Source organism: Streptopelia decaocto (genome assembly GCF_964273445.1).
Source record: "Streptopelia decaocto genome assembly, chromosome: Z".
NCBI classification, from domain to species: Eukaryota; Metazoa; Chordata; class Aves; order Columbiformes; family Columbidae; genus Streptopelia; species Streptopelia decaocto.
The window spans coordinates 19,303,914-19,583,920 of NC_138657.1; the positions used below are offsets into that span (position 1 = coordinate 19,303,914).

Below are 280,007 nucleotides of genomic sequence, written 5' to 3' on the forward strand. Positions count from 1 at the left end.
CCAATATAGGAGGAAAAAAAAAATGCTTTACATGACCCAGGACTAAATCTATCTGGAAGTACTGTCATTCGCTTTAACAACAAATCTTCCCTTTTGTGAGTAGTTGTACTTTGCAAGAATGTCTCTGCCTGCTTATGGGGGGGTCTAAGTAGAATGAATGCCGTTCTGTTCTTGAGTGAGATTTATTTCATCTTTGGTAAGAAGTCACCAATTTATTTGAGGGGATTTAGACTTCTGTTTACAGAAAAGTGATGAGGAGGAAAAAAAAAAAAAAATCTACTCTCCTTTGTGTCCAGATTTGGAGTTTTTAGAACTACTTTATATTGGAGAAAAGTTCTGCAAATCCCACCTCCACATAACCCGGTGTACCAATATAGTGCAGGTCTGCTTGCTTTTACTCATTGTGTTGCCTGTCTGTTGCATTATTGCTGGATTGCTTCCAAAAATCATCATCATCATAACAAAAGAACTTGTTCAGATGTTTACCCAAATATCTAAACATTTTTTTTTGAGGAACAAATCCATATTGAGCAGATACATCATTTGCAGCAATAATGTCTGGAAGAAAAGAAAAATGAAAAGTGTCAGTCAAAGTAAACAGACTCTATATTGCAGCCCCCAGGAGGCCACACTACGTTGTATAATATATTCAGTTGCTCACACCTAGCCCTATTTTCAAAGTCATAAACCGGAGTGGATTTGTCAGAGTTTCAACAATATAATTGTTTAGCTGTAAATTTTCCTGCTGGCAAGTTCCAGGGTTTTCAGATAATCCCAGGCAGGGATTCAAGCGTGCAGTCACATACACAATAGATGGTTCACAGGTAACATGTGGAGCAAGCAAACCATGCTGCCACAGAAGTTTTCAGGGGATCATGAGTTCCCTCAAGCACACAATGTAATTTGAATATATGATACATAGATACTTCCACCATGGCACACAAAGAGAGTGACACTGTTGTGGATTGTGTATGATTAACAGTGGAAGTGCAGAGTAGGTTTAGAAGTGTGTAAATCACTCAAATTTTTTCGCATCTTGAGCACTAAGATGCATTCCCACTTGAAGCCATGTGGAGAGGGCTTGGCTCAGGCCCTATTTCAAAATAGTCAAGGGAAGCACCTGTGTCTCTGTTAGAGTGAGGCATGGCCCATAGCTTCTTACTTTGGCTATTTTTCTCCTGACTACATAACTTATGTCCTGGCAGCAAGATCTCCTGAGGTTTTTTGATTCATTTGAATGCTTATTAGAAAAAGCTACAAAGATAGGAGTCGTACTGAAACCACTTATTTGCAGGTAAACATGATGAGAGCTGATGTACATAACCTAATGAAGAGGAAGAGATAGAGAAGAGCATTTCCATTTCTCACTGGATTAGGAAGTCAAAGACTATTTCACTGATTGAGCTGGGGTTTTCTCTCTCAAAGCATCATACATAGAGGCATTTATTTATCCTTAGATAGAAGCAAAACAATGCTGGAAGACTCCGGAGCGTGATGCCATGTCCCATCTCTCACATATCCTTCTCTCTCTGTTGTTTGAAGGACAGCACAAATCCTGAAAACACAGATAATCCTCAGCTGAAATTCACTGCAAGTAAACTTCACCTATTAATTCTTAAAAATCCCAAAATCTATTGCAATAACTATGATCTTCTGAGTCCCTAAAACCACCTTATAGTGTGAGAACAAGAGAGTGACACTATGACTTTTCCTCCATGCCTTTCTTTGACCTACTGCTGATCCATAAGAAAGGCCTTCCTAACCCTCTCACTCACAGATGCTGCCGTGGGATTTACCGATGCAGCTTCAAGGTCCACTTGTTTTTGGCCCTGCTGTGCTGTGGCACATCACCTGCCCCTTAAACTGCATGACCCCCTCTTCCGAGCCATCCCCACTCACTGGAGTTCAAAGAGACATAGCTGGCAGGAGGTCATCCAGAACATCCCAGTGAGCTCCTGTTTCCGAAATCATTAACATTCTGTGCCCACTTAAAAAAGTGTCAGTTAAAAAAAAAAATTCCCAGTGTTTTGAATGGGAAAACTGTTCCCTCCGCCCTCAAAAATTTGTTCACAAGGCATTATGCAAAACTGAGGAAAAACTGTGAGGACACTGTGTCACTCAAAGGGCCAGCACAGATCCGGAATGGAACAAAACAGCTGAGGCTGAACCAAAGTTGCAGGCACTTTCCTCAGATGACCCAGTATTTCCACAGCACCGTGCAGTACAAGCCTTGCCACTGGCCTTGGTGGTGGATGGAGATGAAGCAGGACTGGCCACAGGCACCCAGGGCCTGTGATTATGTCTACCCTGCTCTTTGCAAATTCTACCTTGTTTGCCTGTGGCAGGGCAGTTCAGAAACACCTGACAGTAAGCTGCAGTTCAGGATTTGTGATTTGGTGGAAGGGATGTACACAATACTAAATGCACTCAGTTCTCTTTCCTGAGAACTTACATGCTTCTTAAAAAATAATTGGAAGTTGAGCTCAATGTTAGAGCATAATATCGAGTGCCAGAGAGAGAAATGGCTATAAGTATTTGCTGTGCCTTTTTCCTTCCCTATTGAAAACACACAGAAAGAATTGCCTTATCTCCATCTTCCTTGAATAACCCTGAAGATCAAGAGGCTGATAGTCAAAGGTATTATAAATTCCTCTGTAACTCTGTTTTCTGGCTGGTATCTGTAACTTTGTACTTGCCTCAAGCTTTATCCAATAATTAATCAGATTGCCTTGGTCACACATAGTTGGACTGTAAAATGCCTCTGAAAGAGACACTCACAACCAGCCCTGACTCCACATATGCAAGGCTCTGATTTATTCATCAATTTGGCCCGACTAGACGCAAAGCTATTGTTTTTCACCTGGGGTGTGATCCAGCACTCATTGATGTCAAAGGCGGTGCTCCCATTGACTTCCACAGGATGCAGGATCAAGGCTTTTGCCCACCAGCAACTGACAATAAGTCATGCTGGTAGGGAGGGCAAGACTCCCAAAGGCAATTTAGAGTGCAACAAATTTACCATTGTGTGCTAGGTTACAGAAGATGCTCCTTATAATCAAACCATCCAGCTTCAGTATTTAGGTACTGTGCTGAACAGCCATGCCACAGTAGCAGAGCCTGCAAACCTCCATTTTGGCTTCAGTTAAATTTACTGTAAAACCCTGAGTCTTTTTCATGTTTTCTCCTTCTTCTTTCTTTCTTTCTTTCTTTCTTTCTTTCTTTCTTTCTTTCTTTCTTTCTTTCTTTCTTTCTTTCTTTCTTTCTTTCTTTCTTTCTTTCTTTCTTTCTTTCTTTCTTTCTTTCTTTCTTTCTTTCTTTCTTTCTTTCTTTCTTTCTTTCTTCTTTCTTTCTTTCTCCTTCCTTCCTTTCTCCTTCCTTCCTTCCTTCCTTCCTTCCTTCCTTCCTTCCTTCCTTCCTTCCTTCCTTCCTTCCTTCCTTCCTTCCTTCCTTCCTTCCTTCCTTCCTTCCTTCCTTCCTTCCTTCCTTCTTCCCTCCCTCCCTCCCTCCCTCCCTCCCTCCCTCCCTCTCTTTCGCTCTCTTTTTTCTCTCTCTTTCGCTCTCTTTTTTCTCTTTCTCATTTCTTCTCTTTTACCTTCTTCCTCCCTCTCTCCCTGCCATCTGTCTCCTGCCAACCCACTTTCTCTCTCCCATTCTCTTCTATCTTCCTTTCCTCATTTCTTTTGCAAACAACTTGTTCTTCTCAGTTTTGCTTCAAAATGCTAGATAGCAATTCAGAAGATGTGTCTACATCTTCAGGTATCATTCAGACTAGTTTGGTTATGGTGTCTATAACAGCTGGACAAAAAATATGTTCACATAGCATGATAGAACATACAGATTCTGGACCATCACATGCACAGCAGCTGGACCCTTCTCTCCAACTCCCTTGCTGCAGCTCCCTGGTCTCCAAAGTCTTGGGGGTGACAGTTGTGTAAAGCAATACTCTGCCAGGCAGATGAGCACCTTTTTGGTATTATACTCTGGTTCACCTTTATGAGATACATTTTTTCAGTTAACATTGGAGTTTTTTAGGATTTACAATCACTCATCTGAGAGCAAAATTAGTCCTCATATGTGAAGATGGCATTTGCTTATCCCAGTTACTTCAAAACTGGCTTTTCATCTTCGATTGTTGGACAAATACCTTTTATTTACTGAAAATGTGATATTGTTTCTCTCAAGTGTTCCTTAAGGCTAACTATTCCTTTGGTATATTTCTGCTTTTCCCTCTCCTCAGTGGGCCCCAAATGCACTAAAATGTCCCATCTCCCATCATTTGAAGGTTAGAGGTGACTGGTTTATCTAGAGTTCACTTCAGTTATATTGACACACGCTGCAACTGGCATACTTGGACCTCTGGGCTCTGGCTCTGAAAGCCATTTCCACATTGTAAGAGGAGGGAATGTAGGCTGTGACCGACCAGTAGTCCATCTGTACACTAAAATAATGGAGAATGTGATAAACTGTCACCAGAAGACAGTCTCAGTTCCCTGACTCTTAATGGTAGAATAACACAATAGGGTCAGACTAAAAAGGTTTCCTTATGAAAATTTTATCAGCAACTTTGGTAAATTGCTGTGGGAAAGGTGCTTTGCTCTCAGGCAGACCTGGAACCTGTTTTTACAAGGTACAGCTCGCATGCATTGCCTCACCCCCACAAGATATTAAGGGCACTCAAATTGAATTAACACCAAATCAGGCCGGTGCACTTAACAATACAAATGCACTTAAGGGATGCCTCAGAATGATTTGTGACTAAAGAAAGCAAAGAAGAAATCAGCCTTGAAGACCACAGGGGTGGTGTTGTGTGTCATATACAGGAAAAGCCATAAGCAGAACTTAGAATACCGGAAAACCATGAACTTCAAGGGCTCTCAGATACCTTAGACCCAGCTGTAAAGTAGATGGTCTCTTTTGTGGTATGTAGAAACAATTGATAAATAAATTACAGCCAATTTTCTTAGTGGCATGGTCTCCATTACCTCTGACAGCAGCGTAACTGCTTTCCTAAAATGATAAGAGGTGAATAATGGTATATCAGGTAGCAGTAAAGGAAATTCTCCAAGTTGCCTGTTCTCTCTGTTAGAGCAATGACACAATGCAGAAGTGAATGAGATGTGACATGGGAGCTGAAGTGAATGAGATGTGACATGGGAGCTGACAGTGATCTCCATGTGGACTGCTGCTAAGGCCAAAGCAGCTGAACCATAAGCCTAGTAAGAGGGTGGAAGGGGTAGGGTTTTGTTTTTCTGTTAAATTATCAAAGTTGTCCTTTTCAGGAAGTCACCTCTGTTTGCCACCATTTTTCATCAAGTTAGTTAGTTGTTTCACTGTTTGAGCCTGCAGGCCATATTCTCTCATAAACTAGAGACCAGGCCTGCAAAATTTAGACCACAACCAGGCACAAATCGTGTAAACAGCACTAAGAGCATTCTGCACCTCAGGACTGCTCAGTGGGTCGAGTGTTATAGAGGGATAGGTCCACCACAGTGAAACTGGTCTATGTCATAATATATAATAATAATTCCCTTGTCAAAGACTAGTATTGGATTAAAAATACCACCCATTCAAGCTATCTGTTACATGGATAACCTTTTCAGCAAGTGTGATGTTGGAGGCAGTAGTAATTAAAGCAACATTAATCGTCTTTCTTGACACTGCAAAACAGTGGAGTTGGAGTCTTAAAAGACTGGAACTTATAGAATCATAGAATCATTTTGGTTGGAAGAGACCCTCAGGATCACTGAGTCCAACTTAGAGCAGAAAGAAAAGTGAAATACTCCAGACGCTTCTAAGTTCAGGATCTCTGTGTCAAACTGAAATGGTGGTGGTTGTGGTGGGATTTCTGCCTATTGATGCTACAGTTGCTGCTTTTGCTGCTGTTACAATAAACAACCAACTCAACCAGATCTTCTGATTCATTATACAAGAATTTGTTTGGCTTGGAAGGAGGCTTTATACCAACCATTGAAACAAGACACTTGTAAAGTCATTATGATATTGTGGAAAAACATGATGAAGCTTGGTTTCATGTTTGTGGATAACATGTCAGGGAGCTGTGAAACAGTGAGGGATTTCTGTGAGCTGCACCATGACTGTTGAGCAACATGCATATATACTGCAGCATTTATTGTCAAAGACAACGTGGTATAGGGCCATTTGTTTGAACCTGCAGTGGCAGGATGGGTCACAGGCTGTGGAGTGTACACTGAGAGCCAAGAGGCAGGAAAGAAATATGACATGTAGCTACAAACTCTGGTGAGGGCCAGAGCATCCTGTTGGCAGAGGATGACATAAAACCACTGCTATGAGCACTAGGAGCGGGGGTGGCTCAGCAATGGAGACACATCTCCACACACACACCAGTACAGCTGGTCCACAGTGCACTTCACCCTCATGGGAAAGGGCCAGCCCAGCACCGCAGGGAGTCAGCCAGGAAGCAGATGTAGCCCATTCCTTGTCTCCTTCCTACACGGCCTGAAAATCAAGTCCCAGAGAGGAGCCAGCTGGAGACATTCAGTGCAGGATAGACCTTTTCTTTGTGTCCAGCCAGCACACCAGCTGACGTCCTCACAGAGCCAAACTCCTACTGTGGGAAGGCAACTCTTGACAATGGCAAGAAAGAGATTCCTCCTTGTCCAAATACTCATCCAGGACTCAGCCTGGCCAACTGAAGACATTTTCTGTGATTCTGCTTTTTTTAATGTGGAAGGAGAGAGGGTTAAACCATTTTCTCTTTGTAATGTTGCCACCCAAGTAGCACAAAATGGGAAGCAAACTACTTCTGAGCAGATTGAACGAATGTCACTCAAAACACTCTCAACAGAGAAGAGCTTCAGGTTGGAAAATGTGTTTGCATGAAACCCTTTTGCCCACAATGACAGAGGCGGTGGGGGGCAAAGAGGTGTGCTGGACAGCAGTTCAGCCTCCACACTATGCCTCTGGTCCTTCCACCCTTCAGCCTGGTAGGAATTCAACACAAATAACAGTGCTGTGGCTGCTGAACTGGATGACCCACTAGATGTCCTTCTTAACAAATGTTTTTATGAAATTAACAGAAGGTCCGTGCAGCAGCTTCCCATTAACTCGGGCCTAGCTTCTGCTTGTGCTCATGGTATGCTTATTAACACCTCCTCATGGAATACTAATCAAACATATCTGCTAAATTTTTGCTCAGATTCAAGAACTTTTCCTTTTAGCATCTACAGCAAAAGGGTCAAAACCCAGATTTTTATTTAAGTTTTTGTTCCTGGAGAGAATTCTTGAATTCCCTTATAAAACCAGGTTCTTGAACAATTTCTGGGGACAATCTAAGCTTTACAAATTGACAGACTGAAATGTGTTTGCACACATAATAAATATTTGCATGGGTCAAAATTAATCAGGCATACAGATCTTGATATAGAAACATTAAGGCACAGAAATACTAATTAAAACTCAATCTTTTCATACCTAAGTCTTATTCTAATGATCTGCATTTACTTTGGTTTCTTTATTCTCATTGGAAGCACAATTTTATATCAAGTTTCTCTGTAAAAACTGTGAATGGAAAGTTTCTAAATGATTAATAACAATAAAATATTAATAGATGTTGTGATAAATAATCAATTTTTTAAAAAATCAGTCAGTCAATAGGTTGCTAACCATTATTAAAAAACATGCATTACACCTCCTCTTGACATGCTTATAACCTTCTATATCACTTGTTACTATGAGGCTATACATCTTTTTCAGCTCTAGTTAGCATTTATTAACCTTTTATATGCTATCTACAAATGAAAACATATTGTGGAATGCAAAAGGAATATGATCTGAAGTCTATCACAGAGTATCAGTCCCAATGCATCTGACTTTTCTTATGAAGACAGCAAATTATTTGAAGACAGTTGAACTGGTTTTTCTATTGTGCAAGAAATAAACGACCATCCAGGAATCTCATACATGTAGCAGAATCACAGAATGGTTGACACTGGAAGGGACCTCTAGAGGTGATCTGGTCCAATGCCCTGCCACCTAGATCAGGTTGCCCAGGACCATGTCCAGATGGCTTTTGAATATCTTCAAGGACGGAGAATCTACAACCTCACGGGGCAGCCTCTGCTATCCCTGGGTCACCCTCACAGTGAAAAATTGCCATTCAGACAGAGCCTCCTGTGTTTTAGTCTGTGTCACAGAATCATAGAATGTCCTGAGTTGGAAGGTACCCAAAAGGATCATCAAGTCCAACTCCTGTCCCTGCATATGACAACCCCACAGTTCACACCATGTATCTGAGGGTGTTGTCCAGTCTCTTCTTGAACACTGTCAGGCTTGGGGCTGTGACACCTCCCTGGGGAGCCTGTTCCAGTGCTCCACCATCCTCTGGGTGAAGGATCTTTTCCTCATGTCCAGCCTGGCACATCTGCCTGCCATTCCCTTGGGTTCTGTCGTTGGTGACTAAGAGAGAAGAGTTGGTTGCCTACCCTTCCTCCTCCCCTTGTGAGGAGTCTTCTCTTTTCCAGCCTGAACAAACCAAGTGACTTTAGCCGCTCCTCATACGGCTTCCTCTCCAAACCCTTCACCAACTTTGTAGCCCTCTTATGGACACTCTACAGTAACTTAATATCTTTTTTATACTGTGACGCCCAGACCTGCACACACTGCTCCAGGTGAGGCCGCACCAATACAGAGCAGAGTGGGACAATCACCTCCCTTGCCCGGCTGGCAATGCTGTGCTGGATGCATCCAGGACATGGTTGCCCTCTTGTTGGTCTCTCTCCAGGATGCCCATGTTCCTCTTGTACTGGAGAGCCCAGAGCTGGACAAAGGACTCCAGGTGTGGCCTCATCAGTGCTGAGTAGAGGGGAAGGATCACTTCCCTCAACCCGCTGGCAGCAGTCCTTCTAGTGCAGCCCAGGGTACCATTAGCCTTCTTTGCAGTCAAGGCTTTTGCTTTATTTTCAGCTTGTTGTCCCTCAGGATCCCTGGGTCCTTTTCTGTAAAGCTGAACAATATACAGATTTGTCAAATACCTGACCCAAATTCCATTTAATGTGACTTCTTCTTCAGTACATTTTAGATCAACTTGAGCTAACAGTAGAAGAGCATCCACTGAGTTCAGAAAGTTCAAAATTTGATCAAGATCTGTCCCTTAAATGAGAGTTGCTTATCTTTATGTCTAAACACATTTGCATTATTAAGCAGTTAGCAGACCATTAGAATATGACAGTAGATCCCAGCAACTTTCCCCTCCAGAACCAACTTCAATGAACACAGCTAAGGAAGAGGATGTATGCCTTGCTCACCCTAAGAGGTAGCAAAAGTTAATAATACTAAAAGTTAATAGTTGCCAAACACGGAGACAAAGTGTTGTTTGGTTTAGAGTCAGTCTGCTCATATATCCCCTGACACTTCAAATGAATTCATTGTATTTTATGAGCATTAAAGCTTCCCCTTCCATCAGTCAACTCATTCTCTTGGTTTAGTTATAATACACGCTGTGAAGCCATATCCCTTGAAATCATTGGCTTGTCTGAAGGTCCCCAGATACTTCCTCCTTGGTTTTCTCTCTCAGTCCCACTCACTCTTCCCCACATACCTCTAATGTCTTTAATCAGTTGATTCTAGCCCAAACAAACATATCAGTCACAAGAGGAGAATTTTCATTCTCACATATTCATACTCAGCAGAATTTAGAAAAAAAAATCCTCTACTAAGATATATACACATGTACATATATGGGTATGACCTATGCACTTCAGTGATTTTTAACTGCATGACTTAGGACTTCCATTGGACCATCAGGAGATGTTTGCTGCTTTTTTTTTTTTTTTTTTTTTTTAATCATTGCCTGCAAGTGCTCACTCTAGTGAAGAAATAAGGAATATAAATTCTCCCCAACACCTAACCACAAAGCTGGGCAAGAGTCTCCCGTTGCATTTATCACATTATGTGTGGAGTTAAGTTTCCCATTACATCCATAATGTGATCAGCAGCTGGCTAAACTTGTACAGGCTGCCACACTCTCATAAAGCCCACTAATATTAAAGTATAAACATCAGTGTCACTGGAAACTCTTGTGATTGCGATGGTCTACATCAGGGGGTTCAACCATGGTGTTAGGCAGATCAATCAAAATCCTCTTGTGACAAGAGAAAAGACACATCCATCTTTCTGCCACACACAAAGTTTCTGATCGCATGTTCTAATAGGGAGTGGTGGGTTACATTTAGTTACTGAGTTGTCAAAAGGAGAGGGATGCCTGAATGTGGCACATTTATACAAAACTGTGGGAAAGATTTGACTTCCACTGCATTTCAGACAAGAAGTATTATGAATATTTTTTTGTTTGTTTTCAGACTGGGGATGAAAAATGAATGAAATAGGCATCGTAAAAACAGAGTTTCATTGACTAAGTCATTGCTAAAGCCACAATTTTTGTCATGGTTCCTGAGAGAGTCAAGGAGTTCATGCTTTCCAGAAAATGATCTGTGAGTGATAACACTTATGTATTCTTTGCATGTGGGTGGGTGGACACAGTGCTAAGCAGCTGAATCCATTTCAGAGAAACCCTTTGCTGCTGTCAAGTTAGGTCCCAGATTGCAATGGAGTATGACAAAGAGCAGGAACCAGGCAACACCAATGACAAAGTGTCCTGGAACAGTAAGCTCTCCCTGAGACTGCCTGGAGCAATGAACTTTCTCCCTCTCATAAAGAAAACAAATGGTCTTTTCTTCTTTTTTCTTTTTTTTCTTTTTTTTTTTTTTTCTTGTTCCCATATTTAGAACCATAGCTTGGTTCAAAGGTTAGTTCTGGCACGGTGACCAACTGGGTCTCCATATGGTATTTATTTATTTATTCTTTGTCTAAAATGCTTTTGGCACAACATATTTGACATATTTGCATGAGTTAGATGGTGTTTATAGAAAACCTGAATACTGGAGTTCATAGAAAAGGTCATTGGCTCATTCTTTCTCATATTTTAATTGAATTTTCCTTGCTGTTTATTCTGCTGCTACTCGTTTTATTTCTTCATAGATATTGATTTCTTTTCCAGATTTGTTTTTGTTTGTTTGCTTGCTTTTTGTTAGTTCATATCATTGTTGTTATTGGGTTTTTTTTCAGCTTGACCACTTGTGAGTTCTCTGTAAGAGCCTCAGATAATCTTATTACAATGGGGGAGTGTGGTCTCGTCTACAGACTTGTTAGTGCCCATTCCTCCTCAGCATAGAAGGCTTCACTTCAGTCTCTCTGAAAGAGGAAATTTAATTCTTCCTGAGTTTTCTTATGAAGTACAGCACCACCAGAGGCTGCACATCGCATTCACTGCCTTCAACACCCTATTTCCTACCTTTAGCAAACAACTGTGCCCAAACTGCTCTCTTTTTACCTACTTGCAGTATTTGTGAAAAACCTTGCTTTACACATCCTCCAGTTCAACAGAGGGCTGTGGCAAAGCTCCAATTCGGAAAAAACCTTAACTTCCAACTTCCTCCCCAATGACTCAAACTATGTTCAATTGTGTAAGAAGCCCCTACTCATACTGACTTCTAAATAATGCCAAATGGCACTAACGTTTGATTGCTCTGTGGTTGTGTCTTCTTGGTCTTCAGCAGAGTTATGTGAAGAAATAAATTTTACTGGTCTTTTCTTAGACAATCTTCTAATGTTAAGATTTGGATAAGGAAGTTATGTTTCATGTATGCTACTTTGACTCTTTATGTATATAAATATATATGATATATGGTTCAGATTTACCCCAATGCCTCAATCACATCAAGACAAGTTCCAAGATCAAGGCAAACCTCAATATGCTGAACAACAGAATTAGCTGCAACCCTTTTAAAATTTGACTTTTTACATCTTTATTTCCAGATGGATTCCTTTGCAGTAGCAAAAGGCTTCTTGAAATCGGTATGGCCACCTTGACTGGCTGAAAGGAAAACCCTTATTCGTAACCTGAGTGCTTTACACTGATGACATTATCATTCACGGGCTTATTGTATCTGACCCTAACTCACAGCAATATCTTTCAGTTTCTATATTACATAATATAGAGATAATCCACATCAGGAATGAAGACCCTGCTTTATCTTTGTAGCATATATTCCAGCTCACTGGTTGTGAAGTATCACCAGAGATTTCAGAGGCCACACAGGGACCAGGAGAGGTGGATTTTTGCTCGCCACTCATGAGAAAATATTCTGTTACTGAAGGGGAGACTTTTACAGGTTTTTGGCAATCAGTTCATTACATCTGTCCTAGAGCAATATAATACTTAACTAGTTACCAAGCTTTATGCGTGTGCCCAAATTGAAGTGCTACCTGGAATTGAATGGCATTTCTTAATGAGGACATCATGCAACATCTGATCTGAGTCAATTTAAAAGACAAAGCTCATCTAGTTAATAAGTAGAGCTAATATCCAAGATGCAAACTATTATGCTGTATCTGGTAGAGGCTTCTAAAACCAAAATTGCAGTCATTTCCCAGCCTGGCTATATTTTGGCTTATTTTCTGCTAATACAAAGAATGCTGTTCATCACAGAGACTTCCAGAAAGTGACAGTGGTCAAGATGATTGACAAAATCAGTACTGAACTGTTTTTCAAGAAGTCATAAGTTGTATTGTAAGAGGATTACAGGTAATTTCCACCACAGGATGTATCACTTGCAGAGAATATCCCCTGTAGCTTGCTTAAGAAACAAAAATCCTATTAAATATCAGTACATATTCACTCTTTATATTTCATTCTGGATTTCAATTTTCTGTGGTTTTTCACTAGTCAGTTTTGTCCTGCCATTAGAAAGGAACCATAAATATAAGAGCAGAAATTAAAAAGCAACAACCCAGTGTACACTGTTTGGAAAAATCCTTCACTGTTACAGGTGACATCAAGTTTCCCCTTTGTATATGTTGTGTCTTAAATAAGACATAGTTTGCAATTTCACATTACAAGTTACTGCTGTGCTGCAATCAAACTACAAATTGAAGCAGTTTGCCTATTCCAGTGAAATTAGTCCTGTACCTGGGTCATTTAATGAAAACATTCAGAAAATGTAATTAAACCAGAACTCCACTCTGTGAACATCAAGTCTGCTCTTTACAGTAACATCTAAGGTCTACAAGACAGGCATGTGAACACTCTTAATTACTTGCATAGTTCTATTGACTTGAGCAGGAAGAGTTGCAGGCACAGGTCTCTGCAGGACTGCCACTCACACGGCTGCTTGTGGAGCAGGCTGATTATTAATTTTGCAAACATCTGAGGATACTTGGTGTGGTACGTCAGATAGCTATCACATTGTGATACCTGAGCTAGAAACATAACCAGTCTCTCTTTCTTAACTTAAAGCACATTTTAAAAACTTATACACTTTATTCTTATTGGTGTTTTAGCACCCTTCCTGAGAGAAAGGCTGAATGGAAGAAACGAAGATGTATTTTATCTGGGCAATCAAGGTCCTTTCAATGTATTCAGGAGTAAAGCAACTTTCAAACTTCAGGTTGACTGTGGCACACAGAAAGCTTCAAGCAGAGCAAGATTTAAAAAGGTATTAGATGGCATCAGAATCTGATGGTTTTAAGAGCCTGTGCCTAAAAGGAAAATAATAATATAAGTCAATACAAGACAGTAGTAAATGAAACTTTTTTGCAATCCATATTGGTCCATCACTTCCATTGGAAAAATAAACACTATTTAGCATATCAAAACAGCTGTTGTTAAATTTACCTGTGTAACTTATCAGTGGAAAGATCCTTTACCATTATCATCTTCGTGTGTTAGGAAATTGAAAAAATGCAATACTGTTATTTACAAAAACATGAAGACCATATGAAAATCTGTTTCCCTGTGATAATGGTACAGATAATATTTTTTCAGTAGTAAAAATCACTAATGCATCCTCATTCTTTTATATTTGTAAGTAATCAATGAGAAGTAGAATAACAACCAGAAGTTAAGGTTAATGAAATCAAATGAAGAATTATGAAAAGTCAGACCTGTTATTGATATGCCTAAATATTGACTTTAGCCCCTATGAATAGATCAATAGGGTTTAATGTCAGAATGGATTCATCATAACAAAGGACAACAAACTTCCCTTAAGAAATGCCTGTGTCTACCCAATGCATGCTCTTGACCTACAGTGCACTTTTTAGAAAAGAAAATGAAAAAAAAAAAAATCTTGACCAAAATAATTCCCTCCAGGTGTAAATCATGAGCCCAGCTGGTTCAATGGCTATCATTTTGCAGAACTGTTTTCATTTTAGCCAGAATTTGTGTAACTCACATTTCCTATCTCTCAATACTGTTACAAGTTTCATTAATAGAGAAAATGGCCATACAGAGTAATCTGCATGCCACTCCACACTGCAGCTTGCCCTCAGGGCCCCACCTGGGACCACTCCCAGAACCCTCTCCATATCCCACATATCACAGCTCCCTCTTGACCATGGGACCACTGGTGGCCAGTGTTGCACCAGGCTCAGTGTCAGGCTTAAGGGTGCTGAGCACAGCACAGTAGTCTTTGCTCATGACAGCCACAAGCCACTGTGGATTTTCTTCCATGACAGAGTCCCTCAGTTATAAGTCTACCTTCAATGAAAGCATCATGGAAATGTACACTGTTTTCTTGCATGCCGGCTATACCACAGAAACAATATCACTATTTGCTGTGCCCCCATTGTTGCAGAAGGAGCAGCCATTTTTCAGCAACCATTATGGTCATTGCTCAGGGAAATGTTAAACAGCATAAGTCTAGGTCAAACAACTCTGGCCTCAGAAAAGGAGGCTTTTGTAATTATCTTCTTGAGACCTGCCCCTTGTCCATTACCTGAGTAGGCTTGGTACCAATCTAGGCTTTTAACCAAATACAGAATAAAATGTGTCAGAGATTTCTTAGCTTATTGGATCAACACACTGCTTTTATTAAATAGAATTTTAAAATGTCACAAATACACCAGTTATTTCCCCAAACCTATTCTTTCAAGCTATGCTGACTGCCACTAGCAGAAATATCGTCCTTGTATTTAGGGCCTATGCTGACTTTCCATTATTTTATGTGGCACCGATGTCCAAAACAGCACTCTGAGTAGCCCCTTTGTATTCTGGCCCAGTATTTCCTTTACTCTCTTGGAAGGGTTACAAGACATGTTAGGGAAAAAAAGTCAATGTTATTGCCCCACATGACTTCCCATGCATTTTGTTTAAAATTTGCTGGTATAAGTTCTTTCAACAGGTGATTAAACAACGTGATTTTCAAATATGTTCTTTAACATTATCTTTCATTATCACTGGAACTGAGAAGTGCTTAGACTTACATGAGAGAAGTAAAGGCTTTTCTTAAGTCTACAACAAAGATATCTATTGAATTGCAATGTCTTCTCCACCATAAAGAGTAACTGTACCAATTAGCAACAGTCATTGCAGACTTCGTTTCTCAGTAAAATTTTTCCAAAGACATCTCTCTGTGAATTTTGCTTCCCTCATCAATTTTCTGGTTTTTCTGCCTTTTAACTCACATTCACTCATGTTATTTTATATTTTTCTAATAATTTTTATATTTTTTGAAAAATATATATGTTTATTTTCACCTCTATGCCTAACTTTTAAGAAATAATAATAATAACAACAGTAATAATAACTATGATGGTAATGATAATAATAATTTCAAAAACCTAAACCATAATAGCTCTTTAGACTGTGAGTTTGTTGGGCAGCTAGTGAAATGTTTTTTTTTCACAAATAACAAGATTCTTTTTCCTAGATGATCTAACCTAAAATTGTTTTCAAGTCTGTGAAACTGACCCTTTAACATCTTTGTGCACATGTACTGCTGTTTCAGGCTGCATTCTGTTTGCACATAACAAACGTAATTAAGTCAAGACAGTTCATATCTAAAAATCCTACTGATTTTAAGTTCTGAGACACACTTTTCTTTTTCAAGTCTAGCATAGATCTCCCTGGACTTGGATGTCACACATAGTAAGTTAGAAAATAGAAATGTACAATTTTTGGAAATTCCAAAACCATGCTGTGGGACATTGGCAGCATGTGTCACCCTGATGAAAAGTCCCTCACAAGTTATCAATCCATTGAAAACTATGGATTACTCTACTAAGTGCATTTTCAGCTGCTAGGGCAGTGCACAGAGCAGGTGGTGTCTGCGCAGTGGCCTGGAAGCTGCAGAATATAATAAGAATAGTAAAGAAAACAGCAGCTTTAAAGATGAAGGAAAACTAATAAAACATCATAAAATGTAATTAGAAAAGGAATGATATTTTATTAAAAACTTCACAGAGTTTTTCAACAGGACAATTGATACTGAAATCTTCTTGACAGTTCTGCCCTGCGGAATTATTCACCTGAACAAATACGTTCATCTGTTCTAAGATGCAAATATATATACCACTGTTTCAATACTGCATCCCACAGCATTTTCCTGGAGAAAATGGCTGCTCATGTCTTGGATGGGCACATTCTACACTGGGTAAAGAACTGGTTGAATGGCCCCATCCAAAGCGTTGTGGTGAATGGAGTTAAATCTAGTTGGTGGCCAGTCATGAGTGGTGTTCCCCAGGGATCAGTACTGGGGCCAGTTCTGATTAATCTCTTTATCAATGATCTGGACATGTGGATCAAGTGAGTCAGTAAGTTTGCAGATGACACCAAGCTGGGTGGGAGTGTTGATCTGCTTGATCAGGTGGATCTGTGGATTGATGAGCTGAGGTCAGTTGTATGACGTTCAACAAGGCCAAGTGCCTGGTCATGCACTTCGGTCACAACAACCCCAGGCAGCACTACAGGCTCAGGGAAGAGTGTCTGCAAAGCTGCCTGGAGGAAAAGGACATGGGCGTGTTGGTTGACAGCCAGCTGAACATGAGCAAGCAGTGTGCCCAGGTGGCCAAAAGGCCAAGAGCATCCTGGCTGGTGTCAGGAATAGTGTGGCCAGCAGGCTTTGAGAAGTGATTGTGCCACTGTATTCGGTGCTGTTGAGGCCCCACCTCGAATCCTGTGTTCAGTTTTGGGCCCTTCACTACCAGACAGACATTTGGTTGCTGGAGAGAGTTCAGAGAAAGGCAACAAAACTCGTGGAAGGCCTGGAGCACAAGTCTGACGAGGAGCAGATGTGGGAACTGGGTCTGTTTAGCCTGGAGAAAAGGAGGCTGAGGTGAGACCTTATTGCTGTCTACAACTACCTGGAAGGAGGTTGTAGCATAGAGGGTGTTGGCCTCTTCTCCCAAGTAACAAGTGATAGGACAAGAGGAAATGGCCTTAAGTTGTACAAGGGAGGTTTAGATTGGATATTAGGTAGAATTTCTTCACAGAAAGGGTTGTCAGGCAGTGGAACAAGCTGCCCAGGGAAGTGGTGGAGTCACCATCACTGGAGGTGTCTAAAAGACATTTAGATGTGGTGCTTAAGGACATGGTACGTGGTTTACTGATGGATTTGGCTGTGTTAGGTTTATGGTTGCATTTTATGATCTTGAGGGTCTTTTTTCTGGATTTCCCCAGTGGCTGATGGAGATACACCTGAAAGAACAGCTTTGTAGTAGTGAGAAACTTAATTTGTAAAAATCCTTTTCAAGTGATTAAGCCCATCACAACAAAACTTACGAGTTCACACAGGTCTCCCCACTACTTGAATTCAGCAGTCATTCTTCTCTTCACTGATGTGCTGTCAATTGTAAGCTGACAGATGCAACACTTCAGGCAGGCATGCCATAGCCATACAAACTGCAAAACGAAGCTCCACAGTATGAAAATCATCACATTAATATACAGGTAGGCAAGGTCACCACTTTTCCAAAACTTCTTTTGTGGAAATGGCAAAGGGAAAGCTTCATTAGTAACCTACCAGTCCCATCCAAGCAGTCCAAGGTCCAAGGGAGTTGAAATCTCTTCTGCATACACTGCAAGTAATCAATCAGTAGAGGTGCACTGTCATCAGGAAGGGGCCTGCAGTCACCAGATACTTTGACGCACCTCATTGCTTCTGCCACAAAAACCAGCTGTCATCCCTGTAAGACAATTCTGATGGGCTAGCACTATTGCCAAGCTGGACTTCAGGGTACTCTCCCTGCCAAAGTGACTTTTTTGGTTTAGCACAAAGCACCCAGTACCCATGGGTGTTGATAGGAGAGCACACTTGACTCACATAACAAATGAAGATGTGACCCTAGCAGGGAGTATGAGATGACCACACATTACCCAGCCAGCAGCACCAGCGAGCCTCTGCTCAGCACTGAGCCCTGCAGGATGCTGTGCAGGCAGGATGCTGCAGGGGCCAGCACTTGCTACCAGATCAACAGTGGAGATGTCGCATACCCATAACTTCAGAAACTTCACATAATGCCCCAGCATCAGACATGTGCTTAGAGCCGCTGAGCTTGCTTGAAGATCTAATCTTCACTGAAGTCTTCATTAACTTCCTCAGTTTAGAAAAAGGGGGACACTTCTCTGAGGTTACTAGCTTAGCCTATTCAGTATTTTAAAATAAATATTATAATTAATTTTCCATCAAAACTGTCATTCGCTATCTGACTTAAGAAGGTAAATATAGGAGGAGTGTTGCTATAGGAAAGCCCTAACTGGTCTCCCATTTCAAGGTAGGTGCTATCTATGCTATAACACTTAAATCCTGCATCACGTCTCATGAGACAGGAAAGCTTAATGAAACAAGTTAACAGCAATTTTGTGTTTGCCAGAAGCACTTTGAGGTTACACTCAAAAACTTGTTATGGGGCAAAAAGGGCAGCACACCTTATAAGAGAAACCTATAATTTCTTGTTAGTGTAATTAAAATACTACAGTGTAACTAAGCAACAGCAAGTAGTTTTAACGAGTACTCCAGCTAGAACAATGTTAATGCTCATCATTCAAATGATCTAATTACACAAAATAAATCTCCTTAATAATACAGTTTTAAAATCACTATACAAAACCTCCTATTGTCTTTCCCTTTCTCCGGTTTTATACTGACCTCTGTGTGTCCTCAGGTCGGCAGCACCACATATGTGACACACACTTCTACACTTCGCTCTTTCTTCTCTGGTCTGGAGCTCATGTTATATACCAATTTACTCTGTGTGGTGTATTTTACACTTGGTAGATAGACACCTGTCACTTGTTGCTCCTGTGGCTAGTTCTGCTCAGGCCCTAGGTCTTTAGTTCTTTTAGCTGATGGTGGTAAGTTGTTTATAGCCCTACGGTCCCCAGTGCCAGCCTGTTCATTCCCTCATGTCACCCCACACCTGCACACCTCTTTGCTGTATCCCCAGTCCCAAGGCCTCTGCTGTCATACCAGGCCTGCATATAATGGCATAATAATGATATAATTATGATAAGGTCATAAATTGTGCATTCTGTGCACAGTAACTGTACCACAAAATATAAAATCCCGGCGAAAGTATAAAATACTTCTATAGTATCAGGTATAAAATTATGGCTATTCTGTGGTTGTACGAAGATAAGCAAAAGTAAAGCAAATTAGGCAACAGTCACCTGATCATTTGAAGAATTGTTTTTACAGCTAAATTAACTAAAACAAAGCTCCAGGCAGGCCAAGAACACCCCACACAAAGGCTGGCAAGCTTACCTCAGTCCTGACACCTTGCAAAGTTACTGCAAGTTCCACATGCTTTACCAAGCTACACACAACTGCTAAGAGTTTCTTGTCAAGAAAGGAGAAAAATTACCTCAGAGGAAGAGGCATCATTCCAACAACATGTTTCACCTTGGTGTAATGGGAAAAGTGAACACATGAGTGTGCTATCAGGAAAATAGAAGCTGAACTGACACTGACCTGGTTGGTTGCCATTCATGCTCTCTACGGTGTAAGCAAGCTTATTTGCAAGAGAACAACCCCCCTTCTACCCCAAGACACACATTCACACTAACACGTCAGATTTTACTACTACATTTCCTGCGGCATATTAATGAACAAAAGCAGAGTTGCCTATAAACACATTTCTGGAACAGTGTTTATGGTACAGGGGCATTCAGCTTCTACTTTACTAACCCATTATGAAATAGGTACTTCTGAATGTGCTACATATCAACCTGAAAGTGGTGAAAATATTCAACAGCTTTATAAAAGGCTCTTTTTGGTTAGAGGAGTGTCCATGTACAGCAACCCCTTTCATCCCCAGATGTTATTTTGTTCTACTCCATGTTTTCTAATGACACTTGTCTGCTCCAGGCTCGAACAGACCATGTCATCTGGCGTTAGCAGAATGCAGTGCCACCTATCACCATGCATACAGCTTCACAGATCACTGGTAGATAGCTAGTCGCATTCCTATAACTTCCAAATGCATACATATTTTCCATTTTTCAGAAAGTTCCATATAATATTCTGTACAAATGGGACTGCACTCATGTATACATAAGCAAACACATCTATCTTGGATCTTTGTCAAGTGGATTTTAGCGCGAAGTAAATTTTTGTAATCAGCTTTAAAAGCCTTCAGAATTTGACATTAGAATGGAGGTAGAGCAACAGGGCATCTAACAGCACCACTGCAAGATCTTTTCTGTAGAGGCGGAGCAAAATTTAGAGGGTGAAATTACAATGTTACAGTAACACTCCGCAACTCTCACTTGTACTTTTAATACCAGTTTTGCAGTGAAAAATGGAAACAGTAAACAGCAGCTCAAAATTTCTACCAGCAGTATTAATATCAATGACTCTTGTAAAACCAATAGCATAAATCTTGCTCTTAGCACCGTAGCATATGTTTAATTAATCAAGCCTGCCATCCTCATTTGCCCTTCACTGGGTTTCACTGATGATTACCCAGTGGAAAATTCAGCCCCTTAATGCAAACAACAGCCTTTTTAACACTTTCTTTCCAGTGGCTGGCTTTTGGGGGTGGCAGAGACATTGTCGGCGAAAGAGCCTGGGGTTCACTCTTTTCTCCACCCACTCTTCTGTGATTCAACCCTCCATAGGGCTTAAAAAAACAACGTGGAAGGGGTTCTTTCTTTCCTCATCCAGAGCAGCTTTTCCATCAAGACCTCTTTTATTTTCCTCTCAGCTTTGGTGATAGGATTACAACCAAATATTTATGCATCCTGTGAATGTGAGGCAAGAGACGTATTCAGTGCTAAGTTATTCTAATTTTTTCTGCTAATAGAACCATGTGAGGTAGTACAAAGCCCTCCCTGATTTTGAATTTTAGGCCAGTCACAAGTTTACTTGTAAAGGACGTCAGAATTTTATTTCCTTGTTGGTAATGCTGCCCAGGAATGAGAGAGAAAAATAATCCAAGAAATGAAACCCTTGTAAATAAAATATAATTCACAGACAGGAGCAGAATTTTCCTCTGGGTCATTATTAGTGAAACCCAGTGAGGGGATAATAAGGACATGAGACCTGATTAATTAAACATTTGCACTATTGTGTGTAATTATAGCTTCGTGGATCATTCCATGGACATCTGTTTAGGCAGGACCACAGGATCCGCCAGGCCGAGCCTCGCTGGGACCTCGGGCAGAGCCCAGCATGGGGCACGCAGTCGCCGGGCCCCGCGGCCCCTTCCCCAGACCAAACAACCTCCTACCCGGGCAGCACACCACACCACAGCCTGACAATCTGGCCACATCTTCATGGCAGCTTCTTTCCAGAGGAAGTCTCCAAACTGGCCTCATTTAGCACTCCGAACTGACCCCCTCGTACCCATCACCATGTGTATTTGCAGCGACATCTCCGAACTTTCACACGTGGTTACTTGAGTGCACTGCAGCCTTCTCCCGGCTTGTGGGATGTACTCCATTTATATTGCACTTCAGCCTATGTTCTAGCCATATACAGCTCACAGGAATTAATACGCCAGGGCTTTTATTTGAAACATTTTTTGAAAGGTCTATGCCATGCCATATTTGCAGTTTAGAGCCTTTTTACAGCTTTTAGTTGCTAATTAACTTATCTCAGGTTTTGCTACATTCTGACAAAAAAAGGCCTTGAGCTCCTGAAGCATAGTAAAATCCTTGGTGCCAGCATTAGCAGCTAGATGCTGTGGAGTTACTAATAGAGACAGTGTCAGCCTGCCTAAAATCTACTGTAGTAGAAATATTAAATTGTCATAGCTCACATATACAAAAACTCGAAGTCACAGCACATTTCCACTCTGAATGTTGACTGTGATAATGGCATTTGGGGGATTTGCTTCTCAAAGGTGGCTGGGACTGACAGTGCTCCAAACACCATGTCATGGCAAAATGATGCCTCTTTCTGGGGATGCTGGAACCCATCTCTGCTGCCTCCCAGAGATGTCACATCCCCTTTCCCTGGGATGGGAAAGGGTAACTGTTGCGGAAGGCTATTTTTCAAGCATTTCAGGAGAAACAGATGTATTCATGAGAGAAATCCCAACATTCTTGGGCTTCCACTTCCTGAGGCTCTCTGGGGTGTCTCAAAATATCCTGTATTACTAGAAGCGTGGCTCCTGGCCTGAGCACCCCTAAGGGAGAAGAACAAACTCTGGAAGTAACATGGAAAAAGAAAATCCTGATTTTTTTTTTTTTTATTAGTGACTTTAGAACCTCTCACCCCCTCTTTCAATTGATAATTATATTTGAGTGTTTTTACAGCACCCGTAGCTCTTCTTTCCCTGCCCATGTAAGAACAGATACTAAATCAGAGTATTTCTGAAAAACACAGGCAACATAGAAAGCCTGAATAGCCCAGCTAAAAGTCTGCTTCTTAGATGATAGCTGAAAGGCACAAGAGGTTTTGCAGCAACATAGACCTAGTTGTATATGACCAGAAGGGAAAAAAGAAAAAAAAAATGTACAACTGAAACTTCTGCTGTGTTTTCTGTTGTAAGAGGAATGGGTGTAAAAACCCCGTTAGCAAAATCCTGCCAGGCACTGCGGGTGTCAGCATCTTGTGTATGCACACAGATAGTTGAGTTGTGTTCAGTGCTACAGAAATCCAACTGTCACAGGTCAAAAAAGCCATGCTGAGTTGACTCAACATGATTTCAGAAACTCATTGCTGTTGTTCTTTCCTTGCAGTAAAATACTGTCTGCCACAGCACCCCCTCATTCTTGCATTAAATGATAACAGTTGTATCAGGTTAGTGCCAGGTTCCCCTTTGGTGTGTCTTCTTCATCCTGCAGTCTATGTGGCAAGTCCTGGCATCCTGCCACAAAATCAAGAAACTTCAAACCCCCTTCAGGTTGGCCCACTAGTGTAACTGGTACTTGTGTTTGGATACCAGATAGGAGAAAGCACTTTCCAGACCTTAGGAGACGGGAACATGCTGGACTGAGGGCCCGGCACTGAAAGGTAAAAACAGACCTGGATCCTTGAGTCACGTCTTCAGACAGAAAATCACTAGATGTATCGCATCTTCGCAAGGAAACACAGTACCAATGAGCAACTCCTGTGTGTCTTCTCCTTCTTTCTTTACTCTTCCCCCAGACAAGATCATTTAGTCCTAGAGGTCTCTTCCTCTGAACTGCATGACTGTATGATGCCCAGTAAAGAAATAAATCAGTTGTAAACACTGATATTTTATTTAAAAAAAAACCAAACCAAAAACAGTCTGGTTTTAGTAATTTGCTAGATTTCATCCTAATTACTCCTAATTATTCCTTGCATTAGCCTGATTAACTGTGGGTATATATCTTCAGCAAAAGGAAGATTTTAATACAATATGCCTGAACGTCTCCAGCAGAACAAGCTGTGGTGTGTTTCCAGGACAAGGAGTAAGCCTGACGGATACTAGCAACACAGACCAGTTCTTAACATGACAAAATAAGAAAACCAAACAAACTGGTGCCAATTTTGTAACTGGATTTAAAGGGCAAGTAAATGCACTTTTCTTGTTTTCCAAAATATTTTTTCAGTCATCGTTTTAAGAGGGTTTATCATGAAAGTCATATTGCACCTGTGTTTTCCATGCATACTTCCTGGTCCTGAAATTAACTGAACTGACGCACTAGGGAAAGCACAACAGGAGTGATCCTAGTTTCCTCCTTTATACAACTACATTTAAAAAAAAAAGAATAGAGAATTAAGATGTTTTACAAATTGTAACAAGGCTATGCCAAGGATCTGTTTCTCTGAACCACTGAACAAAAAAGGATTGTTTTCATGAACAGATGGCCGGCGCTAAGTTTCGCCTTTCATTTAGCTGCTCGGTTGAAATAATCATCTCTAAGGCCAGCTACAATTCAATTTTGACTCATACTGACTAGGAAGAAAATACTGAATTTTCTTAGACTACAACTTTTTTAGGTCTCAACTGCAGATTACTACTAAATTTGTTGCATTTTTTTAATGAGTGGAAAGCATATGAAATAGCAACACAAAAACGCTAGTGCAATTTTATGTCTTGAAAGGGGGCTGAGAACGTGACTCCCAGAAGTCTATGTTAAAATTTACTCCTGACTAGTATTTTCATCCAGTCACTTAATCGCTCTGTCCCTCAGCTTACTTCTGCAAATGACATATTTTAATATTCCACTGGCTCTAATACACTAGTGGGGTCTCTAGATGAAAAGCTCCAGGTAATGCATCTTGTTATGATAGCAAAAATACAGTAAACCTGTTCAGTTGTCTCATGAGGTAGGGTTGCTAATTTGCTAATTGATGGCTTTGGAAATACATGCCTGAGCACTGTCAGTATGAAGCTCCCCTGCCTGATATATCTTGACACAATAAGAAGCAGTGCTAAGTACTGAAAACAGTGTGATAATCAACTCCCTTGCATTTGAAAAGAGAAACAGAGAGAAATCTCCGTAGTGTGACTTTGCTATTGAGATCATTGGCTTTGCCAGAAACTGCACTGAATCTTTTGTGAAAACAAACAGTGAATCCTTAGTGGCTTATAGACAACCTAGGGAGTAACCAGGGCAACATTTTTTTCTTGTTTAAACCTTGCACTGTGCAGTGTTTCAATTGACTGGGTGACGCAGCAGCAGAAATCAATTGAAAACTCTAATAAGGGCATCAGATACAACTGAAGGGATGCAGGTGAAAAGGATTGTAGATGACATAGCACTGCTGCCTCAGTATGTGAGGGGAATGCAAGAAACGACGAGCAGTTCACAATGGTGTCAGTCTGTTTTGGCCTCACCAATACTAGAGTAATAGGACCCTGCATGGGAGAGCCAGGACTTCAGAGAAGAAAACCGTCTGGCCCCAAGACAGACACAGCCTCCAACCTGCAAAGATCTCCAAATTCAAAAATGCATCAACACTTGACTGGAAAAGTGACTGAAGAAGGGATAATTTTGGCAAAGAGCATGGACATCACAAATGCCAGTCAATGCATGCAGTGGCCACTGGAGACACTTGGTGGTCAAGGAGGCAGCTCTCCAGGCAAGGTGGGTTGGTGCGGCAGCAGAGGCAGAGGAGGGAGGTTGCAGCCCTGCTGCCTTCTCTGGACATGTGCTGTGAGATGGTCAGGCTGTAGCTCAGCCTCTGACACTCTGGAACACCTAATTTTTGTTTACATTCAGAAACAACTACCCAAACTAGCTAGAACACAAAGCTGAGTCAACCTTACTTACACAGGTTAAGCTTCGATGAAACTGTAGAAATCCTTCTGTGCTTTCAACTGATGGCAAGGACGAACACACTTTCTGCTACTGTATTTCTTTACTATCTGTGCTACAGATCTTTCCTGGTTGTGCAACATTCCGTGACAGGATAGTCCTTAATGTCAGTAAAACATATTTCTAGAAAAGACATAGAAAGGAAAATGGGGAAAAGTACATATACATCCTGCATACAAGCTGTGGGCACGAAGCAGTCATGAGGCAGAGACTTTGCCCTCTTCACTGAAGTCTTTTAACCCTGGTTTCAATCTTCTAATTTTTAAATTTAAATTTTAAATTTTATTTTAAGTATTGAAATACGAGAAAAAATCTGAGAGAACCACAGATGAGGGGAATAGGACACATATAAGATAAGGAGGTAGAATATTTGGCTCTATTTATGTCACCATAGGGAGTGTTTTAGCTTAGACAAGTCCTTTAAAGCTTCTTTGGACTGAAGTCGCTGCAGTCTTAAATTGAGCTAAAGGTGCTTTATACAAGTCTTTCTAAGTCTCAGAGAAAATGAATGCTGAGTATTGTTACTGTTTCTCCTAGCAAAAAGACCTACACCCAAGGTGAGGGAAACACTGAGAAGCCCATGTTGCCTGAGAAACGTTCCTTAAAGTGCTGGGCATTCTACCAGCCAAGCCATCCATCTTAGGTGTAAGATTGGTCTTGGTGAATAAAAGGCCAAAATTCCCCTTCACTTCAACAGGGTCAGGATTTCACACATGGGGTTTCCTTCACACCTTAGTTTCTGTAAGCTTTATTAGTCCTGCTTCCAAAGCACCACCCTAACTGTCCTTTCCCAACAGGACCTTGATGTCCTCATGTTTGCAGGTTTACTCCAAATATTTTATAACTGGTCACATCTGGTTATCAACAGCTGATTAAATTGATGCACTTGTCTTTTCTGTGTTGTCTCTCCTCATGGAATACATATTAGGTATTTCTGGCAAACTTGTACACTTTAGGGCCTATCTTATCCATCCACCCACTATGTGCTACCAATTAAACCAGCAGGAAATCTCAGAATGAAGATTGTGCAGCAGAAAACATCGTGTCTTGCAGCTCTCCTGAGCTGCAGGAAAAGACTCTTCTGAAGGTCATTTCTGGTTTACGTGACATAGACCTTTGAAGTACACTCAATCTGGAATCAATTCAGGAATTCACAGGTATGGGTTATCAGCCCTTGTTTATTCACAATGATGAGAAGAGTTTAATTAATACCATGCATATTAGTCAATTCTTTGCTTTTAAACCTTACCTTTTGCCCATCAGCCAATTAATATATATTTTAATCTTTTCCCCTTTTCAGACGTCATTTTAACAAATCACAGAACAGAGAAGCAGGCTTCACAATCATTAATTGCTATTACCAGCGCTTTCATTTTCTGAACATCAGCAGTTTCTATAAATTCCACTTTCATCCACATGCTATATTATCCATTCTTATTCACCACTTGTTTCTACCTATTCTTTTTTAAAACTGCAGATAGGTTCTATTACCCAGTAATACAAAATATATTTAATACAATTTCCTTACTATTTTCAGAATTTCTCATTTGACATGGAAAAACAGATAAGAATAAATCTCAGCAGTAGATATACTTCCATATCTGTCTGCAAAACCTAAACTATGGACAAGGAAAATATAGCCATTTTCCCTGCTACTAATACAATTAAACTGTTTATTTTGGGATATAGTCTAGCTTTCTAATCCAAGGAGTTGTAGGTGACAATTAAGTTAATAAAAATAAAAGTGTTTGAAGGCCTGGCAACTCATAGCCTATTAACAAGCAGCCATTTCTGCTGATCTTTGGTCACACATAACACAATGTAGCAGTTAATATGATTTTATATTTGTCCCCCTTTCTGTAAATCAACAGTTACAGGTAGACATGGAAGAAAAACTCTCACTGACTTCTCATTTCCATTTTATTCACACAATTAAACTCAGACATGAAAAGGAAGTGGACAAGACGTGTGAGCATGTCAAGTGACCCAGGAGGAGTTTAGCGTTCCTGTCCAGTCGCGCAGAGACAGTTAAGAAAGCCAAAGCCCATCTGGATCTGAATCTGGCAAGGAATGTGAACGACAACAGCAAAGTATTCTACAAGTACATGAACAGCAAAAGGAAAATGAGAGCCCACTGCTGAATGGAGCTGGGTAACCAGTGACAACAGACGCAAGGAAGGATGAGGTACTGTATGCCTTCTTTACCTCAAACTTTATCAGGAAAAACTGCTTTCAGGAATCCCAGGCCCCTGAGACCAGGGGGAAAATCTGGTGCAAGGAAGACTCACCTTCAGTGAAGAAGGACCAGATTAGGGAGCACATAAACAGAGCGTTTCTACATAAGCTTGAAAGTGCTGAGGGAGCTGCTGATGCCACTATGAGGCCACCCTCATGGAGATGAGGAAATACTCCCAAAGACTGGAACAGACTACATATCACTCCAGTCTTCAAGAAGAGCAAAAAAGAAGATCTGGAGAACTGCGGGCCCTTCAGCACCACCTCAGTCCCTAGGAAGATGACAAACAACTGCTCCTGGAAAGCACTTCCACATAGGTGAATGACAAGAAGGTGACTGGGAATAGTCAGCATGGATTTATGAAGACTGTGCTTGACCAACCTCCCTGCTTTCTACAATATGGTGACTAGCTTGATGGATGAAGGAAGAGCATTGGATGGTGTTTACCTCGACTTTAGCAAAGTCCTTGACACTGTCCCCTGTAACATCACCACAGACAAGCTGACAAAGTACAGATTAGATAAGTGGACAATTAAGTGGATTAAAAAGTGGCTGAACAATCAGGCCCAATGCTGTTCAACATCTTCATTAATAGCCTAGAGGAGAGGATGGAGTGCATCCTTAGGATGTTCACAGATGATACATAACTGGGAAATGTGACTGCTACACCAGAGCATTTTGCTGCCATTCAGAGGGACTTCAACAAGGTAGAGAACTGGGTAGAGAGGAAACTCCAGATACTCAACAAGGAGAAATGGAAAATCCTGTAACTGGGGAGGAATAACCCCAGGTACCAGTATCTGCTGGCCACCCAGGTAGGACGTAGCTTTGTAGAAAGGACTTGGGGGTTCTGATGGGTCACACAAGCTGACCAGGAGGCAGCAATGCATTCTCACAGCATAAAGGGCCAACAGTATCCTGGGCTGCTTTAGGCAGAGAATAGTCAGAGGTTAAGGGAGGTGATCCTTCCACTCTGCTCAGCATTGGTGAGGCCACATCTGGAGTCCTGTGTCCAGTTCTGGGCTCCCCAGTACAAAAGAGACATGGACATACTGGAACAACAAAGAAGATCAGACTACAGGAGCACCTTTCATATGAGGAGAAGCTGAGAGTGCTGAGCCTGTTCAGCCTGGAGAAAAGTAGGCTCAGGTGAATATTATCCATGTGTATAAATACCTGACAGGAGGAATGAAGATGAGGGAGCCAGACTCTTCTCTGCAGTGACCAGTGACAAGACAAGAGGCCACGAGCACAAAACTGAAACACAGAAGGTTGCCTCTGAAACATCAAGAAACACTTCTTTTTACTGTGAGGGTTATCAAGCACTAGCATCAAAACTCAACTGAACAATCCTTCCTTCCTTCCTTCCTTCCTTCCTTCCTTCCTTCCTTCCTTCCTTCCTTCCTTCCTTCCTTCCTTCCTTCCTTCCTTCCTTCCTTCCTTCCTTCCTTCCTTCCTTCCTTCCTTCCTTCCTTCCTTCCTTCCTTCCTTCCTTCCTTCCTTCCTTCCTTCCTTCCTTCCTTCCTTCCTTCCTTCCTTCCTTCCTTCCTTCCTTTATATTTGACTAGCTCACACGGTGAACTGTAACTACACTACAAGCTTTCTTTGTAAGAGGTTCCTGTAGACTCAGACAGAGGTAGAAACCATTTCAGTTATTAAAAGAAACCAAGTCTCTTTGTGCAGCACCAAAAAAGAGGAAACTCCTCCCTTTCAAATTATAAATCTTTATAGTGCAATTCTTTATGGCTAGGAAGAGGACTTCAGACACTTTTAAAATAACCCCAACCATTTAATCTGTACCCTTCAGGAAGTCAAGCTGTGTGTGTACGTGAGACAGAAGCATTTTTGTTGAAATAGGAAGAATCACACAGTTCTGTTCATCCCAGTGTAAAGCTAGCTGCTTCTGATAGGGGAAGGAACCTACTTTTCCTTCACAGAGAATGGCATTATATGGCTTGTGAATCTTCATCCTTTTGTAGTCTGGTCAGAACCTGTGACCACAGGGGACCACTTTAGGCAAACTTCTCCACAAAAGAAAATGGACAGTAGATCCACTAACAAAGGTATTTAATTGTATTTATGTATAAAATCAGCAGCTTCTAAGTTTAGTTTACAGGAAAACAAGTCCAAGAAATACATGAAAGGTCCTATTTATCATATCCCTTTACATTTATTATTACTCCAGAATCAGTTCAGTCAGGGTTTTAAGCAACTTGTTTGAAATTCTAGAAAATCCAATATTCCAGTAGTAACACTTATTGATGTCCCTACCTTTCCCTTTGCAGTGATCAGCCAATCACAGAGGTACAAAAGTGCAACACAAACAACAAGTATTCCGCAAATACTTAATGAAGATTTTTGATGTAGTTACAGTTGTAACAGTAAGTGTTACACACTAGGGAAAATTTGCATTTTCAGCAAATTAAGATACCTTCACAGACTGAAGGACACAATGGACAGACTTTGTAGATAGATAACATTCTTCATCTAAGAATGAAAACATTTTTGAAAGTACTGGAGAAAAATGGATAGAAATTCTTACACGAATTTACAGTCAGACTCTGGACAAATGGATTCCATCTAAAATGGTAAACTTTGTTTCTTTGGTTCGTTGCTATTTGTTTGATTTGTTTGTGGGTTTGGTTTTTTTTTTAAGTAGCAGTTGACATGAAAGATTAAGAGTTTAGTTTTTTACTCTTTTTCTGATAGGGAGCCATACAAACACCTTCTTTAGAAATAAACAGAGCCTTTTGCCACTGAACAAGGCTACAAGTTACCTGGTGTCCTCTGAAGCTCTTCATAGATTCCCAGATCATCTTTTGTTTGTGTTCCTTCAAAATTAAAGCTGTTTCTAGCTATTATTCCATTTTATATATTATTTTCCTAAATTAGGGTGAGTATTAGGAAAACATTAGCAGAGTTTTTCTAATTGGTCAGTTTTACATGCCTTACTTCTTGGAGCTTTTTGACCAAATGACTAGCACTGCTTTGCAGTAAGACCAAGATTGTGATGTTTGGTTCACCCCTTTAAAAGGGGATTATTTACAACGCCAAATAATAAATTCTTCTTCATTTACAGGTAACCATCAAGTTTCCTTTTCTCTCTTGCTAATAATTTAACACACTCTGCCTTAACAGAGGCCCAAGAGTGCCCCATACAAAAGTTACTTATACTTGATTGCTCTAAGTGCTTCTGGGTAAAATATGGAGTTAAGCGCAATGTGTGCAATATGTGTAACGACACATACACCACAGAGTGCTAAAGAATACAAAATAAAATAAAGCATTAACACACTCAGAAAGCCACCAGCCAACTCAAATGTTCACATACAAACACGCTGCATGGACAATTAGACCTTGACCTACAGCAGGTTCTCACAAGTCTTCTTAAGGCTTCACCCCTCTTGATTGCTCGGTACTCTTTGCAGCAGAGCTGTGAATTTCTGGAAGCTGGAAGGATCTAATTTTTTCCATTCAGCCAGTGGCAAACATGAAAATCAGGTTCCCATAGGTCAGACCTCTATAGGCCCTGCCTGCTGAACTACACTGCTCTCTGTAGTATGGAAGAGACTCAGTGTAGTTCTTGGAAGAAAACGCAGATCTGCAGACTTCACCAGTAATTCCTCTTATAAAGTAGTTAATCTGGTTTCAAACACTTTTGTGATGTCTTAGACACTAGGAGGAATCTAAATATATTTACTTAAACCCATAAAGGCAGGTACTGAAATGGGCTGCTACTTGTAAGAAGCTCTGACTATTATGGCTTTGTACAGAAAGTCTTTGTCATTTACTGCTCACATAAGACTCAAACACTGAGTTACTTCCTTAGGAGCCCAAGTGTGATGTACCGATGTCACCTAAGAACATAGTTTAAGAACCAGGAAACTCACACAATGCATCGAAAGTTTTGTATAAGCTAGGTTCATCTGCAATTGCAGGCTTCAACCAGGCTGGCTGACATCAACTTGAAGAATGACATTGGCTTGCAAAAAAAAAAAAAAAAAAAAAAAGAAAAGTTATAACTCATGAGCATTTGCCAACTCATTTTCAAGACACAGAGTTCTAATGACTTCCAGAAAGCATCCTGCAGTCATGAGAAAAATCCTGGAAAGCACAGAGCCCAATAGCACAACAAATCCCTATGGGACTAGACAAACAGCATGCAGACTACCTCAGCCAAAATAAGGAAGTATATAACAGCTGTCCATATGAGGGCAGTAATTTTGGAATAGTTTTTCTACCATGCAAAAGCACAATATGAAATATACCCCACACACTGTGCACACAAGGTCTTGTAAGCTCACTAGTGTTTATTGTTTCCCATATTCCTCTTCAAAAGCTTTTGTTTGTTTGAGTCCACAATTTACAGTATTTTCTATATCTCACTTGCCAAGCCAGCATCCATTTCCTCTTGAGGGTTTTAGACTGGCACGGAGACTTAACACTGAGAAGTATTAATAGAAAAAACGTGAAGTTATTTTTCCAGACTTAGACAAAAACAAGACAAAAAGCCATTGGTGTGTCCTAAGGCAAGTTTACAAAAGTTATCAAAAGGTGCTTCTATAACAAATCTGCCTTCTGGAGTTGGCTTTGTACTTTTCAATGTACATTCACTAACTTGTGTGACATTGCCAACAAAAAAAAATTGAGATTAATTTATCTATCTAAAGACTCAACAATTCTGTCTTATCAGTCCCCTCAAGAGGCAGTCTGAAAACATATAAAAACAACAAGAACCTCACAAACAAACAAACAAAAACAAAACCACAAACTGTTTCACATTTCCTGTCAGTGTATAACGAACGTTGCCACCATTTAGACAGTACAGGATTCCTACTCCAGCAGAGTATGACTGCTCTGTCTTGCACACTATTTTACTATAGCAGCACAATATGTCAGTGTATACTTTGCTGAAGAGAACTTTCTGTCAACAATCAGTATTTCATTGGCATTAATGTGCAGTAAAAGACAATGAAGCATGACGCAATTAAACCACCAAATACTGCATTTAAATAACATTAACCCATGACATTTTAAAAGAACTGTGCAGGATTTTAGCTGCATGACTCTCGTTACGGTCAGTGCTTTAACATATACAGCTTTCCGCCCCAAATGTCTGACATAAACTTGTATCAGCAAGCCAATTGAGAATGAAGCCTGAAACCAGGATTTATTGTCTACTGCAAACATTGCAACTAAGATTTCTCCCATGCTATTGTTTATGGGAACATATTTAATCAACCTTCACATGGCATAGAGGTAGAAAAGTATTTCATATTTAATTCCTACTTCCCCTGCTTTTTTTGATAGCTGCCTTGTAAACTGATGATTTGGAACTATTTTAAAAACTTTTCTATTCAGTAGAAATCTCAAATGCCATCCGAATGTCACAGAGTGGAGTATAGCTTTGGGTGTCTCCCCACACATGCCACCAGAATCCCTTGTTTTACAAAAACTTTAAGAATGAAGCCATGATGGGCTGGCAAATCAACATAGCATACACTGGAAGTTATTGAAACTCTTGCCCAATTTATGCAAAAGTTGCCACCATTTAGACTGCCGCTGCTATGCACATGTGCCAGATTCTTACACCTGCCAGCATTTTCCCTGTGAAGTGTAAAAGCTGTGTGCCTTACTTACTACCTACCTGTGATTCACAAGTACACAGTCTATGACGATTTTGGTCAGGACTTCTAGGGCCACATCACTTCTGTGAACTAAACCATTTGAGCGTCTACAGTTAGTGGAGCTGCTGTAGGGGTTAGCTGTGTATCACGCAAAAAGGAATGTAAATATGTTTATATATGAAACATAATTAGCACAATCTCTGCCTTACCATTATGCAGTTGGCAGTTAAAACAATCTGTTTACCATGGAAAGAAAGGATACTTGACCAAAATACTCATAATACTTCTGCTTAAAGTAATCCAGTGTTCACTTTTTAATTAATAACTTTCATTGAATTAGTTAAAACAAAATCTAACAAGTTCCAAAGCTTTAATCAGCCACAGAAGAGCCATGAGAAGGCAATCTAACATCAGTAATGATTGTTAGTACTATTAGCTTATAAAAAGACAGGAAGGATGATAAAGTAGAAGTGGTAAACAAAGAACTGAAGAAAAATTATTCAGTGGATCTTCCTACCTCCTGCTGAGCATTCCTTGGAAACAATTTAGTTTTCAGGCACTTCTTTGTACTTTTCTTTGTCCTTGTTCCATTTTATTCATCTGTCACTGGGCACCAGAAATGGCAGACAAAGATTCAGTTTCATGTGCATTGCTGAATGACTGGTTCATTTTTCTTTTAACATTAGCATTGAACTACAACACATAAAATCATATAAACTGCACAAAATCCCTACATGATGCTCTCTATGACAGCAATGGGATCCATGTTAGCATGACAAAGAGTATGTCACCTTCTATCTTCCATTGGTATTGGAGGATGATTTGCAGAGACCTAATTGAAAGCCAAGTCTACATCTACAAAATTGAAATCACAGTAGAGGCAGGGAACCTATCAGAGAATGTAATTGTACCAGTTTTAATTGCAAAACACTTAACATGTAAAGGGGTTAAATAATTTAGTCTTAATATATGTGAAGATCACTACAGATTCCAGTCTTTCAGGTGAATATTCAGCAAAGAGGAAACAAGACAAATACTTTCCAAATAAATACTGAGGAACATTTTCAGGCCATACAGAGGACATGATGTGAAATGATTGTCCAAAAAGGATCAGATTATGAAGACCAAAGTGAAGCCAAGTTAGGCAAAATCTAGCAATGTCAAACTGGGCAAGATGCAAGTTGAAAAAGACAGGAAAGAATCACAGAATCACAGAATGGTTGGGGTTGGAAGGGACCTCTGGAGATCATCTAGGCCAACCCACCTGCTAAAGCAGGTTCATCAGAGCAGATCGCAAATAAATGTGTCCAGGCAGGTTCTGAATGTCTCCAGAGAAGGAGACTCCACAACCTCTCTGGGCAGCCTGTTCCAGTGCTCTGACACCCTCAAGATAAAGAAGCTTCTCCTCATATTCAGATGGAAATGTTCTAAAATATTCATTTTTTGAGACTGGATTTCAAGGTCAATCAAAAAACGGATGGAGAGGGTAACACTGAGTAAACTTAGTGTTCATCACCAGCAATGGAAGAAAGGCGCTCTTCACATAAAGATTTATTCCAAATTGCAATACTGTCATGGGCTTCTTGAGTTTTATTAATGAGAGAATAATCCAATAACAACAAAAAACATGAGGAGAAAAATGCTACTAAAGCAATTTTGTAATGCAAAAGAAAGTTAAATAACTTTTAGGAGCTAAGCTATACCACTGAACATGCCGATTTATATAAAACTTGAAGTCTTGTAAAACCTTTCAAGTATAGGATGACAGCAGTATTATCAGATGCTGTTGTAAGTGATTAAATTATCAAATGGACTGAACTGAGAAACAGGTTATACAAAATATTGCGTTTGACATCATCCAGAGTTTTAGCAAAGTTTGGGAATTTTTAGAGCTCTTTACACAGCAGAACAGCCCACTGTTGGGTAAGGAAATACGGACTGGACACATGGACAGTAATTCCGTTTCAAAACCGTCTGAATTGATCGGCTCAGTGTTATGATCAGTGGCACTAAATCCAGCTGGAGGCCAGTCACTAGTGGTGTACTCCAGGGGTCAATACTGGGGCCAATACTGTTTAATAACTTAATTAATAACCTTGACATTGCAACTCAAGGCATACTCCACTGATAACAGAAAGCAGGGAGTAGTTGATAGTCCAGAAGGATTTGCTGACATCCAGACGGACTTCGACAGGCTGCAAAAATGGGCTGACAGGAACTTCACGAAGTTCAAAAAAAAGAGAAGCAAGTAATCTGACTGGGGTGGAATAACATCATGCACCAGGACAGGCTAGGGGCCCAAGACTGACTGGGGACCAAGTGGCTGGGAAGCAACTTAGTAGAAAAGTACCTGGAGGTCCTCACAGGCTCCATATTGACCACGAGGCAGCTATGTGCCCTTGAGGCAAAGCCTTCTTGGGCTGCATCGGGAAGAGAGCTTCCAGTCTGATGAAGGAGGTCATTCTTCCCCTCTATTCAGCACAGGTGGTGCCATATCTGGAGTAATGGCTCCAGTCCTGAGCTCCCTAGTACAAGAGAGATATGGACATAATGTGGTGAGTCCAGTGAAGGGTCACAAAGATGACAAATAAAATGACCAGATCCCCTATCACACGAGGAGAGGCTGAGAGTGCTGTGATTTTTTTAGCCTGTACAAGAAAATGGTCAGGGAGATCTTATCAATGTGTATGAATACTTGCAAAGAAGATGGAGCCACACTATTCTCCGTGGTGCTAGTGACAGGACAAGAGGCAATGGGCACAAACTGAAACACATGGAATTCTATAAAACACCTTTACTTTGAGGGTGACTGAACACCGTAACAGGTTGTAAAGAGAGAATCCATCCTTGCAGATATTCAAGCATGACACAATGCTCAGCAACCTGTTGCAACTGACCATGTTCTGAGTAGAGTCACAGCAGTACATGATCTCCCGATGTGACTTCCAAACTCTGCTGCCCTGGATTAACTTGGTAAAGGCATTCCAGGTATTTTCCAGCAATGGAAGAGACACTCAAAATTGTATATCAAACTTTACTGGCAGTAAAGCTTGTGCTGAATTGTCAAATATGTGAGGGAGACAGGGAACTGAAAAGCCTTCTGGTGTAGTAGTTATTGCTTAGAGTATGTGAAGTGATAATACAGTCAGCCCAATAACCAAAACCTTCACTGAGAACTATACACAGACGTGCATACAGGCACACACACGATTTTTACTAACAGCAGCAAACTTCCCATTGCAGGGAAGAAATCATTTATTTTACAGTCTGTTTTCAGAAATGAGTTGCTTGGTGGGAAAATAAATTAATATGAATTTTAAGACTGATCAGAAGACAGATCTGTGACCTATTATTTGTTATGCCACATTTCAAAAACATGGAGAATATTCTAGCCCCACCAAATATGGGCTTCCCTCTAAGGAAACTGTTTGGTTGTTCTCATGGAACAGTGCTGATGATGGAGCTGAGGTTATCCAAGTAGAAGCAGTCTTCTTGAAATCCCAGGCTCAAACTATGCAAAGTTCTGAAATTAAGGATCAAGGTCTCAAGCTCTGAAATTTTCAAAGCAAGCCAGAAAGAGCAGATGGTATAAAACAGTCAGGATGCTCTTTTGGCAGCTACTGTTACTGAACTGTGTTGTCACATTCTACACAAGCATAATTTTTATTGTGTCCCCAAAATGGGAAAGAAATGCTTTGGTGGGATGGTTTGTAAACCACTAACAGAGGATCTCGCCAGCTGGATTTCTTCTATTCATTTGTGGTTTATCACAAATTTTGATTTATCAGATGGCTGGAAAAGCAATACGGGAGTATTTGGCTAACGATGATCCAGTCTACTACCCAAGAACTTCTTCACAGTATGAGAAAGAGAAGCTTTCCTTTACAAAAGGGACATCCGACATTCAAACAAGAGAGATTTCAAGGTCTCTTCAAAGTGGATGGGTTTAAGAAAAATAGTCTGTAACTCACAGTTGGTCAATATTTAAACAGAGTAAATCAGGTAGATTTCCCCCTTTCAATGAAAACATACAAGCTAGTTCTTGTAAGAAATGATAGCTCATTAGATTATTCCTAGTAACTACACTCAGTTTGCCATTGCAATGACCCCTGCGAAATAACAAGAACCTACGCTTAGAGCAGTAACTGGTGTAACTGAAGATTTGTCCTAGTCTCAATAAGATACTGACTTTGAAAGAAAAACAGATTTCAGAAAGAAAAACAGATTTCAGAAAGAAAACCTCCTTCCACCCCTACATGCACAATACCACATGTACTGGCAATGATGGGAAAAGGACAAATAGGCTGAAAATTTTCTTCAGTAGTTTGAGGTCATGTAGCAAAGAATAGGTACTTTCTTCCTCGAACTATAGAGTACCATGAGAATACATTTTAAAAAGTACAGCACATAAATGCTTCTGTACATAGTAGAGATAAAAATGCTCAGTAAAATCTATTCTTTCATTCTCCATACAAATATAACTGATCTTTGACATTATATTTCGGAGGGCAGAATACAGTACTTGCGGTGGCCTTACCAGGAACAGTCGCTGTCAGGAAAGAGAGGAGCCAAGACTTTTGGAGAGAAATGACACTTCTTTCTTCAGTAGTCAAGACTAAGTACCTCATCATAAAGAAGTGTTCTTCCTCTGTCAGCAAACTCTTACATATGGGAGTTTTGCAGGATTTATTATTTGTTTTTGCATGGCTCTGTACTAGTGTACATACACACATGCCCACCATGGCTGTGAGCAATGGACTTGCACAACAGGGAAATACCTGAAAACTTGATGCCAACTTTGATTAAAGTTCTTCTGCTGTAAATTTGATATTTATTTTAGCTTTTCTGGTACTTGAAAACAAGGGTATTTGGAAAACTTCGGTTATTATAAGTGGTGTATTATCTACGCAAATATTGTTTTCCATCCAAAATGGAATTTCAGTAGTAGTCACAAGGGTTTAAAATCAAATCCTACATTTGACATATTAGAACATGGCTCCAAACTCATTTTCACTGGGGGCCAAATCAGCCTCGCGGTTGCCTATATTAATGTAACTATTCCCACTTTTATACAGTCCTAAAATGACATTCAACCATTTGAAGGCAACCACGAGGCTGATGTGGCCCCCAGGGAAAATGAGTTTGACACCCGTGTATTAGAAGAAATTACAAATTCCATAATGCCTAATATTATTTTTCTAATGTATCGCTGACCCATAATGAGAAAGAATCTATTATATAGATTTTGCATTCAATCTTTTTGTCAAAAACTACATAGCACATCAAAAGTTAATAGCACTGGGGAGTTCAGTGATTAATATGAAAACAAATGGTATATTACAAATTTTCCTTTGTTCTTCATTCACAATCAGGAAACTGCAAGGATTTAACCTTTAAGGGTTAAAGAGTTTAATCAATGTCAATGTCTGATCTTCTGAAGGCGATAAAGAACAGTCTGTCTAGCGATACCCAACAGAACATCACTTTGTCAAGCCACAAAGCACCCAAAAGCTTGTCAAGTAAGTTACCAGAAACCTCTTTGTGGTTAGAACTCAGCTCCTTCCTGCTTGACCTATTATTTGATATTTGACCACTTGGTTGCAAGACACTTGCTCTTTCCAGCTGAAATGTCACTGGGGCATCTTGTCAGCTCCCCGACATCTCGGCCTGACATACAATTTTACTTTTGTGTGCTACAAGGCAGAAAATGCAGGGCAATGGCCTTGCTTTAAATTCTGTCAGCATCAAAGATGGGCGTCACTCTTGGGTCCTACCAACAACAACAAAAAAGGAGTCTATTTGAAGGTCAAAACAGCCATTACTTTAAAGTCTTTCAGCTTAAACTAAATATATTACCTGCAACACTGGTTTGGGAACTGTCCTTATAAAGTACATAAACATATCATCAGAAATCCTCCCTGCACAATTTTTCTTCTTTCTTATGAAATGCAGACTTGATAAAAGGGTGAGTTTTCAGCGCCTGCAGGGACCAGATTCAGCAGTTAACTTAACTTGTTCAAATAGGCAAGTGGTATCATGTAGCTTTACAAGGAGCAACCTGACCTTCTCACATTGACCAGCAGTGACATTATTGTGCAGGAAGAGAAGCAGTCACATCATTTCTGTTTTGCACAACCTGCTTAAAGTTTGCAACTAAATGCTTGTCTTCAGTTGAGCTGACAAGAGAAAAGAGGGGGCTCAGTGAACCATGGCAGGGCTGCCATGAAATGACAGGAATCATTGGCATACATTTCAAATAGCTCTCTCAATCCTATTAAAGTATTGCAGTCCTGCTTTAAAATAGACAAGTATGAAACAACTTTGATAGATAGAGACTAAAATGGCTTATTGATTTTTTTTTTTTTTAAGACTGAGGAAAATTACCCAAAATGTGTCATTCTTTAACATTTAGAAATACATTACATAAAAAATGAACAACTGCAATAAATAAAAGTTAAAAATATAACTGTTTCAGTATGCGAAGAATGTGAAGCGCAGAAATGTGAACATATGAGTGCACATTTTCATAAAAAAGTAAAATTAATGTCAAAAAATACATACGCTGAACTACAATTCAAAGGTAGCAACAAAATTGCACTTTAATTGCATCATTTTACATTTATGCAATTTTTTCCTTCTAAAAGATTATTGATACAAAGAATCTGAATATCCATTTTCCATTGTTCTTTTGGGACTGGAAGTGACATTTAGGCTGAAGGAATAGACTGAAGACTGAGAACTGCCTCCATTGTGCTTAAAACTGCAGGATGTGTCAGGTTCAGCTTGCAATGCCAAAAAATCTGGGATACAGCTCTGGTCAGGCTGAATTCCTAGCTTGAAGTCATGGTGATGTTTGAATTCCATCTTGAAAACAAAACAAAAAAGAATCTACAATTACTGTTAAACAAGTGAGAAAAATAATTTCATTATGCCTTTCCCAAAGGTATGTATATGAAGTATTTGCATATTTGATTCTTGTTTCAAACACTTATTTAAAATACATAGTACCTGAATATATGTATTAATCTTTAATAAGCAGGAACAGAGGATATTAGCAAGAGTATTCTGCACTAGTAAGTGTTAGGAAACAATACCCTACTTTCTTTGAAGTGCTACAAAGACTTACAGAAAATTTTTGCCCCTCTTCATTGTAATCTCTCGGGTGTGGGTTTTTATAATCAAGTAAACAAAATACAGTCTCCCTGTTACTGTTATTAGGAAAAATATGTCATGCTAACCATGGAAGGTATTAATTTACTTTTAAATATATTTTACCATCAATTGAAATCAAACACTTAATACTCTTCAAATGTTAGCCTTTTAGAAGATGGCCAGATAATACACACTGAATGTATGTTGATGGGGAACATGATTCATATTTCAATGAGTCTTGACATTCAAACAGTTATAAAGGTTATACCAGCTAAAATCCAACATTAAATAACTTCTAGCACCAAAATATTGTGCATGCTACTTTGAAAGATTATGGATAATATCAGTATGTCAGCATGAATATTTTTTTCAAATCCTAAATAAAGACGCTCTGTATTCCTTTAAATATCCATTATAATAAACAAACAATAAAACACAATATCATGTTGCTCTTCTGTCCTTTACCAAGGTATTTTACACAATGCATTATATAGCTGTAGAAGTAACAATCAATTGTTTCATCAGGTCATAAAATATGTGAAAACTTCACATGCAAAGCATAATAATGGAAAAGACAAAAGTTAAGATACTGAAAGACTGTTACAGTATATTTGAGGTTTTAAACACTCTCCCTTCACCATTTCAGGAAGAGCATATATGCATATGTAAACACACATGTACGCAGAAGCAGAAGTGCATATATGGAGAGGCACAGATTCCAATACACATAGATATCGAGAGAGAGGCAAAAGGGTGTATGTATATTCATATTTCAAGAAATCCAGACTCAGTCATATTTATAAAGACACATCCACGAAATATTCCCCTTTCCTCTGTTACTATCACTGGAGAAAAATCGATGGTTGCCTCTAACACTTACTGCAACAGTTCCCTTTGATATGGATGCTTTTGATTTCCTGATTCACCATAATCCATATTATAGCCACTGTAAACAGCTAAGTTATGAGTTAGACCTTCATTAAGAACCCATACAATAGCAAATTTAGATGACTCTACTTCAAGTAGATAGTTAAAAATGAGGTAGTGTTCTGATTTTTTCAAAACTATGGTGGTGATGAGGATGAGATAACCAGCAGAATTGGCAAGTACAATCCATAACACTAGTTTTTCAGTCCTTCTGGGCTCAACGTTATGCAGAATGGAAACTGCTAAAAAGCCAAAGTACATACGAGATTTACTGCATTTATATCAGCACCTCTGAGAGGAGACCTCAATGAAGGTATCCACCCATTACCCAAATAGCATTCTGTTACTTGTACACTTTACTCAGCTGACTACATAGCCAAATTTCTCTCTAAAATAGGAGTCATTCATAAAAATATATATTATGACAAATTGAAATAAGCACATAACTTGTGATGTTCTAGAAATCTTCTGTGTGTTAAAAAAAAAAAAAAAAAGAAATAAATAAGATATAAGCTATAAATAGGTTTCACTCTGGATAAAAAATATTGAAGACAAATTTCAACATCTTGCTTTGTACTGTTTTCAACGTCTCAATTAACCAGCATATCACAATAAGTAAAAATCACACGCTACAATTAAACTCGCATATTAACTGTTTTTACGGATGTAGTGAGGGTTGTTTTGAAGAATATGGCATCAAACTCCCAGTAAGGAGATAAGAAATCAGATTTCCTTCGAGAGTTGAAAAAAAATGTATGAAATTTAATGACTGGCAGCAAGTCAATAGACTATGTTATAGTAAAAGCTTCACTGTTGGGGAAAAAAAGTCCCGTTTTAGTTGTACAGATCCCGTGCCACACTTCTTACAAAGAACAGAATACTATTCATTGAATAGAAGCGAAATCAGATCTAACAGCAATGTGACTGATGTAAAAAAATACCTTGGCTGTAACTCACAAGAACTGTTTTGATCCAATAACATATACACTCACGATGAATAAGAAAGCAGGATTCTATAGATTAGAAGAAAAAATACTCAGAACTGTTCTAACACTCCTTGTTTGAACACATAGCTCTACGTAGGAATTTTAAAAGCAGTTATAATTTCCCCAACAGACCTCTTTCAACATTATTGCATTTAGACACCTTTCTAAAACATGTATTACATTTTAAAACTCAAATGACTGTGCCAGAGCTGTGATGATAATCCATCATATAAATACACATTTAGGTAATTTTTAAAAGTGGAATTCTGTATCTTAAATAAGGTGTCTGTTCAGGTAAACCTTTAGTGTAGCACTTTTATTTACCTGATAAGCTGTAAACGATTTCATCCAAACTGCTACACTTCATTAGGTAAATATATATTTAGGATACAATACGTCTAGCAAAAATATGCTTTCAAAATATTTATGTAATACAGTGATTGGTCATGTCCTATGGCCATTTTTTAAAGTTTGACAGCCTAACTTTAAAAAACATGTTTTCCCAAAGAGCTAAGTATGAAAGGTTAGTCTATATTAAGGAATAATTGCTTTATAAACTATAGTTAACTCAAGTAATTTTTTAGTATTGGACATGGAAAAAGATTTCTAAAACAATTACACTCTACAGTTTTTCTTCTGTGACTAACCTATGATCCCATTTAGATCTAGTTTACAGGTTGTCTCATGATACATGAGCTGTTGCACCGAAGTTAAAACTGATTTATAGTGGGTTCTTTTATTATGTATGATATTGTGAGGAAATATAACACCATCATGTATCATACCCTTATATATGCTTTTATTGCAATGTGACCCTACTCCAAAGCATCATGTGACCAAAGACACCCCATTTCTCTTTTGTATATCAATACTTTTGGAATAATACTCACAGTTAGACACTTGGAATTATAAGACTATGTACTTGTTATGACAGTGGAGCAAATAGACAACTGAATAAAGAAATTCACTTTTAGAAGTATATTGTTTATCTTCAATTGTAGGAGTAAAATCTGTAACCAGAGCTGAAGCCACGGGTCAGTCAGAATGGTTTCAGACTTCGAAGTCTACACAAGGATAATTTTACTGGACCACAATTTTCACTATAATACAACACTACAACTTTTCAATTGCCGTCTATTATTTGTATGTTACAACAATAACTCCTTCCAATTTGGGGATTTGCCACCCCTAATTTTAGTCACTTTAAACTGTTTTCAAATATACAGTTTCAAAACACAGCAGCCCAAACTTCTCTTCCACTTTCTTACGACATGTAACATTCTATATTATAAAAATATCAGAGTAATAAAAAGTGATAAGGTTTTTGTGAGTTAAGGCTTCTGTGTTGTGAATAACAAGCTTGCATATATGGCTTTGACTGACATAAGAAAGTAATGAAACTGCTTACAATCAGAACAGAAAATTACTAAGTAAGGGATGAAATAAAAGGGCAGAAAGCATAATACTGAAGTTACAACATAATACAAAGACTCAGTTATGGGTTTCCCTGTGTGATGATGCAGATGCAGTAATAAGTAAAGTGTTGTATCTCAAAGTTAATTAAAGTAAATTGTTGAATTACAAGGCCAAAGGGTGATGTGGAAATCACCAGATTACAGGACGCTTAGTTGTGTGAGGATGCCTGACAGCAAACAGAAGTGCAGAGGGAGGAGCAATCTGCAGTTTCTTCTGAATTTCAGCAATCCCTAAAATTTCTGGAAAGGCCATAGCACAGTCCTTCAAGAGTGGGAAAAATGTAAGGTAAGCACAGACACGAAGAGTGACGGGGGAAACAGTCAATATATTTCTACACAATTGATTTCTGATACTGATTCCTCTCATCCCAGCTCTAGAACATACACATACACAGTAATACCAGCAGACAGCAAATCAAATGGTCAATAATGTTCTTTCCAGCTTCTCCCACCTATACTATCATTGTAGCTTGCACCATTTCACTGTAGCAGTATCAGTTCAAGTAAGTGTTAAATAATCAGCCACTGTCTTCGATAACCATTTTGCAGCACTTGTGTGGAAAACCTATTTCCCTATAGAGAAAGATGCACCTCTTCAGATCATTCACAAACTCCTTCTCAGATTGCTATTCCAAAAACTGAGTTGCCTTTTGCCAGACAATGCCAATGGACTTCGAGTACGCTACTCATTCTTCTTCTGTTAAAAGTAGCTCCAAGAGACATTTCTCACTCTCAGTGAAATAAATAAAACATCAGACTGATGAAAATGCTAGAAACTGGTGCTTAAAATGGAAAGTATTACTAGTGGGTGACAGTGCAATACAGTGCTAGTTAACAAACTTTTTCAAAGCAACAGGAATGTAAGCTGGCCGAAACCGTAAAGTTAGCTTCCCAGGTCAATGATTTTGCAATTCGGCATGCTGAGGAAGTAAGACTAAATTGGTGCTCTGACATAAAGTAGGAAAACAGTAACATTCGGTAAATTCTAATTGTCAGCACTCCTGCCTGGATTCTGCAAACAATTTGCTATCAGAGAATAATTCAATGGGCTGCCAACTCATTACATATTAAGTCAGAAAGGTAGACACACAACATACTTTGGGTGCTGCTAGCCAACAATACTAATGGCTTTTTTCATTATCAAAGAATTCCCCTTCCACTTTCAGGAGTTTTTAAACAAGCATTTGAATCAAAATATCTAGAAACTTTTTTTTTTTTTTTCTGCTTTTCTAATGCTTTTGCATTTAATGCATTCAGTGAAAACACACTCAAGAGGCTCAGCTAAAAGCAACTAAAAGAAAGATTTCATAACATTGTATTTGTTTTGCTAAAAGAAAATCTTATTTTATTCAAATATACTTAAACCTGATACGTTCAAAGAATGCACAGAATTGGATGGGTTATCGCACCAGATGAACACCTTAGCTTCAATGCTTGGTTGGCTTAAAGACATGTAATTTGGTTTTACATTGGTAGTTTATGATTTCTAAATATTTTGGCCAAAATCCACCATACAGCCTATACAGTAAGCTTCTCTTCCAGATGCTTCATTGGAATACACACAGAAGGGACTGCTTCTACCAGGCTCAAGATCAGAGCATCCCAACACGTAGGAAGTCAAGGAAGGGAGCCAGGAGACCTGTGTGGTTAAACAGGGATCTGCTGGGTAAGCTCAAGTGGAAGAGGAGAGTTTACAGATCATGGAAGGAGGGGCTGGCCACTTGGGGAGAATATAAAGCTGTTGTCAGAGGATGTAGGGAGTCAACTAGGAAAGCTAAGGCCTCCTTAGAATTAAACTTTGCAAGAGGTGTCTATGACAACAAATACATAGCAGATTAACACTAGAGGCAATATAGGCCCGCTGATGAATGAGGTGGGTGCCCTGGTGACAGAAGATACAGAGAAGGCAGAGTTACTGAATGCCTTCTTTGTCTACTCTGCCAGAGGCTGTCCTGAGGAGCCCCGTACCCCTGAGGCCCCAGAGGAAGGCAGGACAATGGAGGAGTTTGCCTCGGTTGATGAGGATTGGGTTAGGGAAAACTAGGCAATCTGGACATCCATAAATCCATGGGTCTGGATGGGATGCACCCGCAGGTGCTGAGGGAGCTGGCTGAGGTCATTGCTGGACCACTCTCCATCATCTTTGGCAAGTCTTGGGAAATGGGAGAGGTGTCTGAGGACTGGAGGAAAGCAAATGTTACTCCAGTCTTCAAAAAGGGCAAGAAGGAGGACCTGGGTAACTATATACTGGTCAGCCTCACCTCCATCCCTGGGAAACTGATGGAACAACTTATCCTCGGTGCCATCTCAAGGCATATCAAGGATAAGAAGGTCATTAGGGGCAGTCAACATGGCTTCACCAAGGTGAAGTCATGCTTAACCAGCCTCATAGCCTTTTATGAGGACATAACGAGGTGGATAGATGATGGCAAAGCAGTGGATGTGGTCTATCTTGATTTCAGTAAAGCATTTGACACAGTCTCCCACAGCATCCTTACAGCTAAACTGAGGAAGTGTGATCTGGACAATCGGGTGGTGAGGTGGATTGTGAACAGGCTGAAGGAAAGAAGCCAGAGAGTCGTGGTCAGTTGGGCAGAGTCTAGTTGGAGGCCTGTATCTAGTGGAGTGCCTCAAGGGTCGGTGCTGGGAGCAGTACTATTCAATATATTCATCAATGACTTGGATGAGGGAATAGAGTGCACTGTCAGCAAGTTTGCTGATGACACCAAGCTGGGAGGAGTGGCTGACAAGCCAGAAGGTTGTGCTGCCATCCAGAGAGACCTGGACAGGCTGGAGAGTTGGGCAGGGAAAAAATCTAATGAAATATAACAAGGGAAAGTGTAGAGTCTTGCATCTGGGTAGGAACAATCCCAGGTTCCAGTATAAATTGGGGAACAATCTGTCAGAGAGCAGTGTAGGGGAAAGGGACCTGGGGGTCCTGGTGGACAACAGGATGACCATGAGCCAACACTGTGCCCTTGTGGCCAAGAAGGCCAATGGCATCCTGGGGTGTATTAGAAGGGGGGTGGTTAGTAGGTCGAGAGAGGTTCTCCTTCCTCTCTACTCTGCCCTGGTGAGTCCACACCTGGAATATTGTGTCCAGTTCTGGGCCCCTCAGTTCAAGAAGGACAGGGAAGTGCTGGAGAGAGTCCAGTGCAGGACAACGAAGATGATTCAGGGAGCGGAACATCTCCCTTATGAGGAAAGGCTGAGGGAGCTGGGTCTCTTTAGCTTGGGGAAGGGGAGACTGAGGGGTGACCTTATTAATGTTTACAAATATGTAAAAGGTGAGTGTCATGAGGATGGAGCCAGGCTCTTCTCGGTGACAACCAATGATAGGACAAGGGGTAATGGATACAAACTGGAACACAGGAGGTTCCATTTAAATATGAGAAGAAACTTCTTCACAGTGAGGGTGACAGAACACTGGAACAGTCAGCCCAGGGGGGTTATGGAGTCTCCTTCTCTGAAGACATTCAAAACCCACCTGGACACATTTCTGTGTAACCTCATCTAGATGTTCCTGCTCCAGCAGCGGGACTAGACTATATGATCTTTTGAGGTCCCTTCCAATCCCTAATATTCTGTGATGTTCAGGTGAAATCCTCTGCACTCCACTAATAATACCAAAACATTAGGCAAAATACGTAGTGCATTATTTACATGGTGAAATGCTCAGTCTGTATTGATTTCAGTGCAAGTTTCCAAATTCTTCAGTACTTTTTGCCCGTGCTGTCTACCATTGTCCTTCCACCTTCCCAAGAATAGAAGCAGATTTTATTTATATTCTATCTGAGCTGCTAACACAAATAACCATTGGTTTATCTTGTCCTGCATATTGCAAACAACACTGGAAAGTGCACTGTACTCTTACTAAACTGTTGTGACACCTCTCCATGTTTTGCATCAGTGTATACCATTGTCACTATCTTTAACTGGCACACCTCTTGCTTCCAAGAAAGCCCTTCTGGTTATGTTGGTTTACCCACAGCTTTTTATTGCCTCAGGTCAGTATTTCTGTCTCTCATGGTTCCCTCTCAGCTTTTTTCTTCTTTCTAGCAAGAGGAGAAGATGACTAAAAACAGAGACTAAAACACTCAAAACACCATGCTGAGGCACAAGAGGCTCCTGAAGCCGTCTTCCCCACTTTGCCTTTTCTTCTGCCAGTGCTAGTGGGAAAACAGTCTCTATCCAACTAGTTAAAGTGTCAAACTTCACGTTCTCTTGAGAAATGTATTCAGTCATCAGCTAAATTTCTAGACAGTGTGACTGTCTGACGTAAGCCTTCAAAGTTTCATCTGAGTTGCACGTACACTGCAGCTTTCGCAGAAAAAGGGAAAAAGTGTATTTACATTCATTTTGCCAAACATTAGCATCTTCTGTCCAATCATTTGAATGCAGAAGTGTTAGGAGAAAACAGCTTAGAGAACAAGGGTTGACACATACAGTGTGAAATCTTAAGGTGCTTGAATGCAATGAGGGAGAAAGTGAGACAGAACCACATTTCATCTCCCTAACTGTGCTATAGTCCACACGAACTTTGTGACAGGTCTCTGTCTCTCAGCCACACTTGACTAGCTTCTGCTGACATTCAGCTGTCAGACAGCAAGCCTTTACCATGCCCCTAACATGCTCTACAGCTTCACCCAATTAACTCGCTTTCACTTGACACTGCAGCAAAAAGCTTCATAATAGGTGGTCAAGGTGCATGGTGTCTGCTTGCCCTCTAACTACTCACGCACAGCAAAATGCTTAGCTTTTTTTTGTCTGCTTGCTCTGAACTACTGCAACTACAGTTTAGGCATTCTGCTACTAAACAGGACAAGGACAGCAGACATTTGCCAGTGGTGCATTAATCTGTTTTACCAAAGACTAGTTTTAATGCAGAACCCTAGAGCTAATCATCATTTTGGCAAAAAATAAATTACACTGATTCAGTAAAATCCTTTAGTCACTTTCTCATTAATAAAGATATACAGTATCAGCAATATGGATACAAGGAGGAAAGGGGGAAAAAGTAATTATTTCTAACAGTTACACTTAACAACATAAAGGAGAAAGGTCTAGGAACAATGAAAGTGTCTTTATGATTCAGCTTTCTTGCATTAAAAAAAAAATCTTTAGCCATTCAGAAGATTTATTTTTGCTAAGCATTTCTGCAAAATATGCAATATTTTTGAGGAATGATATTCAGAAATAAAAGCCTATGTAGCTACCAAAACAAATGAACTATTAAAAAAACGGAAATCGACATTTTAGAATTCTTCTAATAGTTTATATGAAAATTAGAACAAAGATGGAACTCACTGTTACTTTGTAGACAGATGCCTTGAGAATACTCCAGGTTGCTCACTACTTCTCTCAAGTATATTTGTATTAAATATGCAGAGTAGGTCAGAAAAGGCCCTTGAAAATCCAATACGCAGTAAGTACTGGTGATGTTCAAGCACTCTTAGCTGAAGAGGCATGCTGTTAGCCAGGGCTGGAGCAGTCTGGCTGAGCACTGGTGTCAGGACAGTGGAGTTAGGAGAGTCACTGTAGCACATGCCTTCTGGTGGCCTTATTCTGGCCAACTACCCGTTCTCCAGCAACACAAGACTCAGAAGACTATCCACGAAGCCCTTTCAGATTCTGGTGTTTGGTAAACTACAGGAAGTTCAGACAGGCTATGAAACCTATTTGCTTTCCCAGTATATCTACAGGGACAAGTAGATATACTTGAAGCTCTCTCTGAGACAGACTGAAAGGGCATTTTTTCACAAAGAAATCTGATTTTCATGAAGAGAAGCAAACATCCAGTTTGTAGAAAGTGGAAGCTCAAGAGAAGCCATAAGCATGATGGGAAGAAAACAAAACAAAACAAAACAAAAAAGAATGAAGAAATATATTGACTGAGGCGTGAAGCACACACCTCTCTCAACAGGAACTTATGGCAAGGGCATGGCACCAACTTATCTTTACAAATGGTGGTGAAAAGAAGCAAGTCAAAGACTTGGAACTCGTACAACTCTGGCAGAGGCTGCTGATGCAGAAATGAGTAGTTTTGCAGCAATGAAAAAAAATGCAGCGAACAACTCACTCAGATTTCAAGTAGGAAAATGGAATTACTCAGACTTAAAATGAAGTGCCAGGGACACACAAGGCCTTTTAGTGGAGAATATTATTCAGAACTCTCCAAAGAACTTTAAGTGAGCAAAAAAAGTGATTTTGGTCCACTTGACTGCGAGACTATAATCTGGTGGTGTTCATAATCCTGAAGTGAGAAGAAAAATGCTGATCTCATGAATTGACAGCCTTTAGCATCCCATAACAAACAGCAGATTGAAGGCAGCTCTTAGGAGACAACAGAATTAGGATCATAAAGTACACACAGACATAATGTATGTAACCTATGTGTACCTATTTGAAAAACGGACTGTTTGCAATCTGTTATCCAAAATACAGACTTGTATGCTGAGTTAAGAACATCTGCATTTTCACTAGGTTACAGACTAATCTAAATCTCAGTTCATCTAAATAACTGTATTAAACTGAGCAGCCTCTGAAAAGATCCTCTAATGACAGAACAAAAAATTACTGACTTTTACACCATAAACTTAGACGTGAACTATTACTACTGGCAACTGCATCTCCTCAAAATGAATGTTCATTATTAAAATCATCAGTGTAGTAGAAGGACAAAGGGTTCCATTCTTTTTGCACTGGCCAATGCAGTGTATGCGATTGTCTGTTGCAGATGTGTAGCCTGCTACCTTCCAGCCAAAATCCTGATAAGGGCTCCATCTCCCTCCTCCATAAACTAGCTTAGAGAAAGATTCACTAGGAAGAGGTAAATTTGGCTCCCTGTAGGTTTGGACTAGGTTTCAAACTTTTGTTTCCTTATTCGAACCAAGCAGTTTCATTTTCATTCATTCCCAGTAAAACTTAGTTGAAGTAACTTCAGGAAAGAATTACTCCTTCCTCAAATTGCATGCAATATCTGAAGTAGTGTATATTCATTTGAATTCTATAGGGTAGTTTTACAACAGTAACTATCAGGGAAAACAGTTGGCTTTCAGGCAGTGCTGCTTATAAAATATCTGTTGATATCTGAATGGTCTAAAAAAAAGCCATTTTAGGCTCAATTTCAGTTGACAGCTAACATGTAGGTCTTTTGTAAATGCAAGATCCAAATTACACTAACTGGGCGAGGAATCAAGCTTATCAGTTATAAACAACTTGAGTGTGGGTGAGCTAGGTTTACTGTCTCTATTGGTTTTGGCTGAATTTATATATACAGTTTTACTTCAGTTTGAAATTAAATAAAAAAATCTAACAATTACTTCAACAGAACATTTTATACTTAGATTCCTGAGCACAATCAGCCTCTTACCACAGGTACTAGATCATCACCTTCTGTGAGGCTGAACATGCCCACTAGGAAATAGAACTAATATTTCCTGCATACCAGTCATATTTTACGTGAATCAACATTAAAAAACTGCTAATGGTATTTCATCCTTTCGTACATATATACCAAATGCATGTTCTGGAAGCAAAATAGGGTTAAAACAAAAACAAAGAACACCACAAATTTTCATCAGGCATGCAAACCTTTTATCGGAAGAGTCATGAAGAACACAGGAGACTTGGAGAGAGGCTTCTTCAGCTTGTTGGTTTGTAAAACAAGAAGGCTGTGACCAACTTTAAAAACTCATTTTACACAGGCATGTTTTGGTAATTTGATGTGTCTTGTACCTTCCAGAATAATAGCTTAAATTCCTTTATTCAGAGCTCTCAATTAGATTATGCTCTTCTAAAAAAAAATCTCAAATTTAAAGTGTAGTAAATTTCAGCAAGTTATTAAATTAAACTAGAAATTCCTAAAGAAATAGGATGTTTTGACATGCACAAATTAAAATGAAACTGGGTGACTTTAAGTATCAGGAAGCTTTGCAAGGTCCTGGTTAAGCTACAATACAGGCTTAGGCTCCCAAAAGAGTGCAAAGAAAACTTGATATTGCACACAGTCTGACAGACTGTGCCTGACCACAGGCCTATAATCACCATAGGAGCTGATTCTTTTGTAATCAAATGAGACCCTTGATCCAACAAAAACTGAAAAACTAGTTAATTATTTAATTATTGTGGTTCTGGCCTCTGATAGGACAAAATATTGGTGAGCATACAAATTTAAGAGAGACAAGTATTGCAATGTCAGCTTTATGGTGACATTTACTGAGTGAACTATGGGTTTATGAGCCAATTTCAGCCGAGGTCCCGATCCAAAACTGGGGTGTCTTAAAGCAACGTTGGCTTAAAGGTTCTATGGGTTCCTCTCTAAAAAGCTGTAGGAATTTAAGAAATTACGCCGTCTGAAAAGGATGAAGCGGAATGATAAAGTCTTTTTGCCTTCCCAAAATCATCACATGTAGCAGGGAAACTGCTGGTAAATAACCACACTGTTCTTGCCTGTACTTTTAGTAAATTTTATTACTTACTGTGCATTTTAAAGGTACCCTACCTTTCATTAAAAAAAAAAAAAAGTCAATTGATTGCTTAACAAAAAGAGGGTCCCTCCTTTCCAAAAAGTATCATTTCTAAAACAAATCAACAAAAAAGCCAAAGTTTTGTAAAATGATTAAGATATAGTTTAAGTAGTACATTTGTTTCTAAGTCTCTTTCTTTAAATGAAACATTACACAAACTGAAGAAAACAAAAGTTATTTGAAAAAAATCAAGATTATTATAATGACAACATCCTTTTAGATGGCAACAAAGTTCTTCACTCCCTGCTGTGTAGTCATTTCACATTTTTAACATTTTCTCAAGTACTAGTTTATTTAACAGGCCAAACTGCCTCAAGGAGCTCAGTCTCTAGAGAAAACAGGTCCTTACTGCAATCAACTGGAAAAACTGTACCTTCACTACATAATGGGGGCTTCACAGACTTCCACGAAAAGTTTTCTATATGTAATTTTAAAACAACAATAAATAAACATATGTTGGGTAAGTATAAAGCAGTGTGACTTAAATATGTAAAACCTAATAAAAATAAACATTAAGATGTAACTTGCTGACTGTATGCCCTTAAATCATGTCGACATTACAGGAATAAAATTATGAGTTAAAAACAAGTGCTATGCTTCATGCCCTGAATTTCCTGTCTTTTTATCTCTGCAAGTCATACTCTCTAATATATTTTAAAGGTTGGTGTGGGTTTTTTTCGTTTCTTACCTTAACTTTTGTGCTTCAAGTACAAAGTGCAAGCAATCGGGCAATGGAAGTAGCTAAACACATGTACTTCTACAAAAACATGTTAGTGTACTGCAAAAATGTCACAAAAAAGGACCACGAAGGTTTATTCTTTTTTCCCCAGCTGAAAAGGATGCCAATAGGCACCATTAAAGGAGAAGGCAGGGGAAAAGAACATAAGCAAACCAACACCAAAACCATCTGTTTTTATACATTCCAGAAAGGCACAAAGTAAAGGAGACTGCTGTGGTTTACAGCCACCCTACCTTATCGCTCTCCTTATCTCCCTCTAGCCTGTGCAGGATCCACCCCTCCCCTTTGACTGGTGAGGCGAGGTCTGACAGCTGAGAAACCTGCTGAGGGACCACGGGTGGAGATGATACCCATCCCTGTGCTCCCCTGGCCTTCCTTCCAGCCAGTGCACCAGCAGCAGGGACCAAGAGGAGACACGGCTCCACAGTCATCTCCCGCAGAGGAAGGTTTGTCTGCTCGCTGGCGCTGAATTCTCTGGTGGTGGAGCATCAGTCATCTCCTGACATCCAGAGGGAAACATAAACCTCTAAACATGAGGTTTTGCTTTACAAACACTTAAAGTACTTTTTTTTTTTGAGAGGAATACTTACTTCCCCACTAATTAAAATGTAGTTTTATGCTTAAATAGATTCTTCAGGTCCAATCCAGTTAAATGTCAGCACATTTTTTTTTTTTTAAATAGGCGCATGCAGCATTATTTATCCATGCTATATGATAACTGAGTGCATGCTGCACATATATGCATTTCTGGGGCTACCTGAGAAAGAAGCAGACTCCTGGAAACACTGCCCTAGGTCTTTCTTATCTTTCTCCCTGGAGAACTGGACAGTGAACTAGTGGTACAAAGTAAACAATGAACACCATGAAAAATGACAAAAATTGTTCCACATACCATCCTGATCAATCTAATTGCTACTCACAGGTGGCATCTACACATCTTGCACTATTTATCAAAGATAATGCCTGAAGATCAGCTCTGAATTTTCTCCTTATAAACAGTGCTTTACATACTTATCTTGAAACATGAAACCAAACAGGTGTTTGAACAAGAAACTGATTATTCAAAACAGTATACATGATAGGATTGAAATTTAAAATAAAAAAAAATAGGAAGATGACAATCTGTATTGCATGGATCCATTCACCATTTAAGCATCCAAGCTAGACCCAATTCAGGCACAGCTATGCTTTAATCCCCTCCAAAAATTTCTCAGCAAATTCAGTCTCAGAACAGACATTCCCTTTATGTTTAACCCACAGTTTAGCAGGGAATAAAAGAAGCTTCCTAGCTCTCTTTCTTGAAATAACTTCTTCAAAAGGAAGGAGGAAGCACCTTCTGACCTGAGTAAAAGTCCTTGAGTCTGGAAAGAGGTGAATTTGTCTTCCTCTGTAGAGAACATTCCTTTTCTTCTATAAAGCAAGTAAAATTGTGTCCTTGGCTCTGTTCTTTTGTAAAAACTTTTTCCCAGGGTTAAATGCCCTGGTCTATAATATTCAGTTCTCAAAATAACAGCCTGTCTAGCACTCCCAATACTTTTATTTCTACTGCAGAATCAGCAGTATACATAATAATATACAAAAGTTTCTTTTAATTTGATGTGCTGAAAATGTCACTTTGAGAGATGTGGGAGGAAGGCAAAAGACACAGAGGCGTGTAGAAAATAGAAAATAAACAAATGCAGCCAGTGAGTAAAACTCATTGCATATTACCAATGAAACATGTTTTGAAAGACCACTGCAAAGACATCTAACTAGGAAAATGGCATTGGATGGCTGTCTCCCGACTCAAAGCTGTCCCCAAAGCAACTGGGGCCTTTCTGAAACTTTCAATTTCAGGAAACTCCACATACCATTTTGCAAAGAAAATAAAAGAGTAGCTCTTTCCAATATTTCTCCTTCAAAAGCTGAACACAGTGAAGCATACACATTCACTTTATTTTTCTCTGTTAACCTCCTGAAGACAGAGAATAAATGCATGATGATTTTTTACACGGTAAACTCAAACCTATACTTTAGGCTTGTTTCCTTATCCACATCATTACTGTCTCAAAATCAATTTCCAGTTAGTTGCTCTTGGAGGTACAATTGTTGCACTGGCCTGAGCACTTAGGATAAGAGATGAATACAGCTTCAGCTTCCAAGTGTCTCGTTTTGAGCTCTGGGAACTAAGGACCCTTGTTTGTGAGCTGGTAGTTCCAGTACCTCACCAGAAACACATTTCTAATGCCATAGAAATGCAAACCATGAAGGCAAAAAAGGAAGAGATTAGCTTCCTCAAAACATGACCCGCGTTTTTTGCAACTCAGCCAATGACTTGAAAGATTTGTTTTGTGCTTAAGATCGAAACAAACCTGCGGTCATTTAGGAACTTCATGGTTTCCATTAAACCACACAGCATGGACATTTGGAATTTCATGGCAGCTATGAAGTGAGAATGTAGATCTTGCTTTTCCAAAGCACCAGCCTGAGCTGAGAGCTAACACCCACACACATTCACTCACATTCCTTAGTCAATTCATGTCATTAAGGAGACTTTAAGAACAGACAAAACAAATAAAAAAAAAACCCACCACACACACACACACAAAACCAATGCCACTTAAATCTCTTTCTTGAGCACCTGAAAGCACAATACTACAAGTGGAAATGTAATGTTTAAATGCAGCAAATGCATTGTGTCCATCTACAGTGTTTACAGCATTAACTCTGTAACTACAGTGAAAAGCTGAAGTATTGGAAACCACCTAATTACCCAAACATTTACCTCTCTGCAGGTGTAAATACATGGGCCTAATAAGCCTTCCCACTGTGATAGCAGTTACTTAAATTATATTAAAATATTAAAAACTATTTAATGAGCTTTTTTCCCCTAAAGTAAATTGAGTGTGTGCCTTAACCTGCTCCAGGCAAAGGAAGTTTCAAACATATTGGTTTTGAAACCAGCCATTATTTCCCATGTTGCAAAAATGGCAATTTTATTTCCCAACAGCAAATGAAACTGTCAGGAAAATTTAGATGTAATAAAATTGGGTGGTTAAACCAACATGCTGGATTTGGAATAAAACTGAATTAAAGGAATTAAAATTAAGCATTATGTCAGTCAAACTTTGTAAAAACTATTTTAAACAGGGGGGTGGGTGGGTGTGGGTTTGTTGTTCCTTTTTTTTTTTTTTCCAAAAGTTCGGTTTTGGACTTGGTGAAGTCCACCCGTAACTACCCATTTTATGTCCATCAACAGTGTCACATTTGAAATTTGCGCAATGAAAAATATTTTGCATAAAATGTGTTGCTTCTGGCAACATTTCTGCCTAAATAAAAAGTTGTCAGGCAGTGTGTGACTTTAGTGGTACAGAGTTTTAAAATGGTGGCTTCAGTCCAAGGCTAGCTAATAACGGCTGACATGCACTGGAATCTTGAGGCCTAAATCAACATTGTTTTCACAGCTGTAATTAAGCCACCTAATCAGAAGCACATTTTGACGGGACAGTTTCTGGAAGCCAGACATTACAATTTCTTATGCCTGGAGCGCAGTGGCTCATGAGAGGTCCTCATTTAATTTCAGGTTTAAAAAAAAAAAAAAAAAGGCTGTAAAATGAAAAGACTATAAAAAAGCAGTGCACGGCTGTTGAAATGAAGCAGGCCTATGTGTTCATGCCTTGACCAACCCTGCATCCCACCCTCCTTCGGCTCTCTGCCGAGTCCCCAGCTCTCAAGTGGCAGCTGCACACAGTGAGATTAAGGGCTTCTGCCAAAGTCAACAGATGAGCTGGTCTGAACTGGCTCTCTGTGTGTTCTGATTGTAAATTGTGCTGGTGATGATTAGAGAACTCTAACACAGGATGTCGACTCTTAAAACTGTCCAGAGAAAATAATTTTTATTTTTTTTTAAAGTTCAGGAATTTTTTTTAAACTTCTTTTGTGGCTTGGTACATAGTGTTGTGTCTATAACTTCCAGATGATACAAACATGAATTCACACAAATTAAGTAGCTACATTATTAAAAAAGTACACAGTTTCTTGCTCACAGCAAGATCCTTCATTTGTGGATGTTAACGTAGTAGTATTGCTGCTGAATGCAACTCTCTGACTAGTACACTCCAGCAGTCGTGTGTTTTGACTACCTGCCAGTAGAAGATACCCCTAAAATTCAGACTATCAACTATTTTTGTTGTGTGACTATCACCTCAGGACATTGTCATACTTGAAACAGGTAAACTGTCTTGCTGTTTTTCTGGATAGCAGCTACATTTGTAACTCTAACATAAACTTTCAACCCCAGAGGCCATTGTAAAACTATCAATATGAAGGCACCAGTCACTGGGGTCTGATTACATTTAGTTCTGCATTTTAATTACATATGGATTCTATTAACTGAACCTTTTGCCTTATAGGCAACATTTTAATCAAATTACTATAATTTTCAAATATGTTACAACAGTCTGACAAGTTAAAAGTTCACATACCTAGAACACTGAGTATCAAAAAAATTTTGCATAGAAAGGGAAGTATTCTTTACAAAATAGCAAATGTTTTGTTGAATTACTGTAAATGTTTCTGAACACCTTGCCCTAAGTTACATAATGTGATTTATAATGTTGGTTTCATGTTATTATTTTTTTATTGGTACTCCATAATAAGCAAATAGTTTAAACTACATGATTTATACTGTTTGGTTACAACTATTACTTGTGGAAGCAATACCACATGACAATGTGAGCATTTGCACTAGGATACCTGCATTCCTTGGCTATGCAGTAAGGTTGGCAAGCGATGCCCAGTTGCTTAAAATTGGGCAAGAAATGCAAATATTTCAGTAAAAAAATAGTTTCTGGAATATATTACTGGTTTTTGGATTCAGCCCGATAGACTTCAACCTTAGGAAATATTATGAATACAGTGTTCTATTTTTGCCTTTATTGATATTTCCACTCTTTCATGTCAGTTATCACCTCAATAGCTGGGATATTCTCCTTGTGGGCCCATCAGATTTGTCTTTACTTACTGTAACTTTAAGAACATTCATGTGTTTCACAATAACTAAACCGCATACTGCTAATTAACAGTGCTGAGCAAAAGTCACAGTTATTTGAGGTCCATATATTACTGAATTCTGTCCTAGACTACTTCCAAGAAAACACTGCAAGACAGAGGGTAACGATAAAAATAACATGTCTGATTATTTTTGCAAAGCAAATTAAGAACTAGTATCTCAAAATCTTTCACAAAACCAGTTCAATTCCAAATCTTTCAAAAAAACACTTTTCAGTTCAACTGTGCATCAGGCTAGCATGAAGTAGTGGAAAAGCCAACAGAGTTTTCATCCAGGACCTATTTGCTTCTTGCAACATCTGGGAAGAATTCCCCCAGCTACATCAGTCATTTCATGTCCTAACACAAGAGATATGGCTCTGTCCCATGAAAGACGCTCTCTGACATTTAACACGACACCGATGGAGTGAGTGCCTCTCTCTCCTATGCAGCAAGTGAAAAGGCAAATAGGGTTTTTTTTCTCTCTCTCCAGTTCTGTTCTCATAAGTCCAAATGTAAGACATTACATCCCTGTTAGATGCAGATCTCAGCCTTGAAACACAGATAGAACTGCTGACAAAGAAACAAAGGGTTTGGGGGAAAGACATGTAGGAAGAAACTGTGTAGTTACTGTGTAGTGGTGTAGTTAACTGATAAATTTGAGTTTTAAATATTTATTTTCTCTCTCCCCAGCCATGAATGAGGTTCAAGTAGATCATGAGAACCAAGCTGGTGGCTCTGAGTAGGAAGAAAAGTGTTCATTTTGCTTAATGCAGTTCTTCAATGCAAAAATGAGAGCGTATGTCAGTTTCTAGCATCTCAACAATAAATATGGATTTTTCACACATGAGATCATTCTACATGCTTTTCTCACCTTAGCAAAACCTACAGTTCCTGTATTTTCAGTACTTTAAGTGATATCACTAGGCATTTTCAGACAAAGGACAGACACAGCCACAATTGTGGGGGGAGAAAAAAAAGTAAGGATGATGCAAAGACACATAAAGCCATGAGTGATTTCATTTTCAACCCCAGTTAGCAGAAGCATCCAAAGACAACAATTGGTTTTGTGGTTAGTTAGAGAACTCTGCTCTTCTTACAGACCTTCACTTCACCCACCTCACCCATCTGAAACTTACCTTCTCCCCCTTTCAGTTAAAGTTATCCTTCTAGCTGCACAAATTTCCACTTCTCCAGTGCACACAAAGCTTTTCTCTCTTCATCGTCTTTATAAATTACTGTATTTTCCCCTTTATTTTCTATTTTCCTTTGATTCTGAAGTGAAAGTAAAAAAAGGAAGGAATATCACCAGATCAGCTGCACATTCAGGATCAGGGAAACACCTACCCAACCACTAGTAATACAACACTGCTTCTTTTGTTCTCCAAAACTGATACCAATATACTTTAAATTCTTAGAATTCTGACAGCAGTACTGACATCAGGCACAAAATCTCAGGGCTGAAAGCTATGAAAACACTTTCTGGAGAATTTTTATAATGAATTGAATTCTGTCAGTTCCTCATATGTGTCAGGTCACACTGGAAAAATACAGTGTCACTGTATCTACTCCCCAGAACACTGTGCTTGTAGCAACAAAGTCTTTGGCAGTATAGACACCATGGATTCACATGCTTGCCGTGTGACTAATATAATGTCACGTGTCACCCCACAGCACACATGAAGTAATTGCTTATGGCTATACTACCGTACGGTACAGCAGTACTGCTCCTCCTCTGGCAACCTACATCCTTACAGTCAAGAATACATATTGCCACATCAATTATATATTCTTAGCTGAACTCATTTTATTAGCTCCACCAACTATAGACATGACCCTTGATGTGGGGATGCAGCTAGGAGGACAGAATTGTGATTGTGGTATTTGTACTTCAGAGAAAGTAAATTTTAAAAATTTAAGAACTTTAAAAACCAAGGAAATGCGCAGATGTGAAACTGTTATGGTTGCAAAGAAAGACTATTACAAATGTTAATGGTTTGATAACAGAAAGAAAAAAAAGACACTTTGGAAATACAGGGGACATTTCAGAAACATTTGGTAAAGAAAAAAAAAGAAGAAAAATTTTTTTTAAATAGGGGGAACAATAGAAAAAAAGAAAGTTTAGGTAGGAAACGAATAATCTGTATTTCAGCCATATCGAGTTGCAAGAATGAAAAATGCACATGGTCTTCTGCATAGAGGAAGAATCATCAGAGAGGAGTACGACAGACAGATAGGTGGACACTAATGAAGAGTACAGAGACATCCTGCTATTGACTCCCCTTCACCCCACATAATAATTCTCTTATCTATAAGCAGTATTTCCAGTGTTCATCTCACCTCTGTCCATCATAATCATATCCCTTTCTGTTCCTCTCTGTTGGCATTAGCATGAGCACACATAGCAATCTCAGAATCTAAACACTACTGACTAGAAGGAAAGTGGCTGCACTGGAAGCAGACTGGAGGATGGAGACGTCAATTCAGAGTCTTAGATAAAAGACGAAAAATCAGAATCACGGGTGTTGCCTTATGGCATCAGTTGTGTTTTGACACTTATCAGCAAAACCCAAAGCAACAGAAGAGGAAAAAGTGTGTGAACGGAAAGAAAGGTGACGTAGTTAAAATTTCAGTACAAAAAGGTCAGTTATATTCTGAACATGGAAAAGATCAATACTGATGAATGAATGGCCAATACTTGGATGCAATGGACAGTTGGGAGGGCAGGAACCTTCTACAACTAGCATACAAGCCATCAAGAGACAGCTACAGCATAGTGAGATAAACCTCAGACTTCTAAGCTAAGAGTCCACACATGGTATACACCTGAAAGATTTTTCAAAAATATGTTTCGGCACTGAGCAATTGGTTACGGTTTACAGGAACACAAGCACACGTCATATGAAGACCTGCAATTAATACAGTCCAGGTGCTGTGTTTGTCTCCTATATGAAAAGTTTTGCCTGCAATGCTACAAGAACTGGATATGCGATTAAACACAGTGGATTGAGGCCAAAGCGTACACAATTCTTAAACCAAATAGATGCTGAAGAAAAGTCATTACACCCTTTCATTTAAAATAGTCAAGCAGGAAAATATATTCTATTTTTTTAACACAGAAATTTATTGCAAAACTTCATCCTCAAAATCAGAACAGTATTGGCTGAACCTTTAAAATTTAAGTCACTCTGGAAAGCTGTGATCCCTGAAGTTACTAGAAGTCATGCTTGATGCAACTTCTGCAAATATTAGGCACAACCTTTACAGAAAACCCCAACACTACAAAATATACTATAAACACACTTTCTTTCATGGAAACTTGAGCATTCTGAGTTTTTGCCTTTACATCAAAATTTTAAAGCATTTTCTACTGATGCTTCTGGTTAAGTTCAAATTAAACTCTATCTAAAGGAAGGACTACTTTTCTCCCTTCAGGGTTGTACAGAAGGGCGAAGAGATCCTACTATTATACAGTGCAAAAAGTATCATTTTTACATTGATACTGTAGGCAGACAGAAATTACTTAAAAAGCAGTGCACTTAACCACAGGCAGAGCTGGGGTGGCAAGTTGTTCGTTTGCTCTGTAACATATCAAGCTCTTCATAGACAGGACTGGCATCATCTTTGCTAAAAGCTCTCTCAATCCAAATGAAAGCAAATCTCACTGCAGCAAGTTTGGCAGACTTTCCAGTCCTTAGTACACAAGCGGTCATCTTGATTTAAACAACAAAAACAATCACAACAGGCAAAGGAGCAACACAATTACTCTGGACCCAGGCTCAGCAGGACACATGTAAACCTAGCAGACAACATAAAGGAAGCCTGGCTGGAGGAGAAAAAAAGCAATTCTAGTGAAGCAATTTCATTTAGTTTCTCAGAAAGGTTGTGTGGTCAGAAAAAAACCAATGCTTTCATTCAACAATTATCATCTCAAAATCTTAAAACTGAAATTCAGCATTGACTAACGTATTTTCTATTTGTGCTAATTTCCCATTGTGCTGACCCAATTTAGAAGCAGGGTAAGACGTTAATATAATTGTGTTGGAAACAACCAAAGTTGCAGCCACAGCCATTATATGTACATTTGCCAATGCATTTATGTCATTTGCATTAGTGACAGCTCTCTTCTTACAGATTTTCTGTTTCAAAAAAGATACAAACAAACCTCATCTTCTATACAGTACTTTGCTTCACAAGAATAAAAGAAGAGAAAGGAGAAAGGAGAAGAGGGGAAAAACAAACAAACAAACAAACAAAACAACAAAACAAAACAACCAACCAACAAACAAACAAACAAACAAACCCTCCAGACCTTTCTCCTTTATCCTATGTGGATAAGTAAAGAAAGATGGAGAAGAAATACTTCAAGTGAATCCAAGTTGCACAGCTTACACAGTCTCATTCTAGACATACTTGGCTATGTACGTGTGACAGTTTATGTGTCTGGCCTCCTGCCTGTGTGACACATACACATCTGCATTCAGTAATCCCCCCCACAGAAACATCTCAGATCTGAAGAATCACCTTATTAGCCTTAAACAAGTCCAAGTATCTTTGTGGGCAACCACATGCTACACAAGAAATGATTTCTGAAACTGTTTTTTAACCTTGTAACTTTAGTGAGAATTATTATTCATAACCACAAATATATAAAAAAATAATGCATCCTAATAAACATTTTGTTTACAAGTACAGTTGATAACATTCTGATTTAACATGCTGCGATATCTTCAGATGGTTAAATTCTTCAGGTCCAAAATTCAACCATTTACTGTACTGCCAAAAACAAAGAAGTAATCACAGTGTATACTTTTACAGTGACAGCAGCAACGAACAAGTTCTTGTAGAAGATACAGCAGTAAAATTAATCCTTGTGTTAACTTTTACCATCCCCTTTCTCTTCTGAAAAAAGTCTCAAAAGGTTTCTGTTGACACTAGTTTTATTGCTCTATTATGTTTATAATGATATATTATTGCATTTCCCTACAGAAACTATGCAGCATGAAGAGAAATGCTGGCTAGGAAACCACATCCAAATGACAAAAATTACTTGAAAAGCAGACTTACCAATTGGACGCTTTCAGTTTCATGAAGGCAAGCGGTTTGGAGCTTGGACTTTAGGGCTGTAGTTTGAAGCTGATGAGATGCTATTTTTCTCATTAACATGTCAATTCTGGAACTTGCAATTTGGTAGACATCCATAAAACTTTTAATCATGGCCTTTAAAAAGTAAAAGAAATCATCAATGCCAGGCAGCCTATATTTAAATATCAAATAGCATACACCCAAATTCATTATAGAAGACCTAAATTTTACTTATCAGAGAAATCAAACAAAGGTTGTAAGCCAGGCAAAATTTCAGTCTTACGACCTAAACATTGAAAGCACCTAACATGGGATTTTGTATTCCTTCTAGAATCTTAAATATGAATAGCATCGAAGAAAAGCAGATGACTATGCACCCTAATTAGAAGGTGTTTTGGTGTGCTGTTTTCAAACATCCAGTACTGTATTGAGCAGCTAATACCATTTTTTGTTGTATTTAAATATAAGACTCAGTGCAAGTTCAAATTCTCTTTACAAAAAGCCACTACACAGTTTCAGGTAAATGTTCATACTTTCAAAATGAGTCGAGTTACTCATCCTCCCACAACACGTTTAAAAGAAAAAAAAAAGGCAGAAACAAAAGAAACACAGTAAACCTACAGACCTCTGAAACGAAATAATCCAATTACAATATAGCTGGGAAAATATAATTGTTTTCATGTATATAGGGGAAGAATGTCTCAACTGTGTAATATTGATCAGACTGATAATAAACTTAGCAGCACAAGAGAGTACAAGTGATTTGGCAGTACTGGTAACTTTATATCTACCCTAAATAGCGTTACACTGTTGAGATTATTGGTCTTCTTTACAAGTGGTTAATCACATTTTATAAGTTATAGTTTTCCCTTCTGAAATGACCTGTAGTGAGTTCCTACTGTAAGAACAGACTACAGATAATATGAAATTGGCCTTCTAAATGTAAGTCTGTGGTACAGACAAAAATAAACTTAGTACCACAAACAGGCATTCACAAGATTTTTTTACTGTTTTCCTTTCTTTGTTCTAAAACCACGCTACTGCTTTTCAGAATAAAAGCTAACATAGCTGAAATCAATCAAGTCATTTCATTGTCAAATGTAGAAAACACTAGTGTAAAATTAACAATATCATATCCTTTCTCATCAGAAAGAATACCCAAAATGTTTCACATACTATGGTGCTAGTCCTAAAAGTGTATTCGCATAGCTCTGTAAGTTTGCCACTGGCAGCTCTGATCCTGCTTTTAAAATTTTTCATCCACATTCAACGTGACTAAAATGCTGCAGCTCTTCACAAACAATACCAAGCAAGAATGTGGATATATCTCACACCCCATATAAAACTGCCTGAGAGTCTTCATATGGCAACTGCCCACATGTTAAAAATTAGACATATGTTGAAATATGTCTATGGACTGGGCCTGTGACTCATAAACAAGGATTATACCCATGCTTCATAACAAGCTGTGTCTCAGCTCTCACGCAGAAAAAATCTTACGTGTTCCTTTCATTACTACCCACATGATATTTAAAGGTATGACTGAACTAGAATGCACAGAAACGATTCTTTACTGTTTTCCTTTTACCTCTGCTACCACAAGCTATTGAAGACTCTACAGCTATACAGCTATCCAACCTATACAGCTCCATTCTATATCTCCAGGGCCACTCTGAGTCCATGCAGGTACCTAAAACAACAGTTACCAACTCCTCGCTGCTCAAATCAGCTATTTCATTTGTTCTTGTTTAATGAATTTGAAAATTTTCAATCTAGGAAAAATGTTTTCATTCACAGGCTTTTCTTTTCAGACATGGCAAGTATTATTTTCTAAGACATCTAGGTTTGGTTCATTTTGTTTTGTCATGGTTGTTGTTTTAGTCCAGAAGGAAGCAATAACAGCCATTAACAGTTTATTATTGAAGCGGAAGGTTGCACTTATGTACCCATAGGTTCACGCTCCTTTCAGTAAATCCTAACTCCCCAGCAAAGAGTCATGATCAGTTTAGATTTCTCTCACTCAGGACCAGACTAGGGAAACCAGTATTTTGGGGTCTTTCAGTAGGTTACGTGGAATCACTGATAATGAAGGTGCGGAATATTCATTCTAAATGCCGTTCAGAGGAAGACAGACACTTTGGGTTTTTAGATGTGCCATTGGACATCATTTATTTAGACATTATTTTATTTAACTCGTGTCAGTCACAGATTGAGCCATGGATCTGTTTTCCACAATATTTCCACAATATTTCCACTTATTAGAATGCTTGATACATGCAGAATGGGCATAGAAGGCACTTGCATGTTACAATATCTGTCACACAACGACTGGATATATCTCTGAAGGAGTTTGGTGCCTTAATTTAGAACCCTATTTGCACGTTACAGATAAAAATATAGCTGCAGTTCTGGAAACTGTTCCAGGATCAACGAAGTCTGTTGACAGAAAATCAAAGAAGGCACATCTAGTTCTGCAGAATTTTTTTCCTCTCCTGCTAAGAAGGAGTGTTTTCTTTTGTTTTTAAGTACACATAGCACTAAGCTGTATACATAGTTTTTAAGTATACATAGCAATAAGATACTTCAGCAACTCTCCTGATGAATTTTTATAGCACAAAATTTGGCATTCATACACATCTGCAGGATCTGCATTTAGGCGAGCCTTTCTGGTTTTGAATGTGTTGGTAATAGTGCAGCATACAAACTGGGAACAGAACACGAAACAATAAAAATTTCTCTTCCATTACAAAGAAAAATGTTTTAAAAATACATACCAGAAAATTACTTTTGTCCAGAAAGGCCAGATGTACTGATCCCTGTACATTATAGGAGCCAATATTATTGCAACTCAGACCGCTTTAAAAGTTAAAACCTTTTCAGACAGATGAGTAATATAGGGAAGTTATTGGGGAGAAGACTTCACCAAGGAGGCCACAGCAACAATGGGGCTGAAGAACACTGATTTTAAACATTACTGGCTCTAGGTGGCCCTGCTTGAGCAGGGTGCTTGGCAAGATGACCTCCAGAGGTCCCTTCCCACCTCAACCAGTCTGCAATTCAGTAATTACAAAGAGCTATTAAGGATGGAACACTATGGAAGTAAATAATTGTTGAAATTTGCAAAGGACTGTCAATTTTAAGAGCACAAATTGTAATTAATTACTCTGCATTAATCAAATAAATAAATGAGTTAATCAGACACACGAATGTTTTGGTTTTGTTTTTTTTTTAAGGACTCTTCTGTTTCTTTTTATTCCAATGTCTTCACCGTTATTTAAAGTTCTACATCACGTACTACTGATTTTTCAGAAGTAAATTATAATGGTTTATTTCAAAGCAGCCATAAGGAAGAAGGTCCTTATGCCCTCTTCAAAGATGTCTCATCTGTAATACCAGGGTACGTATAAACATTTCTGGTTTAAGATACAGGTTGGTGAAGCTGAGAAACCTGAATTGAGAGTAAAAATGAGACAAACTACTTTGATGCTGCTTGTAAACTACAAACCAGTGAACTCCAGAACAAAATAGCCAAATTTAAGCTGTGCTTTCTTTTTCCAGATCAATCTTTAAAATTACTGAGAACACTTAACATTAGAGACAGTCCTCCAGAGGACATATAAAAACAATTTTTCCCAACTCTGTGTACACTTGAAAAACCAATAATTTCCTTGTTCCACAGACCATTTCTAGAACCAGTAATTTTGAGGTGCACAGTGCTATAGATGCTTTAAAACAGCTTTTCCATGTATTACTGGCTACAAATATACAAGACTGTAAGACTCCAGTCTTCAGGAGTCCTTTATGTAAAGTGAAAAATGGCTAATACTGACAAATTACATGATCTTTAAGGAATATGAAACATGCAAAGAAAGCTTTCTTTAAATTAATTTATGAAATTCAAAGGTTACTCAAACTTCAGCTGTTCTCAATCCAGTTATAGTACAAACATATGACAAAAGATATACAGATCAGCATATGCAAATTAGCAGACCTCTCATCAAAATTTTAATGTATTTATTATACATTACAAAACCAGCATTTTTTATTTCAAATTAAAATACAAGTTGTCTCCCTTGCCCTAACCCTAACGCTAACAAGAACAAACACAGCTCAAAACAATTTCTATTTGCATTATGAATTGTATAGAATTGCAAATGGAAGTTTCCATTTAAAGTTTTAGACTATTCTGAAGTTGCAAAGAAAACACCAAGTGATTAAGAATAATTTTATTTGGTTTTATAACCGTTATACCATTGGCTCAGGATCTTATTGGGCCTGCTATTATAGAACTGTACCTCCTGTTTAGACAGAAGAAAACTAAAGGAAGGTGACCTTTTGTGAAATGATGCTTATTAATAGGTATAAAACAGCATGGCAACGTAAGCATTGAGTTTGTAACGTCAGTTGCAGCAGCTACAATAAAAAGAGCATATACTTTACACAATGTGCTCAAAAAAAATGTAAAAAGTAAAAATGTGACTGTTAGGTTCTCCCTTCAGAAAATTCTTCAACTAAAAAGAATGTTAGCAGGTAGCAAATTTACCTAAGGGCAACATATACAAAAAGATGAAAAAGAACAAGAGAAGGAATAATGAATGGACTTCAAAAGAATGAAAGGCTAACTCTAGTATAACAAAGTGCTTAGATGAGAATCTGAAAAGACTGAGAATTTCATTTATGGTACAGAAGTTGGCTGAAGTGCAGTTCAGGCAAAAGCAACTGGTGTGAAAACAAAACTCCACAGCATGGAGTTCTGCATACTTAATGGATAACCTGTAGAATGCCTGTCATTACTGTCCTGCTTCAAACTGACATAAATAAGATTAGTTAAAATAAGTCCAGAAGACAAAACATATATAAATTACTTTTGTTTTCAGAAGATATCAGGATACTTACTAAAGATTTAGGAGAGCTGTATTTAGGGAATAAAGGACTAAAATTTCCCCCATACATTTTAGTATTTGAAAACGCATTCTGGATGCCTTGACCCATAGTCCAAAATGTCTAGTGGCATCATCAGTGAAGGATGTAAATGCCTTCTCAGGCATCAGAAAAAAACTCAACGGAAACAGCACTGAGCAAAATTGCACTTTTGCAGCTGTTTGGCACTTATTTAATGATCTATTCTCCTTGTATCTCATTTCAACACTAAACTTTTTGTTGGGTTCCATTCAAGCGTGGCATGCACAATTTAAATGTGCCAAAAAGCAGGTCAGTTCTGTTACAACCTTTTTTTTTTCTAAACGAAAGCTGACTCAGTGCCACACACAGGGCCTGAGCCTATCCCCTCTGCTTCAATAACAATTGCTTTACCTTGTAGGTCTCAGAGGATAGCCCAAGGGAATGAAGCTCTAAATAAAAGGCTAGGTTTTCTGCAGGAGGTAATGACATGACTTCCTACAAGAAAATTGAAAAGGGAGCATTGAAATTGACAGAGACTGAAGGGGAAGTGCTTCTACTGGAAACCACAGTGGATGGGAATAAAAACAGTTACCATGAAAATTATTACAAAGTGTAAGAACTTAAAAAATAACACTGATCTAGAAACTGATAAAGACCAATGTGTTTGTTGGTATGACCAGGTAGAAAGAATCCTGAGAATTTTATAGCAAAGGAGCTACCTGCAGCCTTGACTACCCAGAAATATCTCTGGACCATGGAAGCAAATTACCACTCAACAAAATTGTAAAAAATTGTAAGAGAAAATGTACAAAAGCTGAAGTACAGACTTTTGTTTCCACAACTGAATTCATAGAAGTAAAATCACTTTTTGAAAGCATATTCTTTCTTATTTTAAGGGTATGCTACATATAGGATATCCTATATAAGCAAACCAATTTTTATAAATGAATGTTGACTAAACACTAAGTCTTAACTGTCCGAAATCTAACGGATTAATTATACATGTATGTGTATGATAACAATTCAAGAAGAGGAAAGAAGTTACTAAGCAGAAAAGCCTGAAGCAACTTCACATGGAAGGTAAACGTGTGATCTGGAAAACTCTTCTGTTCATCAAAAATGCTGTCTGCAAACTATCCAACACAGGTAACTAGCTTGACTGTTTGCAAATGCAGTAGAAACAATGAGTTTACTGAAAAGTAAACCACAGGTTGTCCGTTGGTTTTAAAGAGTGCTTTTTTAACCAAGACCAATTTCAATCACTTTTAGTAAAAAAAATATGCTTTACAGACAAATAGATGCTACTGCAACTTCTGTGTATCCTCTTAGAAACTAGTGAAAAATACAAACAGTTTTAAGCAGTGTAGAAAAAGTCTGTTGCTGACTCCAGAAGAAAATGATCACCCTACAAAATCTGGGTTCACATTTCCCTCAACACTTTGACTAGAGCTATGAAAGGATATAGATTATGTCTTTCTGACCCCAAGAAGCAGTTTTTCAATTTCAGATTAAAACATTTTCAAACTGAATTAGATAAACTATTTTACCTATGCTTAGAAGGGGGAAATGTGTCCACTTCGTATTTTCCAAGAAGAAAAGACAATCTCTGCTGTAGTTGCCATTTCTTAGGAGACACTAAGATCCCTTCTGTCAGGTTTATTCAATATGACAAATGTGATTATGTGGCTCATACACAAACAATCACTACTGAGTCCCAATCTTCATATCAGATTTTAGGTCTAATGGAGCACAAGGACTAGAAAACTGTGCAAAGTTTTGTGACTTAGTTACTTCATTTCCTTTGCTTCTCTTATGAAGTGCTCATAGTAGCACTGTATTTTAATTCAACATAAATATTTCATGCTACATAAAGAAACATTTTGTAGTTTTGCAAGGAAACACTAAAATATTCTTGTTAGATTGGAGAGCAAACTACTTTTTTCATTTTGGCTTCTCACCAAACATCAGTTACATGCAAAACTTCATGATCCCAGAACAGGAAAAAGCACCAGTAAGTCTCTACAGAGAAAGCAGTGATCCAGAGAAGCTGAATTGCATTCCTCAGGTAAATGGATACACCCTTAATCTAATGTCCGCTGCCACATATAGGATGGACAGGTGTTGTCCCTTCATTCTGCCTAAACTCAGACTTTAGTGATATAACTAGCTTGCTCCATCCATTCTTGAACATTATCAACATCCATATTTTTAAAAATCCAACATACAAATGGTTAGATTTTCAGACTTGTTTTCAAGTCCTGATTTATGCCATGAAAATGTTTTATTAGAAATTTCAGGAACAACAGCTCTTGTTCCAAAATCTGAAAAGTCAAAGGAAATGTAAAGAGCACAGTACATCTACTACGGACCTTCACAATAAGCATGCATATTAGCATCCCTCTTTCCAAAGCAAAAGTTTGAGAACACTGGCAATGTCTGCCAAAAGCGGTACTGACAATAAGCTTGACAATTTGCTATCCTTAAGCTTACTATGAAATAAAGAAAATATTTTCCTCCCAAAGTTTGCTTTTAACCATCACAATCTGAGGAATAAGAACTGATAAAATTATGCCTGTAATCTTGGCATATCGAGTTCTACTAACAATGGATGTACAGTTGAAGAAAACCCTTGCTAGGAAAAACTAACTCTATTTTTGGCATTACCACACAGATGACAGGTGAGCTCAACTCAGGAAGGTATAAATCCCAATCAACATGTTCTAAAAACTACTGGACGAGTGAGATTCCCCTATACTTAAGTCTGGGCCTCTTCTATGAAAGAGGTCAACAAACTAAGTGACAAAGCTGTTCACTTGGAACAGCCTGAAAGACAAAGTAAAGACGACAGTAATTTTTTTATTGGCAGAGCTCTGGTTGTCCTCATTCAGACCAACACTTCAAAGATGTGTTGTTACCTGATGAGCCTTTTTAGAGAATATTGATTTTCTGCTTCGTCCTCAGCAAATGCACCACACATCTTTTCATTAAATGGAAACTTATCATCTGATTGCAGAATAAGATTCATATTGTTATTATTATAGGTTTGGAACCTGGCAAGTAAGAACAGGCTGTTATAGCCCATTCCCCTGTCTGGCCAACAGTCAACAATTAGATCTGATTCCTTAGAAACATAAGAAAAAGTGACATTCTGAATTCTGTTTATAAAACTGGATACTTACAGCGCCACTGAAAGAGAAAACTAAGGAGGATAGGCACTTGTGAGATGAATTTGCCTAGAGACCATAAAGTATTCTTCAACAATAGGATCAGAAGTAAAATATTCCACACTATAGTGTATTGTAACTAGATTAAGAAAGCCTTCTTTAATCTTTTTTTTTTTTTTTTTACCAGATTTCATAACAACTGCAGGCACTGCAACATTGCGTGCTTGAGTGGTGATTTTAATGGTGGATCAACAGAAGTGGCTGGTCCTTATCCAAGGACCTCATGCTACCCTAACTTACAAGACCCCTAGGGTACAGCATTTTCCAAACTACCTCTGATGTTAATTAGCTACTCTACCTTGTCCATTTTTCAGAGCTGGACCACTACTCGCAGTTAGTTCACTTACAAGAAATTTTGCCTGCGGATGCTGGTAACACAGGGAAATCACTTACCCAGCTTATCAAATCTAGAAACTGCAGATGTTTTCTACTGTTTTTCACCTTTTGTAGCTCAGAAACGAGGAAAGTAACCTGGAATGAAACACTACTGATGGAGTGGCAGACAATAGGAGGTGATATGACAGATGATGCCAAGGCATAACTAGTATAAACAAGGTGAACTGGGAATACTTATTAACATTAACATATTAACATATTAACATTAAATGAAGTAGCAGAAAGTATTTTCAGAATAAACATAGAAAATAGTTTTTCAGAAAGTGTGTAATTAAGCCGCAAAAGTCCTTTTTACAACTCGTGTAAATGCTTAACTTTACAAAGGTTCAAAAAGCAATGAGACAATAAATGGCTATGGAGTACAAAAATATGAATTTTATTTCAGGATGTCCTTGAACTAAAATGGTGGAGGCTGGGAGAAACTTGGGAGACATTTTAGCACTGTTTCTTACAGTATTTTATTTTACTTTCCCCCATTCAACTTGTTTTTAAGTAGGGACAACCAGATTTACAGCTATTCTACGTGCCCTCTAGGCATCAAATGCTTACACAGTCCCACAGTCTGTTTCCCAAAAGAGTAAAACTTGCAGCAAATCTCACATGGACTAACTGTAGAACAAATCAAGCATCTAAGATAGTACCCTTTCCCAAGGTACTGACAAACATCACATTTTGACATGTCAGAGACTCACTGCTCAAAACCCAGTCCTGTGGTCTTTGCAAGCGTTTGTAAAAACTTCAGAATTTAATCTTCAACTTGTAATCTTTAGCTTGTGCTGTATCAAAAGTAATTTATTAAAATGTTATTCCTTTGAGAATGGGAAACTGGATGGAAAGTCTGGCACTATGGGCACTAGCAACACCATGATGCTTTGTTCTCTAATCTCTCCCTTTCGGATTTGTCAATTATAATACAATCAGGAAGAGGGTACATAGAAATCAGTGCTGGTATTGGAAAGAACACACAATCTGCCTCTCAACAGAGAGAAGTCAGAACTAAAGTATAATCTTCAGGCATTAAATGGGCATTGCATGTTTCCCCCACAGGTGGAACAGATGACTGTTTCCTCCTGATCTTTACTTTAGAGCCCTGTTTTTGTCAAAAAAGGTCATTATGTGGAAGCAATTCAAAGGAATCTAAATATAAGCTCTACCAAGGTTCCAGAAAGATAAACAAATGGCGGTCTTTCCATGGATATTATCTCTTTAAAATCCATTAAAGACTCAATCCTTTGCAGGTAAACTTGCCAACATTCAGGCTGTGTATTCCTGTTATTCGGGTTTACAAAATAGTTCCACGTTCACCCTCTATCTATTACTTTGGCACCCTCCAGCCCTTTCCATTTTCTCCTGACCCCCTAATTTATTTGTCCTGGAACAGCTAGAGCAGTAGATCTTATCAATCCTTAAGAATTTATGCTTTTCACAGTCCAATGTAAGAAGAGTTGGAACTCATGACCTTAGGATTCTGCAGCACATATCACTAGACCATCAATCAATTCAGTAACTGAAAAATCAAGACAACAGCTTCTAAGTAGTTAATTATGATCCTTGAAATAGAACAATGTATAAAAGAAAATTTGCAGCTAATAATATATGTGAATTTATGAGCCACAATTTACACACCACTCTGTTCCACAAAGATTTAAAAAAAAAAAAAAAAAAGGTAGAATTTGGTAAAAAACAAGTTAACTTTTAATCCTTTCAAAAGCTGTTCTCTTTGAATTTCACTTCAGTGGTGTATCAGTTGGGATGCTATCCCAGTCTATTTCTTCACGACAGGACAACTGTGGAATTAACAGAACAGCCTCTTTTTTCAGGCCTATTTTTATATTCTGAAAGGTTTACTGTGTTTTTCTTAATCCTTAAGTTGCATATTCATTGCTATATTTTCATCTAACTGCTGTCACTTATATTGTCATGCAGAAGGGCAAATCAGGGTCAGTTTATGTAAGCGGCATCAATCTGAAAAACTTCATCAGTCTTTATTTCAAAGCATTATGCAAAGAAAGCTGACATTAAGAGAGCCTTAACTGACAGCAAATGAAATCAATCAGCAAATCACTAAGCCATAATAAACTCGCTCAAGTTGTAGATAACCCTTCCTCTTCCAGGTCTGTAACTACAAGGCCCACCAAATGCAGTATCTGGGCAGAAATGCCTCCCTTCAATCCATTACAAAATCCCTGCAGTAATATAGCGCATTATTTAAAATATTTTTCTTGCCCTGTAAGTTATCAGTAAGAATAACAAACAGATAGAAATATGTTTTATAATAAGCAGTTAAGTTTAAAAGAGACTAAACAAAAAATCCCAGCATTTGAAGAAGTTTCTTTTTTAGTTTAAATGTAATTAAGAATAGAAAATAATTCAATTCTGTTTCTACTACTAAGATATTTGTGTAATAAAGTATATTGCCTTATTTACTCCTATTGCTTAGACTTACTTGCTCAGCATTTTGTATTAGTTTTTGAAATTAAAGAACAAGCAAAAAAATGTAAGGCTCCAGACAAGTCCTAATCTTTCATGGTATTCACTACATGAATTCTTTTTGTAACCCGTAAGACTATCAACAGTTTAACAGCTATGCTTCTGAATGGGCTTATCTGTTTTACAACAGTACACACTGGAGACAGTATTAAACAATAGTCACATGCAAGCTATGCAGTGGTTATCTGGTAAAATGATTCCTTTTCTGAAGACACTGTGCACAGATAATCCCACGCAGTTGTGAGAGATAGGACTTCTGAAGCAAGAAAAATTGCCTAACCAAAGAGGTGCTGTGCAAACAATATTTGTTATTTTCTGTTATTGAATGATGTTTTATTTTTGCAGGTACAGCATTTAGGAGCCTGCCCTCATTCACTGAAGCAGCTTTGGGTACATATTGAGATCACTATGTCTCTAGAGTAATTTTTCTCATAAAAGAATAGTGACTACAAGTCAATAAAGATGCTTCCTGTTATGCTATAAGACGCAACAACCTAGTAAACAGATGGAAAAAAAACAAACCAAGCCAAAACCAAACAGAATTAGAAGCAGAAGTAAAACTAAATAAATGAACTTGGTGAATGAAGGGTATATTTAACACAGTTCTTATAGAGCTTTCTTGCATGTCAGCACAGATAATTCATAAAGAGATTACCTGCATGCAAGAGATGTAAATGTATGTCAAAGTCTGAGTGGACAAAGGCAGGTGGTTCCACGACTGCTCGACAGGGTCAAGAACATTTTCCATTAAGAAAGTTTACTAAAAGGGTTAAATTATTATATACTAACTTCAATGTTCCAGATAATCAGCGGCAGATCTTAACTGAAAGTTTTTACAAAACTAGTAATGCCTATGAAAGAGGTTGGACAACAGGTAGTAGTTTCACAGGCATAAAGAGACAGCTTTCAGTAACTGATTAGTTGGTGATTACAGCTACTAACTTTGACATTTACAGTCCTGTAGTACCAAAAACTTGACAGGGTTGGGGTGCAATCAGTGTACCAGCTAACTACAAAGCCTTCTGAGAAGGGTTCTTCATATAGTGTCCATATATTAGATTGAAGAAAGGAAATGGAAGAAACAAAAGAAGCGAAAAGGTGGCTACGAAAGCAACGACAAAGGCTGATGATGAGGGGGAAAATGAGAAAAGGAGAGAGAGAAATAAAAAGCCCATAGAGAACAGGGAGGAAAAGACTGCTAAAAGAAATGCTGTGAAGAGGAAAGGAAGTTGGGAATGTAGTTAGCCTCCAGAAAGGAGAAGGGGTGTGAAATTCAAATTTTGAAAGACAAATTTCCAACTCCACTGGCATTTTGAAGATGCCTCACTTTTATTTTTTAAATGGTGTTCTGCTAGCACACATTAATGTTATGTTTTAAAAGAATTATAGTTAAAATACGTTATGCTAAAAGGGTTTCTAAATTTTTATCATCATGATACAACCTATCTGGAGACTTAGCTTCAGATACCAGCTGAACATATTTGAGGAGATTAGAGTTCTTCATGGTACATATCTTCAGTCTGGTTCTTTGAATTTTACTTAGTTGTTGATTAACATTTCTTAAACCCTGCAACTACTTTATTTTTGACAAACTGAAGTTTGCAAAAGATCAGGGTTGCAAGAGGTGTCATCCCACTCTAATGAGTTTAAAACACTTATTTATGAGTATTTCAACTCCAGGTGCAAGTGAAAAGCATCAATATCTTAATAAACACTGTTTCCTTAGTGTATTCGAGAGGAGAAGAGGGTGATAGCAGCCCAGGCGCTGTGGAACTCCAGGAGAATGAAGATCCAGTTTTATCCAAGAGGAAGCAGCAGTCTGATTCCAGAGGAGGCAGCATTCTGGCCTCTGTAATGAAATGAGTAATTCCTTCTGTGTGTGAAATGGTGGAAGAAAAACACCAGAACTGTGTCCGCGTTGGGCACATGTATATATAAATGCAACGTCTTCAAGAATCTCTTGAAGAGGTTTCTCCTTTTTGAAGTATTAAGAGAGAAAAACAAACAAAACCCCACCACAATTATTTGTTCTTTTAACAGCCATACCATTAAAAAATAAAGAAAAAGACTCCAAAACAGAAGTATAAGATTTAAGTTTTCAAGCAGCTACTCTACAATTAATTCATACCATTAAGTCCTCATACCAGAAATGATTTATGTTTTAAAGACTTGCCCTATGCTGAGGATAGAATCTGATGACAGAATTATAATATTACCTTTGAAATCACTTGCTTTCTCAATTTGGTAAGAACTTTTTTATTGACAAGTAAACATGGAAATGATAAAGTGCTTACTATTTTGAGAAAACTTATCAACAGAATTTTGCATATCTTTTACCTCCTAATCTATCAAGCATAAATCTAAAATTAATGAACAAGTGAAAATAAATACAAATTAAGATGCTCCTAACACTTTAAACTACGTTTATGTTTGCCCAATTAATCAGAAAAAGCAGACCTACAACACAATCAGATAATGCATGACTGAATCATACATGAATACATAATCTACATAAAATAAATGGTAAAAACCTACTCCTTCATAAATTCATAATGACTACACACTAACACTGAAGAGATGTCAGCACTTGGTTATATTACTACCGCCATTATAAGCCTTTATGTTATTACTGCACTTTTCATTTCAAATTACCACAAAACACCTGAGAAACGCAAAGTAGCACATATAAACCCCATGTGGACTTCCTAAACCTGCTTGAACAGATGGACATACGCTGCAGACAGAGACCGAGGGAGAGCAAGACAGAGGGAGCACAAGGTGCGGGGAGGGAGGGGCAGAGGACGAGTGGGGACAGAAAGACAGAGAGAGTGGCAGAGCAAGTGAGACAGGGAGCAGGAGGGAGAGGTGGAGAGTGAGGGCCGAGGGACAGCAAGATGTGCGTGCCGCAGAGCGAGCAGCTCGTCGGGGAGAGGGAGCACGCTGCGCCGAGTGGAGAGCGTGCACCCTCATTACACCAGAAGCCTGCCTATGGTCTCGTCCTCACATCTGCTTTTTCTACACCACATCAATGCATTCAACATTAACATCCTCATTAAAGTCACCCGCAAAACACAGCCGTTTGGATTCTCTAATTCATATAAATCCTGTAAAACAGCAACACAAGTTCATATGTGAATATCAGTTCTCTTTCAAACCAACATCCAGAAGTCAAACCCTATCCTTCAGCAACCAGATATTACAGGAGGGAGAGCCCACCATGCCAAATATTGACCAAAAGTAACCGCCACAAATTAACAGGGCCAATTAATAAAATATGCAAATGGAGACTTAGAAGACAGAAGTCAAGGTAGCTTGCATGACAGAGAAAATGATTACTCTTTCCCTAATTGCAAATCTGCAGGCAGCCACCACGTGTGAACATTAGTGTCTGTCCGATCACACAGCTATATGCATGTCTTTCAGACATGCAGCGGGTGTGCTTCTGACAACCACTGCTAGTTTCTTGTTGCCACTGTTTTTCACTGACAGTGCCTGAATAAAATCTATTACTTCTGTGTATCAGAACACTGGGACATCCTTCATAAATACAGTCCTCCTGTAAAACCAACATGAAACAGTAGATACAGAGCATAACCTAGGTACACAGGGCAAAGCCACTAATTTGTGTGTTGTTAGCCTTTCCCTGTTTAGGAATCAAGCACTTGTACATCAAGTACACATTCCATACCTTACTGCTGTTGCAAAACCAGTCTGAGGTACCTAAATTTGCTTCAAGAAGTTTCTTTCATGCCCGTCTTATCCTTCTGCCTCTACACTTCCAAACAGAAGGAATTTATTGTGAGAGTATATCATGCCTATTTATACACGAACATTTAAACCTTACATGGTTTATCTAGGGACTTTATGCATTGTGTTTTAGGTCAAATTGCTGGCAGAGAGTATTAATTAAATATTTGACGTAAAAGTACATGAGACAATTCTGATGAATCTCCTGAATTACTACTTTTTGTGTGAGCCAATAACCTCTTTTGGAACAGAGAGCCGAGAGAATATTACCCTCTTCCTAAAGGTGTAGCACAATTCAATTTCATATTTGATAAACAGTTGATAACCTTTACTGGTTAATTTAAATAGTCATCTGCCAAGCAACACTACTAGAATTAGGAATTCCATCTTATTTCAGTTGCTTTATTTCACGCTATATCCTGTATTTATTGGAGGCTTCACATAACAGTTTCACATTTTGTCTTCAGTGGGAACATTCAGCCATGGCCAGAACAGCACACCTTCAATTCTGTTCTCATGTGTTTCTGATGCTTGAAAACAATACTATAGTTTTCACTTTCAAACTTAACTAAGTAACAAACAGCACAACTTTGTGACATAACATCCTTCACAGCAATTAAATACCAGGTGAGAGTGTCTCAAAGCTACAGCAATTGTATCTTTTTACTCTTCAAGATACTGGACTTCTTTCATTACTTGTCCATCTCAAGTGACATTTTCAGACTATTATGGTAATTCTTGTTACAGTTTCCAAGAATTTAACAAACACCTAAAAATTAACTCATACTTTCACTGCTTGCATGGGGCTTTAGAAGACACTCAGTGCAAGGACATCCTTGTTGAGTAACTTAATTTCAACCTATTATGTAATTTTGCAATTCAAGAGCCATTACATAAAGTGTAGGCTTTGGAGAAGGCACACAGAACTTTGTGTCTCAAATATTTCATTTAATTAGCTAAAGGTAATTGTACACTAGATTATACAACAGATTATTTAAAAGATGCATGACACTTCCTATGCAGTTTAACAATTATTTCATTTGGGAATGACAGGGGGTTTATTTGCGTGTTTGTTTGATCAGCCCTGTAAGCATTCATGGTATTTGGAATGTTGGATCCATTTGCTATAAAAACCAACCTTCTGGTTTTACAAGATAATTAATTAAGTATGTCGAAAAAAAAAAGAAAATCTCTGATAGCTTAATTCACAGTCAAGAAACTTAGGTTCATCACAACAACCTTCTTTGCACTTGTCACCTATAAAGAAAGCATATTTTGCCCAAGAAACATTCATATAGAGGTAAGAGCAACTGAAAAATTCCAGGAGTTTCCATATACCAAATGACAAGGAACACAATGCTGCTGAGCCCATCAAGTAAATTAAGGATAGCATCTTTCATTCAAAACACCTTCAAGAGCCATTTGCTTTCTGAAAATTTTGAAAGAAATATAACTTATGCAGATGTGTACGCACACACAAATGTACCAGATTCTTTGCTTCCTCTATATGATGAAAAAGTGATACACATTGAAACAATAGATTAAAAATTGTTATTAATTACTGATTACAGCCACCTACTATGAACCAGATGTGTGAATAATAAAAATAAAACAATGCAATCTTCTGTGAATACTTACCAGTTCTGATAGCCAGTTCTTCATCCCTATCACACTAATTTAGCATATTAATTTTTTTGTAACTTTTTAAAAGAAACCATCAAATAGCAAAAAATTCAGACCTGGGGAAAAAACTCCATATGTCTAACACTTGCAGATAATAAGGCCTTTAACTGAAATGTACTTGTCACAGACGAACTATAAAATACATGTAGTAGCAGTTACAGAGATCATGCATGCAAACAATTCCAGTGGTTTTAATAAGAAGTATCCAGGAAGTGATTACTAACTGCTTGCCTCATTCAAGATTGAAGGATTGCCCTTACTAAAATTTTGCATTCCGTGAAATTAAAATCAGTTAGCTGACTCACAGTTATAAAACGGATTTTTTTAAAATAAAATCTCTGTAATATACTTAGAAAATTATCAAACAGACACTATGTAACTAGAGGCAAGGAGAGGAGAATAAAAGGGCAAGGATAAAAGGAACCGGACAGTCAGACAGACTGTAAACCACTGATGCTGTTTGTGTATGTACAAGTAACCACGTCTAATTGGAGTTGTGGGGTGAACAAAAACTATGTTTACAGTACCGCACCACCAGTAAGTTACCCAGCGCATACATCGCTATGTGTTCGTTATACCACAAGCACTTTGCACAAATGTGAAATACAACTCTGTACTTCTGTTTCTCTTAATCTTCTTAGAAAGAAAGAACAGGCTGTCTTGCAAATCCTCTACAGTCATTCTGAGGTCAGAAAGGAATGGGAGGGGGGATGAGAGGGAAAAAAAAAAAATAAAAAAGGCAGCTATGACTGAAAAGGCCACCAAATTAGAAGATCAGTATTCAAAAGCTGGTGATGTCTATGACAGCTTCTTTGAAAAGATGCCACCTGTGGAACTTTTTTGCACAGCATTAAAAGTGATCACCAGTGTACTGGGGAAACATTTGCAACTCTGGCCTCTGCTAGGGAAGTACAGCTGTGTTAACTAAAGTTCACATGACTGTCAGGTACTACTTATTACTACTTTACTGTGGAAACACAATAATACACAGATAATTCAAATCTTTATCATATTGAAATGCACGCATGCAAGGCAGCAATAGTGCGAAATGTTCAGCTTGCAATTTGCCTTCTTGAATATCTGATTGTGACCCTGTTCCTGCAATTATGTACTACATCTAGAATATAAAATCTACAATAAATTTTAAAATATTATCACAGAAAGGTGCCCAAGCTATGCAATACTTGCATTGTCTGAGTTCCTTGCACTTTACATGACTATCCTCTCTCTGATGCACATAGAAGAGCACAATGAAAGAAGTATGTACTCACTCTGCCTTTTGTTCCATCATTGAGAAAACAAAACAGTGTATCACAAGAATGAAGTAATTCTGCACAGGTATATGACTGTGAGATAGTTTGTGTGTAAGAACTTAAAAACAAAAGAAGGCAATGCAGAGACTCCATTTTTCAGAACTGAAAATATGTACATTTTAAGTTCAGTTCTCTTTTTTCCAGTTTTTTCTCCTAATGAAATTAGTAATCTGAAAAACATAAGTCTTTAAATTTGCATGAACAAAACAGCTTTTATACTTAAGTATTTCAAATATCAGTTTCCTTCATATTAGCGATGCTAAAAATCACTATTACTTCTAAAACTGTAATACAGAAAAATCTGATAATGGCCAGGAAGCAGCATAAAAATCCCATCTTTTTATTTTCTTATTTTACTTATCTTTCTTAAATCAAGAGGGAGGGGAACAAAAAGGAGGTCAGGATAAAGTGATATTAATTTTCAAATACATTTTCCTTTTTCATGGTAATACTCCTATCAGTTATTTAACATTATAACTGCAAAATTTAAAGTTCACATAATCTCTGAAACACTGTATGCAAGAGTATATATGGAAATTATTTCTCTTTCAACTGTTGACTGCAAAGTTTCAAAGCTTTTTAAGCTTTCTGTTCTCCACACATTCAGAGCAGTCTAGTTTCTTGTTCTATCTCAGATGCAAAAAAGCAGAAAAAGAAACAGGATAATTTTAGACTCTAACCTGAAATGCTACAACCTCTGGCCTGCCCTTCAGCCCTTCCACTGCAAAGGTCTCTAGGTGCAGTTTGGGTAGCTGCAGGGTGAAGTCATTCCTGGTTGCTGCAGTCCGTGACAGCAAGGTCTGATCTCTGACCTAAAGGGAAAAAAACAGCATCAATGGTAATTCCCCTTCAGACACATTAACTGGGATGAACTGGGTCCCCTTGAGCCCACTGAGTGGACTTGCATTGATCGCTGGACCTGAAATCCATGAATAAATTTAGGACTAATTGATTTTTCGTTGCAAATAAATCTCTAATTCAGAGGGCTGGGAGAGAATGTTAAGAAGAAAAAGCATCTTCCCTTGGTCTGAAATAAGAAGGAAAGAAGAGACACTAAGGGCTCACAAGCCCGTCTGGTATGTACATTTCACAGATCTGTCCCCTGTAAAAACCTCATAAGGGAAGAAATGGTAAACACACTTCTGACTCAAACAAACAGCAGCTATGAAATTAAAAAAACTTCACGTGATCATACAAACAAGAAGCCGGCACGTGAGTTCTGTGTGCTGCAGGGAGATCGTACCAGTCCTGCACTATAAGGTCCATTTAAAGTCAATTCAGTTAAACCCCACATTAAAATGAATAATCCTCAAACAAAGTAAAATAAACCAACCTGTGGCTCTGCAATTAATATATGGAGAAGGAAAAAAAACAAAACACAGAATCACAGAATGTCAGGGATTGGAAGGGACCTCAAAAGATCATCTAGTCCAATCCCCCTGCCGGAGCAGGAACACCCAGATGAGGTTACGCAGGAATGTGTCCAGGTGGGTTGTGAATGTCTCCAGAGAAGGAGACTCCACAACCCCCCTGGGCAGCCTGTTCCAAACAAAACAAACCAAAACAAACAAAACAAACAAACAAACAACAGCCTCAAAAAACCAAACAAACAAACACACACACACACACACACAAAAACCAACAAAAAGCCAAAGCACCCGCCTGCTACTGGATTTCTTATTGTGGACTCACTGAAAGAAATAATGCACTAATTGGTATTAGTTGCCTTCCATACAGTTTATAACTATTCCGATTCGAGTGGGAAATGCTAGGATTCGCACAGGATTCAGCCAGTTTGATAGTTATTTAGTTAGTTTTGCAGGCAGCCTGAAACCAAAGGCCAAAACATGCCCCCCCCACACCCCGCAGCCCCCACGCGGCTCCCGCGCGCGGGCCGTTGGTGCCACAGCGCCACCTGCCGGCCGCGCCAGGAGCGGGCCGGGCTGGCGGCAGCCGCGCGCGCCGGGCGCGGGACAAACACGCGGGTTTCCGCGGGGCGCGAGCCGACCGACCAACGCCTTTGTGTCCGCGCGCGGCCGCACCCACCCGCCTCGCGCGCCAGACCAGTGTCGCGACCGTTACCCAAAACGCAACGTCTTCCCGCGTATCCCGACACGTAATTAGCCCGCCAGCGCGGACGTGGAATTAATGTGTATTTAACACGTAACTTCCACGGACCGTCACTGACGTTCATACACCGTATGCTGCCACACACCCGCTTTTCATTCTGTTTAACACAAAAATGACCATGTCCAGCCCCAGGAGAACCCAGTGGTCAGATTAGATTCTAACACAGATGGATAGATGCACATACAAATATGTATCAGTACAAATGAATAGATGAAATACGTTCATTTGTCTCTGTTGAGTAGCAATAGCTAGTACTGCAAAAATAATTTACTGTCTTTAACAACACTACACAGTCTGATACTAAAACACATACTAAACATATACTAAATACATACAAATCAACAAATACAACATTTACTAAATACTATTTTAAAACTTCAGTTTTTCTTAGAGGCTCCCTTTCTCAAAAGAACTCAAGAAATATGAAATAAAACATATGTCCATTCATTTTAAATCCCAAAATACCGTTTTGTAAGCACTTAGAAAATTAGATTTTTGTGAAATGTTGATTATAAGTGAACGTATTTCAAATAACAGCACAGGCTTTGAAATCTGCTCTGAAAGAAGTATGCATGTGTAAATCTACTGATACAAAGAAGAAATTTTTTTTCTTTATTCGTTGCTCTGTTCTGTGGGAATAGGGAGCCCTACATTTCCCAAGTTGACCTAAAGAATTCCTGTCAATACCTGTGGCTGCCAAACATATGCACTATGATGCAATTTTTATAACAGGAAAGGTCCTCTACACATTTTTTGCACACATAGTGCACTAGGTTCAGGATACACAGTCCTGTGAAACAAACATACTCTCTGGAGTGTTCTGTCAGCATGTGTAATTCCGGTCAGATGTTAACCTTGCTGAATATAACAAAATGCATTGCTTTAAATACACACATGCATACACACACACACACTTGATTTACATTTTTATAGCTTATATATCCCAACTTCTCAGTGTCTTTGCTGCCAGTATGCACACAGATAAAAGAAAACATTAATGTGGATTAAGGTACTAAGAATTTATCAACATCAAACCACCAGTGTTTTGCCTTCTACCCTTCTGAACCGTAGTCAATAGATCTAAATATTTTACTGCACCCTGGCCAATTCATTGTTTGATGTTTAAAAACTCACCCAGAATCAAAGAAAATTTATTAAATTTCAGCCCCCAAATGAGATACTATTAGCTTTGAAAGTCAAGTTTAACTGCGGTATTGATGATTCTCTTTTTTCTGTGACAAAATTCACAAGGGAAATCCCTATGTCAAAGTACAAAAGCAGATTGCTAATACTAGGGGGAAAAAAACAATGTATAAGCAATGTAGGTATAATACACACACAATACAGGCAGTGGAAGTCCTTTTAACCCTATTAGTTTCAAACTCTCCATTTCAGGGCCCTGACACTCACTGAACAATAAAATAAAAAAGCCTTTTTTTAAAATGGCTGAATTGTGGTAAAGATATGCCATTAATACCACCCCACCAGAAAAGTACGTATCAGCTCCTTAAAGTGTATGATATGCAATATGATGATTCATAACTACAAAAAAAAAAAAAAAAACCAACTCCAAAACTTTTTATGTTTGCAAATATTTAGATCATAAAGAACAAATCTCATTATCAACACACATACCAAGAAACAGAAAACGAAGACAGAGTTTTCCTTTGAAAGATACTCACAAGGGTTCAGGGAAAATTATAAGCCCAAAAGACTGGGCACAAATATCACTACACTATTTCACTAAGACTAAAAACAGTCTTCAAGTTGGCTACCTACTCAAGGAATGAAAAGCTATAATGCCCATCCCTGCATGGGACCACACTGGATAGGCTTTACCTACATGAAATCTTAGTTTAGAACTAATTTAATCACTTTCTCGCTATTTGCTTTTTGAGATCCAGAAAGATTATGACTGGAGTTGGGAGACTGTGATTATTTCCTCATTCTCTAAGGAAGTAAGCACAGTGCTCACATACACACTTTACAGAACTATCAAGCAAAGGTAAAACGGGTAATTTTATTTAAAAAAAAAAAAAAATCAACAGAAACCAACTAAACAAACAAACAAAAAAACCCATACCTGGGTTTCTTGGCAGCTTGACAGGGAGGAAAACCATCCTATATAGTTAAGCTTTAAGATGCAAGTTTCAGACCTTTTTTGTATTTAACGACACTTTTTTTTTTCTTCACACAAAATCTAAAGCAAGACTATTTTATCTGAGACGTCTCCTCAGGCTAGAGACCTAATACTATAATCCAAAAAACCCTAATCAGCTAATAAGGCTTATCGCAATGATTAAAAATGTCTAAAACCAGTTCCACTTCCTTATACTTAAAAGTTAATAGAGATAAAAAAATATATACAAATGTATCTAAATCCAATGTGAGTGGAGATTTTGGCTATAGATTTTGGCTATTTCTGATTTTGGTAAACATAATTTTGGCTGAGATAATGAAAAGCTGTGAGAGTGGTTTTATATGGAGTGTATAAGTACTGCAACAGTAGGTTGCTAGGTATGATCACTAGACTTTTTGGTTTAGCCTTACATACTGTCTGAAAACAGGCAAAATCATAAATGGATCCACACAACTCTACTACCGAACTCAAAACATTTTCAAACAAAGGAGCCTAGTGACTTATGTCAGTGTTTAACTTTTTAATTAATTAAGAGAGCAACACAGAAGACAACACTGTAGCCACTCAATTTAAAATCAATAAAGTACTGATGAATTTACATCAAAGCTGAAACTGAATAATAAACTGAAGTTACCTTATTGACTCATCCAAGGTGTAGAATTTGATGGGCTAATTCTACATGTCAAAAAATGATATTAAAATTCTCTGCTGATCAGAAATAACAATAGTTTTGCCTACAGTCCATTTATGTGCTCACTTCTTTGTTTTATCTCTGCAGTTTGAGCTGGTATATCCAGTTATGCCAATAGAGACATGGTACTAAATGCTAGCAAGTTGTAAATAGTATTAAGATGTGCTTATCCCTCTCTAATGTCTTTCCCTTGTTACTGTCTAACTAGTACAACAAACTGGAGATTTTAGTTCCTTGTTTTTGCCTAATTCAATGCTTTCTTATGTTGAAAAGAAAGTAAGATTATTTATGGATATAAACTTCACTATACAAGCTACACTGAACATTTAATATGTTCTAAGTTCACCAGTTCTGCATAAAAAAATAGTACCATGGAAGTACAAGATTTTGTGCTTATTTTACTTTCATTTCCTCCTACTATTTTTAATAGCATATCATCTACAATTTAAACAGTGAACAAAAACTACAATGATGAAGTGATTCGATGATAAGGGGAAGGCAAACAATTATTTCATCTGCTTGACTCTGAGATGACCATATTGCTGAGATAACAGAAGCTACAAATATTTCATGCAAATCATTCTAAAAGAGTACAAGCAAAATGGTTTCTACCATAATGTTTTGTGTTCTGCATGTGACATATAATTAACAAAAATGGCTTTAGAACTTTGTAAAATAGAAGGAGGCAGTTTGAACACAAACCACATCTTAAGACTTAACCACAGTCGTGTAAATATGTGGCTGATTTAGCTGCATAATATACACGCCCCCAGGGCAGCATGTAGAGTGGAGGCCATATTGCAGAAATCAAGGGCGTGCACATCTATTCAAGATGGTCTTTGGCCTTCTTCCATGAGAAGCACTTTAACAGAACTAAGTTAAATACTAACTCATTTGGCTGGGCAAAACTTTGTTACAGTGGCACAAATAATTGTGGAACTAAGGAGAAAAATAAAAAAGTATATACACACATGGACAGAATTAAACCTTCATGAACACTTCCTCACTTTTTAATGTTTAGATATTAATTGTTGATGTTCTATTAATAAAAAATGCAAGTGAATATATATGAAGGAAGTTGCACCAACAACAGTACTGATAGTATTGATAACAGTAGTTCCTCAAGTACGTTGCCAATACAGATGATATATCTAAGGATATATCCGTATGCTGTCATTCCTGAGCATGTGCTCTCCAGAAAACACTGATCACACTTGAAGCGTAAGCCCTTTAAGGGAATACAGACCCCAAAGATTTGCTAACGGATTTGGCATGTGTGACATCCAAAGAAGTATATACCACAGCAGCCTGTCAGATCCAAGAGACAATCTGATAATAGCAGTTGCTCATAAACACCAGAGTCTGAGTCCACCCTGAAAATAAGGAAATAGCTCAAAATTATATATTCATCTTATTGAATGAAGGCCTATGTAACATAAAATTTTCCACCAGGATGTTTTCGGAATTAAAGATCACTCCAGAACAAGAGACACTGTCTATGGTAAGACTGCATTGCTTGAACTGAAGGCACTTTAAATCACACATCTGAAAACTGGAAAGCTATAGCTACAATTAGAGAGTGAAACAGGTGAGGAATTATGTTGGCAGCCAAACCAATCAACTGGACTGCAAAAAACACTTCTCAAACTCTTTTTTTTTTTTTTTCTCTTCTCCAAGAAGACCAAACCAAACTACACCAAATCACAATGTGTCTTGCTTAGACAAAATAGTACCTCATAGGAGGGAAAGCAAAGAAGAGCTACATGGTCCAGTTGAATGGATACTTGTTATATGGCCATCAGAGTTATATTTGATTACTCATTAAAGGCCAACAGATCATTGCATACTCTTTCATCAAAAAAAGGAATATATTCTCAAACTGAGCAGTCTGACTTCTGTTGATAGTGGGGGTGTTAAATAGCATTTGCACATACCCTGCCATAGGTAGACATACCTGAATATAATTAGGTATACTGAATATTTCACTTAGTTAGAAAATCTACCAAAAATCTGTATTATAGCATACAGATTTTTTGACTATCCTTTTTGATTACTGCCATGCATATCTGTATTTAATTACAATACAAGTAATTTCATAGGCAATTTTTAAAAGAACATTAATTACTGTATAAAAGCATTTGTGTAAGGAGAGACGTATGTCATAAAACTGACATTCTGGGCATGGCTGGCTTTTTTTTTTTTTTCTTTTTAAAGACCAGTCAAGATTCTGGAAATTAATTTTCAGAGCAGAATATCATCCCAGACTTACCTCTATGTTTAATTCAAGCCTTCTTATATTATTACACACACACTACTACGCTCTGTTGAAAAAGATGTTAATTTGATCCAGAGTTATTTTTTGCAAACATTGACCACTGCACCTAAGCTTCACTGCAGTTGCAGGATGTGCACTATAATACATCCCCTATGAATGGATTTCAGTGACCTTGGGCTGAAAAAGAACCTATGTCTCGAGAAAATAACAGTTAATGTATTCAGTAATTCCACAATTCTCCAAACAAGGATTTTTCCTTACTGAAGGTAACTACACAAAAGTATTCAGCTTTTTTTTTTTTGAAAAAAAAAAAAAAGCCAAAGAAGACAAATGCACACTACAATTAGTTATTTAGATATGTCTAAACAGAAAACAGTTAAGCACATGGATATGACATCCAGCAATGTCTTATCTTTAGTTTGTCAAGGTTTTTAAATCCCTCTTGAGCTGGAGTACCATTTTTAGCTTGGCTAGGTCAGAATGACACTGAACAATATGAGTGATGACACACCAGACAGCTATATGGACAGAGCTGTCATCAGCAAGCCAGCTGTGCTAACACCTGTATGTCCTGCACAACTGATCTTTAGGAACAAGGATCAAGAAAGTCACTTTAGTGGGGAGGGATGGGGGGAGGACAAAAGTCATTCATAAAACACAGAAATGAAGAGGTGCTAATTTGTGATGGAGGAGGAGAAAAAGTAATCTTTTTACTGCATTTTTTTCTTAGCACAGAGAAATAATAGCTTGTTTCCTACTATAAAACTTCTTACAGTAGTCACTTAGAATTTTAATATTATAATTGGGTTTTCCTTGTAATTCTATTGCATGTACAAATACCCACTGTTTCAACAGGCTTGTGATAGGGCCAGTTTATAACAACTGAGGACCACAGCAATTAACAGACCCTGAGCACACACACACAAGCAGGTTTCATTCTGCTAATGTGTCTAAACACATAGAAGAATCAGCTCTGGAACTAACATAAGGCTAAAGAAAATTTCTAAGCTGAGATGTCTAATATGAGAGCTTTTAAATAATTATTGACACAACTAAATAATATGGTTATAGATCATATATGACTATAGATCCCCGTTAACTCAGAGAAATATGGCTGATCAGTACACCTGAAAGTGTCAGGTCATATCACAGAATCACAGAATGTTAGGGATTGGAAGGGACCTCGAAAGATCATCTAGTCCAATCCCCCTGCCAGAGCAGGAACACCTAGGTGACGTTACACAGGAAGGCGTCCCGGCAGGTCTTGAATGCCTCCAGAGTAGGAGACTCCACAACCCTCCTGGAAGGGAGTCTGTTTGTGGCAGCTAACTTCAGCCTCATAACTGTTCTGTTTTTTCAAGGCCTGATCAATTTGTGGTCCTTTTGCCAAAACAAACAATTAATGCCAATTACATAGAGGGTTTTTACTGATGTAGTCACTTGTATATGGACTTAAACCTATTGTAAATACATTTCTTACAGGCCATAAACCAATCATCATAAGGAAACACATTTTATTGCTATGTACCACACCAGAAATAGCAATCTAATGCTATAACATTAGTAAATCTCAAGCCTTCAGTGGTCTCAACCCATCTGCAACTGTCTCTTTGTCATATATTAAAAACATCATTAAATCAGATAAAGAAAGATAATTTAGTCTTTGTATTTTACAGGTATATAACAGTTTGCATTGCACAATGTTCAGGTTTTTTTCAACTGATAAAACTGTGAGGCCCAAAGTTCATGCATAGCCAGTGTAGGGACATTTCAGGGAAGACAGCAGGAGTGGAAAGCGAGCGGCAGCGAGACAATGAAACACAATGGTGGAAGGATTTCAAGGCACGACCGCTGGTGGGTCTGTGGAAGCTGTTTTGCCAGCTGGTGTATGAACCTTTCTATCAGCAGAATGAAGTGTATTACAAAGGGGATGAAAAATTTTTCTGACCAAGTGCCAAAAGGAAAGGAGCACGCTGGATAGGTGCTCTGATCCCTGAACTGTCCCACAATGTCAGAATGAGTGGGTTGCTAGCTGATATTGGGAAAAACATGCTTTGGGGAGGGTTTTTTGTGTTTTTTACGGACTCATTATCACAGCTCATCAGCCTCTCAGGGTAGTAGCTAACAGTCTAAGCTTATGAAGACATGGTATTTTATTAGCCTGTTAAAATGGCCAAATCTTAAGCAGCCAGGGCTGGGACAGGTTAAAATTCTGCCAGCCCATAAAGCTTGTCAAGACTTTAATAGTGAAGAGTACAAGTGGAAACAGAAACAATTTTCTGTCTCTGTACAGGCTGTCTCACTGGGATGATTTCCCATGGTGCAGTTTTGCACAGGCAGAGTTTAGAGAACAGGGATTTCCGGAGGCTGAGGAAGAGGCGGCTACAGCACTGTACCAGGTGTGGGTGCCAGGCCCGGGGCTGCCCTGTGCCCAACACAGCGCTCCAGCAGACCCACCACAGGGCGCAGCTTGAGCCTCTCGGCCAACCTGACAGTCTCTCTGTGAACACATACTTAAGAAAGGGTGAAAACCACCACACAGGCAGAAGGGGAGGCAAGAAAAGAGTGAGAAACAGCCCTGCAAACACCAAAGCTGGAGAAGGAGCAGGACAGGAGGAAGCGCTTGAGGCACTGGGTCAGGTATTTCCCTGCAGCCCATAGACATGACCACGCTGGAGCACACGTCCACACTGCAGCCCCTGCCGGCAGGGCAGGTCAGAGTTTCTGAAGGAAATGAAGCCCATGGAGAGCCCTCACTGAAGCAGGTGTTCTTGAAGCACTGCGGCCTGTGTGGAGAGCCCACACGGGCAGGAAAACAGCATCAGGAGAAAGGAGTGGCAGACAGGAGCTGTCATGGCCTGACTGAAGCAAAGACTCCATGTGAATATGAGGAAAAACTTCTTTACCTTGAGGGTGGCAGAGCACTGGAACAGGCTGCCCAGAGAGGTTGTGGAGTCTCCTTCTCTGGAGACATTCAAAACCTGCCTGGACACATTCCTGTGTGATCTGCTTTGGTGAACTTGCTTTAGCAGGTGGGTTGGACTAGATGATCTCCAGAGGTTCCTTCCAACCCCAACCATTCTGTGATTCTGTGGCTGCAAACCACTGTCCCTCCGCCCTGCTGCCCCTCAGGGCACAGGCAGAGGAGTCAGGAGTGAAGCTGAGCCTAAAAGGCAGGAGGATGTTTCTTTTTGGTCTTTTTTCTCACTATCCAAATCTATTTTAATAAACAAATAAATTTTCCTCAAGTCAACTCTGTTTTACCTGTGACAGTAACTGGTATGCAATCTCCCCATCTATATCTCAACGCACAATCTGTCTCATCCTATAGTATTTTGTCCCCCTGTCCTGTCGAGGGGGAGTGCAAGAGCAGTGCAGGTGGGCGCCTGGCTGCTGGCCGAGGCAAACCCACCGCAGGCACTCAAACTGAGAAGTACTACAACGCAAAGGAAAGGCTGAAGATTTTAGCAGAGATAGTGTAAAATTATTTCTTCCACTGATGGGATTACCATAAGTCATTAAATACACATGCTGAAGAATCTAGTTGTATAAAATGAACAGATTTAATGTCTCTTACTCTGTTTATGCAAACATGACGTTAAGAAGTACAGAAGAAATTAATAATGAAATACAGTTTATCAACAAGTATAACAAAAGTATCTTCTCAACATATATTTGAGAGGAAACTGTTTCAAGAAACTATTTATTTTTCATACATAAAAAAGGACTGCAGATGGGTTTTAAAGTAAGACATTCACTTAAATGCTTTTTCTCTTGGTGACAACACTTTTTAAGAAAACATTTTATGTTTGAACTTCAAGCAGATGGAATTTTCCCTAAGAATTCTTCCAGTAAAAATTTGTTTATTTCTGTTACCATTTGGCATTTTACATGTGGCTTAAAAAAAAACCCAAAAAGTAATTGGTCAAGTTACGGACTACAGTTCTTTAAGCAGCCAATGTTTAAACCTTTTCTACTTCGCAAAGTTTTTCAGTTTAAGGCTATCTAATAAATTCTAGGGAAGAAAAAAAAAAGTATCTGTTTTCTGAATCTAGATTTAAGGAAAAAAAAATCAGCTATCACCTCCTCATCATCTTTAATATTATAAGAACAGAACTGAACCAAACCAAAATTTTCGTGAGGTCCTTTGCCTGTGGTGGTGGTTTTCTTTTTTTTAATTTGGTAAAACGTTCACTTTGCACTCTGATATTTGCCTTCAATATTTAGATGGCATAAAATAAGGAAAGATCTCTTATTTTAATGGTGTCAGGAACTCTTGTACAAATAATCCAGTTCGAGGAGTCAGATGAAGATTGCTAGCATGACGAGACCCAGGTTAAGACAAAAAATAACCTTCCTTCTAAAGAATATCTTGCAGGGTATGGAGGATATGGAACTAGCTGCTAAAAATGTTTTCTTTCTTAGCATAGCACATGCTCAGTTCTTCAACATTTATGCTTCATAAATATTCATGATTATTTTTAAAAGGTGGCTCTGAAATGGTTTTAAAAGAAACATTCTGGGTGCAAGCACACCCAAGCACTTGTTGACAAAGCCAAATGCATGATACTATTAATAGATTTTCCATCCAGTCACACAGAGGAGAGGGGCAGTAAGTGTTTTAAGTGATGCCTTGTCTATAGCTGTATTAGAAACCCTGCACAGAGATCGTCTCCCTCAGCTACTTCTTGCTTTGTTTGCAGAATGTTACACCCAAGTATACACAAAGGCAGATGATCTAGTACCTACATTGCTGCCTTCTGGAATTCTTGTAGCAATATAGCAGAGAAACGAATGAGATCACTTTAATGGGTATCAGTGTATACTGCCTTATCCTGAGTCTGACTAAGATTACTAAGGATGTCTGTAAAATCTCTCTGAGTTGTATAGGCAAAAATTTAGCATTATGTATTCATAACACAGATCCTACAAGTAATGCATGGAATTTTGTGGATATATCCTCATGAATACATCAATGTAGAAATACCGCAATATTCAGTTTCAAACTCCCATAAATATTTCTGCACTCAATACTAATACTTGTTCAGCTCCAGATGATTCTGAACTTTATCCATTTCCTTTTGATTCCTTTTTTTGAAAACAAAAGCACTTCCAAGACCTCCTATGGGGGAAAAGACAGGCTTGTGGTTCCTTTAATACTATTTCATCTCCTTCATCGTGTTCTGATTTTTCACTGTGTGAGATAACCTTTATGAACAACAATGTAAACTTGATAGTTTACACAGAAGCCATGTTCATTGTTAGATAATTAGCTACCATTATGATGTAGGGTTTACATCTCAGATATTTCCCAAAGATCAATAATTTCCCTTTGTTCTTCTAGAAGAAATGATACATCAAATTATGAATGATTTACAATCAATTCTTTTTAGTTCCTGCTGAAAGGAGCATCCTGGCATTTCTAATTCTTACATTTTCCATATTCTTTAGGTTGTCAAACCAGAAAGGATAAATACTCTGTTACTCAATAATAAGCCGTTTGGGCCTAACAACGATGTACAGCAAGAACTAAGACGCAGATGTGGTAACTACAATTCTCAAAGAAAAGTGGCAGTTTCTCAAGCCATTTACTGCATCAGGAAAATTAGTACTAAGCATGTGACCTTCCCTATAACCTTTCCCAAAACATTTCAATCCTCGTGCACATACAGCTCTGCTTTCAAAATCAATATGTAAACTTGCAAACCAGAACAATAAATTGTCAAAGCCAAGGACATTATATGTACAAGTTACTGCAAAAATACAGCACTTTCAGCACTACATATATTTTCCAGTCTTAAAATAAGCCCGTATGAAGAAGATGGAGACACAAAGGAAGACATTAAACTATCAGCACAGTTTGCTGCAGCAAAAATACAGTTTAGGCACTGTCACTTTTTGTGAACATTAAAGGAAAGAGAAACTTGAAAAAAGTATCTGAAAATTAAATTAACAGTAGTTTTGGTGGACACAGAAATTAAAATAAGGAATAGATTCCCATGTTGCTGGAATTCAAGATGTGATAAGGGAAATGAACACTCCAAGGTAATAAAACCACTACTTTTGCTCTGTGTTGTTCTCAACTAAAAACAGTTATAAAACAATCAGCCACTAGAGCTACAGTTTAAAACAGCCTTCTCTCCCAAATAATTAATATACACAGCTTTTTTGGACCTTCAAAGAGTACTATACCAGGGTAAAATAATACAAGTCAAAGAGACAACTTAAGATTAATAGTAAAATTAAAAAGGGTTTTAAAAATATATCATTAAAATTTTTGATTACAGGCTAATACTTACTGTCTTTTCCTTATTTATCACATATCAAAGATTAAAGTAGCATGCACAAAGCCAAATGTCTCATGGACACCATTTATATGACCTCACCAGATGACCTCCACTTTACTCAGTAGAAGGAGCTACCTCAGCAGCATTTATGAATTGTTTGAGTCATCGATAGTCTTCATTTGGTAACCAGAAGTAGTGCTCTTATTTTTTTGTTAAAAATAGGAAGGCTGAGTACTACAAAATTTTGTTTTCTTTCACTAAATACACGTAGTTTTGGAGATAAAAGAAGTTGAACGTGAAAACTTAAACTCTAAGGGAAGGAAGTTGCTTTAAAACAACTTCTACAGCTAACCCGAGAATAAATAAGCAGTTGTAAAACCTCAGTGTGTTTGGAAATACAAATGCAGAGGGAACACTTCAGATTCTTACCTTATGAAAAGTAGCTTCCACAGATTTCATATGACTAATAATCAATTCTTTGTCTCTATTACAAGAGAAAAAAAAAAACAGAGTAGTTAATAGAACTGAGGCTCTACTGCTGTAGAAATTCATTTTCTGCTACTTTATAACCATCATGTCTCTAAAAACATTTGTTGATAAGTCTAACTGCTATGTTGGTATCTCTCCTTTTCCTATCTTCAACACAAACCCTAAAAATAGTTCACAGACTGCTATTTGGCATGTTTCCACATTAAAGATGCTTCTGTTGTGTATAAGCAATTAAACTAGCTGTATTTATAGGCATATCAATGAACAACTGTTGTGTTCTTGGAGAGAAAATCTGCAGTCTTGGATAAAAGGAGCATGTTGATTGGAGTCTGGGTTCCAGCAGGAAGAAATTACATTTTCATACCAGAAAATAGTGACAAGTTCTATGTTTTTCATGAATTATATTGGCCTAGTAACTATGTGCTTATATGCATGTAACTCTTCCAGTCTTCTCTAAACCCAAACATTCCAGTGATCTTGTTCAAAAAGAAGTCCAGTGAAGGATCCTATCCTTACAAAACAGAAGTTTGGAGAATGATATACTACTCTCATGATTTTTTGTAGATTATGGCTTTAGTAAGAAAGACAGCTTTGATCAGTTATGCTGCCATAAAAAACTTGGTATCGTCTAATGCACTGACAGAAACTGAAGTTGCATAATAGTATATGACTATGGAGAACAGGACAGCATGACCAGCAAAACACCATAGCAAATCAAATGGTATCTACTCCAGAAAAGTTGATACAGCTTAATATTCCAGCACTGTTTTTGACCTTGCCAGTTGTGTGAATATTTTGTTTGAGCTCTTACAGTTCCTAAAACTGAAGTAAAAACCATGGTGTTCTTCTGCCTGGAATGACCGCAGATTCCTCATTTCTTGATTCATACTATCCTAACAGCAAACAAAGGAAGGTGGCCAGAAAAGTAGGATTGGCTTTTAAACTCCTAGTAAAGCTGTCACATAGATTTTTCTCTTTTAAGGATCCTGCCTTTCTTTGGACTAGATTGACAAGAACATGCTGTTCAGCTCCTCTGCTGGCCTAATTTATGTAGTGACTGCTATTCGTCTGGGTGAAGTCAGCACTAGAGAGTCAGTTCAACATCATTAATTTCTAATTTAGTTACTGACACAGAAATCAGTCTGTTCCTCACATATTCTCAAGCGTTCATCACTGAAAGCAAAGTATCTTTAGATGGAATTTTTGACCCAGGTTAACAGGTGGTCCCCAGGTTCTTTTTTTTTTTTTTTTTTTTTTTTTTTTGTGAACAGAAAGTCCTCTGACTATAGTTGACTTGTTCCCTTAAATAACATCCTAAAATCAAAGTCTGGTACTATTTGTTTATAGCACCTAGGAAAAAATAAACAACGAATATTTTGCACTACTACATGCCAGGATCCACATTTCATTCAATCTTTATTTCATACATTCATCAACTCCTACAGATATAAGGGAAATTGGATCACAGAACTATTGTTTAGGATTATTATCCAGAAATGTAGTTCAGGCATAAGGAACATGCTTTACATCATCTTTACACAGTAGCTGGGGTGAAGGTTTGAAAGAGAGTTTCTATCTAGCAGAATAATGACCAAAAGGCTACTAAATTTCTCTCAAGCTCACTGCTATCTGACACTTTTATTAATACCACTACCTACTCTGGAAGAAAGTGGAACAGAACTGCTGGCCACAACTGCAAGAAAATCGAGATAGCCATTCTCAGACTGAACCCTCTATCTTGCTGTCCTTTGAAGATGTACAAAAGATTAGGAAAGAACTTGAAAGACACACATGTATTATTTACAATCACTCAGGTTATGGAAGGGGTATTAAAATAAGATTTTCTGGATAAAAGTAAAGTCTGCTTCACCTACTTTGCTAACATATTCCAAAAGGAAAAAAAAAAAGACATTTGTTATGAAGAGTTAGTAGAACAATAAATAGGATGGGTTTTTGATTTGTCAATATTCAACTGCTATATACAGAAATAAAACCAATTTTAAAATCACGTTAAAATAACCTTTTCTGAATATAAGAAGGGCCATAGGGAATGATCTTTACTAGAGTGTGCAAAATAGGTTGAAGCAGGGTGAAAAGGGGCAATCTTTCCAGAACAAATCCTTCTTCAGGTCACATCTGCTTCAGTACATTCATACTAAGCAACATTTGTCATTTTAATTAGCTTGTTAAATATTTAACTGAAAACTATATTAATTACATTATTTCACTTATGCATAAAACCCTAAAGCTTCTAAGCTATTGTTCTTCAGAGCTCAAAGGTATCCCAGGTATAATGAGAAATTTTAATTTTAAATTGAACTTTTAAAAAATCTTAGCCATGGACCAACAATATTCAAAATTCATACTACAATAAGGCTAATAGATAACGGAGTCTGCAAGGTTTTATCTTTTTAGCTTACTATATGACTGTAAGAGGTTAGTAATAATCTCATTCAAGTCAACGGAACACCCTTTGACTACCAATCCTTTCAAAATCAGTCCCTGAACACTTCCTTCCACTCTCCTGGTTATGGTATAAAAAGGCATGGGTTTTATGTCTAAATCCAAATATCTGCCCTATTCCACAGATAAGACTAGGTCCAAAATTGGTTTCAGCCCCTTTGGCAGCTAAGAGATGTCACGTAGCTGATGTTTCTGTATTTATTATAAATAAATTCTATCTCTTTATATATAAAGATGGCATGCACACAAACAAGCAATCATTTCTCAAATAAAGAAAGCATTAGGCATTTGCCAAAGAGATGTCAAATCAGTAAGATAAATGGCAAACAAAAATGCCCGTGTTATTTCAGGACTCAGAACTTGGAGCACTATTATGAGATAACTGCAGAAAACATACTGTCTGGTATCTTGAACTAACAGTTTTCTTTTTAGAAGACTATCACTGAATTTCAAAGAGAGAAAGATGTACTTTTGTTTTCTAGCATTACATTAGCCAGGGCTAAAACCCTGTGCATGAAAGTAAGAATTGATCTTTTGTCTGTTTTAAGTGATCTCCCCAAGGTCCCAGCGCTCACTTCGCTGCCACGCAGAGGGCACTCTCCGCATCACGGATGCTCTCTTTCAGTCGACGTTTGTCCTGCTCCAGCTGGGTAAGAAGTCTATTGAGCTGATGCAGAGATTGATCTTTTCTTCTCAGCTCCATCTTTGCCTCGGAGAGTCTCTGCAAGCAGACAGAAAGCAGAGTTACTTGTCAGCCCAAATAATTAACTTCAATTTATGCCATAGGCTATTAAACAAAGTGGAAAACAGACTGAGTGTGAAGTAGATTTGCACCATTACATAGCAGGGTTTTATGAATTCTTTACAAAAATATTGCAAACTCAGAACCCCCCAGGTTTTAGTATACTGCCTATGTACAAATATGTTTTATAAAATAAACTGATTTGTTGATCAAATAGGTAGATATACTGTGCTACAGGTACTATATTTGCAAATAACAGATCTAAACACAGTGGAAATAATCACAAGTACAGCATTACAGAGAACAGAATATTCTCGAAACTTAAAGTGAACATTAATGAAAAGAATTCACAAAGAAAGAGAATAAACTAAGTAGCGTTTATTTAAATATTTTGCACAGTTCAGAAATTTCAGGACTAAAAAAGAAAATACAAATCTAATATTCTCTGTTAGTACATTAAGTACAGTTTTGTCACAATTCTTGCTAAGAATATATCACTATTTTCTGATGCTTTCACTATTTTAACATTTTTTTTCCAATATGCAAAATAGTATGTGAATTTTTTAATGTTTCTCTATGGCTCAGAATTAACACAACATGTTTTAAATCAATTTAGATTAATCCAATAGATGACAAATAGCACACAGAACTAATTAATAGAGAACCTGGTTAGTTGCTGCTCCTTTCTGCTGGGGTAAATCAATACTTTTACAGACTGGAGTATTAATAATGTGACTTCATGGTTTGCTAAATGTTACATTTTATTTACAGCTGTTAATTGCCTTTTTAGAAAGAAATTATAATAGGTGGCCATAAACATTCTTTTACAAAATGCATATATTCTGACAGATTCTAAACCAATATAGAAGGATAGAGAAGGCTGCACAGTTGCAAGACTGAGCTCTTGCACCTTTTTTCAAAATTTATGGGTATGTTTCCTGCTTAAGTTTTCTGCAAAGAATGCTCTGCATAATTTGTACTCAGGCGCACTTGACCTGCACTGTGGCACAAGGAAAATTTGTATTATGCTGTGGATATGCATGAAGAACACTAAATACAAAAGGCTGATAAAAATTTCGATAGCACTGAAAATTAAACTAACTGGAAAAAGCTCAGACCTAGACAAGAGTCAAAGGCACTTCAAAAGACAATATGCTAGAGAAAAATTCTATAAAATAACAAATTACAGCATAAAACTGCATAATCCTGCAAAATAAACTGAAATCTGTGGATTGGCATAAGTTTTCTTCAAACATATCATAGAATCACAGAATGATTGGGGTTGGAAGGAACTTCTGGAGATCATCTAGTCTGAGCCACCTGCTAAAGCAGGTTTACCCAGAGCAGACTGCACAGGAATGTGTCCAGGTAGGTTTTGAATGTCTCCAGAGAAGGAGACTCCACAACCTCTCCAGTGCTCTGGCACCCTCAAAATGAAGAAATTTCTCCTCAAGACAAAAAAGCAACCAGTTATTTCAAGCACGTTTACAAGGAAGGTACAGCACCACTACCTGAACTCTGTTCGGCAGTTTACAAAATCTAGGCTGAGATTAATCACTGCTGTAAGAAGGAGAAAAGGAAAAAAAAGAAAAAAAAAAAAAAACACAGAAAACAAAACCAAAAAAAAACACCACCACCCAACCAAAAAAACCCGAAATCCAGAGTTTATTTAAGAAACTCTATACCCCAGAAATGTTAATATTAGTCTTGCTCAAATTACTGCAGGTTGAATAACTCTGTTCTGCCTCTTATGTCCCTATTCGTGATTCAGACTGTTCAGACTGCTATTTTTCACCTAAGATAAACACACAGACCTCCTTCTTCCACTGCATTAGGAGCATGAAGATATCCCAAACCAGAAGTTTTGCATTGAGAAATTCTACCTTAATGCTACTGGCAGCTATCACAGTCCTGTCAAAGAGCTGAATTTCCAAATGGTCAGATTTTCAGGAAATTTATTTCCAATCAACCAGATGTGGATTAGCATGGATAAAAAGAGGCATCTTTAATTTAAGAACTAATAACATTATCTTCTTCCATTTATTGTGTTTACTGTTTGTTTGCTTCAGGCTAAGTCAGCACCAAGGAAACAGCTCTGAAAACTAAGTCAAGTCCCCCCCCCGCCATATTCCCATCTTTTCACTAATTTATTGAACAGAGAACACTGTCTCTGGTGCCAATGCTTTGCCCACCCCATTTTCCCACCTGATTGAAAAATCTGTTCTTAAGATGCAGTCACAGGACTGAGCTCTGGCTGATGCAAAATAGATAATTCTGCTAATATTTTGATGCGAGCAACTTTTGGTGTAGAGTCTGCTAGAAAAGAGTCTGGCTCCAAGATTCTAGTGGTCTAACTGAGTGAAGAAAGACAGGATAATATTAACATTATGCATATTTTTTTTCATTTTTGCTAGACAGCTATCCTCATACAGGGGCTGAAGAGTTGCCTGCTCCTTCATAAAGCTTTCGTCACTGACCACAAACGATGAAGAGACCCACTAGGTGTAAAAATCTTCTGGGAGCTGCTAACTAAACCTGCTTACCAATTGCATGTGCAGGCCTATTAATAAGGCAATAACAGGGAGGAACGTGAAGCCTGATTGAGAGGCATGGCCAGCAATCCACACTAACGGGTGACAAACCATTATAGAAATTATTAAATCAAATACCAGACTGAACAGCTGCTTTATTATATTCAAAACTTTCACCATTGTTTACAGAAATCTCCAAAGGAGTCGGACTTCACCTAATAATATTGCAACATCCAAGCAAAAGTTAAACTGATTTTAGGCCTCTAAAAGCAGTTTTAGCATTCACTTGAAGCTCCTTGCTACTGTGGGTTAAAGTCAAGCCTTGGAAATTGCTCAAATACAGTGTGGAGTATTCTAAAGTAATGGCTGCTAAGCCTCTCTTTTTTTCCTTCTTCAGATTGATCTAATTAAAACCCTTGATAAACTTTATGGACTCTAATATTTCCAGCTGAGTGACTGAAACCAAGAGGGTGTGCCTCAAGGCAGCAAGGCAACAATGATAAGCAGCAGGTTAGCCACTAATTTCTCAGCCAGGGTAGATTGTGAAAGTGTGATGTTCTGATATCCAAGAAAGTGTTCAGGAGAGAATAGGATAAATCAAGTTTAATAACTCTGCTCCTAATTGTTCCCTCAATGCTCCACTCTAATTACTTGGAGAACTCTCCTGACTGTCACCTGATATTAAGTTGTTGGAGGCTGAGTGTGGAGCAGTGAGATAATCAATAAACATTTAGAGGGGAGAAGAATGAAGATCCTGTTAAGCAGTGGGAACCTGCAGCACCCAAAGCCCTTCTGCTCATGAGAAAACCTATGGGAGAGCCATAGTGATTGCAAAGCAATAATCCAAAGCACTGGTTTTAGGCCTCAAGGCCTTTAGGCAACAGTACATTTGAGAAAAAAAGGTTAACACGGTCACCCTAATTACAGCCCATTTTCACATTCTTCATATATAAGCGAAGACAAGCCAATTAGGTAGAAAGGAAGATAAGGGAAGTTTTATTTGTATACTAATTAAACCCCTGATGAAATTAAAGGAAAAACATACAGCTCTGTAATTGTGTCTGAGAAAGGTCACTTCAGGTTCAGTTATCAGAAAAGCACAGCCTTGAGATATTTCACTTAATCCACAATATAGCCCTTATTTTGCTCCCCAGGTCTTAGTATTTACAAAAATAAGAAAATTTCAAAACCTGATAATGCATTTATCTTGAAATGTTTTCTGTGGACAATTACAATAGTTAGAAAGTTGAAGCTAAATATGATAAGAATGAAGGTTTTAAAAACCTACCACGTCTGCACATAGTTCTGTGAAGATGCTGAGCTTTCACTTTCAAACACAAGTAATTCTGAAACAACTTAAAAGCCAAACTCTAATTTATTGACATGCTGTAAAATACCAGTTATCTGTTTTGTTCAGATGTTTAGGCATTCAGGTGCTAATTCAGAAATCATTGCACTCTACAGTCCACCAAAATCTCCTAGATCAGTAGAGTTTTCATCAGAATCCTTAGAAGAAGTTCCCTTTAGAGATATTTTAGATATAGGCGCTTTTTTACCCATAATCTGAGCATGAAAAAAACATTTGTTGGAGAGAACAGCAAGCAACTGATAGCACTGAGGAAAAATCTCATTGGATGTCTGTAGGCTATGTCCTTCCACAAGTAATTTTAACAAGCCTAGGCTTTGCAGTGAGGAATATCTTTCTCCAAAGCCAGTCACAAAATTAAATCAAAGCTTAACACTGTCATTCTTTACCAACAAATAAACACTCTATTCAAAAGATAACAGATGGATAATCATTCTAGATGAACGATGACAGTCATACAGTATAAATTCATGCAAAGCATGTGTGACACATACTGAGAGCATATTTTCCAAGATCAACTGAAGCTAGATCAAACTGCTTACTAAATTAGATTTAAATTACACAGACACAACACAGCACTGGAAGATATGCAAATATACTGCAGTATGTGTATTACAAACTAATTTGTGAAATTAAAGATTTTATCTTCAGGATGAAGTTTCATATGTATATTTTCCATTTAGATGCAACATATTCCTTTTTTAAAAGATCTGTACACTGAATACATCCTGAAAACTGTCCTACACACATAACTAATAAAATTCCACAATGAAAAAAAGAATACAAAGTTTAGCCAGTATCCATTCCTCCACCAGCTGAAACACACTTCCCATTATCCCTTTTGGCAATTATAGTATTTAGGATGGTCTCTGAGTGCCCCACAAAAGGCACTCAACAGATAACCCAGAGAAGTCTAGCATCTTCAGAAGGTCCAAATCCAAAAGTACAAGAAGTTACATTAATATTTAATGTCAACTGTATTTTAGCGTGCATGACTGCAATGCAAACCAAATTACATTAGCTCAAACTGTACAGTTGAATTTCCATATGATGTTTTCTGAAAAAAATTCTTACTTAATCAAGAACAACTCAAAATGAAACTTCTATCACAACAGGAGATGGAATATCTCAGAGAAAAAAAAAAATCATAATTCAGACTTGTTACTGATACATGGAAAGGAAAAAAAAAAAAAAAGAGAACATTCAAGACACACATTCAGACCTATGTCAACAAATCAGATGGATTTACGCTTCTGAACTGGAAACCAAGATGCAGTATCAGCATAGTATATATGTATTTACTGTGTGTTTCATAGTGGCTGCAGCAGTGTCTTAAAACAGTTTGAAATGAACTCCACGTGGCTGTTCTGCTCTTGCAAAGCAGAGCTAACCTGAGCCTGACCACCCATGACATTCCTTCAATAGCAAATGCTTTCACATGCCCTTTAAAGTTCTCTAGGAAAAGAAATATGAGTGCTCAAATGTACATTTGAATGAGCTGTATCTGCTTTGCAGAAAAAGCAGTGATTTTTTTTTTAACCTCTTTGTTACTGGACCCTGATCCTGACAGCAGCAATCTTTCCATTTGCTGGCACTCTGAGGACATACCTGATGATTGTTATAGATCACAGGGTATCTAACAAGGTGCAAAATGGCTCTTCGTATCTTTGAAAGCGCCCTGTGTAATGAGGTCACAGAGCGTAAGTGGGTCTACTAAACAAGCAGCACAATGATTTTAATAAATAACCAACAAAATAGTGGTGAATGATGGGATACTTGCAAACATATTTTCACATTTCTGACTCAATGTGAAATACAATTGCTTGTAATTGTTTTATATAAAAAACCCTCATAATATTGGGGCACAAACTATGCTAATAGCAGAAAGCTTTAGCCACAGTAAGTGTCATAGAAAAGTCAAGCAATCATTTGAAGACAATTATAAGTTAAATTATGCTGCATGCAGCTTAAAAAGTATCTGTGATACACAGTTACTCTACAAGATCTAGAATGTAAGTATTAAGAAACATTTCAATAAAAAATTATTTGAGAGTCACTCAATGGATTGGAGGAAGAAAATGAATATGTTTTCATTTTGCAAGAGATTTCTTACAAAAGTAATTAGAAGTTCTAGGCACTCACACTGTGAAAGTGAATGGCATTACCTATATATGTCTAGGCAACAGTCCATTTATTGACTGAAGCATAGCTCTCAGATATCCAAGCAAATTTAGGTACCACGATCATTTTACCTGCAGTAGCTCAGCCTGGGTTACAGTGCCTCAAAGACGTAAATCTAGGTTTAATATCTCTGTGCTACAATGCAGACTTATTTCTCAAGAGGAAATCTGTTCTGATCAACAAGAAAGGAATGCATTTTTCAGTTGCATTAGCTCAAAATGTTTAGCAAAGGATGACTGAAAATTCTTTTTGAAGTTACTGAGCTTTGTATGCTTTAAAGTTATTGTGAATTAAAAGAGGTTATTAATTTAAACACAGCGGCTATTCCTGAATAATTCCACATAATAACACTTCTTCCAGAAGAGAGATCACATGTCACCCAGCTTCAAAGTAAGTAAAACTAAACACAACTTTGAAAGTTTTTATATGAAGTAATCACAAAATATAAACTGCCCACACATAGGTTACATCCTCATGGACTGTTAGTATTAGCAAACAAAAGCATGGGTGTTAAAATGTGTACACTGCTAGATACACGACTGCAGGAAACAGAAGCCGAAAAAGTTGAGGGACACTCTTTTGAATACAAAGATGCATTGAGCCTTCTAGACATACACTAATCCAATAAGAGATAATAATTAAGCCCTACTTTTAAACAATGTTTTGGAAAATGTTAAATTACATAATAAAATTTAAGCACATGATAATCTAGAAATTTTTATCATCTTCTGCGCTAAGTGAATTATATTAGTATTACTGGAAAGCTGCAGAGAAAGATTATACCACCTTAATGGAACAAAGACAATTTCAGAAAAAGGCTTTATCACTGTGAGTTTTAAGTGTATTAGAAAAACCCTTGATGTTAAGTGAGAATAAATTTTTGGAATCACATGTGTGGTGGCATGAGCACACTATCATTCACTCCCCCTTCACCTCTGAGATAACACCTCAGCATTGATGTTTCTTTTTTCTCCCTAGAGAAGTAAATTTCTCTCCCATCACGATACAGACTGCAAAACCCAGCCTTGTAGGAACAGCAGCTTTTCTGCACCTTAGCAGCGTTGTGCCTTTAAATCAGCTACTTAAGTGCCACAGAAGAGAAATAATCTTTTTTTTTTTTTTTTACTTTTTACTCTGATAGACCCCCAGCGTTACAGTTACAGTTCCAAGTTTTCAACCAGATGCTTTATACCTGGTACTGCAAAAGAAGACTTCTCATAACTCTCTCTTGTACCTGTGTGTAGGTAAGGCGCCTAACTCTACATGGAAACTGACCCTGCTCTGTAATACTGCTCTCTGCTACACACCAGCACCTGCAATAGTGTTGCTTAGTTTTCCTTAGTTTCCTTATTTAACTGGGCATATTAGCACACAGTGTACAATATAAAGAGCACTTAGGCTTTACTATGGTTTACGAGTGCTACTATATTACATGTACACACACACACACAGAGAAATATACACACACACACAGAGAAATATTTAGCTGAATTATCTATGATGACCCAAGATATTGCATCAGTTTCTGGCATTTCATTATAGGTGAACTAGACTTCAAACCATCTGTCTCTGATCATGTCCTAGTGGTCACAATTATCTTGCATTACTAGTGACATTCCTAAGCCCAGGAACAGATTATTTGAAGTTCTCAAAAAATATTCTTCCATTTTGTTTTGAATATTTCTATATTTTAACAGATAATTCAGGAAGAAAGAGAATGAAATTATTAACAATAACAATGAAATGTTACCTGCAAATTAAATAATCACAATTAGATTCCCATAGTTAATTTTAAAAGGCATACAATTTGAAGTCAGTGAGAACCTGGACACAGACTAAAAAGTCCTCAGGGACAGGTTCAATCACACAGCATTCCACTTCAGAACTAAAATTAAGAAAGAAGTATTATGGTACACTGACTATGGGTCTTCAATTCAGACACTGGTCCAAAAATTTAAAATCCTAAGAGTCTTTAGAATTGTTTCAAGAAAATTTCTAAATAGAACTTAAGGTTCAACTCATGAGTAAGAAAAGACACTGCCCGTGACCTCAATATACTGGTGGTCCAGTTAAATTGTTTCAGTGCTGCAGGTCGCTCTGCAGCAGTTTCTTGGAAGAGGCTGCCACACAACTCTACGAACAGCAGCACATCGGTGTGAGCCATCACATTAAGCAGTTATGGACAATGCCAAATAGGTCAGTTTATACATTCTAAAGTTTTGATCATGTTTCAGCAGGAGTTTTTAATTTTCTTTAATTAATGAATTGGATATTTTTTTTTTTAACACGACACTAACATTAACATGGGCTTTGGCAGATTTATCCCTTTATACAGTTGACATTCAAACACTGCATTATTTTCCACAAGCGTTGTGACTGTACCTTTGTATTCAAATATATGTGTTTCCACAGATAGCCCCAAATGCTGTTTAGTGTACGCATATTTGATTTTAATATTATGCCAGCAACATCCTGCTGCATGAAGTATCTGCAGGGGGAAAACACGCATACATAATTCTCTTTATCCCTTTTACTCTTTAAACATCAGTAAAATAATAATGAATTGATACATATGTAATTTCATACTAAAAGGTCTATTGTTTTATACAGGCCACCCCTATCCCTCCCTTCATTAAAAACTGGAGAGTAGTCTTCTTAGCAGAAAGAACAGATACAGTAAAACAAAACTGAACTAATAAAAGGCAACTTCTGAATCATTCTGTTGAAAAAGCATCAAAGATACATTACATGCCAATATTCAGTGAGGAGATCAAAGAGCTATAAAAGTATATTGACTGACTGTCTCCCTTCCCTCTGGGTGTGCTTTGTGACACACCAAGTGCCAACCAATAGCACAAACCTTAACCAAGGAATACGTTTTTCTGAGTGTGGCACACACAGATCCTGAAGCAGACATGGTAAACACTGACAACTAAAAATCACTGCAACTGCTAAACTGAATTATTTTATTTTTTCCTTTTGGTAAGTTTCCTAAGTAGAAGAGAAAATGGCACCATGGTGGTACAAAACTTGGAAAATTACCTGCTTCACTCACCTATAGAAGCAACAGTAATAAATATTATCAAACATATTGGGTGATATCACACAACCAACTAACTTAGTAAATGATCATTAACTTTTTTCTTCTTAAAGAACACTTATTTCCTCACTCTTACACCTGAGAAATTTTCTTGTATGACAGTGAAGTACTATTTATAAATAAAACCTTGGGACTGTTACTTAGAATTGAGAATCTTGCATTCCTAGTTTTCAAATCACTTAATTACTTTTTGTATAGTCCAGAGACAAAAAACAAACAAACAAACAAACAAAAACAAACACGTAAATGACCAAACTTAAAAAAAAATATATTTGTTAAAGTTCTTCTAACTAAGACAGTAAAAAGATTCAGGTACCAACAGGTACATCTACGGGTTTTTCATAAATACATATTATAAAAATATGTAAAAATACAAAATATTAAGCAACTTAAAAAAAGTGAAATCTGTCTTGAGTTTTTTACCCTGCTGCAATCTCAAAGACCTTCCATGATTTTCAGGATTATAAGATAGCATCACTATAGATTTCAGAAGCTGGAAGTTGTATACATTTTGAAAAAGCTCGCCCTTGAAAATCATCAAAACCATAATGAAAAGTAAATACAAAATTCAAAGTAAATACAAAATTCAAATTACAAAAAGGATAGGCATGCTGCTGTCATTCTGTGTAGCCAAGAAAGGGGACTGAAGTGCAAAGGAATGCATCTCTTGCTTTAGCCTGATACCAGTTAGATACACACTTAATTATATTCCCATATCTTAATTATATTCCAACAGGAATTTGAGAGTTAGTTACTTTTGGTTTTACAAGAAGATATTATACAAAGGTCTTTACAGAGTTAGCTTCACAAAAATATTAATAGAATGGGAAACTATGGGAAAACCTGACTAATGTGAAAAAATGATGGGGCCCTAGAGATATCCTACACAAACAGCAGCAAGGAGCAAATCTATGTATAAAGGATTTGTATATCAAGAACTTGTATAGCAGAAAGTCCTACACATTGATATCTAAACTACCAGGAAAAAAAAGGTTTAGAACATTTCTTTAAAAACATCACATGCTGTTTTAAAGATCTATCGATCCCCTCTGTACAACTCAAGGTAACAAAGTTACTTTGTAGTTGACCCAATAATATAATAAAGATCTCCCAAGCACTGAATTTACGAGGAAGCCTTTCTGTGGTTTTGAGTGAAAACTGAAACATGGTTGAAGGTCTTGAAATAACAGGGATAATCAGTATGTAAGTACATATGCTTAATAACCACACATTGTAATTACACAATAATCCCATTTTTCTTCCAAATTACGTGTCAATAAATCTTTCTCACTGCACTATAAATTCCAAGGTCATGGACAGAGGTGTTTATCAGAAAAATTACTATGCAGCAATAAAACCATTAAGCTTTTAGATCCCAATATTGTTCCATTTATTCTTCCTTCTCCACATGAGAGGCAAATATTTCCTACAAACAGAATACCCAGAAAATACTGGAAGTCACTGTTTAAAAAACTACTAATATGCTCTGTTTCATGCAATTACTTTGTGAAAGTTTTTGTCTTTCTTTCTTTCCTTCTCTTTCACAGAATGTCAACTTCTTTGGTTGGTTAGTTGTTGTCTTTTTCTTTAATAATGCAGTGCAGCAAACAGACTCAAGATAAAAATATTTTCTGAAATAGGCAATATTACTACACTGTAAAGATATAACTAAAGATTCCAGATTTCACTGTGTACCAGTCACTAATATATTAGAACAAAATCCCTAAGGTCTTAGCCATCTGTTGAGGAGTAACTTGCAGTCCAAATTATTGACTCTTGTTTCCACATTAGCTTCATTATTCCTGGGCACAATTCTACCTGTCTCGGTTACTTGCCTTCCTCTGCAAACTACCAGAAGGGCACTTGAGTGCACAATTAGACAAATGACTGTTGAAATCAGACTACTGAATCAGACTATCATGATCAAACTTATTCTGTAATTTTCAATAGAAGGGAAAATGTATTCTTACTTGGAAATTAACTCCTGGTCATAATTAGCTTTCAAAGACAAACTAAAGTGATGTTATATAATCATGACTTATTCCAGTGGTTTCTCTCAGTGCCTAAATTACATCCAAATTGTTATAATGGTGAGAGCATCTTCCTCAGTTATCTTAAGCTCTTTGACATGTTAAAAACAGATATGATTTTTTCTAACATAGGGGTGTCTTTTCTCATTGGATAAATAATGATTACATCTGACTAGATTGAATATAAATGTAATAAACTGACAATTCCTTTCACTCTTCTCTCAGTGTAAAGTAGAAGTCATTTTGGAGATTTTTTTTTTCTTATAATACAAAGATAGTGAAGAATCTGTCTGACAAAAACAGCCTGAATAATACTCTTACTGCTAACCAATATAATATTTTGTAGCAGAATAACTTAAAAAACACAAACTGTTAATCTGGTATGTGGTCAAATTCCAATGTAAAATCTTAAAATCTTTGCTCAAATTACAATTTCATTGCTCAAATTACAATTAACTATTACTGAATTCAACTTGCAAAACTGGACAAAAGAGGAACTACAGAGGAATTAAACAGTAAGACAGTGGTAATGCCAATATCCTTTCAAAATAAGAGCTTCTAATTATGTTTGTGTGACTCATACTGCAAAATTTTGAATTGTTGTATTGAACTTCATGTTAATGCAAACACAGAAATAGCTATTAAGCATAATTTTTAAGTTTATTCCTTCTCCTATTCTGTTCATTATTTACACATTTTCCAGAAAGCGTCATGCAGAAAAGTTAAGGCAGACCTTCAGCAACTTGGTTGCTCGTTGCTTGGTTGCTTCATTGATGACTCTGGAGCAAATACAATACTTTTCTGAAGGCCATGTACTGACCTCAGTCCCTTCAGACTACTCATGTTGATACTGATGAATGTTCTAGGCACAGAACAAAGGAAATATACAGACCTAACAACCTGGCTGGAAATAAGTTTGTTCAGCAAGGAAATGCAGCGATCAATATTCCTAATAAGGTGATCTCTAACGTGGAAAAAGAAGAGGGCAAACCTTGGACCCTGAAGCTTAGGGGCTAACCAGAGAAGCGAAGCAAGGAGAGCTCTGCACCACAACATGAACAGCTGCTTTCCAGTGCTAAACTGAACAGAGTACAATTATTTATCTCCAAGAGAAGATTTAATGCACAAGTTTATCTTATTTTTGTTAAATCACAAAGTAGACAATGAAACAATTCAACTTCCTGGACAAACCACAGAAGAGAAATTTAAGTGAAGTTTAAGTTTAGATATCTGAAGTGCAGATTGAGTAACAGAACGCAGACTTCACCAGTCATCTCCCCAGTGAAGAGAAGCTCCCAGGTCCAGTCCACAACAGGATGCTCTCTACATGCCTCTCCAATTACGTAAAGACAGTAGCTTCTAGAATTAAGCCCGGGAAAACTACCCCTTCCCACATACCTAAATTCCACATACAATGCATTGCAATTTTATAACACAAAGCACAAAGGACCAGCTCCAGGGCAAGGCTTTACTCTCTGAAGACTGTCTATTTAAGAAGTTATCAGTAGTGGAAGTATGTAACAGAGAAGGAGAATGAGCAGCCTTACTTATTTTACAAATAGTGCTAATGCAAACCAAAATACATGACAAACCTGTTTAACTTGTAATTTATTGTGATAAGAAAACACATGACATCTGTTGACTAAGAATAGGGCAGATGGCAATGTTAATCCATTCTTACCTAATTTATAAATTATAAAGGTGTTTAAAATATACAGAGTATGGAAATTTTTTTTTTTTTAAATGACTAATTATTAATTTCAGTTTCTAACCTATTCAGAGGGGAGCTTGCTTCCCTTTAACATGCTAAACCTGATTAATACAAAATCTCTGTTAAGTTAGATGTTAATGGCAATCAGCTCTACTGCTTTCTTTAAAGAACAGCCTTTAATTTAACTGGTAAAATTCACAGAAATACCATTCCTTGAAAAAGTGACAAACAAGTTTTTGGGAATTAACAGTGTCCCTCAGCACACCCAAATCCTAACAGTCTTTCCAATTTTTCAGAGTTAAAAAAAAAAATACAAAACCTATTTCTGTTCTTATAGTGACTGTAATCTTTGCGTTCTATTTGAGAACCATGACAATCCCTTGGTCTTCCTCATGTAAGTGAGGCCTTTTAATCTTTCTGTAAATTAGAATACTGCATCATTTGCAGAAACAGCCAATTACAAAACCAACTTGTGAAGTGTGAACAATTGTATTAACAAAATAAATTTTATAAATAATATAAATTATTTTCTAGGGAAAATATGTAGCTATAAATATATGAAGAGAAAAAGCAACAAAAAGGAGCAAATTCTCTACAACCTTCATCCGAAATCCACACCAAGACCAAAGAGCCTGCTCAAAGAAAACATCCGCTTCTAGCAAACCTAGAAATTTCAGTCTCCATCAGAATCCAATGAATTCATATCTGTCTGTTTAGCAAAGGATACTACCCTTTCTGAACACAGAATATACATATAACAATTTAAATGGAGTAGCTAGTGAAAATAAACACTCCTAACCTTCCCATCAGAAAACATTTCTCTGTGAGCATTATCAAAGCACTTGGATGAGATTCTTTTCTCACTTTTGCTGTCATAAATCAATGGCAGCTTCACTAAGCTCTGCAGAGTAAATAAACCCAAAATTTAGGATATTTTCTTCTAAAACACATATTGAAGACTACTTCGAGGCAGATCAGTGGCAAGTCACAAGATTTAACATATATTGCACTTGAAATGTACACAGAGCCATTCAGTAACCATTTAGAGGACATACTCCACAAACCATTAACCATTTAGAGGACATACTCCACAAACCGAACCTTAAAATATATTGGTTTTATAACAGGTAGTAAAGCATATCTAAAGTATAGCTTCACCAAGGAAAGTCCTGCCTTATAAACCTAGTGGCTATCTCTGATGGAGTGACTATATCAGAGGACAAGGGAAGAGCTACAGATATTGTCTATCTGGACTTCTGTAAGGCCTTTGACACAGTCTCCTACAACATCCTTCTCCCTAAATTGGAGAGATATGGGTTTGATGGATGGACTCTTTGGTGGATAAGGAATTGTTTGGATGGTCACATCCAGCAGGTAATGGCCAATGGCGTCTGGATGGACACCAGTGTCAAGTGGTGTCCGATACTGTTTAAGGTCTTCATAAATGAGATAGACAGTGGGGTCAACTGCAACTGCAGCAAGTTTGTGGATAACACCAAGCTGAGTGGTGCGGTTGACACACCTGAGGGATGGGATGCCATCCAGAGGGACCTGGACAAGCTTCAGAAGTGGGCCCGTGTGAACCTCATGAGGCTCAACAAGGACAAGTGCAAGGTCCTGCACCTGGGTTGGGGCAAACTCTGGTATCAATCCAGGCTGGGGGATGAAGGGATTGAGAGCTGCCCTGTGGAGAAGGACTTGTGGACCCTAGTGGGTGAAAAGCTGGACATGAGCTGACAACGTGTGCTCTCAGCCCAGAAGGCCAATTGTATCCCGGGCCACATGAAAAGCAGCGTGGCCAGCAGGTCAAGGGAGGTGATTCTGCCCTTCTGCTCTGGTCTGACCCCACCTGGAGTTCTGCATCCAGCTCTGGAGCCCTTAGTACAGTATAGACATGGACCTGTTGGAGAGGGGCCATGGGAGGCCACAAAAATGACCAGAGGGCTGGAACAGCTCTGCTGTGAGGACAGGCTGAGAGAGTTGGGGTTGTTCAACCTGGAGAAAAGAAGGCTCCAAGAGACCTTATTGTGGCCTTCCAGTAGAAAGACAGGGACAGACTTTTTAGCAGGGTCTGTTGTGATAGGACAAGCAGTAATGGTTTTAAACTAAAAGAGGGTAGATTCAGACTAGATATAAGGAAGGCATTTTTTACAATGAGGATGGTGAAACACTGGCACGGGTTGCCCAGAGAGGTGGTAGATGTCCTATCACTGAAGACATTCAAGGCCAAGCTGGACGAGGCTCTGAGCAACCTGATCTAGCTGAAGATGTCCCTGCTCATTGCAGGGGGTTGGACTAGACGACCTTTGAAAGTCCGCCCCCACCCAAACTATTCTATGATACCTAAAAAGAAGTAAATATAAACACAGTGCCTGTCAATAGGAAGAAAAAGTATTTTACTGGAATTAAGACATGCTTGTATAATGAGGAAAAATTATGTCTGCTACAGATGCCTGTTCAGCATTTGTGTAAAAGTCTCTCTTCAAAGACACGGGAATCAGAGCTGCTGATTTACCTCATCTAATAAAAAAGTGGTGTAAAAGAGTTGCTTAGTTCCAGCTGACCTTGAATGTAATTGGCTACCTTGGATGTCTCTATGGTATATGCCATTAAGAAGATAAAAATATACAGGATTAAAATCTGAACAGATAAAGCTAAGAAATTAAGTATTACCCCTTTAATAAGCCTACTTTATGGAAGTACATGAATACCAAAGTATGTCCTTACCGATTGCTGTTGAAGTGTGAATAAGTTTAAAAGTTATCAACAGTAAAAGTATCTGTTATTTTTTCACCTTCCCACCTGTTTAAGAACTATGAGTAAAGAATTAAAAGCAAGTTTTTTACTCCATGACACTTTACTCCATCTGAAATCACTGGTATATCACCACATTCTCCAATTTTTGTAATATGTTTAGCCTAGACCGATAGGTTATTTTGTATCTTAAAATGAAGCTGGAGACATATTTTCCCTACTACATTTTTTCAGTGAAATAGTTCTTTTTTTACCTAGTTCTATACTGTTTAAGAGTTTAAAAGTTTATGCAGTTTTAAGAACACTGTTTTACAAGGTCAAGGTTGATTATAACAGAGATGAGATTGTTCCACTGTACTTCAAAACAAGAGCAACCAAAAAAAAAAAAAAAAAAACCACAAAACCTCACAAAAAACAATTAGCCAAGAGAAAAACGTCTGTCACTTAAAACACCAGGGCAAAAGCAGAGAAAAAAGTGGAATTGTGGTTAAAAAGGTTATTAGAGACTTTTTCTTAAATTAAAAAAATGCAGACACACAGAGTTCAAAATAAAAAGACATCCTTTTATCCCTTGGTATCAAAGTAGTTTGTGTTAGGCTGCTACCTGAATATATGAAATACTTATTCAACACAGGTTTGGAACTGTAAAATACAATGATAGAAACTGAAGGTGAGATGATGATTTATAAAGTATACATTATAAAATTACATAGGCATTATGTAAAAAAAAAAAACCAAACCCACCAAAAAAAACCCACTAGGATCATGAACATGTGTTTCTATGCTACCACAACTGATATTGTTTCCTTCCTTGATACAGCCACAGACTAAGGCAGTTACAACCACAATGCCATTTTGTGGTAACTGTTGTAAGTAAACATCAAGAAGGAATTAAAAGGCATCAAACAACCTTCTGGTATTAAACAAAGTTGAGGGACAGTACATGGCAACAAGCATACAACTTAAATTTGGTTCAAAACTCCTCCATGGAAAAGATTGAGAATTATGGAGCAATACATTTAGAAAACCAAGTAAGTGTTAAGTGGCCAGTTTCAGCTTTAAGGCTTATTCTGTCAACTTTCTTAGTCTCCATCCTATCACAAGTTATATATTTTTATATCGTATTGTATTTTTATGGCTTTCAGCTATAATGAAGCATTTTACACTAAATCAAGTTTTTCCAGTAGCAAACAATTGCTGGGCAGTTGTAATATTAGGATGCATTTTAAGATCACTGCTGTCTCAAAAAAAAATTGTATCTAGCCTTTCATTAATAAAAAACTGAAGCTGTGAAATCTAATTCAGTATCCAATAATCCATGTATCAGACTTGTTTAAAACTCCACTCTATATTTTAAATGCCTACACTGACTTTTTGTTTCATTTCATCTGAACAAATGTAAAGGTATGTTTTACATATAAAGTAAAACATGGTGAAATACCATGCACTAATGTATAAAGAGCAGACCCTAAAGAAGATTTCAAATAGCATCTGTCTTCTATTTCTTCCCTTCTTTATGATTGTAATATCCAATTTAAAATCTTGAATCAAGTATTTACCAAAGAAATTGAACACAAGTGTAATGCTTTTATATACTGCAGTTATATCTGAAACAAAAAAGCAATAGTATTAACATTAAACATTAGACAAGTTTATTGTTACACTGAAATGAAACACTAAGAGGCAGGGGATTGTGAGGAAGAAAAAACATTAAAACAAGCAGGTAAATTAGAAATGTCATTGTCTTCCACCCTTAGTGAGCTAAAGCATTTTTAGTAAATAATACTGCTAATGAAAACCCTTCTTAATAAATTTAACAACATCCTTCAGCTTCTTACACTGTACATCACTTCGAACTTCAACTCTGCTTCAAGTCCTCTCCCCTGACATCCATTTTCACTGTTATATTTTCAACAATGGCTTCTGACATTTCTACTAGTTTTGTTGCTTGCATCCTTTTGGTTCTCCTCCTGCTTCTTGACATTACTTGTCACTGTCTCCCTAAATCTTCCTCAAAGTCACAAGTGCTTTTATTTCTCAAAATACCAGTGAAGCAGTCTCTTTTGCTCATCTATGAATTCACAGAAGAATACTGGGAGGTGGAAAGACAGTAGTAAGGCTGAAGGCTGGACACAAGCAGCAAAGCTTGCTTTAAATAAAAGATAAATAAAAGTTGCAGAGAGCTCCGGTCACCACACATTAATTACTGACCCAGCATCAGGTTTCTTCTCTTCCCATGTTAGATATCCACCTGGTCTCAAACCTCTTATTCTCTCTCTGCTTCTTGATATGATATCAGAGATTCTGGTAACAACATATTTTCCCTCATTACTTGCTATGTCTGAGGAAAATTATAATCCTGATGAAAAAGGATATTCTCTGCTCTCACCTAGCATATTCCAAACTGACAAATGCATTTTCTACCCTAGGATTATATTCAGGAAAAAGCTAATCCAGTTTTTAAATATTCTTATGACCTCTATTAAAAAAAATCAAAGTATTCCTGTATTTCTTGCTTCATTTTCTTATAGTCTGCAAACACCTCATGCTAGCTAGAACTGCTGTCTCTTATGCATCATGTATTACAGATATTGGTGTACACCGCCCAGTCTCAAAAGAAGTTATACCTTGAAGTTTCACCTCAGAAGTGTTTTCTGAGAGCCCTAAAATTACAATGGATTGAGTAGTATGTATGCGTTTACTACTATAATTTTATTTGCACAAGAACTGCAAGATTTGGCTTATTCAACAAAAGGTAAATTTCTGTTGCCTATTTCATAAGGATAATTATCTTACCTTTACGGTTTCACTTAAGACTTGGTTTTTATCTGCTTCTTCACTGGAGTGCAATTCTAGTTTATTATTTAACTCCTGTAGCTGTTGTGCCTGTTCATTCAAAAGCACCTGTGCCTGATGCTCCCGATGTAATGCATTATTCAATTCTTCACATGTACTTTCAAACCTCTCATGGGTGATCAGTTTCTGATAAGGGAAATAAATTGTGTTTGATTGTGTAACTGCATTCACTTGCTTACATGCTTGACTTTCAGAGTTCCACTTGCAAACATATCAAATTCTAAAACAAAGGTTTGCTAAAGATGAGCATTTAGATTTTTTTTAACATGAAGACAGATCACTGAACAATAAAATGGCAGACAACTTTATTTATTGTGTTTTTTCATTCAGGGTACTGTAAGCAGTATGCATTCATTACCCTATTCAAATCAGCACCCCAGGTATGAAAGAATCAATATTTAGAAGGAAATATGCAGATCAATGTCCCACATTTCCCCCATATCTTATTAACCCTTGTAAATGTCTTCCTGGACTCCTTCTCCCCTCCCCAAAATGTTCCAGAAAGAAACATTTTTTTAAGGAAAATCCTCATCTGCCTTTGAACAACATCTAAAATGTGACAATTTCACTTCACTGTCCTACTGTCCAACTTCACTTCACAACTGTTCCAGAACTGTAGGGAAATAAAACCCAGTAAGAACAGAATTGGAGATTGTTAGATATAACCTTCTCCATTTGAGTAAAAAAAAAAAAAAAATCACTTTACCATCTAGGAACAGGAAGTAGAATGGATGTGAAAACATGTATTAAATGTTCTCTGCTTGGAAGTATTTTGATTGGGACACACTGACACTAGGCCTCAGAATCAATACTGGGCACAGCTACTGAAAATGCTGCTCATTCTGACACAACTATTTCAGTTATACCGTGCACCTGTGAAGCACCTATAAGAATCCTTATCTATCCACTTTCTCAGCTCAATTCTGAATGCAGCCTACAGAAACCAGGTGTAGGAGGAAAGGTGCACAGTGAACTTCCGGCATGCCAAAGGAAAGACAAGTTTCTGCCCCTCCAGTAAGGGCTGAAGACACAGCTGCAGGAGTGGGACAGGGAACGTATCAACAGCCCACAAAATAGCGTTACTCCCTCAAACACCACATCCATTACTCACTATACTGAGGCTTCAAGAGGTTAAGAAACATTTTTGTTGTCTCCTCCCATTCCTGCCAGACAGTGCCAGGTTAGTGAACCCATAGTGTTTAAGTAAATCCATCACTGACAGCAAAGGGTCAGAGGAATTTGGTGCTTATGTGCTACGCAGAATGTAGAAAAGAGCTTTTTTCTTCTTTCCTTGCCATAAACTTACTCCTTCAAGGAAACAGCCACACTAAAATTTGCACTGACTATCTCAGGATGTAATCCATACTCAAAGATACAGTAAAATGTCTATCATAATATTCGGCAATATCCATGAAGAGTTTAAAAGATTACATTTCTGCTTTATGAACACACATACTGGATATCCTCATTCCAGCTGACTTTACTCTGTTGAAGTGAAATTTCTATATCCTTTTAGGGTGTATAAATCACACCAACATTTTCAACGTACGGAAAAAAACCTGGTTTGCTGAAGACCAAACATGTAATTTACACCGAATACCTCATTCTACAAATCAAAGAGAAACTCCTGTGGAAAGGAGATATTTCTAAATACATCTGACTTATAGTTTAGTGGTATTTACAAGGCAAGTCTTCTGGAAAATTCTGTTAATAGTATATTGATTTTATAACTGTTTTTTCAAAAGAACACAAATCAAAAAATGTGTAAAAAGGAGGATCCCTTGTAAGCAGCCTCCTCTAAATCAAATATACTTACAGATTTCTTAAACATATTTAATTGCTCTTGCAGGCTCTGGGCTTTGTCAGCTTCTTTCTTCATCTCACTGAAATTCCACTTGAATTCTGCAAGTTTTAGGCGCAGTGAGCGGCGTTCCACCTCTGTTGTATGAAGTCTTTGTGTAAATTCAAATATTTGCTTCTGCAAGGATGCTATGCTTTTCTGTTAGTACACAGAAACAAATTCACGTGCTATAAAATGTGCTATTTTAGCAATAAAATAAATCACTTTTAATACCCAAGCAAATTAGACAAAGCTCTATTTTTGTCCTCCATTTCTAAGAAACACACAGAAGTGCAAAAATGAGAACCTTTTCCATCTACTCTTGAGACTTACTGAAAATTCTGTTTTCAAGGAAGTACGTATTTTCACAAACAGGCCCACAACAGAAGACAAACTATGGGAGAAAGAGTTCATTTTTTTATTTTGGTTAAATTGTAAAGGTTATCTTTTCTGAAAGACAGAACAGAGCAGGAGAAAAAAAGAAAAAAAGTAACAAAAAGAAAGAAGGAAAAAAAGCAACACCACTTAACTTTAGTTAATGCCAAAAGCAAGTTTATTCTTACAAAGCAAATAAAATTTTGATAGAACTTTAAAAAAAATATTTTTCTTGGATATGTCAAATCTCTTGTTAAAGTTCTTTGACAATAAAAAAATCTATTCACACCCTAATGCTTTTGGGTGTTGCAAATCAATTTCTGATTATATAGTTGACTTCAATGTAATGGACTCATAAACAATCTGAAACAAAATTAATGGTACTACCAAGGGAGCTTCACTGTAACACTTATGCTGTGAACCTACTGTTTACATGAAGTAGCGCTATAAATATGCATACCGTGATGGGTAGTCTGTCACACAATCCAGCTTCCAGGGCCTGGGTATTTATTCTATGAAGTCCATGAGCCAGCCTCTGTACCAAGGAGTCTTTTTCCAGGTACGTAATGCTCCTGCTGCTGTCTAGTGGAACAGTCTCCATTATTACATTCAGCTTGTCCATAAGCTTTGAAAAGGAGTTCCTGGCTGCACTTACGAGTAAGTGTCCAGAAAGCTGGGGCTTTGGATCTTTAAGAAACAGCAACAAAAAATAAATATCAAGTAGGTTATTACTTTCACATCTTTTCTGCCAATGGAAAAATGCAACAACAAAAAATAGCATATTTAAAATACTCAGTAAGAAATTTCTATTGAAGAGTGGAATATTGAGCTTGCAGGAAATTCTCAGAGATGCTTTGGGACAAATTCTGTATTTAGCAATGAACACTCTACTACCAGTCTTTGGATGGAAGGGGAGGACAGTATTCTAAAGAACAGGATGTTTGTCAAAGAGTAATTTTCCAGTTGTTTTTATGTTCTCCTCCAATGCTATACTTTCTTAGGTATTTCTTCTGTCTTCTAATTTTGTAATTCAGAAAACATGTAAGATGGGTGCAAGCAAATGTAAGCCAGTTCAAGTATGTCAGATGTGACAGCAAATGGTAAATCACTTTATCACAATATTTACAATGCAAATTTCTGAGGGTTTCCTGGCTCCTCTTCCCTCCCCTCTATAGATGTCTAAATCATTTGCTGTTCAGAATTAGTGAGGCTTGCTACCTTAATGCCATACTATTTATATTCTGAGACAAGAGAATATAATTTACCTTATTCCAAGGCAATTAAAATTTTACAGCTACAATTACTTATTTCCCCACAGGATTTTGGTAATCATCCTTCTCATATAATGGACTTAGGGCCCCAGCTCACCCAACATGTCCTGCTTACTGCTAGATTCGTCAGGTCTGTAATTAATAATTGTGTTTAATGTTGATAAATAAAATTGTCAGTGCTCCTTCCACTAATTGGTATTCCAGATAACAGTTAATAGGTTTATTTATGCCTTAATAAAAGTCTTGTAATTTAGTTTTCCCTCTGCTAGGCAGGTCTTAATCTGTCATTACTTGTCTTATGATACTATCAGTGTAAGATGACAAGCATGGAAGAGCTTATTTACATTCAGTAGTATAGCAGATCTCCTGTTGCTGCAGTGAATTAAAATATTTACTTAAGAGTATAAACAGAAAAAATTAACCATAGCTTTTTTAAGTTAAAGAATTTCTCTTTATAAATTGCAAGGATAAAGCCAAAGGTTCAAAGTAAACAAAACATGATTATTAATACTTTTAGATTATGATTCTCATCACAGGGAATTTATCATTTACAAATATGAGATGAAATCTATCTGTAAGAAACAAAACAAAACAACAAAAAAGTGCACATGATAAAGTCAAGTATTCTTATTTTCAGAGCCATTCTCCTCCTTAGTTTCAAAATACCATCATTCCAATAATTGCAGTGCTTAACTGGAGCACTATTTTTGAGCACATGCTCTCCATAACCCCAGTTAGTAGTAAATCAGTCTTTTCTTCATGTCTAAGATAGCACTCTTTCCACTCATCTTTAAGGTAAAAATCCTAAATAACTATTTTATCTTGTACTTCAATAAAAAAAAGTATTCTTCTCATACCCAGAAGAAACTACTAATGTAATATTCTGTCTACTTTGACCAAGGCTCCTCTCTTTTCTTTATGTTGATTTCCTATTCCTGATCACATAAGAGTTAAAATGAAGGTAGCTTGTCTTTTGTTACAAATTATCCCATCCTACCTGTCTTCCAGTTTCAAAGACCATCTCTTTTCTCCAGTCACGATGTATTCATTAGTTGAGTGTTTAGTTAAATTAACCTAAAATTAAAACTATCATATTTGCACTGCCTTCTATGTAAGATGACATCAAAACCTTCTAAAAAGCTGTCCTTTGCCGTGACTTTTGGTAAATATCAAAACAAGGATACTGTCAGTGAGCTACTGTTCCTTCATTTTTCATAGTATTTCCACCTGGTATCTCATTTTACAAGAGATTGTTTGCCTGCCAGAAAACACAGTATTTCTCCATATGTGCAGTACCTAGGATGTCAGCCCCTTTCCCTGTGTCTAGAACCCACAGTTTAACTGTATTAAAAATAAATTAACAATAGTTTAGTCAATTTTGTTGCAGTGTTTTGAAATGACCACTCTACTTCATAACCAGGATTCCTGTTATGCAGTGCTGTTCAGCATCCACAACCTAAGGCACCTTCTTGGGATAAGGAATAAAAAAGTAAACCATCACCTGTGTTTATTTATTTCTTTTCTATGAAGAGCAGTTTGGAGCAAATATAGAAATATATTGATACAAGTTACTGACTGCTTTGAAAGATGAAATGAGAATATAATGCAATTCCACACGGAGCTTTATCTATAATCATTGAGAAGAGAATATACGGTTTAAGTACAAACCTTTTAAGTACCTGCCCATGAAGGATCAAGGAATTACAATAAAAGCACTAAATGATGTACAGTGTGCATAAGAAATTATTAACACAAATACAGGTATATCATAAAGAGCAATTCATTGTTAGATTAAATGAATGAAGGAAAAAACAATGAAATATGACAAATCTTACATCACTGACAGATGAAAAAAATAATAGTTTACTCTGTTTTGATGAAATATCAGAGTCAGCAGGATGCAAGTACTATACAAGACAAATTTTCATGCTAAGCTTCCAAAGCTTTGTGTATGTAACAGTTGATAATATTTGCATTAAAAAATCTTGACCTTTACTTTCTCTTGTTTATTGCAGTACAGATTCTGTTCAAACAAACCTACAAAACTAACTGTACAAAAACTGAAACAAAATCAAAACAAAAAACCCCAAAACTTCAATGAACTCGTATTCAGAGTGAAGTTAAGAGATCATTCCAAGACATGCTGGAATGAGAACCAAACTAATGAACAGCGTGAAGGGAAATTACCACGAATGTCAAACTAAAAGTGCTTTCTTTAAAGGCTCAAGAAACGTGCCTCAGATCACCAGAGTGCACATGCCCCAAAAGGTCCAGTGCTATCTATGTGATCTGGGTTTAGTTTCTTTCAGTTGCCTCAAACGGTTTCTCAGAACATAGCCAATTTTTAAGACAAACAAACCTTTCCATATTGCTGATCAACATAGCACCTTCTGGTGCCTACTTTTTCCTGTGATGTGTACTCTGATCTGGCACTGCCATTATTTCGAGATCTGAAGAGAGAAAATGCCTCTCAGATTGCCTATTTGCATTAAAAAAAATCAAAATCATTTAAGTCAGCTTGAAGGTTTAAATCCTATTTTAAATATGACTTACAGAACATAAAATAATTTCCTAAATATTCAAGCTTTCTTTCAAATATATTCTTTCAGGGCCCTATCACTTCAATACTTCTGGAAATTTCATATCCAACTTTCAATTATTTATTATTGTTTTTTGAACCGAAGGTTCTTGGGAGACTTTTGATCTCATGAGCAACAGAATTTCAACTAATACACAAGCAGTCAGACATTGAGGTTCTGAGAAAATGACTTAAAATAGAGATAAGCTATGAAAGAATCACCAACTGACTGTGGCCATAACATTCTCAGCGTAGCTTTTCCTAATTCTTAAAACAAAAACTGTGTTGAGTGCAGAGATCTCAAGTAAATAGAGTCCACCAGAACTCTCATTTACTTCAGTGCTAGCAAAAGATTGTGAGGTTTAGGGTATTCTATCTAGTCAGTTTTGCACATTGATGCTGCTGTAAAGTTCCTCTTGATTCCTTTTCAATTTGCTGTTCTTACTCAACACTCTATAAACAGGAAAACTTGCTGTATAAACCTTGTAAATATTCTGAAACACAGTTCAAATTTTGTTTTGTCAGGATGTAAATTTAAGTTACTGAAAACAGGATGATCAAAGAAGAGAGCACCTGAAAGTGAATCAAAACACTTTTCATTCAATAGCTGACTTCTGGTACCAGTCTACTGCTCAGGCTTCTAGGAACTGTATCACCTCTCTCTGTCTTGCTGTTTCCCTTTATTCATACAAATTATCCTTCCTTTCATATCCTTTATTCTGTGACAAAATTGTTGGGACTTTTAAATTACCAAGTACCAAAGAACTAAGGATGACAGCAATGCAGAGGAACCAAGTGAGATCTTTTGTCAGCCCTCACTGCAAAGAAATTAAGGAAGACAGTTAACAGCTGGGAGTCAAGAGGTGTTATTTCCAGAAATTTGCACTAAAATTTTCCATAGGCATAGCCAAATTCTGTATGAGGAGAGACTGAGAAAATTAGGGAATCTAGACATAAATCTACTTAGGCAATACGTAGAGAGAAACACAGTGAAGACATAAAATAAGGACTGCTACACATTGTGTAAATGGAGAGCACTTTATTTCTCTCTCAAAAAACACAAGAGAGCATGTAAACCAGATGAAAATAGTAGCCATCAAATTCAATTGTTTTCCAGATGCCAAGAGTTTGGAAATTCTAGATTCATATAATACAAAACACAGTAGGAAATTATTGCCTTTCAGTCAGCACAAGTAATGTCCTTGGTTGAACATTTGCCAGATTTAGGGCCTGCACTTAAGAAATACACAGATCAAACAGACAAAAATTACATAGATTTTCTCTGTGGAAAAAACTGGGTTGAGCTTCAGTAAAATACTTTCTGAATATTGGAACAGTGGAACAAGACATCTAAGAAGCTTGTAAATATTACTTAATTGGAAGTTTCTGAGAACAGGTTAGCCAAATATCTATTGGCGTGGTGTAGACTTTTTTTCTGACTCGCAAAAAAGCAGGCAAAACTGCTTATATGCTTTCTAGAAGCACTCTTCCAGCCTTCTGTTTCCACGACTCCATATGCTGAAATGATAAAGTATCATATCATCGATTAAATAAATCTGTTCCAACAATGCAGCTCTCCAGATATTTGATCTAGAGCAGAGGAGATAAAATCCTAAAAATGAAAATGATGTAACCAACCTGACTATTTTTTTTAATCTTCTACTACAAGAATATACTTTAAATTACCTGTTTTGTTAACAACATCCTGTAATTCAGTGACAGAACTGATTATTGCAGCAAGGAGGTTAGAACTAGTAAACCAGCTGAGTGCTTCAACATAGTGAATTTGTTCCTCTTCGCGACCTGTGAAACAGAATTGCAGCTAGCAATAAAACTGAATAACTTAGATAGGCACACTACTATCTCCAGCTCTTTCAGGAACTGTCCAAAATTAAGTCTATAAGCCACAAACTAATTATTTTTTCAGGACAATTTAGACTGTATTAAATATGCTTCCAGAACTACTAAACCAGAAAAGTAGATCTTCTAGTTTGGGAAACTCGTCTGGTAACAAAAAGGGGCAGGAAGACTATGTAGTCTCTAAAGAAAAATTTAATAATCCTATACTAATGTTTTAGCTAAATCAGAAAGCAACTTTTTGCATTGTTAGTAAGAAATAAATATTTAAAATAATTAATAAAATAATAGATATTCTCCAAAAATAAGTTGATAGTCAACCATTTAGGAGCATTACAAGATATTAACCACAGAGAAGAGGCAGTAGGACTTACATCTGAAATCTGTAACACAAATGTCAAGCATATCAAACAGTGTGAGTTCACGTGTGTAGCTGTAACTTTTCTCTCAATGCTTAACAGACTAAGCATTCCGTTTTAGGGGAAATAACATTCGTCACGAAATTCAGAAATTACAAATCCCAAAATTACATTTGTCAAAATGTCGCTAAATTTGTCTCTACATTCTATTAATAACAACATAACTATTTGTTATTCACTAACCATATAATTTGACATAACACTTATCAAAGAAGAAAACAATTAGCTTACTTGGCAGATTGCGCTTGCCTTTGGAGTCTCCTATACAAACTAGAATTCCAATGCCTTCTTTGAAGCTATTTACCCAGGAGAAGAGGGAAGTAGAAGACTGGGCTAAAACTTTAAGTCTGTTAGCTGCCAAAACTGCAATCACATCTCTTCGGAATACACGAATCAGGCCTTTGAATTTTCTTTCCTTCAGTTTTGCTTCATGTTGATTGTTTTCCTCTGCATCTAAGAGAGCATGAGCTAGGGTCCTAATCTCCTGGTTCACTAATTCATAAATGTTGACCTGATCCTGGAGAAGGTCTCTTTGGGAGGACATAGCACATGATCGGCCATAGAGGGGATACAGGGCACCTGCCAACAATGCACAGGCTGCCAGGAGAGATGAATGCTCCTTCTGAACCTGGGTTAACATATTTTTCACAGAAACATTTTCAAGGACCAATATATCCTGTCTTTTTTCAAGGACATAAATTTTTTCCTTGCTTTTCTCTGCTGTTTCCTGGTATTCCTGGGATAACGAGAGAAAAAAAAAAAAAAAAACCAAAAACAAAACAAAACCAGAAGAAATGTTAACTAGAATATACTTTTTAAAGCAAGAAAATAATTTTTGTCTAGGCAAAAGCTAAAAGAAAACTAATTATTTTTTTCACATTCAAACAACATATTAAAGGAACAAAAATTATTAGTAATGATTGTCAAAGTATCCTAGCGAACGGTTACAGAATCAGACATATGAAAACAAATCAATAGTAAAAGGAAAGTTTGCACAATCTTCAACTATAAATGGACTCCAGATCTCTGACAATAATCCACTAGTACTGCAATAGCCCACAGAAGGTCCGATAGTACCTGATTGTCCACAACACAGCTTTATGAACTGGCTTAACAATAAGCAATGACATGCTCTAATTTCAGAAATAATGTTGCTCCTCAAGGCAGAGAAGAAGTTATTGTAAGAGAGAGGAAAAAAAGATGGAAAACTCTGGAAGATAACCTAGACAGATTGGCAGCAGCTGGGAAAGGGGAAATAAAGGTGATCTCTTAATTGCTTTGTAATCAACCCCCTACATATATATTCACAGATTAATTAGGTCTCATATAGAACTGAGTTTTCAAAAGAACAGTGTTATACAGATATTTTTATTTTGACTAGTGCCATTACAGAATTTTTCGACCTGTAGAACATTTTTTCCTTTTCTCTATATGCCCTGAAATAAAGAAAGAGAGATTTAAAACAGTAAACCAGTGTAGCAAAATGAAGACACTAACAAGCCAAGACTGAGGTTAGACCATGCGGACTGGTTGCTTTTGATGACATGCAGTTCTTGCACAGCAATCAAGACACTATGCTGGCACCTCAGAGACTTAGACTGGCTTCTTGATATGCGAGAGTCCTCTGTGATTGGAACAGCCACTTGAGGCTACATTTAAACACGATACAGTGGTATAAAGAGATAGTAAGTTTTAGGCACTGTTCACAAAGAACCTACAAGCTTAAGTAAAATGCTTACGCTTCAGTTACAATACATGGACACAAAAAGGTAAGCATGAATGGATTGACAAGTCTGTGTGACAAAGAAAAGAGAGGATTACACTAAGCTTCAGCTACCTCTCTTAGAGCTATAACCAATTTTGTTAAAATTAGGGTGAGGTTATTCCTGTTAGCAGTGGCCAAAAAGAAAAGTAAAATGGTGTCATGCAGCCACATTCCCATGTGTTCTACTTGGTACACATCCCAAGTAAGTGGTGACGAGGGCACCCTAAGTCTCTTCTCCCTCCTCCATCCTGAAAGCACAACGGGGGGGGGGCGGAAATACATAGCTATCCCTAGAATGGGGACTCCATGCTTCTAGAGGTATGTACCCCCATCAGTTCAGAATGTCTTTGACAAATATTTTATGTTTTTGGAAGAGGAAGAATTAGTAGTATTATTAAAGGTACTTCCAGCGATATAAAATCAAAGTACCTAAAAGATTTAATTACAAAATACAGTTTATGGGCCTCGAATGTCACTTTACCACTCTAAAATTAAGTATTATCCTGTACAATACTTCCAGTGGTACTGCATTATTTACAGTGTTTGATTTTTATAGAAAAATTCCTGAGAGCATGACTGCAAGGAACTGAAAAGGTAAGCTGAATTTAGAAAACAACTTATGGTTTCTGGCCATCACAGGTGAAAGGCCAGCATCTGAGTAAACAAAGTGTGATCCCTACAGGGCTGTTGGGCAGCAATACTAACATTCAGTGCTCTGGCTAATTAAAGCTTGTTTTTTAAGCAAGTTTAGTGTTTTTATGCTTACAGTCATATGGTAATATGCAAAAGCAAACAAAAGAAACTCTGACTACAGAAATGTGAAAGTTTTGTAAGAAAATATACCTTTGTGGTTTTAATTGGCTAATAATTGCTTTTGTCTTACTCCACACTGTTTCCAGTGTTTCCTCCACAGCCTAAAAGAAGAGTTTTTAAAAGGAATATAGAATTATCTTCCTAAACGCTGGTAAGCTGGCTTCCTTCATTGTTTGAGGTTTGAGGGACACCTTGCTGGTTACAGAGCCTGTTGGATTCCAAGAATCCTTAATAAAAAATGAGGTGCTACTAGCAACACTATTTTATCCCACTTCTTACTAGTTCCGGCATGAAAACAGAACTGGAAACTAGAAATATGACAGTATGACTTCAAAAGGTTTTCCTGTATTTCAGCTGGTTTATTTTCTAAATATATACATATAAATAAACTACAATACCACCATCCTCCATTTCTTTTCCCTTTTTACAGCCTTGCTGTAAAAGCAAAGCTTCCAAACAAACAAACAAAAAAAGAAGCAATAAAGGACATTTTTTCCTCCCTAGTGGACTTTTTTCCTCTCCTATTTAGTAAACCTTTTATTTTACTGTTGAAATTAACATTTTCCAAGTAGTTACAGGATTTTTCTCTTACAACATGTTTTTGCATACCAGAACAAAACCCTTCTATTTTAAGTGGCTGCCACAAAGAATGGGGACAGATTAATAAATGTCTACATAATAAACAAACAACAACTGATAGTTAAAATTCAGAGGACATTTCCTATGAGACTGTGCACAGCCTGAATAAATAACTTGTGTGAGGCTAAGGAACAGACATAGTAACATTTTCAAAATGGCACACGATCAAACCAAGAGAACTGCACTCCTGCTACAAAAGGCAAGGAGAGGGCATATACATGTTAAGCTCCATTGACTCTTGAAACATGGAGACCACGGACAAAGAAGAGCAGTATCTATACAGTGGCTTGTTTATTGCTGATCTGTGATAACGCCACTCTGGGAATTTCTGCCCTACAGAAAAACAGTGAAACTGCTTTCTGATTACACCATCCATCTGACCTACAGTAACAGCTGTGAAGTAGCGCCTACTAACATCCATAGATCTTGGCTTGGAAAATGTTAACAGTACTGATTGGGGACAGAAGTGGTGGCAGATGTCATTGCTACTAACACCTCCAAATTTTTGCAATGTTACGCTTTAATAATAAGAAGATTGTTCTGAAAAGCCTTAACTCTACTGCAGTTCTAAAAAAACACAAACCAATAATTTACAAGATACATTGCTCATATTGCTGTGCAGTTAGAGCTCTCATTTAACTCCTGAGAGTCTGAATTGACAGTCTTCAGTTTGCCTTCACACATGTACCAACAACTGGAAATATTAAAGAAGTCTAAACCCAGGACTTCTGAAGAGAAAATGTCTAGAAGGCATGGAGCACTGATCAAAGACAAAGTTACAAACAAAAGGAGGCATCCTATGGTGTATCTTGAGCTCGGTGCAGGACAGCAAAAACCACTCAACTGCCCTTTCCGGCGAGGAACTAACACCTACAAGGGATTAGTTCATTAAACTGCTTGTAATTATCAAATGCCTAGAGTTTTGTTGTAGTGCTAAAATAACTGCAAAGCGTAATGAGACCAACAGTTATTCAACAAAATCGAGAATGCTGGCAAATCACATTCCATTTCCATCAATTTCCACTGATTATATGTTTCCTATAAAATTTAAAGAATAAAGCCTGTTAAAATAATTAAATTTACTATTGCATTGTGTATCTTTATGTAAACACTGGCACTCAGTAATATGTAGAAGACCCTTTGAAGACATTCCATAAGTTGTGGCACATTTTCCCTTGCTTCCTATGGAAATAAAGCTACAACATTAGTCTGTCTGCATATCTCTGATCCAACAGAGCAGTGATCTTGCAGACAAATACGGTTAAGAGGCTTGAAATGCAAAATGTAAAAGACAGTCAAGTCTTACAAAAAACAACCATTCAGGATTAGGACAGCCCTAACAGCAGACATCCATGGAATACATGGATCTCAGAAAGGGAAAGGCTTAAACTGGTATTTCCAGGTCCAAAGTCAGTCACAGATTAGAAATCCAGAAGAAATTAGACTGACTGCTTCCCAAATGGACACTGAATGGTAAGAAGGCAAACTAGAACATGTGAAGGAAAAAAAGAGGAGGCAAAATTTTGTTGAATCATCTAAGTGCATACAGACACTGAGCTGCCTTGTACTCCAACACTACATAACCTGTGTTAGAAAACATGCTCAGATGTTTCCAAGGGAAAGCATTTCCCTTTCATACATCCAGTAGTCCTCTACAGCAAGCTGACAGATGAAGTGTTTTCCAGAAGATGTGCCTAATGCACGCCCCACAAAGGAGAGCCATGTTTTCAGTACATGCTCTGCTTGGGGTCTTCAAAGTCAGCTGAGAAGACTGGCAGGTTCAGCCCATCCCAAAGAACGGCATAGCAGCTCACAGCACCAGTTTCCCCAACAGGCCAGAGCTCTGAAAGACATGACTTGGACTTTCTGTGTAGCATCCATGGGAGCTGGAAACCAAAATTGCATAACTCCACTTCTTCTTTAGGAAGGAAAAGTCACTTTTAAAATTATAATTCCTCATTTCATCATTCTTTTTGTTGGTAACTATTTCATAAAAATGAAGGCATAGGATGTTGGGCAAACTCAGTCTGGATTCCACTTACAGCACTCATAGGGATATCCCTAGCATTGCCAATATCAAATGTGAAATGTAAATACAAAGCAAAACTTATATACAAGATTTTAGCTTATTCTCAGGAAATTACCATAAATTGCTCTGTCTAAAGAATACTTCATAAATACATTTTTTGGAGTGCAAAGACGTCCAAGCCCAACATCTGAGTCAAATACAGCATACTTCTGATGCAGTAAGTTTCTGATGGCAGCCACAAATAACAAGGCATATGTTATTTCCTATATTTCACTACACTTTAAACCAAAACACGTGTAAAGGAACGTGACCTGAAAGACAATGCAATGTGGTTGCAGAGTAACAGTGAAAATTTTAGATTGCAAGTAACTTTTCTAACAATCAGTGATGACAGTTTTACACTTTTAAAGCACTGCTCACTGTAGTACCTGTATAACAAAGTCCTTTAATCCTGTTGAAATCTGGCATTGTAACCGCTAATTGGTTCTTAGGGTCACAAAGTATATACTTAAATTTATCCCCAGATGACATAACATTACCGTTACTCTACAGAGTCTTTGCAAAGCATGATACTGAAAAAGTAACTGCTGCCCTACATAATTCTTAAAATCAACAATTTCAATCTTACAGCTTTAATATTCTTAAAAAAGAAAAAAAAAATCACTACAAACTGCTAGACCTAATTAAGCAATTAATTTCTGGAATGTTTTAATGAAGTCATTTATTTCTTATTATAAATTAAGTCAATGCTAGCACAGTGTTGGGGTTTTTATTTTAAAGATACATGAAAATTCCCAAACAACCTTAAATTGGTTAGGAGCTTAAACTACTGAAATAATCCATTAAATATTTACAAGAAGAAAAAAGAAAAAATCAGAACTTCACAGCACCATACCTGTGCCCTTGCATGAACTTCCCCAAGGAGACCTGAGTACTGCTGTTCCAGATCCTTTTTTTGTTTCTGCCAACAGCTTTCCTGTGCTTTCATCTGTTCAGCCATTTTGCTAAAAGCATCTTCTTGGCTCTGCTGAAGCTCCTTCATAGTATCGGATTTGTTCTTGCAAACACATTCTAGGTGAGATATCTGTATGACAAGCATTTAAAAAAATGTTTTACCTCTCAAATCACCTTTTTACTTTAATTGTAGTTTAAGCAACAAGCTATTCCAACATAAAATCAAAATAGTAATTTCTTCAACATATTTATTAAAACTAAGTAAAAGCCTTCCACAACAGATTACTTACTTGAATCTTGCAACAAAACCAGGACACCAAGACATATTTTGGAATAATTTCTTTTTCTTGGTTTCAGTTTTGCCATGCTTATACCACACCTTGCAGATATCTGTTGCCTTCTTTGTTGGAAACCTGAACTGAATGCTTCTCTTTTTTTTTTTTAAACAAGTGCATTAAATCTTGTGCTGCTAAGTCAGTAATCTGAGTATAAAAGTAGTCCTTCAGTAGTTTGCAAGGACTGCAAGCAATAATGAAAAAACAGTCCTTAATTTTGTTTTTTGTTTTATTGGAAAGCCAAGACATTCCGTATATTATGAAGTATTACAATAATTTCAGGAAATTTTAGCATACATAATGTTTTTCTCACAAGTAGTTCATTAGTTTATGATGTGTTTTCAACAAGCATGAAGGGATTCACTCCGTGGTTTAACTTTGCAGTTCCCAAGCAAACTAAATGGAGTAATGAATCAAGCTAACAATGACCTCTAAATACACATGCCTGCCCTTTGTTACTAGAGAATACTAGCAAGATACCTTCCAAACAGATCATACAAAACCACAGAAAAATTTTATCCTCAGAAAGCAGGTACAACACAGGTAACAACTCTGCCCCAAATCCCAGAAAAGCTGGTAAGTACATGAAAAGAGCCCTAGAGACCTCACAATCAATCTCAATAACCATACTAAATTAAAAAGCAAGAAACAAAATGACACAACTCCCCCGAACTGCCAACAATGCTCATTCACTTCCACTCCCTTTCCTCCTTTACTTCAAAGGGAAAGCAGAAATGTACATCCAATCTCCAAAATCCAGAATTTATTTTATATGAACCCATTTTAGTAATTTCCATTGACTGCTGGGGTATTTATTAAACGATGGGCAGAGTGAAAACAATTCACTGTAACCATCCCCATCCCTTACTCAAGCCAGAAGAGTAGTCACAATTCCAGCAGCTGAAAAATATCCAAGAGCTTTTCCCTTCTGAAACAGGAACAAAATGTCAGGGAAGCCAAGATCTGGAGTCACTCTCCTAGACTGTAGGACTAGTCTGATCAATGGAGGCAGAACATTAATTGAAATCCTAAAGAGTGGCATATGTTAGCCTGTGGAGCAAGTTTAAGTTATTTTAAAGGGGTCTTTCCTCTCCTAAAAATGCAGAGATTTCTGGGGAGAAAGGTTATGTCAGCTTACTCACACTAAAATAATTCAGAAAAGTACAGCTTCTCCCTTAAACAAATATTGACATGTTTTATAAAAATAATTATTTTCTGTTGCATCTCTGAAAATAGATTTCATAATCCAAAAGTTACAATTAAACCAAAAAAAACACACTGGAATTTTTTCAGATAGTACCTCTGAATCATAAACATATAATTTATATAATTTAAAGATGATGTTCTGGAGTAAGTGCATTTTGTTTCTGTTTTACGCTAAAATAAAGACTTGCTTTATTAGTGTAAATGACTAAGTTCTTTGAATTGCTTCATCAGTAAGATTAATTTATTTTCTTTTAATTAGGTCCCTGTGGCTAATATTGGCTAGTACCATTAGCATGTCCTGCACAGAAAGTGGAGCTTAGAGACTTCATACAGACTTCAGTCACATTTACATGCCCACAGCAATGGCATCAAACTGAGTTGTAGACAAGCCATAATTAATGGTATTGAATTATTAACGTCCAAATTCTTTTTGAAATAAGATGAATGTCAGTCCTTTTTAATGATACTGTGATGTGGACAAATGTCACTGAATTTAATAGAGGTAGCTGGTGCCTAAGGACACTTACCTTCTCATTAGCCCTGTTGAGGTCTAAGATCAGGGCATCAACATTCTCCTGCAAGACTGCACAAAGCTCAGACCACGAGAATCTATCTAGGATGCCTTCTGGTTGTTTTATAAGCACACAGCCTGCTACCAAACGCTGGTATAAGCTATGGAGGAAGGTTAGCTTCTCCTGAGACAAAAACAAAACAAAACAAAACAAAACTGTTGTATCTGAACAGTCCTAGAATCCAAAGAGATGCATCATTTTTGTAGGAATGTGAGCCGAAAAAAACCCACAAAGCTCCTTCTCAAACATTTTCAAAAATGATACCATTAATATTTGCAATCATACATATTAAAGCCAGAGTAAGAAAACAGTTTTTACAAAATTTGTCTAATTTGACATAGTATATAAATAAATAAAGACTAATCCTGCAGTGGTCACAGCCATGACCTCATACAGATAAAAATTTCTGTGTTATTAGATACAGTTTGATCATTCATGTTAACACTTTAAGGAACATTCAAATTTTACCCACTTCAAATATCTGCGTAGCATGCAGAAAACTGCCTGACTGGCTTGGCAGCACAACACACTGTTTATACAACTATGACTCTAAAGTCTTTGAGAAATGGCTTTTGTGTGGATTACGTATGACTAAAGAGCTAGACAATATAGGATTATAGCTTCATCAGTTAATTTCCATAAGCCATGCTTCATTCATTTGTACTCACTTTAGGCAGTAGTACAATAAATTGATGCAAGTTATGAAGTTCAGCAACAATAGCATGCAGCAGAAACTACAGCCTTTGTCCTTTTAGTATATATTTGCAACTTAGCAACTTCAATTAAGACAACAATAGAAAGCTGTACCTCAAAAGCCACAAGAAACAGCTTTTATTCAAAGTTGGTAAACCACCCTAAAGATTCCCATTGTTTCCTAGGGCCCTTGAAAGAGCCTTTACATTAAGAAATTGTGCATGATCGAGATGGGGAACTATGGTTTTTCTGAGCCCTTTCCATTATACTAATGTGCATTTTCTCACAATTGTTTCATGGTATTTTAGGCAACAAAAAAAAATGTAGTTTAGTTTAGTTTGTTTCTAGCAGATCCCCTAATATCTCAAGGAAAATCCAGTGTGCCACCACAATTACATTTTTGCTTGAGCTGTGATAAACGAAGGATGGTAATTATCCATTCAGTGTGAAAAAAGGGATCTCAAACCCAAAATTAGTTCACACATGTTGAACGCAACCACAGTGTTGTAGACATGCTGACTTTACAATATAGCCAGGCTTCCAGTTTCTTTTACTTTAATCATTCTCTGATGTGTAAAACAATTCCAGCTGCTTCATGGGGACACTACTTAAATATCAGTCTGCAAAAGGAGTGGAAAGAATGTTTCCTTTTTACTCAGTTGGCATCTGTGTCCAAATTTGTGGAATTAATGAGCTCAATGTGCATGACAACTATGGTAACGAGTATCACTGCTGCTGCTAGTATAGAACTGCTTTATTGGAGGAGGAAAAGCAGCAAAATTAACATCAGTGAACAATCATAAGGAGTGAGATAACAGTTCTGAAATAAGACTTCAGGAAGCAATTCCCATATACAGCACACCCCAATGAGCTAACAGGTCACAAATAACAATTTCTAGGTTTTATGACAAGCAGGCAATACTAACTCTGTTCCACATTTACTATTTATCAATTGGTATGTGAATCGGTAATTAACACCACATGATGACGACACTGTTGTATGTTCCAATTGTAAAACTTTTTTGTTAACTTTTAATTTGAAAGAAATAATTGTTCATCAGGAAAAGATTTTTAAATAAACTCAGTTGTTCAAAAATTCAAAATACTGGAAGGGTTAAGCTCTTAGTTCTGATACAGAAGGAAAGAGAATCAATATGTCCTGAGTTCCTGTAGATATTAAATACATATTTCAAAATACATCTCTTAAAATCATATTTTGGGGATAAAACTGTTAAGACTAAGAGTAACCATCTGATATATGTAAATGTATAAAGTTGAGATTAAATAAAGACTCTTTTTGACAGTCATCTTGTCTCTGGTAATACCTCCATATCCTTCTGGTAAGCCCTGGTAAGCTTCTGGATTTCATTTTCAGATTCTGTGGCACGTGCTTTCTCCCTCTCCCAGCACTGCTGTACATTCTGTAGTTCCATCTTTAAAGTTCCTATTAAAGTCCCTCTGTCTGCACACTTAGTGTGCAGATGATTTAACTCTTTATTGGCATCAGCCAGGTTATCCTGAGTTTCCTGTAGAACACAGGTATGGAACAGAAAGGCTGGTAAGAATTTTACTCTATAAAATGTTACTTTAGTCCAGTGCTCAGCATGCAAGGAAGCAAATAGTTATACAGTCACAAATGTTCATAAGACTCCAGGCTCAGCCAACCATATCTTATCAGTAACAGAATTTCAAAATTGACAATAGTCCTTCTCCACAGCTGGCAACTGAGTTTGCATCTCTGAGAGTTAAAAGCTCCATGATGCAGTCGCTTTCAGAATCCCCTCTACCCCTGCAACTGAGATGCAGAATGCATGGATGTAAGTTATCCTGTGCACAGGGGAGAGCACTCAGAGACAGTGAATAGTGATAGCCAACCTCTGATCTGTTACAGCTGAGTCTGCAGGCAACACAGACAGCTGTTGGTACCCACTGTATTCTTTATCTGCATGATAAAAAAATGTGAGGACCATGGTAAGAAATTAATAAACAGAAATGGTCATAAATACAATCATTATGTTACCAGTACCAAATCTCACAAGGTAAACAAAGAACTTAACACATTACCCCTTTTCAGCCAAAAGATGGCTGAAATACACATGCTTTCCTCTACTACAAGCACTAGATTTCCAGCACTGCTAAAGTCTGCTAAAGGTCAAACTGAAAGCATTGTTTATTTTTCACAAAATCATAGGTGTTTGTATAGGAAGTAGGATAGAAAAGATGCTGCCAAATTCATCAGACACAAAAACTTCTAAACGAAAATACTAAAAGATTAAAGCAATGTTAAATTTCTAACTCAAAGGTTTTCAGACTGGATCTAGTTTTCACTCATATATACAATTTTATTAGCACAAATTTAAAGAGAGAAGACAGTGGTGTACTGCCTAAAACCCAGCACCATTGGTGTGTAGCAAATTCAAGTTTTTGCACAAAGACAACAAGTATCTGTCGCACTAGTTTGCAAAATTCGTAGGTGCCTTACAAAGGTGCTGTAACAGAGGCAGAAGTTTTAAGCCTTCTGAACATAAATTAGTGAACAAAGTTCAGATCAGATGAAAGGAGATCACGTGCAAGTATCAATTAATATGAAGATTCAATAAGTGTTGCAGAATTATCTGTGATTAAACTGAAACGATAAAGCAGCATATCCCCAGCAAAAAAAATCTGAGAAACACTGGGAGTAGAGACATTCTATTTTGGCAGTAACATAATACACTGCCAGTTGGGAGATTAAGTTTAACCATGACCTCAGGACTTCCTCACTCCCTTGGCCACTGATCTAACCAGACAGGACATTACAGAAGTGGTGTGTCAGCCAAAAGCAGAGACAAAAAAAAATCTTGTTCAGAAACTAAAGAAAAGAGATCTCAATTGTTTTTATGAGCTCCCAGGTACATTTTACTTTAAAAAGTTTTGGGCTGTACACTGTACAACTGTTAAGGATGACCTGATGCTTCATACATTTATAAACTTGTCTGATAAGCACAGACAGAAGAAAAAAAAAAAAATCAACAAAGGACAGCTTTAACAAAATGTGCTTTCATAGGAACAGAGATAATTAAATTCTCTTCTCCTTTTCTTCAGAAAAAGTTAAGAAAAAAAAATACTGATGCTGGTTTCAATATAAAACAACACTTTGCAAATTGGTAAATCTATTTCAATTTTTTTCAGAAGTGCAAGCATTTAAATGATCCGTAATGTAGTCTAAGGTGGTAGACAGAAAAAAGCAGCATGCAAAGGACACTAGTCTGCTCAACAGACTACAATAACATAGAGAGTTATATTGATAAGAAAAAAAAAAAGACACCTTAAATCCAGAAAGATACTTTTTTTAGAACTTTCAAATTCCATGTTAAGTTCATGCAGCCATACCTTAAGGTCTTGACTTAAAGCACACCTTTTCTCTTTGGATATCTCAAGTTCTTTTGTCATCTTTTCACACAAAGCCTTCATTTTCCCAAGCTGTGAAAAACACAGAGGACCAACAGGCTTTTACAGAAAGGTTACATAATCACTCACATATAAAGGAAGAATTATCTAAATAAATGTAAAAAAAACCACATACACAAAATGTAAACTCCATACAATCTCAATAATGTGCTAATATAAAAAAACACTAAGTAACACTTTTATAATCACTTAAGTCAAATAGCATTGGCAGAATCCTAAACTGAGTCCACTATTAACTTTGCCATTGACTCTCAAAATATCTGACAAAAACACAGACTTTAAAATGCATTTGAAAGTGTAAGAAAATTCAGATTATGATCTGGGGAGTGGTTTGAGAGAACAAGTTTTCAAAGTCAGTGGCCAACATCTGCAGAAACTGTACAGCTACAAGTGCAGTGTCTACTTTTTACTGAGTGCTCAACAGCACTCACACACCTGTAAAAACCAGCAACATTCCCAAGACGTATGGTGACTACTGAAGTGTTCACGGTGTTACAAGCAACCAACTTAAAGGTAGCTCATGAACATAACGTGTACTAGCTTTACTATCCACTTTCAAAAAAAGATAACATCATATCATTATAATCTGTCTCTTTGGTTACCTGATGATGAGGTTAGCAATACAAATGTCTGAAAGAAAGCATCAAATAGAGATGTGCTGTAGTGCAGGTTACTGCCAGCACTTGAGCATTAAGAAGCATCTTGGAAGTAAAATATTCCATTTACAAAATTTACAGATTACTTTGGAAATGATATTTTTGTTTGATCTAAAATCGGGAGACCTGGCAGAACCCTTAGAAATAATTGCAGTAAATCACAGAATGCTACTGGAGTATTTCCACTTTTGTTGCTGATTTACTAACCTCTCTCTCCTCAAACATATTCTAGCCTCTGCACTATGCAGAAAGTCAAAAGCTTGTTATCTGTTGAAAACAAAACACTTACACACCTTTAAGTCACACAAATGAACCAGATTTAATGTTTAATGTTTCTCTAATGTTTAGCAGAGTGCATTAAAGGTAACACACGACAAGTTTACCAGCATATTTCACGTATTTATATACAGGTGTACGCATATATTAATAACACCATCAATATGTGGGATCTTGTTGAAAATTTCTCTATAAAAAAGAACCACTACATAATTACTCAAAACTAAACCTTTACTGCTGTGTATTAAAACATCCTGGTTTTATTGCACAGTGCCCTTCATAGTCCCTTTGTGCATTATTGTATTATTAAAAAGTTTTATTACTAAACATACCTAACATATAAAAAGCCAGAAACAGCGTTATCTATGGGGGTGGGGGGTAATCAAGAAGGACAGAGCACTGCCCTTTCTGTGCACCATGAAGGTGCTCAGTGATCTCTGGCTCCGTATGACAACTTCAGGGTCAGTCACATGCAGTCCTACTGGGAAGTCTTGTGGCAGGTCATCAGTTGGTCCTGCTCTGCTTGCGATTTATTTTCCTTGACAGTTCATTCTTCTTTCTGTCAGAATACTCTCTTTGCTTTCTTAGCAGCCACCCCCTTGGTCTCCCCACTGCTGTCTCTGGCACAGTTTCACAACAAAACACATCACTAAGCCAAAGCCTGCTGAGTCGACTTTTCAACTGTGCTGCCTACCACGTGACATTCCTCCTCCCAAATAACAATTCGCTGTGGGTAATATGTTCCTAGTTACTCTGCAGCTTCCAGACTTGGGTCTCAGAAGAGTTTCATAATGACTATACACATTGGTTCTCTTATCTCACTGGGAGAGACCTAACAGTCTTGCTGTTTACAAAAGTATAATTGTTTCCATGGTCACTTATTTTTGCGCCCGTTGAACAAACTCAAAGGTTTTGCGGGAGATCATTCTTTTCCCAATAAAAGGGGAAAAGCTGATATGCTTTTCAGCTGTGTTTTTTCTTTTTTTTCCTTTTTTTTACCCAAACATTGTGAGTGACTAGCTAGGCTATGCATTTGTCAAAACAAGACAAAACCTAGAAATGAAAAAACAGCACTGGCACTTTTACAACCTTATCACACCTTGCTTTTCTGTATTTACCACTTTTATCCAAAGATAAGCTAATTACAAGTTTTTACAGAAAGATTTAACAGTGCAGTTAACAGCCTTTCAAGTCACAAATTCATAAAACATTTACACCCAAGAGAATTACTTTAATCACATTAGCAATACAAATGAGAAAATAAATGCAAGATTGCGACTTTTCAGTCAGTAAAATAAAAGGCCAGTAAGACTGCATTAAAAACAGTTCATTTTTTTTCAAGGGTAAGACTTCCAAAATTGAAATATTTACGTTATTGTCTTAGATACCTTAAAGTATCAGTCACAGTCCTATTTTACTTGAAAAGACCTCAAAATAACACCAAAAGAGATTTCGTCATAAACACACTCATCTCAGAAAATGATGCCACTTTTTAAATGTGCATGGGCATGCACATTCACATAACCAGTACCAATGACTGTTGATGCCCAAATGTCACATATTTAGGAATACTGCTGTATACACTGCCCAACTCTTAAATCATCATCTTTTAACTGAAATCCTATATATGAATGGCTTGTTTTCCTGAATGTGTACTGAAAATAATAACCCCAATAGGCTTAATAAGGAAACAAAACGAAATTAAACTAAAAAGAAAAAAAGAAAACATCTCTTCTCCCTGTACCCCCAAACATAAGTGACACTTCACTGTAGGGCAAGCTTAGAGAAACAGTAGTGACAGACATTATTTCTTTGGGTATATGTGAAGCTGTCAACTCAACATTCCCACTCTTCTGACTTTCTTTACAAGCAAAGCGCATATACTGCTCCAGGCCAAAGGCGATACATATAGAGCCAAACAGTGCAAGAGTTACCTCATTAGACATATCTTCCAGCTTGTTCTGGTAAACTGTCAAGGTACACCTCAAAGTCTCAAGGACAGAGCCCCTCACAGTTTTACCTTTGTCATTGCAGGTGCCTGAAGAAAAATACAGAATGAAAATTAAGCCTTAAAGCCACAGAGAGAAAACTACTCACCCTGGATGAGAGGTATTAAAATTAGCTAGGGCTTCAGTGACAATACAAAACACTGAACAGCAGCCTTGTTTGCCACAAGAGATGCAGCTGAATAGCCATACTTTCACAGCAAATACAGCTGAAAGACATTTGTATAAAAGCTGTAATACAAGATAAAGAACTGTAAATTCTGGATTACATTTCTACCTAATGTATTTGGTATGCAGTCTCGCATATAATTTCTACTGTGGTCAAGTCTGTGTCATTCAGTCAGACCAGCCAACTTTAAAACCACACAATAACACACTTTGAAAAATGTTGCCTGAAAGTTAAATATGTTACACTTTTCCTGACATTATTTTGCTGTTGTGACTAAGCATGCATATTATAATGTAGTACTTCATTTACTCAAAGCTTTACCGAGCCAAAGATCACATGGTTATGTTATGCTTGGAGAGGTCTTAAAAACCTTTTAAATTATCTTGAATTTCATTCCAAAGGAAATAATAAAAAAAATTTATTATCTGTCTGCAGAGTCCTACATAATGTTTCAATTATAAATCTTAAAGATGATATATCCATTATATACACAGTACACTTATTTATTAAACCTTTAGACAGACACTTCTGATCTGGTTGCCTTAATTAGGGACATATGAACAAGTCTGAGCATTCCAAAGCCCATAGTACAATGTGCTAAGAGAGCAAAACAACATTGTATTGATCAAGAGGTCACAAGATGTCAGCTGATATTAAATTTCCAAGAACAAACTATTCATTTTTCTCTGGTGTTACAGCAAATACCAGATTATTGACAGATTCTTCTTCTCAGCATTATTTATATTAGTATGCAGCATTTATAGACTTGTTTTGTAACAAATGATAGCATCATCTTTTCCACGAGTCTTGACACGTTCTATAAGCAAAACTAACTTTACCAGCGCTAATACCGTCCTTACTTTGAAAAGGCAGTGAAAAAAATCTGTGGAATTTGAATTCTAGACAGGCTAGACTACCATAATTCCCACAATACTAAATGATGATACAGGTGTTTATCACCTCTGAAAAGTCAGCATCACTAAGCAATTTACTTAGGGTGGCTCACAAAATCAAATCAGATATTAAAGTCAAAGCTTTTTCTTTGGCTCTCCATAAAACTCTGTCATCTAGAGGAGGTCCACTTACAGACTTAGAAGTTGTGGGGTTTTATAAGAATGCTATGGTTAGTGTTATCTAATAAGCATGATATTCTACTCAAAGCACTATACAGAAATGAAAGATTTGTCCTATAGGCTATACATAATGCACTATTGCTAGTCAGTGGAAAACTTCCACATATGCACAACTCAAAATATTGTCAACAGCCATTCTAAATTTTTTTTCAATTTTTTACCCTCTTCTCTCCCAACTCTTTGATAATACCAGCAATTACAGAGTACTATTGTGATTGAACAATAACTTATTTTTTTTGACTGCCAGCCAACTGTTACTGTCAAAGTCACACCTAGTCAAACCAATGCAAGTTTGCAAGATTGCTTTCAGTAACAGCAGGAAGGTCTGCTCCACAGCACACAATTGAATTTAAACAGAACGTATGTACCAGTGATGGACTTTGGCTCTGTCCTATCAGCCACTCCAGTGGACATCTACTTACCACAGCTTCCAAAGGTCTACAGAGTCAGGGAAAACCAGAGTCTTCTCAACGAGACCCCAGTGCCCTTAACCAAACCTCTGAGTCCTAGAGATGTCCCAAATAGCAATGTTACACTTGGAATCAACCTAAGAATTCATAATATCTGACCTTTTGTGAGAAGTCCAGATTTCACATTTAAGAAAGAGACTAGTAACATCTTACTATCATTTTTATCGCTTAACCACAGCTATAGTTAGGGATACACATGGCTTCAGTCCGGTCTCCTCAGTTACAAGAGTGACTTGTCACTACTATCTATTGTAACCCTATTGTTTTCTAGGCAGTCCAGTCTGCCAACAGAATTTCCAAATTCCTCTTTCCTGCACTTGCTGAAAAGAAGCCTGTGGCTTTAACATAGGCCTAATGTTGTCTTCATGTAACTATGCAGGAGAGACACAACATAATCCAAATGTCACTCTCTTGCTGGAGGGGCCTACTTCAGTGATGAGGAAGAAAAACTAGAGTGCTTGAAGTATTTTCCCAGTATCACCAAGAGTTTGGTGGTAGAATTTTGGGAAAATGCTGGGTTCGGTAGGAATCGGACAGGAGGTATACAAGTGAGTGAACTCTTGAACTTGCTGCTTCAGACTTTCTACTGATATTACTGGGCCTGGTTAGGATAGAGCTAGTTTTCTTCATAGCAGCTCCTATGGTGCTGAGTTTCAGATTTTTGACCAAAACACTACCGGTGGCCCACTCTTAGCACATTAATTCACTTCTTTTTTCAGATTACTAAAAGCACAAATATTTTTTTTTTCCTGAAATGAAGGCAAACTTCCCCGAGCACAAACCCTGTTGGTGAATAACTGCAAATATGATAAACTGAATAGGGACAAACTGAAATCATGCAAGTTGTCTGACAAGAATAACAATACCGTGGAAAATTTATAAAGGTCACTTAAAAGTAGAAGACATGGATTTATGCTTGTTATGTTGGAATGTATAAAGAAACAAAACATTTTTTAAAATACCTTGGGTTTTAATCTTAAAGATATAAAGTCTTCTCTTCTTTTTCCTGTTGAGCCCAATAAACCACAGCCCAATTAGCAACGAAATGAAGGGGCTGGGCCTTTAGTATTCACAGATTTTTAAGTGGATCTCTCAACCACTTGAGTTTAAAGTTATAAACAAGAACAAGAAACAAAGACTGCCCAGCCAGCTGTGGCTCATGTACTTCCTCATCTGCTAATTAGGCTACATAGATTTATTCAAGATTTACTTTTATTGGCATCTAGGCATTCCCATTTCAAATATGATTACATTAAACATTTTTATTGAAACTGAAAGAAATACTGCTACATGATAAATTTGTAAGTACAACACAGTAAGGCAATAGCATTAAAAAATTAAGTTTCACACTTAGAAGCATAGTAAATATGTAAAACAGATGTCTTAGTCAATGTCCATTTTAGTATTAGCCGTAAAGGCTCAATGCACAGAAGTGCTAAATTTGACTTTCTGCCTCAACTGAGCCTCTGCAGAGATGCTAAAGCTTAAAAAAAAAAAAGATATCTTTAAACCCGATCTTTAAAACTTTACCTTAAACAAAGCAATTAATACTGAAATTACTGTTTCTGAATCTCTAATATTACAGAAACAGGTCAAAGCTGTTCTCTGCAAGGTATACCACTAGGGAGGAAAGAAAACCTCCCCAAAAGACAATTACTGCTTTGGAAACTGCACTTTGTCAGCAGCATCCAACTCCTCCCAGAACTGCAGAAGCCTCTCTTGGCACGTGGAACTTTGCAAGATTGAGGAAAACATCGTTTTGCAGAGCTTTTCAGTCTGATGTATCTACAGTAAACTTGCAGGTATTACCCACAGGTATTATGTTTATAATTACAGAATAAAACCAAAACCAGTTCCCAAACAAAATTGAGGAAATCAATGCATCTCAGATTAAAAGCTCAGCTTTTAAGGACGACAGAAATCTCAAGAAGTTATTTTATTCAATTTTAACAGTACCAGGCCCTAATTTTTTGTGTGTGTGAAAATACATAAAAATGCCTCTTCAAAGTTGTTATACGTTCCCCTTATGTCCACTGTTGCTAAAAAGTGCAAAAACATATCATCACAATTTATATAACGTTAACTCATTGTCTCTTTAAGCAACATTTTGCCTATTTTCTTCCAGTTTACCTCCACGGTAAGTTGGAAGCATTTTGTGTCTAATATGTGATTATTCTAACAGCAACCTCATAGAGAAAACTTTCATAGATAGTTTTAAATGAAGACTTCTGAAAGTGTACTATTTTCACCTTTAAAAAAAATTACAGGCTTTGACGTTAAAGTTCAGCTTACTTTAGCCACTATTTCAAATGTTTAAGCAGGCAGCAGTTTGCTCAGTTTTATACAATCATTACAGATGAAGCTAAGTATCAGAGTGACAGCCACTGTCTTATAATTAATTTTAATGAAAACAGAGAAATATTTGCTCTGTATTAGATCAGATGAATGCAAAATAGTACTAGGCCACAATCAACAGTAAAAAGTATTGTGTTTTATCATGTGTCCTACACAACCTTTGTGAATATATGACCTTTAAGTTGCTGAAGGTTGCCTCAGAATTTGGCTCAGTTCAGGCAAAACATCTGTTCCCTTTGCAGGTATACTGTAAGGACTTTTTTCTCAGTTGGATTTAGAGCACAGCAAGTGAGCCCTTTTCTGACCGATCATATATACCCCAGCATTTGTAAATCAAGCTCTGGGCTGACAACAGCAGGTCCACATTCCGTCACCCTTTCTCAGCTAGCAAGGCCATTTGACTGCTGTGAGAACTGCTCTTATCATGTCATCAAATCAAAGCATGTTGAGAAGAGGGAATGCAAGAGGCATCTGCAGAATTCCCACAATGTAGTGACTTTGGAACATTGACAGATGCATCTGTCATTTTATACCTTCAACTAACCTGCTGTCCGCTGGCCTGACATAGCAAAGCTGTCCAAGAGTAACTCCAGCTCTCTCATGTTGTTTTCATATGTCTCTGTTAGAAAGACCTGGTGTTTTTTGGCCTTTATTTGACAGGAGATACAGACAAGACAAGAGGAAAAAAAAAGTATTAAAATCTTAAAACAGAAGAAATATAGTTCACAATGTTACTTTTATTCCCCTTTAAATTTAAATTCCTGCTATATTTCTTAACACTCCTTTTCTTGAGCCAAGACATCTAACGTGACATCACAAATAAGTAATACAGAACCCTGGAAACACACTTAGAATAGAACTAAAGGTTTCAGGTAGTCAAAAAGAAAAAATGGTTGTACTAGAACATATTCTTGATCATCTTCTCCTTTAAAAATAATGAACATTAATTAACTACTACCCATCTATGCAAGCAACAAAATCTATTGTTACACCCTACAAGGGCATCCAGAAAGACACCAAACTACTGGCAGACAGGCTAGAAATTCATTATTTGGCACTCAGTCAAAACCCACACCTATTCTCATTGCAAATCTGCCTGCTTTAACTGTTAGTGTCTTCCATGCTTGATAGTGATTTCTTTAATATCAAAAACTCCTCCTTATGCATGGAATATAAAGCAGCAGAGTCCTTCAGCTCTTATCACTGTATTTTCTTAAAGAAAGCTGTTCACTAAGTGCATCCTACTGTTCAAATCGAGACACTGGCTTTTTTCTGAGGGTAGAGGGATATTACAGCTGATTTTTTTAATCACTAAAATAGAAAGACTATATCAAATAATTCCTTCAATTTATATCTGATAATAAAACTTGCAGTTTTCAAAGACATACATTCATTAATTCCAAACAAGACCAATGTCTTCTTGGACATACATAGTTCTGACTTCTCAAAGAAATGTACAATTTTAGCAGCTGACTGACAAAAAGCAATACATCTCAGCACTTTATAAAACAAACCAACCAAACAAAACAAACCACCAAACCTCTCTACAGCTCTTCCCCCCAAATGAAGAGGAAACTAGATCTAAATAACTTCATTATTTCCTTATGACAACAGTTATGCTCAAAGATGCCTTGTTTAATGCTTTTAATGACTCCATTTATTTTTATTCAAAATTTTAACACCTATTTGAGAAATTTCAATTTCTTCTTGATGATGGAAGGTTAAACTTTTTGTATTGAGAGAAAACCCACTGTTTTCTATCATATCTATAAACTATTGCTTTAGTTACTCTTCACTGCATGTGTAAGGATCCCATCAATTTCTCAAGTGTGGGAAACATCCTCCACAGGAAAACTGCTACATACTGGTAGCATATAACTGTCAGACTAAAAAAACAAGAAATTCATTTAATTCTCTGCAGTGTTCTTCACTATTCAGTTTAAATATTTTATAAATTTGCTTTACTTTTTCAATTTTAATTATATGTAGTGTATATCAACTAATATATTATTCATATGTGTATTTCAATGTTAGGTCCCTTGTAGCATTTACATGCCTTTCCTTATGTCAGGGTTTGTACTACATAACGAATTTCCAAACCCTTCTATATATTCAAAAATAACTAACTTGTAATTCCTACTCTATAAAATTATCTATATAAATAGAGTTCGAAATTGCTGAGTTCCAGTAAAAATATTTTATGGGATGCAGACACATTAGAATAATTTACTCTCATGTACTCATATTATCTCAGATACCTCACATATCACAAATAAGAATATATAACAATATGATCAGCATCACCATAAAATATTCTTTTTACATAAACCACTCCAGCACAGACAAGGTCAGACTAAATCTTCCTAGAAAAACCTTTTCCCATGGAAAATTAAAAATGTGATGTCCTCATCCAATTTGTTCATTTGGTTTAGTTAATTTACCACAATTTAGTCAATATATTCAAGTATATTCGGCCTTCACCAATTCTCTATGCTTAATTTGCACAGAATAAAGATCAAGAGGAAATTCCTTAGATTAGCTAGTTTATCTATATCTCAGGTGCAAAGTGTTTAGCATCTTTCCTTTCTAACTCCCATTTTCCATCACTGTCCCCATGATCAGAAATTGAAGAAAAATACTGTAAAATACTATAAACTATGGTGCTGGAAATACAGGCACAGGTTAGGAGTCCAGAAGGGTCAGAACATATCGATGTAATTTCTTGTGTCTCACTGACAGGTATCTAATAAGAATGTGCAGAGTCATAAAACCATGGAATAATTTAAGCTGACAGGATGTCTGGAGGTCATCTGGTCCCACTCCCCACTCAAAGCAGGGCCATGCTTGAAGTCAGGTTTTGTTGCTCAGAGTCTTGTCCAGTCATGTTTTGAGTATCCTCAGGGAGGGAGTTTCAACAAAGCCCCCAGGCAACCTGCTCCAAAAATCTCACAGTCCTCACTGTGAAGTCATGGGGTTTTCTTTGCTTACAGGTAATTAGAATTTCCCTTTCTAAAACTTCTGTTTTCCCTCACACATTCACTGCACAGTTCTAAGGAGCGTGTAGCTTCACCTTCTCCATGAGCTCTCATTTGATAGTTCACAGCAGCAGCTATAACTCTCAGAAAGTATACATAACTCTTTATTTTGAAAAGGAAAATGGAGTCCACAAGTGTAGAAGTCAAAACACAATCAATTGCAACTGCTGAAAGATATCTTCTGCCAGATCCAACTATTCCAGAAGATGAGATTACTTCCCTCTCAACAACTCCACCTCCATCATCATATTTGTGTTAGGGGATGCCATTCCCATAGAACTATTGGAAGGGTTCTGATGTGAGTGTTCCCTCGACTACTTCAAAAGGGAAATCCAGTGAGAAAGTGCTAAAGCCATTACTTAAAGAGAGTTTGCTTCCCAGACCACATTAATGAACACAGGTAAAAGTACACTTGTAAAGTAAATGTTCTGCTGACTTTGCTTGACTTCCTGCACATCAGGATGGGCCATTCTTGACCTTGGAGGTGAGCCTTGAAAATGACCTTCAAAATCAAAAGCAGCAGCAGGTACAAGGAACCCCTGACTTAATTCTAATATTAATAGAAAGCAAAAAAGAGGTGAAAGTAGGCATAGGTGACCTGGAAGAAATATAGAGAACTTGTCCAAGCATGGAGGGATATGCTTAGGAAAGGCAAAATCCACTTAAAGTTGAATCTGGCAAGGGATATGAAGAGCAACTGGAAAGGCTTCCTGAAGTACATCATTAGCAAAAGGAAGACTAGGCAAAATGTGGGCCTGCTGCTGAATGGGGCAGGAGATTTTGTGACTAGGATACAGAAAAGGCCATCTCAATGCCTTTTTCACCTTGGCCTTTACTAGTAGAACCTGCCTTCAAGAATCCCCACATTCCCTGAGACCAGTGGTAAAGTCTTCCTGTGACGATTGCATGAACACTTGAGAATTTAAAATTCTTGAAATGTATTAGGAGTATTTCCTATACCACCGAAACACGATTCTCTCTCTCACAAAATATTCAGAATAGGAAGCCAGAAACAAAACCATATGAGAGCAAAGTCATACTTTCTGAGCCCAGAATATACGCTGAATTGTAGCATATACAATGCTTTCCTAAGTCAAACTTCATATCCTTAAGAAGGCTCCTATTATCACAAAACATCCCTTAGGGATAAAAGAACTTTTGGTCAAAAATGTGTTTGTCAATATATTTACTTAACCACCAATTTTAAAACACAACTGCACCTTTAAAGAAATTAAATAGAATCCAAGTATTTTTCATTACAAGTACTGCAGGTTCCAATCAGGAGAAAATATTTTTTTCCAAATGCTTATCCTTATCTGTAAGGATAACCAGAATTATTAGAAAAACCTATTACTTTCAAAAATATTCCACCCACCATCAGAATTATACTAAGCTTCCAGAAGTAGAGCACTTGCATTTATCTCTACAACCTTAGTTGCAGAGCTATTTTCCTTAACTACCAGTATTTGGTTTTGGTATCATTCTATCATCTGTTCCAGGACAGAAATTAAGTCCCATTCATTTTTCAGCATTTTCTAAAACGTATTGTTGAATAAAATTAATGCAAGCTCTATGCACACTTTGAGAATAGCCCATATGACCTGATGCCACACATATGCATCTGTACCACAAGTCTCGAATTCAATAACATTTAAAAAATAAACACATAAGCAGGCGTTTGAGGTCTTTTCAAAATTAACTTATCAAAACCACAGCAGTATTATGAAAGGAACTGGGGTGCAGTCCTGCAATGAACTGCCATAATTCCAAGAGGAATTTCCTCTACTTTGTTTACAGTTACAGGAACTTCCCTGTGTGGCTGTCTTGCACATGGACTAATTCAGCCACTCAATCTGCAGTCCACATCCCATCTGGTGTTGGCAAAACACATGCCAAAGCCAGAACTGCACACACAGCCACCATAAAGCCGTATGTTCACATACTCCTTGAAAAGCATTTGGGTAAATTCTTTAAAAAAACATCAAAATGTTAACCAGGCATGACCTTGGGGAAACAAAATCAAAGCATTTTTAGAAACAGGCTCCAAGTGACTGCTCCACAGTTAACAGAAAATGGGGTTTACTTGAGTGACATTCTGTATAGCAGAATAGTGGCACAACCAAGCATAAATTTCAATATAAAAAGAAAACAAAACCCTCACTAACAATCTCCCTCCTTAGGCTAGTGTTTATTTTTGCTCGAGTTATTTAACTATTGAATATTTAATAGTTTATTTATTTTTATATTAGCTAGAAATTTCTGAAGTCTATAGAGGGGTCTTTAACAAGTGTCTAGCAATATGTAAATTAAATACAATTTCTCAAGAAATGTAGTGTCTCAGTTTCAATCACCTGAAATAAAATTAATCAAAAATGCTCAAGTTTTACATGGAACTATTCTCGTCCCACTTTCGGAGAGTTAGAATGTTATGAAGTATCTCTTTGGGTTTTTTTTTTTGTTGGTTTGTGGGGTTTTTTTGTGTGTTTTGTGTGTGTGTGTGTGTGTGTGTGTGTGTGTGTTTTCGGTTATTTTTTTTAGTCAGAGGAAATAGAGAACTAGCAACTCTAAAATAATTTTTAGATGCTTGTCTTCAAACACTGACACATCAGAGCTTGAGTGACCTCTCCACTTCCAGAATAAACTACAAAATTGGTTTCTCCATAGAAGATCCTTTAAGCATATGCTTCAGACTGACTGGTTTTCTTAAATTAGGACAAAAACAGAAGTAGCATCTGGGTAGGAACACTCCAACCCTGAGATAAGGCAAGCAAAACAAAAATCAAGGTAACATAACATTAAACAATCATTAGCACAAAATTAATTAAGACTGCATCTCAGGTTTTTAATTGAAAGAAAAAGCTCTGTTCACAATTAATCATCTAGATGGAATTTACATCTTTGCCATTTAGTACCAGATTCTACTCCATAGAATTTGTAGAACAGAATCATAATCTTCAGGGTATTTCATTGTCTGTTCAGCCAATTCTTACGACACTTTTGTTAAAGCACAATGGTTAATGTCTAGGTCCAGGAACTAGATTCTCACACAATTCTGTTCTGTCTTTCACATTACAATAACCTACAAAGCTGTTACAGACAGCTGAGATGTATACAGTGCATGAGTGCATGCATGGCTATAAGGGAAAGATTTATATGCCACACAGAAAAAGACTGGCTCTGTGTGTAATCTATTACACTACTTATACACAGATTATGCTACTCCTGATAGTATCTATACAAAGAGGAGGAAATGAATACACAGTTCTTCCAAATTAAAAGAATTTATACTAAAACACACCATTTTTAATGACTTCAATTTCCTAATACACATTCTGGTGAATTGGCAAGTTCCCCAAATTTCAATATACATTTCTCATAAAATAAAGGTTCTATGTCTCCCGATTGTCCAGTACTAAGAATTAAAGACCATCCACTACTAGGTGCCAGAAATGTAAATATCCTGAGTAACTTTTAAAACTATTAAAGGCACATCTTATTCTTTCCGTGGGGCAGGAATACAGCTGGGGCTGTTTCAATTTCAAACAACTTGTGAATCACAATGGCCATTCTTCCAAATTCCTATTCTTCAAGCTAAAAATTTCTAAAAATCCTACCTGGAAATAACTACAAGCTTGAGACCAATTTCCTCAGAAAAAACATAATGGAACTCTTAAGAGCCTGCTCATGCTGAACATTCATAAGCAGTTTTGTTTGATACCAACAGATCCTATCACATTTGATCCATGCAAATTTCTGGCAAACTTCTGCCACATGCTGATATTTAAAATTAAAAGCAGCATAACTACTTCACTATACATTCAACTGAGCCATAAAATAAAAGTTCTTTTTCAAATAAAGTTTCCGAATAATGCATTTCATCCATGCGTAAGTCTACTTCAACAGACAGTCTGCTTCAACAAAGAGCCTTCACTGATTTGGTTATATTTCCCAAATATTCTACAAACAAAAATATTAACTTGTACTATAGCAGTACAGTGAGAAACCAATATAAGATTATCAGACTGGAGTGAAAAAGACATATTCAGAATGTCTAACAGTGGAATAAAATATAAGAAAGTAATGAATAGATCAGGAAAGCAGGAGAGGGAAATGAAGGGAAGAGAATGCACTGACACTTTCACACGTTTTTAGTATGGGTATAGGGAAGCCTAATAACAGTATATGAAATATTATCTATACTCAGTTTTTGCTAGAGTCTTCTGCTTTTTCATTTTGAGAAGAAAAATAACAAAAAGCTGTCCAGACTGAGTAAATAAGACCACACACAGGCAGTCCTGCTTCCCAAACAAATACAAAAGTCTTCAGGAAAAATACAAAGCCATCCAAGGTGATAAAAATCTAATCCCATAGGGGACCAGTAATACAGCTCCTCAGAAAATGAGTATTTTTATTACCTGCTCAAGACAGTCTTGTGGTTTGAAATCATTCCAGTAAAACAATTAAAACAACTGGCTCTATGAGTAAGACAGTTCTTATAACTGAGACAATCTATTCTGTTTTTTACCTTTCAGTAATGTAATGTTCATTTTGAGTACACCATTTAATACTGTTGCCACTATCAGAAAACTTGATCATGAACATAATCTTGTCCTGAATTCTTGTCAGGTACAACATACATTTTACTAAGGAACATGAAACAAAAAGCTAGCAAGTGCTCAGGGTTCATAGTAGAAATTTTTGAGCTTAGGATTGTATTTTATATTAATAAATAGCACTCATTACTGACTGTAGTTAGAGGAGACAGTTGCTTTTGTCTCTTTGCATTCCTTTTGTGCCTGATGACTTTCTTGGGTTACCTAGACCAGCAAATGCCTTTTAATACATTAATGCTTGCATGGAAGAAGCTGTGATTCTCCCAGAAGGAAGAGGGAGGTTTTATTTTATTTTTCTTCAATGTATTGGGTACTAGACTGTCTGAGAAGAGGGTAACACTAAGACAGTTTATGAAATAACTCCATCAGCTCAACAGAAGACATCAAAAAGTCTGAAGATCCTCTGATGTGGGTCTCTTTTCCTGCTTACAGACCACTTTAATGTTCCATACTCACAGCTCCAACAAACAGAAAGAGGACAAATTTGCAAGCCAACATAAAAAAAACTTTGCAATGTGCAAGTACAGAAACACTGCAAATGTGACGATGCAATGGAACCAGAGAAGGTTTTCTAGATATCCTAAGATCTTTGCTTTATCCTTGCTGCTGTGCAACAAGATGGCAAAATTGTTATTCAAAGATGAGGTGGGAAGAGACAGTGAGAAAGTCACAGTTGGTCATGTAAAAGGAGAAAGACTTCAGAAAATAATCCAGTAAAATATATCCAACATGTCAAATCCACACCAAAGTAAAAATACCCTCTGCTTTGTCACCTTCAAATAAGGAATTTTCAAGCAAGTTTTGCAGTTAAATTCTTGCACTAAAAACAAAATGTTACCTGGAATAGAAATAGGCAAGCCTACAATGGTAGCTAATAAAACTAAGAAAAGAAGAAAGCTTGGCTAGAAAGATAGAACATTCTCCACAAGGAACCATAATCCAGATCTACAAATTGCCTTCTTTGTTAGGAATACAAACAGAAGTTAATATTTTCTCACAGTCATACTTCTAAAATAATTGTTTTCTGCAAATAACTCTTCAGCTAAATACATGGTGTATCACTTAAAATACATTTTTTAATTAGCTTCTCCAGTGTATTAGCTATATTTACTCATGTTTTACAAAACAGAGTAACATAAATAAATCAGAGTAACACAATGGCAGAGTTCTTCCACAGCTCAGCACAGCAAATGCAGATCATGTACACAGTACGTTTAAAAAACCCTAAACAATGAGTGCCATGTGCATTTTGTCTTACCATTGAAAGTTGCTCCTGTAATTCTCTGAAGGCTTTTTCATTATTCCCTAGTCTCTGGGTGAGGTCTTTAATTACCGCTTCCTTTTCCTCAATCTTCTCATTCATTTGCTTGTTTGTAGAGAAACACTCTCTTTCTAATCTGGAAAGTTTCAGCATTAGAACATTTTTATAAAAAATACTTTTGCCAAGTATACTATATACTTTTAAAGATAATCAATGTATATGGCACATATCATGTTACCACATCATATGGCTTCTGAAGCAGCTTTTTTTTCTTTAACGGAAGTTACATACTCCTTCTAAGGCTTTTCAGGAAGTGGTTATGTTCTTTTCTATCACCAATGATTGTGTTAGGTTTCCAGTCATATATTCATTTGGACTTTGGATACAGCCTCCAAATTACATATAATAAACAAAATTCATCATCTTTTAATTACAACAGTAGCTGTCTTCAGAAACCGTGTCACATACAAACATGTCCCTCACATAATCAACCATTATTTCAGGTACAAAGCTTGCTCCTAAAGTTTCCACATTCCTGACTATATTCTATTCAGAATTGCATGACTTAAAATTTTTCCACCAGTAGACTGTTCCCAAAATTTCAAACAGTTGTTGTACTATATCAGTCCTCCTGGTACTCAGGAAAACATATACAAAGAGCCTGGACTAACGAAACAGGCAACTCATGACAAAGCTACAAAGTCAAACAACAGCATGCAGGAGAGAAACAGTGACAGAAATACAAGGAAGAATTTAGAAAGATTGCCTGAGTTTGTAGCCATGGTGTCAGAAAAGCCAACAGCTCACCTAGAACTGATGTTTGTAAAGCATGACAAAGATGACAAGAAGAGATTTTACCACTTCATTAAGGTAGGAAAGAAAACATGGACCTGCTTCTACACAGACCAGGTAATTTATCAACAGCAGACAGACAAGGTCACCACACTCAATGACTTTTTTAACTTGGTCTTCACTGACAAGGTCTTCCAAGCCCCTATGATCAGTAAAAGGGCTCAAAGAGAACAATTACTAGCAGTAGGTGAGGACCAAGTCCAGGATTACTTGTAAGAACTCAAGCCATAGAAGTTGAAAAGGTCAGCTCACCTACACTCAAAGGTTCTGATAAAGCTGGCCAATATCACAGTGAGGTTGCTCATTATCATCAAAGAGACTAGGGGAGGTCCCTGGCAAACGAAGAAAGGCAAATGTCACACCTTTATTCAGAAATGGGAAAAAGGACAACCCAAGGAACCAGTTAGCCTCATTTCAGGCCCAGGAAGGCCAAGAAGCAAGTCCTCTTAAAACAGATTTCTGGGCTCATAAACGAGAAAAAGGTGATTGGTAACAGTCAGCGAGGATTTACCAAGGCTAAATCATGTCTGACCAACCCAGTTGTATTCCATGACAAAATGACCAGATCTGTGGACAAAAGGAGATCAAGTAGATTAAATATGACACAACTTTAGCAAGCCTTTGGCACTGTCTCACACGATATTTTTAGAGCCAAGTTAGGACTTCAGTCCAGATACTTGAACTACAACATTGATAAAAATGGCTTGATGGCAAAGCTCAGATGGCAGTGGCTGATACCAAGTGGAACACTGTAGGAGACTGTATTAGAATCTGTTTAACATCTTCATCCATCACATGGATTAGGCCAAGACTGCAATCTCATCAAGTCTGCAGATAATAGTGAACTGGGTGGGGGCAGGTCACAACATAACTGGTACGGTCAGGAGAAGGGATGCCATTCCCTGGAACCTAGACATGGAGGAGAAATGGGCTAGCATGAACCCTCTGAGATTCAGCAATGACATATGCAAAGATGTGAATTTAGGAAGCAAGAGCCCCCCTGAAGCAACATGGCTGGTAACCAGCTGGGGAACAGCTATGGTCAAAAAGGACCCAGTAATCTTGGTAGACAGCAAGCTTGCCACAAATCAGCAGCATGGCGTATGAGCAGAGATAGCTAACAGTATCCTGGGCTGTATTAGGAGTAGCATAGCAAGAAGAGCAAGGGAAGCAATTAATCACCTTTTGTTCAGTACTCATTACAACACATCTAGGATAATGACCAGTTTTAAGCACACACTTCCCCGTAACACGGGAAAAAAATTGGAGTGAGCTCAGCGGAAGGTCACCAACATGCTCAGGGGCTGAAGTACATGTAAGAACTGAGGGATCTTGCTACATTCAGGCTGGAGAAGAGATACCTTCAGGGTGTATAACAGGACCTGCAGTATCTAAAATGAGTTGATCAAGAAGATGAAACCAGTCACTTTACAGCAACATATGACTAGAGGACAAGAGACAGCAGTCACAAATTTAATCTAAAGAGGTTCAGACAAGGAGAAACTGTATCCACCTTAAAGACAGCCAAACAGTGGAACAGGTTCCCAGAAAGGTTGTGCCATCTCCATTCTTGGAGCTTTTCCAGACCTAACTGGTTGAAGCCCTGAGCAACCTTATCTCATACCTGATCCTGGTCTGAGCAGGAGGTTGGACTATAGATCTCCTGCGATCCCTTTCAACTTTAACTATTCTTTGATGTAACTCTTAGCAATGGGAACATCCAGGTGTCTCTCAATTCCTCGTCTCTTCTCCTATCACTTCTGTCTCACCAGACCTGAAAGTAACGAAAAGGGCTCAAAGTTCTTCCAACTTTGAAACTTTTCAATCATCATTTTCACTTTCTGACTTCGACGTATTTCTTATGGATCGATACATCCTGTTAGCTGAAGGACTATTTTATCAGTCTTCCAAATACTTATGTGCTTCTGCTTCAGCCTGGCTGATTTTTTTTTTCTTTTGGGTGTAGATGGTAACTTCTTATTCTTAGAGGAAAAATTTGCCTGTTTCAGTCCCCCAAAGTAGTTTGTACCCCCACAGCTTTCAGAAACAGAGCAAAAGCAGTTCCAATTTATTCTGTCATGCTCTCACTCTTCAAGTAAATTAACACGAAGACCCAAATCCCATGTTGCTTCCAATTTACATAGTGCTACTGGGTTCAGAGCTAATTAATAAATTATGCAACCCAGAAAAGGCTGTTTGCTTGGTGTCAGTTATTACAACCATCTTTTTCTGAAAAAATAAATTCTCACAGCTTTGTGTAGCTTCCAACTTTGGTATAATTTATCCTACATAACGTCCAGCTAAAAAGATATACAAGTGTTCTAGCACAACAAATGAAGTCTCCAAGAGTTTCCAAAGACCAAGGCTTAAAGACAAACTTGTGGGACTACTCCAGAAAAAGGCAAAACATGTTAGGATGCCAAATCATGGTTTAAAAGAAAAAGCCAAGCTCCTGACATTGTCTGGAGTTCAAGGACCACAGCCTTCAAAGGTAAGTAGATCAAAGGCTCTTGTATTCTCTCTGAAGGGATCTCGTGAAAGCAATCACTGATATTCACCAATGTTACTGATACTTGTATGCTTCAAAGAATAAAAAAGGCACGGAAAACAGAGGAAGCAGTACATGCCCACCCCATGTAAGGACCTCAAGGGAACTGGGTATATTGATGTCCATCTGAGATAAAGCTTGAACTTCACTATCTATCTTTACGGAGCTCTGGAAATTTAGGTGTCTGGACTAACAAAATTGTAAGCATAGGCATAGTTTCTGTTTCTTCACGCTCTATTAACAAAACCAACAACTGTCTAACTGTGTTAACTTTCACAGAAAGGTTTGCATTCCCTGAAATCACAGAAGATCATTTGTTTTCAAAAACCTCAGTTGGCAGACACTGCTAGGGGTAATCACCCTCATCAACAGATGATTGCAAGTAGTGAGAAGTACTGTTTGGATATTAGACAAAGTTTATTCCGATATCCAATTAACACACAGAACAGATCTTTAAATAGGCACAAATTCTTTTTTGTACCAAAAACACGCAAAATAGAGCAAATCTGCCTTCATGGGAAATAAATGAATTAACTGGTTTAGAGGAAAAGGGAAAGGCTGGTTAAGTCTCTCATTGCATTTAGTAACACAAGTATGAACTTCTCCATAAGCACTAATATCAAAGTTCCTAATGTAACTGGTACCATATTTGTAAGTACTGTATTTCCAAGTCTTAGCCACAACAAATACAGAATTCCAGACAAAGATAGTCACTAAAAACAACTCCATTTTGGTTTTGGTAGGGTTTGGGTTGTTTTTTTTTTTTGTTGCTTGTTTGGGTTGGTTTGGGTTGGTTTGGTTTTGGTTTAGGGTAAAGTTTTTGTTTAAGAGTTCTTCCTATTTTTCCAAAATATAATTTCCATGGACCAGAACTATCATAGGCACAAAAAACTTCACTTCTCAAAGAAATAGCTTCATACATCCAGATAAAAGATTCTCACAAGAAACAGAACATGTAATTCAATATTTAACCATTATCCTTACACTGATCTGAATAATCTAATACAGAAAAGTATAATATCTTTAAAAATCTTTCAAATACTTAGTTGGAAAATTACTACTTATGTTTTTTCACAATTTTTAACTACCATTACTAATTTAAAAAGCAGATCTTGTGGTAAAACTTGTGTTCTAATGGTTTGAAAAAATCCTAAACAGATGATTAAGCTACTATCAAAAATACTTCTAATTAGCTTACATTTTATCTTATTATCATCCCTTGATTCTCAGAACATATTCACACTAATAATAGAATAATTCAGGCCTTAAAGACTCACATGTCTGTCACTAACCTAGTGAAGTGTGATTTCCAATACAGAGCTGTTGAAAGTGTGCTCACGTTCAACACCTAAAGGGACAGTGGAGCTCCACATGGTAACAACTGGACAGAAGTATTCCATGTGCAGGCAGTACTCCACTTAAGACGGCTTCTTGTGATAAAAGGTCTTGACTCATCTGAGAAGCTAATATAATTCACAGAATTAAATGCTAAACTCTGGTGGTTAAGGAAGCTTACATGCACATGCATACCACTTTGGGCTATTGCAGTCTGCTGTGATCAAATCAACCAACCAAAATTGTGAAAAAAGTAGGTAAGCAACTCATATTTTACAAACTTTCTGTGGGGTCTGAAGGAACTTTCATCAGAGGATCTTTTACTGAAAATTACTATTGAGCATAGATATCTAAAGATAAAACATCTTGTAGTAGCCTGAAAACAATACAGAGGAGCACCTGAGAGAACAGTTGTGATGGAAGTTTAAAAAGAACAACTGAAGACAGACAAAAGCATAAAAATGCCAAACATACTAGAAACCCTGAGAATCAAATTGTTTTGCTGGTATGTAACTCCCAGTGTAAAGCACTAATGTTCTTTTCAGGACTTGGTTTGCACGATGTGTGGTTTACAGTTTAGGTGCATATATAATGCTTATATATGTTATTGTATTTTTAAAAATCATTTATGCAGAGTTCATGACTCCACATTCATTTCACATCAAATAATAAAATCCAAACAGGGAGTCTTCTGTAATTTTAACCCTTTGCTTATGACTACAAAGCTCAACATGACCTCACATTCATTTTCTAAAGAGCAATAAAGATAAAAAGACTGTAATTCTGCATTTCAAAAGTTAAGTACTTCCAAAAGTCACAGATACAATTTCTATAAGTCTATTAACTCTCCAGATGGACTGACTGCACCCTTCAATTTGACAGGATCTGTATTTCACTAAGCTCATTACCTTGAATTTCAGAAACAAAAGCAATGGGTCAGATGCACTTTTTTCTCTTAAGAATGCAAGAGACATAATAACAGACATGAGGACATCCATGAGCTGCTTGCACAACTCAAGTGCTCGTTTTTGAGCTTGGACAGAAACAACAGGAGAAAAATTCCTGAGACTTCCATAAGGATGGAGTATATGGTATCCGGAGATTCTTGGAAGGTTAACAGACTAATTACAGAAAACCATGCTATGGTACCCATGTTGACAAAACAGAAGAAATTATTCTAGACCGAAAACTTAACATCTTAAAAAGCATTAGCAAGAAAAAAAAAAAAAAGGACTAAGAAAGCCTAGTGTTTCACCTGGGGATGCTGTATTTGGCTGGTCTAATCTCAAATACAAAGATGGACCTTGGAATATTAGATCTTGGAAGGACTGAATATAACAGGCCAAGACCAAGCACTGGAAGAACACTAATTCAAGAAAACTTTTGAGTCTGAAAGGAAGAGAAAGATTTCATCTCTAACATGAATGTTGCATATTTTCTGGACTACTCAAACACAGAAACAAAACAAAACAAACCCCCCCCCCGACAAAAACCACAACAACAACAAAACCCCCACACACACTATATTCTCTGTAAGAATAAGTTACATACAAGAAAAACACATGCAGTGCAAAGTAGCTTGTTAAATAAAACTACTAATCCAACAGCCATTCCTCCAAACAAGGCTGTTTTGAACACAAATTAGCTTTTCTAAAACGAAACAACAAAAAACAAATAACATGTCAAATCAGTGGTACATATCTTCTCCAGTTGAAGGAAAGTCAAAGAACTTGGTATTACAGTTTAGTGTCATGTATGTTGCTGCCATAGAGCTCGTGCTCAAAGCAAAAACAACCAGGCAGGAAGAGATTACAGTTTAATTAACTGATGTTCTTTTAGGACCATAGAGAATCTTGAAATATACTTATTCAGTTTCCCAGCTGTGAAGACTGCTGTCTTCCTGAAGCATCACATTAGATTACTATCACAATGTATTTCACATATTTTCACAAATATTTAACATAAAAAGTATTTCCTTTTCTGTGAGAAAAAAAGCTTTAATTTTTTCCATATGACTCTGGTTTACCTAAATACACAATCATATATTCAGATTTCTTTGGCCTTATTTTAATTAGGAGGTCTAAAGTGTTTATAATACAGCACAGGTTTCAACTATGTCACTGAAAACATCTCTATAACCATGCATCTTAAAAAACTCTCTGAGGCCCACAAACTTTCTTACTTGTAGGAAAGTCAGTTTCTTTTGTTTTCCACTATCACTTGTGTGAATAAACCAACATAAATACCTAAGTGTACAGACCCATATAATCCTCAACTGAAAGAGATGCCACCTCTGTATTTTTCCAACCCATTCTACCAGCCTGAGTCTTTTCCCACACCCACACCATGCGTTACCCGCTTTAAGTCTTCTTAAACTTCCTCTTTCCCTAAATTTCACCTGCTACTATCCTTTGTTTTACCTATTCCTCAGTTCTTTGGCTTCCAACACCATTTTTCTTCCTGACATTTTCTCACCCCAATATACACTCGATTCAGCTAGGGAAGAAGACTCAGTACTCTGCATCCTATTTCTGCCTGGGGAATACAACAAAGCCATTCTTCCAAAAACCATCTGTTAACACAGACACAGCAGATTGTGCTGAGCAGGAAAGGAATCCCACATAATTTCAGCTGGGCTTACACACTACACCCAATTTTCTACTTTTTGTCACCAAGTTAAAACTTCCCACAATTATTCAAAAGCTGAAAACAAAGTTTATCTACTATAAATTACACATAACTTTTAGACTGAAGTCTTAAAAGATTCATCTGGCTGCCCTAATTGAAAAGTAATGTTTACAGAAACATTGTGCATACAGAAAAAAAACCCCAACCTGTCATAAACCTGACACATATGCTTTGCTACACTCCTCCCAAACACTACTAGAGACAGGAGACTATTGTAACTACTATATTCAACATTTATGCTTTAGCAAATAATTTATAACAGATCAGTTATTTTCTCTACCTACTGCTAACTCGTCTGGTTACTGATATGGACTGTTATTAATGGAATGCCAGGTTCAGAACCTTGTCTTGTTTTGGCAAATTGTATCAGACTGTGTTGTTTTCTAGTGACTGAAAATTATAGGGAATGTAAACTGTAAGTGGTACTCAAGCTATCTACTGCCATTTTACAATGAATTTAAAAGGTAACTTACGCATTGAGTTTTTTCAAGTTCTCTTGGGCATTGTGTTTTTCTCTCTCATATGCATTTTCTACCTCTTTGAACTCTTTCTTGATCATTTCTAAATCCGAAAGAGCTTCTGCTTGGCTGGCTTTTTCCACCTGCAAAGCTCCTTCAAGGTCTCGAATTCTTAACTACCGAGTGATAAAAAACAATTAAAACAAGTTAGGAAAGCCACCGTGATCTTTAATGCTGTTCTATGTTCTGTTCTGCTTTACAGGTAACTATATTCTATTAATTCTATATGGAAGTATAAAAACAGCATTGAAGACATGTATAAGTGTATGAATACATATAGTTCAAAACAGAGACAAATAGACATGCTGACCAAAAGTACCTTTTATTGTCCTTTGCTGGTGTCTGGATTTCTCCTTTTTCAGCTATTACTGATGTTTTCCAGAGGAATTACTTTTTTTTTAAGTATTGACAGCAAAGGCTACACTTTCACTAGCAGAAAGTACATTTGTAGCTTCTTCATTTATGCAAACAAGGAAGAAAACCTTACCAGTCATTCACCCATAAGAGATAGGTCTCTAATTTTCAGGAATTTTACTCTCAAGAGTTCCTTTGTATGTGGTACAAGCAGAGATACAAAATTAAGAAAACTACATCTTTCCTTTCTACTAGTTCAATCACCGCTTTAAAAAATTTAAGTGCCTGTACATAGAGAAGATCATGAGAATAAGAAAATAACTGACTGAAGAATGGTACTACTTATTTTTGTTACTCAGAAAATAAGGAAAAAAAAAATCAAAATTCTTTTTTTCTTTTCTTCTTAGTTTTCAAAAGTCTAGTATGAAGAGCTTATTAGTTAGTATGAGATTACTAAGTAATCACCATTTAGCTTTTTCTGACTTGCTTTTTAAAATAAACCATAATTGCCTTACCAGGTCAAATTCTTCATGATATGATTTAATAAAAGAAAGATTTAATATTCAAGTAGATATACTACATTTTTTCATATAACCAATCTTTACTGGCAGCTACAGATATCATAACTTGGTTTGAAGCTGAAATGTACTCTGCATAATTATATTTGGAACTGCATTGAGCTCTCAATCCTAAAGCAGCTGGATACATGCACTGTATCTCCAGTTATCTGAGCTGCCCATTCAAAAGACACAAGACAGGATATTTAAACAGTACTATAGTGTTCACCTATTGTGAAACTTTTTCTTTCCCCTCACTTTTTAAATGCTAGTGGGAATTCTCAAGCTTACAAGTGTGACGTTTTATTTTCTTATTTATTCTTATTTATCTTATATCTTTAATGTTCCCAGAAAAGCAGATATTTTTATATTATCTCTTTTTATGTATTAGCTATTACAATTTTGACACTTGTTGTGAAAAAATCTATTCAGTGTTTTCAATGAAGCAAGTAAGTGGTCTTAACATTTTTGGAAGATTTTATCTTTACAACTTCACCAACTGTTTTACTGTAAGCTTCTACAAAATACTTAACAAACAGTTTACCTGGATGAGCTCTGAATTGAATTTGGATTCCAAATGTGCTGCTCTCTCTGCTTCAATGTTTTCTTCCAGTTTCTTTATTTTCACTGTAGCTGCCTAAAAGTACATTTTGAAGAAAATTAAGCCCAGAGAGATGGAAAACATGACAAAGACTATTCTACTTATTCAGTATTTTAGGACTCCATACACCAATCTGATGTATCTGAAATACTTGTGCTTTGGAACTGTGAGAGCTCATACCAAGAAATAAATACAAAAATCATTTTTACGTATCTAGAACATTAAATTATTACTTTCTATTTAAATAAATTGATGCAGCATTATTTTATTGCTGCATTTTTCTTTTTTTGTGTGTGTTTGGTTTTGTTTTTCAATCAAGAAAACTGTAGCTGGAGTCAGAAAGACCAAGTTAAATATTCTACTTATTCCCTTACTATTTGCTTGATCACCAAGGCTGTCACCTGAGGCAACATAACCACATTCTGTATGGTCCAAAGTACAATGGGGTATCATACAGTAGCTACAATTGAAAGCACAGAGAAGATACAGAATCCCTCAAAAAAGTGTTGCCTTTGGCACCCGTTTTGCAGTTAAGGTGCCCAGAACAGATTGCTTTGCAGCCCTAGACTAGTCATAGTTTTCCTACAACAAAAATTTGAAAACTGTGTATGTTTTAAAGCATTAGCCCAGTATTTCTTTACTGCTGTGTTTTTTGACTTGTAACCATTATTTTATGTTTTTGTCTAGCAAATATCAGGATGTTCATGATCTCTTTTAACAAATATCCTGACTACTTTAGTCAGTTACTACATCTCATTACACATCTCATTACAACATTTACTACAGAAAAGCACAAAAATGCAAATGACTATGCTAATAATCTACTAGGAAATTTGGATTGCCTACAGAAAGCTAAATAACTAGTCTATATTTTTACTACACTTTTTTTTTCTTTTTTTAGTGATCCAAGCTGAAAAAAAATCATTTAAGTTACAATATAACACAAAAGCAATCACCAAACACACATGTCCAGATAAAGGCCTGGATACAGAATTTCATCTGGAAAAATACTTTTACGAAAAGTGGCAACTAAAGATCTGCTATAATGGAAATTCACACAAAATTTTACCTACACTGTTTTCTATCAATAATTTTTTCCACTCTGACTGATAACTGAATTGAAAAGAAACATTCATCCCAAAATGTCTTTTGGCTTCAAGTTAAACAAGGGAGATCAAGAAAAAGAATTAATACTAAAAGGTCATTTAACACAAGCACATCTAAGGTTATATAAATAAGAATCAAAGTTATTGATTTTGGAAATGTAAAATGAAGTATTAAGTATGCAAGACTGCATCTTGATTCTGAACATTTAAAAGAAGAAACATCAACAGATGTTAAAAAAAAAACCTCTTAGCAATAAATTTAAACGTTGTATAGCCATACACACACAGAAAAGGAAAGACATTTGAAACTCATGTCCATGGAAGGTCTACTAAAGAGAAAAACAGCAACAGCACAGAGCTTACGAAACCTACTCCACAGAAAGGTCTGTCAAAAGGCTTAAACTTTGCCTCTTCCCAGGAATTTTATCTGTTTAACGTACTTAATATTAAAAAAAAAAAACAACTTTACAAAACCTGCACAAACACTCCTGCTGTACTTCCATATTACTAAGATTTCTCAAAAATAGTTTGATTTAAGCTCTTAACAGCATTATTCTTTCCAAACATCAGCTCCTACTCCCTTTTGCCCTTAATGGACAACTAGCAAACTGGTTCTCCTCCCCCTCTACTCTGCCCTGGTGAGACTGCAACTGGAATATTGTGTCCAGTTCTGGGCCCCTCAGTTCCAGAAGGACAGGGAACTGCTGGAGAGAGTCCAGTGCAGGGCAACATGATGATTAAGGGAGTGGAGCATCTCCCTTATGAAGAAAGGCTGAGGGAGCTGGGTCTCTTTAGCTTGGAGGAGACTGAGGGGTGACCTCATTCATGTTTATAAATATATAAACAGTGAGTGTCACGAGGATGGAGCCAGGCTCTTCTCAGTGACAACCAATGATAGGACAAGGGGCAATGTGTATAAACTGGAACACAAGAGGTTGCACTTAAATATGAGAAGAAACTTCTTCATGGTGAGGATGACAGAACACTGGAACAGGCTGTCCAATGGGGTTGTGGAGTCTCCTTCTCTGGAGACATTCAAACCCACCTGGACACATTCCTGTGTAGCCTCATCTAAGTGTTCCTGCTCCAGCAGGGGGATTGGACTAGATGATCTTTTGAGGTCCCTATCATTCTGTGATACCTCCTGCTTCAGTTTGGAAGGACTCCATAGTATCCTCCAATAGAGGAAAAGAAGGTTGTCAGGAGTAGTCAGCAGGGATTTAGCACAGAGAAATCATGTTTGACCAACCTGGTAGCTTTCTATGATGGTATGACTGTCTGGGTAGATTAGGGAAGAGCAGTGGACATTGTCTACCTTGACTTCAGCAAGGCTTTTGACACCATCTCTCACAACATCCTCACAGACAAGCTCAAGAAGTGCAGGATGGGTGAATGCGCAGTGAGATGGATCATGAATTAGCTGGATGGCAGAGCTCAGAGGGTTGTGATCATCAGTGCAGCATCTGGTTGGTGGCCTGTAGTTAGTGGGATTCCCAGGGGTCAGTACTGGGTCCAGTCCTGTTCAACCTTTTAATCAATGACCTGGATGAAGAGACTGAGTGCACCCTCTGCAAGTTTGCTGATGATATCAAACTGGGAGGAAGGACTGACACACCAGAAGGCTGTGCTGCCATTCAGTGAGATCTGGACATGCTGGAGGGCTGGGCAGAGAAGAACCTGATGAAGTTCAACAAGGGCAAGTGTAGGGTCCTGCAACAGGGGAGGAATAACCCCAGGCACCAGTACAGGTTAGGGGTGAACCTGTTGAAAAGCAGCACTACAGAGAAGGACCTGGGAGTTCTGGTCAACAACAGATTGACCATGAGTCAACAATGTGCCCTTGTGGCCAAGAAGGCCAATGATACCTGGGGTGCATTAAGGAAAGTGTGACCAGCAGATCAAGGGAGGTTCTCCTCTCCCTCTGCTCTGCCCTGGTGAGGCCACATCTGGAGTACTGTGTCCAGTCCTGGGCTCATCAGTTTAAGAAGGACAAGGAATTACTGAAGGGAGTCCAGTGGAGGACTACGAAGAAGCATCTTTCTTATGAGGAAAGACTGAGGGAGCTGGGTCTGTTCAGCCTGGAGAAGAGAAGGCTACAAGGGGATCTTATCAATACTTATAAATATCTCAAGGGTGGGTGTCAAGAGGATGGGACCAGACTCCTTTCAGTGGAGCCCAATGATAGGATGAGAGGCAACAGGCACAGACTGAAGCACAAGAGTTTCCATCTGAAGATGAGGAGAAACATCTTTGAGAGTGACAGAGCACTGGAACAGGCTGCCCAGAGAGGTTGTGGAGTCTCCTTCCCTGGAGACACTCAAAACCCTCCTGGACACATTCCTGTGCCATCTGCTCTGGGTGAACCTGCTTTAGCAGGTGGGTTGGACTAGATGATCTCCAGAGGCCCCTTCCAACCCCAACCATTCTGTGATAGGTCAACATCTGTCCACAGGATACTTTTACAAAAGAATACTGTCAGCCTAGTAAATGTAGTCAGTGAACAATAAATGTAAGTGATGTGGTTTTAATTTCTTTTTTAGTAACATTTCAAAAGTCAGCCTGAAAATAATTCTACTTCAGGTTTGAGGAGAAGAATAAAGGAAACAGTAAGGAGGAAGGTACCTATCACAACATTTAGAGTAGGAAATGTAAATTTTAAAAAAATTAAAAACAAAAAAAAAAAAAGGGGGGGGGGAACCAGAAACTTGGCTGAGAGTATTTCACTGCATACCCTCAAGAACAAAAACTCTCTTCTGGCTTCTGGCTGGTTTGTTCAAGTGTCTATTCTCATAGCAAACACTGACATGGAAAAAGAAAAAAAAAAAAAAGGTGATTCTGCAAGTAAAGTTTTTAAGCATAACTTACTAATTCACAAGCCCTGTACTGCATTTGACTTCTAAGTCTGATTTCCTGAGCACTGGTCCAAATTAGATCTATGCCTTCATCTCAGCCTCTCTTCAGCTGAAACAAGTCGTGAGACACTACGGCTAACTTACGCTCTCAAATGGAGCCTCCTAGAACTGTTAGATTTCATCCGTCCCAAGAACAAAAATAAAAACAGAAAGAATAAGTAACAGCTTGGGTGAGGGCATCTGCAAGAATCAAAAATGAGAGCAATCACATTTTCCCAAACAGAGCATATAGCTATCAGTTCTTGGCATAGTTCTTTAAAGCAGAGTCTGCCTCCTTGAGCCAACATGATGGACACTAACTGCAAGGACAAGAGACACAGTCCAAAGGAAACACAAACTCCCAGAAGCATAGAAATCGCAGTCCTGAGAAAATCCTGGGACAACAAGGGAAGACAGGCAGGAACAAGCAGATATCTGTAAGAAATGCCAACACTTCATTCTTTTGCTGTCTGAAGAGCAAATCCATTTAAAAACAGACATATTTGCAGATAGTTCATTTGCTTGAGTTGTCACAGGTCACTGAAGAATTAACTTGTAGAATTAGCATGCCTATAAAAAAGAGAAGCACTGGGAAAATAAGTGTTTCAGCTACAGAGATTTCTGATGATCTCTGGAATGTGAGAAATGGGCTCCTAATTGCAAGCAGGACAGTGTGTAGCCTACTGTAAAAGAGATATGAACCTTAGGCACCAACCAAAGAAGAGCTAGGTGTACCTGACCAGGATCTAATGGAAAGTATTCAGAGAGATTAGAGACAGTACACATACAGAAATTAAATTAGAAACTAGCAATCAAAATACCTGTTTGACAGGTAAGTATCATCTTACAGATCACATCCCCATCTAAAAGCAATGAGAAAATGGACTTTTTTTAAAACTGGGATTTCTTCATAAGGTTAGGAATCTCGATGCCCTATTCTTGCTTTTAAAGCTCATCTTCTTCTAGAGTTTGAGTCTTTAAGGCTTTGCCTCATACTGGTAGTTTCTTACAATTTTGATTTTACCCAAAAGAGATTCAGATGCTTTAGAGAGCTTGCAGAAAAACTACATATGTAAATTCAGAAAGTCATGTAAATGCATCTGTGTCTGGTGAAGAAACGAATATTCTCTTTCCTGGGTTCTATGATTTGATTGCTGAAGCTTATGGTTCGGCATATAGGTAGCAAATTTAAACAAAGTCTAATGCCAGCAAATCAGCTGGACAGCAAAAGCTTCATGAGATGTATCTAACCAGCCATTAGCACATAAGCCTTGCTAAGCAACACAGAGTTGTTATTATTAAAAATACAAATTCAGATTTGTGAAAACAAGTTATGAGGAAAGGTTGCAGGCCACAGGCATCCAGACCAGTCTCTCAACTGGAAGTCAAATGGGAATACTTTCTGGTTTAGCTTGGAAAGCTTCTTATCGGGTTAAACTCACAGACACAGATCTCAAGGATGGATCCAAAAAGTGGGTTCTCCAGTGGTTACAAAATGTTTCCTTATCCAACATTGAAAATATTGGTTATTCAAGCAGATTCAGTCACTCATTACTTGCATGTGCACTTAATTACATATAGGAAGGCAGACGTCTTAAGCAAGATACTACACACAAACTCATCAAATTTCAGAATTTTCCTTAGATATCCAAACTGAGTCAATTTCAGTCTTAACTTAAAGAACAAAGATATCCTGGATCTGTTTCCAGGATAGCGCAGATAGAATTGTGACTTTTGAGAAACAGCAAATAAAAATGACTAAGAGAACTTCAATGACAGCCTTAGAACTTGTGGGCAACCATGCGCTATGTTTACTCTAATACTTTAAGGTTCAGTCACTTTTTCCAGTGTCCTGTTGCTTACCAATGCTGATGTGGTTTCTAGGAGACATTTTCTGCATGCTAGCAGTTTGCAATACCATTTCCAAGCTTGCCTTTGTGGCTTCCATGTTTCACAGCCCCTCACTAAGAACTGCAATATTTGTGAATACTGGGACACTCCATACTGAAAGAATAATTTAGCATCCTACATTTGTGCAATGCCACAGCCACAAAAATGTAATCATTTGATGTCTGCATTTACATTAAAATACCCTTTATCAGATAAGCAATAAAGAAAACAATAGGAAAAAGAAAAAAGTATTTACAAGAGTTACTAAGTTTAGATACAGTAACAGAAGTAATTTTTCTCTTCTCTGCTTCTATTTAGACCACTTCTGCAAGATTTTTCAGTTTCATTTTACTAACAAGTTGTCAGGATACTTACACTTCCCTATGGCTGAGGTCCAATCCATACATGAAATACTCAGCCAAGATAAAGTTTCAAGTGAGGAGGACACACACGTACCTCATATCTGGATAATCATCCACCCACTCTGTTTGTGTGCTTCCATCTTCAGATTAAGATCTTACTTCTTCCTACTTAAAAGCATTTCCCTATAACTCATAACTCAAATCAGGAGGTCAGGTCTGAACACATCTCTGGGAGATGTGCTGACCACTTCCACCTAGTGTTAGAAATGCTGATGCCTCTTGATCATGGTAAGGTGGAGCCATCTCCTGTCCAGATAACAAACAACCTTTTAGTAACTGTAAGGTTATTTAACTACAAAAATTCTTAACCACTTAAGTAAATGTTCTTTTAGCCTGATGGAGTGTGGTCAACCCTCACTATAAACATTTCATGTATATGTATTCTAGAGTAACATGTCTTGTTGACAAAGGAGCCAAAATTGACCTGCGTAACACCAGATAAACATCTACTGGCATAGGGGCTACAAAATAAGCAATACGCTTGGCTTTGAGTACGGAAAAAAATAAAAATAAAAATCAACTGGGACTGCTGAACTGATACAGTTTGGTTGCCTTGGGATAAAGTCAAAGCTCATTCCCATCTGCAACTGAGGTGCAGTTGGTGAACCCATCCGAACTCCTCTCCCTTTCTACAGTACTTTGAAGGGAAAAAGATATCCCTTTTGGTTCTCATGCTCAGTAGCTACTAAACCCCTTGCCAGTACAAGAACTGCCACTGTTACTTTATACACGCACACAGACAAGATTAACATGTGAATTGTTACTAACTTCTGGTGAGGGCTATATAAAACAGTATTCAAAGAACTTCGGCCTGATAGTAAGGTAACAGTGAATAGCTTTAAAATTGAACTTCAATAACATGATGACATAGGAGATGATGAAGAAGCAGCTCCTCTCAGAGTGAAAGTACATTATGTCAGTGAGCCTGTCACTGAGGAAACATGAACTTTGGAGCCATCACAGAGACACTATTATGAAAACCGCAGCGCTTAGAGGATATATGAGACAGCCACAGCAGTTAGAACTCTGAGATGCCAGTTGTGTGTTGTGGAGACACTAGAAAGCCAAGGCTTAAAGTAGGGGCAGGTAAGCCATCAAGAAGTGTGTAGTGTTAGAAGGCAAAAAGCAGTTTAAATTTTAACCAGTAGCACTGTTAGTTGGCTGAGAAATGTGTCCTCTATCACACTACTTAGAACTTTTTCAAGTCTTTCTTATGAGAACTATAACCTACCTAACACTACAGTTCATGATGAAATTAATAGCGAGAAAAAAATAAAATCAGGTCTGTGGATTTTGGGGGTTTTGTTTAGGGCTGGGGCCTAAAGTTCATGTTTTCATGACTTAGATATAGTTTAATAAACTCATAGCCTTAAAGTATTGCACATACATATACCTTCTGCAAATACAGAGATAGACCATCAACCAAGTCTTCTTTGTAGTCATGTCCCCATCATAGCAGCATTACCAAGCTAATACAAGATAACACAAGCCACAAAAATGTCAACATACTTACAGGCAGGGGAGCAGGACAGGCAACATGAAAGCTAAGAGAATGATCTTTAATGGTACGAAAGTCTCAGAAATACAGCAACATCCTCATTCTCAGAAATAAAATGGACGAAGTTATGGGACATTTTTTGGACCTCATGAGAAAAGCTTGAAAACTTTGAGAGACCTTGAGCTCCAGCTTACTAAGAGTTGGCAGCCTCCAACACATAAAACAAACAATGGAAAAATCACTACATCTCTGTGAACAACACAAAGAGTTTGAAATTTATGAACTAATAATTCTGTTTCTCATGGTAAAAAAAATCACATTCCCCTTTCCTCTACTGTTTGTCAAACAGCTTTCCCACCCCGCTTTTTGGCAGCTAGGCTCGTCATACTATTTTTATGTACAAATTGCCCTAGGTTTCCCAAGAAATCATCTTTCCAGAGCAATGGAGCTAAAGGCTAAAATAAAAGACACAGGTTCCAGGAAACTGATTATCATAAACAGTAGTATTTTGATGAGTTCAATACAAATACATCAGGAATTTGTTTGATTACTGAATCTTAGGCTAAGTAGGCAGAATGATAATAAGGTTCCAAATCTAAATTTTTCTGGTACAGTGTGTGTTCCACTTCAGAAGCACTCCGTGTCCATGCAATGGTACACCTCATTGGTATCACTATGAACTGGAAAGCTAGCAGGCCAGACACTGTACCAACAGCTATCTTTCAACTGAAGAGTGCACAGAAACTTGCTGTTATTCTTTCTCTTCATTTCTAATTCCAGAAACTAGAAATGTCCTCTTTTTGAACATGCTTGGAATAGTTATAGAAGGATAATACCAAACTAATATTTAAAATTTTTTTTAAAAGGTGGGGTGGACTTTTTTCACCTTCCTTTCTTCTAATATAGTCTATTAGACATAATTCTTCATAGGAGTGACATCATACAAAAAGATTGTAAATTTATCATTTCCTTTCACTACTGAAACAAATATTTTTCCATGGATTTCTCCGTTATATCCAGCAGAGGGCAGTAAAGGAATAGCTTTGTGAACTCCAAAAAAAGTTAATCCTCATTGCATATCAAGAAGCAGTGTATAACAACAGATTATAAGATTGCCTTTTAATGAGGAACACACTACTCTTCACACAAATCACCTTAAGAAGTTCACTGCCATCATCAAGAACCTACGCACATATTTTCCAACCAAATGCCCATTAACACAAGGTGATCTGCAGGGAAGTTGAAATAAGACCTGCCTCCTGTGTCCATATTCCCACAAAAAACAAATTTCAATCTATTAGCTAAAAATTCACTAGGAGACATACAGAAATATACAGTTATTTCATGAAAAAAGATAGAACATAGAGTTATATTTAATCACAACTGGAAGTACAGGAGTGGTTATCAGAATTTTATCTGGTTTTGTAATGGGGGTAATACTTATTTCCTATACACTGAAAAGTTTTAAATTGACAGATGAGCAGAAACACAAGAAGATTCTGGCATGTTGGCACACAGTGAAAACTACTGGCCAGGCTTCAGTGTCCTTCTTTAATGCCTCTTCCACAACGTATGTGAAGAATTTGGCAACTAAGAACGTGACCCACACAAGCTAGCGTGCCAGGGAGACAGCTCTTCAAACGGAGAGAAGGAAATTCTACTGACAGCAATGTGTTTAAACCCAACTATCTCCAGACTTCATAGAGGTACTTCTTTCTACTTGGGAATGCAGCATGCCCTTTTAAAAGGGCACAGTCCTTTCGTTCAGACACGATTAGAAGGAAAGATTGTGTTCATTTCCCATCCTTTATGCAACAAATCTGTCCTTGAACACTCCCCCATTTCCTTTGCTTTCAGCCTTCAAAACCAAGTTGCAATAACTGAGCTATAAAGGTGAAGAGCAGCTTATCTTGTTCCTTTGGTTGAGGTCTTTCCACGCTGTTTCAGTACAAGGGGCCAGGTAATACCTCTGCCTGATTGAGCTCCCAACAGTAGCAGAAGAAGAGGAAGGACAAGTTTATAAGTCAAAGAAAGGCTGCAATTAGATTTCAAACTCTGTTAATTCTTAACTGTTCCTCAGTACGTAATTTTTTGAGAGAGGATTATGGGAGAGAGAGTAACCTGAATTTTGAATTTCAGAATGACTGCAGCCTTTCATGACCACAGAACAGGTAGAACAAATTTTGCCCCACAAATGGTGATGCAGAGTACTAGTGTACCTTGTAAGATGCAGATGATGCTGTTGTCATAAACTCTGGAGTTTTAGCCCACCATCCAGTATGAAATCTACAGAAAGCAATACTGTCTACCATAGCTAATATTGAAAGCTTAAAATACCTAGTGCTTTTGCTTCTTACAGAATAAAAGTATTTTCAGATATGCTCACTAGTTAATCTCTCTGACATCAAGTATAGAATGAGTAAGTTATTATTGTAGGCCCTTTCAGACACACACATGCGATTTACTTTTGAGATGGTAAAGTGAGATGCAAGCTGACTAAAGGATACGCATTGCAGTCTAACTTTGACTTTTTTTCTAATTCATAAGGATTTGTGCTAATTTGCTTAAACTTTCAAATTTAAGAGGTTTCATCACATACATTCCTCAATCACTGCTTAAATAGCTATGCTTACAACAAGTACCACAAGACTGATTTTTCTGTAGTCTGAATATGTTATCTCACAACATTATTAAGATATTCACTCAGTTAAAAGAATTTGTTAAAAAATTAAGCAGCAATGAAAATATCTTAGCTGATTGTGGTTAATAGACAGCATTCACTGATAAGACCAGCTCCAGGGCACAGCAGATATACATTTTCAAGGAATTGAGCGCTTCCTTCTCAAATTTACAGATGGTGAGTACACCAAATAAAAATATTAGGAAATGTAAATAATTTGCTGCCTTGCTCCTCCTCCTTCCATTTCATGATTCCTATCTTAATAGATTAAAAACCCAACCCTTGTTCAAGTATTTTGAAGAAAAATCTTGGTTTTTAAAAGGGCTATTGGAACTTCACAGTATGCAGCACTTTCTAGCCAAAGGTAATTCTGCCTAGGCCTATGTGCAGCTCACAATACATGACAATAGGTTTCTTGTAGATCTTTTTAAGGGCACAAAAGTCTACCTTGGTGGTCAATAATTCAGTGGTTTTAGTTGATGAGCTTTGATCTTCCCTGTAGGAATTTTCTTTTGTACCTCATCTTTAATGCAGGGTTCTACCTACCTAGCAATCAATGTTTTAAACACTTCTGCCTTTAAGGGCAAAATAACACAGAACAAACACAGCTGAAAACTGTATGTCATTTATTCCTTTAAGGGCTCCCAATATCCTGAAAGTGGCAATTATTTAAAATTCCTTGCAGAAAATATTTAAGGACGCCTTTGGTAGAAAACTTATATCAGGATAAACAATCATCCAGTCACTATGCCTTTCTGCAGTGAAAAATGTTCTACCAAGAAAGTCTTGGTCCATACAGATACAAACATACAGATAACAGTTACTACAAAGCCTGCCAGTGGATAAACAAACTGTTGAAACTTGGGAGAGAACCAGCAGTTTAGTAAAAGGAGCATATTTACAAGATATAAGTGTTAAAGACTTGAGACTTCTCAGCAACAGACACCTAGGCAAACTAAAACTACCCGTAGCATTTAAATCTAGATAGGAAGAGCCTTCCATACCACCACTGTGACCTTTTAGCATGCTGTTCTCTCTATCCAGCACAACATCTGGTGACTGTCTCAGCTCCTGTAGATCCTCCACTGTGAATTCACTAATTCTCAAAATCTGTTCTTTAGCCAAAACAATAGGAAGATAGACAAATTTAAAGGTTAGAGAAAATGTACAGATTTCTGAAAATAAAGTTAGCCTTGTTTTCAGGCATATATAAACTGTTTCCCATTTGCTCTTCAAACACCAGTCTCAAAGTGGGCACACAGCGTAGGTGGCATTCGCCTGTTCAGTCTCCTGTGCAAAACAGATCTTCAGCATTTTATTAATACAGTACATAGAATTCATGGCCTGAGAGGTTCCATTCCTCAAAAATGAAATTGTGCAGAGTGTCAGTGCCTGTTGAGACTAGTAGCTATAGCCAAAAAACCTTACTTCAAGTTCTTTTTTAAGTCGCTCCTCTCGTTCAGTGCTGTATTCAAGCTCGCTGGCCTGGTGTCTCAGCAGCTGCCTGCAGCCACTGTGTTCCACCTCCACATCTTTCATTTTCTTGTGCATATTTTGCAATGCATTATTCTGCTCCTAGAAAAAATGAAGCATTAAGAGATACTTTTACTAAGATAAACCATAACCATAAAGATTTCAAAAGAGGAATACTTTGTGAATGGAGACTGCGTTAGAACAGGTTCATAAAATCTATCACATCAGCGCACGTCAACAGAACAATTTACCCAACAGCAGACATGCTCTTCATTCACCAGCAGGTAAAATGAACTATGACCATGTCCTTCTGTGGTAATACTAAAATCAGAGCAAATTCCCCACACGAAATCTTACTCTTTAAAGAGTACAAGGCTGCTCTTCCAATTTCTTCTCTCTCCCAGACCAGTGGCAACAATGGAGAAGGAAACAGTTAAGTGCATTTGACAAAATGATGGACAGAAGTTCTATTTTGTTCTGGTTTTAATTGTTGGAACTCAAAATCAAATCAGATATTTATAGAAACAGTTACTCCCATAGACTAAATTATCTTCCTTTCTGCTATTCAGAGAAAGACATTCTTCTGTCTAGAAACTGAATTACTTTTAAAAATTATCTACATGAACTACAAAGTTCACAGGAGAATAAAATATCCAAGCTGTTTCCACTTCAATTTCCTCATTCGGAATTTGAACCAAGCTACAAGCTGGGATAATTACTAATACTACTGGACTCAGCAGCTCTGTGGAATCACTGCTACAAAATCCACATTCACACCACACCAGGCTCAGAGGAAAGTAGCCAAATAATGAACCTCCAGTAGTGTAGCACATACTTAAGCTGGAGATCCCAGAAGTCTCAAAAAGAATAGCTCTGGTCTAGTGGACAGGAATAAGCTTTTCCATAACGAGCATCAGAAACAAGCCATAAATCCAGTGATTTAGTCAGAGGACCTTTGGAGACCCAATTTGTTAAAATGACTTTCTGTGCAAAACACAGAAAGATTAAAGTAAGTCCTCCTGTTCATTTACTCCTATTTAATATCATGGCAAGAAAAATTTTGTGAAAATAAACCAGGTAGTCTGCAAATTCTGCTATTACCCTTACATGACATAATCTTGTTCCTAGAAATTACTAATCATAAGGCATCTGCAGAGCCTTATTAATACAGAATGATTCTTTGGAAGACTTAAGTCTGGCAGAACCATGTTTATACAAGAAGATCAAAGAAATACAAGTCTTTTCCAAAGTTTTTTAAAAAAAAAAAAAGTTTTCAGAAGTTACTTCAGGTTGAAGGTAGAAAGTTTGGGCCACTCAAACATGACAATAGGGGAATCTTGACTCTTCTACAGTGTTAAATGTTAACAATTAGTAACTGAAAAAAAAAAGTTCATTGTCTCTGTTCTTTCATGTGCAGGCACTATGATTTTTTGGCATCCTCTGAAAGATAACAAGGAGAGTGCATGTGAAACACATGTAGAAAAAAATGGGAACATTAGTAAATCTAAATATTGCAAAAACTGTATACCTGGATATGCACTAAATTTACGCTAACCCCCTAACTTTGCCTGTAATATCAAGCCCATGAACAGGTTTCTTCCCACCAGCATGCTAAAAAAAAAAAAAAAAAAAAAAAATTAATTTTAATGGAAATATACAGCTACTCTCACTCTTCACACAGGAAAGATACAGAGATATTTAAGTCTTCAGGTATATCTTCTAGACATCAACAAAAGTGACCTAGGAAAAGCACGCATGAAATAAGTAATACATAGTTTGCCGCATAACACTACATCAAGACTTAAAAACATTTTATACTGGAAATGTAGTTAGCATTAATCAGACTAAAATTTACATTAATACATCAAGCTTGTTTACACAAGTCAACATGAGTTGTAGGATTTCAGAATCTTAAAGAAGTCTCCAAACTTTTCAGACTTGGCATGAAACTGTGCAAGACTATCCCAGCAGTCACTTGCACTTCGAAGGTTCAAAGAGAAACACACTTCATCGTGTAAAAAAAATAAAAAAACACCACAACAACAACAACAAAAATAACACAAAACAAAAAACAACAACAACAAAAAAAACATATATACCTGCATGTCATCTTATCTGCTTCTGGACATATCTGCTTCTGGAAAACATGCTGGTTTTTTTTTTAAAGCATGTATAAACAACACGATTTCACAAGTTGTCTAAGAAAAAAGGAAGTGCTTCTGTGAAGGAATACTATATTCTGACTAACCACAAGGTGATGCTATTGCACTTACTATTGAACTCCAAAATTTTCTGTTATGAAGCGGATGGCATGCTAAGTACACCCGATAGAGCACACTACAGACCTGCTAGAAAGCAGAGAGGATTACTTTCTCTCCATATCTTAGAGACACGTTTCAATAGGTTAAGCTGACTTCACTTCCACGCCTAGCTCAGCATTTTCATAGCCAAGTTCAAAATTACAGTTCATTAAGTGCAGCCCTTCCAGCCAGGATTTGCATACATGCTTAGAATCTCATTTCTATGTACATATTAAGACCAAAATTAAATTAATTTTATCTAGCTTTCATTTTAGATCTTGGAATAAATATTGAAGCATTTAAAACAGGTCCATAAATACACAACACATAAGATGGGAACACATTCGAAGTGATAATTTATAAACACAGATCCTTCTGACATTTACCTGCCACGTTTAAATCAATTAAGCTCCCAAGCAAGAACTAAGGCAGTCAAGTCCATATTTAACATTTATTTACGTATTTTTAATTTGCTGGAATTTTATAACTATACATAAAACCTACAATTAGGGTGATAGGCTGGGCAACAGTTACAAAGGCAAAGTGGGAAAACAGAACATTTTTACTACTGAAAGCAGGTTAGGAGTTGATACCTAGTAGTGAATCTCATTTACCTTAGGAGTGAACAATTTTCAAGCTTTAACATTTACCAGCCTAACACCTGCCTCTGCAGATTGTCTTCACTTCTGAGTATACATCCATGGACAGAGAACACAATGTCTCAAGCAATCCACTGCTCCTTTTGATCTGAGGCCACACATCACTTCAGATTGTACCTCTCCAACATTGCCCTTTTTATACAGTATTAAAGTCACTGAATGCAGCTTCTAGAAAACACTCTACAGAAGAGAACAGAAGACAAGTCCATTCTAAAGCCTGAATCTATCTCAGCCTACTGTCAGCCAGAACTCAGAGCCAAAACTCCACACTTAGCCTGCTTTACCTGGCAACTTAAAAAAGAAAACCTTATCTAAAACCAGGTTTCTTCATAGCCTATATCTAATCCTACTTTTTTAAGAACTGACTTTGAAAACTGAATCATGCTTCTGTTGGTTTGAGAGGGACCTTATGGTGCCTCCCCTTGGCTTTCCCTCCTTTTTTTTTTTTTTGTAAAGTATTCCTTTATGGTTCTCCTAACTGTTCCTTCAACGTGCAGTTCAACACAACCACAAAATTACTGGGGAGAGGAAGGAACTTCCTTTTTGTCCTTCATTCAGAGAAAATCCAGCTCAGTGGGATCCTTTCCCACTATCAGGGCTGCTGGTCACTGAGGAAAGAACAGAGTGCAACTCCTTTTGCAGCCCATGCACAGAAACACTACACATACACACACTACCCAGTTTCTACTTCAGGTCTCATTATTGCACCTCTCTTTCCTGACCTTGCCTTCAAACAAACAGCTGGAAAGTCAGCACATAGTACTTTTGGAATATGCATAATGAAGGGATTCTCTCTGTTTTTTTTTTCCTAAGAGCTGCTCATACAGGTGCCATATAAAATGTAATTAACAGCACCCTAGCATTGTGTTGTCAGCACTTCACTATCACAAGCTGCCAGGGAAGGATTGCTTTGTGTCATTTGGGAAGACTGTCACTGTCCCAGGCTTCGAGCTGACGAGGTGGGAAGAATGCAGGGCTAATTTTCTACTGCTTGACCAATCCCAAGACCAACTGAGACAAGTCTGACACATTTTAAAGGAAGCTATAAAAGAAGAAAATAGGAATATAAAAAAATAAGTCTCACTGAATAAAGGAATCTCTTAGTAGCAATCTCTTCTCTGCATGTCATGCATATGAGTTAATGGCTATCAGCCTTAACAGAGCCTCTGCACTACACTTCTTTAAAAGCATAAAGGATATAGCTGAATACAGTCTCGATTTTCTTCAGATGCTATTATTACATTGTTAACATAGAACGTAATTCAATTGACAATTAGAGATTAAAATTTTTAAATTACAGTTGTGTAATTGTTTGGGTCCCTGTGGAGCAGGCAAAAGTTGGCTATGTTAGCTCAGCACTTCTACACCGTACTACTACTAGATTTCTTTGACACATAAATGAGTTTTAAATGGCTTAACTGTAAAAAGAAGAAAAAGTTCATCTTTTTGTTATTTTTTACACATTTAATATCTGAGGGATTTATGCATACCAGTACAACTTAACTTGCTCTTTTTTTTGTTAAATACAACAAAATTAACTATCTGAAGAACAGAGATCCACAGTCTAAAACTGATTATAAGGCCATCTCTTAGTATTAAATTATTTTTTTTCTAACCAAATGGCAAAATTCCCCAAAGCAGTCATTTCTCATATGTGACATGGAGTGAAAATTGTACAATGCACTGCTGGAAATCCCGTCATCACTATTTGAGTTCCTCGACAATGTGCAGTCTCCATATTATACAAATTATTTTCATGTTCACAGGCTATTAGATGTCAGGCTGGGGGAGATAAGAGGGAAATGGAATCAGAAGCTACATGTTGAGTGTCCCTGATTTTACTAACTCAGCTCTGCATGACAGTGCAAATGCACTACCACTGTGCACTCATAACTTGGTTGAGGCATTTACCATGAAAATTGGCCACAACACATTCCTTTAGAACAAGAAAGACTATGACACAGTGTAACTTTACAAAGCTATATTCTTCAGAAATATTCTACAATATTTAGTAATTTGGGGGAATTTTTTTTCCCCAAACAACAAAAACCCCAATCCACCACACACTTTGCAGGAAAAATGTTCCAGTCATCATCTCACGCAACTTTTCAACTACTCATACATCATACCTGCAGAATACTTTCTAGTTTGGTTCTTTCCTTAAGTAGCAATTCATAATCACTGTTGCAAGTTCTGCGGATATCATCCTTCTCACTTGCAAGTCTTTGATGTTGTTCTTGCCACTTCTGCTGAGCAATATGAAACATTTTCTCAGTCTCTGCCACTTTCTGATGAAGCTTTCCATTCAACACTGTTGTTTAGAGAAAAAGAGAAAGAAAAAGGACAAGGAGCACTGCAAAGCATGTTCAGAAAAAAAAAGTATAATGATTGTCAGTTCTACTATGTATTGCAATATCCTGTAGAACATAGGAACATTAACACTTTCAACACTGGAGAGCATCACCCTCACTACAAAGAAACAATCAACTTTTGTGTTCCTATAGCATCTTTCACACAAAGACATATGAATTCTTTAGAGACTTTTATAAATTAAAACACTTCTCCTGTTGGAAAAAAATAAAAAATTGAGATAACTCTTTCAATTAAGGTCCTTATAGTGCATGTGACTTCATTTCAGATTTCTACAATGCTTGGCCAGGTATTTTCAAATGTCTATTTAATATACATATTAGACAGTATCAATTAATTTAGAGCTCAGTTTAAGTGACAGTAAAGATAGGCATCTGCCCCATGAAAGCGATTATAGGAACACCTAAGGCAAGTTGGGCTAATGAGAAAAGGCTCAGCTTTTCCAAGTAAATTTACTGCAGCTCAGGAGATTTAAATCTTCAGCCCAGCAAATGCTCTGAGACAGGGGAACATTGTATATACTCTTCTGCAAAAGCTTAAATGCCATGGAAACGTTCATCGCCTGTGCCTAGTTATTTAAGCAGTTTGACTATGGACTTCACTTTATTTTTAGGAACTGGCTTTCAGATGAAAGTACTTAGTATCAGCTTGTCATTTTGCTGAATACAGCTAGTTAGGTTGGCATTTAAGTGATTGCTACTTTCTAACGGATTTTTGTTTCACATTCAACACAGTTTTCTGATATTTCTTCTGACTCAGGGGATAAAACAAACAGAAAAGGCACATTAAGATGACATGGAGAATCAGTGGACACAATGATGAGAAAGGACTGTCAGACAGCAGAAAGTCAAGCCTCACTGAGAACAGCAGAAAAACAATCTGGATGAAACAATGAAAAGCACAAGCCACAAATGAGGCCTTCTGTCCCACGAACTAAGTGAAAGTCACATCAAAGCACCAAACGCGGTGAAAAGGCTACAAGTGACCAGGGAAAACAAGAGGCAGGTTATAAACTGCAGAAGGATCGAGAAGCAACATGATGATGATTTGATGATTTGTTGATGATTTGTCTTTGGTATCTGTCACAGGAAAGAAAAAGAAAAAAAAAAAAAAGAAAAAAATGAAAAGGAAAAAGGAAAACAAAAAAAAATTTAAAAAGAAAAGGAAATCAAAACAAACCCAAAACAAAGCAACCAAACAAAACAGTTTGAGGAATTCCAACAAATCTCATTTCCTGACAGTTAACAGACTTCTAATTAACTGATTCTGATACTGAAAGAAACTAACGCACACACACATTTAGGAAAACATCCCTTGCCTCTGCAAAACCTCTCCTACTCCCTTTTCTTTCCCCTGTCCGTGTACACACCAGCCCAGTCCCTGCAGCAGCCTGGGGTCACTGTGCAGTGGCTCCTCCATCAGCAATAGCCCCATTTGAGTCCTGCCTCTCGGTACCTGCACAGGTGGTCACTGCTTTGGCCCCAGCCCCTGCTCAGGCTGCTGCTCTGCTCCTGTCTCTCCTGCTTTTGTTTTTTAGTCTCTTCTTCTTCTCCTCTCCACATTTACCACCCTTTCTGAAACATGTTTTGGCAGAAGCATCATGCACTGTCCAGTGAGCAGTTCAGTGTCTGGTGGTGGGTGGGTTTACCCATTGTAGTGCGGGCCAGTACCAGCGCCAGGCAGAACCAGACCTGTTTCCTGCAGGCCAGGTTGCCCTGCAGAATCACACCCACCACCAGCTGTGGCGTGATGCCAGCTGTGCCCAATACTGCAGCCAATGAGTATGCTAAAATATAAAATGAGTCACAAAGTGAGATTTAACGTATTTTAAAATGCACACAAAGACTACTCACTTCTATACTGGCAAGCAAACCAGCAGTAAATGAGCACGCACAGGAAGAAATCGGCTTTCCCCCAAGTGAGAAACCAGGCATTCAAGTCTCCAGCTTGTAATCACAGGGGAATTTGCAAAGGATAAGAGAATGCCTTCTTCCAGTTTCCAATCTGTAAGATTTTTTTGTGTGTGTGTTCCCCAAAGGAGTGAAAAGTTCAGCTTTCTAATTATCTTCAAAACACCTGGTAGTAGAAGTACTTACAAGTTTTTCCGAGTGTCCTTCCATTCTTGAAAGGTTACAGTCTCCAGGAGGAGTGGTCTAAGCTATTCATGGATATCAAAGGTTCAACGAACTCACAAATGCATCTCCCATACTAGATTTAAAAGTTTTTATATTTACTTAGGTAATTAAAAATGCACCTCACTTGTAAGAATGAGAAATATTTCTCTCTCCATTGAGGAGGATCAAGGAAATTTGAGTTTCTGAATGAAAGACAAGTAGGAAAAAAATGTCTAGGTAAAAACCTTGCCTTCCACACACTACTGTCACAACATACATGTTCCATTACCTATAAAAACAGAAACAAGGATGATAAGAAAAGGAACTGGACATGAGCCTGAAACCTTTGAAAACAAGAAAGCAGCATTATGACAAGAACTTCAGGAAAAAAAAAAAAAAAGTTGTTGGAGATAGTGCAAACAAATAAAGAGGAATGGACTTTTCTTTTTAACCCTGAAACAGAAAAAGATAAACTGCTGGACAGAGTGATAACCAGGATACAGAGACAGCCACCATGATTACAGTTCTGTACAAGGACAGTGGGAAAAGAGGAAACAACAGAAGGTAAGGGGCAAGAGGAAAAAGGGCTTATCAGTTTAACAGGTTAGTTTTATTTCACATGAGACAGCAAGAGTTTTGTAAACTCTTATAAGTTTACAAAAGCAGATGGATAAGTGATGAGAAAGACAACAGAAATCCAAGAAATACAAAAACTAGAGAATTTAACTAAGTCCCTGCTTCTCATTTGTCTTCCTGACTTGAAACTCACTCAGCCTTTTTTCCCCTGTTTGCTTTTTAGAAACTTACCTTGCAGTTCCACAAGTTTGTTTTTTGCATCACTTAACTCCTGTTCTGCAGCATAGATTTTCAGACGAGCATCTTTCCTGGCAATTGCCAATTCATACTCCAGACTTTGTCGAACAGCCTCTCCTTTCTCAATTTCTGACCGTAATTTGACAATCTGGCTTTCACAGTTGGACAACTAGAAAATAAATTTGTTTCAGAAAACTGGCAACAATGGTCCTTTGAAAGAATGCAACATGTTACAGAAATACACCTACAGAACATTTTAAAAGATATTTTTAATTGCAGTAACAGCTGCCTTTTTCTTCCACTTGAATTTGAGATGTATTTTGGAAATGCACATTTATGCAGACTTTAAGTACTTTTACTGGGTTTTATGCAAACTGTTCCTATTCCTAGATTAATTTCGTGTACCTTAAACATGCCCTTCCATTTTCCCAAAAATGCGCTACCTTAGCAAAATAAAAATCATAATACTGTCATCTTCCTGAACCTCAAAGGAAAAACTGCAGTAACAGAACCGTCATGTTCCACAAGCTATTTCATGGTAACTTTCTTAAAATTTAACACTTGGAAAAAAGTCATGTTGGGCTGGTAGACTATCAGACACCTAATAACTCAAAAGTATACATAGGAACAGAAAACTTAGTCCAGTAATGTTCAGTAGTCACACAGAATTATATTAAATTTAACAGCAACAAACTAAGAATGGAAAATGCCTCAAAAAGTGCATTCATCCAGATTAGGAAACCTAGTCCAGTCATTTCTGACAAAAATATTAGTCCAAAGATCAAGTTAAAGCTCTTTCAGTGCATGAAGGTGCAAAGTCAAACGTATTTCTTCAGAACATGTACAAAGTAGCCCCTTCAATAATATCTTGTGTAAGTAATTCAAGCATTTCCGTTATCTGTAACTATACAGTAAATGAACAGGAAAACAAACCGAGTGTCACAAGTAGTTTATCTACTTATGACACAACCTGACTTCATGGTGCAAACCACAGCAGCAAAATGGTACAGAAGATCCTTATGCTCACCCAGCTTTCAAATTCTCAATGTAAGAGGCAGTTTGTTTGTGGTTCTTCTTTTTTGTGGGTTTGGTGTTGTTTTGTTATTGTGGTGGTGGTGTTGTTTTAATCCAGATAATTCCAGAGATCCATTTTATAGGACCACCCCACAGCTGATGGGGCAATGGGAAAACAATTAATTACCTGCAGCGCTGGAGCAACTCCTTGTGGGAAAAGCATAAATCTCTTAAGCTGGGTACACACCCCAATAACAAATGGATATGGAATGGCAAACTTGGTTTATTGGCTGGATTTAGCCCAAAACAGATGAGCGAGTACCCACATCAACTGCCCCTAGCAACATGCTAAAAGCAGAATTGTTACCCATAGTAGTAACAATACTTCTGCATCAGCACAGTATAAACCAGGACATTGGTTGCCAGATTTGCATTGGCATTAGCAAGTGTGAGAAGTGTTCCTAGTGGCAACAAATGTGAAGCTGATTACAACTACTGCTGTAATCAGTGCCCACCTTTCCTTATGTATACTAGTGCAAAAAACAATATCCAAGCTAAGGAAAATACTGTTTTCTTACTAGTACTTCATTTCAATACCAGTTTGCTACAATAGCATCAGAGAAAACCTTTATAGTGCAAGTAAATTCTTTCCTTATGAATTAAATTCTCATTAACAAGTATGAAATTACTGACAAACACATCACCACATTTTGTACATTATACATTGTTACAGTTACTGAAAAATGCAAATTTGCACAAGCTGAGACATTGTAAGACCACTAAAGGATATTCTAGATTAATCTGGTGTACACACAGAGAAATACTGTACTGGGTTTATGAGTTGCAAATGATTTCTGCAGAATTAAAATTATACTCTAATACGCTGCCAAAAAAGTATAAATAAGAACTAAATAAGATGGTTTTATAAGGCTAGATTCAAGCTGTGCCTTTTATTTATTTATGTCACCAGGCAATTTCATCTAACAAACTACTGGTAGTGGCAGTGACTCCTTTCCCTGCAGAAAACTTGCACTCTGCTCAGTGCAACTTAATGTGATAAGAGTTCCTCGGAACAGGTGTCAGAGGTCAGCATAGTGTCACCTTCCTTGTTATTTTTCAGCTAATGACTGAGATTTTGATACACTATGGAACAGTATTATTTTAACGAAACAAGATTACATTTATTCTAAGAGTAAAATAAAGCAAACAAAATAGTCCTTACTTCTTGATTGTGCTTAATGGTTAAGTCTAGTTTTTCTGTTTTAGCTTGACAGAGTTTTTTTCTCAGATCTTCCGCAGTGTCCAGTTCTGATTCATTGCTGTTTTGTAGTGACTGTGACTCAGGCTTGGCATTATGTAAGCTGCAAAATATTAACGTTTTCAAAAAACATGAGTATCCTTCTTAAGTTTAAATCCTCCCTTATTTCAATTATCAGATTGTGAGCCCAAAGTTCTAAACATTCACTTCAGTAAAATTATGCCAAGCAGTTGTCATCATACTACTGCTTTTTGAAAAAAACATTATACAGAATTGCTTGTTGTGCAAGATATGAGAGATGGAGCAGTAGGAACTTAAAACAGGTACACACTGTTGATTTCTCAAAGTTGGTTTAAAAATAACATGGTTTTTATTATTTTTCATTACCTTTATTATTGACCAAAGAAGCTTTCAAGACGCTTAAAGAAAATCATTGCAATTGCTTATACTAAAACAACTAGTAAGTTTTTGTCTCCCACAGTAAAGCGCATTTTTTACCATGGATTAGCATCCCAAAACCACCTCTGTCATAAAACAAATGCACATATGTGGAATAAAAGAAAAAATCACTTTCTACGTTTTTTCTTCAATTATACATACATTTAAACTACACACAAGCAATTGATCACAAACACAATACAAAATAAACGTCCAGTCCTCTGAAATACCCAGTACCTTCAGTTCCACTACTATTTCAGTTAAAAGAAAACCTACTTGGCAGTCAGCAAGATCAGCCCAGAAACACTCCAAGCAAAATTCATAGAATAGAAACAAGATTTTATATGTAGAATGAAAAAATCTTATAGAAACACATATTTAATCAAAATAAACTATTAATCTTGTGCAATTAATGTAACTTCAAACTGAACAACTTTTAAATTATTTAGGAGTTTAAAATAAGTTTTCACATTATTTTATATATGTAAGTCTGGGTGCAATAATTAGTTGTTCCACATAAAAGCACAAGTTGTCAGGAGCACTAAATATGAAATATGATGTAAAAAGAAACATGACTAAATTAACCACAAAGTTGGCATAATTTCATACAGAACTGAAAACATTAAAATAGCTTACCTTTGTCTACATGAAGTCTTAAGTATTAATTACAGTAACTACAGTCTACCAGGATTTAATGAGTTGTTTTTTCTAAATAAAAAATGACCACTTTATCCCTAGGTTTGTCCAGAGGCATCACCACCATTTTCCACAACTAAGAACTCTGATGATGTATGTTTTCCCATATAAGTTGATAAGCAAAAAATACACAAATGTCATCAATAAGGGGAACAGTCATTTAGATTAAGTGTTGGCTTTAAAGACGTTACTAAAGACAAAGGACAATATTTCAGGTTTTTAGCTACAGCCTACAAATAAAATATAATAAATACTACTTCCATTTAAAAACAACATGCATTTCATTTATGAGACCAGAATAATCGTTTGCCATCAATAACTGTTCCATAGGATGCCATGTACTTAACACATTTAATATATTTAATAAATGTAGGAGATAAGGATAATTAAAAGCTGTATGTACTGCAAGAAAAGCACAGGAACATTTCTAGCTTTCAGTGTTTACTACCCAAAGAAACCAACATGACTCAAGGGGCAAAAGATCAGCAACAAAGTAAATAAAATCACATATCGTTATTTTATGCAACTCTTAGCTACTGCAACAAGAAGATATGGTGGTAAATCAAGCAGGAAATAAGAAGGATCTGAACAGCCAGAACATCTGTAAGCTGAAGAAGCACCACCATATAATACACTTTCAGAGACTGAAAAGCAGTATGCACTGTTCGCAGATGAATCCTGCCGTCTTGTAGGAAAACATCCAAGGTGGAAGGCTGCTGTGTGGAGTGCCACATGACAAGTCACAGAAGCCACTGAAGGACAAGGTGAATCTAGTCAATTTGCAGAAGTGAAAGCCCTCCAGCTGGTTTTGGACATTGCTGAACGAGAGAAGTGGCCAATACTTTATCTCTATACTGACTCATGGATAGTGGCAAATGCCTTGTGGGGGTGGTTACAGCAACGGAAGAAAAGCAACAACCCATTTGGGCTGCCACACTGTGGCAAGACATTGCTGCTCGGCTAGAGAGCCTGCCTGTGAAAGTTCGTCATGTAGATGCTCATGTGCCTAAAAGTCGAGCCACCGAGGAACATCGAAACAACCAGCAAGCTGATCAAGCTGCTAAGATTAAAGTAGCTGAGGTGGACTTGGACTGGCAACATAAAGGTGAACTTTTCCTAGCTCAGTGGGCCCATGATGCTTCAGGGCCTCAAGGTAGAGATGCAACATGTAAATGGGCTTGTGATTGAGGGGCAGACTTAACTATGGACACTATTTCACAGGTTATTAATAAATGTGAAACATGCACCAAAATCAAACAAGCTAAATGGTTAAAGCCTGTATGGTATGGGGGGGGCGATGGTTAAAGTATAAGTATGGAGAGGCTTGGCAGATTGATTAGATTCTACTTCCACAGACCTGTCAAGGTAAGCGCTATGTACTTACAATGGTGGAAGCAATCACCGGATGGTTGGAAACATATGCAGTCCTCGATGCTACAGCCTGGAATACTATCTTGGGCCTTAAAAAGCAAGTCCTTTGGCGACGTGGCACACCAGAAAGAATTGAGTCAGACAATGGCACTCATTTCGGAAACAGTATTACAGACAATTGGGCCAAAGAACATGGTATTGAGTGGGTGTATCACATTCCATATCATGCACCAGCCTCTGGGAAAACTGAAAGGTACAATGGTTTATTAAAAATTACACTAAAGGCACTGAGTGGTGGAACCTTTAAAATCTGGGATTCACATTTAGCAAAAGCTACTTGGTTGGCCAACACTAGGGGATCAACCAATCAAGCCGGGCCTGCCCAATCAGAAATTCTACATACTGTAGAAGGAGATAAAGTCCCTGCAGTACACATGAAAAATAAGTTAGGAAGGATAGTCTGGGTTAGTCCTGCCTCAGGCAAAGGCAAGCCCATTCGTGGGATTGTTTTTGCCCAAGGGCCTGGCAGCACTTGATGGGTGATGCTTAAGGATGAAGAAGTTCAGTGTATACCTCAAGGGGATTGATTTTAGGTGAGGATATTCAATACTGAACTGCATGATGTTAATTGTTACATGATGCTATATGCCATACTAACCGTGTTCAATAAGTGTCTTTCAGATTAAGACAGTGGTGATGAAACCAGAGCTAGCTTCTTCAAGTGGCACCTGACAACTTCTTCTAAGTTGACGTCTTTAACCCACAAACTGTGGGCATGAGATGCACTACATATACCATTTTTCCTGCTCTGGGAGACTGTTGTGATAAATGAAGCTTAAAGTCATTAACTAAATGAACTTACTGAACTTATCAAAAGGATGGTCCATGGACTAAGACAATGATGAATTACATCTATGTATATACGTACATATGTGTATATGTGTGTGTATATATATATATACAGTAGTAGTAATTAATTAGATTGTATTGATAAGGTCTAAGCATGCCATGAATGGTATGTAACAAGGGGTGGAATGTCCTGGTTTTGTTAAAAACAAGACCAGCCTCTCTTTTAGTGAATTTTTCTTTCAGCTAAGCCCTTCTTAGTAACTGCAGTTTTCTGAGGTTGGATACATGTTTTGGTAGACATAGTAATGGAATACAAGGTCACTGATAGTGATGCATGTCCCGTAAGTAAGAGGGGCAAGGAGCAAACTGAACAGGTGACTAAAACTGACCACCTAAGTATTCCATCCCATTCACATGATACTTCATATAAAAGTGGAAGATCACAAGGGTCTTGTTCCTTTTTCTCTTCTTCGACTACGACTGACATCCGGGAAGGACCCTGCCTGCTGTCCCTGCAAACCTGAGGCCTAGTGAAAGACCCTGCATCCTTGAATCCAGTTCCGGTTTGCTGCAGAGTCCAACCCAGGACTTCCGGGTGCCTGCACTGCTGGCTGGAGCAGCAGGTGCTGAGTTGCTGGGAATTCCAAGACTGGTTTTGTATATTTTGTATTATTTTCTCTATTTTATTAGTAGCATTAATAAAACATTTAAAATTCTTTCCAACTTGCAAGTCCTCTCTCTTTTGCCTCTCTTTGCCCTCCTATTGCCCTTACTTAGCGGGAAGGGGGGGCAAGGGAGGGTGGCACAGGAAGGGGAGAGGGTTAACAAAGCGTCTGCTACAGTTTATTGTCACCCTGCAATCAAACCTTGACAACAAGCTTGATTGTGGATATCATATAACAGGTTTGGTAGACCTTTATTTTTCTGGGGCTGGGAAAAAAAGAGATGAGAGAAAAGAAAGTCATCTTATTCAGAGACAGTACAAGAAGCATCAATCTTAACTAAAGATAGCTAAAGGCCAAATAGCACCAGAGTTAGTAAAGCACAGGTTAGGGATTAAAACAGAACCCCAACTAAAACTGGGGAGGACTAGGGCAAAGAAACAAGGGTTATGGAAAGGGTAAGCATCTTGTCAGTTTACAGGCAGCAGGGAGGCCATTTAGCTTCTTTAAACCTGGTTTAATAGCTCTTGCACGGATAGCACACTGAATGCAAAAATGGAATAAGTGCTTTTTGTAAAGTCAATTAAAAAAAACCTTTAAATCTTAAGTAAATTACATCTGTTTGTATGGCAATTAGCTTTCAAGAAAACAGTTCCTTCCAACTCCTCTCTTAATTATCCAGGAAAAAAAAAAAAAGAGCACAATGAAGATATCTACACAATAAAACTTAATCAGTGGAAAACTTAACTCTGTGATTAACTGTTCGGCTTAACTGAACCACTGTGGGGAGGGAGGGGGAAAAAAAAACACGCACAAGTGACAAAACATCACATGTAACAGAAAATCAGGGACACTATAGAAATAAAAATGTGTGTAAGTGCATTAAGACACAACAATAACTACTAGGAAAAAAACATTAAACAACCTTTTAGAATAATATTTTCTGAACAGCTTCTAAACTCACAATGACATTACTGAAAAATTGAAAATATACAACTGAAATCCCTATTTTTTTTCTTAGTATAGAATCAAATTGAAACAGCTACTTTAAAAGAAAAAACAACTGAGGGAATATTACTGTGTTAACCATTTAATTAATTTGTCTACTCAAACATTTTTAAATTAAATAGAGATTGGTCTTAAGAATTCTTATTTCTGTGATGTTTTCTTTAATCATCACAGTGTCACCAGAACATGCAATACTTTATGAAAGCTTCACACTACCTATTACAAGTAGAAGTGTTACAGCATAAAGCTCTCAGAAGCTTAAATTGAAGACAAAACAACCACACAAAATCTCTGTAAAGTTTCACAGCACGCATGATTTGCAGACTAAAGGAATTCAGAGAATGTTTTGTACTTCCATTTTCATATATTACTATTTCATCAACCAGTGGTTTTGAACTAAAATAGGTATTTTACCAAATACGGCAGGGGTGTCAAACTCATTTTCCCTGGGCGGGGGGGGGGGGGGGGGCCATCAGCCTTGCAGTTGCCTTCAAAGGGTTGAACGTAATTTTAGGACCGTATGAGTGTAGGAGTAGTCATGAAACTATAGTTTTTCTCTAAGACACCATTTTTAGTGGTATTTTAAGATTCTTCAAGAAAGCATATCAGAAAGCAACACAGTTTCTGAGAGTTCTGCATTGCAGAATGACTTTTTGTAACTCAAAAACTTCAAATTCATATTCACTTCACAGTCAGCTAGTTACAGTGAACATAAAACACCGCAGAAAAAGTTTTTCACTAGCTTTTTTCCTACATCTGGCAGAAAACAGAGTAATTTCATAACAGAGAGAAATTTTATCTCATGTATTACCTAGTAGTGGAATCTTGCTAAAATTCCCCAGCTGAAGTAGTCAGATGCCTGATTTCCTAACCAACATTCATATTCATGGAATTTTGCCGTTTCTAGATATAACTGACAAATTTGTATAATCGGACTTTAAACAGTGACAAGTAGCTCTCACAGTTCCTCTACCACCTCAACTAATGCAGTGTTCCAAATTTCAGACATGAACTCCCTCTATGTCACATCTCCCACAGTCGTGTGGGAATTCTTGCACATGGGATGGACACTATGCAGCCCTTCAAGTATGTAATTTAATCTATTGACTACATGGACATGGCACAGCCTGCATATATCACACCATATCTCGTTCTTTTCAGTCTGAATTATGTAATTTCAGGACTTAGAAAACAAGCCACAAAAACACGAACCATCTTACTAGACTTGACAATACAGAAGTGAAGCTCACCATTTAGCTTCCGTGGCAGCGTAGCTGACCGAAGCGGACAAACTCATGACGTTCAATATGCAGCTTTTTAAGAATGGAGAATGAACATCATCTTCGACCATACAATACTTCTAGTTGACAATCTTCAGATAATACTCTTTTCCATATCATAAAAAAATGGAACGCTGTAATAGAGACATGCTTTAGTTTGTCTGGAGACATAATAAAAGAACAATTTACTAACATTCACAAACAGTTACCAAACAGTGTCGTGTGAACCATTACCACTAACTGTAATTTGACATCAGTTTTAGTCAGAGAGAATTGTGCTGGTAGTCCTATAAGCCTGAATATTGTAGACCAAAAAGTAATATATAGAATATCTGCTGCCAGGGGTTTCACAAGTATGTCAATACAAAATCTTATGTTTGCATAGACTGCTCCCCTTACATTCTCAGTTCTCCTAACAGGATCATAAACTCCTTTTTTCTATTTAAAATAATTCTACTGGAGATAAATGCATGTACTATGATTTTTTAAGTAGGTCAACATCCAAGATTTGCTAATAGCAGCCTTTAACATAGCAAGTCTAACTGTTTCATAAACCTGGAATTTTCTCCTTGAGCATATTTTTATTGTATTAGATATATCAGCAATATTTAGGGGTATACGGGAAGAATATTAAATTGAATTATAACTCAGCTCATCTGTAAAAGAAACTCGCTAATTTAGTGTCACTAATGAAAATAAATCAATATAGATAATGTATTTATAACACGGACCTTAAAAAAACCTCCAAGATGTAATTCAAGTTGAAAATCAAGCTCATAAATGAATTATTTCCATTAATTAAAGCAAGGTAACAGGAAGAATAAGCTCTACTCAGCCATCAAGACTAACAAGCCATGAAGGTTTGCTTCAGCACTCCACAGCAGATGGACATCCTACTAAATTCCAAAACAAGAAACTAGCCTGGACTCCATCTTTACCATCTCTGGCTTGCAGCCATGTGTTTCCTATAATCTATTTCTGACTGACCAAAGATAGAAGTACTTGGTGTAATATATTAACTATAAACTGATGTCTTTCATTTCAATAGCTAATAATCTGCACTAGAAATATGGAAAAGAAAAAAAAAATGCATTTCTGCTTCAAACTATAATTTGAATAGAACATGCAAGAAGAATAAATGTATTCTTTCTAAAAGCTTTTTCTTTTATTTTTTCAGAAAAGCACAACAACTGGTGTCCAGGATTATCATTCTGCTTTTTATTCAAACATGCAGTTATTCCAAAGTATCTTCAAAATAAAGTGGAGTAATACGGGAAGAAAAATGAAGATGAAAAGTTCGCTTCAGTTTCGTAATAAAGAAAAACTGAAAGTATCAGTTGTGATTTTTTTAAGATCTATCCATCACAATTCACCTTGGTACACATGTTCATAAGCCCCAAAACACGTAACTACCATAAAACTATCACTCACACTCCTAGAGCAGTAATACAGCTTTCTTTCCATCTCAACTGAGAAAACAGTTGAAGACCTGATTTTCAAAGTATAGACAAGTCTGTGGTACAACTGCTAGGCCCATCAACTTACTAGTAACTTGCAAACTAAAAACTCTAACTTTACATGAGAGAAGAACAATCCTGACAGAGTGTTTGTAGCATTGTACTCAACAAAGACCAATTGCCTGGATAAAAAGTTGTGAGATCAGAATATAGGAAACTATATCAATTGTGCTCTGTTTTCACATTAAGATGTACATCAGAACACTGAAAAACTAGTTTTTCACAAAATCCTTTTAAGTTTTATTGCAACCTACACCAAAATCTCATAGTGTACAGTAGAAAAAAAAAAAAAAAGGCATAATTTTATCAGAAAACTGTTTCTTCACCTGAAAAATAGAATCCGCTAACTCTACTCAACAAAAAATAACTGCATTAAAAATATCGTAGTCTTCCAGCATAATGAAAATGTACTGTCACATCCACATCATTCTGCAGTTTTAAAACTTACTGAAATTACCTTGCAGTTACATAGAGGTTAAAAAAAAAATCTAAAGAATGTTTTCTGTGTATGCTAGCGACTTTGAATACACAACCTTCCTCTGTTAAGTCACGTATCAACAGCTAGTTCATTACCACACAAATGGATACACTCCAAAAGCATGCTATTTCATTTACAAAAAAAAAAAAAAAATATATATATATATATATTCAAGTGGCATGGAAACACTATTTGTTCGAGGAGTTAATATGTTTGATGGGTTTTACCTACAAAACTTGTGTCATATACTCCTCATAAACTTCTAAATACACTTAGAACACACTAACTTAAAATCATAGAATCATTTTGGTTGGAAGAGACCCTCAGGATCATCAAGTGCAACCACAGCCTAACCTAACTCTAGCACTAAACCATGTCCCTGAGAACCTCATTTAAATGCCTTTTAAGCTCCTCCAGTGATGGTGACTCCACCACTGCCCTGGGCAGCCTGTTCCAATGCCTGACAACCCATTCCGTGAAGAATTTTTTTCGTAACATCCAATCTGAACCTCCCCTGGTGCAACTTAAGGCCATTTCCTCTCATCCTATCACTTTCTACTTGGGAGAAGACACCAACACTCTCCGTGCTACAACCTCCTTTCAGGTAGTTGTAGACAGCGATAAGGTCTCTTTTCTCCAGACTAAACAGCCCCAGTTCCCTCAATCACTCTTCAGCAAGGCCACTGATTTAGATTGGATACAAGGAAGAAATTCTTCACCAGGAGGGTGGGAGGCACTGGCACAAGCTGCCCAGCGAGGCTGTGGGTGTCCCATCCCTGGAGGTGTGCAAGACCAGGTTGGATGGGGCTTTGAGCAACCTGGTCCAGAGGAAGGTGTCCCTGGCCCAGGTTGGGGGGGGGGGGGGAGCGGGGAGTGGAACTACATGATCCTTAAGGTCTCTTCCAACCCAAACCACCCTCTGATTGAGACTAGTCACAATAAATGTAATCATGTCATTAAGATGTTCTACTTTAATACACAGGAAGCCAGGCGTAACAAACATATCTGCACTGGAGCCTATAAAAACTCACCAGCAGTTGTTTCGGCTGACAGAATCACTAGATTTTCGTTAACGCAGGCCAGAAATTTTAGGCAAGCTAAAAGTCACGGCAGCACCGTGACTTGCCTGCGCTCACACCGGGACACCGCTCGTCCCAGCACACGCGGTACCGGGGGCCGCCGGCGTACCTGGCAGCCCGGACCGACGCGCCGGCGGCAGCTCAGCACGGGGCTCCAGCGACACCCCGGCGCCGCTGCAGGCGGCCAACCAAACACCGCGGCCGGCGGGAACCGAGCACGGCGCTCCCTCGGCGCGGACGGGCGCTCCGTCCACACAGCGCCGCCAGCAGAGCGGCCCCCCGGCCCTCTCGCCGCCCCGGCTGAGCAGCAGGCAGCCTGCGGCCGCCGGAGCCCGAGCAGAGGGGCGAGCGGTGCCGCGGCAGGCGGCCCCTGGCACTCCGGACGCGACCGGGCCGATCCGAGCCGTGCGCGGGGCGCCAGGCCGGGCGGTCGCTAGGGCCCGGGGAAAGGACGCGGTCACGCCCCGCCCCGCCCCGCCGCGCGCGGGGCCTCCCGAACGGCTTCCGGCCGTGGGGAACGCAGCGCGGGTGAGCGCGCGCAGGGCCCTGGCAACGCCGCCGCTGGGCGCCGGCGGGCGCGGCGCATGCGCCGAGCGGGAGCGGGAGCTGGAGCAGGGCGGTCTCACCCCGCCGGGTGTCGCCGGGGGTTCCCGCCGGGGGTTCCCGCCTCGCCTGCCGCCTCGCCTGCCGCCCGGGCGGGGGCGCCGCCGCGGCAGCCTGTGGCCCGTCCTTGCCCACCCGCCGGCCGGGGTGGTTCTAGCCTTCCGGGAGGAGGAGCCGCAGTGCTGGCGGCCTGCGCGGGGCGGGCGGCAGTGCTGGGGAGGCCGAGGAGAGGCGCCCGGCGCCCCCGCGGTGTTTACTGCCGGCTCGCCGTTTCCCTGAGGACTTGCGGCTCGTCCCATTCAGGCGCGGCTCCGGGGCCACTGGAGCTTCTGTGTGCGCGCACACAGCTACCCAAGGGAGTTCTGAGTCCCTAAAATAGGTGATAGGGAACGTGTGTATAGGGAGCTAAACTGAACAACTAATGTGAGACTTGGATATCTTCAAATACAGGGCAGCACATTCTTCACCCAGATTATCAAGAAAAACAAACGGGTAATGATTTTGAAAGACCATAGGGCAACATCACAACACAGGGAAGTGGGTAACAAGGTTACCCGGGCTCCCCTTCTGTTTGCCTCACTGCACAAACAGGAAGGTTCTTATGAAACATCCCACCTGAGAGATTTTAAGCCTCATATATAACAATATGTGATGTCAAACAACAGCAGCACAAGCAGCTGAATAAAATCCACCCTACAATGTCCTAGAAAAGTCGACAAGGTGTTCTAGTAAGTGTGTCACAGGCTGAAGGGAATTAAAACCATTTTAAGTTAACATGTTAAATTGCTACCACTGATACTGTCATGAGTAGATACACATTAAGATGTTAGTAACAATTTGAAAGGTACTTTTTACACATACTCTTTTACTGTTGATACGTTACCTGAATTTCTGGAGGGCATGAGAAATCTGGGTCCTCTTGCATAAGTAACATTGTATTAAAGCTATCACTAACCACACTTGCAAAAGCACCAGTATGATAGGCTCAGAGGAAAACATTGGTCAGCAGCTGAAGAAGAAAAATGTATCACAATGTCCTCAGATTACCAGGTTATATAGGAAAATACATAATGCACAAACTACCGGGTTAATCTTAGAAAACATGCAGTTCAGAAATGACCAGATTATTTAAGAACACCAACTCCAGAAGATAAACAAGTCACTTAAAAGACAACCATATACTAATGGACAGTACACAGAATAGGCACATATGGAAATACAGGAAAAAAAAATATTGTGTAGGAAACTCAAATATCATTGCCTATAGGAGGGACTGCATAATTTAACTGTTATCAAAGCTGGCCCCAAGTAATAGTGTGGGTGGAGACATGTGAAGATTGGACACATAAGACTAGCAAGGTGCAACTAAGTTGTCTAAGGTGCTGCATTTCTTCAGCACGGGATACACAGCACCCATCTGTCTGACAGACTGCATGTGCTCTGCCGCTGCTTATGTAAGTACTGCTTTCTTATCACCACGGGGAGCTGTCCTGCATTACCTGTCCTCAGGTTTTCTAGGTTGTGTTTAGCCTGGTAACCCACTCCCCAGCTTTGGTATAACTCTTTAATCTGGATGCAACAGCTGGAAACAAACAGAATGAAGTCTTAACCTTTCTTTAGCTCAGACTTTTTAATCGACAGGTTTCAGATTTTATAATGTCAAAAAATCTACAAAGTAATACTATCCGTTTATATTTAAGTATATATATTTATAAGAATCCTTAGGGTTTTTCTTCTAATTGGATTTCCCCAATAGGAGCAAAATTACACTAAAGGTAGCTATTTCTAAAGTTAAAATCAGCTTATATTAACCACAGAGCTCCAGTTGGTCCTTACACAGGAAAACACTCATACTGAATTCAAAGTACAGCTAATTGCTTTCACTTACATGTCAGCATGACTTACTTTGTGACTGCAAGTACTGCCATAGCATTTAAGCTGCCCCACAATTTTTTATTCCAAGACTGTTTCCTGTTGTTTGTAGCTGCAAAAATATCACTTTAGGCTAAGAATTTACAATATGTGTGATGAAGTATGGCCTGATACTGGTATCCTCCAAGGTACAGATGGAAGTTCTAACTGCAAGAGACAAAAAGCTGCATAATATTTTACATCCTCAGAGATAAGTCTTAAAACTTCATTTCTAGCTTGTGACCAGATCTGTATAACTGGCTTCTGGCGGTGGTTTTGCTACTTCTGCATCATGCAGTCATTTTAAGTGTCTTGTGCCAAATCAAATAAGTTCTTCACCTAGGTGCACAAAATTGGAAGACACATTATGTTGCAGTTCTTTTAATAACAGCATGGCATTTTTTTTCTGATCAAAAATACAGTAGTGAACCAGGGCATCCTCTCTGCTGTTGTCTGATGAGTAGTTAAAAATTGAACATGATGAAAAATGGCTTTGTCTAATGAAGAAATACAAACCATAGGATAATATGGAAGGAGCCACAGAGGTTTAACACCATGTAAGTTCTGATAGGTTTTGGCACCATAATAGTTTACCAGATACTGAACCAATAAAATGAATTTATCTGCCCAAAATAACACATGTATCATTTTTTACCTTAAGTCACAAAAATTACTTTAGATGCAATACTGCTGCATCATGCATGGAGCTAAACAAACACCTTTCCTTCTTCCTACACTGCAAAATACATCTCATGTATATGCTGTATTTGGTATTTCTTCACAGTTCAAGGAGTATTTTGGTCTAAAACCTACATATATTTGTGATATTTGAGCATTTTTAGAAATCAGAATTGTATCACACATCGAATTTAACATTAACTTATTTCTTATTGTCCAGAGAAACCTATTCATGATGTGTTTAGAAAGAGGGTTCGACGTTCAGGAACAAGTAGAGAGCATGGTGCTTCAGTGAGGTTCTGGCTTGGGCGGAGCAAGAAGCAACTGTTTCACTTGCAGACAGGATACCAGCATGCTTCACAGTGGACCTAACCCACATCTGCAGGAAATCGGTCGGAACGGCTGTTTCAAACAGGCAAGCTCAAGACGTACAACAGGAAGAACCATTTTTCACCTCCAAAATTCATTCATGGCTCGTAACAACTTAATGCATATCACTGTGCTGATCTCTTACTCAAGCATCAGGTGGCAGGTCGCGCTGAAGCTCTACAGATTCTGTCACTCAAAATGAAGCTGCTTGCTAAGAAATGCTGATGTGGTACTTAAAGTTTAATAGCATTAGTATGGCATGTTATTTTCTATCAAGTATAATGTCTGGATTGCAAAATACACATATTTTTTTCCTTTTGTTGTGTGTGCACTTGAACAGCATGTCTTCAATCTTATATTTACTTAATATGTACAAATGACCCTGACTACACACAAAATATAACTTTTTCAAACAGTTTTACTTTTCACCCTTTAAATAAAATTTTGCTTTGTTTCCTTTATCTTTAAAAAATGATTTCGTCACATTAGTCTCTTTTGAAGAACACCCTACTTTTGTATGAAACAAAGTCATCTTGAGTTGCTTCCTTAATTTGGAAAAAAATAAGTATTTTCAGTACTCTTCACTGAGTTTGATACACAGTGCAAAACTTCTGATTCCTGAGAAATGTCATATTCAAAAGACTGTTTCTGAAGGCTGAGAAAATTTGAATGTCCTCAAGAGATTCCAAAAGCATTGCTTCAAAATTAAAATATGAACTTATTCAATCTGAGACAGAAGACAAAGGTAACTATATGATTAAACAGAGCAGTGACTTCACTAAGGGAATCTCTGCAGATTGTCAGTTCCTGCATAGCAAAATATTAATATACACAGTTTTTGCAGTAGTCAACACTTCCTCATCTAGGAAAAAATATGAAACTTTAAGTATTGCTGAAATAGGAATGATTCAGTACAGCAAAATAAAGCCTTACCTATCTGCCAATGCAGATATGGTTTCTACCACTTTCAAAGTTTTATCTTTCTCTAAACAATTTGAGATGTACAGTCTACCTGAGTATTATTGTTTTAATATAACTTTTGCCCCAAGTAGTTGTCCACTTGTGCATAGGAAGAAAGGTTTTTTTCCTGTCTTAATATGTTGATGACCTTCTATTTTCTGATGAGCTCTTGTCTAAGCCTGTAGAAACTTGGTATTTATGTCAGATATATGAACTTCACCACCTCCAGGAAAATAACCCAAATTTGACTGGTTTAAAAGACTGAAAAACTGCAGTTTGTTCCTGCTTAACACCGCTGGAGTGAAGTTTTGCAGTTAACATATATAAATGACCTTTTTTGCATTTGAGGAGAAAACAGCCTAGAATAAAGCACAACTTGCACTGTGGCAGCTACAGTAGTTGTCTTGGGCCTGACTAGAGTTTCAGTATCAAAACTGAAAGCAGTAGATTCTTCTTAGACAGGCTTATCTCTGTAAGTAGCATGCATGGCAGCTGGCAGAAAACTGGCCTGTAAGACTTGTGCATCAGGCCACGCTCCAAGGACAAGCTCTCAAGCACGAAATGGTGAGGTCTGCACCTGCGAGACAACATAATTGTGTACGAAGTAACTTTTTATGCCACCACTATTACAGGTTGTGGCTCATTTTGGCACCCGGGTCAGCCACAAACATACGGTGTATCTGAGTGGAACCATTTAGACAGGGCCATAGCGATCGGAGAGGGGTGCTTGCGGTGATTAGGAATGCTGCATACTGGGATGGAGACAGAGATTCACGCAGAGACAGAGATCTTGTTCTGGAAAAAAGCACAGAGCCTGGCCAAGCAGAGAGCTGACCTAGGCTGCTTTCTTTATTCACCGTTGACAATTTATAGGATTTACAGGTATGGGCCTGGACTAAGATGTTTACATAAGATGTTTTTCCACTAATTGTTACTTAAAACACACTAAACTCATATGATGTTTGTCTTACTTTTTTTTCCACTCATTCACAGACCAGGCCCAAGGACATTCACACATCCCATGCACTTGGAGGCAGTTATCCGGCCCAGGATACCATTCTCATGAGCCTGGGCTATAACTCTTTACAATTATGAGAAATGTACTTCAATACAATCTGTCCAAGGCCCTTTATATTTTATTATGATCTGACTATGTTAGTATTATTTCTTTGACCGTCTAGATGGTCATGTTAGTATTGATCTTCCTTTATCATCCAGGTGTCTGGAACTGCACATCTTGCTTTCCCACATTTTTACTTTCCAGCAGGTACTGGTCGCTGGGTGAAGCCAAGAGAAACAAAAGCAGGTGAGGAGCACCCGGGGTGCACGAGTGGGTTTAGGGTCGGCAGCGATGTGGGATCACAAGTCCGGGAACCGGAAGCCTCTGTAAAGGCGCATGTGGGGCAGGAGAAACACAAAGGGACCGGCGGGGACAAACATAAGCCCCGTCCATTTTACAAAGGAAAGCCGTGATCATTAACTGCTTGCCATCTGTGAATGGGCCGACATTCCCAGCCGGGAAGGGCGGCAAGGGCCCCAGCTCAAGGCCAGCGACTTAAGCGTTGATGATAACGCCTCTGGGGGAGTACTTGTGACTGAAGCGGCGCATGGCCCCAGGCCAGGCCTGTCCCAGCGGGAAGCGAGGCAGCGCCGCCGGCGCCTGTGACCCCCGCTGCCACCCCACTCTCGGGGGAGCGCGGGGAGAAGGTCGGTTGACTCCCGGGGCCGGCCGCGGCCTGGGACGCGAGAGGAAGCGTGGCGGCACACAGCAGTGCCCCTGCCTCGCCTCATCCCGCCCTCTGCAGCCGCCGCTGCTACAGAGGGCGGCGGGCTGGGCTGGGCCGGGCTAGGCTGCGCCGGGCCGCGCCAAACCCTCCTCTTCCCCCTCCTCCCGCCATCTCGCAGCGCCACGGCCGCCCCGCCCCCGCGGAAGGAGGAATGAGCCACTTCCATAACTGAGGGAAGCGCGACTGAATGAGGCTCGTCCTCTCTCCCTGCTTTGGGGCGGGCGGGCGAACGACTTCTTCTCGCGGCTGCCCCCATTCGCCTTCAGACGCGGAGACGGGAGAAGCCAAGCCATCTGTTCTCAGCAGGCCCTGCGCTGTTTACCCTGGCACCCCCATCTCCCGGTTGCGGCGTGCCGGTTGGTACCGCCCGCCTGGCGGGAGGAGGGAGCGCGGCGGTGTCTCCTGCGGCGGGGCTGCTGCTGCAGGCGGAGGTGGGCGGCGGGAAGCGCGCTGGGCGCCAGCGCGGTGGGTAGCGAGGCGCCGGGCCGCCGCGGCTGGCGCGGCGGGAGGGAAGCGGAGAGGGCGGGCGGGCAGGCAGAGTTTTCCTCCCGGGCTTCCGCGCCATCGCGCCTTATATGTGGGGAGCGGGCGGGCGGTGCGTCCATGTGGTGGGAGCCGCGTCGACTGGGGAAGAGGGAGCGGGCAAGCAGAGCCGAACCGTGGGGGCGGGCGGGCGAGCGAGCGAGTGGCGGGCAGGCCGTCCTGGCTGCGTGCGGCCTGGCCCGGGTGGGTATGCGTGTGGCGTCGGTGCCGCGAACGCGCCGCGGGTGGGGGCTGCGGGCGCGGCCGTTGTGCTCCCCGGGGGCTTTCGGCGGGGGTGAGTGGCGGGCGCGGCGCGGTGCTCCCGGCTGCCGGTCGGGAGGCCCGCCGCCCTTGCGGAACGCGGTGTTGATGTCCCCTCTTGTGTTGTCCTTGTCTCCGCTCCCCCGCCCCGCTGTGTTTATCCCGGCAGCGGTACCTCGGGCGGCTGGCAGCGCCTCGGCGGCGGGGGCCGGCGGTGCAGAGCCCTCCCCTCGGCCCAATTCACCCGGCGGCAACGGGCGTCACGTCGGTGAGAAAACATGAGCCGAGATTTCAAACCCGGAGACTTGATCTTTGCCAAGATGAAAGGTTATCCCCATTGGCCGGCCAGGGTAAGCATCCCGCGGGCCGCAGCGCCCTCCTCCTGCTCGGTACCGGCGCCCCGCTCTCCCCCACCCGCCTCCCGCTGCCTTGGCTTTGTGTTGCAGGGAGGGTTTTCAGACACCTGTGGAGAGCAATGCGGCTAAACGGTGTTGCTCCTCCAGCCTCCTCCCGTGCGAGGGAGGGCACACTAGTGTTGGCGGGGCTGGAAGCAACTTCTGAACCACATTGCAGAACCTGTGCTCTGGTTTGCTGTTGCTTTACACTTGTCTGTAAGTCGCTTCTGCTGTAACAAATGGCCCTCTCTAGTAGTCGTTAGTTGTCCTGATTAGCATTAACAGCTTTTAGAATTGAAGACCACTGTATAGTGGTGTGATGCCAGAGCTGTGTGAGCACCTAGCTGTACAAAAATACTGTTCCCAAATAACTCCTCTTTTTTGTTTGACAAAAGAAAACTACGAAGTTATTGCAGGATTATGCTTTAAAGTCAGCTATTTCTATGCTGCTTTCTGTAGAATAAGCTAAGTGTTTGTGATAAGTTGTCCAGTCCTTTTTCACATTCTCCCTGCTCCCTTGGAAGAAGCATGGCAAGTTCTGCGACTGCTGTAGGTTGTGGGAATGTAGATAAAAGACCAATTATGAGATACTTAGCTAAGATGCTGTCTTAAGAATTGGTTTTAAAAAAGTTTATTGACATTTCCTTTTTGTAGCACTTGACATTTGGGCTTCAGCAAGTTACCAGCTCAGTGTAAGGGTAGGAAGTTGTGCTATTGCTTATGCTCAACGAGGGATGGTATTTGCATGGAACTGAATTGTGGTTTTTACCTGTAGCACATTACATCTCTCCTTTTAAAAAGACAGTGTTGCTGTAACATGAGAAGTGCTGTCACTTCCTCTTGTTGCTAGTACTGTCATTCGTTCTGCTGTATTTTTTAACATATGGTTAAAAAAAGAACGTGGGTCTGGCTTGACTTCTCTGTGGCTTTTTTTTCTTCTTTTTTTTGATGCTTAACACTTTTACTTATTTGCCCCATGACTGTTCTTAACTGTTACTTGACTTTAATTATGGTCTGTCTCTTCCTTAGGTGGATGAAGTTCCTGATGGAGCAGTAAAACCTCCTACAAATAAAATGCCGATTTTCTTTTTTGGCACCCATGAGACGTAAGTATTTAAGGGTCATATTTTTTTCATCGTAGAATGCTGTGACAAGAAGTTAACAGTTTGCCTGAAAGTAGTGTACTTTAAACAGTAGCAGCCTAGCTCTTTATAAATTTGTCTCTTTTGACAAGACTTTTGTTTAAGCTATGCAAAGAAATGATAGACCACAGCCATACCATATATACTTTCCTCATCAGAAGAATAAAAAATCCTACCCACAGTGGTGGGATTGATAGGTTTTTCTTTCTTCAGTAATGGACTTTAGTTATGGTTCTGTATATCCTCAAAATTCTCAGCAATATATTCTCAAATATACTGCCTTTATCTTTGTTTCATTCCCTCAGCTGTTTTGTTGGTTTTTTTTAATATCTGAAAACACAGTATTGTTTTGATCCTGCCCTTGGTAATGTGGGTCATAGTGGATTGTACTGGGATTTTGTGAAGTTTTAAATAAATTCAGGGATGCAGATTGAGGGAGGCAGAAATAACTCCTTATCTAAAGCTTTAAAAATACCTTTGCAAATTTTGAGAAACATCATGGCTGATTTTAAACTTAGCCTAGGCTCCTAAGATGTTCTTGGGTTTGGAGGTCTTTTTTTTTTTAATTTGTAGTTTACATGGATAAATTTGAAGTGTCTGTTCCTCACTCTTTGATATTCTTACAAAAGTTTTACTGCGATCTGGCTTTTGTTAGGCTGTAGGTTCAGGGTTACTATGTTTCAGAGATCCATACAACATCAGATAAACTTGCCTCTTTAATATACATTGCAAGGTACAGTATGTTCCATGGCACGGCTGTCTTGTAGCATTTGTTCTTTAAGCATGTCACCTACGTTGTGCTCCTTAGAGTGGTAACAGGTGAAACTCCCTTGCTTCTTGATTTTACTTATTGTTGCTTGCAGCAGATACCTGTAAGTAACAATAGGAAGGAGCAGATCAGGTGGAAAAGGAGAATGCCGTTCCATGGCATGTGATTTTGTTTAGGTTTGTGGCTATTGACACTGTTTAAGTGACAATTAGTGATCTATCAGGAATGAGGTAGAACTAACAATTTTCTGTACTTTGTTCATGGGAATTAAAATAAATTGGGTAAACTTTATCTTTGCTGTGCTTCTCATAGTTCAAGTTACATGCCTGTTCACAGTTAGACACTACCTGTACAGCCTACCTTACTGTAAGTAGTGGCAACTCTAAAAATCCAGATGATTAGTTTAATCATGCTAAAAAGTATTTGTGGAAGTACACTTTCCCCCCACTCCCCTTCCGCTGAGAACTACATGGCAGCTGCATGTGTGCACAACCCCCTCTTCCCCAACGCCTCCCCCATCTCCTGCAATGGGGCAAGTTAATGGCTCTTATTGTGAGATCCAGGCCAGAGTCGAGAGAGGGGGTGGTACACCAGCCACAGTAGGGGGGTGCTGCTGCTGAGACCCCACCCAGGACTGGGACGCTGTCTTAAGGTAACCTCCCAAAAAATGGGACTGCCTCATCTCCTCGTGTGGGTGAGTGATAACTTAGATATTTCCTCGCCAGATAAGCGAGTGTATTAAGTAATTCCTCACTGCTTGGGTGGGTGTTTTCCTCACTAGACACGTGAGTGTATTCCATGCTTATATTTAAGCACATGTATTTTCTTTAATAATTCCTTGCCAGATTCAGGCAAGCGTATATTCTTAATATAATTCCTCACTAGACATGTGGGTGTATTTGTTTCCTGGAGTCAGTGATGGCTCTGGCGTTGTTTTTGGTGAGCCACGTGTATGTACACTGTGGATCTCCATTATTCTTATTTTGCTCCACCCCAAATAATCTCATCAAGCTGATATCTGAATCTGTATTTTATGTTATCGGGGTACTAACTGATTTTATAAACCCCGTTTCTAATTGGTTGTTTTCCCGGATTTTCCCGGGCAGAATAGAAGCCTGTTTTGGACCTTGTTGTCTGCCTAAAACTAACTTCGGAGTCCCTCCCTGACAGTATTGTATAAAGGATGATGTTTTCTACCTGTGTGGACAGTTACAGTAGGAAAGGAGGAGCTATGGGGAAAAACAAAAACAAGACTTGCTTGGGAATAATTCTTACCTTATTTTTAGGAATAATATTAGTTCAGCTTTGCAGATTACTATAAACAAATATAAAATTGTACTTTGGTTGCCATTGCTGATTTTTCTCTTAAGGTTTGTCAAAACACAACTAAATGTGTTGCCACCTGGGTGCAGTGAACAGATAAATGCTTTGGGAATTTGATTGGGGTTTGTTTTGTTTATTTCTATGCTGTCTTAATGCAGCAACAGTGCCCTTTCCTAAAAGAGAGTAATAAAATAGATACTAGTTTAATAAAAGCTTTATTTGTGTCTGCTGTGCCAGTAAATGACGTCACTGAAAATTTTGGTTGGTCACTGACAAACAGAAGGTCATACTGAACTCTGCTTTCTGGACTCTGTGTATTAGTGTAATCTCTCTTCATTTGTTTTTCTTGTTCCTTTTTGTTTTTGGTACATTGGGGTTTAACTGCAGCAACCCAGTACAATACATGGCTTTTTTACAGTAGCAGGTTCTTGGTGTTTCTTCAAAGCCTCAGCAATGTGGGTAGAGGCTTACAGACTTTGGAAAAATGCTTCCCCTCAGGGGTTAAGAAAGAAGGGATGCAATATTTACTGTTTTCTGTCTCTCAGAGTTTGTTTGTCTCCCTCTCTGTCCTTATGGTCTGGTTAATTAGGCTTTGCAGGTGCATTTTTCCCACACTTGCTGAATCCTCCTCTAATCATGTATAACAAAGAGGTGGGTGATTGGCAGTCTCATCTGCCACAGTGGCTTACTTAATACTTTGTACGCATAGGTGAGTGTTTTACTGCTGGAGTAGGAAATGCTTAAGCTTTCTAGATGATGATATGTTCCTTTTTGTTTGTTTGTTTAGAAGGGTGTAATTTTCAAGTAGATTTTTTAAAGATGATGAAGAAAATAGGAGAGTGTAGCTTATAAGTATCTATTTAACTTTTCCATGAGCTTACAGGTTAGAAAGCAAGTATCTGCAACTTTTCATATAGTTGAGTCTAACAAATATACAATCAGACAAAGCTGTGCCTAGGCACTGAGTGAAAATAACAATGTACCACCAAAGTGTTGTTTTTTCTCTGTTAGCAGCCTATAGGTAGCCTCAGTGAAATCCTAACTTGAAAGGTTGTGAAAGGAGAGCAGGAATTAAGCAGTCTTTGATGTTCTTCAGCATAAACCACAGTATTGGTTCTCCGCAATATGTTACCTTATTTCCAGAGTCTAACTTAAGGAAGTTACTAGTGTGGATACTGTGACTTCAATACATGAGAAAAACTACTAGGCTGAAAGCATTAGGCACATTACAGCAGAGGTAGTACTATGCAGGAGTGTTTGTCTGACAGAGATATGCAGGCAGTGTTAAGACTTCTACTATGAGAGTAGCTTAAATACCAAAAAAAAATAAGTGTACTTCACGAAGAAAAAGATAGGGGGACAAGCTTAAAGAACAGTCTAAAGATTTTATTGGTTAAGTTTAATACATCAAGTGATGAGGGCCTGTTGTCACACACTGAAAGCTACTGAATTAATGCTGGATTACGTAGCATACTTACAAAGACATTGACAGTAAGTGTATTGAAGTGTTGTTTTAGTGTCCAATACACTAAAAAATACAAAATTTTCTATTTTAACTGGATTATATTCAATTTAAGGACTTGGAAAGATTTTATTTCTTAGCTTAGAGCCATTTAATCTCCTTTAAATCTCCTTTTTTCTTGCCTTACATTGTCCAGAGTCAAGGATTCTTTCTTCTTAATGTTAAAGCCTGACTTTTTTCATGAAGGAAGCAATTGCTCTTTCTGTTTGTTTGCAGACTACTTATTTTTTTAATTGTTTTGGTTCAGAGTAGTTGGTTATTCTATCAACTGCAATCTTAAGATGCAGCTGTTTCTTGCCCAGACGTTCAATATCCTGGGAAGGAGGATGTCCGTATGTGTGGTGGCAGTGATGGAAAATTCAGGATGTTGATGGCAACAGTTGAGAAAACTAAAGACACTTATGTAGCAGAATTAGTTGTTGCAGTAGTAATGAATTTAATATCTTAATAACATTTGGCGGTTACTTCTTGTCTGAAAAGACTAACCATTTAAAATGTGAGATTTTGTTCTTTTTTGTTCCTTCTTTTCTCAAGGGCATTTTTGGGACCAAAGGACATATTCCCTTACTCTGAAAATAAAGATAAATATGGCAAACCAAATAAAAGAAAGGGTTTTAATGAAGGGTTGTGGGAAATTGACAACAATCCCAAAGTGAAGTTCTCTCATCAACAGGTGAGTTGTGCAGAATCTCTAAATCTTTATTGCTATATTCTTATGGGGTGGGGGGAGGAAGGCAATGAGCGTTTCTCTGCTGTAGGGTAATGAATTATTACTGTCGTTCATGTGCGGGTTAGACTGTTCTTGGGGTTTTTTTTGTTTTCAATTTTTTTATTTTTAATTGAACTGTAGCATTAATAGCATAACAGAGATGGGGGCGTTGTTTAAGTGGGGATATCAGTTTATTACAGTAAGTTCATGCAGGATCATGTTGACACTTTCAGAGCACAAGACTAAAAGTTAAATGCTTTTTACAGTACCCATCAAGTTTTTCTATAGGTATTTATTTATACTTATAACTGTATTTGTTCCTAGGATACTTATCTGTGGAACTGTACAACTACACTTGCAATGTGTTAGTTTTTTTGAATCTCAGTCACTAGTTCTTTCTGTCCTCTAAACCCAAGTGCTTTTTTCCACAAATATCCTTGTAAGATTTCAGTACCCGCTGTCTTAATGCATTTTCCTTCTAGTGGTTGGAAGCAATGCAATGCTTGCCTTTTGCCCCCAAACTGTCACATGACTTGTTTGATTCAGTTTTTTCTGCCAGTAGTTCCGAATTTCTTGCTCTCTTGGTAAATCTTCCAAGCTCAAACTGGAGGTATGCAGTGCTGCCCGTCCATAGTTAATCTGAAGACAAATTGTCTTGCTCATTTTGTCTTTGTCTACATGCTCTGAACATTTTGTAGCCTTTTGATTTTGCTGTGTACACTGGACTCTGATCACATACTAGGGCTTCTAGGCAATGCTGCAGTAATATAAAAAATGAATTGGTCTCACTTGGTATTACTTGCTGCTCTTACGTGACATGCCAGACTGCCATTTCACCACCAGTTAATCCCTGCTTCATAAGATATCCCAGGTCACTGTGTTTCTAGTTTGGAGGAGAAAGTGGGTAGAGTTAAGGAGTTTCTGAAGTAGAGTATAAGATTATATACTCCAGATGTACACTTTTTCTGCTCTGGGATATGGAAAGATGCTTATGTCCTCATCACAATGGGAAGGACTGTATCAATAAGGGGCAGATTCTTTCTGCTACTGTAAAATATGAGTTGGAATACCTTCTTGCTGTTCTTTATGTGACAGTTTAGTAGAGATTCTATGGATGGCTGAGACAGTTGTGAACCGTAACTGAGTTGTATGTTACCAGTCATTCTAACAAGGTGAAAATCTGGTTATAAACAAACAACAGTAGCAAGCTTCTCTAATATTTTGTTTCACAGCAGGAATGAGTAACTTAATTAAGCAGCATTCCTGGTTGCTTTCATAGCATCTCAGACATTCCTAAATATGTGCCCACTTCGAAAAACTGAAAACATGCTGCCTAGAGATACATACAGTTTTTTTCAGTCTAGCAGCTTTTCTGCGTGGTGGTCCTTTCCATCTTTTGAGTTCCACTCAGATACTTCACTTCAGCTTGGATGATAGCTCTTTCACAGGCTATATTTGACATTCTATAAAATAAATCAGGATGTAAAACAGGCCAAGTAAGTGTTACTGGATCTGAAATAAAACTGCCAGTAAGGGTCGTCTTCAGAAGTAGTTTCTTCAAGCATCTTTGATATCAAGTCAGTCATGGATCTTCCATGTTTTTTCACCAAGCACTACGTTTTGGATTTAATTCTTACGTTTGAACTATTATGTTACTGTTCTGCCAAAGGTTATAGATATGATGGAGGAACATTCTACTTTTTCAAGAATAAGAACATCTTTGATATTTGGGTTAGTTTTTGTTTTACTCATTCCAGCTTATATGCTGAAATGAGCTTTATTTATACAGTACTTTACAAGATAACATACAGCTCACAGTGATGAAACTTCAGAGATAGCTTATTTCATGTTCTTGTTAGTTTCCTTGGTGTTTGGCTATGTTGCAGCTCTCCTGTTCATGAGGATGCTGCCTTTAGCATCGTATTCTCAAAGCTGGAGGAACAAGTGTGCACAGTTTGTCCATCCTAGTAATATGAGAAGGATGCTTGTCTGCTTGATAACAGTCTCTGTGGCTGTCTTCATTAACAGCTAAGGGTTTTTTGAAGGGTAGGACTTCTAGATCTTCATTGCAGAAGGAAGTTTAAGAGTGCTTGTTGTAGATAAACTCCCAATAAAATTGTCTATGGAGAAGCTTGTACCTGTTTCAAGGGTAGCAGAGTGGTTGTAATTAGCTTCTGAGGCCAGTTTGGCACGATTTAGCCAATTCACATAAGTTTTTTGTTACCTGTTGTGGTAACAAGAAACAAAGATAAACCCTTACAGAAACACACCTCAGCTTCCTCCAGCCCCCTCACCGCACATCCCTGTCAGTCTCTTTGGTGATGCGGTGGCAGCACAGGAGGCTGAAGTGGTGTGTCCCAGCGACTTTGCTTTTGCTGTTCCTTGTTTGTTGCTCAGCGGATTGGGCACGGGCTGCCGTCCCCTCAGAGCTGTGCCCTTTGTCCCTGCTGCGCCTCTGCTCGGGCGGCGGGAGCTTGCTTTGCAGCGTCCCCCGGGCTCTGGCGCCTCTTCTGCCTCAGTGTTCCGGGTCCCCTGCTCAGGCCTCTTGCCGGTGCCCGGACAGCCCCTCGGCCGCCTCCCCAGCCGCTCCGGGCCCCCTCCGCTCCTCAGTGGCTCCTCCCGCTCGCTCGGGGGCGCTGTTGGGCGGGTCCGTTGCCGATCCAGCTGGCGCCGGTTGTGGCCGGTCCCGGGCGGGTGCGGGAGCGCAGCGGGCGGGCAGCCGGTGGTCTCCGGGTGAAGGCAAGTAGTTGCTTAGGAAGACTGAGAGAAGAGGTGACGTAAGTGTACTGATGAGTGAAGACACTGTTTTTTCCAGTACTTTAAAGCAGAATAGTGTGTTACAGCCTGTTAATATGTTGCAGTATTCAGTACACATTGGCAAATGGACAAATTTTTCGAGCTGAGGTCTTGCAGTGAATGAATATATATCTTAAGGTATTCCTTGATCTCTGTATTTGGTCCACATACAATTCTTTGATTTTTAAAAAAGATTCTTGGAGTTAAGCACGGTAGCAGGGAGGACAGTCTAGTTGCCAGAGCCTAAAACTTGGGTGTGAGCAGATAATTTTGTGTTTGGGCACACAGCAGGTAAGGTCAGAGGGGAGTGGGTGCTCACATAGAGATGTTGGCAAAATTAAGCTTTTATTCTGGATACAAGATTAAGTGACAGACTTGTCAGCTATTCATATAAAGGGATTCACTTGCTATTTTTTCCCTTTTTTCCTGTCCTTTTACTGGGCATATTTTGTCTTGGTAAGCCCTTCTGAGAGCAAGTTTTTCTGTTTAACTGCCAGAACTGGCTGGAATGTTCTGAAAGCAGTATTTATACTTTGCAGATGTTGCTGGTAACAGCTAGTAGGGGAGGCGGAGGGCATAAGGGTGCTTGTGGCTAGGGCTTAAATCCAAAACCACTTCCTCAGTGGGGGAAAAATTAAAGAGTCAGGAGAGTTCTGCCAGCTTTGTTTGAAGGAGCTAGTATTTAAGAGTGAGACTGCTATACACAATGTAACAGAATAAAGAGTAATTTTGTCTTTACCTTCTCTGTTTCCATGTTTTTAGCTTACATTATTTTGCCTTTATTATATATTTTTTTTCTGCTTATGTTTTCACCCAACAGATAGTTGGCTCACTTAGGATTGATAGCTTATTTAAAAATGCACTTGTTGACAGTAGCATCACAAGTTGTCTTTGACCAAAAAATCTTTTTTTTTTTTTAATTATACATCAGAAGAATTTCACATAGCTTATTTTCACACTAAAAATACAGCAATCATAGCATTAGAGCTTGAAAGTTTGATAATGAAAATGCAATTTAAACTGAAAAGTGTGGAAATTAATAAGATACATTTTAGTATTTTTGCAGTACTAATGCAGGTTTCCTTAGAATGATGTTTTCCCTGGCAATGTACGGGTGGCAGAACACCTCAGTTTCGTTATTCTGTAGTTCAGGAAGTAATTTAGATGTCATTTTTGATGTTTTTTTTATTAAAGTCCCATCCAGCTGTTAATACTGCTATCAAAGAAACAGTTCAAGAAAGCAGTCAGGAGCCTCCTGAGGGGAGTGAAGAAAAGGCAGGAGCCAAAAGAAGAAAGTCTTCTATCCCAAAAGTAAGAGAATGAATTCTTGTTCTACCAGAAATGTTTTTAAGTCAAAATTGTATTGCCAAATTTTTACTGAAGTGCTTGAACAGCATTTTACTGTTGTAACTGCTTTGCCTTTGCTCCTTTTCAGATGTACATATAGTAGTATTCTTGTGCTTCTGTATTTCTTTTGTACTGTATGTGGTTTTGAAAATTGCTTTCTTGGCCAGTCTATATTTCTAAATTGTAATACACTTAAACTGAATTCATACAGTACTTCCTAGGCAGAAGAGGTGATCATCAAGGTTTAGCTTTAAGTTTCCCTTTCTGTTTTTGGAGACTTGTTAATATCATGGGCAGGTATGACTGTCTCTTTCAATTACAACAGTTTTTGTTGAAAAGCCTAACAGAGCTTTGGGTTCTGTCTGGGCTGAAAGGGTTCTTCATTGTATTTACCTGAACAGATTACAAGGTTGAATTAGGCCATACTCCTGATGAACTAATTAGGATATAAATGGATAGAAAGGATTTCATAGCTGTATCAATTGAACTCTGAGTCAGGAAAGTATCTGAGTAAATTGATATACGGTAGTTTATATAGACAGTTTAGCTTCTTTGTTTTGTAAATGTGTGCATACCTTAAAATCCTTCTGAAACAAGATGGTTTTCTTTAAATATGCAATAGAAAATGCATTTCTGTGAAATATCTGTGTTTCAGCTTACTTGTGCTTTTTGTGAACCTTCCTAGCTTACTGTACACATTATGTTAACAGTGTAGAACACTTGCTTTGAACTTTCTCTGCCCTTGGATGTTTAGATTTGTTCACTATGGGGTTATTTTTCATATCGGATGGGAGAGATGTTGTTTGTCATCTCTTCTCAGTTTTTTTTAAGGAAAATAGAATCCTAAAAAGACAAAAATTGTCATGCAGATGGGATTGATAAGTTTATGGTATCTCATTTATTTTTAAGTCATTTCTGGAAATAACTACTCTACAGGATGAGCAGTGCCCTTAAATTGTGAAACCGTTTTGAGTAGACAATTCTGGTTGTCCTTTTTAGTATCTGCTGAGATTTAATGTAGTTCTTCTGTAGGTGTAGCTGGCTGCCCTTTAGTATTGATTCACAGTTCCAACTGACAGATTTGCAATGTGTTAAATATCTGGTTGATGTTCCTCATGTAGGATTAGTGTCTAGTAGCTGTAGTAACTTGTGGGATTTTATGTTTTTGTAGTGTTTTGTGGGTTTTTTTCAAGAGGAAAAAAGACCTTTGGCAATACACTGATAGATGATGTTGAGAGTTGTTTTCTTGAGTTGAAAACTGCAGTTATTGATGGGTAATTTCTCCCAACTTCTTACTGCTTAGAGTGTTCCCTAGTTTAGTATTTCCACATGTGGGTCAGTTGTGATTTGCATTCTATCAGCTATACATGAGGAGTGCTCTTCAATATGTAATTTCCTGGTCATATTAGTAAAAACAGTGTTGTTCTTGCCCATGCATCCTGCTGGTAAAGGCATTGGTTCCCCAGTATTTGCTACTGCAAGGGGGAACCTTATTTTAAACTGGGCTGATTGATCAGTTTACCTCACTGAATTTATGCAGCAAGCAGCATGTGCTAGTGAGAATGGCACTGACTTAAGCTTCCTTTTTCTCCTAAAAAGTATTTCCAGGCTGTCCTGAGCTGGCTCTGGGAAAGAGAAACAGTGAGACATAAGAGCCATTAAAATGCAAAGATCAAATGGAAGCTCCTGACTGGGTTCTTTTACATAGATTTCTGTAATTAGTCTCCCATCAGTTACAGTTCAAGGCACAATATGGAGGAAATTTACTCTTGCTCCTTTTCTTGTGAGACAAATGTAGCTAGAACATTCTTTTAACCTGTGATTGTACTCTGGTTTCTTGTGATTTTAGTGTACCTGTGATTCTTCTGTCTTAAAGTTGTAATTTATAAAAAGACTGAGTGATATTACATGTCTTCAAGTAATTAGAAATATTGCATTAAACCCTTGTGCCTGAGTTGCTTTATTCTGTGTTGAAATTTTAACAACTCTAGCTACTTTAAAAGAGAATTTCACAAAAGGTGCTTGCAAGTGGGACAAGGCAAAATACTAAAGTTGAGACAATGAACTGAAGATCCAAAACCATGCATATACATAGGCTGCAAGGAAATGTTAATTATTTTCAAATAAGTTGTTACATACTCTTGATTTTTCAAGTCTTAACTGCTCACCTAAAACAAAACCTATTATTTTAAGGTTAAAAAAATGAAGAAAAAAAAAGACTAGATGCCACCGCTTATCACTAACTACTGTCACACATAAACCATCTTGTTTAGTGTCTTGCTTACTACATTGTCTTTGTTTAGCAGGGTGATAGTCTTCATTAAATATAGTCTCGGTAACTCGGATATCCATCTGTACGTGTAGATAAACAAAGATCCAGATGAATCTTGAATGTTGGAATGAAGGCTTAGAAGTACTCATGTTGTGGTGATATGGTGAAAAAAATGTAGTTATGTTATCATGAACACAAAATGGAACTGAAGTTTCACCATAGTACGTGGCTGTATTTTGACCCATTCTGACAACTGTCTGCAATCATGTACTGGAGAACAGGGTCCTGTCTTAGGCTTTTAATGTGTGCCTCAGAAAAGATATATTTACAGACTTGAACTATTTAAAGTGAAAAGCAGCCTGATGGTTAATCGTGTGTTCTGTTTTCACTGTGAAATACCATTTAATGCCTTTTTTTTTTTTCACTCTCTGACTCCCTTTACAGTTATCACCTAAAGGGGATAACTTACCTTCAGAAGCTGAAACAGAAGAAAAGGAGATGGATGCTTCAAAGGAAGATGATCTACCATCTGAAAAAAACAATAAAGAAGTATGTGAAAGCTCTTTCTATGTACTATGGAACATTTTAATATTATGTCTATTGATGTGAATCTATTATTAAGAAGCTACAGTTATTACTACTGTGACAGTCTCAGGAGCTCTTTAATTTTATAAAACTTCCTATATGTTCCCTCATGTTTATATTGAAACTTTCATCAGAGAGGAGACTTTTAGTTTGGCTTCTCTGGAAGCTCAACTAAAACAGGTGGAACAGTGTTGTTTTAATAACTTACTCTGTATTGCAACAGCAAATATTGGTATTTAAAGGACTAGATAAAGAGTTCACGCAGACTAAAACATGACTACATATCTTTACTTAAAACCAAGTCTTATTTAGTACTTTTTTCTTGTATTTCAGAAAAAAAACCAAAACTGATTACCACATAATCAGGATTTCAGTTATTTAAAAGCAGGAGGTGTCTTCATATGTGTTACATGTCTTCTTATGTTTCTGAGGCTTCAGTTTTGAAAAAAACTTTATTTAAAATCAATCTTTGTTTTGTTAAGACTCAGCACCATTGTTAATCTTCACAGGATGTAGCAAAAACAAATGATGCTTCTATTCCTAAAGTTGCTAGAAGAGGAAGAAAAAGAAAGGTAACAATATATTTAATTACTTTACTTTACTGGAGTCTTTGGATGTGATGATGCTAGATATTATTTTCTTTAATGACAGATTATGCATAAATTTAGGTGCTTAGCACCCTCCTCCTCCCCTCCTTTCAAATGGCTGAAAGATTTGTAAAAACAGAAGTTTTCCCAGAGGGTGTTTACAAGTCATAATTCTGTTTGAACTAAAGGTAGAGTAGGTAGTTCCCAGATCTTTTCCATAATAGTCCATTGCAAATAGGAAAAAAACAAGAAATATATTGTTGCTAAACCACTAACAAAATAGGTAGTTTTGAAGCTCTGAAGAATTTCTTCATCACACTGAACTAACACCTATAATACTCCACCTCTTCTTGAGATTGTGATTTTGTGGTCTCCTCAACCTGGGAAAAATTTGAGTTAGTTTGAAAGAGATTGTTCCAGTTGCTTGCTCAGCCTTCATGTTCATGTGGTCACACAGGAAACCAGATCAGGGCACTAAGCCAAGGAAAAGCTAGATTAAGAGTGGGACAAAGTTTCAATTTTAACTTGAAACCACTTACATTGTAACATTAGTGCTGACAGCAGGGATGGGATGTGTGCAAGGTAACTGTGATCTTTGTGTGTTTGTCACAGTTAAGTAGCATGCTGAGTTTGATTTGCTTCATGAAAAAAGATATGTTTGGATGCTCTTACAAAAATGACTTGAATATTTAAAAAATAGAATTTGAAGACTATCTTATTTTAAAGTAAGTTTAATAAAAATAAACCTAAAATAAAATTTAAAGAGAGCTTCTAGTCTGAAATAGCAAGAAGTTGAAGGGATGTCTGTGACTATACGTGTGATTTCAGCTTGTAAATGGGAGAGAAGGCTCACAGATGACACACACACACACACACACACAATCCTGTTATTTTTCAAAATGCACTCAGATCCTATGGTTTGGTGTGTTTAATTTTGTTTTATTGAGTTGAGTTGGTTTTGGCATCATAAGACACTGCAGGCCTAAGAAGATTTCCTCTGTCACATTTACTAGCTTTACCTGACACAAGTTGTGTTTGGCATGTGCTGTGTGTGGCAAAGGGCTTAACCAGATATTTACATTACTATGGGCCATTGTTGAACAGAAAACCAATATTTCCAGGGTTGTGGTGTGTGCTTGTGGGCCAGAGAAGAGGACTGGCTCCGCAATTATATGACTGAAGGCATTTTTTGTTTGCATTAAGAATCATGGTGTTTCCATGGCCTTGTAAAAAAAAAAAACCCAAAACATTCTAACAGGTATTTTTCTGTCTTCATTTAAACAGTCTTTCTGTAGATGGAAAGCACAGTTAATATGAGAGATGTACCTCTACTGTATTCTGGATTTAAGTTTGCATCTGTTTTTTAAAATTGCCTTTTGTTATAGGTGCACACAAAGTATATTGAGATAACTATACATTTGCCTATAACTTTTCTGTTGCTCGTAGCTTGTGCTCCTCCATCCTACATGCTTAAATTCTGTGAATATTTTCTCCAGTTGGGTTTTTTCTCAGTTCTTTGTATGTATGGATATGGAATGTTTCTGCATAGAGACGTGCATCCTTTCATCAAGATCTTCTTTTGTCTTAAGCTCTATCTGTCTTTACAACCCAAACCTACTAAAATGATTATGTCGATGGAGGTCATGTCTGGTTATCGTGGGTCAACATATTAATACAATTTCTCATTGTGAATAATTTGCTATAGGACTAGGATCAGGTGTTTTTCTGAATAGCTCCATCTACTGGCTATGCATCTAGGGGAGATGATAGTATCTAAATGAAGAATATTTGTATATGTATATTACCTGCTTAAAACTGGGTTTTGGCATGTTGTTATGGTGATCTTAAAAACAGTTACAAATAGTATTTTTCCTTTGTCATACCAAGAAGAATCAGCTGGTTGAAATTATATGAAACATTACTGTATCAGGTAGTGATGGTATGGAAAAGTTGCAATTACTGATATTTAAATATAATCTGTTACTAAATTTGGAAGCTTTTTTAATGTGTAGAAGCAGTACTGTAGTAGTGCATTTCTAGAAGTTTAAAACTGTTGTTTGAGAAAATAATTGCGAAATTGGTGCCCTGTGTTTTTTGACTTCTCAAATTAATTCTTTAAATTAGGCTGAAAAACAAGCTGAAGCTGAGGATGCAGCAGCAGTGACAACAGCAGCAGTGGCAGCAGCAATGGCAGTAGCAGTGGCAGCAGCAGCTCCTGCGCCAGTGTCTCCAAAAGTGAGCCCCAAAAGAGGAAGACCAGCAGGTAACTTTAAAATAAGTAAGAATCTTTCCTCATATACAAGGAGGCTGGTGGCTGTGGACTAACTTGTTGTTTCTATATAAATACTAGCTTCTGAAGTAAAAGTTCCAAAACCAAGAGGGAGACCCAAGTTGGTGAAACCACCTTGTCTTTCAGAGAGTGACTCGTGAGTTTTTCTGTTTGTTTCTTATTATAAAGCTGCTTTAATGTAAACTGTGTTGTTCCTTATATGAAGACTTCATAGTAAGTACTGAGTTTCTGACAGGTTTTTGCCCCTTTAGTGTTCATTATGAGTTACTGTTTGCTTTGATGTTGTTATTTACTGCTCAGGTTATTAATATATAGTAACTCAACTTAGTACATTTGTGGCACTAGAGACAGAAGATCTTTACACTCCTGACTTGTAAAATCTGTGCAAAACTCCTATAATTGTACACTGGGTGAAGAGGAAAAGTTGTTTATTAAATACAAGATCATGCAAAACTGTAGTATTGAATTTCTTTTACATTTTTGTTTCAGAAATCTCTTCTGATGGAATTCCAACGCTACCTGTAACCTAAATTTTGTTTTTATCCTCTTCAGTTCTTGTGTCAAGCCCTTAGTGGTAACTGGAGGAAAAGTCAAGCATTAGTGTAGTTTTCTATAGATTAGCAGATACACAGTTTCAGTGCATGTACATCTTAAATAAGTGTACTTTGTAAAACTAGTTTATAGTGTATGCACTCTTGGACCTGCAGAACCGTGTGTGGAGGACTTCTGAGCATTAACTTTTCTGGTTTTCTGGCACATATATTAATGTTAGCTTCTCCAGGGCTCTCACTTTTTTTGGTTGTTTTTTTTTTTTTTTTGAATAGGTAGTTGTCTCTAATTCTACAAAAATACTATTTTTTGATGAGTCATTAAATGAACAAAGAGTGAATTAACTTCATAACTTGTGATATTCCGTGGTAAAAAAGAAAAAATATCCCTGAGTTAGAATAATGTGATATTTTAAAGTCACTGTAGGTAATGGATATGATGCCTGAATACTGTTCATGTTTTAGTGTTAATGAGGAAGAGAAGGCAAAGAAAAAGGGACCAGAAGAAAAGCCCAAAAAGCAAGGGAAAAAAGATGAGGAGGGTCTGAAGGAAGAGGAGAAATCAAAGAAGGAATTTGACAAAAAGGAAGGAAAGAAAGAGGCTGAACCAAAAAGGAAAAATACTGTGAAAGTGGGTTCTGCATCAGCTTCTGATTCTGAAGATGATGGAGAAGAACAAGAAGGCGATAAGGTATAATTTTTCTTTCCTAATATATTTATTACAGAGGGAAATAGTATCACTGAAGATCTTTCTTGAGGTTAATACCATATCTTAGTAGAGATTGGAGCCTTGTTGCTGGCAAATATACACATATAGAGAAAAAGTTGCAGAACTTCATTTTGCCAAATAATTATTTCAGAAACTACTTTGGTATTTTCTAAGAAAAACATATTTTCCAAGGCAGTGTTCTTTTTAACAAAGGATTTAAACATCGGAGTTAGTTATTTTGTCAAAAGGATTTTTCCATCTGTATTCCCTGGAACACCATCTTTTTTTGCCTTGGGTGTGTCTAAGAGAACCTTTGGGTTGAAATGAAGTTTGTGAATGGTATAAAGCTGTGCCTAGCCGGTCATTTGGAATGTCTTAATTTTTCTGGTGCTTAAGATATTTTCTGTCTACTAGAAAAGGGGAGAAAATACTAAAGAAATTCAGAACTTATCAACATGTGGAGGTCTTGTGTTTAGTTGCGGACAAAACTGGCTGTTGTCAGGTTATTCCATGGATCAGAGTTCTTCAAAGATATTTAGTGTAGGTAGGTTTGCCTGTTCACAGAAACAATGATTTAATAATCTTGGTTTTCAGTAATTTAAAGACTCTTCTTCTCTTTCCAATCCTAAAATCCCAAATAAAAACAGAAGAAAAAAGGAGGCAGAAGCTTTCAGGCAGCTCATAGAAGAAACATTGTAAGAGGCCAACATGAGAGAGAAGTAGCAGAAAGAAAACGTAAGCAAGAGGAACAGACAGAATCTGAATTGTGAGTATGTTGTAAGGTGTGATGGTCACAAGTTGTGGAAGTACTTTGAAACTAATAGGAGGAGACAATATCGGAAAAAATTCCAAACTAGTTTGTTCTGTGTTTCTCTTCCCCCATCTTTTTTTTTGTTTTTGTGGGTTTTTTGTTTGTTTGTTTTGTGGGATTTTTTGTTTGTGTTGTTTTGTTTTTGCTATTTTAACTTATTTTTAACTGGAGAGTAAAAACCTCCTCTAAACCAATATGTTCTATTGTGGGAGGATGGGAAGAACTGAACCTAGAAATAAAGCAATGTCAGTCTTTCAGTGACTAGAATTTCTAGCAGAAGACAGCTGGTGGGTTCTGTTTAGAAGTAAGCTAAGAAAATACATGTGAAAAACAATCAAGAGTAAAAACAAGAAAAAACAACAAAAAGCAGTTCAGGAGAGCCATGTATTTTTCTTTAAGTTTTGGATACATTAGATTCAGAATTAGTAGGACCTATTAATCCATGGTTACGGATTTTTGATCAGGTTATGGAATGCATAGGGTTACCTGGAAAACATTTCCTTCTCTGTCTGACAGCTGGAGCGCGCACACACCGTCAGACAGAACAAGGAAAAAATTATGAATTATTCTACTTTAGCACTGAAAAGCCAGATGAATGATACCAAGAGCAGTCTGCATTTGGAAGATAAATTATCACAGATGAATCAAGCATAAGAATGGAGAGAAGATCCTGCCAGAAACTGGGGGGGTGGGACAATAGGAAGAAATCTGACTCATTCTCAAGAGCTATTCTGCAAATGGGCGAAGAAGCCACCACCACCAGAGCATGATGTTCCCATCCCCACAGTTGCTGGGAGGGCAGAAGAAAGGGAGAACAAGGTAAAAATTTGGAGAGAAAGGAGGAGGATAATGGTCCCCTTCACCTGTAACAACAAAATTCTACCTTTTTTGCATTCATTAACCAGAATCTAGTTTATTTGGGGCTTTTTATCCTCTAGCCCTTTCTTCCCTTCTTCTTCCTCTCACTCCTCTGGAAATCTAATATAATTACTCTACTTGCCTGTACAAAGCTAAGCATTTCCAACTCCAGAGATTCTAAATTGGCCTTAACGTCTTTGAAGCTCTTAATATATAACTACCTAAATCTGACATATGCTGATTGATTTCTGCAATCAAACTGTCATATTGATTTGGTTATAATAATCAAAGGTCCTCTACTTTTAAATAGCTGTCATATTTTAGGCACTGGAGGGTAGATAGAGCTTTCTTTCAGTAAGATAAAGGAGTAGTAGTTGATGACTGCATAATAGATTGAAGTATAACTGATGAATAATACCACAAAACTCAATATTGATGAAAAGTAAAAAGGCTTCTTTTGTGCTGTCTTCAAGTTCCTCCATTAATACACTGAATATAGGCTGATACTTTTTTTGGTTACTTTCCTCATCAGCATAGTTTCTATTTTCTGGTCTTTGTAGCTACTTTGCTAATATTTATGTCTGTTAATGGTGCTTTGTACACCATTCTGTACATACACAAAACTTATATGTACTGTTTAAATGGCATGAGTTTGTGCTGCCAGTTAAAGTAAACTGTTGATTCTGTAACTGGATAGAGCATGAAAGGGACATAGAAGATGATAGGCATGCAGGCCTAGGTATTTAGTGGATGCATATTGCTATGGCAGGAAGAAAGTGAGTCACAGAATACTCAGTCATGATGTGCTGAAACATGCAAATTCTAAAATGAGGCTTTGGAACCCCTTAGACAAGACTAAGGAAATGCAAAACAGAGGTTCATGATCTTCTATGAATAAAGAGTTCAAAAGCTTGCTTGAAAGACTTCTGCCTGTCTTCATTCTGTAACTGAGATGGAAGCAAGTTTTGTTTGGTTTTCTTGAGTTCCAGTTTAATTTTTAGTGATACAATCAGAGAAAGAGACAGGAGACTTCAGTGAGCTTGTAATAAATCTTTTTCCTTTACTTACTATTTGCTTGAAGAATGTTTAAATTAGCACTGAAACATTTATGGTCAGTTGTAGGATACTTCTACTGTTATAATAATTTATATGAGAAAAAAGTCACATAGGAACAGATTATGACTAATTGATCTTCCCATAATTCCCCATGGTAATGTTAAATACTTCTACTTTTTTGGTCATTATCATACAAATATTCTATTTCTCCATAAGTTATTTCCATATAATGCCATTTCACCAATCTTGCCATGTAACTAGAAGTACAGTTTAGAATGTGACTTGTTTTTAAAATCCTTTAATTTACTGCTTCTAGGGAAAACTGTCTGCCGATATGGATGATTTAATGACAGTATCTCAGCTAAATGATTTTGTTAATTTTATTTCAGTCTCTGAAAACTAGGATTTGGGTTTTGCATGCGAATGTTTTACTGAGATAATACCTCAAAACACTGCATCTCATCTAAATATTTGAAAAAAAAAAATGAAAGACTGAAAAACAGACAGTACAACACCCTAAAAACGCTTTAATGTTTTTGATAGGCAGAGTAAAGAAGAAGGCAAGAAAACAGAGGTTAAGAAGATGGAGAAAAAGAGAGGTTGGTACAAAGAAGCTGAACTATTTTTGGTCATCTTAAATTTTGAACAGAATTATCTGCCTGGGAAAGATAATTTACTGCTAGGGATGGCTTTGAGGTGTTGGTTGAGGTTGTTTGATCCAAAACTGCTTCATCCAGATATGTGAAACAGTGCATTCTTATTCTTCTATGTTCTTTATTTCTTCAGTGTGTTAGAACAGGTCTTTGCTGTTCCTATTTCACTGTCATTGGAGCTTTAAACCTCGATGATCCCTTCTGTTTGCGAACAAGAAAGCAAAGCTCTTATTCTTTGAACCAAATCACTTTAAATCTTCCCTTTATTTTTTCCTGTTTATCTTCTCACAACACAATTCTCTGAGGGACTTCTTTGAAGTATTTAGATACTACCTCTTACTAAGCAAGATGCTTGTTCTTCTTGAGCAAGAGGCTGAGATTTGGATTAGAAATAGATTAGATTCAGTCTTGTCTGTTAACCTAGACTTGCAAACTGATTTTCCTAGGGATAGTTTGTTCCTTTTTTAGTACTCCCATCTTTAAGGACAATTCAAACCACTGGCTGTAACTTGTAGTATACTACAGATCCAGTGGGATGGACTCCAACCAAACTATTGTTGGCAAGGGGGTTGGAAAAGAAGTATCCAAACCCGTCCAAGATGGATTGACTTGAAGGAAGATGTTTGCTGGCAGTATTGTTCAGAGTGCATACCACTTTTGTGTGGAAAAAAAATCCAAACAGGCATTGAGCAGGTGAATTAAAGACAGACACATTCATTTGTCTTACACATGGGGTTGGAGCATGTGCACTGAGAACATTTTATTAGGATGGATTTGGACTGTAACATGAATTGTGCCTAATTTACTGAAAACATCCAGGTGACCTGTCATTAAAGGCTTTCCAGTTTTGTAGCTCTTGTTATTAATGAAACTTCCTTTTAACTTGGCCCACAAGTAAAAGGTGACAGCTGCATATTGAAACAGAAGATTATTTTGAGGTTGTAACTTCTAAGGAGAAAACTATATAGGTTGCTAATAAGTGTCCAGTTTTAAAAAGCTGTGTACTTTATTTCTGAGAGTAAGCCCTGTGGTGTATTTATGTATTTGCCTGTATAGTTATATGATATAGAGTACCTGCACGTATTTTTCTGCATTCTGTGTGAAGATTGGATTTGTAGAAAGGTTTCTACAAAAACAAACCTGATGTGATTATCAAATATTCATGCATAGTATTTTTTTCATATTCAGAAACATCAATGGATTCTAGGCTTCAAAGGATACATGCAGAAATTAAGAACTCCCTGAAAATTGATAATCTTGTAAGTATATTTTTAGACTGGTTTATGTGTATAATTTCAGTAGGAAATACTTTGAATGCATGTTTCGTTTTTAATTAATATTCCGAGAGTGAATGTAGTTTTTTCAGTTTAAAAGATAACTGCTGCTTAAATGAGGTTACTGTGGACATTAGAAGATCAATGTCAGCAAGTAAAATTGGTTTTGTTTAAAAATACTAAATAATACTAAAAATAATAAATCATTTACCAGAAACATTCAAACAAAATTCTAAGCATCTGTGCCAGCTCAGCCTGAGACATGCAGAAGCACCAGAAAGACACAATGAGTGTAGTAGTGGCAGACTCTGTGCTGCCAGGGATGGAGCCGCTACAGCCCCCAATCTGCTGACCCCACTCATTGTTGAGGGAAGTCTGCTGCTTGTTGGGGGCTCAGATTTAGAATGCTACTGACAGTGGGCTGAGGCTTGTCTGACCTTGACTATTTATTAACTGCTGCTGGTTTTCTAAGTTGGGCACCAATGATACAGTAAGAGAAGACCTGTGAAGTATTAAGCATGACTGTACAACTCTGAGTGTGATGGGGACGCAGGTGGTGGATCTTTTCTTGAGGAAGGGACTTGTGAAGGAGTGGGTAGGACTGCTAGGAGGTGGCAGGATCCACCCACCTAAATGGGGCAGAAGTATTGCTGCCAAGAGCCTGGCCGGTGTTGTTAAAGAGCTTTAAACTTGGAACAGTAGCAGAGGGCAAAGTGAGGAGGTGGTGGAGCAGGGTGGCAATTAAATGATGCAGGGTGATGAAAACAGAATTGGCCTTATAATCAACACAACAGGGTGGAAGTGGCATCACCATGAACATATGCACAGAAATGAGGAAGTGCTGGCAGCATGGTGTTACAAGGAAAGCTCTCATAATCTTTCTGGAAAGTCAGCACAACTGGGTACCTCTTTGAAGTGGTTGCACGCTAACGCATACAGCATGAGGAACAAACCAAAGAACTGAACATCTGGCTGCAGTTGTAGGTCTGTGATTTCATTGAAAGCACAGATATTTGGTGGGATAGTTCATGGGGCTGGAGCCTTACCATGTATGCATATGGGATTTTTAGAAAAGATAGATGTTGGAAAGACATGATGCAGAATAACTCGTTGTGTGAGAGACCAGTGGGAATGTGTGGAGTTCTGCACTGGGACAGATGATAAGCCAACTGAGATCTTGTGGGTCAGGATTAGTGTGCAGACCAATATAGGTGACATCCTGAGGATAGCTACTGCAGATCACCCGATCAGGCACAAGTAGAAAATGAAGTAATCTTACGGTAATTGGGAGACACCTCTGGTTCGGTGGCTGTGGTCTGCACTGGAGGCTTGCATCGTCCTGGTATCTGCTGAAGGGCCAACATGGGGATGATACAGCAATCCAGGAAAGCTTCTGGAGTGTCGTAACTTCCTAATGCAGGTGATCAAGGAGCTGAAAAGGGAAGATGACCTGTCAGACCTGATTCTTACAGACAGGGAAGATCTGGTTAGGGATATGAAGGTCAGGAGCAGCCTTGGCTGCAGTGACTAAGATGGTGGAGTACACAGTCCTTGAACAAGGGAGCAGGGCAAAAAGGATCGTAGTCCTGGGCTCAGGAGATCAGACTTTAGCCTCTACAGGGATCTGCTTGGAAGAATCCCTTGAGAGACCGTGCTGGAGAGAAGGAACCAGAAGACTTGGCTCACTTTTAGATCCATCTTGACAAGCAGAAAGATAGCCAAACACGGCAGGAGGGCTGCATGGATAAACAAGGAGCTTCTGGCTGTAGTCAAGACACAAAAACGAAGGAAGCATATAGGAAGGGAAAGCAGGGACAGGTGACCTGGGAGGAGTATGCAAACACTGTCCAAGCATGGAGGGATGCGCTTAAGAAAACCAAAACCTGGGGGGAGAAATGGAGGACAAGGAAGCTTTTTTAAATACTTCACCAGCAACAGGAAGACTGGGAAAATGTGGGCCTGCTGCTTGAATGGGGATCTAGTGAAAAAGGACAAGGAGAAGGCCAAGGTACTCAATGCTTTCATGACCTCAGTTTGCTTGTACAATTCCTTTAGGAAATTCTAGGTCCCTGAGACCAGTGGAAAGTCCAGAACAGGAAAGATTTGGTGCTCAGTGGACAAGGATCACATAGGGGGCATTTAAACAAATGATGTGGAATAAACTGAATAGTGCTAAGCGAGCTGGGTGATGTCATTGTGCATCCACTCTTTTTTAGTTTTGTGAAAAGTAACGGTAATTAGGGGGGAGATTCCCAGGGGCTGGAAGAAAGCAGATGTTGCCCTAATCTTACAGAAGGAGGATCTGGGAAACTGCAGGCCAGTCAGCCTGCATTGTTCCCTTGGAAAATGATGGAGGAAATTCTCCTCAAAATTGTTTCCAATAATATGAAAGACAGTAAGGTCTCTGGGAGTTGTTTGCATGGGTTAATGAAGAGGAAATCATGCTTCTGTGAGGTGACTGGCTTGGTGGATGAGGTAGAGCAGTGTATGTTGTTTATATTTTATATTTAGTTTAAAAAAGCTTTTAACACTGTCCGTCATAGCAGCCTCATAGACTGACTGATGAAGTCTGGACTAAGTAAGTAGGTGTACTTGGCTGAACTGCACAGGCTGAACTGCAGAGCAAAAAGACTGATCAGTGGCAGTGAGTCCAGCTAAAGGCCAGTCACTGGTAGTGAATACTGTTAAAACATCTTCATGAATGATTGGATGATGGGACAGTCCACATCCATAACAAGTTTGCAGAAAATACCCATTGGATCTCTCAGTTTTGTGTGCTGCTACCCAGAGGGATTTGGACAGGCTGGAGAAATAGGCCAAGAAGAACTTCACCAATTTCAGTAAATGTTCAGGTTCTGTCCCTGTACCAGCACAGGCTGGATACTGACTAGCTGGACAGCAGCTTCTCAGAAAGTGGCCTGGGGATGCTGGTGGACACAAAGTTTACCATGAGCCAGCAATGTGCTCTTGTGCATCCTGGGCTGCATTAGAAAAAGAATTGCCAAAACATGGAAGGAACTGATGGCTGCCCTCTACTTCATGCTGTTGAGACACCGTATCCTATTTTGGGCTCCCCAGTACAACAGAGACATGGACATACTGGAGAGAGCCAAATAAAGTGCCACAAGGATGAGTTAAGGGCTTAGAGCATCTGTTGTATGAGGAGAGGCTTAGGTAGCCCAGAGAAGACCAAGAGGGGGATGTGTGTAGATCCCTGAATAGAGTGTAGAAAGATGACAAAGCCAGACTCAGTGAAAGGACAAGAGGCAATGAACACTAATGTTAATACAGGAAATACTGCTCAAACATAACGAAAGGCTGTGAGGGTTGTCCAGCACTCACATATGTTCATCTAAATTCTTGAACCTTGGAATCCACTGTTACAGTTGGGCAGTAAAAACAGATAGGGAAGGACTCAAGCTTTATCTTTTCTTTTTTTAAGCCTGTTCTAATTTCTGTGCCTTTGGGTGCTTTAGAACATTACTACCAGGTTTTCCGAATTCAAGGTTATTTGTGGTTTTGTTTTTTTGGGGGGCAGAAGTGAGGGTTGTTGGTGGTCTGTGTTTTGTTTTGTTTTTTTTTCCTCTGAAACTTCAGATTATGAGACCAGACCAGAAATACTTTTAGCAGTCTCTTCTTTGAAGGCCCAGAAGAGATGGAAATCTTAAAGTCCATTTCCATTTACACAACTGAAAAAGCAAGTAAAAGGCTTTATTCCATCTCTGCCTTTATGTACTGGTGAAGACAAGAAAATTCTTGCTACCACTGTTAATTGGCCAAGGAGAGGTGTGTGACATCAGGTTGAGGACTTTCCCTAACTGATTGTGATATTTTCAAGGTACCATTGCACTGATGATGCTGAGAAGGATTCAGCCTTTGGTTTAGTATCTTCATTTTGTGAGTGCCATTTGTACAATGAGAAAAAATGAGTGTCAGTGAAGAAGTACTGTAGCATGAGAAGCAGGAAGCTGCTTCAGCCCAGGAACTCAGTGTTGTGTTGGGTGTCGGAGGCAAGGTTCTGGTACTGCGGGCAAGGTCCTGTCCTGTGCTGGATACAGCATGTTCCAGTTGGCTCCAGTGGACTTAGTACAGCCTCTCAGACACAATGGTGGTACAAAGCGCATGGGGCAGAGAGAGGAGGGGAAGAAGTGAGAAATAGCAGAAGGAACACAGGTTGGAGAAGAAGGGAGGAAGGAGGTGCTCCCTGTTGCTGGAGCAGGTATTCCCCTGCAACCTGTGAAAGAGACCATGAGGGAGCAGGTGTTCATGCTGTGGCCTATGGAGAGCCCATGCAGGAGATTTCCCTGGAGGGCTGCAGCCTGTGTGGAGAGCCCCAGCTGGAGCAGAGGAGAATGGGAGAGGGAAGGGACTGTGGAGAGGAACTGTGATGGACTGACTGTCTGCCCTTACTGCACTGCTGGGGAGTCTGGAGTGAAGTTGAGTGTGGGAAGGAGGGGAAGGAAAGGATTGATTTGATGTTTGTCTTTGTTTCTCATGATACAGATGTATTTTAATTGGTAATAAATTGATTTTCCCTAAGTATTGAGTCTGTTTTGCCCACAACAGTAACTGGTAAGCAATCTTCGTGTCTTCAGCTCAACCCATGAGCTTTCTCATCTTGTCTTCTTCCCCTGCACTGCTCAGAGGGAGAGGTGAGTGTCTGAGTGGGCATCTGGCTCCTGGCCCAGACTGATCCACCACAGTGTTAACTATGAAACGTTCATTACCAGTGCGGCCTGTTCTTAAATTATGTAAGTCTGTGCCAATACTTTTTCTCAAAAAAATAATTTCACCTTAAATAAGCTTTTACTTCACAGCTTAAAGGTTTGGCTTACATAAATCACTCTGCCCTGAGCCAGCAGGGGGATTGGACTAGATGATCTTTTGAGGTCCCTTCCAATCCCAAACATACTGTGATACTGTGAGCCAGATAGTAAATTGCCCTAAAATAATGAGTAAAAATACAAAAAAATCCCAAAACCTCACCAAATCTCTGATTCAGAGGTGTATGCAGCAAAAATCTTACAATACTGGGAAGAACATCGGTTGTAGAGCTACAGCAAAAAAACTTTATCATAATTGTGTTTATCAAGTAAACATGATAACAGGAATTTTTCTGAGCGTAGTCCTGATATGTTTCTTTGGAGTTTTTTAATACTAATTTCCCTTGAGAACAGGAGCTACAACTTTATACAAGTTGCAGAATATTATTACCTGTGCTGTAGGTGAATCTTCTTAGTTCTAAATAGGAAGTAAAATAAACAAGAGTAGCAGAAGATAAGGAAACTGAGATCTAAGTATTATGGGAAGAAGACTTTAGTACAGTAGTTCTTAGAGATGGATGAGAAGCTCACATCACTACTACTATGTCTTCTGCACAGTATGTCATTCATAAAACTTTTAACTGAAAAATCTACAAAGATACAGTTCTGTATATTAACTGCAGTCCACTTAAGATGCTTTGCTGCCTTCTCAGTAGCAAGTCACCTGGGAGAAATACTGTATGGAAAAGGCTGACTATGGATAACAGCTTCAAGCATGGAAGTACTAGAATTGTGAAAGCACTATAAAGCTTGAGTTTGTATTTTGAAAGTATACTATTATTTTTTTAAAATAAGTTTTTCAGATAGCATTTGCCTTTTGTTATTGAAATAGCTGAAAGGCTGATTACTGATAGTATTCTTTGCAAGTTTCACTGTAGAAATTGAATGTGCACTTAATTTCAGAACAAATTAAGGATATTGTAGGAAGGTATCACTGGGCATGGAAATTAATTTGGCATGGCTAAGTAAGGATTACTAAAGTGTAAGTTGAGTCTTCAAACTAATTTCTTGTTTATATACAGGATGTGAACAGGTGTATTGAAGCTCTTGATGAGCTTGCATCCCTTCAAGTCACAATGCAACAAGCTCAGAAACATACAGAGATGATTCTGACTCTAAAGAAGGTGAGATCTACAATGGTAAAGTAACCTGTGTGTTTTCCAAATGGATATCAGCATTGTTTACTACTGGAGTACTGTGTCCAATTCTGTCTCCCCACAACTGGAGAGAGATGTGGACAGAGTGGAGAAGGTCCAAAGGAGAGCCATGAAGATGATCAAAGGGCTGGAGAGCCTTCCCTGTAAGGCAAGACTGAAGGCGTTAGGTCTTTTCTTCTTGAAGAAGTCCCAGCAGGAACCTCATCGCAGTATTCCAGCACTTAAAGGGCAGCTACAAAAAGGACAGAGGCTCTCTCTTGACAGGGAGCCATATAGAGAAGGCAATGGGCAGCTGATACAAATTGCACTGGGAGAGATTTTGTCTTGATGGAAAAAACAAAACAACAGAACATTTTTACAGTGAGAAAATCATTCACTGGAACAACCTCTCCAGGTTGTGATGGAGTCCCCATTGCTGGAGGTTTTCAAGATGGAATAGGACAGGGTACCCAATAATCTCATACAGGGTCCCTTTCCCACAAAGGGTTGGATCAGATGATCTTTTGAGGTGTTCTGTGATTCTGTGATACTTCAGAGAGTGTAAAAGTCTATGATCTCATTTCAGGTTAAAATAAGAATTTCATCTAGCATGTGATGAAATCACATACATATTTAAATACTTAAGTGGAGCTCATTGTTTTATTACTTTGATTTCAGATACGGAAATTCAAAGTTAGCCAAGTTATCATGGAGAAATCTACGATGCTATACAACAAATTCAAGACCATGTTTCTGGTTGGGGAAGGAGATTCTGTTCTTTCCCAAGTACTAAATAAATCACTTGCTGAGCAGAAGCAGCACGAGGAAGCCAACAAAACCAAAGAACAGTGGAAGAAAGGAGCAAACAAAAAACTGGAAAAGGAAAAGGACCAAACAGGTAAGACATAGTTGTCTTGTTTGTGGTTTGGTGTTGTGTTTTTTCTTCTATAGCACAGTAGGTTTATAGAGGGATTTTTTGGTAAACCTGTATCTTCAAAGAAAATGGACTGTCATTTCCGACTTAATGTGACATTCCTCAACAACTAACCCAAAATTCACTGTCTTGTGAAACCAGAGCAAAACATGTATTTGTCACAGAAGTTATAAAGAGGTTAAATATTCCTGCTTTAACTTCACCAAGTACAGCTTCTACATAGTGCTTTGTTTTCCTGCTTGACAATATATATATTACATATATAACTAAACATTTTACTCTCTATATACTGTTTCTCGTATTTTGGTTATGTACATATCTGTTAGAGTTGAGAGTAAACAACCATCTATGGAACTAGTACCTTCTCTAGTTAAAGTATCAGAAATCCCCCAAAACTGACTGACTGGGTTAGCGTGGTAAAAGGTGTATTTTCTGACTTCTCAGGATATATCTAAGCATTAGTCCTATTATCTGTAGCCTAGCAAACACAAAAAGAATTTGAAATCTCATTCAATACATACACTTTCTATTTCCCATTATTAAAATTATGGGATGAGGCTTATTGCATGGAATTTTCAGAAGTTGAAGCCATATCAGTTACTGCTTTTTTAATTGTTTCAGCTGCTATGTATCAAGGTGAGGGGGAAAACATTTACACTGTTTATGAAGGTAAAAAATTATCTAGGGCTTTTTATAACACAGTTTTGCTGCCTGCAGTACCATTTCTTTTCCCTGCCCTTTCATATTAAAGGTTCAAAGGTTCTGAATGGGGGATCTGAAGCTCAAGACACCAACCAGTCACAACAAAATGGAGAGAACACTGAGGAAAAGAAAGATAAGCACGAAGCCGGCAGTAAGAAAAAGTGAGTTAATAACTTTACTGAACAAACGATCTGCTCTAGCAAAATAATGTAAATAAAACAGCTGTAGAATGAAATTACTTAACCATGTTGAGGTACTGTTTTCTTTACAGAGTTTTCTCTCAACTTTAGGGAATTGTGATAGCATGCAAATCTTCACTCACTGCAATGGTGGAGACTAAAAGAACTATGGGATGGCCTGTTAGGAGAAAGCATGTGGTGAGACAGGACAAGAGTATAAGCTTTCTCCTACATTTAAGACTACTCAATGCTATTAAGTTGGAAACGAAGTCTGAACGAAGTCTTACAGAAACTAATGGGATTTATTTCATTTTTTTTGTGAAATCATGTATTCTAACCAGTAACCAAGCCACTTAAATTAGTGTTCTATGGTGTAGTTGTGGAATTGCCCAAATACAGGGAAACTGCAGGCTAGAACTCAGACCTGTGAAATTTCAGATCTCCAAACACATTATAGAGGTCAATGCATTTACCTTTTCTAAACAAGAAGCCATAAGAATTCTTGAATTTGTCAGGAGATAATTACTTAAACTTTAGCCTCACTGAAAAATGCCAGTTTGTAAACAAGAACAAGCAGCGGTGAATCTGTTGTATAAGATGAGAAATACTTAATAGAATTTAGTGAACTATGAGGAAAAGGCCTAGAATTATCCTTGAGCTGAATTGTTTTGTTAAAGTACCACTTTGTTTTCTCCAAGCACTTCTGCACTGTGTGCTCAGGATTCTTTTTGGCAAGCATACTTTGGGCAGTATGTTAAAGCATGTTTTCCTTTCATCGCTGACTTCGTGCAGACCAGGAGGAACTGCAGTTGCCTCGTGGTTTTTTGGGTGTCTTTCAAGTTGATAATTAGAGGCAAGACATGTCCATACCTTTCTGAAGATGCAGTTAAATTTTGGAAGACAGAAGTTTTGTAACTTAATACTTCTGAAGTGATTGTCACATAAGAACCTATTTTTGTTTTCATTTGTTAAAAATATATACTGCTTCCTGGGGTTACCTTAGTGACCAGGACACATAGTGGATTTTTCATAGCTACTAAGAGAAGTTACAGTTGGTAAGGTCTGTTAAGCCAGATTGCTTTTCCACTGGAGCTGACACATACGTGGCAGCAGACTAGGGAGGACCTCCTGGGTGGAACACAAACCACTTCTGGATGAGTGCAGCTCACAGCTGGTCACAAACATTCATGTGATGTTAAATGCCATCAGCTTAGCTTTCTGTTTGGGAGCAGCTGGCATCACTACCTGCTTCTGTTCTCCAGACTTCATCTACAGCACTGCTTACTCTAGACTGCACAGATTTACCTGCAATAAGTTTTGCTCTCCACATTTTTATCAGTCATTAATGTTGCTTTATTTTGTTTCTAGGACATCTGGTGAAGAGAGAGAACTTGAAAAGCCAGTGAAAGATACTGCCTTTGAAAGCAAATGACACCACTGGAGTCTTTTTTCTAAATACAAATTGAAGAAGATTGTTAAGTTTTGCATTTGAAATCTATAGACTGCAGAAAGTTTAAAATAATTTTATAAGCATAGTATTTTGAAGTTAAATTTTGTGGAATAAAAGCCCTTTGAATTTTGGTTTAAAGTATTTAAACACTTTTGCCAATAGTTTTGTCCAGTATTAACAGGTAACACATTTCAAAATATGAAATTTCCAGTTAGAAGACAAAAGCTTACATGTTACAGGATTTAGAGTTGTAGTATATTTTTATCTGACTACTGTATGTTTGTCTAGCTCATAGCAGGGAAAAGTGTAAATACTTTTAACTGCCTAATTGCTTCATTTGTATAAAACCTACTCTCTTCCTATGACACTGACCTCTGTTTGTGCATAGTCTTTCAACTCTTGTGGGGATGTCTTTTCACTGTGTTTTGTAGGAGTTGAAAGCAGCATTTTTATAGCCGTTAATGTTAATGTATGAGTATACTTACTTTTTTAAAAACAAGTTTAGTTCTCTTCTTGCAAAACTTATTGTGCCAATTTACTGCAATGTGACTTTATGCTTTTGGTATAATAAGTATACTAGAAAGAAATCTGGTGTTTTCACTGAACCTGTTGGTGCACTCTGGAAAACACTGTCTTGAACAATTTCTGAAATTAAAGAATTTAAACTGATAAAGAGAGACTGGTTCTTAACTTGTATAGACTAAAACATTCATAAGAAAAAACAAGTGTCTAGTTTTAGTACTGTTTCATTTTTATTATTGTGGCATTAACTTGAGGATTTCTAACTTGAATTTTAACAGAAACACTGGTAAAGTATTTTAAGAAGAAATCCTAAAGGCATTAAATGGATATAAGCTACTCTGAAAATTCTTTCTTGAAACACACCCTTTGCCTAACATCAGAACTAGGAACAACTTGCGTGTGAGTGGAAAGTGATATCTGACAGAGGCCAGCCAGGTGAGAAATTAGGAGTTCAGTGATCCTAAGAATCTTGTTAGGAAGACATCAGGGAAGGTGACAAGTGTTCCAGGTTTATGTAACACCTTGTACTCTATCACCTTCAAGGCAGCAATGGGCCAACATGGTCATGGCCTGGTGGAGGCCAGGACTTTTGAAGCTTTAGCTCACACCATTCAATAAGGAAGAGTTTCAGTATTGCAGCATGGGCAGGTGTCAAATACTGGAAAGTCAAATTATTTCTTGTTTACATGCCTTGCAAATTGCTGCCATGGCTTCTTCAGTCAGCCCACCTGGGTTTGTTGTTCTTATCCCAGGTAGTATGGAGAAAAGGGATTTCTGCCCGTATATAAAACAAGGCATGCAGCTTTTTCCCCATTTTAAGTTCAACAACTTGGTACAATCTTTACTTTTGTTTGCAGTTCTGCTCTTAGAGTAGCACTAAGCAGCTAGATAGTCAGGAACAAGAAAAAACAACTTAAGATGTTGGTAGATGGGTGCTCTGCATTTTGTGCAAAAAGTAATTTAAGAGTGTGCTGCTTTGAGCAGCAACATGGAGCTGTGAAGAGAGAACAGAGGGTTTCAGGCTCCTTGCAACTTCAGGCAGGAAGACAAAGTGGAAATAGTACCATTTTGTAAATATGCACCAATCGTGGTTTTGTTAAGGTTGGTACAGATGCATGTGCTTCTATCCATTGACATAAATGATAGCAGAGTAATAAGGAATGGTAAAAATAACCTTGGAAGTCTGAAGTATATTATGAAGGTTCATACTGCCAAATCACTGTGTTAAAGCAAGATGAATGCAAAAAGCCAGCCACAGATTCAGGTTAATGTTTTTTTTATTCAACTACTGTTTTAAATACTCTAGCCTTTTTGCTCCCCCTAGTAATTACACACACAAGCCTTCACGTGTCAGCAGGCGGGGCCCTGGAATTTTCATTTAAATGTAACTCAAATCAGCTCCAAGCTCCACACCCTTACAACCAGTCTATTATGACAAGGGACTTAAAAGGAAAAAAAATCCTGATTGTCTTGATTTAAGGAAAAAAAGAAAGAAAAACAAGTAAAAAACCAGCAAACATAAACACTGAACATACAGACATGGGATTGTTAAAAAAATTTTCTCATTTTTCCTCACAAAGTAATAAAACTATTTGGAAGTTGAGATCACTAAAACAGTAACAGCATTTAGCAAGTAGCCAAAACAAAAATATCCAGCTGGTGTCACAGAAATTTAACTACCAACAGGCAGCTGGGTGCAATGCTGGATTTCACTCAGAGCACTCATCCAGAAAGAAGCATTAAATCAAGATCAGACCCAGTCACCTTGTGACAGGTCCTAGGAAGTTAAACTATCTTTAAAAACTACAATTTAGTGTAATCTTTTTGTTTCATTTGTCATCTAAGTTGAATCATTCAGTATGAGATGTGACCAGAACACACAAATAGCAGCTTCTAATAGGGCCTCTCTGCTCATATTTGCCCAAGGCAACTACAAACTACGCTGAACACTTGCAAGATCAGGTCCAGTTTGCACTTTGCGGTAGTTAAGCACAGGATACACTCAACTCCCACACCCACATCGTGGGCAGCTTTTCTCAGCCTCAGTGCAAGTATGGCACCAGCCCTGGCAAAATTTCTTAACCTGCAGGGACAGCAATTTTGAAATATATTTGACCATAGCTTTTTACTGGTAAGAAGGTAAAAGTTGGGTGAAACTAATTCAAGGCAGAATTAGTTAACGAAATAATAAATTCACATTTTGGCCACTCCCCTCTCCCTACTGCTAATAAGGAGGGAAAAAACTACCACCACCAAAACCACCCCAAAACCCAAACAACATCAAAAAAACCCACGACAAAACCAAATCAAAACACACACACAAAGCCTACTGATGGCCACCTTAAAATTCAGCATTAAAAGCCATCAAACAAGCAAACAATATCTTTAGAAAAGATGCCAGCTGTCTACATGATCTCATTTCTGATACTGAAGAGGACTGGGAAACCTGTACATTGCCAGGAGACAGCTGAAAGATAAAGAGCAGCAACTTAGGAGGCAAACAGTGAAGCTGCAGGCAGAGTTGTGCTGCAGGGGATCTCTCAAGCAGCTGTAACTGTACCACAAAGCTGTCCAGCCCTGGCGGTTCACCTGGTGACAGCTGTGGTGGGCAGGACTCTCCCTCTTCAGCAGATGCCTGAAGGATAAGAGAACTACCACCACTTGCTGTTACAAGTGCTTGGTTCACTATTGTCTTTTCAAAATACACAGGCCAACACCTGGCTGACTTAAAAGACAAAAAAAAAAAAAAAAAATCACCTTTTTTTGTCCTAAAAAAGGCAGAGATTTATATATTTCTACTCACATGACCTAATACACCACCAGAAAGCAGTCAGATACATGAATGATACATAGAATCCTGCACTTGGAGAATCTGCAGCCACCACAGGACCTGCATAGAATTGGTCGAATACATTTCCACGTGCAGGTTATCAGTCGGCTGTCTTTTACACCAACCAGAACAAGGCTTTTTTTGAGACCCTGCTGCAGCTTTCTAAAGAAAAGCAGTTAGCACTACTGTCTTTCCTAATCTGGTGGATGCACTTGATCCCCCCCAGGCAAACCAGCAGCAGTTTGGCCAAGGCTCGAGAGGAGGGAAAGGCCTGAGCTGTAGCCAGACTAAAAGCTGCTTCTAGGAGACCCACAAAGAAGCAGAACAGCAACTGAACACCAACAATTTGTGGATGCAGGGAGTCTCGTGCGGACCTGTCCCACTGTATGCAATTTGACTATGAGTCAACCACTTTATTCTATAAATATGACAGCCTGGGTGAGCCGACTTTGAGCTCTCTCTGCTAAATAAGCTGGCTGTATGGCAATGGTTTTACTACTCACAAGTCAGTGGATGAGCCCAATTTAAGTTTAATATTAATCATTTAGCTTAAGTAAACGCACACTAAATATAATGAATCATTTAGAAGTAAAAGGTTGTATGACTTTTAATATACTCTCTGCTTCATGCTACCTACTAAACTGGATTTGCTAACATCTTAGGCTGCTAAGTTCTGCTCATATTTACCAAAGGCAACTACAAACTACACTGAACACCTGGAAGATAAGGTCCAGTTTGCACTTTGCTGGGAAGAATGGAACTGACTGAGAAAAAATAATGATCCAAGGCTAACACAAAGACATAACAGACATCTGCAGAACAGGGCCTGTTTCGCACTTCACTGAGAAGGGTTTGCTCAGACAAAATGGCACCTGCAAGGACGTGGACCAAAACCAATGTCTACAGGTAAACAAAACAAAGGCACATATGAGATCAGTGAAAAAGGTCCAATGAGAAGCAAGAAGACCCCAGAGCGAACTTTTGCTATTGGACTGAGTCATGGTATGAATGGTCTGTAAAGATATAAAAGTCTATGGTTTTCTATGCTCAGGTTGGACCCCTGCACAGGTACCCAGCTTGAGCCAGCCCTCCTGCTATTCTCAGAAAAAAAATAAACAATGGAGTAGAATTTTGTTTCCTGAAAGTCTGCTCTGCATACAGTTATCAGGCCCCACCTGAAAGTTTGTCTTCAGAGCTCTAAAATACCGACTCTGGAGCAAACGGTTATGAGGGAGACAAGAATCCTGAAAGTTTGCACCGCGGCGGGTATCAGGTTGCTGGAGAGAAGACACATGAAAGTTTGCTCTGTGAACAGGTATCAAGTTCCTGGGGAGAAGGTCAGCAGCATTCGGCTTGGCGTATTTCCAGCTTGCAGTAAAAAACAGAGTGAACCTGACACTCAACTCTTTTAAGTCGCACTTCTCTTTGAGAAATCTAAACATTGATCTGCCATAAGCAGAACCCTAAATTACTCCCCTGTGACCCCTAAACAGCAAAGACCTCCACTAAAATCCCCTGAATTCCAGATGACTTTAAAAAGCAAGACACTAGGTAAGTATATTCTCTTACCAAGCAGAGTTTCAATTTAACACCACACCCACAAGTATAAATCGGTCATGTTTTAATAAAAAACTGTAATACTTACAATAACAGAATTACACCAAAAAAAAACAAGTGTACAATGAACACAGCTTTATGAACACTTAAAAGTGCACGCACAGTAAACAGTTAATGAAGTTATTTGAAAGGTAGGCCACAACTCAGTGATCGGTGAAATGTAGTTTACTCTTCAAGGAATCAGTCTTCTGAGTCAGAACACAAAGACAGCAGTAGCTTACACACCTGAGCACCCCCCTGTTGGCAGGGAAGACCTCAGAATTTAAGAAGTACTATGAGTTCCTCTCCCAAAACAAATAGCTTCCTCTCCTCCTCCCCACAAATTCAGGCCTAGGCACTCTTGTTCAGAGACAACTGCCAGAGTTTTCAAGGTAAGATGCCCAAAGACCACATTCTCATCCTTTGAGGTTAACAGAGCCTTGGATGCACAGAACTTCTCAAAATCACGGCTGCTTTTGCAAAGTACTCTCTCTTTAAACATCCATGTATTTTAGAGCCTATAGTCTCCCAAGTACTGTATTGTTGTAAAAATGTATGAAAAATGTAATTTATTAAAATAAAGCACATGGTCTGAGCTTATTTTTCCATGCTAACTTATCTTTTAAAATCACACTTACTCAGAAAAGCACACCGGAAAGTCTTCAAGTGTAAAGGGCTCCTTCCACCTCAGGGGGAAGGATTAAAAGCCTAACCCCAAACCCAGCAGTATGCTCAAAACTTAAACTGTTTGGTGGTTTTAACTGCCAGAACAACCAGATTCACCACTGTAGTTCACTGAAGTCATGCTGCCTCATGCCAGTTTCAGTTGAAAATCCCAGGATCCACATAAGGATATGCAAGAAAGTCCCCCAGTTTATTGCCTTCTGCATCATAATGGAGCATCCGAAAACAAACGTCACAGAAGAAACAAGGATCCTCTGGTGCCAGACTGTCTTCGTTGGTTACCCACCTGCAGGTTACAAAACACAAGCGTTTTCCATATGAGTCCAACACATTTCTGACATGCACCTCAACATTCTACTTAGAGTTGGGGATGGCAGAAACAAACATCAGTAATAATGTTATACTGACCAGGTACTACCCATATTGCATATCTCCCACCCCAGGCATACAGCTCTTTTCCAAAATCCACACCCAGTGCCAATTCCAGCTACTATTGTATACTCATACAGCAGCACTTCCTGAGGAACACCTCAAACCCGCATAGCTGGCACAGTGCCTAACCAAAAACAAACAAACAAAAACCCCCCAACCAAACAAAAGACCCCATAACCCCAAATAAAGAAAACAAAACAAAACCAAACCAGGAATCTTCTGTCCACCCTATGGCCATTTAAGTCACAAAAGATAAATCTGTTTCCCCTTAAGGTAAGAAACTGTAATACAGAGCAGACACGTGACTGACCCAAACTAGTCCGAGTAATAACCAAATCCATTTACAAGTCTAAAAGAAGGGCCTGGATAATGCAGGCAAGACAAGGAGAGGATTGCTGCACACTCCAGTAAGCACTGAAGTTAACATGAACACAGCTGCCAGTACAAGGAGGGCCTGCCGTGACACCAAGCAATTAATTTATGGTAGTACTCAGAGACCATGACAGCTCAAGGCCTCTAGTGATTAAAGATGCTATCTGCACAGATTAGAACATGCAGGACAGCCAGTCAAAGCAGCTCTGCTAACCATGGTTTAGCATCTCCCCACTTAAGCTTAGTGCTTAATCCTGGTTTTAATTTAATGCATTTACATCACCTCTGGTAATGCCCACCCCATCCCATCTTTCCCCCATATTGACCCTTTGGCTCCACCTCCCCTTATGGCCAAATGCTCTGCAGATTATAGCCACTTGTGAAGGCAACCTGGGGGCTCTGCTAGGAACACTGGGATGGGCTCCCGTCATGAGGGGAATTGGCTGTTTGCCTGATGCCAGGGAAGTCTAAGGCCAAAGTAGCAAGATAACAAGGACACAGCTGCTGCATCAAACTGAGGTTGAGAGTAGAAGCTGCCCTGGGGGGAAAAAGGGCATCAGGTGTTCTTGTGAATAAATCACTCATACCTATAAAATCAGGGAGACTAGCTTAGCCTGTAGAACTCCTTTAGAGACATTTCTACTGCCTCTATTGAAAGGCTTTCCCACGTCTAAGTAAATAGCACTAGAGTGTATAAACAGCACTGAATTCACATTCTGCTCTCTTAATGGTGGAAAATACGTGCATCACAAAACACTCCTTCAAGTACAGCTGCACAGCACAGAAGTTTCAGGTAGAGGCCAGGATTTTACCTGTGAGGAATACTACATGCCTTTTAAAAATCTCTAGATTTTAACTTAAAGTCGGACAGATCCATACTTACTTCTGCTTACATGCTAGATTTAATTAAAGCTCTACGTGACTTGGGGCAAACGAATTTGAATCATATATCTTGTCATGGGGAAAAATGCAGCATTATCCCCCAAAAGTAAGATTTTAAAAAGTGATTTATTGAGAGCTGAGCTCTATGTATACAAAAGCACCTGAGCCAAATAATTAACCTCTTTATCATTTCAGTTCTTTCAATCCTTCAAATCACCATCTCCAAATGAACGCTATGTATTGGAGGCCTTTTCCTGGGTAGGGAGAGAACAACTGCCTGGAGAGTAACACCTGAGAACACTTGCATGAGGAATATTCACACTTCTTATCAAATACATACAGAGCTTTAATTTCTTTTTTTTCTTTTTAAGTTAGTAGCAATACGTAGAAAGACTTACTTAAGAAGACAACTTAGAAGGATTGAGAGTGTAGCGTACCTGGCTGTATACATTTTGCACACAAAGCATTTTCTGGTACATAACCAGTGTTTCTTAATTAGCACGGGATAAAGGTTCTTGTCCAGGCAGTCATCATGATGAATGAGCCTTGAGGGAAATAAATAGGTACATGAAACACAATAAAGATGCAGCAACATGGGAATTCATCTGAACATAAGCATGGACACTGAAGATAAAGCATTATTTAAATTCCTGTGTAAGCTGATTAGACTTCTGCTTAGCATTTTTTAACACAGATGAAGACCTGGATATAGACTGCGAGTTGCACTGCCCATGGATTTTATGGTCAGGAGTAAATCCAGTTTCTTTAATAATTCAAGTTTCTTCAGACCATCTACTTTAGATGATCTTTTCAAAGCTTTTATCTCCTTTATAGACTAACAGGCAAAACATCACAAGGTGAATGTTCAGACGCCTATAACCCTGAGATCATCTACTTGCAACATCTATGCCCTTCATTGGGTTGTATTTCTCTTGGGAGGCACCGTTTACTAACAATGCTTAGGTAAATCAGGCTTCTGGGAACTGAAAATAATCTGTCACACACTCAGCAGACAATCAGAGGAGTGCTCTCTTTACCCGTTATGCACTGTGCAGAGTATACACAATAGGAAGAGCATTTTCAAATACATGGCAGATAAAACTAACACGAGAGGCAATGTAGCCCCCCGATGAACAAGGTGGGTGCCCTGGTGACAGAAGATACAGAGAAGGCAGAGTTACTGAATGCCTTCTTTGTCTCTGTCTACTCTGCCGGAAGCTGTCCTGAGGAGCCCTGTACCCCTGAGGCCCCAGAGGAAGTCAGGACAATGGAGGAGTTCGCCTCGGTTGATGCGGACTGGGTTAGGGAGCAATTAGGCAATCTGGACATCCATAAATCCGTGAGTCTGAATGGGATGCATCTGCAGGTGCTGAGGGAGCTGGCTGAGGTCATTGCTGGACCACTCTCCATCATCTTTGGCAAGTCTTGGAGAACGGGAGAGGTGCCGGAGGACTGGAGGAAAGCAAATGTCACTCCAGTCTTCAAAAAGGGCAAGAAGGAGGACCCGGGTAACTATAGACGGGTCAGCCTCACCTCCATCCCTGGAAAGGTCATGGAACAACTTACCCTTGGTGCCATCTCAAGGCATATCAAGGATAAGAAGGTCATTAGGGGCAGTCAACATGGCTTCACCAAGGAGAAGTTGTGCTTGACCAACCTCATTGACTTTTATGAGGACATAACAAGGTGGATAGATGATGGCAGAGCAGTGGATGTGGTCTATCTTGATTTCAGTAAGGCATTTGATGCAGTCTCCCACAGCATCCTCATAGCTAAACTGAGGGAGTGCGGTCTGGAGGATCAGGTAGTGAGGTGGACTGTGAACTGGCTGAAGGAAAGAAGCCAGAGAGTCATGGTCAACAGGGTAGAGTCTAGTTGGAGGCCTGTATCTAGTGGAGTGCCTCAAGGGTCAGTACTGAATACATTATTCAATATATTCATTAGTGACTTGGATGAGGGAATAGAGTGCACTGCCAGCAAGTTTGCTGATGACACCAAGCTGGGAGGAGTGGCTGACAAGCCAGAAGGCTGTGCTGCCATCCAGAGAGACCTGGACAGGCTGGAGAGTTGGGCAGGGAAAAATTTAATGAAATATAACAAGGGCAAGTGTAGAGTCTTGCATCTGGGCAGGAACAACCCCAGGTTCCAGTATAAATTAGGGAATGACTTATTAGAGAGCAGCGCAGGGGAAAGGGACCTGCGGGTCCTGGTGGACAGCAGGATGACCATGAGCCAGCACTGTGCCCTTGTGGCCAGGAAGGCCAATGGCATCCTGGGGTGTATTAGAAGGGGGGTGGTTAGTAGATCGAGAGAGGTTCTCCTTCCCCTCCACTCTGCCCTGGTGAGACTGCACATGGAATATTGTGTCCAGTTCTGGGCCCCTCAGTTCAAAAAGGACAGGGAACTGCTGGAGAGAGTCCAGCACAGAACAACAAAGATGATTCAGGGAGCAGAACATCTCCCTTATGAGGAAAGGCTGAGGGAGCTGGGTCTCTTTAGCTTGGAGAAGAGGAGACTGAGGGGTGACCTTATTCATGCTACAAATATATAAAGGGTGAGTGCCATGAGGATGGAGCCAGGCTCTTCTCAGTGACAACCAATGGTAGGGCAAGGGGCAATGGGTTCAAACTGGAACACAAGAGGTTCCACTTAAATTTGAGAAGAAACATCTTCTCAGTGAAGGTAACAGAACACTGGAACAGGCTGCCCAGGGAGGCTGTGGAGTCTCCTTCTCTGGAGACATTCCAAACCCGCCTGGACACATTCCTGTGTAACCTCATCTAAGTGTTCCTACTCTGGCAGGGGGATTGGACTGGATGATCTTTTGAGGTCCCTTCCAATCCCTAACATTCTGTGATTCTGTGATACTACTGTTGATGTGGTTCCCACCTCATAGCCACTGTCACCTCCTCCTTCTCTCCTTGGCCTATCCACCTCAGCCCACTATTTCCACTGCTCTGTTCCCTTTTCAGTTCCCACCCCTTAGCACTAAGTCTAAACTAACATGTCCAACTGACTCCAGCCAGAGCCATTAACAGCTTTCTGCTCCCTGATGCTCCACAATCAGTATGTAAATCTGCCACATGCTAGCTCTGCATAGAAAGGGCTTTCCATCACGAGTGCCATTCCTCCCATACCAGCCATGCCATGCTAGTTAGAAAGAAGTCTTTTAATGCAGACAAATTACTCAAAAACAAACATGCAAGGGAGATTACTTACCTTATATCTGTGATTATAACGATGTGCTCACAATTCCCTTGGTGGCAGAAAAGGTATGGAAAGCCAATTTTGAGAGACAAATCATTAAATGTGTAATCCTCCATTTTAACAGACTGAAGATTTCCATAGCCTCTATCATGAGATTCTGACCACTCAATAACTGTTCTGAAAACAGAAACGTCATCAGGATACTAATGCTATAAACTGTGAATGTACAGAAAATGAAGGCCCTGGGGAACATGCAAAAAACTCACTGGGATACAGTTAAAAAGATGGAAATCAAAAGAGCTTACAATATTTTACAGTAATTTATGGTAATTTCACAGCAATACTACAACCTCACAGAACTGTGCACAGTTCCTGTGGAACACCTGCCTTTAAATCCCCACCAGGTAGCTTCTGCAGGAGTTCTAGTCAGAGTGTATGCTCCCGATGACCAGGTCAGGTTGTTTGCAACACAGCACTTCTCAAGCATTCCAATAATTCAAGTCACCAGCAGGTCATTTTTGCTGCCTTGGTCAATAACTCACTTTAAGGTATTAAAAAGCTTTTTTTGTTGTTTGTGCCAAGAAAAAACACAAAGCTGACAAGTGCACGGCTACATTTCCAAAATTTAGCACCAGAAGGGCACTGGCCACTGTTGCAACTATTTCTTGGCATTTCAGCACACTCCTACATACAAGGCATTTTACTTCTACAAACTGAGTATGTTGTCACAGGCTCTTCCATGAAGATTGTTGTGGCTCATGGACAGAAAGATAAGGAGCAAAATTAAATTAATTTATACAAAGTCACACCATGTCCAGAATAACAAGAACAAGGGTCCAAACTCACAGCTCTTCCATACCACCCATTTTATCATCTTGATTCCCTAAACCTCACTAGAGCGTCAGCAAGCCCATACTTCCTTAAAATAAACTACTATGTACAGCTTAAATGGATAGGACTTGTGTTCAACCAGTGTGAGCTATAGTTCCAAACAAGAGACACCTGAGACTCTTGGCAATGTCATCTCAGATTTCCTAGCAGTCACACAGTCCCCTCGTTGACGTTACCATTAAGGCATTCAGCATGTTTTCAAGACTGGGCAGAAAAACTGACTTTCACACAGCTGAGCTTGTTGTCTTTCTGACCCATCTTCTACCTCACAGGCAAGTCTTTTGCTGGTCATCACAACTACAGAGGGCACTTAAACAGCCAGTACGGACTGGCATCTGTCACCTTCCACAGACATCCCATCCCAAAAGAGCAAAACAAGATTTGTGAAGAAAAAAAATTGATTAATTCCCCTTTCTGAAGGGAAGTAAGCAGAAGGATTAAGTAGACCAAGAAAATTTAAACCTCTATGTAAAAATCAATTCAACATGAAAATATAGGATGAAAAGTCGATTCTAGCTTCACACACAAGACATTCCAGCCTTAAACAAAATACAATAAATTTCCTGTCCCTTAAGGTTTTCTTTAGTCAATGTCTGCAAATACTGTACCTGCTCAGATCTCTGCACTCTGGGTATCTTCTATCATTATAAAAGATGCCTTCAAAATAAAAGAAAGCAGATTTGTAGAGATCCTGAGAAAGAAAGAGAAGTAAGTTTGCATTAGTGTTATGAGAGCTTAAACACCTTAATCAATAACATGTCAAAAATCAAGCACTTTACATATGTAAATTATATTAGGAGACCTCATTCTACAAGTTTCTAAGAAAAGCTTGCACTGGTTTTAGATACTGATGTGACAACAAGGCTTACATGACTGCCAGCTATGCAGTTGCTCTGCTGACACTATTCTCAAGCCTTTATAGGACATTTTAGTGCTCTTCTTTTATTACTATCCACATCATAGCAGTTACGGATTTATACAAAAACACAGAACAAGAACAGAAGCGTCATTGCACAAATCGCACAAATTAAGCAACTGCACAGTACTGACTTGATAATATTTTTTAAAAAATCTACAAGATGTACTGGGTTGACACTGGCTGGGTGCCAGACCCTCCATCCAGTTGCCCTCTAACAGGATGGGGAAAGAAAATAACATGGACAAGCTCACTGGTTGAAGTAAAGGCAGTTTAATGAAAAAAGCACAGGCCACATGCAAAAGCAAAGCAAAAGGAGGAGATTTATTCTCTATTTGCCATCAGCAGGCAATGTCCAACCACTTCCTGGTAAGCAGGCCTCAGCATGCATAGTGGTTGCTCTGGAAGACAAATGGCTTAACTATGAATGGTCCCCTACTCCTTTCCTCCAGCTCTTATTGCTGAGCACAACGTCGCATGACATGGGACATGGTCAGCTTGGGTCAGCTGCCCATGCTATGTTCCCTCCCCATCTCTTGCCCACCCGCAGCCCACTGGCCTTGAGGGGACCTGCAGAGACAACCATGAGGCTGTGCAAGCACTGTTCAGCAACAGCCAAAACACTGGGTGTTATCAACCCTGTGTAGCCAAAACCCCAAAGTGCGCACTACATGGGCTGCTGTAAGGAAAGTTCACTCCATCGCGGACAGACCCAGTACCCCTGGTCAGGACATACCACTAGATACTTTTTGCTGAAATTACACAGAATTATTGCAGTCCTGTCCCCTACACAAACATACACAACAGCCACATGGCAGCAGTCCCTGGACACATCTATGTAAAAAAAGACATACATACTATTTCGGAAGGTCCAATCACCCCACTTCTAGGGGTTCAGAAGAAAATCTAGCATCCTTCAAAATTCCCCGTTATTATCAAGTTTGTCACACGTAGATAGGCCATGTGTACCAGTTTTCTCCATCCAAAATAATGAACAACTTACAGCGCTCATATGGCATTCACCAGTGCAAAAGTCATCAAATTCCCCATCATCTCAAGAAGCTGATCTAACCCATAAGCTTCTCTCACACTAACAAATTCTGAAGCAGGACTACAGAACTATGTAGGTAAAATCACATCCATCCATAAAAAGCATCTCCCTCTGAAGGAACAAAACAAGTAAGAACAGGAAAATATCTTGCACAATTAAGTATCATTTTGTTTATCTATCCAGACTGCTTGCACAACAACATTCATAGAGCCATTTTTTCCTAAAACTAAAAATTAAGAGACATATTTTTCTTAGCACAGTTGTTTGGATTTAGTTTGAGAACAATAAGGTAGCACCTTGGAATAGAATTAATGGTTTTCTTCAAGTAACTTTGCGGTGTTTTTGAGTTGGAATGAAGAGAATGTAAGAGCTTACTGTTATCTTAGCTGTTGTCTGATTTTATATTTGATTTTATATACATTAGTAGTAGTATATTATTTTTATTTTGTTATTTCATTAAACTATTTTTATCTCAATCCACAAGTTTCTCCCCTCTCAATTCTCTCCCCTACTTGGGGGTGGGGGAACGGGGAGTAAGCAAGCAGCTATTGTGGTTGCTAGCTGAGGTTAAACCACAACAAAATGTCATTTAACATCTAAGACAGGGGTAATTGTTTAGCTAAGGCATACATCTGCGTCCCATCATTTCCATCTTCTGTTTTTGCTGTCAAAACAGCCATCATATAAACAATCAGCTTCAGCAGAGAAATGACCAGGGAAGCTTGTGCTTTTTTATCCATTTAACTTTTTAACTTACATTGTGCTCTTCCAGGTTCTTTCTGGTATATAAGAGAGTGCTGGTTTGGTTTGTGCTATAATCCCCTACAGACCAATGCCAGACGGTGGTGTACATTATCAAACTGATCACCACACATGTACAGGGCTTAAGAAACAGTTACAGGAAGCAGGAGCCAGGCTTCTGCAGTGGACATTGAAGCAGGGACTCACAAGCAGCAAGGAAACACATAATCTAGGTACTATATTACATTTTGCTCAAGAAAAATAATAGCAAAACCAAAACAAAACAAATCACCTTTGTTGTAAGAGCGATACAGCTAACATGCATGTCTGTCCTGGGCTGGGGAAGACAGGTCAGCTGCCTTGCACAAGATCCATCACTGGAAGCGAGAGGCTGAGCGACACAGACTAAACCCTTTCGAACCACTCCAGAGTGGAACACTTCAGTACTGACTGCTGCCTGGGGAGCCATTCTGCATATGCTACACATGCAACTGTGCACAGCTATACCACATACAAATGACGCTAAGATACACTGTATACACATACAGTTGACCTGTAAGTTACAGCACACAGTTTTTTTCCAGATTTTCAATGGTACCTTGAAAAAATGCAGTGTTTCATCGCCTTCCAGAAAAAAGAAACGTTCATTTGCAGTTATACACTGGCATTCAGGCATTGTACAAAATCTACTTCAACCTTGTACTTTCTTCAAGTATGTAGAAAACTGCAAGGAATCCTTCCTTCATTCATTCATGGGCCTTAAAAGCATTTTGATAAAGTATGTCTCCAATATACATCAATACAGTTTCATTACAGTGAAGTGGTCCCAACCTGTACACCTCTAATTAAACTGTGTGCCAGCTCTCAGACAAGTAAAGGTTAAATTTATTCATCAACAGACAGATGTGCAGGCAGCTCAGAAGGTAATGACTGGGGAAGGTAACCTCAAGGAGTTTGGTTCCTTTCCATGATTAAGATGGTGACAGGCTCACTTCAACTGCATATTAATGAAATATAACAAGGGCATGTGTAGAGTTTTACATCTGGGCAGGAACAACCTCAGGTTCCAGTACAAGTTGGAGAATGACCTGTCAGAGAGCAGTGTAGGGGAAAGGGACCTGGGGGTCCTGGTGGATAGCAGGATGACCATGAGCCAGCACTGTGCCCTTGTGGCCAGGAAGGCCCATGGCATCTTGGGATGTATTAGAAGTGGGGTGGTTAGTAGGTCAAGAGAGGTTCTCCTTCCCCTCTACTTTGCCCTGGTGAGACCACACCTGGAATATTGTGTCCAGTTGTGGCCCCTCAGTTCCAGAAGAACAGGGAACTGCTGGAGAGAGTCCAGTGCAGAGCCATGAGGATGATTAAGGGAGTGGAGCACCTCCCTTATGATGAAAGGCTGAGGGAGCTGGGTCTCTTTAGCTTGGAGGAGACTGAGGGGTGACCTCATTAATGTTTACAAATATGTAAAGGGGGAGTGTCATAAGGATGGAGCCAGGCTCTTCTCAGTGACAACCAATGATAGGACAAGAGGCAATGGGTACAAACTGGAACACAGGAGGTTCCACTTATATTTGAGAAGAAACTTCTTCACAGTGAGCGTGACAGAACACTGGAACAGGCTGCCCAGGGGGGTTGTGGAGTCTCCTTCTCTGGAGACATTCAAAACCCGCCTGGACACATTCCTGTGTAGCCTCATCTAGGTGCTCCTGCTCTGGCAGGGGGATTGGACTGGATGATCTTTTGAGGTCCCTTCCAATCCCTAATATTCTGTGATTCTGTGTAACCTGGGAGTTGCTCACTGCTTATTTAATCACAGAATCCTGATAGCTTTTTACAAGTCTGTCAGGAGGCAACCTATGACCTGCAAAAACTTAGAGTGTAAAAAACAAAAAGGCAGAGAAACAGCGGAAGACAAGAAGTGAACATGAATTATTTTACAAGCTGAGTACAGAGGCATAAGCAGATTAAATAAGAATCAAACAGGAAAACTGTGGACGACTAGGCACTCTGGATCCCCAGACCAGTCTTGTGTCTCTTATTAACAGTGAATGAATATTTATTTGTGCCCAGAGGTCTCTTTGAGCTATTAACTCAAAGGTGTCAAAAGACAGGAAATGCAGCCACTGGGGCCAGAGATGGGATTCATGACTGGAGATCACCTGCACAAAGGCACAGCTGTAGAAATGTGTTTTGCCTTCAGACAATTTGTTTCAGTTCTGTTAACTGTTACCCTCCCTGGCTCTTCAACCACCAAGTGTAAATACTGCCATGCTCTGGCAACTCCCTACCAATTTTTGTGGATCACAGCAGTTCTGAGTTAGCCTGGTCTAAACTTCAGAAAACAGCTGTCTGTCACAGTGAACAGAAGGACAAGGGAGCCACTGTTAGAAACTTCTTGGTAATTTGAGTCAGGTCTTCCCTGATTAATGCTGGCCAGAGGTATGACTCAGACATTCCTTCCTAATAGACTTTATATTACCTTTAAGTGTTCAAGGAGGGATGCCCTATCATGTTTCTCCAAGGAATCCCAATAGTAGCAGTTACAACATAAAAGATCCAGAATCCTTGTTAAACATATCTGTATCTGTGGAACAAAAATACTTCAATATTGCCCAGTTCTTTTAAATATCCCTGATGCTGGTTTGACTGAGGTGTTTATGAAAAAAAAAAAAAAAAAGAGCAAACAAAAAAAAGGCACAGAATGGAATAGAATATTCCAGTTGGAGGGGACCTCCAGCTGCCTGACAAGTTCAGAGCTGACCAAAAGTTAGAGCATGTTATTAAAAGCATTGTCCAAATACATTTTAAACACTGACAGGCTTGAAGCATCAAACGCCTCTCTAGGAGGCCTGTTACAGTGTTTGACCATCCTCTTGGTAAATAAACGGTTCTTAATGTTCAGTATAAAACTTCATTGGTGCAGCTTTGAACCATTCCCACATATCCTATCACTGGATCGCAGGGAGAGGAGTTCAGCACTTCCCTCTCCGTTTCCCCTCCTCAGGAAGCTTCTGAGGCCAAGGAGGTTGCTCCTCAGCCTCCTTTTCTCCAAAGCAGACAAATCTAAAGTTGTTAGCCACTCCTCACAGGACATTCCTTCTAGCCTTCTCACCAGCTTTGTTGCCCTCCTCTGCATGCATTTGAGGACCTTCCCATTCTTCTTGAATTGTGGGACCCAGAACTGCACACAGCACTCAAGGTGGGGCTGCGCCAATGCTGAATACAGAGGGATAATCCCCTTTTTTGGCTGGCTGTGTTTGACACACCCCAGGATGGGGTTTGCCCTCCTGGCTGCCCGCACAGGCAAAGAATAACACCACAAATCTCAAAAGTAGCAGGAATGAAAGAGAAGTTAGGCCTATTTAAATGCAAAAAAAAAAAAAAAAATCCAAAAAGTCTCTCTGCATCAACTGACAAGCTACACTTGTTTACTTAACCAAGGAGAAAAGCAACGTGATCCTCTCACTCAGCCTGTGTACTCAAACTTCAAGAGAAGTGAAAGCTGGCATCAACAGCTAACTTACTTACATAGTCTCTTTCCTGCAGGCTCTCAAGAGTATCATTCTGATTTAAATCAGTCTCCAAGATCTTTAAATTACTTAGAAATTATTTCCTCTATTTGGAAAAAGCTAACATACCTCTGGCAGGTCATGGTGCCACTTGCTTCCTAGACTAAAAGGAAGAAAATCCTATCCCACCAATTGCTAATTACCTGTTTGCTAAAGCAACACGCAAATTTTATTGTGAAGACTTACCACACACTGAGCCTACACTTCAATGCAAGCTGTAAATTCACAATCATGCTTGAGGAAAACAAACATAATGAATGCACCCCACTCATTAACAGCTCCTGCTGAGAGGCTAGGCATAGTGGCATGCACTTACCTTGGGGAAATTATTGATGTGAGGAAGCCTAAACCTCAGCCCTGCTGAGGCCATGACAGCCCCACATGACTCCTCCGCATGCCCAGGAGGAGAGTCTCAGAACTAACCAGCTAGTGCTTTACTTGACACTAGTAGAAAGACTCTTCCACTTACTTTACATAAATGAAAAGACTAGTACCTGGCATGTCTTTCTGTCTCCTTAAAGAATAAAGTGCTGTCTTTTACTATTATATTTATAAATATACAATGTCCTCTGGTTTCTTGCAGATTGTGTATGATATATTATTTTATTTATATTATACTGCTGATACATCATACTATTAATCTATAATACTGGCAGAACAGCTGGCGCCCAAGGTTGATAGTCAGTGGAACAAAGTCTAGTTCGAGGCCAGTAACCAACGGAGTACCTCAGGGTTCAATACAGGATGCAGCCCTGTTCAAGATCTCCATTAATAATCTGGATATTGAGGCAGAGTGTGCCCTCAGAAAGTTTACAGATTACACAAAACTGGGAGGAGTAGCTGATATTCCAGATGATTGAGCTGCCATCCAGAGGGATCCTGACAGGCTGGAGAAATGGGCTGACAGGAACCTCATCAAGTTCAACAAGGAGAAATGCAAGGTCCTGCAACTGGGGAGGAGAACCCCCACACACCAATATATGTTGGGTGCCCCTCAGCTGGAAAGCAGCTTGGTAGAAAAGGACCTGGGGGTCCTGGTGGACACCAACTTGAACATAAGCCACCACAGTGCCCTTCCAGCAAAAAAGGGTAATGGTGTCCTGGGCTCCATTACAGAATCATAGAATCACAGAATGTTAGGGATTGGAAGGGACCTCAAAAGATCATCTAGTCCAATCTCCCTGCCGAAGCATTACACAAAGCATTGCCAGCAGGTCGAGGGAGGTGGTCCTTATCCTGTACTCAGCACTTGTGAGGCCACACCTGAAGTCTTGTGTTCAGTTCTGGGCTTCTCAGTATGAAGAGACATAGACATACCGGTGAGAGAGTCTCACAAGGGCCATGAAGATGAAGGCACTAGGGCATCTCTTCTAGGATAGGTGGCTGAGAGAACCAGGACTCTTCAGTCTGGAGAAGGATCAGAGAGGATTTTACTAACATAGACAAATACCTCTAGATAGAACAGAGAGAGGCTCTCTTCATTGGTGCCTGGTGACAGGACCAGAGGCAACGGGCACAAACTGAAACACAAAGCTTCCTTCTGAACATCAGGAAGCACTTTTCCCTGTGAGGGTGACGAAGCACTGGCACAGGTTGCCCAGAGACAGAGAGACATCTAAAAGCTGTGTAAACATGGTTCTGGGCAACCTGCTCTAGGTGAACCTGCTTAACCAAGGAAGTCAGACCAGGTGACCTCCAGAGGTGCCTTCCAACCTGAACCATTCTGTGATATGATATATATGTAACATATTATCAAAATAATGTAATTTCAGTGTTTTCAAATAGAGTACATTTTCTTTGACCCCTTTTGCACATCCCCAGTGACCACAAGGAAATTGTGCAAGAGCAAAATAATATAAATTCCTACTTCTCATTAGCACCCAGTTGCAAACACCAAAGCATGTAAGTCAAAAGAGGGATCATCTACATTTAGCTATTACCTCTGATGTTTTAGAATACAGATCAAAGTAAAGTCAGTCAACAGGGATACATTTATGCAAGAATCCACTGCCAGTGATACTATTTTCTAGTGGTAACATTAATGACGTTTTTCTTGACATGGCACAAACCAGGCAGAACCCATCCAGCCTGATCTAGTGCTGAACACAATGAAGCAAAACTCTGCCTCCTTCTTCCCTGTATGTTTTTAAAGCTCCTACACATGCAGGGCTTTCCAAATAGAAGGCTTTACCTTGCTGATGTGCTCTGGTGCTTGATCTGGCTGACTGCTGAACTCACCACCTATCTGGAGGTCACTGACACAGGAAATTGAGTCTCTCAGCTCGGTGAGCTTCTGGCTTCCCAGTACAAGTACTGTCTGGTAGGGTTTGTGATCTTTATGCTATGAAGAAAAAAGTATACAAGCTTCAAACAAAAATCACTTGTCAGCATCAGTACTGCTCTTCAGTTGACAGCTTGAGATCATAAACAGCAGCATATGGTGCATTCCCTGTCTGTACAAGATCTTGCATCTTGCCTCAGCCTCTCCTAAGGCTGCCATTTATTAGTTTTATTCAGAAACTCAAAATTCACATTCCCCAAAGGAAAGTGCAGGAAACACAGAAAGTCTGAGGATACTAATCCCAAATCTAGGAAAAGTACTGTAGTTTTCAGGTATTTAGTCTCAGATTTTGAGCTTTCTGTGAAATCAATTAACTGCTGAGTAATTATTGTAAAGATTACCTTCTGTAAACCACTGGCAGAATGAAAGCCAGAAAAAGCCTTAAGAAGTTACCACAGTTGAAGGGTTTACCACATTCCCTCAGTGAATTCACTGACTTTAACTGCTTGGGAATGCAAGATTTTACCTGAGGAGGGATCACAATGCAACCAACCTTCTGAAATATGACAGGATAAAATATGTTCAGAGTTAAAAGTAGTTCTCCCTCCTCAACCTGATCTGTTGGATTGTCTGGCCTCTTTCCAACTGCATGGGACTCCTGGAAAAATAAAGACACATATATTATATTAGCAATCACTTATGTATCAAAGCCCCTGGATAAAAGTCTGAGAAACACTGTTCTAATTGTAACTAATTTTTGACTGTGTAGTCTTCTGAATTGATAAAAGCCTACTTCCTCCAAGATGGAAAGGTGAGAAGCTGCTGTAATTACTGATTTCAATCATTTTCCTTCATTCCTCAGCTATGGAGAAGCTGAGATACTTCCAGCAATTACGAGACAGCTGGCTACTCCTCGGCTACTGAGGGGGCCTGCATAAAGGACTTAGCGCCTGCTGCCACTCTACCCCCATGGAACCCAGCTGCTACCAACTTCCATCATTTAATGCTCTGAAACACTTTTAAAATGCTTTCACATGTAAAAGGGGATCGCACCTTCCAGCTTGAGAAAGACTGACCTAGAAACTAGCCACAGGAAAAAGTATATCAAAACAAAAATTGGTGCAACACCGTCTCTTATGAGGGAAATTTGACATAGCTGGAGGTCTCAAGATCTTCAAAATCCAAACCAAAAATCCAGCACTGCCCTTGCCACACCACCATGTTTTTGAAAAAAAGTGAAAGCATTTCCACGTTTACACTCTACTTTGTGTTTAATACATAGCCCAGCAGTGAGTATGAGGGAGGGCACTTTCCTGTGGCAGTCATTTCCCTCCTTCTTCAACAAATCAAGAGAGAATATTGACAGCACAAATACTTCCCACCAGCATGAAGTGTTCTTCAGATTTAATAACAGGAGTATGTATGCTATGAAACTTCAGTTCAGAGATACTTATGCTCTGTCCTTGCATCTCTCTTTTTCTCATTTCTTATTGTGCTCATCCTGTTCTAGGATACCGTGTTCACAACCAGCTCTGACACACAAACCAGTTACCATAGCTTGTTTAAAGGATGCAGTAACTGACCATGTGCTCATTCTTCAAAAACAGGGATAAGACACCACTCATTAAAACCCTTTATGAAGACTTTTATTGCAAATATTTTCTCAGATACATGCCCTGTGCTAAGAGCCCAACAAAGTTACTGCATCTCAGCTGATGCATGATATTTAGATCATGTGCCTATCTCTGGACAGTTGAAACAAGATCACTCATGACATACCAGAAAATTTAAGGGGAAAAAATTGTTTAATAGTCACAAGTGAGACTCCTTCCTCATTACACCTCTAACCCTAATTTGTACGGTAGTTCAGAGCTTGCTTGTTCAAGCCATGGACTCCAGCACTGTGAAGTTTAAGAAGTTTTCCTTTTTAGGACTTTGATGGTTGTGAAGAAATCTTTAAAAAAGAGGTACTAATAATAGTTAAAAGAATTCCAAGATAGCTTTTGAGGAGCTGATCACTACACTCCTGGTTCCCAACAGCTCAGAATGACTGAGAAACTTGTGCTACAAAGCTCAGAATTAGAAAGTTACTGCCATCATGGTCCTACTGTCTTCCTCTTTCAGCCCTACAGAAACTAGATCACAATCATTTCTACATTAAAGCTCAGATTCTAATACAGGACTCCAGAAGCAAAAACATTATTCATTCTGTCTAGCTCTACAATAAGTTCACATAATGCTCAGTACACTTGATCCCCTACACAATGCTTTAGTAGCAACAAAATAGAAGCAGTCATACAGTGTTAATAAGCTGTAATTCCTCCTTACCATATTCAGTACTAACAGACCACAAGAGCAGAGGTTTATGTTCTATCTTTACAAAATGTCTGTAATCATTACCTGCAAACTCATATCTGTAAACGTTTATAGTGTACAGAGATTCACAGCAATGAGAAAACAAAACAGAAGTTGAATTCTGCTTGTGCGGAATTGTCACAAGATGACATGCAACTTACCATCTCATAAGCAAGAGTTTCTTGTCTGCAAGCCCGATCCACAATAATTGTTTCTTCTCTCTTCTCTAATGCCTTTTTTCTAATTCTGAAGGGCAGGAACACAGTAAAAAATTTCATTCAGTAACTTCCATGCAGAATCTCTAGGTATATTTTTAAACAACATAAGCTACTACAGTACAGCTTTCAAAGAGCAGGATTCATGGCTTAGTATTACAGATCAACTTAAAACACTCTTGTCTCTGAACTCCCATAAAATCTGATAGCAAACAGGTCAGTTTGTAGACTTCAGCTTGTGTTTTTCTTTTGCCTTATGTGCCAATAACAGTTTGTTTGCGTGGATTCAGATAGAGAGGTACCTGGCTACAACTTCAGTACTTGTACTTTGGCCGTTACAGAGTGACTGTGGGTTACCAGAGGTAAGAGCTACAGATTTATTTCACAAGGCTTCAGAGAAACCTCCTGCACATGACTGTGAGAAGTCCCCTGCACACTCCAAATTCAGGTGCTAAAGCAGAAGTACCTAGGTCAAGAAATCCTAAGTCCTTCCAATAAGAAAAATCAAATATTCTGCATATCTGAATAATAAATTCCTAATAACACTCAAGCAGAAGGCTCCCACCAATTACCCTATCATAAGCTGATGTTTCTGCATTATGAACATTTCTGGACACTGCTTCAGAAAGTACACCATTGCCTAGAAAGAGAACAAGAAGCTAGCCATGGCTTTGTGCTTGCTTTGCACCTCCCTTCCCCCCGCCTGGTTCAGGGTGCTGTGAGTGCACCATAATGACGTACTGAAGAGTTAGCAGACTGCTATCTTCAGGAATAACATCTGGGTCCTCTTCTTTATCTGAAGACATTAACATGCCAATGCTAGAACAAAGAAAATAATTATTATACATTTTTTCAGACTTACTTCATTACACAAATCAGTTAAATGATTCTTAAAAGGACCAAAGACACCAAAATGTGAACAAACAAGACATAGCTTTTGCAACCTAAATCAGGGCAAAAAGGCAGTATGGTTGTTAAGATAAAGAACCAAAAGACACAGAGTCCTGGAGTTTATATCTGGCTTTCACAGAGATTTGGTAAATTTTATCTTCATTTTGCCTTCTGCTTAAGGGACCGCAGATGCCTAGAGAAGTTTAGCAAGCCCTGTTCAAAATATGCGTCCAATACTTTTTATAAATTAAAAATGTCAACTGACTTTTTCAAATCTCATCCACATACTCTGATTTTCTGATGATATATGGAGAGATAGATCCAACCAAAAGGAATCATCAACCTCAACCTATAGGGTAAGACTCACTCTCAGGTACAAACGTGGGCAAGCTACCACATTTATGCAAGCTGTCATTGCTGTATTAAGGCATTAAATTACGCCACATTTCTTCCAGTGGGAATAAGACAACACTTCTGTCTGAAGTGATAAGTCCACTCTTCATTGTATCCTTCCTTCCATCCTCAAACCCTTTTCACCCTCACCCTTCTTGTGTTTGCACAGAATCCAAAATATAGCTAACCATAGTCTTCTGCTGCAGTGCAAACCATTGCAGGATGTGAGAAGGAAAAGTGGAACTGATTTGGCTGCAGCAATGATTTAAACTAATCATACAAACATTAGGTTTTCATAACATAAATGATTATGGAATTTCTCTTAAAACATGCCACAAAAAAATTAAGTTTTTGGGGTACCATATCTGCTTCCTTGCCACAGTTCTGGAAGATAAGGTTCCCCAACACCATTCCACAAACAGACTAAATGATCCATCCAGAGGCTTCAGACAAGACACTAAAATAGTATCAATTACCTTTTTAGAAACATACAGAATAATGCTGATTCAAAGATGGTAATATTTTTGTATTCATCACAAAAGAATTTTATCCAACTCCACAAACAGCCTGAGAAAATATTATTTAAAACAGAGAAGTATCCTCTGCTTTGTATCAGACTTGACCTCTTTAGTCTCTCTACTGTTTGCAGACTATATAAAGGCAGGGCTTATACCACTCCTTAAGTTGCAGTTTGAATCCCAGCAAACTCTTGTGCAAACCCATCCCTTTATGGGACAAACAAACCATTGAAGTCCAGGAAAAATTTTTTGAGTGTACCATTTATTTTCAATATAATTGATTATTTGATCATATTCTTTTTCACTATAATTTTATAATGTTCCCCATGTCAACAATTACAAGCTAGGTAATACTATCACTGCAGTAATGAATAAGCCATTAAAGTGGAAGTGCAGAGGTATACACAGTAATCGAGAAATAGAAATCTGGAATCAACTGGTAGCAGCTGACAATAAGCAAAAGTCAGATAAAAAATTTTGGTTTGGGGCAGATGGTCTAGTTCTGATGACCCAATAAAGTCATCCTGTACTGAAGATAATATAAATTTACTATTGTTTAGTTATTTTCTTACCATCCAGCAATACACAGAGTTTTAACCTTCCTTCCTTCCTTACAGGTTTCATCTCAAACAGAAAATGGTTCCTTTTATCAAAGGGGATTCCCTCAGGAGCACCACTTTAAAAGAAACTATGCAGCAACTAGTTACAACCTCTTGGAAACAGAATCAACCTTACCCTTAGATTCCCACTTGCTGAAGTGGATGCAGAGTCTTTATCAAGTGCATGAGCCTTTATCAAGTGCAGACTGAACCACTGCTGTGTGTACTAATTTAATTTAAAGGAGTAGAACAGCACTTTGAAAAACACAGAATAAACTTTAGCCTTTCAGATGGGGTTGTTCTCCCTTGAGGCTAGATTAGTGTTATGAACAGTCTACCTAATGAACTAATGTATAGCCCCTGACAGTCAAAGTAACTTACAATTGACCCTTCTGTGGAACTGACATGCTACCAGCATGAACAGACTATTTATCTACATCTTCCTGCACACGGATCAGTGACTACATTCACCAAAAAGCCCCTAATCACTTGAAGACCTGCCATTTTGAAGAAACTACTGCGTATTTTGGTCTTTAGACACCACATAGGTTATCTGCAGGATTTGAAAATGTATATTACCTACTACTGTGAAGTTCCATCTTGCATCAAAGGTGACAGTTTCACATTTCCCTTCTATGCATACGTATGATGTCAGCTCTCACCAACACCACTTGTGTTTCCCTTCCCTCCCACAGCCAGGGATCTTTGGCTGTGGTATTCACACCATACCCACTAATCACCTGCTGCAGGAAGAAAAACGTAACGTTCCCCAGAAAGGAACTCCAAGCAGACATGGTGTAAAATAGCTGGCATATAAGCTGCTTCCCCTTTTTCATTGCAGGACAGAAAGGCAACCAGCAGAAACAGAAACTGCCACTGAATCCAACAAGTTCTGTGGACCCTTGTAAGCCCAGATACTGCCATTTCTCACTCCTGAAAAGTCAGAAACCTCAGTTTGTAAAGGATTACTACACACAGAGCACCTTTTTCAGTATTTTGAATCAGTATAAAAATTAATTACCTATGTCATTGTATCACATGCACTGAAGCCTTGAAAAGCCTTGCTATATGGCCTTTTTACAGAGGCCATGCTGGAGCTCCTCCTGCATAACTTCACTTCAGCCAGCCAAACCACATCACTAATATGTGGTCCATGGTCCTGAGAAAATCAGGCTTTACAAATGGAAAGTATATGCTAATCCCTCAAGAAATTAAGGCTAAGTAGTCAATGTCATACACCTAACAGATGAAAGTGCAGGCAATACAAAGTCTGCACCAGGCACACCTCACTACTGACAGCTACAAGCATGGGATCACACTGTGTCCCCACACAGAACACTCCCTGCATGCAATACAAATACACTCAGTACACTCAGTTATGGCAGAGAGGAAAACACTGGCCATACTGTTTAATGCATGCTGATATGAACTGTAGGAGAACGACAAGGAACAACAAGTGTTATATGAAATTCATGTCCCCAGGCAAGATATTTTAAGGTGGCTAGAAAAAAAAAGGCCAAAGGCAAGTCTATGGAAATAGTCTATCAGTGAAACCTTTACTAACCATGATTTTACTTTCCTCAAAACATTCTGACAGCATAGCGAGCTTTCTCAGTTGTAGAAATTAGAAGATGCTTTAGTATTTTGCCTGATATTTTCATAGGAAGATGATACAGTGTTTATATGCCCCTTTACATAGCATATATTTAAAGGGCAGGACTTTCATCACCTTTGAGACACTAATACTACAAGACGCTAAATACTAATACGTTAAGACGCTAATGCTAGCTTAATGCAGCTTTATAACACGTCCCTAGAGATATTAACACCTACCCCTTCTAATAAACCAAGAAGGTGAATTAGGGCTGAAGTGGAATAATGTACCTGTAAGCCTCACCTCCCTTTACTTATGTAAAATTCACATTGACTCGAGTCTTAGCCTGTTCTACATGCACACAACAAATCACTCTGAAGGCAAAATAGGGTAACATAACTTATCACGTCTCAGTTGCTGAAGACACCAATAATGAATCCCAAGGTAAACCTCTTTGCTCACCACTAAGGCATTTGAACAAACCTTAAAACTTTACCCTCTCAACACCTTGGTTATTTAAGAGAACTACTGATGCAATCTCCTAGCTAAGGTGTAAACCTTACACTTGTTTAAAATCTGATGAAAACCCAAGTGATCTTTATGATGATTGTCTGCATACAACTTTAGCAGTATGCAAAGCATTCTTACTGAGATGCATTCTGAGATGCACATTATACCATTTCTCCTCACCAGAAGACTGTAGATCATCAAGAATACTTACACACTATGTCACTATAGTCTAGAAAAAGATTTAACCATTAATATTTAAAAACTTCATCCTGAGTCCATGAAAGGTTGTCTTAACCTATTACTATTTTAAGAATAGATATAGGAGGACTATCTACATCTTCCCATCTCTCTTCTACCTAGAGAAAACCTCCTTAACTTGCCAGAAGTTCCATATAAATAGTTCACAGTCAGAAAAATCTAGTTTTATATTCAAGATGTGTTCACTTCAGCACCTAGAAAAATACATTTATACCAGTAATAAACGTGACACCAAGACACCATAGAACACATCTTGGTGCAGTCCAGTGTTTTCAGCTCTTCTCAAGGGAGAAATACAAACAGCTGAGAGCAGGCAAGTGAAAGTGTTCAGAGGTAGCGATTTGAGGTTGGCCAACAACAAGGGCAGACTCAAGAGGCTAGGACTATTTAATTTAAAAGCAAAAGCACATGGGGATTAGCGACTGGGATTTCCAGCCTGCACAGGGGAAAGGTCACACCAGGATGCATAGATTTATCTTCATTCTCCTGCAAAGCCAACAGGCAGCTGTTGGATGATCTGTTCTCTCGCCTGCATAGACTGACTGCTCCTTTCTTCTTCTGCAAACCTCTTCCCTACACAGCACCACTTTCCATAGTACACTCAGAGGCAAATACACAGCACTGCTCTGTGACGCCAGCAAGCGCAGACAGCAGTTGAAATGTGGCAGTCATAGATTGAAGAAAGCTGAAAGGAGAAGCAGCAGAACGAATGAAGGGAAAAATAAACAAAGCATAGAAAAACAGCTTGGAGTTCAAGTGAAATTAGTCACAGGCTCCAGCAAAAGGATCACTGCAGAGAATAAGCCACTGCATAGGAGCAACCAGAGACTACATCTGCCCTGGGAAAGCTTAAAGAATAATTCCCATAGTTGCTGCTACATGAGAATACATGAACTGTTTTTAATATTAACATCAGCCTCTATATTCACTAAGCCTAGTAATGGCAAAAAATTATCCTAGTTACCAGAACTATGACAGCTGACATAAAGCATTGTTTGAGGTAAGCTAGCATTACAAAAAGCAAGAACGCCTGACAAATTTCTCCTTTGTTGGCCAGGCAAGACATAATTCAGTAAGTGCTGATTTCCTACTGATCAAAAATGCCCCCACAAATCTGGATTTCTGAATGGCTTACTAAGTTCTCACCATTGCACACAGCACTCACACAAGTATATTTTGGCTCAGGCATCGAACTCTGTGGTCCTGGGCTCCTATTCTCTGTTTGTTCCTTGCCTTTTACTAAAGCAACAAATGTTCCTACATCTTTCTCCTTCCTTGGAGACACCATCACCATTTAAACAAACAACAATTATCAAATCAACTCCAGTTTCTCTCAAATAATGTTGCTTACATTTTTGCTGTCATATTATCCCTGTAATCTGGGGCATAACTCTGAAAACATTTAGAAGGACATGCTCATGAACAACACTGTATCTTGCACACAGAGCACTGAAGGAAAAGCCAAGAGCTCAATATATAGTGCAGTTCTAGCTACATTCACAGAATTCTGTTTTCTGCATCGCTTTTGAGACTATGTTCATTCTATTCAGAACATGAAAATGAACAATCTCCATTTTGCATTTGAAATACCTCATAAATACTTCTTCGCCTTTGAGAAAGCAATAACTGAAGGACAGAACCTGCAAAAAGCTACACAGATATCAACAGAACTCTGCTCTGCCTTCCCTACTGCTGAGCTACAGACAAATCATCAACTGTGATGCCTTCTGCAGGAATTACTGCCTGAAATCAGGCCTTTGTCTACAGGAGATGATTCCCACTACTCATGTGACCTGAAAGCCTTCCAGATTTAGTATGTTAGAGCCTGCTGCTTTGACCCCCATATGGTTCCCTTCCTCTTTCAACATTACTTTGCAATTCACTGGTCTACAAATATGAACGAAGTTACAACTGCAAAATATGTCAATGTTTGTTCTTTCCCAGCCCTAGTGCAACCTAGGCTGCTTGGGCAAACAGCACTCTCCCCTGCACAAAAAAGCACTTGCACAGCTTTGACTTCACCACCAGCCCTGACAAAAACAGCAAAGGACTCAGACAAGCTCAACAGTTAATTAATTTTGCCAGTCACCAGAACTCATCTAAATGACACCTAGCCTTGTTCTCCAAATAGCATATGCCTTTCATTTTGCAACTGGGGTCTTCTAAAACCATGGACACATTCAGATTCTTTAGGTTTTACCTAGTGAGCAATATGTTGCTAAGTATTTACTTTACTTGTTAAGCGCTTAACTGTTTGTTTGTTCACGAGTTCAAGGCCATAACATAAAGTTTCCTCCACCAGTGGAACAACATCCTGCAGAAACAAAACATTTTCCTTCTCTGCTTCATATTTAACCATGAGAGAAAAAACAAAGGCGGGACAGGCCGGGAAGGACTGTTCAGAAGTGCTTTTGCCCGGGTAACCCCTCGCCTGGCTTGAAGTGGTGCAGCATCTCAGCGACAGCACCTACTGTCCCTGGCCCGGGGCGGTGCAGGCACCGAGTGAGGCCCGACCCTTCGTGCCAAATCTCCGCGAGTGAGAGCCGGTGGTTCCAGCCGCGCCTCGGCCGGAGCACCGTGAGGGCAGCCGCCCGCGGGCCCCGGCCCGCACGCCGCCGTGCGGCTCCGGCAGGACCCCGTGCTCTCAGCGGGGCTCCGCGGGCCGCTCTCCCCGCTCCCACCTGCACACGGCCCGCAGCTCCGCCGCCGTCTCCGCCGCGCAGCCCAGCTCCGCCGCCACGGCCGCCTCCGCGTCGGCCGCCGCCTCCACTGCCAGCGAGAGGTCCGGCGGCCCCAGGTGCTGCCGCCAGCCGCGGCCCAGGGCGCCCACGCGGAAGGCGCGAGTGTACACCTCCGCCGCCTCGTAGTCGGGCGCAGCCTCGGCCGCCGCCATGGCCGCCGGGCCCGTGCGCGGCCCGCTGGGGCCTGTAGTCCGCCGCCACGACCGTTAACGGCCGCCGCGCAAACGCGTCACGGCCGCCTGAGGCTCCGCGACCCTGTGGGCGGGCTCTCCCGCGGCGGGGCTCTAAAGGAGGGTGTCCGAGGGTTGCCTAGGACATTGGCAGCCGCCCTTCGCTGTCTGGAGCTCCGTCGGTGCCTGCTGGGTGACCAGGGGGGAGGAGGGGCGGGAGGGCCACCACAGGAAGCGGCGCGGCCTGGGAGGCGAAGGGACGGGCGCTGCCCCGGCTGCGGGGCCGCGGAGCCCGCGGGCGCCTTGCCGGGCAGTCACAGGCAGGGGGTGTGGGTGCCGAGCTCCCCCTGCGAGGCTGAAACTACCTGGCATGGTTCCTTAAAGGGAAAAAAAAAAAAAAAAAAAAAAAAAGTACCGTTTCCTTGATTTTAGAACGGTACCATGTCTTTCATCATGCTGTATAGAAAAATTTCGTTTTCTTCTCTCAGAGTGATGCTTGTCAGCCCTTATCTGTTACAGCATTAGGGTGTTTAATAATACAATGAACAAGGTTCCTGAGATAGATAACAATTTACTTTACTAGCACCACTCATGCTTTTAAAAACTGCATTTGTTAGCCTCCACCTTTCTTCCTAGCACGTGCGATTAATGGTGCACACCGGTTGCTCCAGAAGCAATTTTTTTTTTTCAGGGAATATACAAAGAATGCTGCAGTGGACATTTGCAGAATATTCTTGTGTTAGAACACCTGGGCATGCCTCACAGTGTGAGAAAACTGCTGTGAGCACAACCTATTAAGGAAAGACGCAAAAGTAATTCTGGATTGAGCCAATCTGATACAGCTGTTGTACATACTAGTTGAACCACAGCCTTCTCACTGGCTTCAAGCCAAAATATCTTATTACTTCTTTGAATATGAAAATGGTACTCAAAAAGGAGCCATGTTAGCAGGTGGTTTGTTTGAGCAGAGAGAAGGTTCATGAAAGGAGTTTGGGTCTTTACAAGCTGCACAGAAGGTGTAGGATGTGGAGAGTAGAAGGTGGTCGCAACATTTACCTGTTGCTTTTGTGAAGCGAAGTGCTTAAGCAGGGGGTAAGAATGTAGTAGCACAGCCCTATGATATAAGAGCATATTTTGCTTCATTCAGGAATAACAGCATGGTATAAAGCCCTTGTACCTCCCCCAGTTACATTTAGACTTGCACTGCATTTCAATGCTGAATTGTTTTATTAGCTCTCACTCACCTCTGCCTCTTAATTGAAGCTATTATTCCTCATTATGACAGTTTTGCTAAGCTTCAGCCCAGTTTTGCTGTAGTTACTGTTTCCTTCTTCAGTTACACACTCTGCTTTCTTCATCTGTCACCTTTGTGCATCATGACACTCCCCAGCTCTGGAAGAAGCTCTTTATTAAGGGCTGTTGCCCTCACTTCCTGTTGTATCCTCCCTGAAACCTACTGGTTGTTCCGTGGGGAATTCTCATTCCAATTTCCAAACCCATGCCTGCCTTTTTATGTGTCTGTTATGAATATTCCTTTCCCCATTGTGTTCTTGCAACATTACCTGAACTCTGAAAATACCCCGTCACTTATCAGTTGTAGCCACATCTAGGGTGGAACTGACAGGGCTGCATTGATCTAGATGCAGTGTTGACATAAACATGTAGGAGCAATTTGGGCCAAGAGTAGCAGGATTAAACCCTGCTCCTCCAGAAAACTGTAAGAGATTTTTATTGTTTGTAGAAAGGGAGTAAGACACTCATTTCAAAAACCTTTGGAAAACCAAACATGCCAAACTGTGTGGAAATGAGTGGGCTGGATTTTTTTGTAAGACCATGTGGAAATGACACCACAGAATTCCCCAGCACAAGGGCGGTCACTGCCAACCACAGCACCATCACAGAGGGGAGCGTGGTTTGTAAGGGGCTAGGGACTGCTGTGCTGTAATTATTCATGTTTCTTGGAATAACCTCATTGGACTGTTCAGTTAAATCTATTAATTTTCCTCACTGCCTCTTTTGCTTCTCCCCGTAACAGGTTTGATTTTCGAGTTTATCTGTATTAGTTAAAAAAAGAACAATGTAAAGTACATAAACCTCAAGCAGAAAGACTGGAAAACTAGGAGCTCATGGAACAGCTAAGTTGAAAATACCAAAGCTGATGATTTTTAACCATGAGTGGATAATATATTTTCTGTTTCATTTCCAAACTTCAATACTAAGAAGTCAAATACTTATAAGGCAACTCCACTCAATCCAAATCCTCTTAAGAACAAAGAGAGCTATTTATTTTTATAGCTTGGAATTAATCTGCCCTTTATATACTAGGCACAAGGCACATGGGCATTTCAAGGTTTCCGAGGGGTACTTACTTTTCTCTGCTGGAGAGACTTTAATAATTCAACAGTAAAGCAATGAAGCACTGTAAACCAGGCAGGTATTAAGCTGGATTCTTTGAGACAAGAAATGCTGAAATCCAAAGAGCATTGAAAGACTGTCAGAGAAGTGGAGATAGTGCAAAAGATGGCTGGAAAACAAGCTAGTAAGAGCACCCTACATGCAAGAGGAATAAAGAGAAATTGTAACTAATGTGCTGCTGAAGTAATCAGGTAGCCTGTGTTTCATAATACTGTGGTATCCCGTGAGCTTAAGAGACTGCTTTTCAGAGCTCATGTGTGCACAACTACGGTCAGTAAACACTGTGGATATCTAACCATTCTGAAAAGCCAGTCCTGAATGGTCCAGGAAGTCTAAGCTGAGACAATAATTAAACTTCTTATTTACAGACTAGTCTTTTACCACCAGAAACATCCTTCATTCCGTTCTTGATTCACACTGCCTCAGAAATTAATAAGTATTTGTCAAACTAATAACATTCCATGGCAGTAACTGAATAGTACTTGCTCAAACAGACAGTCTTCTTAATATAACGACATGGTAATGCTTATGAAAGGGTAGTTTTGTGGATTAATCATAAATCAGATTTTATGCTATTCTCGGCCCTGGCTCACATTACTGAATTTAGAAAAGTAATTTAAAATATCATGGGCTTCCACTTCAGTCCAGAAAAATCACCATTCTCATCAGTTATGCTCCAACAGGAGTGTCATGACACTAACAAAGTTAACGTTTGTAGGTAGTTTGAAAAAACTAAAGAGAATTGGTGTTGAGCATTATTTTTATTTGATATTTTAGAATCAGCTCCATCTTTGTTCATTACCTCAGCCTTGAGGTCTGTGGTACCCTTGTACCTTGGCAGACGAGGAACATTGTCACTGGTTTCTAAGCACTGACTGTCTCAGCACAGCACTTACAGAGATACGGAAAGGTTCCAAGGCTGTAATTTTAGGGAACGGGGCTTCAACAGCTGTCAGTTTTTCTTGGCCGTACCATGTGTACTGCAGGCCTTTGTTCTGAGGACGCAGCTCTCTTCTGGCCAGCAGCATCCAAGCCACTGATCAAACCCAGTTGAAAGTACTCCCCCAGTCCTTCAGAGGGGGCATTTTTTAACTTGGCCTAAGCTAAGCCATAGCGTTCATATGGTCTCACACAGGGTTGCATCAGTGCAACCAGCCTGGTGTTCCCCAAGACTGAGAATGAATGGGAAGGCCTAGCAATGTCTAGCCAGTCACTGCTTCCAAAATTCCCATGCTGATGAGCATTGGTCTGAGGGTGTGACAATCTTTGCATCAAAGACTCTCAAAGGCAGCCACTAGCATCTTTCATTATTACATGTGAACAGGAATTATGTATTCCTAAAAGGCAGCTATACACAGGATAAAAAGTAGCTTATATTACTTTTACAGTAAAGTAAAATATTAATACACATTAATACATTCATAAAGGCTCTGCAAAGATCTTTATGTCTAAACAGATCACATTAAAAATGGTGCAGGCAATTTGAAAGCTGTGTTACTAAAATATAATTCTCTCCAAAGACAGAAGTTAAACCGATTTTTACATCTCTGCCCAGAAGTGAGAGGACTTCCCCAGGACAGCATGTTGTTTTACCTGAGTGCAGCATGTTGTTTCACTGTCACCCACAGTACAAAGAAACAATTAAAAAAAAAAAAAAAAAGAAGGAAACATCTTGTTCTTGATAATTTCTGAACTACTTAATGCGTGAATATTGCTTTTACATTACCTGAGAGTCAAATGAATGCACGATGTTTTTGTTTCATGAATGTTGAGCAGTCAGAATGATTTCCCTGAAGGGTTTCCATCTACCTCTAATGCTAGTTCATGCTTGCCATTAAAACAGCTGAAAGCAGAAGAAGAAGGCGAGCTTAAGGATGACAACAAGGGTGCATACAATTCGAACTATACCAAACAGGGGTCTAGTCTTCAGGCCTTAAATATTGCTGACCCAAGTAATTCTGATGTTTACATCTGAATTTGTATTCATTACTGGAATAAGGAATGAAGTCAGACACAAAGCTGTAGTATCACAGAGTGAACACCATCTACAGTTGCAGAGTATGTTACATGTTATTTTCAGTCATGAGTATGCACAGCCATAAATAAAATTTTGCTCAGGAGCTCAAGCTGCTGCTGTTTTCCCAAACTTTTACTCCAGCGGGAATATCCCAGCATTCTCATTTCAAAACTGGTTTGTGAAACGCTTCAACAATACAAGAATGCAAACCATGGATGCTGTTTTCACTTGCAGCTTCATTGGAGATTCACCATATATATCATTCTTGACCTTGGGCATAGACTAGGTCACATTTGCTTTCTGTTATGGGTTGGAAAGGAATGCTTCAGGAAATCGTATTTGGACTTGAAACTCCATTAGTAGAATTCCCGGCTAGAAAACGTGACATGTCTCTGATATTTGTAGGACAAGAACTTCTTTTGACTGAAGACATTTTTGCATATTACCAACACACCAGATAACCTTCTGGTTTTATCCCCTCATGCCTAAGAGTCAAACTCTCTTCAGATATTCTATTGATTTTATTTTTGGGAAAAAATGGGGTTTTCTGAAATTAATGGAGTGTTCAGATTTAGTTGTTAAGGAATGTTGTCACAGGCAATGGGTGAAAAGCATTTTGGAAAACAGAAGAGGATGTTACATAAATTACTTCTTGCATCAGAGGAATAATACAGCCTATGGGGACAATTACAATTTAAGGACTGTAACATAAAGATGTAGGATACATTAAGTTCTTGATCCAGCTTGATGGGATGTCTTTTTCAGGTTCATACTAGTCTGTGATCATATACATTATTTTTTCAGGAAATTTTGCCAAGGTTTTTCTATCATCAAGATCCAAAAGCTATTTATCCCAAAGACAGCTGTGGACTGGGCACTATTACAAAATGTTTTATACAGTCATATAAGCAATGATTATGTAAAATTATGTAATGAAAATGTGTCACATTTCAACTTCAGCTGAGACTGATAACAAGCAGGAGTTTGGCTCCTCACAACATTATAGGCTACATATCAGACCACCTGAAGGTCTTTTCTTAGACATAGCCATAGAAATAATTTCAGAAATACAAAAGAAATTTAGGAGTTTCAGTCTTCTTTCCAGAAAATTTGATGTGAGTCTCAATGACAGTCAACAAATTTTCCCTTTCTGATGCCAAACTACAAGTTTCCTATGGCATGGGAACATTTTGCCAGTTTAGCTATTTCGTAAGTCTAACAAAAGACTAAGAAAATGCTTACTTGTACAGTTTTACAAACCAGTTTATGTAAGGAGGTGGAATATTATGGAAAAGGCTCAGATTTGCAGGATAGGTAGTGCTACAACAGAATTACTTAGCACTTTGCCAGTGTGATTGTACTAAGACCTAAGAAATTATTAATTTCTTCCAGGCACTTTTCCTGTTCTAGTAGAAGTATTTTCTAGTTCAAGCATGCAAAGATTTTATGAGACACCAAGCAGGAAGACATCCAAGATTTGCAAGATATCTCACCTGATCCTTGATCTCCCTTTAGCTGAAGACTCAGTAGGGCGTGTTTGATTTGCATGATGGGTAATTGTCCCCACCATTTCAGAATTTTCCTTTACAGAATATGAAACAAAACTTGTCACACAACACTATAATTCATTGCTCAAATTTTAAATTTCTGTTTTATAGGCATGATCATAGGAGTACTATCTACTTCTCTTGGTAAAAGTAGTTGTCATGTTTTGTCTTTCATATCTTGCAAAGAAAAGCCAGATACATTTGATGTCAGTGTAAATTTCACTGGCTTGGAAATATGCAAGACTGTACCTATCTAAAAACATTTTGAGTAGTTGTAGCTTAGTTGTGAAACTTAAAGCAAAGGAGCCAGATTTCAACTAATATTCCTTGAAATTTGAATTAGTAAATAAGTCCTTATATCTTATGAAACATTTTGACTTCAGAAAGGTGTGTCCCAATTGGGTAATTGCTATAAACAGCCATTTTATGCTATAGGCACCAGCTCTTAATCTGTACACTTTACCATCATTTAAGAAAAAAAGAAAAAAAAAAAAAGTGGTCCTGAACAGATGCTGACTTGAAAACAGACATGAGTGTTTGTCAGCTGTCTTTTGAAGTGAAAAGCAGATGAACTGAAGGACTCCAGAAGGGTTGTAACATCATAAAACTGTTATTCTCTTATGGTCAGGGTCTCCACTCAAAGAGCTGGATATAGCCTAAAGACTGTATTGTGGTTATTGTTCTTCTGACTCTCAAATCTACCTATAGAAGTCCTTGTTGGTATTTTAGGGTATGTTCTTCATCTGACAGATAAATAACTCTTTTATTTTAAAAAAAACCGAACCCTTAGTCCTGTGCAAGGACAACATTTTGCTATGTACACAGAACAAAGAGAGGAAAGATCAGAGGATTAACAGTTGTTTAGTTGAGTAGACAGCTATGACATAGTGTTCTGCTCAAAGTGCCAGCAGTGATGTCCTACCAAGGAATCCCTTCCTATTCCAGCCCTATTCCAGCCTGATGATGATTGTTCTTGACAGTACCTGAGGGTCTTGTCCCCATCTTACTTGAAGCTCTTGCTGTTGTATCAAGTAATGATACATACTCTTTGTTGAAAGCTGTTTGTTGGTGTATCTTCAGAAAATAAGTATTGTATGTTTACTTTTGCCAGGGTGAATTCCTTAGCTGAGTGCCAGAGACCATCCATGGACATTCATTGTCCTGCCACTAGCTGCCAGTAAACAAAGTATTTACTGGACAGCCTTTTGATCAAAAGTGCTTATGTCTGGCAAAAAAATAAAAAAGCAAAGAAAAGAAAAAGTGTGAGAATTTTTTTCAATTTGCTCTGCAGAAGAGCACTTTTGATTCCTGCTCTGTGCCTGGTGATCTCTTACAGGAAAATGTTTTTTGAAGCGAGTAAATGCTGTGTTTTCTTTCCATGAGTGTCATTCATTGAGGTGTAATGAGTGAGAAGATTATGAAGTTACAGCATTGCTTAGATAAGAAAGCTGACTGGAAGAATTGTGCTTCCAGCAGGTTCAGGAAAGAGCACCTTTTGTGTACAGTTAGACTCTTTGCTTGGTAAACTCGAATGAGATTGTCACTCTCTCCAGTTATGTCAGTGACAGGTTTCCCAGCTTGAGGGCAGTCCAGTTTGGCTGTACATAGATCTATCACTTTGGGTCCTGAAGGGACATCAAGAGAAAGGTGTTTCAGGCCTCTTAGTCTGTTTTAGGTACTACACTATTCAGTCTTTGTCCCTTATATACAAATAAGTCTGTTTTGTCTTGAGTAGCTCAATGGGTAGCTTGTGAGAGTTGAATCTGAAGGGCTAAAGCTCATGTTCTGCTTTGAAAGAACCTCCTTCTCAGTTAAACTGTGGAATTTCTTGCACAGAATGTTGTGGACCCTTAAGGTTTATACTGATTAAAGAGAAGTCCAGGCAAATCAATAGAAGAGTAATCTGGTGAGGATTCTTATATACATGCTCAAGGAATTATTGAGCTGCAAAATAATGGAACTGATGAAAAGATTATACATACTTGCCATGTTCTTACGTTCTTTGCAAGCCTGTGTTTTTTCACAGTGGGAGAGCTGGGATGCAAGAACAGATGGATGCTCTGATCATTTTTTGTCTTCTTATTGCGCTCAGCTCACTGCCACTTCATTTTTTAAGAGAAAAAGGTGCAGAAAAGTCCTACCATTGCCAAACATGTTTCATCATAATTGTTATTCCTCAGGTCAGACTGCAGGGATTAGTTGGCCTATGAATATTTTCAAGAAATGTCTTCTGTAGTGTCTAAGGATGGAGATAATAGCAGGATATTTTGTCTGAGTTTTTGGAAGTTTATTTTTGACACTGGCTAGTTTGTCTGTTGGGCAACTCTTACAATAATTTATTCTGTTGATATAATTTATACTTCAGTAGACATGATGGAGTCTTCCATCCTGTATAGCACCCAAAATTCTAGGTTAAATCCAGCATTCCAGTCATCATCTTTGTATCTCACTATGGTCCAAGTTACTAGAAAGATTACCTTGCTTCATCTCCTTATGGTATGGCATGAAAGCTACGTACTGCTTCATTAGTAAAAATATCAGCTGTGTGAGGCAGATAGACTGTTCATGCTGCCAGGCAACTTGCCTCTCCAGAAAAGAGTAAAAACAAACCTTAATATCTTCAGAACAAAATGTATGGTAACCTCCTTCAACATAGGCTTCCCACTCCATCACCAACAGAATAATCTCTCATCCACTAAGTAAAGCCCAGCTGTTAGTGACAAGACTGACAATAGTCACAAACATTTCTTATTGTGTAGGCATATTTCAGGGAGATACGCTATCATCAGAAACTGGAAGCTATTCCTCTAAACAAATCTGTCAAATGCCAGTAATGATAATTACTAGTGATTATTCACTGATTGCTAATGTGTTCTAGATTTAGACATTCCAAAATAGGACAGCCTGGCAGTTTTTCACGTGAGTGCATATTCAGGCTAAACTTTTTAATTTTTAGCTTCTAACTATAACTCTTAGTAAGGAAAAAGCTAGTATTCAGTTGCTGAAATCTGTGCTGCTTAAGCTTCATACAGTCCTATACTTACTTTATAGGCTTATAATATTTCACTTCGAAAATAAGGAGAAAATGCTGCCTAAAGCCTGTTAAAATAAAGAGTGTCGGATAAAAGATTAAATCATCTTTCTGTTAGAAGAGATTTAGACTAGAAAAAGGGAAAGGGAAGTTGTTGTAATTCATTTGCACGCTGGAAGCGATGCTGCATGAGATTCGTTGGAAATCAGATATTTTGTGAGAACAGATGTTACTGCTGGAAAAAGATGACAAGCTTTCAAGCATACAGAGCATTCATTAACTGATTATACAGACATAGCAAACTCACAGCTAACTACAGAACAATACTGCATCTGGGAGTAAATAGTTCTCTAAAACCTTTTTAAAAGCAACTGCTTAATCCTTACCTCTATAGTCCTCTCTTTAGAGAATTTAGGCACTCATCTAAATCTTATAAATTGACTTTCCAGTACTGAAAGAAATAAGCATTTACTGAGAACCTGAAATGGCAGTTCATGTGAACGATTTGAAAACTGATTTCTTTTTTTCTTTTTTTTCTTTTTTTTTTTTTTTTTTTAATTGTGGGTTTTGTTGCTGTTGTTGCATTATTTTTATCTGGAATGAAGAGCTGATCAGATCAACACTACTGTCAATGAAAGAAGAGAGAAAGAATCTATGAGGAAGGACAATGCGGTTTTAGATCAGTATTAGGCCTCAAGAACATAGCAAAGAATTCAAGGAGAGCATCCTCTGTGCCCCTCTTTCCACTGATTTTGCAGGTAAGTTCTGTAGGTGTGAGAGAAAATTTTAACATTAAATGCTGGGTTGAAAAGTTGTTTCAGTTTCTTACAAATGACATTTTGCAAACTTATGTTTAATGCACTTTTCCACATCTAATACAATTTAAGTAATATCTATTAATATAGTACTAATAAATCTGGATTCTGTTAAATGGACAGTTTCAGCTGATCTGAATTCTTTGAGAATTACTGTATATAACTGGACACTCTGATTAAGCAGAACATTATGAAGAGGAGAATGGTTGCAGATGGTTTGTGCCCTCAGAAAGTTACTCTGATTTGGTCCTCAAAACACTGTTTTCCCCAGCTGCATCTATTTTGTCGCTTCTGTGGCTCCCAGGATGTGTGCTGTCCTCATTCCCAGTGGACATGTGCCCTCTGTACAGCAGCTGGCTGAGCCTGGCTGTGTGTCACATGGAAGTTCTTAACTGAAGATGCTCTCCACATCCTCCTCTGATCCAGAGACCAATCCAGCAATACAGGGAGAAGGAACAACTAAGCCACCACTGTCTGCTCAGCTGCTTCCCTGTACTCTCTGTTTCCCATTATGGATCATAACAGCTTTGTGCTGCAGAAACCTTAGGTGACAACTCCTTATTTTGTGTTATCCATGCATGGGTGATTCCTACAGAGTAAATGCATTGGTGCCGTCTGAGCTGTCCTCTGGATTTATGGTATGGGGACACAAGTTTAACTACTAGTGCTGCTCCCTAGGAGACAAGACTTCTTTTGGTTACTATTAGCTGCTAACACCACTGCTGTGGTTTGACTGACTCAAGGAGACACTGACAGAAGACAGTCATTGTGGTTCTCCTCACCTCCCATCCCACAACTCCCAGTAAGAGGAATATGTGGTTATAAGCCAAGACTAATCTGCAGATAAGTCCATTCAGCTTTGTAGGTTGGGCTATCTGCACACAGACCTATTATAGGCAGGTGGTGTATATATATTGTAGGTAATTATATGGTCTCACAAGGTTATGCAAATACCTATGAGAGTACCAATCCCAATAACACCCTGCTGATGCAATGCAGTCTTGTTATCCCATATTATAGGACTACGGCATGGAAAGACGAGGTAGCCAGTACATAGTCATCCAGTCAGTATGTACCAGGGCACGCAGTAGAACTAGTTACTCAAGCTCCAGACAAGTTTTCTGTGTTGTCATTCCTATCCATGTGTGTCTTTGCGTGTGGCTGCATCCCAGTGCTCTATTTTATTTTCCACGATTGTTTACCTTGCACACTGGCTCAAGCAGGAATAAAATCTTGTGATCACATCTGCCATGACATTGAATTTCCAATTCCATCTTTATAAGAAAATTTTTAATCTTAAATCTGCAGCCCTTATTTGTACTCAATAAAGAAAACATGATCTGACGCTCCATTCTTAAGCTCAACTTGATGCATCTACAAAGGGTTTTAATTCAGAACTGCTTAATCCAAAAGATTTTATTTTAAGGACTATAAGTATATGCCTTTCTGCTGAGTTATCATTGCTTCAGTGGGAAATAGGAAGCCCACAAATATATGCTTGGCTTCTCAGCATGACCTATTGTGGCTCACAGCCATCTGTGTTTACAGTAAGAGATCGCCCACATGCATTAGTCTGTAAACAGTATCAAAATCCAAAGCTTTCCTATTTTTTTTTCTTCTCTCTTTCACTCTCCATCTATTGCAGTCTGAGGGTGTCTCCGTCTAGCTATAATATTCACAGATTTATTTTTTGAGGTCTAAGCAGTCTAGCAGTTCTCTGACCTAGTGCTTCAAAGATGCGTGTGCACTATTGGCAATTGAAAAGATTATTAGATTATTGTATTGTCAGTATTTAGGGAGCATTTACTAGCTGCCTCAAACCCTTCCTGGCCCTCTAGCAGTGGTTGCACGTTCAGACGACCAGTGCATATTCAGTAACTAGTCGAAAGGCAAATTAGAAAAAGCCAAACCCATTAATTTCCTTGACATGTGGAGGATGTTGGGGGCACCTCCATTTGGTATTTGGAAACTCTTAATTTCTTCATATTAGCTGACTTCAGGCTGTCAGCGAACCATTTTTCTGACCACTGCTGAAGTCAGGAATAGCCACGAAATTTATTTTGCAACACAATTATGTTTCTGCTAGACTACATATATATATTTGTGAATGTGCAAAAAGACATAAGTCCCAAGGATTCCCATAAATGTTATTGGCAAAGAATGGAATTCAGATCACGTTCGGACTTGATATATTTTTAAAAGATATTATTAAAGAGCACACTCACATTTCAAGTAACAAACAGGAGCGCACTTGTGGAACATGTAAACCACAGCTGTTGTTACCACTTTATGATCTCCAGGACAATAAAATCCTCATGTGCATATCTCTATTCATAAAATACATAGTGCCCACATCTAACAAAGGTAAACTGGCTCAACATTGTAGGAAGTTCTGTGGCTGTTGCAAAGGTGAAGAAATCCCAGCATATCCTTGCATCATAGAATTGAAGGCTGCCTGCAGCTTCTGAAGCAATGCTGGGATTGTCCTGCCCTTCTAGTCACTGCACAACCACTCCCAGTGCCAGGGGGGCGAGAACATGAATTACTGCTGCCGTGGAAGGAGCCAGGGCATTTGGTGCCAAGGAGCCTGAATGTGTTAGTAACACAGCTCTGTGACACGTGTCTGGAAATGCATGCTATGCATGGGGAGCACCACACTGGGCTGACTGCTGTCAGCCCACAACTTCCTTTTTTTTTTATGGTGTTGTTCATGACCTCCAGGCATTGACTGATCTGACTTGTGAGGTCCAGTATTTGGGCAGCACTTTGAGTCTGTTGCCTACTTTGCTTCCTGTGTGACTTCCTTAAATCCATATATGTAACCGATCTGCTTGAGCCTTAACTAGTTTCTGTCCGCTAAGTGTGTTGAGACTGAAGCTTTATGAACCTAATGAAATATGAGAAATTTTTAGAACTTACCTGAAGGGCTTGGTGAAATAAAGCAAATATGCCATAAATTTTGGGCAGATACAAGGGCACAGGAAAAGAAAGAGAGAAAAAGAGAGAGAAAGACAGAGAGAAAGAGAAAAAGAGAGAGCGAAAGAGAGAGAAAGAGAGAGAAAGAGATAGGGAAAGAGGGAAAGAAAGAGAGAAAGAGAGAAGGAAAGAGAGAAAGAGAGAAAGGAAGAAAAGAAAGAAAAAGAAAAAGAAAAAGAAAAAGAAAAAGAAAAAGAAAAAGAAAAAGAAAAAGAAAAAGAAAAAGAAAAAGAAAAAGAAAAAGAAAAAGAAAAGAAGAGAAGAGAAGAGAAGAGAAGAGAAGAGAAGAGAAGAGAAGAGAAGAGAAGAGAAGAGAAGAGAAGAGAAGAGAAGAGAAGAGAAGAGAAGAGAGAGAAGAGAAGAGAAGAGAAGAGAAGAGAAGAGAAGAGAAGAGAAGAGAAGAGAAGAGAAGAGAAGAGGAAAGAAAGAAAGAAAGAAAGAAAGAAAGAAAGAAAGAAAGAAAGAAAGAAAGAAAGAAAGAAAGAAAGAAAGAGATGTAGATAAATAGACAGGATAGATAGAAGGACATATCAGACAGAGGAATGTAAGCAAATTGTGGTGAAGAAATCTATGACAATTTACAACATTTTAGGTAACAATAACTTGTGCAATGGAGAATAAGTTCCTTATTCTACTGGCCTTCATAGAAAAAGTGCCTTGCAGTTTTCACAAGTGCGAGTACTCGGATGGCTAATCCTGGAGAGTAGCTAACTAGCTGTGCATCCACATCCCGTGGTGACTTGCTCATGCACCCACATTCTGAGAATGGAATCTGTGCTTCAGGTGCTGGTGCTGGAAAAGCCTAACCTGGTTTAGTTCCATGATGCTGAATCTCTGAGTGAGGATGCTGAAGACAATACTGATTTTTAAAAATCCCAAAGTAAAATCAGGACTTTTAAAGTGGGAAACAATAGTGGAATAGTTAATACAAAACCGGAAAATATTCTACACTTGGCCTTCTTAAAACTTTTGAGAGCATAAAGTGAAATAAAAAGTGAAATTGTTTCTTCTTAGTAATGATTGTTATTTTCTTCAGTAAAAAAAGAATTTTAAAATAATTTTTAGCTAATCAATACAGAAACTAGAAACAGGGAAAATATTTTCTTGTCTATTCACTTATTACATTTTGCTGCATCAAAGAAAAACAAATGTGGTTTGTCCTCTCAGAAAACTTCTGTGTTCAATTAAAATTTTGTGTATTTGTATGGACATTGTAAATACTATGAAAATTCTGAGCTGCTTGTTAAACAATATGAGCTAAAATTTTCTTAGAAAGGACCTGTTCACTGCATAATTGACAGGAATACCAAACCACCTTGTCCCACGAAGGATCTCATATCCTGGTATGGATTAGAGAAGGACATAGTAATCAGTTTTTTTTGTCAGAATACCTGTGTGCCCCAGGCCATCTGTTTCTCAGATGAAAGCTTCTCCTTCTATCTTTCTGTAAACAAAACTCAGAGCATTCAGAAAACATTTTCTTCATATCTTGTATACAGTCTGGCAATCCCTGACTACATGCTCTTCAATATTTTTGGTATTTTGCTTGTGCACAAATAGAAATATTCTTTTGGTTTTATGTGGTCAGTAAAGGAAATGATTACTCAGGAAATATCTACCCTTTATTTGATGTTTTGACATCTCCTGGACTTGTGCCACGCAGTGCAAAGGATATTAATCAAGGCAGAATTACTTGGGAGAATTTATCTTCATTGCGAACAGAAGCACCCATCTGAATTCTGTCCTCCAGGAGAATTTTTATGGGTTTTATGATTGGATCAAGTCAAGGCAAATGCACACCTTTAATACACCAATTTTCCCATCAGGGTCTGCCTGTGGCCTACAGTCAGAATAAGGCTTAAACAAGTATTTTCACAAAGAGCATACCCATAGGAGAGCTTTCTACAGGATGTAGTTGCTTGTTTCTCAAGGAAGCCCAAAATTAGCTACTAAAAGACTGTAAAAGCGCCAGATGCTTTTCCTGCATAGTCGTCCACAAATCCACTCATCCTCAGATCTCTTTTTGAAGTAGTTATCTTTGTTTCTCATTTCATTCAGATGGCCTGCCAAATCATTGGCCAATGGAGCTGCCACAAAATACTACATGAAGAATTCGATATAGAATGCACACTTTCAACTCTAATGGAGGAACATTTGAAAACTGCTGTACACCAGTCTGGCATGGAAGCATATTAGTTTGGCACAGCATCATTTTAGCATGTCTACAAGGCTTTTGATTAAGAGCCAGATCAGCTACAACCAGTGTAAAGCATGGACAAGGCAAGCATGGACCAGGCAAGCTTGGGTGTATCTATAGCTGTCCGTGCTCTAAATCTGTTCATTAAATTTTAACTGATAAAGTAAATAAAAACATTTTAAAGAAATTGGTTATCTAAGCCTTGCATTTTTAGGACTTCTTAAAGAACAGGTGGCTTGAATGAATTAATTAAATCATCAATACAGTTAAAATTCAAAGTCAACTCTAAAGATAGAGAGTATTTGAAACTTAGAGTACTTGCACTTAAATTATTAATGAATACTTTTCATTATAATAAATCTTAGTAGGAGACTACAACATCTCACATTATTCTTAATACGTGCCATTCTCTCTGTTGGCTAATGTGGAATTTTGGAGCCAGAAGAGTTATACTCAAGCTCTTACTAATATACTGGCCAAATGCCATGATGTACTGAACAAGGTTTATGTCCCCATATGAGACACCTTAGTCTTTTCTCAGCTAAATGTATACATTTAGCTGCAAATCACAGAGACAGTCCCTACCCAACCTGCAACAAAATCAGTGAACAGAGGGACCCGTACCTGCTATTACAGTAAAAGCTTCTGAACATGGCAGCCTACATGACAAGAGGAGGGATGCACACAAGTCTGTTTTGTTGGTCTTTGTTTTTTAGGAAAAGTACCTTTAATGTGGATATTACATCAATCAACAGGAGTTAAAATACAAGCAAATAAATAAATAAATAAATAAATTTTCCTACAGTGTAAAGGGAAGGCCTTTGGGTACAGTTTAGCCATTATAAATTGCTGTCCTATCATTAAGTCACAGGATCCTCACTCAAAGATACAATTCCTATTTCTTGTGGAAACAAGAACATTGTTATGTATACATGACATTTCAGGTTTGGTTTTGAGTATTTCTTTTTGGTGGGGGTGAGGAAGGAATTGCCTTCAGGCGTTGCCATTCCCTCATGACTTGGACACATAACAACCATCTGTTTAGATGGTCCAATCCAGAACATGTTGTTTTCAGAGCAATGAAAGGATAATAAAATGAATAGACAAAAGATAAAAGAGATATTTCCTGGCAAAAAACAAAAAAACCCAACCAAACAAACCAAAAAAGAAAAACCAAAAAAACAAAAAAACAAAACCCACAAACTTTGAAAACTTTTGTCAGTAAGGCAAAGAAGATTTCTGTAATGTGAAGTTAGATCTCTTTCTGGTATAAATAGTACAATATGTGAAGAAAAAGCACATGGAAAGGATTCAACTACTTAAATAATATAATTTCAAAGGTGCCATTTGCTCTAGTTACTAGAGGATTTACAGGTAAACTGCTCCATTTCTTGAAGCTAATAGAAGTACCACATGACAAAACACAGTTCAGACTGGTAATAGGACCAAAGGTTTCAAAGGGAAAAATGAGCCAATTAAAAATGAATGCTATTAAAAGGCAGCAATTCACCAACGTCCTTAACAGTTTATTTAACAAGACACTCTGCAAGAAGAGGTCATCAGTCATTCACAATATACCATGCAAACATCAGGCACCGTGCTAGTATCAGAGGGAGTACTTCTGGAACTAGGTGGGACTTGGTTTCTGTTTTGCTCGCTTGCCCTGCCTCCATCAGGCAATCTGCTAATTGTTTAATGATTATCACCTACAGTTCTTCTGTTTGGGTGAGTCTGAGACAGTCTAATGATACAGGAAAGCTAGTGCAGGGGTTGGCACTGCTGGGCACCTCCTTCTACAATGAGCCTGTTCTTAAGGACTATTTTCTAGTCCTCAAGAAAACTAGATCAGTATCAAGTGTCTATACTGAAGCTGATTTTATTGTTCTGTATTATCAGAGAACGAGGAGC

The 280,007-nt window shown here is 38.5% G+C and overlaps 3 protein-coding genes across 9 annotated transcripts; 1 reads left to right on the top strand and 2 right to left on the bottom strand.

The window, feature by feature from the left end:
• Positions 1 to 39,985: 39,985 nt before the first annotated feature.
• Positions 39,986 to 195,405, bottom strand: CCDC171 (coiled-coil domain containing 171). 5 transcript variants are annotated; one of them, XM_082074300.1, is made up of 26 exons: positions 194,875 to 195,403; positions 191,819 to 191,982; positions 185,509 to 185,647; positions 183,267 to 183,441; positions 180,105 to 180,286; positions 174,972 to 175,118; positions 163,000 to 163,092; positions 161,500 to 161,660; positions 153,601 to 153,739; positions 145,239 to 145,341; positions 140,496 to 140,599; positions 137,552 to 137,641; positions 135,505 to 135,705; positions 133,442 to 133,609; positions 131,315 to 131,503; positions 125,405 to 125,909; positions 124,584 to 124,700; positions 119,509 to 119,735; positions 118,650 to 118,832; positions 116,774 to 116,959; positions 98,138 to 98,283; positions 95,040 to 95,094; positions 81,768 to 81,899; positions 63,315 to 63,467; positions 59,387 to 59,522; positions 40,142 to 40,276 (listed from the first exon to the last, which is right to left on the bottom strand). In XM_082074300.1, the coding sequence occupies exons 2-25, from the start codon at positions 191,917 to 191,919 to the stop codon at positions 59,409 to 59,411; spliced, it is 3,810 nt and encodes a 1,269-aa protein (XP_081930426.1). In that variant the 5' UTR covers positions 191,920 to 191,982; positions 194,875 to 195,403; the 3' UTR covers positions 40,142 to 40,276; positions 59,387 to 59,408. The 5 variants fall into 5 exon arrangements, with proteins under 5 accessions (XP_081930425.1, XP_081930424.1, XP_081930427.1 ...); XM_082074299.1 differs by lacking the exon at positions 59,387 to 59,522 and having other exon boundaries at positions 39,986 to 40,276; positions 195,032 to 195,404; XM_082074298.1 differs by lacking the exon at positions 59,387 to 59,522 and having other exon boundaries at positions 39,986 to 40,276; positions 194,875 to 195,404.
• A 1,557-nt stretch (positions 195,406 to 196,962) lies between these two features.
• On the top strand, positions 196,963 to 233,556 carry PSIP1 (PC4 and SRSF1 interacting protein 1). 3 transcript variants are annotated; one of them, XM_082075504.1, is made up of 18 exons: positions 196,963 to 196,979; positions 200,662 to 200,749; positions 202,183 to 202,363; positions 203,438 to 203,514; positions 207,699 to 207,837; positions 211,864 to 211,980; positions 214,733 to 214,837; positions 215,383 to 215,445; positions 217,585 to 217,723; positions 217,811 to 217,886; positions 218,764 to 218,989; positions 219,655 to 219,773; positions 222,276 to 222,331; positions 223,574 to 223,644; positions 229,505 to 229,606; positions 230,297 to 230,516; positions 231,304 to 231,415; positions 232,802 to 233,556. In XM_082075504.1, the coding sequence occupies exons 3-18, from the start codon at positions 202,292 to 202,294 to the stop codon at positions 232,863 to 232,865; spliced, it is 1,758 nt and encodes a 585-aa protein (XP_081931630.1). In that variant the 5' UTR covers positions 196,963 to 196,979; positions 200,662 to 200,749; positions 202,183 to 202,291; the 3' UTR covers positions 232,866 to 233,556. The 3 variants fall into 3 exon arrangements, with proteins under 3 accessions (XP_081931630.1, XP_081931629.1, XP_081931628.1); XM_082075503.1 differs by lacking the exons at positions 196,963 to 196,979; positions 200,662 to 200,749 and adding an exon at positions 201,424 to 201,661; XM_082075502.1 differs by lacking the exons at positions 196,963 to 196,979; positions 200,662 to 200,749 and adding an exon at positions 201,563 to 201,695.
• Positions 233,557 to 237,834: 4,278 nt separating this feature from the next.
• SNAPC3 (small nuclear RNA activating complex polypeptide 3) lies at positions 237,835 to 263,359 on the bottom strand. Its single transcript, XM_082075188.1, has 9 exons — positions 262,872 to 263,359; positions 256,169 to 256,246; positions 255,374 to 255,458; positions 253,411 to 253,515; positions 252,768 to 252,917; positions 244,908 to 244,990; positions 243,421 to 243,585; positions 240,639 to 240,746; positions 237,835 to 238,801 (listed from the first exon to the last, which is right to left on the bottom strand). The coding sequence occupies exons 1-9, from the start codon at positions 263,081 to 263,083 to the stop codon at positions 238,654 to 238,656; spliced, it is 1,134 nt and encodes a 377-aa protein (XP_081931314.1). The 5' UTR covers positions 263,084 to 263,359; the 3' UTR covers positions 237,835 to 238,653.
• Between the last annotated feature and the right edge of the window lie 16,648 nt (positions 263,360 to 280,007).

Coding starts and splice junctions, on each gene's coding strand:
- SNAPC3 (XM_082075188.1), bottom strand. CDS start 263,083: ATGGCGGCGGCCGAGGCTGCGCCCGACTACGAGGCGGCGGAGGTGTAC. Junction 256,247..262,871: donor GAGCTGCGGGCCGTGTGCAG/GTGGGAGCGGGG, acceptor TCTTTGTTCTAG/CATTGGCATGTTAATGTCTT. Junction 240,747..243,420: donor GTTATAATCACAGATATAAG/GTAAGTAATCTC, acceptor ATTTCCCTCAAG/GCTCATTCATCATGATGACT.
- PSIP1 (XM_082075504.1), top strand. CDS start 202,292: ATGAGCCGAGATTTCAAACCCGGAGACTTGATCTTTGCCAAGATGAAA. Junction 223,645..229,504: donor CCCTGAAAATTGATAATCTT/GTAAGTATATTT, acceptor GTTTATATACAG/GATGTGAACAGGTGTATTGA. Junction 230,517..231,303: donor AAAGGAAAAGGACCAAACAG/GTAAGACATAGT, acceptor TTCATATTAAAG/GTTCAAAGGTTCTGAATGGG.
- CCDC171 (XM_082074299.1), bottom strand. CDS start 191,919: ATGGTCGAAGATGATGTTCATTCTCCATTCTTAAAAAGCTGCATATTG. Junction 125,910..131,314: donor AAGTTCATGCAAGGGCACAG/GTATGGTGCTGT, acceptor TCGTTATCCCAG/GAATACCAGGAAACAGCAGA. Junction 63,468..81,767: donor CAGAGGTTGTAGCATTTCAG/GTTAGAGTCTAA, acceptor TACTTTTTAAAG/GCCATGATTAAAAGTTTTAT.